At 37.4% G+C, this 278,598-nt stretch overlaps 8 protein-coding genes, 2 long non-coding RNA genes and 2 pseudogenes across 12 annotated transcripts; 8 read left to right on the forward strand and 4 right to left on the reverse strand.

Moving 5' to 3' along the window:
• Positions 1-9,589: 9,589 nt before the first annotated feature.
• On the reverse strand, positions 9,590-12,659 carry LOC109070973 (homeobox protein SIX2). Its single transcript, XM_019087459.2, has 2 exons — positions 11,787-12,659; positions 9,590-10,467 (listed from the first exon to the last, which is right to left on the reverse strand). Exons 1-2 carry the CDS (start codon positions 12,344-12,346, stop codon positions 10,161-10,163), a joined length of 867 nt encoding a protein of 288 aa, XP_018943004.1. The 5' UTR covers positions 12,347-12,659; the 3' UTR covers positions 9,590-10,160.
• Positions 12,660-39,711: 27,052 nt separating this feature from the next.
• On the forward strand, positions 39,712-45,750 carry LOC122147207. 2 transcript variants are annotated; one of them, XR_006161489.1, is made up of 3 exons: positions 39,712-39,860; positions 43,280-43,371; positions 45,268-45,750. It is a non-coding gene; the product is annotated as an uncharacterized LOC122147207 (long non-coding RNA). The 2 variants fall into 2 exon arrangements; XR_006161488.1 differs by lacking the exon at positions 39,712-39,860 and adding an exon at positions 40,620-42,278.
• A 36,557-nt stretch (positions 45,751-82,307) lies between these two features.
• LOC109101344 lies at positions 82,308-135,311 on the reverse strand (annotated as a pseudogene).
• Positions 135,312-135,396: 85 nt separating this feature from the next.
• LOC109087639 (lysophosphatidylserine lipase ABHD12-like) lies at positions 135,397-141,273 on the forward strand. Its single transcript, XM_042768815.1, has 13 exons — positions 135,397-135,646; positions 136,004-136,095; positions 136,187-136,281; positions 136,393-136,511; positions 137,965-137,995; positions 138,078-138,123; positions 138,239-138,368; positions 139,752-139,789; positions 140,024-140,112; positions 140,215-140,297; positions 140,418-140,496; positions 140,581-140,705; positions 140,910-141,273. Exons 1-13 carry the CDS (start codon positions 135,429-135,431, stop codon positions 140,935-140,937), a joined length of 1,173 nt encoding a protein of 390 aa, XP_042624749.1. The 5' UTR covers positions 135,397-135,428; the 3' UTR covers positions 140,938-141,273.
• Positions 141,240-146,224, forward strand: LOC109087638 (lysophosphatidylserine lipase ABHD12-like). The gene is made up of 12 exons (XM_042768304.1): positions 141,240-141,244; positions 142,569-142,655; positions 143,779-143,867; positions 143,959-144,052; positions 144,166-144,285; positions 144,635-144,665; positions 144,747-144,792; positions 144,908-145,037; positions 145,190-145,227; positions 145,437-145,525; positions 145,816-145,898; positions 146,059-146,224. The coding sequence occupies exons 1-12, from the start codon at positions 141,240-141,242 to the stop codon at positions 146,222-146,224; spliced, it is 978 nt and encodes a 325-aa protein (XP_042624238.1).
• Positions 146,225-146,313: 89 nt separating this feature from the next.
• LOC122147208 lies at positions 146,314-146,867 on the forward strand. Its single transcript, XR_006161490.1, has 2 exons — positions 146,314-146,352; positions 146,602-146,867. It is a non-coding gene; the product is annotated as an uncharacterized LOC122147208 (long non-coding RNA).
• A 4,359-nt stretch (positions 146,868-151,226) lies between these two features.
• On the forward strand, positions 151,227-167,213 carry LOC109101185 (transmembrane 9 superfamily member 3). The gene is made up of 15 exons (XM_042768816.1): positions 151,227-151,481; positions 155,182-155,377; positions 156,191-156,313; positions 158,339-158,499; positions 158,755-158,832; positions 158,949-159,080; positions 159,321-159,487; positions 159,694-159,788; positions 160,946-161,076; positions 162,909-163,048; positions 163,311-163,379; positions 163,468-163,614; positions 163,834-163,917; positions 165,884-165,960; positions 166,183-167,213. The coding sequence occupies exons 1-15, from the start codon at positions 151,389-151,391 to the stop codon at positions 166,248-166,250; spliced, it is 1,761 nt and encodes a 586-aa protein (XP_042624750.1). The 5' UTR covers positions 151,227-151,388; the 3' UTR covers positions 166,251-167,213.
• A 1,187-nt stretch (positions 167,214-168,400) lies between these two features.
• Positions 168,401-170,959, reverse strand: LOC109087633 (thioredoxin-dependent peroxide reductase, mitochondrial-like). Its single transcript, XM_042768819.1, has 7 exons — positions 170,815-170,959; positions 170,287-170,404; positions 170,060-170,201; positions 169,555-169,690; positions 169,318-169,421; positions 169,031-169,196; positions 168,401-168,642 (listed from the first exon to the last, which is right to left on the reverse strand). Exons 1-7 carry the CDS (start codon positions 170,848-170,850, stop codon positions 168,592-168,594), a joined length of 753 nt encoding a protein of 250 aa, XP_042624753.1. The 5' UTR covers positions 170,851-170,959; the 3' UTR covers positions 168,401-168,591.
• Positions 170,960-178,590: 7,631 nt separating this feature from the next.
• Positions 178,591-179,640, forward strand: LOC122147209 (annotated as a pseudogene).
• LOC109087616 (DENN domain-containing protein 10) lies at positions 179,525-185,656 on the reverse strand. The gene is made up of 9 exons (XM_019101820.2): positions 185,201-185,656; positions 184,637-184,833; positions 183,987-184,066; positions 183,660-183,808; positions 183,322-183,433; positions 181,494-181,594; positions 181,311-181,418; positions 181,149-181,243; positions 179,525-181,021 (listed from the first exon to the last, which is right to left on the reverse strand). The coding sequence occupies exons 1-9, from the start codon at positions 185,238-185,240 to the stop codon at positions 180,854-180,856; spliced, it is 1,050 nt and encodes a 349-aa protein (XP_018957365.1). The 5' UTR covers positions 185,241-185,656; the 3' UTR covers positions 179,525-180,853.
• Positions 185,657-187,734: 2,078 nt separating this feature from the next.
• Positions 187,735-199,897, forward strand: LOC109087618 (eukaryotic translation initiation factor 3 subunit A). 2 transcript variants are annotated; one of them, XM_042768817.1, is made up of 22 exons: positions 187,735-187,932; positions 188,674-188,864; positions 189,428-189,564; positions 189,811-189,974; positions 190,147-190,346; positions 190,698-190,906; positions 191,077-191,248; positions 191,350-191,454; positions 191,710-191,808; positions 191,919-192,035; positions 194,113-194,298; positions 194,375-194,722; positions 194,864-194,968; positions 195,125-195,238; positions 195,350-195,472; positions 195,653-195,806; positions 195,982-196,163; positions 196,390-196,469; positions 196,557-197,122; positions 197,372-197,504; positions 198,064-198,233; positions 198,924-199,897. In XM_042768817.1, exons 1-22 carry the CDS (start codon positions 187,884-187,886, stop codon positions 199,103-199,105), a joined length of 3,786 nt encoding a protein of 1,261 aa, XP_042624751.1. In that variant the 5' UTR covers positions 187,735-187,883; the 3' UTR covers positions 199,106-199,897. The 2 variants fall into 2 exon arrangements, with proteins under 2 accessions (XP_042624751.1, XP_042624752.1); XM_042768818.1 differs by having other exon boundaries at positions 187,736-187,932; positions 196,557-197,107.
• Positions 199,898-205,072: 5,175 nt separating this feature from the next.
• LOC109087642 (homeobox protein EMX2) lies at positions 205,073-210,250 on the forward strand. The gene is given in 4 exon segments (XM_042768820.1): positions 205,073-205,657; positions 205,660-205,912; positions 207,426-207,610; positions 209,057-210,250. Coding segments are annotated over 4 exon segments (744 nt in total). The 5' UTR covers positions 205,073-205,519; the 3' UTR covers positions 209,225-210,250.
• Positions 210,251-278,598: the final 68,348 nt, after the last annotated feature.

Here is a 278,598-nt window from a genome sequence, read left to right on the forward strand (position 1 = left end):
AACCGTTTGGCCATTAACTTTTAAATTTGTTAACACAGCAAGCATATGTTTAGGCTCCACGCTGACTGTCAAAACTTCCCCTGCGTTCCATTTGGAAGAGCTCATTCCTATGCCCTATTCCCTTCAAAGGGTTTACCTAATTTAGCTTCGAAAGGTTGAAGGGTGTAGGGGATCAAACAACTGTTTCTTGAAGTGCCCTTCTGCCTCATCATCACGTGCCCACAAATTTAGCTTCGAAACATGCGAATCTGCCCATGGGAGCCCGAAGTGTTTTGAGGGCCCTTGAAAGGCCAGTTCATCATCACGTGCCCACACGGGCCACCTTCAATATGGCGACCATGATTGTTAACACTCTGAAGTGCCCTTCGGAGGGCGATATATCCTGTTTGGAATGCACCGTTCGTGTGCTTGAAGGGTTCAGTTCGCGCATGATCAGACCTGCACGCACATGCAGATATTACTTGCGCTTTGGGATCTGCCAGCACTCGCAATTTTGTTATTTGTCGTTGCAGTGTGTTGATGTGTGTACACAATCATATTTTTTGCGCTCGTGTTTGGAATTTGCTCTTTTTTCAGGTTTACATTTTACGTGCGAGCTTTGTCACTTTATGCACTTGGGCTGTTTTGTCTCTGTTTTTAACGCCAATTCTGCTTGCTAAGCTTAAAGGGTTCATATGATGCGATTTCAATTTGTCCTTTCTCTTTGAAGTGTTACAAGCTCTTGGTGCATAAAGAAGATATGTAAAGTTGCAAAATCCATGATGTCTTAAAAGTTAAGACTTGTGCATCCCATCCTAAAACACCTCGTTTAAACACACCCCCACATGACTACATCACTGTGTGGGAAGATTTGCATAACACTGCCCAAAGAAACAAGGCATAACATTTATTCTAGCTGTAGTATTGTTGTTGCCGCCACCGCCATGTTGTGGAGATGCTGTGTGTTTCATTGTGAAAGTGCAAATACTTTGCTTGGCCTTCCAAAAGAAGATGATATCCACTTTGTCATGCCTGGAACTGATCCATGCTGGTCGCTGAGGAAAAACATCAACTTCGCACTGTGGATCACCGGAACGTAAGTTGTATTTACAAAACTGTTCCAGAATAGTTCAACCCAAATATTCAGATGTGTGCAGTGCATTATATGGAGGACTTTTTCCTGAACCTGCAGAGTAGCTTACAGTGCGTCTGTGCTCAGAGGCTGTTTCTATAAAGTGGGGCAGTTCCAACTTTGCAAGGACAGTCTGGCACTTCTGACTCAACCTTTTAAGTACGTTTTTTATATTTAAAGGATTTGCCACTGATGATTCAAACGTGAGTTTTAAGCAGTGTAGAGTAGTGTTTGTTGTTTGTCATTTTTCCAATCACAAATGCAGACATGGTTTTATGTTTACGCAGCGCGATACGCAACGCAATACGCAATGCAACGCATAAAAACACAGTATAAGCCATTATAATCAGTAATTATGTTCCCAGTGGATGCAACAAATGCCTCGTTTATAATGGGTTTTATTGGTTTTGTCTCGGCATCACAGTATGTTAAGGGGGTAACATTTCCATCACACGCTTGAGGTATTCATCCAATCACAACGCACTGGAAAGCTGGCCAATCAGCATACACCTCACTTTTCAGAACGATGAGCTTTGTAAAAATCGAAGTGTTTCAGAAAGGCGGGGCATAGAGGTGTGGAAAATAATGTTTTACATTTTTTTTTGTTTAATAAGTTTTTTTTTTTTTTAATAACATTTACCATAACACATTGCATTATACCAAATACACAACATAATGTTCTTTTTAGCAACGTCATATGACCCCTTTAATGAAAAGCTGGCTGTGTTGAGATGTTTTATTAGTGGTTAATTTCACTGCAGTGACAAACAGTGTTGAAGTTTAGGGCAAACGTGGTCATTACCAGCTGTCACCAATGAAGGCAGGCCCCACACAATGAAGTTTTCCCTCACACATGTCATTTTATGTTTTTAAATCCCTGCTGAAGATGAAGAAACGTTTCTGGACAATAGAAGATTGGAAAAACGTTGCCTGGTCTGATGAGATTCGATTTCTGCTGCAACATTCAGATGTAAGGGTTAGAATTTGGCGTAAAAAACATGAAAACATGGATCCATCCTGCCTTGTCTCAACGTTTCAGGCTGCTGCTGGTGATGTAATGGTGTGGGGAAAAATTTCTTGGCACATTTTGGGCCCCTTAGTACCAATTGAGCATTGTTTAAATGCTACAGCCTACCTGAGTATTGTTGCTGATCATGCCCATCCCTTTATGACTACAGTGTACCCATCTTCTGATGGCTACTTCCAGCAGGATAATGCACCATGTCACAAAGCTCAAATCATCTCAGACTGGTTTCTTGAACATGACAATGAGTTCACTTTACTCAAATGGCCTCCACAGTCACCAGATCTCAATCCAATAGAGCAGCTTTGTAATGTGGTGGAACGGGAGATTCGCATCATGGATGTGCAGCCAACAAATCTGCAGCAACTGCGTGATGCTATCATGTCAATATGGAACAAAATCTCTGAGGAATGTTTCCAACACCTTGTTGAATCTATCCCACGAAGAATTTAGGCAGTTCTGAAGGCAAAAGTGGTTCCAACCCAGTACTAGCAAGATGTACCTAAAGTGGCCATAAAGTGTATGTATGTATGTATGTGTATGTGTGTGTATGTGTGTGTGTGTGTGTGTGTGTGTGTGTGTGTGTGTGTGTGTGTGTGTGTGTGTATATATATATATATATATATATATATATGTATCATACAAATTCATACGAAAATGCCAACTCTGTATCTGAATCAAGTATTTGATTTTAAAAAAGTATGAAATAAAAAATTGTCTAATATCCATGTTTTCTGTCAATACTTACTGTTACAACAGATAATGTTCTAACAACAGCACTATTTGCAGTGGCGCAAAAAGTGGGTATGCGCTATATGCGGCGCATAGGGGCGCCGCACCATGGTGGGCGCCAAAGCGATGGTTAATTTTTTTTTTAATAATAAAAGTTATATAAATGTATATAAAAGTTATATATAATTTTTTTTTTATATAAATTTTAGAGGACTAACAGGCTAGAGTAGGCGCCGGTGCCCTCATAAGATTCCATCAGAATTTAGACATAGAAGGTTAATATCGCGAGTGGGCGGGGCGCCGTGAGCGCTGAGTGAGCATCAAAAGAAAGTGACGAAAGTGAAAGTGACGTGACATACAGCCAAGTATGGGACCCATACTCGGAATTCGTGCTCTGCTTTTAACCCATCCAAAGTGCACACACACAGCAGTGAACACACACACACTGTGAAAACACACCCGGAGCAGTGGGCAGCCATTTATGCTGCGGCGCCCGGGGAGCAGTTGGGGGTTCGGTGCCTTGCTCAAGGGCACCTCAGTCGTGGTATTAAGGGTGGAGAGAGCGCTGTACATGCACTCCCCCCCACCTACAATTGGGGGTTGTCGTTGAAACTCGAAAAAGATGGATAAAGCAAAAAAGCTATCGGGGGCTAAAAACAGAAAAAGAAAGAGGGAAAATGAGATGGCATGTCAGGGGATGCAACAGCAGCTAAATAAGTGGATGGTGAAAGGCAACAGGGGGCCCGAGAAAGGGGGCCCGAGACTCAAACTCACAACCCTTGGATTGCAAGTCCGTCTCTCTAACCATTAGGCCACGACTTCCCCCCAGTAACGTTAGTGAGTTGTCGTTGAAACTCGAAAAATCAAAATTTAAAGCAAAAAAAAAAGCTATCGGGGGCTAAAAATAGAAAAAGAAAGAGGGAAAATGAGATGTCAGGGGATGCAACAGCAGCTAAATAAGTGGATGGTGAAAGGCAACAGGTAGGATTTAAAATGTGACGTATATGCTTGGAGGCTTGCAAATACGGTTATTCATGTTAACAGACTAGCTAGCGTTTGCTAACACTGGGAATGTAGCACACAGAATATGTAGCTAGCTTAGAATATGCAAAACCGAGGTTGCTGAGCTGAAAAACTGAAAAATATAAGGTAGCATTTACAGTAAATGACAAGAATCTGGAAAACAACTTTAATATCTCTGGTTTACCGTGGAATCATGTATAGATTTGCTACCAAACTTGGAGGCTTGCAAATATTATTGTTGACTGGCAAGTGTTTACTAACTTACTGCAAAATAATGTTGCTGATATCTACATTTAGATTTTAGTTAAACCCTATGGTACCAGTCCCATGCATGACATATCTCAATTTTTTAAAGTAAAATACAACTGGTAAATATTATTAGATGCACACACATGCACAATAAATTACTAGAAGCTGGAAAACATTACTTATGCAATAAGGCTGGTTTATCATGGAAACAAATGATAATGTTAACGTAATATTGCTTTAAACCGCATATTATACTTTATATTGTTTTATATTTATCGCATATTTAATCAATTGTTGGGCCCCTTGCAGTAACGCTGCTGACCCTCTAGGTGTCGCGAACACCTCGTTAAAATCACTGTCTATTTTTCAGGTCTCCATGCGGAACATTAAAGGTGACTGAAGGTCATTGGCATTAACCTGTGATAACCAATAAAAGACTACATCTATGATAAATTATCATTGTGTTTTATAAATGGTGAAGCTTCTTTTTTCACATTTCAGTGAAGTGAAATCTACATTTCTAGTTTCAACAAGCCTTTAAGCTAAAACAAGAAAATACTAAATAGAAAAAGCATATAAGAGGTTATAAAGTTATAAGAGGTTATTATACAACAGCATGAATTACATCTAAATGCAAGATGCTGAAATGTTGATTCGTGTCCACTTTCTATGGAACACTTTTGTTGGGTGGTAGATTTAAGTAAATGTAAATCTGTATCTAATATCTAGGCTATATGTAATAAAAATCTTTTCATCCTTTATTTTGTAATTTATATTTAAACTTATATATAAAATCTAAATTATTTCAGTCAGTCAGTCGTGCTCAGTCAACTACCCTGCGACCTGTTTCTTACGCAAGCTGCAACATAGGGTATTGACTGTACCACTCGTCAAGTATATTTCAACAGCCTGGTGTTATATGCCATCTTATAATGTTAGATTATTTCTAAAGTACAGGACAATTTGTTTGACCTTTTTTTCTGAGAATGGACTCATCTTTCCGCATTCTCACAGAAGGTTTCAGACTGCTCACATTTTGACTGTAGACTATAGGTCTGCTTGGGTTCTCTGATGGCCAGTCCCTCTCTGGATGGCCAACAATTATCACAGTCGCCGATATAGAAAGAAGAGTTTCTTCCATTTTCCCTCACAATGTTTTGCTTGGCATCTTGTGGTTGTAGAAGAACACATATTTTATATTTCTTGTATATTAACGTTTTTGTTTGCATATTTTGTTTTTTTTTTAATTTCTTGTATATTAACACATTTTGTACAGGCGTCATTACGTTTTGCTGTGATGCGAAACAGCTACAGAGTTTCATTTCAAGAGTTTCATTCATGCTTTGCTGTGTAACAGTCCCTATTACTTTCAGTGTTTCAATGTACAATTGTTTGTAGACTGTAGCAAAACAACCCCCTCAACACGTTTGCTTAGCTATCTATATGGGTGCATTTATAGATGTATATTGTTTTATATACAGTTAGTCTAATTACATTTAATTTATTGTTTTATTTTATAATTTCATTATTTTTTTAACGTTTCTTTAATGAGGGTATCGCCAAAATGAGGTTTTGGGAAGTTGTCAGATTCAGTTGATTTTTGGGTAAAAAATAAATAAATATTAAGTAGGCTCTCTCTCTCTCTCTCTCTCTCTCTCTCTCTCTCTCTCTCTCTCTCTCTCTCTCTCTCTTTCTCTCTCTCTCTCTCTCTCTCTCTCTCTCTCTCTCTCTCTCTCTCGTACTCCCTCTCTCTCACTCACACACACACCTCTCTCTCTCTCTCTCTCGGTATATGGTTTACAGGTACTCTCCATAGTCGTAACGGTTTAATATACAAAGTGTACTTTCTATCCCCTTTCCCCTACTTTCTGCATGTTTAGATTTTCAATAAATAAATAAAATAAATAATAATAATTAAGTGTCCTCATAAACCATGTTTACTTTGTAATGTCAGTTTACACGTTTGTGTCCTCATAAACCTGTATACTTTTCCACTGCATCGCAAGGCCACTTTGGCCATTTAGCATACACCCATGATTCCTGATCAATCTAGCTTTGAAACCTCATCAATTCCTTTGTCAGCCTTACCAAGGACGCTATACATTATGCTATTTAAAACCGTTTACTAAAGGCATAAATCTCGTGCAATTTCTGCGTTAGAAGCTTAGTTCTCAATTTCTGTGCGGTGTGCGATGAATTATTCTATGTAGCAAGAGGTTGGCTGTGATCTCAAAAGTCAGAAAACTGTGTTCAGCCTCTGAATAAGTAGTCCTATTTTAAGTAGCATAGTATTTAACGAGCATTTCCTTATGGATTAATGTAACAGTGAACTTTTAATAAATAGTGGGTTAAATTAACACCAGTGCAGGATGTGCTCAAAACAACGATTTGATGTTCCAAACAAATGAAGATGTTTCATGTCTTCTTTTTGAATAAAATGGATATAATAAATATATATATAAATATAATATATATATATATATATATATATATATATATATATATATATATATATATATATATATATATATATATATATATATATATATATATTATTTGGGATATAGCTTAGGTATTAAGCCAAAAGACACGACACCCCGGCTGCGACCTAATTTAGAGTAAACCAGAAACGTGTCATTGCATCGTGATACAAGCTTACCTTGGTTACCATTACAGGCGCTCATTCTCCTTGATTTCAACATTTTATTAATAAACATAGGCCTACATCAGTTATTGCCTATACAACGCGGAGTTGACAGTTTCCATGTATTTTCGATGAAAAATAGAATTTGGCCTACGCTGGATATAGTAAGTTATAATGAGTTATTTCATCGTCAGACCGTCTGCTAAAACCAAACAATAGGCTATTCGCTTTTATTAAAATATAGTAGTCTACTGACATACGTGTAATGTCGTTTGATGTCACTAAGAAAAGTTCAATGAAAGTAATGATTAAAATTATTATGAATAACTATTATATATTATAAAATAATATTAAAAATGTTTTCCAAGGACGTTAATACTAACATTATATGTTGCAAATATTTGAACTGTACCCCGTAGAGAAACTTGAATTATTCTATATTATGTATCTACATTTTTTTTTTCATAATAATGCCTGATTTATTAATTTGTTTTATTATTAATTTAATAATTTGCATGCCTATAATTCATATACGGGACTCATGAATCTATAGCTATCCATGATAAAGCGTGATTTATGAATTTGTATCGTTGTTCGTTTATTTATGTTTATTCATTCATTTATAGACTAAGGAAGTCATAAATCTTTAGCTATCCGGTTCTTGTATTCAGGTTAGCAGCGCTTAATATTGATCAGGTTACTGAAGCCAAAAATAAATAAATAAATTGTCCGAATTATACAAACACGAATGTAATATTAACACATAGCTAGCCTATATATTTACAGTAGGTATAGTGATTTTAAGGTTTAGCCTAGTCTTTCCAACGAATTCTAGCCTACTTAAATTTTCTTGAGTCAAGTTTCAAACAATGACTTTTTAACTATTAAATAATAATTACAAAAAATCGTGTAAATGAAAAACAAAAAATGTTTTTAAGCCGTCTACAATAAAATAGCTTTAAAGGGAAAAAATAAACAACGAAGAAAGGAAAGTCGTTTTTCAGTCTGTTTTAACATGTAGGCTACATATAACCAATACACTTGATTTACGCCTCTAGTTTAGAGCAACAATTTTGAATAGCAACACTATTAAATGTAACAAGAAACGTTTTTAATTTGTATTCATCCATATACTAGCCTTTTTTTTCACGAGACAGAACAAGCCCCTAAAAAATGCAGCTCTGTGGAAAGTCAGTGAAAAAAAAATGCAGTTGGGAGCAGACCCAGTTTTCAAAAAAAGAGAGAGAAAGAGATAGCAGCAATGAGAGAGGTAAGGAGACTGGTGATGGAATGCAACTAACGCAAAATTGCAAGACTATTAAACGTCATCTCCTCATAAACAAGCTTTCCAGCATTAACTCAGCGTATAAGATTGCATTTATAGCGTATTAGCCTCACTACTGAGAGAGCTTTTCTTTACATCTTTTGCCCGAAATTTTTACGACCTGTCTGCCTCTCTTACAGCATACATAGACTTTAGTATACGTAGCTATATACAGCGTTACAGCCTTGCTGAGGTCTAAAAAGGACACAAACAACGTTAGTCTATTGTACTTAAATATCTGGGGATACAAACCTTGTTTTTTTGTTGTTGTTGTTGTTGTTGTTGTTGTTGTTGTTTTTAAATACTAGTGCAACAAACTTGGTGTCACGTAGGTTAATAAACCTTTTCAAAATAATTGCTACCACCTTGTTTGAAAAAAAGAAGAAAGTTGCGTGAGACGGCTGTTGAAATCTATGTGATTCTGCACTAAAGTAGCTTACCACCTTGTTTGAAAAAAAGAAGAAAGTTGCGTGAGTATAGGTGTTGGATTTTTTGTGGTTATGTACTAACCCTGTAAAAAAAAAAAACAAAAAAAAAAACAATGTGCAGCAATAGATGAATCAGCTCCTTTTTTGCCTATGGTTATATGACGTATTGCGTAAAGACCTCAGAAGAACTGGTTAGTGCGCAGGCTATTAATATCAAGAACATAATGAATGTTGAGCAGTTCGAGTCACGGCATTTTTAAACAGAAAAGTTGCTTCCTGATTCCATTTTCTTTTTTTTCTTTTTTTTGCTAATATATTAGGCATACGTCCATTCTTTAAACTGTATATCACTCACAAACTGCAGCTAGAGGACCCACTACTTAATCTCTTTTTGAGTAGAGTAGCTAATAATATCAAAAGAAAAAAATATAGGCCTATAAATAATAATAAAAAAAAAAACAGTTAAAAATAAGCCAAATTATTATTTCGCCTCATTAGCGGGTTAGTTTTAAATAACAATAAAGGTAATTACTTATCCATTTATCTCAAAACTGAGAAAGAATTGCAACGTTCTGGTAAGTGCTCTGTGACGTGCATTGTGCGGCGTTACAATAAGTATTTGTGACTGGCCTACAGTGAAGCAGTGAATATCAGATTAGCTACAGAACTGCATGTTGACACATGCACTGTAAAGTTTCTGAACATTAAAAAGAAAAAAGGAAAAAACAAACACCATCGCATGTGTTTGTGGTCGAAAATTGTGCATAACAAACTAAGCATTTGCGAAATAAACACACACACACATAGCCTATTTGAATGTTTGAGGGTTAGTAACTGTCACTGTCAGTGTCCTATAACCGGTCACATGCCCTACAGTAGCATGGACTACATCATTTCCAAAATCTTAAATTTCAGATTGAATCAAGATCACAGTGTAAAACTATTTTTGACCTTTCGGTACCACCACGTGACCAGATGCAGGTCATTTCAGTAAACAGGGTCTCCGATTAAATAAGGACACCTGCCCAACAAACCATTGCACAGCATGCACAACAAAACCATTCAAACATTTTCTTTGCTCAGTAAATGCATCTTATTTTATTGTTAAGGGTATATGAAACTATGATGAGTTTGGAGTTTACTGTTTATTGATCCCAAAGGTTACATGCAGTCGCTTTCCAAAAGTAAAATACAAATGAAAATGAAGAGATGCCCCATAGTCCTACAAAAATGCTGTTGATATTAAAACATTGCAATAAAAGAAATTCCATTAAAATCAAACGATGTATGGCCTTTTTTTAAAGAATAAATGTAAACAAACGGAATATGCGACTGAAAAGTCCTGGGTCAATTGCGATCTGAAATAATAACGATATCAAATAATTTTGATATCAACAGTTAAGACGTTTATTAGCGTTTTTATTAACAATACATCATGGCATTACATTCTAAAAAAATACCTCTATCAAGGCCCTCCATTTCAGCTTTGCAAGTAGGTCAGCCGACAAACATCCACAACTCTCTTTGTCCGTTCCTTGTCTCATTTGTTTTTGTTTAATAAGTGTCTGGAGATGTTTTACTCTAAACGTTCATGTACAAGCGTCCTTTGGAAATGGTCCACATGTTTAAGAGCCAAGGTCGACCAAGTTTGATGACATAGGGTTCAGTATAGTGTCGTGTAATGAATGGTGGTGATGTAAGGAATCCGCACTTGGCACTGGGATGGCGCTGGGACCGGGTGGAGGTGCGAGGCCGTGAAGGGACTGAAGCCCGGAGTTTGACGTGAGGAGCAAGGCCGGGCTTGAAGAGGTGTGATCTGGGGTACCAGACGGCGTTTTGTCGTCGTCCGAGCTTCCTAAAATAGTCTTATTTCCATTCATGGAAGACGTTAATGGATTGTGACTGTTTGTGTTCGAGTTCTCATTATTCTCCCTGTGAAAATGATAATTTAGAGTTAGGGTTAGAGCAACATCCGACAACTTTAGTATTCAAAACTATTAATGGGTTTATTATTAAAATTCAGTCTGATGTAAAACCATGTCTCTGACATTACAGAAGCAACTAATAAACTAAACAACTATCTAAAGAAACAAACAAATAAATACTGACTTATAAAACACACATTCTTCTGCTAATAATAATAATAATGTTATTATTCGAATAGGCAAGCTAGCTATTATTTGTATATTTATACACGTATAATAAACAACAACAATTAATATTATTGGGCTATCATTTGAAGACATCGGGTTGGTTCTGTAGGTGTGAATTATTTATATTAGAAATAATTTGTTAGAAAATATTATAAAAAGCGAATAAAAAAAAATATAAATAAAATATGTGTGTACCCGTGAATAGGTCTATATAACGGAGTATCACAATACTAACATACTAAAATATAAATATAAGGCATATACAGATATCAACTGTGTGTACATTTGTGTCTGTATCAATTATTCGTCCTTGACTCCGCACCACTTCCTAATTCGTGTCTATATTAATAATTTACATTAAAGAACGTTTAAGCATTAGAAACCTAATGCAGGAAAACATTATTATAGGCCTAATTATAAACATGGTTTGGAAATGAATCGTCTGGGTTAATCAGTAGAGTGTCACCTACTGATTTATCTAAATTCTCAATCACAACATGTCAAGTAAAGGTTCATGATAAAGTATTAATTAAGTATCGGGAAATGTACGAGCAAGTTTACACTGTGGTTTCAACTTGACTACCTCGCCTGCGGGTGAAACAAGACACCCGTTTAAGTAATATGCAACTGCACACATTCTAAACAAGAATACACGTACAGATAGCTCTTACAATGCGAAAAAAATTCTAGTAATTTCCTATTAATTATCAATAGACTATTTCCCCTAAAGTTATATTACACCTTAATACACACATCACGCTTCATGTCATTTTTAGAAAAGGACATTACAACTACTCCGTTTAAGAAAAGTAGGCATATTTAAAAAAAAAATAACATGAATAAATTTATGCATATAAAATGACCTTAACACTAATGGAGAAAGGATGACATTTAAAGTTACTTTCTGGCCATCTATCTGTGGGAATGTTCTTTTATTTATTTTAATTTTAAGATGGTTATAATAACCGCTGACTTAATGGACATTACACGGCGTGAATGAATGCATTCCATGTAAGGAAAGTGTTGAAGTTACTTTTAAACATGTAATCGAAACTGTTTTTAAGATACAAACTAGTTAGTAACATACTAGACCCGTACCTTTCTTTAGCCTCCGCTGCTCGGTCGCGTTGACGTCTGTTTTTAAACCAGTTACTGACTTGTGTTGTTGTTAGCCCCGTTGCATCTGCTAGTTCCCTCTTCTCCCGCGGGGAAGGGTATGGGTTATGGGTGTACCATTCCCGCAGCACGCTCCTGCTCTTTTCTTTAAAGCAGTAACTTGTCTCCTCGCCGTCCCAAATGGAGCGGGGTAGGGGAAACTTTCTTCGGACGCGGTACTTCCCAACAGCCCCAAGAGGGCGGCCCCGGAGCTTCTCAGCCTCGATATAATGCGCTTTGAGCCACAGCTGCTGCAGCTTCGGATGGTTGTGCGGAGAGAACTGGTGGCTTTCGAGAATCTTATAAAGCTCTCTGAAATTTCCCCTATGAAAAGCGACCACAGCTTTTGCTTTGAGCACACTCTCGTTCTTGTGGAGATGTTCGCAAGCCGGCAGAGACCACAAGAAGCGCCCGAGACGTTCAATGTTTCCACCCTGCTGAAGGACCTCGCAGACGCACGCCACTTGCTCTTGCGTAAAGCCAAATGTGGGAAGCATAGACATGATTTGTCACGAATAAACGTTCACTTTTGTAATTATGTCTGTTTTAACGATGACAGTGACAGTTCTTCAGCAGGTTTTAAGTAAACCCTTTGGGAGACAAAAAATGACTTGTTGGGAAGACGAAATCAAATCCCACTCCGGCCGTAGAGAGGCACAAAACTTTAGATCCGTTCAAGCAAGCATAATACACCATATATCCATCTAAAGCACAAGAGAGAAAGTTGTTCCTCCTTCGCGAGTCTCTCGCCACCTCTTCTATGTCGTTTCAGCATAACGCACTCCCGAAGAAGGACCTCGCTCTCTTGTTTTAATAATATTATTCTAAGCTGGCAAGAAAAGCGATTATGTGAACTGTGATTGGTTGGTTATCTGACCCGGGGATGATGAGGATAAGACAATAGTTTTAGTCAAATTATTTGCCATGGTTACGCTGTCATTCAAGGTAACCTGATATGCTTTGAGGTGGCTCCTTGGGCTGACTGACTGATTATTCCCTTCATTTAGAGCCCGCCCACCGACATCGAAATACAGCCTCGACTTTCCCTGTATAATAAATTTTTTTTGCCCGGGGTTTGACAGACACTTCTAGCAACCAAAGAGCGCTGATCTTTGAGGTAGTGAGGTAGCAGCAGTTGAGATGAGAGCGCCATAGCAAGACTGCGCAGCAGACGCTCTCCAAACCAAGGAGCCGGAGTGTGAGTGACCATAAGCAGACAATCCACCCTACAAACCTTCCACTTTGTAACTTGTTAATCAAATCAAAACTATTTAAGTGTTTGGGAAACTCCCAGAATCCACACACATGGTCTTTCTAATTCTTTATTACTGCTATCAAATGCAATAAAATAAAATCATAATTTGACGCAAACATGTTTTTGCAAGCGCATTCACTATGCCTTTTCCCCCCTGATCAATTCAGGGTTTATCTAAACAGTTGCGCTGTGCTATGCATTATTTAGCAGTTGTTGAGGATAAACAAGGGGGTATGTTTCTCCAAGTGCACACGCGTGAAAGCAAGGCATTATGGACCTGAGTGGAATAGAGTTGGAGGGCGTTTTTAAGTAGTATATAGCGGTATTCAAGGATACACTGTTAGAAAGAACAGCGATTGGGTATCATACCACAAAGGGATAGGAAACACTGCGAGGGACGTTTGTACCGGTAAGACAGCTCAGATTAATTAAAACCGCTGTTGAAAAAAAGTTAATCAAAGTAATAACTGTAATATGTTCATCCTTTTACTAAGTTTTACATTTCTCCGTATGTTAGTGTATATATATTCTGAACCAAAGCCATAGAACATTCGTTTTTTGAAAGTTAACGATGTAAAAACCGCAGATAGGCTATACACAAGTGAGAGAGGCGCATCTTTTAATGATGCCTATTACGCACACCATTATTGGCATATCATCAGTCAGTCTGTAGTCTGAACATTAACTCACCGTGCAGTGTCATAGAGACAAAGTTCTGCTTTAATCTGGAACACTCTCTGATTTCAAATGAATGGTACTTGAGGCCACAAGAAAGTTCAGCAAAATCGCATCTTACATTAAATAAAAAATCCTGACGCTGTTGAGACATGCCAACCTTGTCATAAAGGAGAGTGAAAATTGCTTAGTTTAAGGTCTGGTGTCTTTGCAGTTTTTAGATATCCGTACTGCACTGCTGCAGTAAAGGCCTGTGATGTGGCTTGTTAGTGAAGAAGACTTCAGAAGTTGCATAGAATATTATTCGAAACACGTCAAAGCATGCAACAATCTCTGAGGTCAATATCATGGAAAGATTATAATTAAATTTCCCATACACCCCTTATCTGGTAATTTTGCGCAATATAATTACATAAAGTACAGTGGGTCGCTTTACATGTGTAAATATACTTCTGTACATAATGAAACAAGTAGCCTAATCAATGTTTCCGACGCTTTTTTTGAATAAAATTGTTGTGATCTAAATCATGAATCAAGAAATCTAGAATATATTGATTTCACTATTTTTGACAACAATTATAACTGTAATTATTATTTTTATACAAAAAATAAAATATATAATTAGCCACATAATTATCATTAGCAGTCCTAAAATCTACACTCAGATTAAAGATTACAAAATGATTCTGTACATGCTGAATTTAATGCAATCAGTTTAATGGCTTTTGTAGTTCTCGTGATATGTAAGTAAATAAAAAGCTAAATAAAAATAAATAAAAGCTGAGCTAGTAATGCCAACCTCAGAGACGGTCACTGCCCTTAGAAATGGGTTATTAATATGCCTAAATTGCACTTTGCTGTAAGTAAACATTTCACGTTACTTTGATCTCATTACTTCCATGTGTGCTAATCTAAGTGGACCATTCCTTTGACACAAACTATACCAATATTTGATTTTAAGGATTGCTGATGACAATAAAATATGATGATCAATAAAACATAGCCTATACTTTACAGCTGAAGGCTAAATAGTCAGTTTATTCTGTGATCGACACAAATCGAGGTATTTTACCAATATTTTCGATTTGAGACACTCTGGTGAAACTATAACAATGCAGTCAAGCAATGGAAAACACATACTGAAAGGATTTTGGATGTTGTGTGTGTATGTGTGTGTGGTGGGGGAATGTCAGTGACAGGCCAAATCAAGATGCTCATCTTGCCTTGACACTGTTTGTAAACGGTTTGTTTCTACGGATCAGTTTGATCAGAGCTTGAAGGACCCGCGCTGCTCGTCTGCACGGTGATTATTACAATGCTGATGAATGGGGATCGCGTTTCGTCTAATAGCCGCCCCTGTTTTGACAACCTCCCACAGCTAACCGGAGAGCACGCAGCCGCGACCTCCACTAATTGGACTGATTATTGCAAGATGTTATTTCCTCTCTCGAAAGCGCAGGGTGGCGGCAGTGCGCGGCTGCTCCGTGGCTTGCACCACAAGACCTGATGAGTTGCATTCTTTCAGACTTGTCATGTTTGGCGGAAATAGAAAGAATTAAACCCAGACGTGTGGTGTCAATGCGCGGTTCAGCGCAAGAAAAACAAGACACCCACTATAATTGAAAACTGAAATGTATTAACGTTTCCGCGTGAATTGATAACTAAGTTGAATTTAATAATAAAAAGACATATAAGCGTGCATAATGCTATCAATCACAAGACAGGAAGCGCTGTAGGCCTAACACTTTCCACGTACGTCTAAACACACAAAGATTGAACAAAATGAAAAAATGTACATGCCTACATTTGACACAGTAGTGAGATTCACTAAACTACGCACTCAGAGTTGTATGTATTTATATTATATTTGTTTGGAATGAAAATGATTCCTATTTGTTTACCTTTTGAATGAAAATGCTTAAAATGATAGGTTTGTATATGGGACAAAATTATTTTGAACTTGAATTTGATGAATACAAACAAACAAAATTATTAATGTTACAGCCTGTCCCAATACAAGTACACTTTGTACATGCCATTAATTTTCGGTTGAGAAATAACAGAATTTAAAACTAGATAAATATGGGAATTTTATATCACTCACACTCGCCCTCTGCTAAACAAATCAGAACTATCACAATGAATGTACATTTGATTCAGTTGGAAACGAAATTTGTTATTGGCTCTGGGTAATTTGCTGTTGTAGCCGGATGATGCCCTTTAAAGAGAACGATGATGGCGCCCTTTAGGCAACAAGTGCTTTTCTTCAAATGCGGGTTTGTGGCGTAACCGCTTATTGGTAATATAATTAATGCTACAAATTTCACCCATTCTGACTGTCCCCGTACATTTAACTATCTGAAACTATTAGGAATTGTTCTGTCTGTTAGTGCACAATTTATTGTGACGTGCACTGATTTTTGTGCTCCCAGGAGACTGGGGTCGCGCCTGACATGCGGCGAATCTCTGCACAGCAGCAGTTGTTGTCTCTCAAGTCGTTCTAAACGCCAGATGCGCCAGAACGCTCAACTCAAGAATGCAGAAATGCAAATTAGAGATTAGCTCAAAATGCTGCCCATGTCAATGTTCATTCGTTATTATGATACATGATGGCAATAATAAGCACGTACCTATGCATAAAATGTTACTTAAATCAATACATATTAAAACCATCTAAAGGTAAATAATAAATATTTGAGAATACGCGTGAAACAAACGGCAAGACGGCTAATCAGTAGATGAAACTGCCAAATAAATAATAAAATAAATAATAAAATAAAATAAATAAATAAATAAAAACCAGGTAAATTCAATGCTCAAATTTCACTCGATATTGTAGTATATGCATATTAGAAATAATCCAATGTGAAAAAAAAATACCATGTTAGTTAGTTTATTTTGCTCTTTATTTTTTTAACAAACTTGAATAAAAAAGTAACATTTGCCATTTATAGTTTTACAAAGATAAAAAATAAATAGAAAAGTATTTAGGAAGTTGTTGGCCGTGCGTGTACATAAATATCAACTGTCTGCATTAAAAAATATTGTGGCACGAAATATGACAGTTTTAGATTTAATACATCATATCAGCAATTATATAAATGTTAAACGCGTGCATCGGTTATTGACTTATCCAGGACCAACCTATGATTATCACTGTAGCCTATAACATTAATGATAAAACATTCAATAGAAAATTGTAGATTTAGAAGTACTCTGTGATTTCCTACAGATTACATGACTATATTTATCAAATAAATAAAAAAATAAAACACCAACAGCTGTATGGAGTGAGGCAGAAGGTTACATGAAATCCCCAGACTAATTTACTGTTGTCCTGGATGGTGTGATGTTTTGCTTGTTTTTAATGTTGGTTATTTTTCCAAATGTATTCAATTCAGTTACCATATGTAACTGAATTTAGTAACCAGACCAAGTGTTTTTAAAGCAATCATACCATAGTTTCTTTCCTTTTTTTTCAACTACTGTAGAATTTTCTATAACTATATTAAATAATTTAGTCTATTTAGGACATAAACTGCTGCATTTGTAGAATAAATAAGAAGGCAATATGAAACCACATATTGTAAAGATTATGTGGCAATTGTTTGCATTTTGGGTAGATGTGTATACACACGTTTATATCATTGGCTCTCTGTACATGGATGATTTAACACAGATCATCAGGTTGAAGAAACACCTGTGTTTAGGATTGAACATTTACAATGTGATTGATGTTATTTATATGCACTTGTAGACAAAGTACAGCAATGAACCAGGATGTGAGAGCATTTCAGGCACTTCTTGCAAAAAGCAAATCTAACCTTAATGAAAATAATATATCTAAGTTTTAACTTTAAGTGAGATTTATTTTCCATGATGTCAACAAGAAACCAAACACTGGTTAGTTTGGTCTCAGAAAATAATTTTGATAAAACACTGTTTATTAAAGCCACCTTGGTTTATGAATATAGAACTAAAACTACTGAAACATTCTATATTTTTAAAAATGTCGTCACTGTCAAAGTGTGTCGAAAATAAGGATACTGTCTTGGTTAAACAACTGAATATTCCTGATTACATTGTGTGTGGGAATGTTAAATATATTTTAAAATATGTTATACATGCAACCAGTCCTAATATATTCAGCGTTTTCATTTTCTTAGTATTATATCAACCATAGTATGGTTTTGGCAACAGGATGAACATTCAAGAGAGAGCATGTGTGTGTCTGTGTGTGTTGATGTGCTTGTGTGTGTGTGTGTGTGTTGGGGGGGGGGGGATTAGCCTTTTCATAGATATGATTACAAATTAAAAACAATGTTTTCTTCAGGTTGTGAAAACTGGTTTCTTCAGATCTTCAAATTATTATTTTTTTTCATTAAAATGTTTTCATTGTGTTTATTCTTAAAAAAGGCAACATCTAAAGAATATATTTCATTAAATTGTTTGAACATAAGCCAATATACTCAGACTTTGCAAGCCTTAGTCCTTTACAATACAATAATCTCCATTATAATGAAAAATTGTCACACATGATAGACAGCATGATGTTTATTGTTTGACTGTTTACATTGTAAATGTAACCATAGCTTATAGGGAAACTGTTAATACCATCAGAGTGCAAAAATAAGACTGTTAGTGGCTGGTTTAACCATACTACCCTCTTTGTTAGTTATTTTGCAAGCACAAGCTTAAAAAACCTGTTTTGCTTTCATGTTTATATGGGGTTGAATTTAGGAGGATTTTAGATTTCAGACCAAAACTACAAAACACTGTTCCCTGACAAAAACGTGCAGCAGAAAAGTGTCAAATTTTGTAGCAAAATGGTGACAAATTTCATAAAATTTACTCCTTTTCCTCCTCCATTCTGATCAGATGGCTAATTAATCCAACCAATTCAAACTGTTAATGTCACAATGAGTATAAGCAAATACATTTGCTCTGCAGGAACAGAACAATATACATTTATACACACCATGTCTGAAAATAACGATGAAACAAATGAAAAAAAAATATATATATAAAAATACAATACAGGACAGCAACAACTCAGCCATCATATTCATGATTGAGTGTAACAGTGTGTGTGGCAGCTGGAGCAGATGTTTGGACAGTAGAGCAGTCCTCAACAGTCACGCATTAAAGAGGACTTTACACCCACAGGTCAGGATAAAAGATAAAAGCTATGATGGCTGTGAGATGGTGCACAGTAGAAAGAAGTGTCTGAATATGTTACAAACGACCAAGAGGAGAGTGAACAGCTGGCTTTATACATAAAATATATGCTTTAATTTCTTCATTAGAATTATTAAAGAACAATTATATCACATTTAATTACACCTGTACAATTTATCTAAAGGTATTATTTATTTTTCCTGTTACCCTTTAAAGACTTAAAGGGATTGTTTACCCAAACATGAACATTTTCATTGTGTGAAACAATCTTATATGATACTTAAATGAGAAAATAATGTCAGCATTTTCATTTTTGGGTGAACTACTTCTTTAAGATAAAGCCTGTGGCTAAGTTGTTTATGTTCCTGTATGAAGCTATGACCGAGTATCAAATACAAGCATTAAAAAAAAAAATTTTTTTTAAAGGAGAGCATTTGGATATTTATTGTTGCCCAGTATGCTTATGGCTTCCTGCAGACCCCTGTCTGAGTCTCACCTGAGGGAGAGAGAAATGGGGGTCATGATTATGGTCTGCTGGCCAGCCGTGGCCCATCCTGATAGAGACATTATCCCAAAGCCGTATTTACATCAATTATAGTAATATTATCAATAAAAAAAGGAAAAAAAAGGCACCTTTCAGTAACTCAGTCCAGACAAGTGTCTAAGCAGCTGTTCAGAGGCTTCCTGGCATCCTGTGAAGGGCTGATGGGGGAAGACTTGGTCTGCACTGGAGGAGATGTGCAGTTCTCCAGCAAAGACCAAGCTCTAATTAGGTTCAGATATGGTTAAAGGGACAGTTGACCCCAAAATGAAAATTCTGTTAGAATTTATTCACTCTCATGTCGTTCCAAACCTGTATGAATGTTTCTTCTACAGAACATAAAATTGGTCCATACGGTGAAAGTGATGGGGGAACAGTGCTGTTTTTGACCCATTTGACTTGACCATTGTAACAGCTGAAATATTCTTTAAAATATTTTATGAGGGTGAGTAAATGATTTTTATTTTTAATGTTTTGCCTGAACTGTCCCTTTAACAATATATGGCTTTAAGTTTTCACCGTTGTGTGGTTACTAAACATCAATATTGTCCTCTAGAGACAATGGTTTTGATTTCAGTGCCTATAGTAAGCAACACCTCACAGAACTGTCGAGGCAGCAGATTACAAGGTACAACCAATACTGATATCGACATGTCTGTATTTGTTGAGATAACCTCACAGTCATGATGTGATGTGATACGAATGATGAAAAGATAAGGCTCTGAGAGGAACTTTAATATTCAAAGAGGGAAGTGACTGGTACTGGGTACATTTTAGGGTCTGTAATTGGCAATAACCCTGAATGTTCCTCTCCCACCACCGCAGTAAAACAAAAAGGTGAAATTATTGAGAATTATTACATTCTTGTGTCTTTTAAAGGGTCAAAGGGGTTCAGAGTCAATATGCCTATAGAACGCATGCCTTCCCTTGACTAAAATCACTTTTTGAAAAGCAGACAGAGTGCAGGCCTGCACATTAAAACAATATATATACATCCAGCCATGTATATGTGGGGCCGTGGTGTTTCCCAGCTGACCTCTCTGTTACAGGCCAGCTGCTTTCTGCATTCGTCCTGCTCTCCAGTTCCATCCTGATATTTCCTCTTCCTGTCATTGAATAATAATCCTAAAGCAACCAGAAAATTAGCATTCACTTTCCATCAGATCAGTTCCCTTTTTAAAAAATGCACAGATTGCAAGTGTTCTTATATTATTAGCAATTTTTTGGTGTTATGGTGGTGGAGGGGGTGTTGTTTTGTTTATTATTATTCTTAGCGAGAGGGGTACTGTCCTTCTAATGGTTTCTTTGGATGCCATATGTCCTTCATGTCAGCTAAGATTCTACAGTTACAGTTCAGGTTGGTGTGAAAGACAGACAAGTTGTATAATAAGAGGCCTTGGGGCTTTTTTAAGCAGATCTCACCATCTTGCATTACCATCAATAAATTCAACCCTGCAATAGTGCTGACATAAATTAGGGGCCCTGTTCTCCTGTAACTGTACTTCCAAAGGTGTCATTGTTCAGAGGTGCATTTGCAGCCTTGCAGTTCCACAATAAAACGGCAACTTCTTCAACAAATGCCTCCTCTTCTTGGGTCACTGATAGTGAAAGGCTCTTAAAATTTATATTCACCAATGGAGCGGAAAAGCAAGCACAACATTGGAGTTTGATGTTTTGGCAAACTCATTATTGCTCTCTTCTTTGAGGGGGTGTTAGAGTGTTTATTGCAGTCATGGGCATCAATGGTGTTATTTCCTGGCCTAGTGCGGTTTTTGTATGCCTGCAAATGACTATGGAGAGCAGGGTATTAATTTGAGGATGCAATGTTGGCTTATTTTCAAGTTCAGATCCACTCATGCCTTACAATTCTTTTCCGTGAAGTAACATCTTCAAAATACCGATTTCATCCATCTACACTGTTTTCATGTGATATGTAAAAAAAAAAAAAAAAAATTCCAGAACAGTGTCTGTACCATCACGAAGTGACAAAAAAGTTTGACTGATAAATTACAGCCAAAAGATCAAAAGGCAAAACTTAAAATGCCCATTTTTATTTATAATCATCAACAACAACAACAATAAATTAAAATAAATACAAATAATATAAAAATAATAAAATATATTATTAAAGTTTATATAATAATAACAATAATTATTATTATTATTACCAAAATCTTTGTTTTTCTTTATTTCTTTCTTTATTTTTTAAATAAACAGTTGGGCTGTAAACAGTGTCCTTTCTGGAAACAAGCACTTAAAACCTCTCTTTTGGATCAGCAGATTTGTAGTTTTTGTCCGGTCTAATCTAGTCACTAATTCAATCATTTAGAACTGCTTGGAACAGGAAAGGAAGACGTTGACTTAGTTGAGAAAAGCATAAATGGAAGATTATGTAAGTCAATACTAAATAAATGAAGATAGGCCTTCACCTGTTTTTCACCTTTTAAATTCGCCACAGCTTTCAATGCTGCATTTATTAAAGACAGGATCTATTTTGTTTCCTTGATTTTCACATTTTAAAAAGACAACATTTTGCAGGACTCTGCATACAGAAGGGCTTGTTCTGTCAGGGCTTGTTCTGTGAGCTGCGAAAGGCCTCGGAGCAGGTTAGAAAGAGTGAGAACCAGCCATTGAGTGAGCCCTCCAAGAGAAATAAAAAACACCCACTCCTCATACGTTTGGTCAAACATAGGTTCAGCCAAGAGGAGGCTGGCAACCTGCCCATCCGAAGCTCAAGCGACTCGCTCAGTCAGGTTATCAGCGGCGACCACCACACGAAACAAGCGGGCACCAGGCACAAGAAGTTCCAGATGGTAGAGGGTGGGAAGGCGAGTAACACAGAACTGATCACAGGAAAGGTCAGGAAGAAAATGAAGGAACAAGTAAGGACACAGTATCTTCTTTTCGAGAATCTGTATGTTTATTTTTATTTTTTTAATGGCTGCAACCAAAGCTTTGCTGCTTTTCCGATGAATGACAGGCAAGCGGAGCAAAGCTGACATTGTTGAAGTATGAATTTCACCATTTGCCTTTTTTGCAAAACACCAAGTCAGATCAGTCCCTCTTGATTGGCAAGAAGGGCTTGTCCTGCATTCGACCTGCCGACAGAACAGGGGGGTTTTATTGGCGAATCAAGTTCAATTTATAAAAGCTGTTCTACGTAATTCATAGGATTTAATTCCAAAAATATGCATTGGGATGAAGTTATACACTTTATGACCCCTGGTATCTTACTTTTGCAACTACAACTTTCACACATACACTGAACAAAATTATAAACGCAACACTTTTGTTTTTGCTCCCATTTTTCATGAGCTGAATTCAAAGATCTAAGACTTTTTCTATGTACACAAAAAGCCTATTTCTCTCAAATATTGTTCACAAATCTGTCTAAATCTGTGTTAGTGAGCACTTTTCCTTTGCCGAGATAATCCATCCACCTCACAGGTGTGGCATAGCAAGATGCTGATTAGACAGCATGATTATTGCACAGGTGTGCCTTAGGCTGGCCACAATAAAAGGCCACTCTAAAATGTGCAGTTTTATCACATAGCACACACAGATGTCGCAAGTTTTGAGGGAGCATGCAATTGGCATGCTGACGGCAGGAATGTCCACCAGAGCTGTTGCCCATGAATTGAATGTTCATTTCTCTACCATAAGCCGTCTCCAAAGGCATTTCAGAGAATTTGGCAGTACATCCAACCGGCCTCACAACTGCAGACCACATATAACCACACCAGCCCAGGACCTCCACATCCAGCATCTTCACCTCCAAGATCATCTGCGACCAACCACCCAGAGAGCTGCTGCAACAATCGGTTTGCATAACCAAAGAATTTCTGCACAAACTGTCAGAAACCGTCTCAGGGACGCTCATCTGCATGGTCGCCATCCTCATCGGGGTCTCGACCTGACTGCAATTCATCGTCGTAACCGACTTGAGTGGGCAAATGCTCACATTTGATGGCGTCTGGCACTTTGGAGAGGTGTTCTCTTCATGGATGAATCCCAGTTTTTTCTGTACAGGGCAGATGGCAGACAGTGTGTATGGTGTCGTGTGGGTGAGTGGTTTGCTGATATTAACGTTGTGGATTGAGTGGCCCATGGTGGTGGTGGGGTTATGGTATGGGCAGGCGTATGATATGGACAGCGAACACAGGTGCATTTTATTAAAGGCATTTTGAATGCACAGAGATACCGTAACAAGATCCTGAGGCCCATTGTTGTGTCATTCATCTACGACCATCACCTCATGTTGCAGCATGATAATGCATGGCCCCATGTTGCAAGGATCTGTACACAATTCCTGGAAGCTGAAAACATCCCAGTTCTTGCATGGCCAGCATACTCACCGGACATGTCACCCATTAAGCATGTTTGGGATGCTCTGGATCGGCATTTACGACAGCATGTTCCAGTTCCTGCTAATATCCAGCTTTGCTTCAACTTCGCACAGCATTTGAAGAGGAGTGGACAAACATTCCACAGGCCAGCAACCTGATCAACTCTATGCGAAGGAGATGTGTTGCACTGCGTGAGGCAAATGGTGGTCACACCAGATACTGACTAAGTTTCGGACCCCCCGGACCCCCCAATACAGTAAAACTTCACATTTTAGAGTGTCCTTTTATTGTGGCCAGCCTAAGGCACACCTGTGCAATAATCATGCTGTCTAATCAGCATCTTGATATGCCACACCTTTATAGTGTTGCGTTTATAATTTTGTTCAGTGTAAAAGTGAATGATGCAAATTTATAACAAAACAGTACTTAGTAAACATCTAAGTATATGGGAAATGACAAGAAGTACAGAGTATTCAGAAATGCCATTGCATTGTACATTTGAATTGAGAGCAGAGGGAAAAGTAAAAGAGAGCAAAAGAGATGTTCTGTGTCTGGTCTTGATCCCAGTCTAAAGGAGTTCCTCCTCCTGCCCTCTCTGAGCAGGCTAAAGAGCTCAGAGCTGTTGTGACATCTCAGTGATTGATAGGTAAAATGAGACCCATCCTGTAATAAAAGCAATGTCCATGCAACAAAAGGCAGGATTTTAAAATCCTAAGTCAATACAGAACATTTATCCCACTAGAGGGACAGCAAAGGAAAAAGAGGATAAACCCTGGAGAGAAAAAAATAAAGAATCCGTCATGAAAGAAAGAATGAAGTATTACGTGAATAGTTGGTTTATGTGAGTTGGTCATCTGGATAATAGACGGGGCACTGCAGAATCATGCTGACCAGATATTCTATAACCCTCAGGCTATAAAATCCAGGTCTGGAATCAATCTGCGATTTTATAGTCGCCCTGTTTCTGCTCTGTGTTGTTTTTATCAGTGAAAGGATGATACATTTTTGCGCTCTACCTGCTCACATGCACTTCACTGGAGTGCTGAAATGCTACAGCAGTAATAAATAGCTGCTGTAGCTTTAGAGCTTGTCATCAGCATTCAGACGGGTCTCTAGGAGTTCACTGGTTCAAAAACAGTTTTGACCAATCCAGAGACATAAAACAAGTTGGATTTTACCCATCCATCCGTCCATCTATTATATGCCATACAGACTTCAACATGCACAGGAACTTCTAGCCATTAACATCTTCCACATTCTTTCTCAGACCGTCTCAAACTATGAATTGTGAATCACGTCTCGACTCCTCGGTTAAACAAGTGCGACAACACCTACATGTCTTCAGAATCTATGTAACAGCAGCATGCGATCACTGAAGCAGACCTGCTCCTGGCTGCAGTTTTCAACACATGCACGCACCTACACAGATGTCTCATTGTTCCTTAGTTGCTTGCTCAGTGTGCTTAATTAAAGCTGAACTGCGGGAATGTCCTCACAACGCTGAGGGAAAAAACACTCTTCTCCCTTCTGCTCGGCCGGTCTCTGTCTTTTATCAACCTGTTAAAAAAAAAAAAAATCAAGCCTCTCCCTCGGTACTTAGTCTTCAATAGCATGCAACAAATAAATTGGAGATGAAGACCAGCACATATTCATGTCAGCTATATTTCATGTTTCATATTTCCTAATGACTTCATGACTTTTGGAAATATAAACTAGTCTGGGAAGTGACAAAAGCCAATTGAATATGAATTATGGCTCTATGTTAAATTTACAGACCTTTTTCATTTTTTAACTGCAGCTACACTTTTTCTCATTTTGGTTTCCCTCCATCTCTTATTATTATTATTATTATTATTTTTTTTTTTTACCATTGTTGCTCTAGTTCATTCAACACCAGGGTCAACCTACAGCTTGTCTGGTGGTAAAGGTTATCTTATCAGCTCATGTTCAGTTTGAGTGACCAACTCAGTGGGTGGACTGAGGTATTTGTAAAGTGATCATAGCAGCAGAGTTCTAGTTCACAGAGATAACAAGCCATCTGCTGCTCATCCAATGTGCCTCATGAGTCAGCTAATGCTTTGGCACCAGCCTCATCCACAACAAAGAACAGTTTAACAAGGTATCAAACATGCCTGGCCCAGACAGGTGTGATGGCTTCATGTGTAGCACGCATTTGTAAATATTAGTTTGTTTTTCTCAGTTGCTAAGGCACAATTTCCAAAACAATAACACATTTCTCAAAAATATGACCACAAAACCAAAACCGCAACTGCAAACCTATTTTACAACAGAATCTATTTCAATAGGCTTTTATGAAGAAACAAAACACTGCAGCGAACTACTGCCATTGTTTGAATCTGTGTCATGTTTGATGCAAGTTCAACAGTGTAAATTGGTCTGGTTGGCCAAAACTTTTTACTACAATGAATCTACATCAATTACAGTACTAGGATGCAGTTAATAAATGCATCAATTGTACACAATGACTCATAGTTGTGCTTATAATATTGTTCTTGGAGTATAAAGAATCAACTGAGGAATAGTATTTTTACTACTGGAAAAACAACTTTGGATGCGAATAAGCACAGCATTAAATATATATGTATATCTAAACAAAAAATTCTGAATGTGCTATACTGTAAATCATTTTGAATGAAAACTGTTAAAGATACACAATTCTGTAAAAATATTTTGCCAAACAGGTGAAAATTGGTGATAAAAAATTTCAAACCAATTTCGAATCAAATTTACATCACAGACAATGTTACTTGATCTGGCAAGATAGCAAAAGTAGCCTTTTCAGGCAAGACTCCACGCTAATGTTCTCAGCAGCCATCCTCCACTGTCTGGAGAAGATTTTTGTGCTCACTTGGATTTCTGTCATACGACAAAAGAACATGATCAGATCTCAGCAGAGACAACCATTCTCACTGGCCTTTCTCTCCCTGCTTTACAGTATTTCTACTCTACCTTTAATTTGTGGTGACATATGTCGGACCCCTCCAATCATTTAGTCCACTTAAACACCTGCCCCTTTCTTACAATTAACTACAAGCTCATATTTGGATCTTCCTCCATTCAGTCAACAATCAGCAGAACCAAATCATTACATTGCATTACATATGTTCTTATCTGATAATCCTTTTCACTCTGTTGTACATCACAATACTGAAGAAATGATCTGTCATTTTTTCCATTACATCACGACTGTAATCTTACTAATGCTTGCTAATGTACACTAAGTCCACATAAATCTGAAAAGTGAAATCTTCTCACATAGAGGTCCTAAAGTCACAGACACTGTTCACAGCGCTGGTCTGAACTCCTCTTCACAGCAGCTTGACCTGCTGGCCAGCATCTGTTCAGGTCCTGTGAGGCTAGTGCTACTGAAATTCTTATTAAAGTGGACATTAACAAGGCGGCGTACCAGCCAAATGCCTTGTAACTTGGACGAGCAAGGTGTCGAGATCATTAATTTTAACAAGGAGAGCCGATAATAATCTCATTGGAGCTCTTATTTTACTGACACTGCTCTCCTGGGCTAGTCCATGACTTGGATACAAGGATAAAACCCTCAATTTATCAAAGCAACACAGCTTGGACTCATTACATATCGGTATTAGCTTAAGCTCTATTACAGTATGCAGAATGCAGATTCCCAAACTCCTGAAAGCGGCTGTCATTGGAATTTTAATTGACTAACATGAAGGAGGTTGTAATATTTATCCAACCCATCTATCTTCTCCCTCACCTTCCTCGTATCTACCTCTCTGGTTCTATGGAACAATAAAATTGTCTGGATTTAAGTTATGGCAAGTTTTTGAAGTGCTACAGGCGCCCGTAAATTTGGCGGGCACCTTTGGGAGCTGCTGCAGCGGAGCTGGCTGTGCCACTATTTCATAGCCTGGGTGATTCATGGCTCTCCATGTCATTCCCACAGAGGTCCTGTAAATCTAAACTCATGCTGCCGTCATTAGGGAACAGGGGGCTGTTGAGCAGAGGCCCAAGGGCCACTTCACATGGACTAACGCTTTTGGTCATTTCACTGCTCTTCACATTTCATCTAGTGATCCCTTCCCAGCCAGACAGGCTTTGGTGGACTGTGACCATAGAGCTTCGCCTACTCACACGTCTGGCCTTGGTTCTCCCTTGCCAACGGCAGCTGTCCTACATGCTCGTAAAAATCATATTCCTATTAGGCTATAAAAAGGTTTTGCAACAAATGCACCATTTCATAGGCTTGAAAGAAAGGGAAATGTCAGTGGGAGAGTAAAACTGAGTTATTGCTTTCAGTTTGAAAAAAAGCAGCAACAAGAAACTGATAGAATATAAGGAAAGAAAAAAGAAGAAAGAAAATATAGGAGGATAAGACTAGAAGGCCCAGGAGGGGTGTGCACGGTCTTTGTACGTTTCTTATACAAGCTCCTGAGCTCTTTGTTGTAGACACCTGTGCACATCTAATGTTTCAGCGAGTCTCTAAAAAATAAACGCACAGCTCCGATCTCTTAATCCACATAGCTCCGTGGAGCATGGTCACATGATGATGGTGCGCCATGGTGGTAGGGGTGCATGGGAGGGGTGGCAGCTTAATCTTTTTTAATTCAAATCAAGGAGGTCCCTGGTGGGACTCAGGGATGATACCCTATCCGCTGCAATCAGGCTGACCTCCACTTCGGGCGCGCTCTAAATGATTAATGGAGCTGCCTTCCCACTGGTTTCCACGGCAACTGGTAACCGGATAGCCCACAGGAATTCGGCTGCCCGCCCAAGTGAGCGCCAAGGGAGGAGGCAGAGAGGAAGAGAGAGAGAGAGAAGGAAAAAGAGAAATGAAGCAGTGGTACAGACTGTATATGGGAGAGGGATGGGGGTAGAGAGGGATAGTCCCAGTTCCACGAGAGAAGGAAAACAGAGACTTCCGTGAAGATGAGGGGTGAAAGCACAACATATATACACACATACATATACATACATGAATATATAAAAAAAATTACAAATAAAAAAAACTGAAACTGTTTGTGTGTGTGTGCACGCATTTACACACACAAATATTTTATTAGGTTAATATATTGGTACTCATAATCAGCCAGACTAAAGTGTTTATGTGATATTTTACATTTTTTAATACCTTTAGTTCAACTAAAATCTAATTTATAAAGTGCATGTATAAGTGCGCACACAGTGTGTGTGGCTAACTTTAAACAATTGACATAGCGCCATGCTTAAAATACTGCCACTGTTACCCCTTCGACTGGCCATCAGACATAATACATAGGCCTTGCAACTTTTAAAACAGCTGCCTAGTCCATGTCCATCCATCGAGAGGGCGACTGATGAGGGAATCCATGTTAACTTGATGGGACCTCTTGTGCTTAAGTGGCCTTTACAGGGTAAGAGGCTACATGGGGATTGATATTGATAGAAACTCAAGGCCTAAATTGATCTGCCCATCAGGGTCACAGCCAGACAGTGTCCCTGAATAGACAGAAGACAGCAATGATGGAACTTCACCAGTTGTGATATTAAAATTAGCAGAGGGCAGATTAGCAGACAATTCTGAACTATTTTACATAATATCTTAATGTGTAATATGTGATTTAAAGTCCGAAAGAAGGGTAGGTTACACATCTAGACAAACATTCTGATATATTGGACTTGTAACACAACACACATTCACTGATCCTTCTCTCTTGGTCTCATCTTCTCTGTATGTGTGTGTTTGTGTTGTGGTTGAAGGTAAATTCAGATGCTAGGCTTTTGCAGGAAACCACACAGACAGAAAGCACTCCATAATGCCCAGTCTGTGTATTGAAATACTATCCCCGAGAGTGTGTTGTGGGGGAGTGTGTGTGTGTATATTGGAAGACATTCACAGTATCACCAAAGGTATCTGTGTACATGGTGTTGCTTTTCCCGCAACATCCTGTCACTCATCGATGCGGCCACATTTTTGGATTGGATTTCTCCAAAGTTTTTGTCTCTGATGGTGACACAGCTTTCCAAAACATGTTTTAAAATTCACATTATTTTCATCTACACATAATGGGTGTTTATCAGCTCCGGTTTCTAAACACATAGGCTAGCTGGAAAATGTCGTTTTACTGCAATCTGGAAATTTGTTATGAAAGGGTATTTTTAAAGTTGTGCATGTATGTCCTGTGTGTGTCCTGTGTGTGTGCTATACGCAGTGCTGATGGACTGATGCAGAGGGGGTATCGCTGACAGACTGACAGACCAGTAAACCCAATCTGACCTGTTCCTCCTTGCTCTTCTGTGGCCTCCGTCTCCCAGTCTCCCTTAGACTCCAGTTTCCTCTATTTCCTGCAAATCTCACAAGCCTTTATAGAGCTGCCGCTAGTCACTCAAACAGGCAGCTTTAACCCACAGAGAGTACAGCAGTATTGACCTCACCCAGGTTCAGCTCTCTAGTCTTTGAGAACACAAGATGGATGTACTGGTCACAGTCTCTCATCAGTCCATACTGTGGGAATAATGACAGCCCATTAGACTGATGTGTTTACATGACAATTTCAACAGCCCAAAACAAATAATATTCTATTTAAGTTACTGAAAACTAAAATTAAATTTAAGTATGTTATAAATGCAAGTGAAAATTGAATTTATTTATGTTTTTTATGTATTTTTATAAATGTGTAAATTATTAATTATTAAGTATTATTATGACTGTTATACTAAATGGAATAATGCAATGATCTAAAAAGTCAAATCAAAGCTGTTGGCACAGTCAACTTTACATTGAGTTTATGTTGACTGTCTTTGTTTTAAAGGGTTCATATGACGTTGCTATAAAAGAACATAATTTTGTGTATTTGGTGTAATGAATTGTGCTAAAAAGTCAAATGTTCAAAATTGTGCTTATGTGGTTTAAGGTTTGTACATTATAGTTGCTCCTCTATGCCCCGCCTTTCTGAAATGCGTCGATTTTTACAAAGCTCATCGTTTTGAAAAGTGAGGTATACGCTGATTGGCCAGCTATCCAGTGCAATGTGATTGGCTGAATTCCTCAAGCGTGTGACGGAAATGTAATGTCCCTTAATATACTGTGATGCCGTGCGATGAGACAAAAACAATAAATCCCATTACAAACGAAACATTTGTTGCATCCAGTGGGGACATAATTACTGATTATAATGACTTTATATTATGTTGCGTTGCATATTGACTGCGTAAACATAAAACCATGTCTGCATTTGTATGAGTAGCACTACTCTACACTGCTTAAAACTCGCGTTTGAATAGTCAGTAGCAAATTCTTTAAATATGAAAACATACTTGCAGGCTGTGAGTCAGAACAGACGGCAATGTATGCTACTCTGCAAGATCAGGAAACAGTCCTCCGTAAAATGCATTGCACACACACAAATATTTGGTTTGAACTGTTCTGGAACGGTGTTGTAAATACAACTTAACCACTGATTTCTAGTTGTGTCCTCTTTTGGAAGACCAAACAAAGTAGTTTCGCTTTCACAATGAAACACACAGCGTCTCCATGACATGGCGCCAACAGTAATAAAGTGAGAATCAAAGTTATGCCTTCTTTCTTTGAGTGAACATTTGGGCGGGGTTATGCAAATCTTTCCACACAGTGACATAGATATATTGGGGGCGTGTTTAAACGAGGCATTTTAGGAGGGCGTGGACGAGTCTTAAATTTCATAAAGAATATCTCTTTGGGTTTGAGACTTTAGTCTTTGCAACCTTAGGGATCTTATCTATTCATGAACAGCTTGTAACACTCCAAAGAGAAAGGAAAAACTTGAAATCGCATCATATGACTTCATTAAACTATATAATAATAATAATAATAATAATTATTATTATTATTATTATTATTATTATTATTATTATTATTATTAATCAGTTATGAATTTTTTTTTATGAATTTCTTATTAATTTTCTTATTGGTTATTTATATGTATATAAAAATCTGTACATAGTTACAATTTATAAGTGTCTACAAAACTAATTTAATTTAAGCATAAACCTTTAGATCAAAAGGTCTTTCAAATCATGAGAATCATTCATTAAGTACAAACTTTTGACTGATATCGTACATTAATTTTCTTTTAATGGCTTTGATATTGTTTTCTTTTGGTAAAATATTTACAAATTAACAAAAGTCAGACTTTTGTCATTGGCAACATAAAGCCCCACTACCACTACATGTTTTGGAAAACAGCTGTATTTTTCTTTACAAATTAGAGGAATACATTTTACTTGCTGTTCTGAAGACCTTGCCGGTACCATTTTGTTGAAATTATGGATAATGATCGTGACCTGTATCCGTAAGGCTAAAATCGTGTTTACTTTCACAAACAAGTTTATAAGATGTATTGAGGAATTCAAACTGTGTATACCAAGGGGAGCAGAAATGTTTAGTCACAGCGGAATATCTGACACATGTGACTACCGAAGGACTGAGGGCTGCTGGGTAAGAGCACGGACAAGCTTGTGTGGGTGGCTGGAAATACACCAATGGCAAACAGCAAACAACTAGAATCCATGAGCCGAACACAAAGTCTGACCTGAAATATAATGAGAAAATCCTCCCTCACGTGTGTCTTATAGCAATGTGCATGTGTCACAGATGTCCGTAGACAAAACTTCATGAAACATTACAAACCACAGGAATTTGTGTATGAGGCTGATGTCTTTTACGACTTTGTACCTGTAAGAGATGCTTAGGGATGCTTAAAGGGATACTCCACCTAATTCTTTCATCATTTACCCACCCTCATGGCTGGAAGCAACGCTTCATAGTTGAAAAAGTTTAAAATATAAAAATTTTCTCTCACACACCTCATTTTGCTTCTGAAGACGTCGTACACTGTTAAAAAAAAAAAAAAAATAATAATAATATTTAGTGAAGATTGCAGAGATTATTGGAGTACATTTTACAAGAAAATACTTTTCTAGTCTTATTTCAAAATGTGATGTTTATTTCAGTGTGTCAATTGTCATTTCCTTGTGTTTATTGTTATTTCCTTGATATTTACTAACAATTTATGAGTAAAAAAACTCAAATTTCAAAGTAAAAAACAAAAATGCATGGATTACCGTGTTCATTTTGCATTGTCTCACAGAGATGGATTATTTTTCTAAAAATCTCAGTTTGTGTTCCACAGAAGAAAGAATGTTGTATACATCTGGGATGGCATAAGGGTGAGTAAATGATGAGAGGATTTTCATTTTCAAGTAGAGTATCCCTTTAACTTTTAGTTACACTGTGAAAAACCAGCAGTTACAATCAGTCAACAGGCATATAAGAGTCAATGTGAGCAGTGTGAGAAGGGTTCAACAGTAGGTTTGCCCCCTTTGTCAGAGACCGAGGGGGCCAGTCTAACTGCGTTTCATGATTAATGAGAGAGGGAAATAGGGTCATGTTGTATTAAGAAAATGTGTGTTTAAACCCAAAACCGGCACAGAGCTCTAGACTAATGCATCAGTTATCGACTGGACACCTGAGAGCGAGAGGCTGTTACACTGGTCCCTACGGCCTGCAGGCCCATCCATCCACACAGAGCTCCCTTTACCTTTCTGTCGCAGTCACTCACTTTTTTTCCTTTATATCCTCTTTTTTTAGCTCTTCTCCACTGCCTCTTTCTTGCAATCCCTCTCTCCATCCAGCATTTCCCTATTGTCCATTCTTTCTCTACTCAATAACACACTAGGCTCTGTGTTAGTGTGATTGCATGTTTATACGGAAGCCTTGATGGTTAACACTCAGTCTGCTCTCAATCCCCTCCGTGGACAGCAATTTGATCCTGATGACTTGTTGGGGATACAACGGCATGGCCTCGGGTCCCTGCAGCCGTGATTACACTTACACTTCTCTCTGCATTTACTTCATTCTCTGATGCTAGTAGCAATAATATGTGTAGATATTTAAGGGAAAAACTAGTTTCTCAATGAGGGTTTTTTTTTTGTTTTTTTTTTTTCGTCATAACCTGGAGCTTTTACAATTATAAGTTTTATGCTTTTTGAAAAAGCAAGGTTGAAAACTAAAGTCACATAAATTTATTTCAGATCTGTTTTTGGTTTGCTCAAGTGAACCATCATTTTGATGCATAGAGTTCACATTGCAAAGTTTAGTTGTAAACCAAATATGGAGTGTAGATAGCGACTAAACAAACAACGACTGACTCATCCTCAGCTGAGGCCCAAACAAATGAAAGCATTATCGTACTGTCCCGAGATACCCAACAGGGAGTGGAAAAACAAATAATAGGGAACCATGACATGAAAGCCTGTGCAATGGGTTCCCCTGAAATGAAAACCTAACATTTACAAAAACAGATTTCATAACCGTCTTTTCATCAATATGACAATTACCATAAATTGGTTATGAAGAGTGAAAATTTCTGGTTTTGATATATAGTTTTCCTCCTCAATGGAAACTTCTGCTGTAAGGAACAATCAGTATATTTAGGCCATAATTAAGTTTGACTAGGCTTTCATCAAAGAAGAAGATGATGATAACTTGCAGAGGGAGTTTGAAAATTAGATTGTTTATCTTAACTTTTGCCTTCCACCCTACTATCATTATTTCCTGTTTCTCATAAACAAAATGTTGACCATATGATGATGAGACCTGCTGGACTAGACTAGGTACCACTTTAAAATCACTCTGCCATTATATTTCACAAATCCATTTTTAAAAAGTGTTTTAAATGAAGAGTGTTTTTATTTATTTATTTTTTTTTTTTGAAGCAAACATAATATAAAAACCACTGAACAACCGGATTATATCAACATTATAATATTAGTATATCAGAATTAATTATATTTATTTTGCTGGATATAGTTTCAGAATTGGGCCAGCACGGGCTGAACATGCTCTGATGTGAGCCGGCACTGAAGTATACAGTATCATATTGATTTGCTCATAGCTGTCTTGCTCTTAGACAGATGATCCTGTTTTATTAGATCATTTCCTCAAACTATACATTAGGAGGCAGACAGAATCAAAAGCAAACACCAAGAAAGGTCACTCTAATGATTTCTGTTATGTTGGGAACATAAAAGAGAAGCAAAGCACTTTTTAGCAATTAGATTAAACAAAAAGATCAGTTATCTCATAATTCAAACCGGTTTGTTGCCATTTTTAAAGTTCTCTGTGCTGTATAACACAAACTACAAATATATATATCAGCATTAGAATAATTTCTCAAGGGTTATGTGACACTGAAGAGTGCAGTAATAATTGCTGAAAATTCAGCTTTGCCATCACAGGAATAAATAACATTACAATATATATATAAAAATAAAATATTGTTATATTAATATTGTTATATATAAGATACATACATGAGATATACATTTACTTTGATTGAATGGCTCTGAAACCCCCCCCCCACCCCCACACACACACACACTTCCCTCACTGCCTATGGGTCAGAGGTCAAGTGATTCATCACAAAGTTTCCCGCAGAGAAAGTCACATAAAGGAGTCTTCTCAGGATTATGCGGGCTGAAGATGGTGTGCTTTGTTTATAACTGTTAAACCACAACATTACATTCATCTCTCTGTTTCCTAGATCATGGATATGTGAAATCATTGGCTGTTCTATTTGAGTTATTTATTTATTTTGTGTGTGTGTGTGCTGGGTGCATGGGTCCTGCTGGTTACATTAACCGATGTTTGGACATCTGCTAGGGCTTGGCTCAAAGAGTGGGCCTGTCAACATGGGCTTTAGAAAATCGAGAAATTGCACAAACATTGAGCTGCACAGTAATAAAAACAAGCTCCCGCTTGCAGCATTAGACTAACTATTCGGCCTCTGTCGATGCATCGATGCATTTTAGGATATCTTTGATCAGATACAGTGACATTTCAAATGCCTTCTATATTGAGCTGAGCAATGAGACTTTTTCCTCTTCAACATATTTTCTTGTCAAACAGTAAAACTATGGTTTGTGGTCTAATAAAATGAAGCTTGTATAAATTTTACGTAAAATATGCTTAACTTTACAGCTTTTAATAAAGTGAATAAAAGCAAGGAGTGAAGTAGAGAAATAATATGTGATGGGTCAATCTTAGCCATGCTCAGTAGGGGAGTGCTATGGTAGGGCTCCGTTTATTTACTTTAAGATTCTGCTGAAAAGATACAGACTGATGTTTTGTCACATGTAAAATATGAGCCGCTTAACAATATTTTGCAATAGCATAAACAGTGAAATGGCCCTTGGTGTAATAACCATCACTTACCATTATGACTGTAGGCTGATATATTCTGATAAGATGTCTTTTTTTCTCCGTTTGAGGTCTTAAGTTTTCCCTGTTTCATGCTAGACTTAAAGGAAAAGCTAAATTAGCAAACTAAATGGATAATTGCTTTAGAGGGAGATATGAATAAAGAGGAAGAAATCTGAGCTCTTGGGTGGTTTTATTGCTTCCCATGTCTTTCATGCGCTTTCAGATTTGGTTCCTCACCAACAATGGCCACCATTGATGCTTTGGAGTGATCTTTGGTCAACAGTGAAATTGTTTTAACCTATTAGGAACAAGTTATTTACAGACTTTTGCAAACATATCATTTGCTGCAATGTTTGGTTTTTAAGCTAAATCTGAAATTGAGCTTGTATTTGGTAATAAAACTGTTCTTTGTAGAACATAAATATCTTCCTCATAACTAAATGAACCGACACTGACATACACTGCACTGAATACGTACATTTAGTGGACATGAAAGTTAATATACATTAAAGCCTCTGAAAAACATTGCTTTTAAATGCATGTTTTACTACATTGCTTTACTTTTTTGTATTATGTGAAATGCCTTTTGTCCAATAATTCATATTCTGACCTTACAATACCAAAAACATACTTACAAAATTATTTTTTACCTCTTTACATAATGGGAAATTTTATATGATAGTAATATCAACTATAATTGCTGCTACACAATAAAGAGGATATTTTGTTTGTTTCTGACTTTATCTTAAAGTGATTGAAATGTGATTCAATATCTGAATTTTATTGTCTAAATAATAACATATTGTGCTCATTGTGTTAGTTAACCTGTCCAAATCTTTACCTTATCCACAAATGATTTATCACATTTACTCACCCTCATGTCATTCCAAAACTATATGACTTCCTTTCTGTTTTGACATTTTGTGTTCCACGGAATAAATAAAGTCACCACATTTTTGGGTGGGTATTTCAAATCTTTAATATTTGAATAGGACTTAATTATACAAAAGATATTTTGCTTCTTTAATACTGTGTTATGCTTTACTTCAAAAATAATGAACATCAGCATGTTACAGTTAAGAAAATGTATCTAAAATCTAAAATAAAAATTGAATCTATATAATCTAATAAATCTATTACAAATCTATTATTTTATGTTCATATTTTATGTTCGCAAACACTATGTTTTTAGTCCCTTTTTAAAGATTCAAATTGGCACAGTTTTCCCATCTACATACATTATGGGATGTGAACTTAATTCTGCACTGCCTCACATACTCTCTGGCTATATAATTAAAAAGATAAAGAGAAAACAAAAGAAATGTGAAATTTAGGCAACAGCAGTGACAGGTAGAATAGCGTGCTGGTGTGCTGTGTTTCTGGAGAGAAACGTTTACATGCTTAGTTTAGTTTCATCAAAATCTTGTTTACATGTCTCTGTGGAACTGACAGCAGCAGTGTGCTGTTATTTGAGCCTGATCATTTGTCAGAGCCGTTGTGACAAGGGCACCACAAGACTCCTCAGAAGGACATGGGCTGCTGAGACCCAGCTTCATTTTTCACTGGGTCTGAGACGGATCCGTTGGCTTCAACATTTAAAGTGCCACCGATTCACTGCAGTGGTAGTAGTAAAAAAAATTATTAAAAATCCAGTCAACAACAACAACAAAAAAAGGACAGATCCACACTTACATAGCATTTAGCTCAATTCTCACTTCAATCCCACTGGTCTCAAAACTCTGAATATCAGTGGCGAGTGATGAATTCTTTAACCGGGTATGCTATCTAATTTATCAGAGTCAACAAATAAGAAACACCATGGCAGACATCAATTTCTGATGCCTTCCCACATGCTTATACAACACACATCACACATGCAAGATTTGTCAAGCATGGGGAAAACAAATGATACAATAAAACCCTCCGATATTTTCACTTTGTTTAGTGTGTAATAATGTATACCTTCAACATATTTTGTCTATGCCAAAACATTTTAAGAAGATATGTTCAAAAAGAAATTATGTTTTTTCAATAGACTTTTTAAAATTTGTTTTACTTGAGAAAAAATCAAAATATACAGATACAATTTTATCTGCTTGTACGAGCAATTTGCACACATGCTAAAAACATTCAGATGCCCAGCTTCAACAGTCATATACGAGATCAACTGCGGTCCAGGTTCCCACTCAGAAGGGGCTATACCTTGCAAACCCAGCACCTTTCTGACAATGGCGAACAATAATGACGTTTTATAGCAATAGACAGTAGGCACCAAAGTAGTTGTGGATCCACTCACCCGAAATTGCCTCTGTAACTGACACAAATTTGTAGAAAATTACCATTGTTTGGCAAATAAATCATTTACAGGTGGTTACATACTAATTCCCAACATTTTATTATGGAAGCCAACAGTATGTTGCACCTCAATTGATTATGGAATTTATACTAATGTTAATTCTTAACCAGTCCCCAAACTCATTCTCTCAAATGACTTGGGTATGCTGAGCATTCACAGCATTATAAGGACTGAACGCCCCTGTTGAACACTGAATACACAGATCTTGAAGTTTAAGTTCATTGCAAAGAGATAATCTTGCAAGAGATAATCTTAACCCTTCTGGAATCAGACACTTTATGCATTGACCCAGGGCAGGAATTCCCCAGGTTCCTCCATGAGGCCTCTAAAGCCCAGTGACAGTTTGTTGTTACCATATTGTGTAACCTAAAACCTCAAAAAGAGGTTTGTCACTCGCTCACCTTCTCCAGTTGTAAGCCGATAAGGACAGTAATTGACAGATAAACTGCTGGAGTGAATGACTTGAGCTCTTGAGGCCAAGCATAAACTTGAATAGCTTTCTGACAGGAATCCGTCATTGTTTTCTTTCCCCCTTCACATGGGAGAATATATATATATATATATTTTTTTTTACATTTTTCATTGGATGGCTAAATCATCACAAAAAAGGTGCCAACAACTGAATTTTCCATACACTAGTTCCAAACATTACACTTGTCTTTCAGCAGCACCGAACAGTATGTATATGCATTAAGACGCCCAGCTTCAACAGTTGAATATGAAATCGACTGCGTAGCAGGTTCCCACTGCGAAAGGGGCTATACCTTGCATACCCAGCACCTTTCTGTGCATAGCGCGATCAGATCCAGATGGTGTGGGTTATGACCTCCACGGGACCAGGCTAGCTGATCTACTGTCACTCAGTGTCTCAGTGTTTGTGTGAGTGTATGTGTGTTCAAAAGCGTAAAAGAGAAGACGAGGATGATGTATGTCAGTGTAAAAGGAGTCCACAGACTATAATTGCCACTCTCCTTATATTTGCCTTAATGACAGATCTGTCAGCTAATTATCACAGAGTAAATATGATACTGTATTGCCTGTCTTTAGTTAAGCGACACATATACAAGACGATTTTGCTGTGTGTGAACACTACAACACTTTGTACAGTCTGGGAAGATGCTAAATATAAGCTAAATAGGGTTTATATTGTCAACTGCCTGATAGTATTTCAAATGCAAGGAACAGGCAGCATATACTGACAAGCTGTCGCTGATGAATTAAGTATGTGTAAATGTAAAGTAGATACAGTAAAAACTGAGATGCACAGAGGGGGATGTATTTTAGGTAAAGGGGGGAAAAAGAAGAGGCTGTGGTGAAGGATTGTACCATTTCTCTTATTTTATCCTTCCTCTCTCCTCAGCTACTTTCTTGTTAGGTGATCGGGTTTCTCCTCTGGCCCATCAGCTGAATAGGTGGGGCTTGATCAATGGCAGGAAACTGAAGGATCAAATGGTAATATATCAGAATAAGACTGAGCCAAAGTCTGCACTCAGCCACACACACACACACACACAGACACTTAAACCTAGACAGAGGCCAGTGTGACCACAGAAACAGTAACCTGCACACTGACACAGAGTCAGTAACCTTCATCTGTGCTGTACAAGACCATGGAGACCACAACTGAAGCATCTCACACACACACACACACACATCCACCCACCAACTCTTTATTCTCTGTGCTCGCTCACAAGTGCCTTTATACACTTATAAACCATTGCAGCCCACGGCAAATGCAAATTATTATCATGAACTGTGTTTTCGATAATATTAAAGGTTAAATTTATTATATCTAATGCATGTTTATATGTATTCATTCATTTTAATTATTTCTCAAAGTTACCCTGAGGATGTGTGTGACGCCTGGTGGGAATTTGCATAATATTCACACAAGAATTATTTGTAACTCTGTACCACAGATGTAAAGCAATAAAACCAGGTTTCCACAAAGAACTTAATGCAGGACTAATTATCTCCTAAATTACTCTAATTTAGAGGTTTAGTGCATGATTTGAAGATTAATTTAATCAGGATATTGCACACACCTCAAAATTAATCATTTTGTAATTGCAATCTTTGCCAAGTAATAATAGTTTTTTGATGGTTTTAATTTTATTTGACAGAATTCATGAAAATCAGAAAGGACTTTGAAATGAGATTCATTGTTTATCCCTTTCAGTTATGCAACCATCCAATTATGCAGTAAGAATCCTTGAAACAATATAAATGAATATTATATTATATTATATTATATTATATTATATTATATTATATTATATTATATTATATTAATCAGCAAATATGTATCCTCCTACGCTTCGCCTAGTTTATCTTTAAAGAAACGTGAACAAATGTGTACAATGTTTAGGCTACAACGTGGATGCTTATTTAGTCTATGTCGGTAGAGGCAGGCGTGTTAAATTGTAAAATAAGCTAAAGCTAAGCACATTACCCTCAGTGATTGTTTTCATCGGGACGTTTAAATGCGGCCATTTAAAAGATAATGCATTTATACAGACAGACTCTACCTGTGAGCGGTGTGAAGTGATACAGCATAGGCTACACTAACAGAAGCCCATTTGTGTTCAGACTCTGCAATATCTATTAGGCAGATGCTACTGCGCTGCAACCTAACACCGGCTTTTAGCCCAAGTGGACACATCATGCCCTCAGTTTAGCGTGATATCGGAGGAGCTTGAATTGGTGATTTAGTGAGCGTCGCCCGCAATCCCGCTGCCTGCCTGTCCATAAATCAGAAACGACCTCAGATTGTCCACAAAATGTCAAATTTTAAATCTAATAATAATAACAAGAATACATTTTTAAATGCCTAATAATAATGACATGGGCTACAATAATATTGCATAGCTATAATTATAATATATTGCATATTATTCTTCATAAACGATTTTTCTTTTTCTATTTCATTTAGCTTTTTGAGAGCATAAGCTTAAAATTATTTTCACTGGTAAACATGCTTATTTCACGTGTTCGTTGTTGATGCTTTGGATTTACATTTGATTCCCAATGTTCCTAATTACAAAGTTTACTAGTTTCAGGAAAAGCCCTCACCACCGAAAAATCGCAATAAACATCGTTGCGTTGCATTCTTTATTGCGTCTGACAGATTTAGTAAATTGGCTTTATTAATGCAAACACTTTCCGTGTGCGTGTCATAGTCAACTGATTTAAAGGGAGCTTCCGAGAAGCGGTTTCCTCGGACAGATATAATTGTTTGTTTAATTTGTCTCTGATGCATGGAGCCATGTCAGCGTTCACTAATTACATTCCAGGTTTTGATTAGTGACAATCAGGATTGTTGAATCTATTAAATCCAGGATCAAAATGATCCGGTTCCGCCTTTTCCATGGGCTGCAGCACCAAGTGTCACTGGGGCCTGTGTGCTGCAGTCTGCGCAACCAATGCGCTGCGCAATTACTCCCCATATTGAATTCAGAGTAGATCAGTCTGTTGGGAGTCTTAGAGGTGGACACCCACATGGCCAGAGGGATAGTGTGTGTCTTTGCTACATGCGCACTCAATGCGCACAAAGTAAAAAAAAAAAAAAAAAGAGTTGAGGTAGGCTATATTATGGCGGTTTCATGTGCGAGAAGCCTGTGTTTCCCGTTATGAAAGTATCACACAAAGCATAGATACAGTTAAGAAAATATATCGGAACATAGTGGATTTCTTTTTTGAACAAGATTAAGCAATATGAACCTTCTATGCTACATATAAGGCCTAGGTTATACAGTAAATATTATCAACTCAGTGCGCTATATGGGAGACCGCGGGAGTGTTAAGAATGATCCCTTAAGAAAATTAACCATGGCCCCGCGTCAGCTAAGGACGGCTCTGCCATGAACTATGGTTAGTGAAGGTTTTTTGGTTTTATTTGTAGTAAATCTATGCTTAATTTTCGTATAAAGGATGTTTCAGCGTTTGTTTCCGGTGCCAAATGCTTATGTAATATTCCCATATTTACATGTTACAAATTCAAATAGTTTAGAAATCCACTGCTTATTTCTAAACGCTGTAAAACAACGTCAAGTAGCTACTAATGGTGCTGTTGTTGAAACTTAAGGCACTACCAGAGTCGAATCGAAAAGATGCAAATTTAAATTTTGTGCATTATTTTATATTGTGGTAATCAAATTGACTTTATTTTTATGTACTCCCCACACACATAATTTTAAATGGTAAAAAGGGATTGTTAAAATGAAAACACTGTAACAATTTATTTACCCTCATATAGTTTCAAATATGTATGATTTTCTTGTAGCTATGTAAAACATTCTTCAAAATATCCTGTTTTGTGTTCCACAGAAGCAAGTCATACAGGATGACATGAGGGTGAATAAATAAGACAAATTAAATTTTGGTGTGAATATACCAAAACACCAAATAAAATAGTAAACAAACATTGAAATACATAAATAATATGCAACATGTATGCAATATTAGTCAACAGCTTTGTTAATTAGTTTATACACCATATAGATAAATATTAATTATAAAGCTAGATGTTACTTATCACATTAAGAATAAGAATCTACTAATCATTCATTAAAATTCATTCAAATTGTAAGCCAGACATGAAATTTCACTTTTTAACCCTGTCCTAAATCTTTTACTATACATCTGGAAAAAAACAAAAAACAGAAGAGGATAAGGATATTTTCATACCATCTTAAGAATAAACTCTATACTTATATTTTAAAATACTCTCTCAATTAGAAAAGTGAAAATAAAACAAAAACTAACACTGGCTGGTGTAAATTAGGTTGAAGCACCTTGTACAAAGCACGTTCAGTGAGTTTATGATGATGATGATGATGGTAATGATGATTATGATGATTGGTTAATTGCAGTAGACTGTGCTTGTTGAAGGTGGCTGGATTTCTGTAAGGTCCACGTATCCCAGGCTGCAGCGAGAGAGGGCCACGGCCGTTGCGGGTGTAAGGTGTGTAATATATTTAACTATGGTAAAGTAGTGTTTTGAGAATTGGTAATTGCTCACATCCTTCTCTGGTCACGGGGACACTGTCCAGATCTCACCGTATGCACACGTGTGGGGTTTCTGAGGTGCACGCTTTCAGGTCTACATGGCACGCAGCCAAACTCGTCTCTAGCTTGTTTCCTGACATGAAATGCTGACTGACTGATAAGAAAAACAGTAGCACAGAATAAAAACACAATCAGGAATCATCTGATAACCTGGTTATGTTTTTAAGCAACCCCAGGGCTTTCATGTTCACAGCCGTCTCACCGCCTGCTCGAGCCCGAGGCCCGAAGATCGGACCCAACTTCAGACTAGCGCTCTTTGCATAAAAGAACATGTCTACAGTCATAATATTTTCTTTGATAATGTTTTCACGACATAGCAACTCTGAAGCGGGGATATATGAACTGTCTAAATATGACAGTTCATGTGATTTGGAATGTTCAATGAATAAGGCTCCTTTTACCCTCTCTGTAGAATTTACTCTGAATAAACAAGCGACTCGGGTCAGGTCCTCCGATGTGTGATCTACTTTGTAGGCCGGTGGTTAAGCGTGACATGCTTGGCCCTTAAAACATACCCTTTTTGTTAGAGGGAAACAGACAGAAAAATATACAGAAATCTCTGTAATTACGTATAAAGGTTTATTTTACTTTGAAGCCACCATAAAGACATGCTGATGGTGGAGGACTGGATGTGCGCGGCTGTACGGGCTTCATGTTGTCTGGAGTAATCTAGCCTCATGACTGGTTTGAATTTGCTGCCCCGCGACAGCAAAATTGTCGTAATCACAAAGTAAACAGATACTTCCTCTCCTATCAGAGCGAGTCGACAAAGTTAGTGAATGAGGGAACTTTCAATGTTAATTGTTGTTTTCCTTCGTACCCTGATTCAAAAACACTATAGCATAATTATTGAAAGTGCTACTTTGATTTTGTAATTTAGTTTGAAAGGGGCTTAAGGTGTTTCAGCAAATTATTCACTTAGGTTTAGTTGTTCTTGCATCTCTTCATGGAAATGGAAAAGACTATTTCAAGATAATTTAGTTTGATACTATATGTGGTACAGGGCTGCTACTCGGTAGATACATGTGGACCAAACAGACACACACACACACAAAAAAAAAAAAAAAAAAAAAACATTAATGCTAAAGGGTTTGAGTTGGTATAATTCCATGTTATTTAACACTCACACAGATTCATGCACAACCCTTTCTCACCATTTCTTTGCCCCATGCATAAGCATTGAATAAACATTATTTCTAGATTTTAAGAGTGTAACCTTTCCACAAAAATCACAGGAACAATTGTTCCACCAAACATTTTAAAATTCTAAAATAGGTAAAAATAAAAAAAAACTCACCAGCTGCAAAAACATTTAAGCTAAATTATATAATCAGTTTGCTGTACTGAGTCAAATTGAAACAATACATTACATTATATATTTTTAAATGGGACAATGTCTGCTCTCACCATTTACAGTAGTGTATACAGGAATGGCTCACATCATTCCCACCTAGAAATGGAAATATATGATTGAAACAAATAAATAACTCAATATACACATACTGTAATCAGAGGCCTGTCATTATAGTCGCTACTTCACTGTTTGCCCGATGAACCAGATTCGGTGGTTATGTAGATGAAATAGGCTTTGTTTATATAGCTTTGGTAACTGGAAAATTATTTTGTAAAATGTGTGTATATAATGAAAAAATACTGTTATCATTCAGCATAAACTGATTTGTACAAATTAGAAAATAAACATTGCTTATTTCCCTGCATTCCCCACCCCATCTTGTGCATCTTTATATTACTTTTTTAATGCCTCTCTCTTTTCCTCTTTCTCTTTTTCCAGTCATAAAATGGTGCCAGGCTGCAACATGAAGGCAGGGGCTGTGAAACCGTACTCTCATCATCTGACTGTACAGTAGAGAGACAGAGTCTCACTCTCGGTGTAAGCGGGGCATAAAAACACTGCTGCATGATAAGGAGCACAGGAACTTTGAACATTTTATTAGTATCTATAAAAGAGGCACAGGACGAAGGACACAGTGTCTATAAAGCCCTAATGGAGGAACAATTAAGATGGTCAAGCTGCAGAAAGAAACTTTTACAGTGTAGGGTTTTAACACTAACCTTGTCCTTAAACACTAACATTAAAACCACAAGGCTGGAAAATTCAGCCTAGTTTTAATTCCACTGCATTACCAATATCTTCTGATCGCTAACAGTAAAATTGTCTGTTTGTTTGTGTGAGAATATAAAATGAGTGGTGAAGGAGAATTTCTACCGGCTTGAGTACAAAATAAAAATAACATAATATGCTACTCTCTCTCTCTCTCTCTCTCTCTCCCCCCCCCCCCTCTCTCTCCTCTCTCTCTCTCTCTCTCACACACACACACACACACACACTATAAGATATCTACTTACATAGCTTGCATTATGTAAGGGTTAAACAAACATTTTAACTATTATATGTATATATATTACTAATATATATCATTTATATAATATAATATAATATCTCTCTCTATATATAATATTTTATTATATTTATTTAATAACAAAAAAGTCATTTCATTTCCATTTTAATTATTCTTAAATATTATTAAATATCAGAGAAAAATTGGGCAAAAAATAAAACAATATTAAAATATATAAAAATATTCAATAAATATATATATATTTTTAAAAATCAATACACTGTTTCTAATTTTCTTGCCAGAGCCCTAGTAGCTATATTGCTAATTAAAATGAAAATACTAATATTGCTTGTATCATTCATCTGTGTTTACGGAACATTTATAAGTTCTGTATTTTTAGACATTTCTTTCTCTCTCTCTGTCTCTCTGTCTCTCTGTCTCTCTGTCTCTCTGTCTCTCTGTCTCTCTGTCTCTCTCTCTTTCTCTCTCTCTCTATATATATAATATGTCAACTATATATATATATATTATATATATATATATATTAGGGCTGTCAAATGATTAATCACGATTAATCACATCCAAAATAAAAGTTTTGTTTACATGATATATGTATTATTTGTGTTATACTGTAAAATATATTTATATTATATTATGTATATACATATAAATACACACATATGCATGTGTATATATTTAAGAAGAATATGTATATGTTACATATTAAACCACAAAATATTTATAATAATATAAAATATAAGAATATATGTGTCAAATGGTTTAATTATTTATTAATTTTTTGTTGTATTTTTTCAATATGTATATATGAGTTTCTCTATAGCCAGGTATCTGGTCATATTTTATTTTTCCCTATTAATTCTTGCGTCTTCCAGACCTTCCCCCACCCTTCTCTCTCTCTCTGTCAGGACATAGCATGACAAATTGAATTACATTTTGAAAACACGACTAGCCATCTATCAAAAACAAGTCAAAAATCTTCCCTGCGCATGTTTATGAAAGACATTTCTAAACTCTTCCTGACCTAAAATGTTTATATCCAGAGTTTACGTTGTGAACATTTTAGATGTCATCAAAACCACCTTGCTCCAGGGGTATAAATTGATTCCATTTGTTGCCTGCCCAAGAGACTGGCCTCGGCTGCAGGAGCCATATGAGATGGAAACCGAGAAGCTGGAGAAATCAGTTCTGAGGGGAGACACAAGGACTTTGTGATGAGTGAAAATCAGGGATGGGGTTCAGTGGGAAATCGCATGCCATGCCTCAATCAGCAACATGTCCCAACAACCAGGGAGGCATGTGTCAATCAAAATGTGTCAGTGTGGGTTTGTGTGGAACCAGTGAATCATTAAGGCTTTTAAGCCATCATTTAAGAAAAACTGAGAGATGCTTTGCTGCACTAATTTTATACATGTTAATATCATACTGCCAATAATACCATAAGACCAGGGGCATCTTGCACTATTTTTTGTTTGTTGGATGGGACACTGATGACAGTTTTAGCTCACTTAATGACTAAGAATGAACAAGATTATGTTGGGTAAGGGGAAAATGTCTAGTGCTTCTGTGTTGTAAACTGTGTAAATGTTATTGGTGTTCTAATAAGGATAAACAATAATACAAAGAAATTAATAAAAAAAAAAATTTTTACATGAAAAAAAAAAACAGTTTGGACTTTTTTAGCAACAATAGTAAATAGTATGGCTTGATGATGGCATAATTTCAATCTGGACTTTCCATATATATATATATTAAAGACAAAAACCTTCTTACTTTATTTTAACATTTAAATAATATACATGATGTTATATTATTAACAAATGTATTTTTTCATAATTTCAATATAGTATATTTTGTCATTTAATATTATGTATTATTTATATACAGTATTTTTTAGACATTGTAGGAGTTGGTTTTATGTATATTACTGAATTTAGTCATATTCAGAGAGAACGCGGTCAAATTACAAAAGAAAACACACACACATGCACGCATACAAAAACTTCAATCCAACCCACTTTAATAACTGCTCAGGACCTTCCAGGATTTTATTAACTCTACCCAGGAACTGACACTAACAAAAGTAAGAAATCATCATAGCTCATTACAGTGAGAGGATATGGTACATTATCAGCTCATCTAAAACACTATCAATAAAAATAGTGCCAAACAATGTCAACAGGATGTCACTGAGAACCTGTATACTATAAATGGATGAAACAAAGCGTGTATGTGTCTTTAAGAGCAGAAGCAGCATTGGACAGTCTAAATGCTTCAGTTTAAGCACATGAAAGTGTAAATGAGTGCACACTTTTACAAGCATGCATTAAATGTGTGTATATATAATTTGTGAACCAGAAGGTGGTTTTTAACTTACAATGAAAGTGGTGTGTGCGAGTGTTCTGCAACGTCTATACGTATCCACCCTCCATGCTTAGACAGAAAGCAGATGTCGGGAATGTGTTAAAGGACAGTCTTGTTGATAATCAACCTGCTATTAGTGAGGTATGTGGCAGCGGTGCTGCTGGGCTGTGAAGGATTACATTACTCAATCTCTCCAGACGACAAGTGGCTGCTTTCCTCTTAGCGGAGTGCAGCACACATACAAATGGGTTCGTACTGTTTTGGACCATCTCCCCCAAAACACTGTCTCTCTGAAGTGAGTTATGGCTCTCTGTTTCCTCCTGTGGCTCAGGAGGTCCTGTAAACACAGGCTAAAGTAATGCAGCCTTATTCAATTTCCACCATACAGTGGGGCAGAAGAAATCTTCATTAATGTTTGACCCACAGATGAAGTATTAGCTTTGCTGGACTATACTGGGGGTCCCAAAATGCAAAAGCTTAAATGACCGAAAAAATGTTATATGATAGAGTGGCATAAGGCGTAAAGGAAGAAAGAGTGTAATCAAGAGCGGGTGGGAGGGAGTCAATCAGTGCTCTCCCTCTGTTTGACCAACAGCCAAGCAATGAGACTCAGAGCTGTGGCCGAGCTCCTCTGAGACAGCTGCAACATTTCAGGGCTCCAGCTCAGCAAATTTCCATCAGCTGCTGCTGCCAGAGACCACAAAACGCTTTCAAACAACGGCTCACTTCAAGAATTCTTGTCTCAGGGAGGAGAGAGACGGAGAAAAAAATGGCTGAAGAAAAGTATCACAGTGCAGCTGAGAGAGTTCAGTGCATTAGGGTAGCAGATTAATGCAAACTGTGCCCTGGCAGAGGAGTCTGATTGGCCTTCCACAGAAAAATTGCTTGCAGGTTTGGAAGACAGAGGAGAAAAGTGTGTAAGAGAATGTAGCGTTCAGAAACAGGGCTGGCGTGTTTTGTGTCAAACCCCTTAGCGTCTTTGCCATACATTAACACTTGTCACAAATGCCCATTAGGTCTAAAGCCAGTGCCAAAAATTTAATTACCAAACCATTTTATTTCATTGTTAGGAAAATAAACCAATGAAACCTCAGAATGCATTAGGCTGGCTGGTGGCCTCTCCTGTTTTCACCTTCTACGTTGATAACACCCAGTACATCCCGCAACCGGCCTGGCACACTGAAATAATGCTCCTCTTATACACCACAAGCCAGTCTGCTCTATTAAAAACAGCTGGCAGGCATAAGTCATTCTTTATTTAAGTTCAATTAAGAGAACAACTGATTTAATGAAGGAAGCTATTTATACACAAGGGCTACTCATCCGTGCCGTCCATCGGCTAAGTGCCTCAAAGGCAAAGAGGAGACCTGTCTCAATAAACTAGACCATTGACACGGGGTGCTTGTAAAAACAAGTGGGCCCAATCCATTCGTGACCGAACACAAGGGACTATAGGCAGCCTTTGTAATGGATGGTCTAGTAAAGGGGGTTTTGGTTTAGAGAGAGGAGCAAAGGGGCCTAATGAAGAGACTGGATTTGCTGTTTGCTCATTAGAGGGGAGTACAGAAATCATTTGGTCTTAATTTTACAAGTATTGTTATTTTTTTAATAATAATAATAATAATAATAATAATAATAATAATAATAATAATAATAATAATAATAATAACAGTTTAAAACTTTAAACTTTAGGTAATTTTGTAGAATAAGTATTATTTATTTTTTAAATGATAATGATATCATCATTTTAAAACAATTATTCTACAAAATGACCTTTGAATTTAGAGAGGTGCTATTTAAATAAAATTGAATAAAATGTATGATGATGGGGATGATGATGATGATGATGATGAGTCATCATCAACATTTAAAAAGTAAAAACAAATGTGCTATATAAATAAAATGTAATAAATAAAATGAAATTGATGATAATGAAGAATAATAATAACAATAAAAAGGATCACTATAATCCTCATCCTTTAAAAAATAATAATATTTATACTAAATAATGTTTTTAGAAAGGCATTATCCACCTTATTTTTCTCGTAAGAGCTGGTGCAGCCATTTGTAAATTTTAAGGGTCTGGCTTCCGGTCTCATCCACGTCCAGCTATTTTTAGCTGTACAAAACAGCTCATTTTGCTGCTTCATGTTGCAAATTGGTATGTCTTACTCTTAACACATTATTTTAATGTATTATCTTAATTATAAACACACTGGTTTGTAGTGCACGTTTACTGCATGTTGTTATTCTTCTTGTTAATTCCCTATAGCGGGCAAATGAACTGGAAGTCTCGTCCATAGGCTTACTTCCACATTGAAGGTTGATAGAAATTTGTTTTTAGCAAGGCCTTATAGAAATAAAATAAAATTAAATTAATAATCCATGATTATGATATTGTAATACTACTACTACAACTACTATTTGTTAATAAAATAAAATAAAAAATAAAACTTATACCATGTATGATCTGTTACACAGACTGGAAATATATCTTGGATCACGATGGAGATAAAAGTTGTCTCTTGGACAGGTCTCAAGTCCAAGGTCCAAGTAAAGCAAGACCTTCGGAGTTCAAACACTGCTCCTCTAAACTCAACTAATGTAGCATTTTAAGTGCTGTGTATGCGCCTTCTCTCATTCCCTGCGCATTATAAAAGCGAAGAGCTATGCTGGAGGGTAGTGTTTGAAGTCTGGGCCCAGGCCCCAGCTCGGCAGTAAAGGGACTCCCCCTGCCTTTCCCTGGCCACATAAATGACAGCTAGTGAAACCCGAACTGCCGGCTTTTCGTAAAAAAAACCCGGACTATCTGCGCCGCCCTCTCAGTTAATCAAATCCGCCGTAATTGTCATCTGCGGATTTTTAAAGACTCAAAAGGGAAATCGTAACTTGACCCGCACCTCTTGACTCAGGGTTGTCAGAGTTTGTGTATAGTCATGCTTCGTCGTGTGTTTATGTGTGCGGCTGTATAAAGGCCACGGCTGTCGACTTCATCTTCATCTCCCCTCATCTCATGCTGCACTACTCTTTAGATCTTCAAAGCCAGAAGAGGACAACAAATCACGGCGTCTTGTGAGTGTAAGCCTATAATAACAGTGACGAGGCATGACACTGGGGAGTAGGGCAGTCGGAACAATGGGGGGACCATATGGGATGTTTTTTGGGAGGAGATGGAACTATTTAAGTAGTAAAAGAACATTTGCAACCCAGAGGTGAGCAACAGGGGAGCAACTACAAAATATGGAATATGCAGGTCACCATAATATATACACCGCCTTACAGAGCGATTATACTCCAGTGTCCACTCAGCGCTAAAAGAAAAAACAAAAACAGATGAACTTCAAACTTCACATTAACATGAACTTATCACCTGACCCCAGCTGTTTTGAGGTAACAGAAATATCTGTTACTAACTGGCTGAACGCACTTATTTTGCTAATAAAAAGCAAGCATTTGCGATGGGTGGAGATGGTGAGGTGGAAGGGGCCAAAACAGCTGCAGAGATGGTGTGCGTGTACTGTTGTGGCTGAACCGGGACAGTGCGGCAGCGTTGATTGACAGGTGATGAAGACCTGCACTTGAATTTGCACAGCCAGACTCTGAAAGCGAGCCTTGGCTAATACCATGTCAATGGCAGGGCTCACATTTGTGGGTGGGAAAGGAAAATGTTTTGATGTTACCAAGAGAGACGGAACAGAAAAATAACACTCCATTAAGATGAGTTAGTCGCACTCTTTTATGGGAGCTTTCACTGGGGGCTGGAGACAGCTTTATTTGCCTACCTCGAAGAAAAATACTTTCTCTGGATTTCATAGCTTCATCCTCCAGGAGTTGAGCATGTGCTAAATGATACATTTTACCATTACAAATGAGGATATGTTACAGTATAATTGCTAAATATACAGAGCAGCACTATGAAATTTTGCCTGAGTGAGGGAAGAGTCATTAACAAACTCTGCATTTCCTCTTTTGGAGCTGCAACTGAGTGGTTACAAAATTAGGGCACCTACCAAAACCATCAAATTCCCATCATAAATGTTGTGCATGAGAACTTATAGCATCCCACTCTGCCTTTAAGCTACCAAGGCAATAGTTTGTTTTCAGATTTGATTAAAAACCTAATTAAGTTTTGAAAACTGATAAAAAGAGACCCTTTTACGGTTGATTTGAAATTGCACACACAATTCATGAGCGTTTCGATTATTCTTGAATGGATTGATGTACATGCCTTCGATAAAACATCAAACCAAGAACTATTTAAAACATAGATCATAAAAACTATTTTCATGTGTCTCACACACAAAAAGATAACATTTTAAAACAAAACAAAATAAAGTATTTAAATATTTGAAAAATGTTTGTAGTTAATGTGATGACCTATACCTGTGATAACACAAATGTGTGAACAAATTTTGAACTATAGTTTGAGTAAAAAAAAAAAAAATAATAATAATAATTCTGCTAAAGGAGTAATTAAATGTATAAAATCATGTACAAATTTATTGTCATTTGTTGGTAAATATAATTATTTATATACATTTTATCAAACTTGGGTAATTGCATTAACCTTTCAAATGACTGACATAATCACCTTTTAAGATTAGTATATATATATATATATATATATATATATATATATATATATATATATATATATATATATATATATATATATATATATATATATATATATATTACTAATATATATGTATGTATTACATCAGCATATGAGAGTCAAATTGGAATAGCAAGTGTTTATACTCACGTGTGCTATGTATTATGTCCGTTATTTGCTGTGTCCCAATTTGCCTACTTCACCCTTAAAGTCTGCTCTTTTTGTGAAGAAAAAGTACACACTTCTGAGATTGTAGTAGAAGAGCAGGCAAGCTTTGGGACATACTATCACATCATACAATTGTGTCTTTAATGGATGCTCTCTTGCATAGTTACATGCACCCTGTCACTGTTAACTGGCCTGTCAATCATCTTGTACAGCTAACATACTCCATATTTCATTTAATTTAACTTCCTACCACATCAGAGAGAAAAGATGTAGCATGTTGATCTGTCAGCCGTCTTTCATGCGGAGGATTCTTCTCATATTTTTTTTTTCATATTAGTGATGCATTTAAAAGTTAATGGCCAAACGGTTGTTTATAAAAGTTCGCATTGCTATTGCAGATGAAATATAACATGGAACATGAAATGATTTTTTTTTACCAGGTTAAATGTTGATTATTAGAAGGCTAACTCAAACCCCTCTATCTAAACCTCTCTACTTAACCATCAGTGGTGTACATCCACCATGTTTGTAGTTTTTTTAACACTTTTTATTTGTGCTTTCTGAACCGAACCCTTTGCCAAAGTGCAGTGGGTTGTGGGGAATATTAGCCGTTAGATTGTGGAAGGATAACGAAAAAGTAGGCCATCCGCAGACTTTTGGCATATTCTTTTCAACATACTATCCTTTGGGACACACTTTTCCTAATCTCACATACTATTTAGGATGGATAGCATGCACATTTGTACACAGAGATTGGCTCTGACAGATAGCATGTTGAAGACGCTCAGGTCTCTATTTTCTCCTTTTCGGAAAGCATTGATGTAGTCAAAACATCCAGTAGTGTGGGTTTTCCAGAAAATGCACCTACTCGCTGGACCTCTGCTTCTCATAAATACTACCATGTATTGTGCATGTTATTTTTTGACAGACATTGTTGTTGTGATATTTAAATGATGTGGATGTGAAAACAGATGGATCCTAAGTCAATAATCATTTATTTATTTTCTGGTAAGTAGTCAGTGGAGTGATTTATGCCCATGAGAGTGTTATGTTGATGTTTTTAGTTCTAATATTTCAAATGACAGCCTGCCTAAGTCTTTGATGGACGTAATAACATGCATAATGGGGGAACGGTTTAATTTTTACTTTTTACGTAGTTTATTATACTTATTTTCCGAAAACAAGTTTATTTTGTTGCTTAAAAAAAAAAAATCACATGCTACTCAAAGACTGACACGTTTGGCTCATCAAAAATTTGCTGATTTTTGAACATCAAGTTCATTTTTTTAACCAAGAAACGAGTGGTTTTGATAGATAAAGTTGTATTTATTGTCACTTACAACAACAACAAAAAATTTATTCAAACCATTGAAAATGCAGATCCTGCATTTAATAAATATTCCATTATTACCCCTTAGCAGATTTTGACTCAAATTCATTAAAAAGCATGACTAAGTGGTTGAAATAAATGAATGAATTATCTCTTCTTCCTACACATATTTATTTATCATCATTTTATTAATTGAAAAAAAATATATTTTTTTAATATATAATAATAAATAATTGTATATTAATCATATAATTTATAATAAATACACAAACACACACACACATTATATTCTAGATAAAAGCTGAAAATGTAACCTCTGCCAGTTATGAAAAAACTGAAGGGACAGAAGATACATAATATTAGTGCTTCAAAAAGTGTGTCTTAGTAAGTGAGCATGTATGTGTGTTAAGACTGAGTTGCACATTTGATATGGTCTACACAGGTGTCCTTGAGGCCCACAGTTGCTTTGAGTCCAACAGCTTGAATGAGGATTGACGCGTTTAACTCAACAAATATGAAAGCCATGTATGGAATGATATGAGGAGGAGGGCGAGGGAACTTGAAACAGTTAACTCATTAAAGCTCGAAAACTCACTCATGATTTATACCTGAAAATATGGGTAATAACATCAATAAATCTCTTGCTTTTGGAAATAGATTGTAGCAATTAGCTTTAAAAGGAGGCGACTTTTCACTGCAGGGATTCATGCTTTCTCAGCTTTGGAAGCAAAAGCCTGTTATTCAGTCCAACACTGCATAAAACTAGAGTTTAGAACTAGTGTTTAGGGCTCAAATACTTTTTTTTATTCCCCTTTAATAGATATTTGTTTGGCCCAACATGGCTTCAGGTAATAGTTTCCATTTGAGACAGCACATAGCTGTCTGGAGAAAATAAACACAGGTTTTTCTTTCTTCTCATCATATGACCAAGGGAAGACATAAGGGTTTCATCTATCACACGTTGGAATGGTGCAATTACACCGCTGTTGTCATTTGAAACTGATACGCAAGGGAAGCACACGGAAAGTAAATGCTAACCCCACAGAGAGCACATTGATAACCTGCTATTTCTCATGGCTTTTATATTATTCCAGCTCTGCAGGTCAGAGATTTGCATGTGTGACTTGTTAGACGTATGTGCATGTGTGTGAGAAAGTGTGAAAGAAGCTCAATCATTTTACTACACTGGGGAAATATGCACTTTTTCACCTCAGTCAGGCTCAGTACATTGGATTTTGGTTCCACTCAGTTTTAATTGACATGAATTGTGCAATAAAGAAGTGGGGAAATGTAACTCTCGATTTCTCTTTGAGTGATCTCATCGAGTCAGACAGGCCTCCTGATATGACAAAACCACAAGCGCTAGTGCTCTGTGTAAATGTGTGTTCACACAGGCCTTGCATGTTTAACAAGCAGATTTCTCTCTGATACGGCAGACTCATGTGTTTACTCAAGCCTCTGACCTTCTCCCCATGACACTTTCACTGCTGATATAAATACCTTCACCATGCTAAATCATCTTGTCCCATTCAGGTAACCCAACACGCTACACCCCAAGTCTTCACCCATTGGCCACATCGCATCACATGCCTAACACTCTGGCCAACTGCATCGGAGAACCATTAATGCCGGGGGATATTTTTATATAAGGCTTGTTTGTTGAGAAGGCACCTGTAAAAAATGGGAGAGGTGGGGAATGTGTTGGGGAATTGGGTTCCGCATTGAAACCGGATCACAGCGCCTACACTAATATGTCCAAAAGGACTGTAATTATGAGGTGATAATGCCTGCTGATCAGGTTGCTTGTTGCCAGTGAGAGGGAAGCCCCCACCATTCCCAGAGCCAAGAGGCTGATGGGTCTTCCAGGACTCAGTGATGCAATATCCTCACTGACGAGTTGCAAGGAATGAGCAGGCACTGCAATGTACTGTTGATGAGTTCGCATAACCTACATGATGGTTCAGCGTGTTACTTATAAGCAAAACGTTTGCCAATGCTGAGGCTGTTACAGGCACATAGTCAATCTTCTGAAAACAATGTACACTAGTAGTAAAAAAATAGAATGATAAAGTATAGTGATTAAGAAATCTGGTCCACATCTTGTTTTGTTGTATGTCTTGTTTTGTTACAACTGTGCCAACCAGGTCATTGATAGGGTTATTACTGTTAACTAAAACCATTAAAAAATATATAAATTAAGGAAAAGTATTTTATTTTAGCTTGTTGCCAAGGCACTAAATAAACTAAACCTTTATAGAGACTATAAAGACATATAAAAAAGATAAAAATTAAATTAAATGGATAATGACAAAAACACAAATACTAAAACTTTAAAATCAAAATAAGCAGAAAATTGTAATTCAACAATGTAATTCAAAATTAACAATAACTATAATAGTATATCACAGTTAGTACAATAACACTGAAACTCTTTTGTCTATATCTATGACTTTATTCATAAACATTAAAATGCACTTCACACAGACAATGACTATACCTCTTCTATGATGAGCATATTTCTGAATTAAAATTCATTTTGATATTTTTTGAAGGGCATAAAAGCATATCATAAAGAAGAAAAAAGCCTAATTTAAAACAAGTAGTCAGTGTCGTAGTCTGTAAATCTCTAAAAATGACAGATAATTTGACATTTTTATGACAAGACAACATTAGCTCAGGACAGGCTGTAAAATGCAGTGTGGTTTGACTGTCCCAAAACAATGATATTTGATTCAATAATAATAATAATAATAATAATAATAAACTCTTTAAATAGTATTAAGAAAATCTTGAAAAAAAATCTTAAATATTACTAAGTACTGCGGTATCTATATCATCAAGCTGTCATAATAGCGATGCTTATCAGGATTATGTGCCAGATAAGGTCAGAGACCAACAGAAGTCACAAGGTTGGCTAGAAATTGAATAGCTGAGGTAAGAGGTCAGGTAGAGGCCAAGGGTCAGGATCAGGGACACCAGGAGAGGCATGGCTTTATCAGCTCTGTTACAGAAGGGTAGACAGATGCAGTGGACTGAAAGACGGAACCTTAATTATTCCTGATGCATATGGCCCAGCCTCAGTTGCTCCACACAGCAACGTGGAACCATATGGAAATATACCAAGCCTGTTTATTCACCGTCTCACATTCACACTCATTTCCTTTTCATGTTTTCGGATTATGTTCAGATTTTCCAGGCTGGGATTTCTAATGCAGGGTAAAGAAAGAGGAGAAAAGAGCTCATTATTAGCACTCAGTGGCTGAAACCACATTTAGAATACCACCTTTACAATCCATAATTAGCTCTGCTTCAGAAAGTAAATAGCTGATGAAGCTACTCTGATGGAAAAAGTCTCTGTCTAAGGTGTTCTTATGTCTTTTAGTACGTGTCTATGTGAGCGAGTAAATATTCACCACATTCTGTATTGTACTTTGAGTCAAAAGTATAATTATACATATGTGTGTTTTCTCCAGTAAACTTTCTGTTAAATTCAAACGTCTATTTTTAAACCGTCTAGAATAATTTGTCTGAATTATGTCGTCAAAACTACAATTCTATTATCAAATATTTCCTATATTGATGAACTAATGAAAGTGGATTTTAATTTAAAGTTTGAATAGAACAACGGTATTTTTGTAAGGTTAGGTTGCTTAATGGCAAGTTTTATTGTGACAACTTACCCCTCACAGTGTAACAACATACCCTTTTTCTTTTCTGGGCAATAACAGTGGAAATGTTCAATGGCAAAGTAGCCATGAATTTAACTGAGACTTAACCGAAGCTGACGTACCCTGACAAATATTCTCTGGCGTTGGTCTCCCCATCTCTGATATACTGCTCACAACTAAGTTATTGACTTTTCTCTCTTTTCCAATTATGTAAAGCTGACCACATTTGTCATTGCAACAGCAATGGTTAAAAATCCAACGGTCATCCAAATTAAACCAGAATAAAGTTTAATTATATTAACATCCTATGTGTGTTAATTCAGCAGGTGAAATGGAGACACTGCCCTGAAAGTGATATTGCTTTCCAACTAAATTACTTTGTATAGACAAATCAAACAGACAGAGATACTGGTTCCTAGTAGTTTGATTGAAGACTGATTGATAAAACAACAGCAGGCTGCTGCACCCAATGGCTTTCCAGGGAAAAAGCATCTACTGCTTGCACAGGAGTAGTTCCAACTAAATGTAAAAAAGAAAAAAAAAGAAAATGGTACTCACTGTTTATTGATAGGTAAAGGCTTCTCACCAACATGGTCTATTTGTTTTCACTGTAAGAAAATATGCATGTTGTTTATAGCTGTGGATTAAAATAGAAACATTACTCATGACTGCATTGGACATGGTGGTTTGTGACCCAACACCCTTCTTCTACTGCACTAAAAAGAGCCCAGGGGAAAGGGTTTTAAAAAATCTTTAGACCTTTGTTATAAAAACATTGGTGGAGGAGGAAAAAACAGGAGACGAGCGATTATGGAGTAAATTACATCAGGTATCCTTCTCACACCCACTTTCCGTTACACACGCACACAAAATGAAACTAGGGGTGATCAAACAGCCCATATAACACCCCCATGTATGGGGCCGCCTGTGGTCCTGTCAAGGGCCAGCAGCTGGGGGACAGAGTAGAAGGCAGAGGGGGGCGTCTGACCCAGGGTCCAGGTTCTGAGTACTTTTGCAGACAGGTTGGCTCCAGTAGCAATGAGTCATGGCCGTCTGTCTATGTTGCCTACAAGCTGGCCATAAGGGTCTTATATTTTATAATGATGCTAACCACTGGTTCATTCACTTACAGAGTACTGCCATTTAGCCTATCCAAATCTATGCCTCCTTGCATGGCCACTGTGTAGGGAATGAGCTGTACTGGATATAAACAGCAGACTGGAGTCAAATGCAGAGAAATCAATCTAATATTGGCATGCTCCCTTCAAAAGTGCTCAGATTTAAAGAACATTATGGGTCAACTGAAAATTCATCAAACGGAGAACATTTCTCAAAGAAAAAAAAAGTCCATATGAGCAATGTAAGTGTTGAAAAATTTAATTTATTTTTCTGTAATGTTTTTTGTAATGTAATGCATTTCTGGCAGAAAAAAAAGTTTATGGTTGCTATTTATTGGTTTTGTGTTTAAATAAAAATATTACTTACAAAAACACTGCTGCTTAATCTTAATTTGATATATATGTATGAATCCACTTTAATTTAGAAAGAAAGAAAGAAAGAAAGAAAGAAATTTTGCAAATGTTGCTTTAACTTGACACAAACACAGGTTTAATGGAGAACAAAAAAAATCTAAAGATGGTTTTCTGATATAATGTTTATTAAATTTTGTGATGTTTATTTTGTTCACAGTGGAAAAGGTTCTTTAGATTCTTTTAAATGTTTATTAATTATTTGTTGTGCCAAAATATTTTTTCTGTAGATTTTAATCAGGTTAAACACCATATTCCGTTGAAAACAAGATCACATCATTATTATATCTCAACAAAACTTTCAAAATTGTTTCATGGAGTTTTTTTCTTTCTCTCTTTCTCTCTGAAAGACGTTTTGTCGGGTAAACAATCCACATGTTGTTAAACAATAGTACAATCCAGTGACGGCACCATACATCTATTCTTCACAGCCTCATTTTCATTCCTGTCCAAAATTAACCATGGTGATAATCTGACTAAGGTCTATGGCATCACTGTGAAAACCCCCTTTGAACCATTATATTTAAGAGCGTGTCAAGTGATAAACATTAACTGTATGCATTCAATCTAATCTCTATTTACATAAACACAGCTACATTGTACCAGTCACTTCATACGGAACCACTTCAGTATGGAGCTTATCATCAATACAAATCACTACACAAACAACAAAACCTCCCTTTCCACTGAAGCAAATACGAGAGCATGATATCCTCAGGACTGGACAAACTCAAGACTTTTGAATAATGCATGACAGAGCACTGAAATTAAACTGAACCGCAACAAAGTCATTACCAAAGAGCACCCCAGGGCTTGGGTTCAGTCTCTTGAATTCAGGGTAAATAAGGTCATGTAGAATAAGGAATTAATATGTGCTTAATCAGTACTAATAAATGGCTAATATTCTAGTAATATGCATGCTAATAAGCAACTAGTTAAGAGACCCTAAAATAAAGTGTTACCAAATACACTATCAAAATTTACTAAATTTGTGTTTCCTTGCTGCAACCAGATATAGGCAGATGGACATCCTCCAGAAGATGGAGATTTAACAGATGAGGCTGTGAGCCCTGAAATCTTTCATTGTCTCAGTCCACCATCTGCACTAGTACAGACCTTCCGCAATTTTTCTGGGAAAAAAAAGGTGAAAGCCAGATCTGATCGCCTTACTTTTTCAGGAAAAAAGGTGAAAAAACATGCAACCTAAAACTCTGAAACTTCGGAACTCAGTGTGAAACAGAAACGGATGAAGGCGGTTAGAGAGAAAGAGAGAGCTGATGAGAAAGGATGAACAGAGATGTCACGTTGAGCAGTATAACCTAAGGCAAGGTAACAAACAGAGTTCTCAATTGTGTCTTAATTTGTGTCTCACTGCAGACATTCCTGCTAATGTCTGGTTGCTATTATCATAATCTATAGCAACATCCACCCTAAGCTTAACATTAAAGACCTTGAACTGATATAATTTCAGTGCATCACAAAATTAGGGTCAATGACATAATGCTATTTTTTTGCCTGGATCTATTAATTTATTGCAAAAGAAAAAAAATGCCTGGATCTATTAATTTATTGCAAAAGAAAAAAAAATATTCAACATACAATAACTTCTATGATATGTTTGTTTGGGAGTAGTTGTGCATTTTTAGTTCAGATTGGATTTTTTTTTTATTTTTTTTTTTATTTAATGGTAACACCAACTTTTTGGAAATGGTATAGAGTGGAAAAATAAGATAACTGGCACATTAATTAAAAAATTATTATTTTACACTTAAACAGTGTCATTTTAAACTGTACAATTTTGTTACAAAAAAAATGTTAAAGTTAACAGTAAGTTCCTGTCATATACAGGGAAAAACTGTAAAAGCAATGTAAGTTTACTATGCTGTTAATTTTACAAAAGAAAAAACAATTATATCACAGTCAAAAACTGTGATACAGAATTCCCTGTGTGACGCTCCACATTTGAAAGTATTTTTGTTTAAATAATCATGTTTTTTAATAGTTTTTTGTTATCAGTTGTACATTTGGATGTTTTTTTTTTAATTTTTTTTTATTGAATGTTTAAGTATCGTGTGTCACCAATGGTGTTTGTTTTTTGGAAATATTAATAGAAACTTCTGCTTGTGGCGAAAAATAACTTCGATAACATGTGGCACCTGCATTATTATGTACTGCAGTATTTAAATACAAAAATTTAATAGCAGTGTGCGTTGTTGAATTTACTGGTTTTTTTCTTTTATACTTACATGCCATTGTGTTCATCGTTTTTCCTGTATTTTTTTACAAAAGTATTCTGTGCTGCCAAAATTATTTTGTAAAAAAAATGTTACAAATTACAAAATGGCAAACAGCCAAAATTATTTTGTAAAAAAACTACAGACTTTTTTTTTTTACAGTGTATATGCATCATCGATCCATTCATCTGTGAAAAAAATGTTAAATTACAAAATATAAATAGCCTATCTATAGTACAACATGCACACAAGAATGGTAATCAAGACATTGCAACTGAACACACAGAAACACGATAGAAATAAGATGTTTTCAGGAATTTCAAGCAATGAAACAATGACACAGCCTTGACATAACACGCAGACAAGGTAACGTCCACAGATAGCTGACTGTCAGGTTAAACCTGCTATATGTCAAGAAACACTAGTTAAACTGACAGAAATCTAAAGAATTATTGTATATTTTATTTAACATATTATTTAATTGTATTAGTTGTACAAGTATTAATAAATTTGAGATTAGCTGGTATTGAAAATTATTTAAATGACATTGATTGAAACAGTTGTTTGTCTGTAGAAGACTGAAAGCCATATTGTTTCCTTGTGCGCTGGTTGATTGTTGGGGATTTTTTTGTAAATTGAGAGCTCACAGACGCAAAACAGGACCATATCGGGTGTATCAGGTATGTATGGGAAAACGATACAAAGCGACTCACTTGCCCTCTAGATAAGGAGGTAACAAGTTTCCAGTTTGCGCTAGCGGCGTATCCTGTTACTAATACTGCACTGGTTTTGTTCCTCTGCAGGGATGTCACATCCCTGAGGGAAAGGAACATCAACTTCCACATCTCAATTCTCTCTCTCTCTCACTCCATACTCACACAAACACTCACACTCCTGGAAATATCAGCTAATACCTCTCACACACTCTCTCTTTACCTCGCCTCATCCATCGCACAAACACTCACACCATAAATACCACCTCTTGGAAAATAACCTCCTCATCTGTTCATTCACTAAGTCATTTTCATTATTACGTCCCTTGCTGGTTTTCCAAACGATACTGCATCCTTTGGAATGTGCTTTATGATTTTTAAATGAAAAGAATAGTTATATACTATGAAATCTGCAATAATTTCCTCACGTTTATGTCATTTTAAAACATTATATAAAGAAAAATGTTAGAATTATTGTAGAATTGTATTTTTTTTTCTTCCATTCAATGAAAGTCAGTGGTGACCACAATTTTCAAATAAGAGGTTTTCAGGGCAAGATTTTTAGAAAGTAGCAATTTTTTGGAGAGAGAGGATTTAGAGGATTTAGAATAAAATGCATGAATTGTATGTTGATTGACACGGGCTACCATTATCTTTAATTGAAAGTGAGAAGCATGAGCATTCTTCAAAACAACTTTTTTTTCCCTAAACTTTATTTAGAATGACATCAGAGCATGATGACAGCATTTCCATTTTTGAGTCAGCTATAGCTTTAAAACACTCTTAAACACTCTTTTGACTGTATGCGGCCTTATAGACAGAGGAAAGAGAAAATCATTAAAAGCTATTTTGTTTTAGTATCCATCTGCTGTCTTGACCAGTATTTGCCTGTTGAAGGAAGGCCTGTGTGACTGAGGTTACATGGGTCATGACACACAGTTGCAGGTGCATCTTAACCTCTGCAGGCAAAGGTCAAAGGTCAGAGAAACCCAAACCAGTTACACCGATTAATCTGTAAACCCATCAAATATAAGTCTTGCTCTGTTATCTATGTAATTTAAGAATTAGTAGGTAATAGTGCCACTTTGTCTCTTTAAAGTGTCACTAAACACAAAAAGTTCAATGGTATTATCCTAGCAATAAAGAAACCCATTAACACCTCATTAACTGGATATCCTGTGGCGGTCAGGCACAATTGTCAACAATTGCAATTACATTTCACCCATAGCAGTTTGTTTGGATTAAAGTTGAGCGTAATGTTACATTTAAATTATGAATGTCTTTCTGTTTATCAGAATTACACAGAAATTACACTGAAATGCTAATAGTAAATCACAGAATTAAATCACAGGTTATCCTTGTGCCAAATTTAAATCACATTAGGTCTTTATATAAGAAGTAAAAATATAAGCAAGTTCATGCTAAATTCAAGCACACTGTTTTTTGTAATATGTTCCTAAATAAGTTGCCAACATAGTCATTGCGACCACCTAAAAATACAAAGTCTTAATGATGGAATGCCACAGCTGAGTAATATTTTTGGCACAACAGCAGAGTTCAAAAGCTTAAGCCTTTTGCTAACGTCCTCCAAGACAAATCTGTCAGCAGCGCAAAGCGAGCATGACTGTGTGCGAAAGGTCTACTGAAAGCCATTTCCCTTTGAACAATAAGTAACTGTGTAGAGAATCCCGTCTCTGGTATATCTAACGGGTCCCTCCTTTCCCACCTACATCCGTAGATGCGTATGACAAGTCACCAGTCTCTCATCACACCCCTCCATCCTTGCTTTTTTCTTAGTTCTTCCAAATGCTCAGCCCATCACTTTTACCTCTCTATTCTCACTCACTGACCTGCCCTGCGGAACACTAAGGGATCCATTTAAGTGGATTTTTCGCATTCCTCTGCTGTCATCCTAACCCTGCTGTTTACCTTGTCTTTCAGGGGAAGTTCTGGCCCATCAGCCTCTGCCCATCCTCCCTTGAGAAGCTGAGAGTCTTCAGACTGGTTTCACAGTAGGTGCTGTTCTCACCTGAACAGGTAGTTATTAACTACTCGCCGTCACTCCAACACACGACAGTGCTCTGGCCTGTCAGCACCTTTAAATCGGGAGCCTTAAAGCTCTCTCAGCATATTTAAACTCTAAAATCCTCAAGTGCTTCTAATCCCAAGTGAAAGTTTTGTAGACATATGGCAAGGTAATTTGATAAGCCATTTTTCTCCACTCACAACATTACGTTGCTATTGTGCATGTTCAAGAAAACATTTAACATGCACATACAGTGTGCACATACTCAGATACAGCACATATTTACAAGCCAGACAAAGACATTATTATTCACCTGGTGTAGACATTGTCACTTGCTATGAAACGGACACCGGGTTTGAATCATTTGACTGGGAAACCTGAGAAGAGCATGTACGCACACACATATACAGTACTTTCATTGTACAAATGTGCGTTTCCAGACGTTCATGCACTCTCTAAATGATTTGGCTTGACACAAAGGAAGCACTCTGTCTCATGTCCTTGTTCCTGAACACTGACAGTTAGGTCTAACAGGTCTTGCAGGCTTCGCTGAGTTTGACTTATCAAAATTAGTTTCCTTTTGTTGAATCTTTACTCAAAACTATCAACCTTCACACCTTCAGGCTTTCCTCTCACCTGCATTCAGCTGGTCATCCTGTGTGTGTGTTTGTGTGTGTGTGTGTGTGTGTGTGTGTGTGTGTGTGTGTGTGTGTGTGTGTGTGTGTGTGTGTGTGTGAATATGGATGTAGTCATAGTAAACATTTCACTCCGACTGATGTCAGCAAGAGTTCATCCAAGCTGAAGAGAGAAGCTGCCAGAACAGTCAAGTCTGAACACACTCTTACACAGGAAGCATCACACCTCTCTCATGCCATCTTTCAGGTGCCCAACAGGACAACGAGTTGCCAAACACTTTAGCGCTGACCTCCAGCAACCTGTTTTTACAACTTTTTTTCTCAAAGGTTTCTTGTTCAATGAAGAACAAGTGACTTTTGAATGACAGGTCTCACTTTAGCACATAAAGTGTGTTCAGCGCTAATGTTGAACTCCCCAGAGACTGATCTCCCTCTGCTGGTTACAGAGCACAGCACTGACATATGCATCTGTGTTAACATTTTAGTTTAGGGACCAGTACTAACTTTTAACTAGTAGCTTATTAGTATGCATATTACTAGCATATTGACTGTTAATTAGTACTTATAAAGCACATATTAATGTCTTATTCTGAATGACCATATATTAGGTCCCTTATTATATGCCTGAATTTAATAACTACCTTACTAACTATTAGTTTTTTTGAGGCAAAAGTCATACTTAATAGTTAAATAATAGTTAGAATTGTACTCCAAACTAAAGTGTGACCACATCTCCAATAAACGGCTCTATATGTACAGTCAATGCACATGTATCTTGCTTTTGCTAAAAGAATTGGAATTGAAACTAACACAAAATCCAACAAATCAGCTCTGGTCAACCAAAATCTTTATACAGGTGAAAAATTTCTGTAGCTCAATCAATAGAACATGGCACTGGAAACTGCAGAGATTTGATTCCTGATAGGACTTTTTAAAAGGGAAGAATCGGTTTAATTTTGTGGAATAGATTTTAAAAATGTATTTTTGAATATATACAGTGTATATATAATTTTTTTTTCACACACATGCACATTAATATTGTGAAATATTATTACAATTTAGATATAAATTTTCTATTTTAATATGTAATTTATTCATATGATGGCAAAGCTAAATTTTCAGTAGACCTAACACTAGTCTTCACTGATTAACATTTTTGTGGAAAACAGATTGTTTGATTAAATAATTACTTATTTTTAAAATCCTACTGACTCCAAACTTTGAATTAAATTAAAAATTAAATTAAATTAAATGTAAATAAATTTAATTAAATTAAAATTTCAATCCATTTTAATAAATTCTGCAGAAAATGTAATAAAAGACCACAGACTCCACTAGGTCAGGACACTTTTCAGGGAAAATATCAATCAGATGTTATGGACATTTCACACAGTGATGGATATATATATATATATATATATATATATATATATATATATATATATATATATATATATATATATATATATAAAGTCTGTGATTTGAATCTTCGTATAAAATCTATAACTGACATAGGCCGACTGTGTAATGTGAATTAAGAAAACTTAAAACACTAGTCTCACTCCAATAATGTACTTTACATGATCATTTCAAATAATTCAGTATGACAAAACATCTTGCTGTGTTTTAGTGGCAGCATGTTTGGCAAGGATGAAAACTAGAGTTTGAGAGAAAGGGAAGCCAGAATACTTTTCCAACAGCGCACATGTTTAGCCAACTCTCATCCTCTCCTTTCTTTCTCTCCAACAATGGAAGGCTAACGAGTGGGAGGAATGGAGAAGGAAGAGATTTGCTAGTAAAAATAAACAGGCGAAATAAACTAGCTATATCGGTGTAAGGTTGCAGCACTGAGAAACAAGAGGCTGCCTCGCAGAGGCTGTGGACGCTAAAGTGATGAGGATAATCACGTTGCTGCTGAAATCAATCCACATGAAGACTGCAAACAGCAGCCAGAAGATGGTCACAAAGGGTTTTAGCTTGGTGGAGCATGTGTATAAAGCATTATCATGTGCTTTTTTTTAAGCAAATAATATCAATTCAAGAGATACCTGAATATGTGCTATAGTTAATACTGTTTTGTGATCTCAGAAAAAGACATATTAAAGCAATTACTGACTTTAAAAGTAAGAAGTTTGTCAATTACATAAAAGTTAGGAATAATTATTATTTCTTTTGGAAGAAGCCTTGCTCACCAAAAATACAGTAAAAACAGAAATAATGTGAAATATTATTACTAAGAACTATTTTCTATTTTAATATATTTTAAATATATATTATATATTATTAAATAATATATTTTACTTATTTATGAATATTTGTTAAATATTTATTTCTATTATATATATTAAATTGTAATAGTATTTTGCAATATAACTGTTTCTAGAGTTCCATTCAAATAAATCTAAAATAAATGTATAATGTCACAAATAAAAATTTTATAAAGTTAGTTATGCCAGTCTGAATCTAAAAGAATTTTAAAATACCTTTAGTGTTGCACAAAAGAAAGAACGTCATACAGGTTTAGAACGACAAGGCTAAGTAAATGAAGACAGCATTTTCATTTTTAGGTGAACTATCCCTTTAAGAGTGTGCCAAATAATATCTTTAACTATAAATACATACGTCTGAGTGAGCTAATCAGTGCACTGATGTTTTGGCAATAAGGTGTTCATGTGAAATGAGGCATGCTGGGATATGGGACCAGAGGAAGTATCATGTGTCTGTGTGTGTGTGAAGGTGAGACAACACACCCCTCCTCACACCTGAATAAGTCTGAACTCCACTCTATCCCCAGGTGAGCTCCTCAGCAAGACGCCTCTGGTTTCACTTCTTATTCTTTCTCCCTCACTCGCGCCAAATTTCAAGACCCAGTCGCTCACCTGCCTGACTCATTGTGTGTGAATGTGTTTATGACAATAGCAGGCCTGGCTGCATCTCTCCTCAGCCACAAAGTTTTACACTCCCTCTTCTGAGCCTGGGAAAGGAAGTGCACCTGTAATTCTAGCCGGACTCTCAAGGTTACACGTTCAGTTAAACCACTTCATTTCTGCTCAGATCTGTTCCTCTGCCCTGAGCCTAAACAAGGATCACTACAAACTGTCCTCAAGCTCATAGTACACAGCAGCACAATGCAAAACAACAGCATTTTCGACTAAAACTCTAACAAAAGCACAAAGTTCACAGCACAATGCCATACTGCAGCTTTTTGCACTTGTCTGGCTTGACTTTTTGTCATGTACCATGTGTTTATGGGAAATGACACTGCATGCTTATATGTGACAGCATATGTTTATGATATATCCACGTCCATCTCAACAGGTCAAACTAAATAAACAGTTGTGTTATCTAATTACTTTTCAAAATAAACAGTAAGTAAACATGACCATTAAATAAAAAATGTTAATGGATTATTTGCTAAAACATTCTAACATGTAGAAAAACATTGAAGAATGGGTAACATTAGCCTACAATAAGTTATCAACCAGGTGGCATTAGTTTGGCCCTCATGTTAGTTTAGTGTTATTCATATTTCTATGATAATTTTTCTTCCAATAATTCTAAATAATAATAAAGACAAATGCAGTCAACACAATACTTCATAAGCTGAGTGAAAAAGAAAACATATTGAGCGTACTTACTTCCTGCCATGCTGTTGAAAGGGTCGATGTCACTTCCTGGGTGTCACCAGTTTTAATGGAATGATTTATTTTTATGGTGGGAGATGTATAATTCAGAATATTATTGGTAATAAAAAACAAACAGAATATTGATTACATTTATTAATTTACCAAAAATGGTAAATTAACAATAGCAATAAACAATAGCAATAAAGACAAACAAAAGATAGAGAAAAACAAAGTTGGGACAGAATTTTTATTTATTTTTTTAATTTAAGTGATTTTTAGCAGTTGGTTTTATATACTCAGGGTAAACTACATTATGCAACTCAACTATATGTTAACTATACTTTGCAGTGGTACTTGATTAAGTGTTAGCACAATCCCACAATCTAGCATTTCTTTTTATATAAAAAGTAAAAAAAAAAAGCAGGGAAGGAAGAAAACATGATGTAAAGGGAAGAGTGTGTGGGAGCAAAGGAACATTTTCAGAGGGTGTAAATTGAAACTGCCATTTGGAGGCATTCATTTCCTGGAGTATTTGAGTAAATATTATGAAGATATTTCTCTGTGTTGGACAGTCAATCCATCATGGCTCAAATAAGTATTAGCTCACTTGATTCACTTTGTCATACTTAGTCATTTTGATTTTTAAGGCGGACAGCTATCCTCCCTGCTAGCCAGTTCTGCTGCACAAAAGAAAAAAACATGAACACTCTCAACTTCTCTTCATCATGGGCGGTTGCATGATAGAGGCAAAGAGAACTAAATAAATGGCAAGATGAAAACAGCTAGCATGACAGACATGGCTAACTTATTAAGCAGTCAGATCTCTATATAGCACATATTACACAGTTGCAGAGAATATGAGCATTGGCTACACACTGAACCTGCTGAGAGGCTGTGGAACCAGGCCCGAGAACAGTAGGGTCTTGACCGAGCTCAGGAATTAGTAACATAGGTGGCTCAGTCAAGTCATTTCGTAGATGTAGTATTAAGTTCCGAAAATTATCTATTAAGTTTGATAAATCTGGAAATGAAAATCATATTCTCATAACACGGATCCTTTAAGTGTAATTCCAACAGCTAGATGTTCCATTTCTAAGGTCCCTCATGGGAGTCTGCAAGAAGCGATTCATTGACTGCACAGCGCATTAGTTACTAACCACCCGTTGCACGGAAATAATATGTTTCATCTTTTTTTTTCTTAGCATGAACATAAAAAAAAAAAAAAAAAAAAAAAACAGTAAGGACAAGCTGCTAACTGTGCAAAGTCTTGAAGGATTTAAGGATGCATTAAAGCAAATAATGTCAAAATTAATGTAACTGAGAGTGCAGTTGAGAATCAGTTAATTAATTTGAATTTTTTGACTTTTAGAAAGGACAATAAAAATGTGAAATTCAAAGAACTGGTGGTGATATAGGAATGCTTTTATTGAGACGTGAGTTATTCTGGATATTTATTCTTTCATACCAAACTTTATCACCTATGGGTATGAATGATGAAGCACTGTTCATTGTGATGCTATAGAGTGACATTTTGTAATGTAGTGTACTGCCTTTTCTATCTATTGCATTATGATACAAGTAAAAATGTATTTCGAGGTAACCTTTCTACAAGATGTTTCTAATATTATGATGTGTTATGTCATTGATTGCTATTGGAAATTATGTATCATGGCAGTGATTGGTCATTTGTTGTTAAGTGAGGTTGTGCCTGAATATTTTTATATACCGGTGAAGGTCACATCAGGTCCGAAACCTTGTTAATATAATATGTGCAAGTATCAATAGTGTGGCCAATTTAATTTATATCTAAACTCACAAAAGCTGAGTTTAATTTAATTTTAACTATATTATATAAATATATACAGTATACATGTGCCTAACCAGAGGTGCAAACACTGAACCACTTGTAGGCTGACATTAGGAACGTTCCAGTAATATACTTCACAGATCTCTTTCTGGTTGTTGGTAACATGACACTATTACTTCTCAGCTACAGCCCAAATCTGTAACAGGTGATAGATGAACTGCAAAATTCTTTTTGTCCTTCACATTTAAGTGCTTGTCAGAGGGGATATGAGGCACAGAGCCCTATCCACAAGAGGAAAAGAAATGCATCAGAGTCCATCTCAGACGAGCTTTTATGGAGCTCTGAGTCTGAGCAGGGCAAGTGGGATAATTGGCCGATGGATATTTCAGACACTCAAAGTTCCAGCTTTCCAGGTCTCGGCCAACCGGAAGCAAGGACTTCTGGGATAGATTTATATGGGTTCTGGCCTAAATTGCACATGTCAGGGTCGACTCTCTCTAATATTAATATTAATTCCTTTTTGAATGGAAGCTGATTCTGGCAAGACTAGCACATCTGGAGTTCCAAGTAGTTTTCCATGAGTCTAATGCAGAACTGAGGCTTTGGAGATATGATGACAAAAACCGCCCCTCTCTCTTTCCCTGATTCTTTTTTTTGTCTCTTTCTTTCTCACTCTCACTTTTTTCACTCCACCTCTCATGCTTTTTGTAAATACCACAGTTTCCTCAGTTTCTTCACAAGGGTTCACAAAACATTAATCTGGTCTATTAGAAATCAGGCTTAAATCTGCTGCCCTCACTTGTTATTTTAGGAAAAACATACCATTCAGAAAGAAGAAAAATAACATTGGCCAGATCTGGAAAATTAGAGTATATTCTACACTGCTACATATGTACAGAGTTACCATATGGAATTTCCCTCATTACACAAATCTTGACATACTCAGATATGCTGCACTTTATATTTTAAGTCTGCAAAATTCCTCAGAGGTCCTCGAATTCTTATCATCACTAGGCTCAACTCTTCAGATAGATCCTTCACTGCTTGGTTGGTTTTGACATTCCTTTCCATTTAATTTTAGTTTAAAATATGAGATCAGTTGACTAAATATATAACGTAACTCTAAATTAAGCTACAGGCCTGCTTCTGATCTGTCCCCAAGCAGCCCGATCGCTCATAAACACATGCGCTTTGAGTTCGTTTACAGTGTACCGGCAGCCAAAGACATCATTATACCTGATCCTACATGTGCCAAGAAGTGCTATTCAGGCTTAAGGAAAAAGGCCTGTATTATCGCAAGAAGCAGGACCGCACACCTACTTACCACACAGTATGCAGATTTCACCAGGTCCCTTATAGGACAATTAACAGCTGCGTATCAGCAAAGCACAGTGGCCACTGCCAACATTCAGCCCTTGTTTGCATTGGAATCGATGGATGAAATATGCTTATTTTGAACTCTTGTTCAAAAGTGTGTAGACCACAGAACTCCTGGGGATTACTTGTGTTTTGCATGTTCTAAATTATATTGAGAGCAAAACAGTTTGTCATTGTTTGTCACACAAATTTGGACCAGATATGGGTCACACTATAATATGTTAACAGCACTGATATCAATTTTGAAATCAATTCCATGCACAAAATCCAGACATCTACGTTGCTTCCAATCAGGTGATGCAAACAAATTGAGCCAACTTTGGGAATCGTTGCTTTAAAGGAATGCTAACAGCCTTGTCCCTTAAGAGAACAGCTAAACCAACTTTGCACTAAATACATCTTCATTAGGCTTCGTTAAACTCTCCTGCTCTGGAAAAAAAGCCTTATGCGCGTACATTCTCATGTTGTGCCTTTTGCTTCCTTCACAGACAGGATGTGAGTTGAGCTGGGAGCTGATCCCTTGCAGAAACAATGGCTGAGATGCACATCAGACTAGGCCAGCTGTGTCTCCAGTGAAGTACAAAGGGAAATGTAGGAAATGATGGGCTCCTGAATAGAGCTCTGACATATAGTGGTACTGTACTCTACGCTGAACATATTGAGTGTTGACATACACACACCAAATATACTGTATTCTGTTCATGTGAAAAATGATCAGAGATCAATATCTCACATTACAGTTTATACTTTGTTTGAGCATTATCCACTTTGCCAAGAGCAAGCACTGAAATGATATTTAATGCTGCCTTGTTTGTTCTTTGTGTTTTTGAAAATTTGCTTAATTACTGACTTTCATTCCCTTGAACTGTCTTGTACCGATTTCAATATTTGCACATGTCCTTACTGTCATATACTCCAAAGAAAACAAACTCCTTGGTATTCTTTGCCATTTCACCAGAATCAAGAGGACATACAAAAACATCTGGAAATAGTCACGAGGCAAACAAAATACCCAACATTAAATATTATATGCAGCAATATGTTATTAGTTTTCATCTCAGATGTCCTGTGCACGTTGAAAGCTTGAGAAACCTGTTTGCTGCAAGACCAACAAAGATTGCACGAATAAAAAGAAATTGAAAAAATGGCAAAAGGGAATGGGAGACATTTATCTCTCTGTAAGATACTTTACCTTGCTTTGTTTTTGCATATTTTTATTGTGTGTAATTTTTTTTTTACATTTTTTTTTTATAATTTTCTATATTTCTGAACACTAAATTAAATATATTGTAACAACTTGTATTTAATTGTTCTTTTTAAACCTGATTATTTAGATTATTTATAAAATATTGTAGTATAAACTATATGGTCCTCATCTGACAACTTCTGTCAAATCATATGGATTGGGGGTGGGGCTATTTTAATTTTATTTTAATGTGGCACCAAATGTGATTTTTATAAAATATCAGAGAAAGATACAAAGCAAGGTAGACATTAGTAGTATCCATCCTCTACCTCTAGGAATAGGAAATATTGAGGAAATGAAAGCCAAACAGTCAGTATAAGACTAAGCACTGCACTGATGGATATATCACTGCATAAACAACAACTCTAACACCCACCAGAACTCAAACAGTAGTACAAGTACACGCTTGTTCATACAGTATATAAATGAATGACTTTCAGTTGCGAGTTAGTACCAAAGTTACACCTCAATAATATGATCTGGTGATTTGGATCTTAAATGTCAGTACACAGGCTTTGGCAGTGCACTACTTAAAACCTCCTGCTGCTTACTCTTAATATCATAATATTGGCCCCTGCGAAAAGGCCTGAATGAGTCAGCCTACAACTTTAGCCTTTGAACTCGTCATGCTTTTAAGAAACATTACAGTGTTGTGCTTGGCCGCAGACAAATATATACATGTTTAGTGTAAAATTCAGGCTCACTCAGAGCTCTGTTGACGGCTTGCTGGCCTAGAAACTTCTGGCCTGTTTTCTGTCCTGGGAACATGGGCATCTTACATGGTAAGTGTTAGGTGGAGTTTCTGAAGTTGTCATTTCTTGGCCATGTTGATGGAACAAGGCAGGATATAGAAGGACACAGACACAGGACACAAGCAAACAGAAGAATCTTTGTTACCAAGACAGATAGAAATAACTCATTACAGCTCATAAACTTTAATTTATGAATGGATATTCAAACTCTAGTCATCAATTGCGACCAGTTACATGGTTAAATGGTTACAGAGAAAAACTAAACTTCATATACTGAAAGACTGAGGATCACACTACTTGACTTTCAAGTTTTTACGAACACAACAAACTCACACAGAAACGTGCCTTAATGCTTGAGATGCATGACAAATGAAGCAATATGTGCTCTAAAATCAGCTCAAAATATCAAATACTGTATGACTGATGACCTACAACTGGAAGGAATCACAATTTGAAGCCAAAAATTTGTTGTCTCGTACACTACGAGGTTTTCTGTGACATCCAACTGCCACAAAATATGCAGACTGGCTCTGATGTTTGGCAATTAGCATTGACTTGGACTGAAAAATGTCATGCAGTGTATTCCAGCCTTAAATCATATAAACATCTCATCAAGCTTGTGTTTTCAATTAGTTTACACTTTTTCGAATACAGTATACTGTAGACCTGTACTTGAAGTGTGTTTGGACTTGCTGAGTATGAGGTTTATTGCCACAGGGGTCAGCATGATTCATCACACCTTGATGTGTCAGACATCCTGAACTCTGATCCCCACAAAAATGTAATATGCCTGAAAGGCCCTTTGGGATAGCAGTTAAAGGAGTAGTTTGACCACAGATTTGTTAAAAATGTACTCACTCTCAGGCCGCGCAAGATATAGATAGTTTCTTTAACAGATGAGATTTTACCATTTAGGATTATCTGCTCACCAGTGGATCCTCTGCAGTGACTGGGTGCCGTCAGAATGAGAATCCAAACAGCTAATATAATCCACACAACTCTAGTCCATCATTTAATGTCTTGTCACGTGAAGAGCTGCATTTTTGTAGTAAGCAAATTCAGCGTTAAAATTGTTTTTAACTTTAAATTGGTACTTCCAGCTAAAATATGAGCCATCTATCCATAAAACTCTGGTCTCAGAGATACAATGCTAAATTTCTCCAAATCTTCCCTGATGAAGAAGCAAACACCTTGGATGGCCTTAATGGTGAGTACATTTCAATCAAATTATCATTTCTGGGTCAACCATTCCTTTAATAAAATGAAATGAAAACAAGGCATTTAAATCAGGTGTCACTTCTGTACATATTTTTGTAGCCTTGATGCCACTTGCTTTGAAAGGCAAGAGTCCATTGCCTAAAACAGACATCTTGCATCGATTTGACACCGCAAAAGTCCCAACACTTGTACTGAAAAATCACTTTCCCGAGCCAGTTGCACGGCTAATTGCCAAAATGACTGAAAGCCCTTGATGACAGGCTTGTCTCCTCTTGTTCCTGAATTACTGGCCATTGGGAAAAATAGATTACCATCAGCTGTCTTAAAGGTGTTGGGGCCAAGTAGCACTACAGTTAATGGACAACCTCCTTCCTTCCTACTTCCCTAAATGAACACACAGAGAAACCAACACCCACCCACAAACACACCCACACTAAGAATTCAAACAGTATTTTTATTAAAACGTTCTTTGCAGATATAAATCAACAAATTATTCTAAAAGCTTCCCAAAATGTTAAGAAAACAGTATCACTTTTTAAATGTAACCAAATCAAAATAGATCACATTGGAGTTTATTATTGGTGTCAAAGAGCTTTCATTCGGTTCTCAAACTCAAAATTAAACAGTCAGAAATGCTTAAGACTTACTTTAATTTGAGAATAAGGCATTGTAAGGTATTGTGGATGTGTGACATGGGTGGGAGTGTGCAGTGTGATGTAATGACAGCGTTGGAAACGGCCCATATGTAGTGTGCAGACGGCCTGTCGCAGGGTAGGTCTGCTTTCGAGCGCCAGTGGTATTGTTTTAACAGTAAATCTGTCATAATGTGACAAGTCAGTCTGACATTGATAAGGTATTATTACTCCTCATTGTTTAGAAGCTGAATATCTTAAATGAAAAGTAATTACTCAGCAGGTCTCATGTCCTGGCAGCCGCCATCAGCATCTCAGAGACACGTCAGGACATGTCCTTTCCTGTCATTATTGCTGCTTACAATGAACTTCACTGGCTACAGGGGACTTATTAAACAACCTAATTTGAATAGTACATCAAGTAATCTTGCACAATGTTATACCGGTAACTTTAATAAATCAGCATAAATCAGAAGTCTCACATGTGTCTTTGAGGAAATTGCAATGTGCTGAATGACAGTGATTTGAATGGTCATTTTAGAATGCAATGTTGAATATGAATTTTGTTTGGAGCAAAGCAAACATGTCCATTAAAAGATTAAATATCAAACAACACGCATGATCTTTCTACTCTTAATTATTAAATCATAAATCTTCTAAAGCCTCTCATAATGGTAAATGACGGAATTTATTATGTAACAAGAAATGCATTATCATTCAAAAGTTTGGGATTGGTAAGAAGTCTCTGATGCTAATCAAGACAACATTTATTTGATTTAAGTATTTTGAAATATTATTACAATTTTAAATATCTCTTTTCTATTTTAACATATTTTAAAATACATTTTATTCTTGTGATGGCAAACCTGAATTTTCAGCATCATTACTCCAGTCTTCAGTGTCACATAATCCTTCAAAAATCATTTTAATATGCTGCTCAAGAAACATTATCAACGTTTAAAACAGTTGTGCTGGTTTATTATATAAAATATTTTTGTGAAAACCGTGATACCTTTTCTTTGCAGGACTGTTTGATTCAAAAGTTCAAAAGTTGAATTAGAAATCTAATTTTAACAGTATATATGTATTTACTGTTTTCATGTCTTTAAAAAAAAAAAAAAACTCTTACTGATCTTTTGAACAATGTAAAAATATTTTTCATATATATGCAGTGCAGTTCAATTCAGTGTAGAGTCAAAGCATCTGTTCTATTGTAAGTTAAAAACAAAGATGTATTAGAACAACAATAAAACAACAGGTTGGTTTTTTATTTTCTTATTTTTCAGATTTATAGTCGCGACAGTGTATGTTCAAATTTAGACCACAGTATTGCATGTTTCTAGCCATTATAGGGTTTTTCCCCTCCTGTGTACCCCCTTTTCCTTCCGTGGGTGAATATGATCCATGGATATGAAATATGCATATGAGATGAGAGAGGTGAAAATGTCAGAAGGTCTATAGAAAGTCTCACTCATAAAGGCTTCTCATATCAGGGGACCAGTGAGGTGAGGGCGAGTGGAAACACAACTTCCTACTCAGGCCTGTCAATCACAGCGAGCAAGGGGCCTACACTGATGACCCAAGAAAAGGAAGAGGTCTACTGAGTACACAAATATTTCTGATGGGGGATTTCACAGAATTGTGGGACTAGGAGGAAAGAGCCTGTCTGGTAAATAATACTGAAAGCCAACAGATACAGTTTAGACCAATATAGTTTTTTTATTAAAGTGATTTTTCCATTTGTCCGTATGTCCATCTGTACAACATCTGTGTATATATAATAAACATTTTAATAAATATATAGTATATTGTATTGTAAAGATTGCATATATGTATAAAATAAAATCAGATATATGATGTATATTAAAAAGTATAATTACAAATATAAAATGAATATATAATAATATAAATATTATAATAAATCATGTAAAATGATTACATAATATTTTCTACCAAGCTCACGCCTGAAATTCAGTGTTATTTTTATTGTTGGATCTTGTCCAACAATAACCCATAAATTGCTTATAATTGTCCTCATTTGGAAGTCACATTCTGAGTGAATGTATAAGTAATGCACAAGTTTTATTATTATTATTAATTTATTTATATGTTTTAATTTAAATTAATTTATTATTATTATTATTATTATTATTATTATTATTATTGTTATTATTATTTTTTATAATTTTGGACAATCACAGTATAATTTTTTCACAGATCAGCCTGAACTTTTCTGCTAAATAACAGAAGATGTATTTCAAGCACTCTGTGAGTTGAATTTAATTTTGAGGGTGAACTACAGCCTGAATATAGTAACTAGCAAGATACCATTGTAAGTGAAATGTCTCTCCTCACATTTGTGCCAATCATGTTAGTGAGCCCCCTGTTATTGCCCTCCCCTTTCTGAGAGTGAAACACCTGGACCGCTGTGAAAATATTTGGCCTGTAAAGGACTCAGTGCTGCAGGGCCCCATCTCAATAGCATCCTTCACTCTCATAATCAGTCTAAAGACATTATCCACTTAGTGGAGATGAGCTGAGGGGCTGCAGGGGATACGCAGCCTGGGTAACACAGTTAGTCTAATGGCTGCCAAAGAGGGAGCAAGATGACTTTCAGTAGGGTTGGAGGGCAGGGGGGGCTCGGGGGAAAGAGGGGCTCCCCATGGGCCTGCTAATCCAATGCTTGCATTGAGGTTTTGATATCACTCTCATTTGGGGACAACAGCTTTTATAAGCTCTGTTGACAAGGTGCAGCCTAATGCAAACAGCCATTCGTTTGCCCTTAGGCATTCAGAAAAGAGCTGATGAGTACAGTCTGGGTCTAAGAGAATGAAATTGTTTAAATGGTTGGTGTGACCAAAGCATGCACATAATGTACTATATATATATATATATATATATAAATGTATATATATATATATATATAATAACAATACTAATATAATAATAATAATAAAAATAAAAATAATAATGCTATATAACTAACTATAAAAATTTAGACTCTGTCAATGTCATCTTGCATTATTGACAAACTATTTTCCTGTTTGATACTGTAAAGCTCCTTTGACACAACCAGTATTGTATAAAGCACTATACAAATAAAGGTGACTTGACTTAACTTCTTTCTATTCATCAAATAATATCAATAATATCACGCAGCACAACTGTTTTCAACTGTGATAATAAAAAAATTTTTCTTAAGCATCTAATCAGCATATTAGAATGATTTCTGAAGGATCATGTGACACTGAAGACTACAGTAATTGCTGCTGAAAATTCAGCTTTGGCATCACAAAAATAAATTACATTTGAAAATATTTAAAAAGTTACTGTAAATTGTAATATTATTTTACAATATTTCTGTTTTTACCGTATTTGTGATTGAATAAATTGGCATATAATACTTTGTGCAAACATTCAAAAACAAAATCTTACAACAATTTTATTATATTAATTATATTATATTATATTATATTCATTACATTATATTACTTACTCATCATCCACTCTTCACTATCAACACTCTTTTAACAAGCTAAAACCTATTACCCTTGAAAGGCACCACATCTACAATTTATGGCCATTCACTCTCATTTCCCAAACTAGACAAGTACAAACTGTCTCTCTCCCAATGGAGTGATTGAAACTCATGCAAAAACTAACAGTGGGAACACCGCAAACTCTCTAAAGGCACATATAAACTCATTCCACTTGGGAAACAAAGTACTTTTGCAGTAAAACTCCAGTTCCACTCATAGTGTTTTTCTTCTGTAGGATGGTAGGCTAATTAGATTTTACTGCAACCATACCACAATATTGGCTTCATGGGAAATCCACACAACTAATACGAAGCTTTTACAAGCATACAGAACAGGCTTTCAATGATTTAATCATGAAGTGCAGTGTCCAGGAACATTAGTGGTACGTTCATTTGCTTGTGTTTGATGACGGCAGCAGTGGGTGCAGTTGGAACACTCTTCAAGTGTGGAAGTTGTGTGTGGTTGTAGAAGTTGTGGGACGTGATTTTACTGAAAAGAAGAGAAGTGTTCTGCTCTTGGCTGGAGGAGATGTTATATGCAGTTAAACAGTTTAAGTCTCTTTGACACGTTCATTTAAATCTGCTTCATTCTTCTGTGTGGACAATTAGTAAAACTTTTAAAACATTGAGTCTAGAATTCCTCAAATCCAAACCCAAAGTATAGGACTGTTCAGTGTTCAATCTGACTCAGACAATAACATCAACGGTTGCTACATTTCTTTCCTCAAAAAGTGCAGATGCCAAAAAGACGCTAAGTTGGTATAGCATCAACACACCTGCCTGCAATTGACAAGCAACCCTGAACACCTTGATTAGCTGGTTCAGGTGTGTTTGATTGGGGTTGGAGCTGAAATCTGTAGGAAGCTAGTTTTTCAGGAGCAGGGCTGGAGACCCCTGTTTCAAGTCATCTTGAGGCCCACTTGAACGTTTACTGAGGCCCTCTAGTGGGCCCTGGCTCCCTGGTTGAGAACTACTGATTTGGGGGATTCACTCCAGCATTTAAACACAATTGTCACTTCCAAAATTTTCCAGTGAGTATGTGGGTTTGACTCAGTGGTACTCTGCCCTGGGTTTTTGCATTCATCACATCATCAACTGCCAGTTTCATAACCCATTCTCCACATATAATAATTGCCAAAGACATTGCGTGTTTGGACCAGATGTTAACATTACATCTAAGCCATTTGCTTTTCTTAATTCAGCTAATGAAAAAACATGTAATGGGGAGAAATGTTTTAAGAAATAAAATGCACACGTGTTCTTTATCTGACTTTAGGCCATGCAGCTCTGATAAAATCCCAGAAAATGGTTTGGTGAAGTCTGTAAATAAGATAAGAGAGTTGCACACATATGGCCATGTAGTTAGTGGTAAAGACCAGCCATTGTACCCTCAGCCTTTCTTGGTGAGCCCCCTGCAATAGCAGAGCAATGCATCTTTGTGTCCGACAGCAAATGAGAAAAGAAAATGCATGGCTTTAAACCTGTGATCAAAAACTGCATATCAGTTAACACAGCATAGATAGCAGAGCACTTTTTGTTTTGAAAAGAACTCTTATGGGCACAAAATCTCAAATTATTCAATTAAAATACAGTAAAAACAGTAATATTGCAAACTATTATTACAATTTAAAAGAACTCTTTTCTATTTTGATGTATTTTAAAATGTAATTTATTCCTGTGATGGCAAAACTGAACTTTCATCATCATTACTCCAGTCTTCAGTGTCACATGATCCTTCAGAAATCATTCTAATATGCTGATTTGGTGCTCAAGAAACATTTTTTTATTTATTATCAGTCTTAATATTGTGGTATACTGTGAAACTTTTGTCAGGATTCTTTGATGAATAGATTTATTTGAAATTCAGTAGAAATCAATTGTTATATTTTAAATTGCCTTTACTGTCCCTTTTTGATTTAGTAAACTTTTGAACGGTTATGTACAGTACATGGCCTTTATGGAGTCCTCATGAGATTATATGGCATACAAGACAAAAAAAAGTTTAGTAAGAAATTAAAACAACTGAGATATGGAAAAACAGAAACCATATATCTTAACATTCATTTTAGCAGCTTAAGTTAAAAAATAATAGTGAAAAAAATGCAATGTGTCTTATTACGGCAGAATTATTGAATAAAAACAATGTAAAATCCAGCACACCTGATCATACAGTGAGGCTTCAATCCTTCCACTGCAGCTGAGTTCTGATGAAACTTCTCTGTAATACAAAGCAACGTCCCCAATGCAAATATCACACACTCATTTGGAATTCCGTCCCTGTGGTTTGTTTTAAGTGCTCAGGGCACCTCAGGTTTCTTATTTATCCATTTTTTAATTTGTGTCATATAAACACAAACAGATTAGATAATAGAGACGAGGGAGCGTGGGATTAATTTTGAAGTGGCTCATTAGCACGTGGCTAGTTTTTTATTTTTTGGTTTCATTTTTTCCCCACGGCCTCTAGTCATATTGCAATGTGGCAGCTGCTTTAACAAGCCCCCCATTCTCCGCCTGATAAGTGGCTGTCAATCAAACGTGCCTGAGTTTGGTAGCGTAACATCTGCCACTACGACTGCATCCCGAGTAGTCCATAGCAACAGCTTCCAGTGTCTGGATCACAGGCCTCTGAAACACCCTCTTCAGGCATCATAATTATGCTGTACTAGAATAAAACTACAGTAAAGTCCCATTCACACTAAGAACAATAACTATAAAGATAACTATATAAGCTTCCTGACCAGCGGTGGATATCGTCTATTTATTCCATGCGCATGCTCGTCTGTCGCTTTAAATGAGAACGATTTATCTATATCTATATCTATCTCTATATCTATTTATCTATATCTTTATCGTTATCGTCCTTGATCTAAACAGGCCTTAGCAGTGGGTCAGAGAAACACAGAACAATTTTCATATTTAAGAATTATTATTTTAAATAATAATATTATTATTAACTGCTTATTCATCGATTTTTCCACAAGTTGGTAAATTGGGGGCTGCAAAGGTATGAATGGGAGTAAAAAAAAGATTGTATTTTCTATCATTAAGAAAAAAAAAAAATTTTATGGACAATGTTTAACTCAATATTTTTTTACCAACTTAACAACTGTCCTCCAGATAATATTCTAATAATTTGCTGAGAATATATAACTGACTTTATTTAAGGAAGGGCTTCACTTGCAACAGGAACCGTCATATTTGGGAAGATGAAGACATTCATGTCAGTTATAATCCTGCCATGTTTCACAGAGCATGGAATCTATTTTATTGAAGGTTTTGAAAACTACAGTAACAGCAGGTCAAAGGTAAAGCAGGACAAAACAGCATCTTTGAACAAGAACAAAAAGGTACAGTATCAAGTTTTTATGTCACCAGATATGAAAAAAAAAACAATATAAATCTAATATTATTTGCAGACTGATTAGTAAGACACTTGCTAAAGTGCAAATTAAAATATTTTCCTGGTCATTTCAGTACATTCCACACAGTCAAATACAGTATAGCAAAATTGTCTTTTTCTGTTGAAATATATTGTCCATATTTGTGACATGAAAGCCCAGCTGAATAACTAGACTTGACTAAAGTAAACTTTCATTTAAAAGTTTCTATTTGAGAACCCTAATGAGGTCTAGAGTGATCCGATTCCTCTGAAGATCCACATTCATGACCTGTACCTCTACCCGCTCACCTGGGCCAAGAGCTAGGCTTCTTCGCCGCTGGTCAACAGGCAGTTTCTCCAGAGTGATGAAACGCTTTGGAATGAGACCAGAACGTCCGACTCCAATGTCCACAAAGGCTCCAAATAGAGCAGTGTTTGTTACACGGCCTGTTACCACCATTCCATCGTGTAGGTCATTCATGGACACAATTTCCCGCTTGAAATCTGCCTGCTCAAAATCTATTGAGAAAAAAAAAAAGAGAGAGAAAATTATTAAGGTAAAGGTGTGGAATTCGTGTGACCAACTATGTGAGCAATTTGGGAGTGAGGGTGTTTTTTCTTTTACCTTTAAACAAAAAAAACACAAACTTGGATTCCTATTGAAATTACTGGAATTTGCTAAATTTCACCAAGCAATGGTAAATGTGACTGCAACATTAGAAACAAAGATGGAAAGAATGGATGATAGAATGTTAAAACAGATTTTGTCTTTTTCCAAAGAAAGAAAAAATTGACATTAGCCTCCTTCCCTTCAAGTCTTAAGCACCCTCCTCCAAATTGAACCAAGAACTCTAAAGCTAGACATTAGAAACAAGCTTCAGTTAATGGTTTAAAACAAATAGAATTACCAGGCCCCTCAAACCTCTTCTTTCCAAGTCCATTTTGTCCATTTTTTGGGGTGATTTTCTTTGGGAGGTGCTTTTTACATAAACATGGCCTCTCACCAGGCTCTGCAGTCCAGGAAACATTCATCTCTGATTATTCTTATCCGGGACACCTTACCTAGAGCACTGCTCACATGGCAGTTATTTATACAGCTGGCTACAGAGCAGAACCAATCAGGCTTCCACCCAGGGGAAGTGAGCCTGTAGCCTTCTGATGAGAAAGCTAGTGTCCTATCTAGTGCACGACACTGACCAGGTGCCATCTCATCATCTGAAGTCTCCTGCAACCATCACAGCTAAAGGTCTCCATTAAAACACTTGATTTACTTATGTACAAAATGCTTTGTGGCATTTTCAGATTAATTTATTTTCTAAGAGATCTAAAATAGAGTTTTTCCTCCACAAGAGTCCTAATTCAACCGACATTGCCATCATCTTTTCAAATAGAAAAATCAACCCCCCTCCCGTTCCCAAAGAAATCCTTTCTCTGCATGTAATGAACTCTGCTCGAAAACACGTTAAGGCATTCATCTCAATTATAATCCTGTCCCCTTTAATGAAACATAACATTTACTATCAACACCCGCAGAAGGAAAACAATGTCTTCTCAGATGTCTGAACTTAACATTAAAACCAGAAGAGGCGTTTGTTGTTTGGTCGTTTTTATTCACTTGGAGAGTCACTGGGGGATTTCAGCCCTGAAATCAAGGCTATTCTGCTTTCCTCTTTACGCAGCGTTCTCTCTCATTAATGATATATCTGTCGGCAGGTCTGCTTTAATAATGCGGGTCTTCCCCTAAATTATGCGGCAAGTCTTCAAAAGCCTGGAGGCCCGCCCAGTCATCTCACAGACAAGAGACGGACTCAAGGGAGACGGGAGGAGAATCGTTAGATGGAAGGGAGGAAAAGAGAACGAGATGCCAGCATTGTCTGTGATCTGTGCAGCGGCCATGTTGAAGTACTTTTTATACTTTGGTTTGTGTTGTGCTAAACTGTGTTGTTTCAAAACCTTCATCTGTGTAGAAACCTGAGGTACAGTAAACTTCTGCTGTGAAATGCTGCCACAGGCTACGTTCGAACCACATCATAGAAAATTTAAAACGTTGCATTTGCCTGTTTGTCTGTATGTGTGGAGTCATCCTACATTTCTTAAAGCTTCAAAAAATGGAAATTCAGCATTTAATTAACTGTTTGACAAATCTTTATGATCTACCTTCTTTGGTGGAATACAAAAGGAGACATTTATAATAGACTGGCCAAGCAGCACTTTTCCATATAATGAATTTCCAAAGCCATCAAGATTATCTGTGCTTATATCTGATTGGCTGATGAACGTTCTAAGGTGTGGAATTATTTTCAAGGAAAAGTAGTTCCAGGCAGGTCTTGAACGCATTACATGTCCATATTTGGTCCAAAACCCACAACAATACTGACCAAGCAATTAATAGTGGGTAATCTTTATTATCTTCAGATATAAATATAAATCTGTCCTGTATGTAGAGGAAAAAGAGAGCGCACATCATAGATCGATTCTTACCCTGACGACTAAGCCAGGAGGCTGAGTGAGTCCATCCACAATGAGCTGAAGAGTCTCAGGTGTGGTGTCTAGAGATTTGGCCAAGACTTCCAGACCCCTGCTCTTAACACTGCTCTCAATACTCTGCCTGAGTGCAGCACTGCCCATCTGATCCAAACTGCCAGCTATTTGAGACAAGAACCTGAATGAAGAGAGCAAGAACAGAAAATTACTTTCTTGACAAGTGAAGAAATAAATGTAATAAATAAGTGTATTTTCAGTTATTAAGGAGATTTCATATGACACCTTCTGTAAACTTTACTTCTTATTCAGAAACACTCCACATACAAACACACACACTTGATTCAGATGCTGTGTTAAGGCAGTGAGGTGTGTTGAGGTTCATGGGAGGTGGTGTCTTGATGAATGGCTTTTTAATAGCCCTTCATGGAGCAACTCCGCCGTCACCAGCGAGGAGCCTGAAGGCCAACACACAGAGTGGAGGAGAGCAAAGACTTGGAGAGGAAGTTGATAGGGGAGGGGAGGTGAGACTAATTATGCCCTAAATCTTGATTTCTAGAGTCCCAGAGATGAAGACTCTGTCTCCGTCTATACAGTAAATCTACCCACCGTGCAAGCGCCATACATAAAAGGAAAAGGTTAGTGCTGAGGCTTGAGCAGTGAAGCAGGAACACAGACCAAACACAACCAGCAAAAAAGATCTACACATGGCCTAATACTTGGCACAGCCCATAAGCTCTGGCTCAGGATGAGCCTATTAATTCATGATCATGAACTGTAAGACTGAGACACTGGTTAACCTTCAGCTTCATACTGTGCTGCATAGTAGGTCTGTTAGGACCATATACTGCAAATCGAAAAATGATCACAACATGTAAATACAGTTTACTGTGTGTACAGGTGGGAGTCTTTGGGCAAATAATGATTCAATTTTAGAGTTGCACTGAAATTATATGGTTTAATGTTTTTAAAAATGTTATATTTTTGTGAAATTCTGATAAATATGTGTTTTGGACATTTTTAAAAAAAAAATAAAATTATATTTATGTGAACATAAAAAAACTAATACTTGTCTATATTTTAATTTTATTTATATTTTTTTTTTAATTATTTTTTTATTAATTATATATATGACACCCAGTGACATTTCCAGATTCTCCAGATGCCTCCAGAAAGAACAGCTTTAGATTAGTGCTTTACTATTAAGGATAAAATGAACAAAACTTTGGTTTTGGAACCCTTATGTGGCATTTCTTTCTATTTTTTATCCCACATTTCTCAGGGTTTAGAATTTTTTTTCTTTGAGTGTGTTTGTGTTCAAAAATCTGTAACACATCTGTCAATACTAAATGTTCAAATACTCAAAGTTGATTTTGAAACAAATGTTGTCAGTGGTTCAAAAGGAATACATATACAGTATATTTCTTCACCACAGACCGTAAGTAATTGTTAACAGATATTATGACATTATTTATAAACTTAACAGGCTGAACCACAGCTCTGCTCATAATCATCACTAAAAACACCTGCTTAAAGGGTTAGTTCACCCAAATATATAAATTTTGTATAATTCCGTAGCTTCATATAATTGCGGATGAACCACTGATGTCACATGTATTAATTCACAGATCTCCTTGCTACGTTTCTGGACTTGGGAACATTTCAGTTGCATTGCTGTCTATGCAGGGTCAGACAGCTCCAGATTCCATCGGAAAAAATCGTAATTTGTGTTTCGAAGATGAACGAAGGTCTTACGGGTTTGAAACGACACGAGGGTGAGTAATTAAATGACAGAATTTTCATATTTGGGTGAACTTACCCTTTAAAGAACCTTGAATAATGTGCAATTAAATTGTTTTTTATTATTATTAATAAAAAATATTATTTTTAAATAAATTAATTCATTATTGCATATTGCAATTAATGGATGTGCCAAATATTTTCAGACTGCATTACATTTGTCTGTAATATTTTGTCCTTTGTTTGTTTGCTCAATAAATAAAATCATGAATAATTAGATTAAAATTCCACAACATTTTCTTAACCATAAGAACCATGACCATAAGAAATGTTCCCACAGTAAAATTATGACAAACACAAATAAACCAATTAATATTATTTTTGTCAAAAATTGTTTAAATGATCGATACTGAAATTCTATACAATTCTGTCTAAATAAAAATAAGAAAATGCTAAATTAAATAATGTGAATTTAGGTATAACAACATTATAATATTGCTTGTGTAATTGTCATCATTTGTAAGTTGCTTTAAATGTAAATATAACGCATACTGATAAAAGGTCAGTCCATAATTCCTCAATTTGTCTTCATGAAATCACAAAGTTAGGTTAGTGCCTAAATATTGTTCTCTCATCAAAGCACAGTGCCAATGAGTGATATAACCTCTGCAAGGACACACACATGTCCTGGAGTGTGCAACAAGCCTGTATCATGGGGTCAAGCTGTCCAGAGGTGGCTGTGGAATGCTGGGGTCCTGGGCATTACAGGAATGTGAGTTTTGGCAAGAGGAGGGAGCAGATCTGCTGAGCCAGCTTGCTGATGGATGGCCTTTGCCGTGACAGCCTGACGCCAGCGCAGCTGTCCTCTGTGTGACTGACAGGGCAGGTGGGTTCAAGCCCCACCCATTTCCTGCAGCAGACAGAGGGCTTGACAGCAACAGTGACAGGCAAATCTACTCACACTCACTCTATTGTATTTACCCATACAATTTCACACTGTCCGAGTTCACAAACAGATACACAGCACTAATACGCATACATACTAATCATTGCTCCTTCTCGACTCACCCTCCTGAAAAAGTGTACCATTGACAGGAGGGATGCTGGTAGGGTGTCATTTTAAACTGTGTGTGTTCAAACACTGACAATAATTCCTGTAGATTTACTTATCTTTTCTAGGTACTATAAAATATGATCAAATAATGAAATGCAGTTTGACACAGGATTTGGAACCAGAATTTCTATAAGTTAGTAGATTTTTACAGTTTCTAAAAAAAATGGAAATGGTGCCTTTCCTGTCTAAAAACAATGGGTAAAAACTAAATATATTCCAAATTTTCCAAAAAAAACTTAGGAACAATTGAAATCACATACTCTGGGTGGCCTTATAAAAGCATTTAGATTAAATTTTATATATAGATACTTCTCTTTATACTATACTTTTCATCATATACAGTGTGAACAAGTGTGTTATGGCTCAAGCTGCCTCTGCATAAAAATGCAAGTAAAGGCATGTATAGCTGGTTAATGAGAGATTGCATCTTTAGATTGCATATGTTTGTTGAGAGCGATGAAATGTTGTAAAAGAGAAGTTGTGAGGAATATGGAAACAGTTTGGGCATGTTTTATGCATGTGTTGTGACTTTTTTGTGAGAAACTCTGTACATATAAATTCTGAATAATCCACACAATTATTAAGAAATGAGACCCAATTATAAGGTGTAGTGGTCACCAAAGCTATGTGCTTTGCTATGTGGTTGCTAGGAGCTCTAGGTTGTAGCTAGGGTGTTGCAATGCAGTTGCAATGGTGTTCCGGGTGTTCTTTTTAGTCAAAAGAATTTAACCCAACCCCCCAAAAATATGATCTAAATATGGCTCAGGTGACATTTTATAGTCCACAAAGTGATAAGTAACAACATACCTCTCCTCAACAAGCTGCACGATTCAAGTGTATCATACCTTAGCACAAATACTGTGGGATGAGTTATGCATCAAAGTTTTCTAAGCGTTAAACCTGCTAAGAACAAACCAAAACCCATACATTTTCAATACTGAGCTATGAACACACAGAAGTGCAATGCCAAAAACAGCCTTTCTTGTTGACTTTGAAACATCTAACAGTTCTAGAGCAGAAGTAGATCTAGTGAAACAAAAAATAATCAGACTCTGTTGGGCCTTTGAGTTATGAGGTGATGAAAACGCAAAGAGTAACAGAAACGCACGCACATACTGCAGATGAATTCCAGCTTGTCTCTTAAGTAGAAGATTTGATGAAAGAACAGCAGAACTGAATCATTCAAGTGACACTACATGTTCTGCAGTCTCCAACAACAGCACCAAAGATCAAATGGTACGAAATTTCAAATGTTTTTTTTTTTTTTTTTTTAAGAAGTCTCTTATGCTCACCAATGTTGCATTTATTTTATTTGATCAAAAATACATTAAAAACAACAATACTGGGAAACATTATTACAATTTAAAATAACTGTTTTCTATTTAAATACATACAATTTAAAATGTAATTAATCATCCTAATAGGCTGATTTGGAACATAGACTTCAAGAAATATCTCTTCTCATTATATATTGAAATCAGTTGTGCTGCTTAATATTTAGAATTCTTTGAAATATAATTTTCCGTAACAATGTTAAGGTCTTTACTGTGATTTTTGATCAATTTGTTGCATAATAAGTTTTTTTTATTATTAATTCATGTGTGTTCATACAATAATCTTCATTAATACAAGTTTAAATGTTAAACATGTATTAGTATATGTATTTATGTAGTTAAAGGGATACTCCACCCCAAAATGAAAATTTTGTTATTAACCACTTACCCCCATGTCATTCCAAACCCGTAAAAGCTTCGTTCGTCTTCGAAAGACAATTTAAGATATTTTGGATGAAAACCTGGAGGCCTGTGACTGTCCCATAGACTGCCTAGAAAATAACAGCGTCAAGGTACATAAAAGGTATGAAAGTCGTCATCAGAATACTCCATCTGCCATCAGACGTGCAATCTGGGTTATATGAAGTGACGGGAACACTTTTTGTAAGTGAAGAAAACAAAAATGATGACTTTATTCAATAATTCCTTTGTCTCTCCATATCACCGTATGCTCTTCTGCTTCTACGTGTATTTTGATTTGATTTGAAAGAAAACAGCGCATCCTTGTGGCACGGATGATACAGAAGAGCATACGCAGCATACGGTGCTATGGAGAGACAAGTTGACAAAGGAATTGTTGAATAAAGTCGTTATTTTTGTTTTCTTTGCTTACAAAAAGTGTCCCCGTCACTTCATCTAACCCAGATTGCACGACTGATGGCAGATGGAGTATTCTGACGACGACTTTCATACCTTTTATTGACCCTGACACTGTTATTTACTTGGCAGTCCATGGGACAGTCTCAAGCCTCCCAGTTTTCATCTAATGAATGACATGGGGGTAAGGGGTAATGACAAAATCTTCATTTTGGGGTGGAGTATCCCTTTAACATTAACCTAGAATAATAAATGCTGTAAATTAGTGCTTATCATTTGTAATAATGCATTAAGTAACATTAACACATTAAACCTTACTGTATAGTGTCACCAAATTAATAATATATAAAATTACAAAACTAAAGACACATCTACTGCAAACAAATCACCAAATATCCTATTCCACAAAAAAAATAAAAAATAAAATCCAGTGGAAAATTAACGGAAAAGTCAGACACAAGCATGTGTTCTGACAACCTGCTTGTAAATTACTTTCACACATATACTGTACCTGTGTCTCTACCAATTTCAACAAATTACTTAAGCACTCATATCACCCATGACACCCAACAGCAACTACCCATCATTCTCCACTGGTCCTGCACTGATTTCCATAATATTGGTCGAGGACACTGTGCTTCCCTCCAGCTGTCCCTCTGGCACAAGGACAGAATAGAAATGGAGAGAGAGGGGGAGAGAGAGAGAGAGAGAGAGAGAGAGAGAGAGAGAGAGGAGGTTGCAGAGCTGAACTCTGAGTGATTTATGAACAGCTACAGTATGAGTGTGGCGGTGTTGGACGATTGGCCCAAGAGCTCAGGTTTCTGGAGGGGGTCTCAGCTGGGCTTATGTTACCCTCTGGTGTGTTAGTGTTTAGGGGGTACCAGTGCTCCTGCTCTTTTGGATTCAGAAGAGTTGAGTTGGCCATGTCCTCTGGGCATAATGAAAAGCAGCTCCGCCAAGGAGCGTTGTGGAGGAGACCTCTGTTCCACACACCGTAAGCTACTGGGTGGGCCTACAGATAGAGGCTATCCAGACACAAAGAGGCTGCTTTAGTGTGTGGTCCCCTTAGCAGTTACCCTGAAGTTAATTCGTTATCATCAGTTAATGTAAGAAATTTGATATCAACCCTCCGATGATTCAGTGACTGAGAAAAATGAGTTACTAATGCTGCATTGAAGATGATGAAGAGCTATTCGCTTCCTCAGACTCACTTGGAAACATTCGTAATGCCAGAATGGATATGTGTGTCGCTTGGTTTTTGAAGACAGAAAAGTACTCAATGGAAAAGTTCACAAAAGGATGAAAATTGTCAATTTAACTTAAACTTGATGTGACATCTAAAAACAACAAAATTGACAGACTAAGATTTTCAGAGTTCTGTTCCTCACACAAAGCTATCAAATGACTTCAGAAGACTTGACAGCACCTGTCCCCATTTACTTTCATTATATGAAAGCGAGTGGGCAGGATATTCTTTAAAAGATCTTCTTTTGTGTTCCACAGAAGAAAGTCTGAAAGAGGTATGAAATGATATGAGGACAAGCAAATAATGACAGAATTTTTATATTTGGGCAAAAAAAATTTCTATACATCACTACTGCGGCTGATACAAAATCAGATTTTCTCTATATGATTATACGATACAATAATGATATTATTGCATTAACTATAGAAATTTTGAAATAAGAAAATAATGCTATTAGTTAAATGCATCTTTATATTTGTTTATTTTGTTTTTTTCAAGTTTATTAGGAATTTAGGAAAGTGGAAAGAGTACATGTATTACAGGCTCCTGCAAGAGGGACTTTTATTATGAAACCTTTCATTGAGCTGCCGCTATCTGCTCTGTCTGTGTAATCTGTTCGAACAGCCAGCTAAAAGGATGTTAATTCCAGTTTGTTCGTGGTGACTGTGATTGCTGCTTGTCGTTACCAACATAGTTCAACAATGATTCTCGAAACCATAGTTTAAATGAACATTCACAAACAGCATCACAAACTTCTCTTGACACATTTCAATCTATTATGTTCAATCATTCAATCTACTATATTTCTAATATCATCAATATATTTCTAAATAATCGAATATATTTAATAATATATATTTTAGCATGTTAACAATCAGCATGGTTTTTGAAGAGCACCCATGTGCATAAATGCGTATAACATCAAATAAAGCAAAATCAAGCAACAAAAAAAAATAGTGAAGTAATCATCAGGTACCATGTTTGTTACAGCACCGTCTCTGAGATCTCGAATCAATTAATTAGTAGAAGTTATTACTCCACCACCTGCACATGACATCATTAATGACATATTGTTGAAACCATAGATATATATAAATAGATGCCTCATTAGCAGCTGCTTCTATGGGCTGCTATATGCTTGCCGTCCACCATATTGGAACGGTTAAAGCCGTTCCATGAATACTTGAGAGCAAGTTGACTGTGCATCTGCAACCGCAAATATATACGCATGTACGAATATCTAGATCTGCAATAGATTTCAGCTGATGGTTTTGCTAAACTAACAAAATACAACAAGAGAAAGCCATTAGTAAACACAACTTACCATAGTTTAAAAACCTGTAATACTGAATTAATACATATAAAAACACAAACCAACATTCTCATCCGTAAAAGGTTATCCCATTTCTTCGGGAATTTAAATTTTAGGAAAAGTTGTGACTAGTTGGTTAATTTCTCCAACATACTGCGGTAGTCAATTAGCGCATTGTATGGGAAACATACTCCATATGGTTACTGGCACTTGATTATTCAAGATATTATCATACGTGTGGGATTAACACAATAGCAATATTTAATGTTGTAAATATCATGCTCTTCCCTTCATGCTCTCGCGAATTATTGAAGAACAAAGAAAGCACTATCAGTTATTGGCTATAATAAAAAGGCATGTCACAGAAACTGGTCAAGGGAATGTGAGTTTATTTTGGTAGGAGGCTCCAATTAGAGCTCACATCAACCTTTGTTTCACAGCTAATACTTAAATACTAGAGATGGTCCATCAGGGGGTCATACACACACAACATGCACTACATACTGTGTATGCACATTGTGTGTGTATGAGTGGGAAGTGGTGGGGCTAAGGGTATCAAGTTCATCACATTAGAGCAACATGATCCGCCATTACCGTCCACTGGCCCACGCTTCGCAATGCGCCTGACGTGCAACGAAATCGCTCACGAAATGGAGGAAGACAAGCTGCATGTTTTCACAAGCACAATGTGTGACCGATTTAAGGCACCTCCTGTCCTGACTTCACAAATATTAAGTGCAAACCATTCAGGGGCGCATTTTCATTTAATTTCTATTTTCATTAACTGATGCATTCAAATAAATGAGAAAGAGAGAGGAAGTGAAAAGGGCTGTCCAATAATTTGCAGATTGAAAGAGAATGAGCTGGTGAAACAGAGGACAAGAGTGATGAACCCAGTGCATAAATGGGTTACAGATTGTTGGGAATATGTCAAGCTTGTCATCATCATTATAAAGACATCGCTCAGACGGTTCTGCTCGCATCATTAGCCTTATGATTCCAGCCCTGGCTGAAGCTCACAACATATCTGATAGAATTTATTAGCAATACCCAGAATTCCTCCCAAGCCCCCTAGAAACCCTTGTTAAAGTCTGCTACATTAGCTGGCCGCTACATTACCAACTCAGCACTGCTGGTGGCCATGTTTAATCAAATCCTGTTACTCTAAGAAAAATATGCCTGGGCTCATGATGACAATTGGAGTGGAGCAAAGTCCATTAGCACAGCATTTGGTAACGATAGAGAATGGTGATAATACAGGGGACTGCAAGGGAGGCTTTTCTGCCTGGTTTAGTCAGAAATGAAGCCTAACGGAGAGAAATGAAAACAAACAAAGGAGGAGAAGAGGAGGATATAACAGGGTGATTATTCCCCCACTCCATGCCCCTAAGTGGCTTTATTAGACCTCTGACCCTAAAAAAGCACCTCTGACGACAGATAAGGCAAAGAAGGAGTGGATGGAAAAGCATACAATTCACACATATACTGAGTCTCAGACCACCAGTGGTCAATATTTAATCAATATTAATTTTTACATTTTTTTGAGTGGATGGAATTATGCAATATCATTTGTAAATTACTAACTTTATATATATATATATATATATATATATATATATATATATATATATATATATATATATATATATATATATATATATATATATAAATTCTATTTTAATTCTATTTAAATAACATATTAATTATTCAAATTCTATTGATTTAATAAACAATATTTATTATTGATCTAAGTTTTTTTATCATATACAATTTTAGAAAATTGATATGAAATATAAAATAATTGTAATGAAAATGTGTATTAAATTACAAACAAAATACAAATAGAACATTATACATAATGCTATAGAAATTTAAATTCTATTTTATCTTTCAAGTTTTATACACACATTTATAAATTATATTGTTTAAAAATAATTATAATATCAATTATATATAATTGAAATTATTTATAGATTAATAATATTAATAAAATAATATCAATATAAATTCCCTTTTACTTGTGATTAGTGGCTTACAAATAGTACAGAATCTTCAATATTTCTTCTTCATTTTGTCATAACTTTCTTCGTTTTACTTTTTTTATCATAAAACTTTGATTATTTCCAGATGTGTGGTCAGCTGTTTGTACACAACTGCACACATACACATACCAAGTCACAAAATGAAGTGTAATTGCATGAGTACACACACTATGCTACTACTGAAGCCAAAGTACGACATCAGCTATGAAGGAAATGAAAAAAGTGAGTAATAGGCAGTGAATGAATGTCTTGTTCCTAAATTATAGTTGCCATTCACCAATAAATCCTCCAAATTCCACAGCATTCGGATGCCATGACCACGGTTCATATTTAATTTTCAAAAACCTCTTTCACATGCACACACTGATTTTGATTTAACTTGCAGCTGTCATGCACGCAAGCACATCCGAACCACAGGGCATCTGTGTGCACATCTTCTAGAAGCAGCAGGCACAAGTGTCAGATTGGAGTAGTCTAAACAGACTTGAGCAGCACAGCTGCGGGGAGAGCGTCATTCACTTCCAGAGAGTGCTGAGCACACGCTGAATGTGCTTTTCATATGAGCGGCAACAGCTTGCACAACTCTCACCCTGAGCAACACAGGACCAGATGCTCCTACTTGAGGTAAACACTTGTTACCACTTGGCCAATCCTTAAGCAGATCCAATGATCATCTGCAGCAGTGCTGTAATGTGATAGTTCAGTGCCACGCTCCGTTCTCACCTCAAGGCGATGCTGTAGGATTCAGGGTGGATGCAGGTTTGGTCCAGTGGGTTAAACTGGTTAGAGGTGCTCCCAGAGCCCTTGACTTTTTTCTTCCCAGCTGTCTGTTTCAGAGGAACCTTAAGGCCTTCGTTCCCTCCAGAGACAATACTGCTTGAAGCACAATCACAAGAACATTGGGAGTAAAATTTCTGATTCATAAATTTGCTTTTACTTGTGATTAGTGACCTACAAATTGTATTCTGTATATCTTAAATATCTCTTTTTAATTTCTTAGACATTGCGGTAAGCTGTGCCACTTTTTAGTTGCCTTCTACAAGAAGAAATCAGGTATTTAAATTCTGATGATATCATGATGCATTATAATACATATGGATGAGATTATGAGATTATCAACTGAAATTAGAAGAAAGCATCAATAACATACAACTATAAAATTAAAAAGTAAAATATGGTCAAGCTTTCAGCTTTGACTGATGAAATTAATAATTAATAATTAATATGAATTAACTATAGTAATAGCACTTTCTGCATTTGGAGGCAAAACTCGCCATTACTACTGGTTAAGCCACTGGCACATCTTAACCAAAGCACATATGAAAAATGTTTAATTTAACAACTCATGGATAATTTTAGAGAAATAATGTATATAATTTTGCACACTGGCATTTTAAAAAAAATATGGTAACGTGACAAAAATAATGATACATCTTATCCCACTCACCGCTACATGATATAAAGGTAGCTTGGTGCAAAAACATGTAACTGTAGAAGTGGTATGAATCGGCTGTGTACCTGCGTACTGTCTCAGGGTTGATCCTGATGAAGCCGGCACACTGCTGAAAGCTCTTAGGACCGAGTCCTTTGACCAGTTTCAGCTGTTCTCTGATGAGAAACGGCCCGTTCTTTTCTTTCCACTCCATAATACTGCGTGCTCACCCTGCGTTCAGACCTGCTATGTGCCTGATAAAACAAAACACATAACTTAAAAAAAGCAAAATCTTACTTGAACATTCAAAACAAAAGTGATTTAAAAGTGTTTTTATTGTTTTCTACACTTTTTCAGGTTTTTTGCTAATGGGCTGGGCTAGAAAGTATTGCTTTTTTTTTCAGGCCTTCAGAAATGTCATCCTTAAACACACCTTTTATGCTTTACGCAATTAAATTTTTAGTTGGTAATGATATTTAAGTGATTCTTGAGTCCGATATAATAGTTATTCGGTCCAAAAAAGCTAAACTTAATCTCTCACATCTTCCCGCTTGACCAGCAGCTTTAATTCCTGTTTGTTTTTGGAATTAGTCATTGCTTTATATGTCAATACCCAGCATTAACCACACATCCTGAATGAAGAGCTTCACTTTAGAAGTCCACCCAAGACCATGGAAATTCCTTTTCATACTTAAGTAATCCCTACATGTTCACAAAAAAGAAGTCAGATTTTAGTAAAATACTGAGAACTTTTTCCACAAGAATTACCAAATGGCTGCTTAAGATCTCATAATCTTTTTGACCTTCTATACAAAACAGAAAGGCATTGAGATGTTTTTTTTTTTTTTTTGTGAGACTGTATGGGCACTAGGATGTGCCAGCTCCCCTAAAGGCAGCTATGTAAACATTTTATGTCATCACTTATAAATAAGGGGCGAATAATGCGGGAGCCACGAACATGTCGTCTGGAGCTCTGGTACTGAGAGCTCATTTAAAGTCAGGTAAACAGATGACCTGATCCTTACCTCACGAGCATTTAACCCTGGCTCTTAATGGGATCAAACAGCTTTCAAGCTCTGAATAGTGATGTATGGATGTCTAAGTATACCATAAGTTAAAGACATAATCCTTAAAAATGAAATACAGAAATCTGATCTTTGTGAAATACACGTATTTCAATCTAATGCTTACATGTATCTGAATGAATGTATGATGAAATATGGAAGTGTATGTGCTTTCATCAAAATATGTTTTAAACTCGCTTATATTAACTTCTAGTGTTGAACGAAAGATTTTTTTTTTTAAATAAGCTGCGTGAATGAAAGCTAACCTTTCGAAGGCACATCTAGGGGCATGATCCTGATTGTAGTCCAGAAATATATTATTGCAAGTCACTGTTTTCTGTAGTGCAAACAATTTGCAATTACTCACAAAATCCTACAAGGTATTAGGGCAGAGCGAGTGGAAGTAATGAATGTGTACATTTTGGTGTTTCTGTAAGTTTATGTGACTAATATTCTAGGCTATATATCTCGATTTGTGTATATGTTAGCGAGCAGCAATGTTTGTGTATGTAGATTACAATGTTTGTGTGTAGTGGGGATGTGAAAAGACGCTACGGTGCATGCGTCTCTGAGTGTGTGTGTGTGTGTGTGTGAATTTTTGTGTGTCAGACTAAACAGAGTGCTAAGCAATAACGGGGAGGCGAGTGAGAAGTTGCCATGTTGTGACTCCTGCTGGAAAGTATTTGGCCTCTACCTCATCAGCGTCTCTGAACAGATGTTGATGTCCACTCCCACGAAGCTCACACACTCCTGCACCACCCCATCCAGCGCTGCCCTCAGCAAACTCTGTGACACGTCGTGCTGGAAACAGTGACCACAGTCTTAGAAAGTGTGTTTGTGTAAGAAAGGAGAAGGTAGGGCTCTGTTTTTTGACCTGGGCTCTGAAAATGAAATCAAACACCTTGAAGATGTTTTTCTAGTATGCTGACTTGATTCAATCACAATTTTGACGTACATTAAAGGTTCACTAAATCGTCATGGAAATGTTTAGTTCAGTAAAAGTTCTACTCCGTGTCTTTCAAAATGTCAAAAAAGTCTACATCTATTCGATATCTCAGCAACAAATCGTGCTGTCTCAGTCACTTTCCAAAAACGAGCCATTTTGCAAGACCAATGTTGTGTCATTGGCAATCAAACGGTAACCCTAAATACTTTGCGGTGTTCATGCTGGTCTGAGGGGGAAAAAAGAGACGGCAGAATAAAAAGGCAGCCAGTGGATTCCTTTGCCTCAACAGACACGGAGAGAAGGTCTAAGGCTGTTTTCATTGGAAAGCATCTGTGACACTTCAAAGTCCTCTCACAGGGGTTTTCCATTAAGTGCAGGGAATTGATAAAGTTAATCCAGCCGAACTTTTCACACTTTGGAGGCGGTTTTCTAAAATGGAGATGGAATTCAAAGCAAAGAAAACCGCAAGGGCAAATCCAAAACTGACCAAAATAAGGAGCAAGAAGGGAATTCTGACAAGCCTTTGTCTGTCTTGCACTGGGACCAGTATCCATATGGAAGAAGTTATACCCATGCTTGAGACCTGCTAAGAAGAATGTGCATTTTTTCTTTTGGGAAAACTCATTACAATGAACAACTTCTCTACTTTTACAAGATTTAAATTTTCATGTACTAGTTAGAGTCCACCATGGTGGCTTGGGGGGGAAACCAGATAATTTTACTCAAATTTAAAGTTGAGATGAAACGGAAGTAGCAACAGATCTTTTCTTTCTTATTATGATGTGCATCAGAGTGAAACGTATTCTCAAAAAAAGAAGAAAACAAAACCTGTATGGTGAACTAAATGATTGGAGCTTGTTGACTGGGTGTTTTAAGCGCAGAAGTATGGTGTGTGTCACCAGACAAAAGTCTGGACAAACTTTTTTTTTTTTTTTTTTTTTTAAAAGAAACATACATATATAATTTATTCACAATAAGATCAATAACATGCATTTAGAAAACGGATGAACTTCCATTTCATGCCGGCTTTAAGAGGGCTAATCTGTCTAGTAAATCCATATGAAACAGGATATACCGTATAGGTTTAAAAAAACAGCCACTTTACATTAAGTGTCTTTAACTTTTTTTTAATACAGTGTACTTATTGTGTACATACATGTTTTAACATTGAACAATTAATTACAGCTGCAATTAATTTCTGTAGTTGCATCTGCATCTCTACATGTTGATTGACTGATCGATTGATTGATTGATTGATTGACAGACAAGTACATAGTAATTAAAGACACCTAATATAAAGTAACCTATAATAAACTATTAACTTTGCATCTATCTCTTGCCTCTTTAAAATTTCTAGCCATGGACATATGGGAGTTCAACATAATGGAACACACAAATCACTTAATAAACTACTCTTAAAGCTCACTGACTACAACCAAAATAGATTCAAAGCTCTTCTGATGGATTGTTGAGCATGTGACTTTTTAAACACCAGCCGGTTTATGGTTGTAAAAGGATGATGAGAAACTTTAAGAGGTCAAAAAACAGTGTTCTCTAATTTTCTTTTTATTTAGGGGAAACCCCAACATTTAAAAGAACAGCAATCACAGTTTATGGTGGTTTGGGAGTGTATGACATGTATTGCCTGTTCTGTGTACTTTTCTGTGTGTAAATTTACAGTGCGAGTAAGATCTAATGCTTTCAAGTTGTCTTTGTGTGCACTAGTGTGTCACTGTGTATGTGTGAACACAAATTCAATATATTAAACAGACCGAGAAGCCCTAGGACATCTTATAACTAACTCAATATACACATTCAACCTCCCTTGTGCACACAGGAATACACACAGTCACACACTAACACAAGAACAGGCAGAAATAATAAACAAAGATACAGACGATATATTTCCCTCATATTTGGACATAGTGGTTTACTTTCAGAGAGTGTTAGTGTTCGAAATTACACAACCAATAGGAAAAAAAGTAAAAAGTGGGTCTGAGATGGAGTGGATCGGGATACTTTCTCCTAATATCTTATACTGTTTCAATCATTCCGGGACATATTACAGATGAGCTTGCTTCATCAAGAGGCCAATTTAGCTGGTAATTAAGAAAAAAAAAAAAACATATGAAACAGTGTAGAAAACCATATTCTATAACTAAACTCATGTTTCGAGGATACATGTATGGTGGATAATCAATCATTAAAGACTGACTGTTAATATCCTTCCATGGCAATCATGTTTCACATTAAACACAGAGCGACGCAATGTGCTAGCTAAAAAACTCGTTTTCCAGTGTAATAAATGCAATATATTTGGACTGTGAAAATGTGGCCAACAAAGCACAAAGAATGTCAAAGTGGCCTGAGAAGCAGATGTTCCTTAAAAAGAAAAACCCACAAAACAAATGTTGTTGACTAGAGAAATCTGATATTGTAAACTCATTAGCAAATCTGCCTGTTTGTCCACAAAACACATGTCTGTCGAAAGCAGGCACCAAAGCACTCCAAGAAAAGATGTGATAAGAGATGTTATAGAATAAGCAGACTTCTCCCCTCTTTGATGGCTGAAAGAATTTTGTGCATGGGCTGATCCTAAATATTAATAAACAGGTAACACAAAAAATAAATTAAATTAAATTAAAATTAAATAATTTGGATTGGAATAGGGTACCTATATAAAGGATGATTACTTCAAGGAACCATGTTTTCTTGTGCAATGGAGTTGAGGTGCTCATTTCTTTGTTGACAAACAGAGTGATGGAATAGTATCCTATTAGATACGACTGAATGAAGATAAATGGACATGGATTAGACCAACACAATGGTAAAATCTCAGTGGGTTAAGGATGACTGAGATATTGAATGACTGCTAGGCAGTGGAGTGGCTGAGTTGTGCGGTTTATAGCAAAGAGCAGAATGTGTGTTTTGACCTGACAGGATCCGGATGACTGCCACTGGAACAAGGACATCTGTGTGATAAATACTGTCTAGCCGTATACAAATGGACTAATCTTATCCAAGCAAAGAAAGAAAATCACAGACTGGTAGAGAATCACACATTTTTTTTTTTTGCACCATGTTGTGCACTTGATTAAAGTTTCAGTTAACATAATTACTAATGGTTTTAACAAAGAGTAGTGGCATTGAGATCTCAGCACTAGACATCCCTTGGGAATTAGTGTGTGTGAAAAATGAAAGATCTGTCTTGAGGCTTTCAGAAGTCCTGCACTCTTTTGTAATATTGCCTCTAGTGTTTAATGCGGTTCATTGCAACAGGCCAAAAGTCAAATTTTTTTTTATTTTAGTATCACCTCCTAAATCTAGTCAGTGATACACAAATGCTGGAAAAACAACTGTAATATTAGACAGCCAAAAATATTTATTGCACAAAAACCGCCTTTATGTGGGAGAACACCACTGGCTGCGATATTCCGTCAAAATCTCTCATACGTTTCCTTTGTAACCTTAGAGAGGTGAGAAATATATATGTACACTACTGGAACACATGTGTTGAAATGAAACATGAAGCCTGAAGGCAGAAACTCAGATATTCTGCGGCAGCCCAATCATTCCTAATGATCCTCGTTTACTCTGAAAAAATATTCAGACATACAACAGTTTATGCCATTTTCCCATTTGATGCTTATGGCGATTTCAAAACAGTCACTCATCAGACTTACATCACCACTGTACAAGAACAGATTATTATACTACAATCCCTGACAGCTTGCTAATAATCAATAAACCAGTGCAGACTCGAGGTACTTCTCACAACAAACAACTCCTTATTTTTAACGTACAAAAACCTGCTGCCACATAATAGCCGGATGCAACCTGAGAAGTGTGTGGACAGGTTCCCATGTAGCTGCGCCCAAACCCTAAGGTTAGCTTTTGAGTATTTGGCAGCAGGTCAACTGTATAAACTGCCTTGAGCAAGTATGGAACCAAAATTCTCACAGTCCTTGAGCAGGCTGATAGAGGAAGACACCCAAAAAGTGTTGCCTGTGGGCAGTTTGGAGCTCTGCTGATGGAATACACTAATTAGAAAGCCATCAATCATCACGACCCCACCAGATCTATTTTTAAAGGTTGTTCCAGGATGCTATGTGCTAGAGTACACTACTTTACGAGTTGGGATGCCACCACTGAGATATTAGCACTCACATACTGGGAGAAAAAGTTAAATGAATGGCATATACACTCACCTAAAGGATTATTAGGAACACCTGTTCAATTTCTCATTAATGCAATTATCTAATCAACCAATCACATGGCAGTTGCTTCAATGCATTTAGGTGTGTTGTCCTGGTCAAGACAATCTCCTGAACTCCAAACTGAATGTCAGAATGGGAATGAAAGGCGATTTAAGTAATTTTGAGCGTGGCATGGTTGTTGGTGCCAGGCGGCCGGTCTGAGTATTTCACAATCTGCTAAGTTACTGGGATTTTCACGCACAACCATTTCTAGGGTTTACAAAGAATGGTGTGAAAAGGGGGAAAAACATCCAGTATGCGGCAGTCCTGTGGGCGAAAATGCCTTGTTGATGCTAGAGGTCAGAGGAGAATGGGCCGACTGATTTAAGCTGATAGAAGAGCAACTTTGACTGAAATAACCACTCGTTACAACTGAGGTATGCAGCAAAGCATTTGTGAAGCCACAACACGCACAACCTTGAGGCGGATAGGCTACAACAGCAGAAGACCCCACCCAATACCACTCATCTCCACTACAAATAGGAAAAAGAGGCTACAATTTGCACGAGCTCACCAAAATTGGACAGTTGAAGACTGCAAAAATGTTGTCTGGTCTGATGAGTCTCGATTTCTGTTGAGACATTCAGATGGTAGAGTCAGAATTTGGCGTAAACAGAATGAGAACATGGATCCATCATGCCTTGTTACCACTGTGCAGGCTGGTGGTGGTGGTGTAATGATGTGGGGGATGTTTTCTTGGCACACTTTAGGCCCCTTAGTGCCAATTGGGCATTGTTTAAATGCCACGGCCTACCTGAGCATTGTTTCTGACCATGTCCATCCCTTTATGACCACCATGTACCCATCCTCTGATGGCTACTTCCAGCAGGATAATGCACCAAGTCACAAAGCTTGAATCATTTCAAATTGGTTTCTTGAACATGACAATGAGTTCACTGTACTAAAATGGCCCCCACAGTCACCAGATCTCAACCCAATAGAGCATCTTTGGGATGTGGTGGAACGGGAGCTTTGTGCCCTGGATGTGCATCTCACAAATCTCCATCAACTGCAAGATGCTGTCCTATCAATTTTGGCCAACATTTCTAAAGAATGCTTTCAGCACCTTGTTGAATCAATGCCACGTAGAATTAAGGCAGTTCTGAAGGCGAAAGGGGGTCAAACACAGTATTAGTATGGTGTTCCTAATAATCCTTTAGGTGAGTGTAATGGAACAAGAGAACAGTCAAAGATCTGTATCAACTGTCAGGCCGTCTGGCAATGCAGGGTCAGTAGAGAGTGAATTAAAATGATAGTTCATCCAAAAATTACAATTCTGTCATCATTTATCCACCATCATGTCATTCCAAACCAGTATGACTTTCTTCTGTGGATAATAAAATATATTTTAAGATTTTTTTTTTTTTTGTCCATACAATGGAAGTCAATGGTCATCAAAACACTTGGGTTACCAACATTCTTTAAAACACCTTTTGTGTTCTGCAGAAGAAATTAAGTCACACAAGTCTGAAATGACATGAGGGTCAGCAACTAATAAAAGAATTTTCATTTTTGCATGCCATGAACTATTCCTTTAAGGCATTAAAAACACATCAATCACTTTGGACAAATGGAACAAAGCTGAACAAGAAAGTAAACATGGGCTGAAATTGTTGTGGTTATATTTGAAATATCAACCTAGACACTTTGACTGTTTTCAGTAGTAGCTGTTGAAAAAGGCTTCGGCTTTCACCCACATCATCTCTCCAATCTCCTGTCAATCCTACTGGATATATCTAAGACTGCATAACCATTTCGATTAGTGAGTGTAAAACTGAGCTGCATCTGGTAGAGCATGCGTTAAAAATCCAGCAGGGCCTGAGAAAGACCATGCTCGCCTAAAGCCGATATTAAGCTTTCCATCTGTCTTCAAACGCACACGAGCCGCACTCTCAGGTCCTCATACACAGTAGGAAGAGCGGCTGACAGCTGAGCTCTGACATGGCTTAGCGGTGTGGTAACCCTGAAGACAAAACAACCAAAACTCAATTAAAGCATTGGGGAATGGGTGAAGAAATGTGGTGGGAGTTCACATAGTTTTTAAACCTGCCCTCTGTTTGAACAGACACATATCCCAGACCCTGACATGCCAGGTATAGAGCTAAGGACGGGTCAGTGGTAACACAAATACGCAATTACATTGCCTCACCTAGCCCAGCAGAGCCACGGCAAAGTCTACGACCCAAGTCATGCACACACGTACGCACAAAAACACACGGGCTCACACAAACCACGGGATTAAATTCAGGTGCAAGGTCCTGTTTGGCTTGGATAGGCCCCAGCGCCAGAACAAAGTGTGTCTGTCCACACTCAGCCCAGTTAACAGCGTTTTTTTTTTTTTTTTTTACAAAAAGCTGCCACTCTGAGACGTCAATCAATTCTTCTCTCCTTTCCTGGCCCTCATGACCCAATGTAGATCTAACCAGCTGCAGGCTCTGAAAACACACTTCCCAGAGAGAGCTGAACACACAAAGATGTTTGAATGGCGAGATTCCTTTTACATACCTCCCAATCCTCTGCCTTCAGCGTAACATAAAATTTTTTTTTTTATATTTGTCAGGAATATTTTATGAATAGAAAAAAAAAAAAAAACATTTGGTTTTATTTGAAATTTTATTTTTATTATTATTGTTAGTGTTTTTGCTGTCACTTTTGATAAACTTAACGCATTCTTCATTAAAATAAATAAATAAAAATACTGACACTAAACTTTTGAACAGTTTTGCATATTAATCATCCAGGACTTTTCCAGGACCTTTCCAGTCAATCTGTGATTACTGAATAAGAATTTTCATTATGATTTATAGTTGTTTGCTAACGAATCAATCAGATCAGCTTGTGAACAAATCTGATAGATTAAAGAATTGACTACAAAAAACGTAAATCACAACATACAAGCTTAAAATTTAGTCAATCAAATATTTCAGAGCAGAGCCTTAATAGAAAAAAATAAATATCCTGTATATTCACTTCAGAAATATCCATGACTTTTCCAGGCATTAAAAACACAATTTTACAATTTCCTGAGGTTCCCAGGTTGCCACAACCTTACAAACACTGTACATAAGAATTGTTCAAAGCTTGCTTTGCTCCATTAAAAACACTGTGCATGAATTCTAAAATGCATTCTGGCAGTAAATCAGATGATGCAGTTTCCTGGCAGTGGGCAGACATTTTAACGACTAATTCTGACACTTTTCTCACCTACACTCTGCTCCATCTTTCCTTTACCTCAGGTGAAGCCTGGAGACCAGGTCTGGAGTCAGTAAACACCTGTCAAACAGAATTTGAGAACTGCACCCACGCACACGGCACTACTGGACTCACCCACTAAAGTCATGAGAAAGAAGACTTATGTTAGTCTTCTTTCAGAGGTTTGCTACGAATGTGAACAGCCATTAGACACAAAAGATAAAGATAATTGTTGTAGACTTTACCCAGCAGAGGGAATAAATTAAAAGTCATATGTAAAAGATGGAAAAATGTATCATGCAAAAACATAGCTAGATCAGACATGAATCAGAAAGAGTGAAGGTGTTCAGCAGAGTGCATAACTTTTCCTTTTTCCCACGCGAAAATTGACTCAGCTATCAGTCAGCTTCCTGTCAGTCAATACTCACACCACCATTCACTTTCTTCCGTTTTACCCTGAGGGAACAGTCTCAGAAGGCCCATTAAAAAAAAAAGAAAGCCTTTCAGGAGTGACGTTACTGGTGCTTTTCCATTACATAACCTTCTAAACCTTCATCAGAAACGTTTTTTTGTTTATTGGTGTTCTGAACATGCAATAAACTGTGTAAACAAGACTATTTACTAAAGCTTCATCTGTGTGATTCATAGAGTGGTCCTTGTGTGAACAAACATTCAAATGTAATATTTGTAATTCAAAACTGAAATACAACCTAACATATGCATATTTCTGCAGGCGTTCTGAAAAACACTGATTAACAATGTAATAATAGAGAATGGCTAAATAAATAATAAATAAATGGTTTACTACGGATTTAAATGTTTGGACTTGAAAAACACATGGGAAAGTGCACCAAGGAGAGTGCCAGTTTCCTTAATATCCGGGGGTGTGTACAGTGTTTTCTCTCACAGCTGGGGAAAATGGTAAAATGTGGCCTCTGGGACCTTTACGCAGTTGGGAAATCTGAACACTCTCCACCTATGTCTCAGTGATTGACAGTTAACTATATAAACCTAAACTTTAGAGGTCCCACCCACTTTGACTAAATGGAATGTCAGGACAATACAAATAACAATAGAGGGTGATGTGCAATCTAAAGTCTTGTGAAGGTGACATCTTTAAGAGAGAGATTCAACATCAGCTCAACAGCAACCCACTTCATAATATTACTTTATTTCACACAGTAAATTCTTCATAGTATTACATTATATTTTTATTATATTTTATTTGGGGTGTACAATATAAATCGATACCATATAATATTTTTATTATATTTTATTTGGGGTGTACAATATAAATCGATACCATATATATATATATACATATACATATATATATGTTTTTTTGTAATTTATTGAAAATTTTGCATTCTAAACTGAAACAACCACTAAAGGCAAACGTTACTCAAACAATTTTCAGGTAAAACACCTTTTTCCCCTCACTCACAACATGATTATATATGCTGTAACCTCATTTTTATGACTAAGGGAAGTTGTTATACAATAAAATGCCCTATATAATGACATTAAACCTCTACTTGAGATACTCAAGGTAAGATATAAGATACACGGTCCAGTCTATTTGTCTATTAAACACACATATATACATACTGTAAACCCCTTTCTCATACATACACACACACACAAGTGCAAACACACTTATCACTCAGCATGTCAATGCGGTGGAGAGGCATCATGTGTTGCTCAGATTATGTGGCAGGGTAAATAAACACTAAGTGCTGACAGACATGCAGGGGGTCGCTGTGATGCACACTAGACAACATTCACACTGTGCAGGGGCAAGGCGAGGTGACCCAGATACTCTGCTACCCTAAACCTGTGTGCATCAGCATGCATATGTTTTTTGGGGTCAAAAGCAGTGAGAAGTATGTGATATTGATCCTTTTGCAAAGACGCAAGATATTCTTTCCTCTCCTTCTTTGGGAAATGGCTCCAAGGTTGCACTGGACTTGGTGTGCAATTAACCATTTAAATTGCCCGATCCAAGTTTAAAACACCATCTAAAATGATATTTAATCTGAGAGTATCTGATTGGTCCTATGATTCATTTGATATGGCTCCAAGGTTATTCAAAAGTTTGGGACCATTAAGATTTTTAATGTTTTCAAACAAAGTTTCTTATGCAGTAAAAATAGTAATATCATGAAATATTATTCCAATTGAAAATAACTGCTTTCATTTAATATAAAATGTAATTTTATTCCTGTGATGATAAAGTTGAATTTTTCACCAGCCTTACTCCAGTGTCACATGATCCTTCAGATCCTCTCATATGGGTGTTGTGGTGCTCAGAAACATTTCTTATTATCAATGTTGAAAAGAACTTAAAGGGTTAACCCAAATATTAAAATTATGTCATTAATGACTCACCCTCATGTCGTTCCAAAACCCGTTAGACCTCCGTTCATCTTCGGAACACAGTTTAAGATATTTTAGATTTAGTCCCGAGAGCTTTCTGACCCTCCATTGAGAATGTATGTACGGTATACTGTCCACGTCCAGAAAGGTAATAAAAACATCATCAAAGTAGTCCATGTGACATCAGAGGGTCCGTTAGAATTTGTTGAAGCATAAAAAAATACATTTTAGTCCAAAAATAACAAAAATTATGACTTTAATCAGCATTTTCTTCTCTCTTCCGGGTCTGTTGTGAGCGCGTTCACAACACTGCAGTGACGCCGCTGACGTACGACACTTTGGACTTTGTTATTGGGTGCACCAGAAAACACGTCAGCAGCGTCGTACGTCAACAGTCACAGCAGTCACGTCCACAACAGACCCAGAAGAGAAGACAATCCTGAATAAAGTCATAATTTTTGTTATTTTTGGACCAAAATGTATTTTCGATGCTTCAACAAATTCTAACGGACCCACTGATGTCACATGGACTACTTTGAAGATGTTTTTATTACCTTTCTGGACGTGGACAGTATACCGTACACACATTCTCAATGGAGGGACAGAAAGCTCTCGGACTAAATCTAAAATATCTTAAACTGTGTTCTGAAGATGAACGGAGGTCTAACGGGTTTGGAACGACATGAGGGTGAGTCATTAATGACATAATTTTAATATTTGGTTGAACTAACCCTTTAATATTTTTGTGAAAACAGTTGGTAGAGTGTATATAAAGAACTTATTTCAACAAGAGATTCTGCAGAGTTAAATGTCTTGAAGTTTAAAAAAAAATAGCAGCAGAGGGCAGAAGAGAGAAATCAAATATGAAAGCCAGCTAGAGAAAAACAGAAAGATGAAAAGTAAGAGTAAAAAGAAAAGAAAAGAAAATACTAATCAGGCCCAGCCTTGAGTCAACTGGGAATCATAGTAGAATTAATTTCACAAGAAAAATGGATTACTCATAATACGAGACTGCAAAAGCAAACAGTCAGAGACGGGATTAGCTCTCTAGTCCAGCAGACTTCTGTTTGAAACTGCTATTACTCAAAACTAAGAATCAGAGCCTGGCTTAGTAAATTGGGAATGCGCCTACAATTACTTTGAACATTTCACTGGATCAAGAGCAGAGCCAGACACAACATCATGAACACAGATTATGTGAGGATACTCAACTGTTGACAGTGTTTAATAGAGACACAATAAACATTACTAAAGCAAACAACCCATAATTAGCATGGTTTTGAAGAGGAGATGCACAAAACTAGGTTCTAATGAGTTTGAATGTCAAGTGACTCACCTGATAAGTTTTAATTGATTCAATTTGAATTTCAATTTTAATGAGCTCTGCTAAAGGATCCTAAACACGCCTCCCAATGGACACTGAGGACAAAGAAAAGAATGCAAGAGGAAATTATCTCACCATTATGTGTAGTTAATGCTCAGATACAATAATAAATGTCTCACAAGAACAACAATATTTACACTTTAATAAACCCACAGACTTAATTAAGAATAAATTAGACTCACATGAGCATAGATCTATGTAAATGAGAGACTATTTAAGTCATGCAAAAGCTTGTGTGGCACGTACTTCACTAATCACATTTTAACAGATTATATTAAGAAACAAGATTTGCATTTACTGAAATACATGTAGCTACATTTGCAACACACAACTATGGAAGCCTGTTTCCACCACAGAATAAAATAAAAAGTTAATTGTGGCTTTTTATATCACAATTCAGATTTTTTTTTAACAATACAGTACATAAATCTGAGAATTGTGAGAAAAAAGTCAGTTGTTGGATAAAAATTTGCAATTACCTTTATTAATTTAACTGATTCATTAATTAATTTATTTTATCCTGTGATGGAAACAAGCTTTTATACACAATTACTCAGCAGTAAATGTAAATATGACTACATATGGTTAAATAGATGCAAAAAAAGAAGGGCAATCACAACTGAGTGTGCAAATAGATGCAAGAAAAAAAGACCTATCCAAATTAATATGCAAATATTATTGTTTCCAATTATTACTGTTGATGTCATTGTTATTATTTACATTGTCAGTCAACAAGACTTTTAATTTTTATTAACAAATGCTTTTTAAAAGTTAACGTTTACAATAAAGCAAAAACAGCTCAATTAAGGCTGAAATTATCTGTAAAAACTGTGAACAAATGACAAGATCATTTAACAGACTAAGCTACAAATGAATATGCCATCACATCTGTCAGAGAGAGAGAGAAAGAGAGAGAGAGAGAGAAACTGGCCCAATAATAGACACACTCCCTTATGAATCCCCTTTTCCTAGTAAACTGTCGAAGACAGGCAAAGACATGGGCCAACTTAGAGAGGTCTGGTCAAATAAGAACCCAATTAAAGACAAACAAAAACCCAATTCAGAAAAACCTGAATCTAACTTATCCCAGGAAATGTGACCAGCCAAACACAATATTATAAAATGAAATAAACATAAGCAGTTTGGCACACTTATTCCATTAACTTTATCTAGTCTTGTTGAATGTCAGCAAATGAAAGTCTTTACTCGACCATGTGTGCAAGAGTCAGAGAGCAAGAGTGAGAGACAGAGAGAGCGACTCAGACAGAAATTGCGTGGTATTCTGCCCGAGCACAACCTCCACATTACAGAGAGTGGAGAGAAGTGCTTTTGTGTGCGCTGTACAAGGCCTGAGCTGAAACTCCATCCCTTTCCAAATATTATTACAGGCAGCAATTTCCCACAGAGTTCAATGTGGAGACACAGCGAGTGAGACTTGGCGATCACGCTCCAGCAAGCCACCTCAAAACCTCCTTCCACAGTCACCCACTTCAGCCAGCACATCCACCTTGATCTTTACAGAGAGCCAACCACCTCTACAAAAAATTGTCCTTAAAGTATGAGCACTTTCTCTACTGCAGGTATGACAGCGTGGGATACAGCAGGAAGAGTCAGTTAATGAGCAAGTCATTTTTGCAGGACATGTCATAATTAAAAATTAGTCAGAAAAACAAATTCATTAACATGTAAAGGGCCACTGGATAAAAATCCAATAAAAACAATAGACATTATTTAATTATTTATGTGTTAGAAATGTAGCATTGTTTAATGCATGAAACACAAAACATCACACACATTTACACACATCCCACAAAGGACAGCCCAATTTCTTATACCTTTCATAAAATCGATAAATATAGCTCCCTAGTTTGCTATTGCACTTGACCAGAGGAAAATTTATGATTAATCCCATACTGATTTACTGCTTTTATAGAGGAAGTCTGGTATAATTCTCAGATCCTGTTTTTGAGAACGTTTGAGTGATTTCCAAACTTTCCGCCTTAATTTTTTTATTTCTGGAAGAGTAGAGAGGGTGCTTGTGTGGTCTAAACACAGGCAAACCTTTTTACAGAAAGTTCTGTTTCACAAAAAACATATCTAATGGGTATGACAGATATAGAGAGAAGTGAAACGAGATGGTTTGATAGACTGTGAAAGACTATTTCCAAAGGTACTGTCACTGCTTCTGAAGTCTATGTATTGACAACTGGAGATAAGAATGTGGCCTAAAGGAAACAGGGAGTCTATTTCAGACTAAGGAGATGGGTGTGTGAAACGGCAAGTAAAGGTCTGGTTGAGTGGGTTTTTACTTATTTTCCCTCTTTTTTTCCTTGGATTACTCTACTTTTTTTATAATATTAATATATTTTGAGATATTTTTGTAATCTTTAATTTTATAATATTTTATTTTGTAATACTCTAATACTTTTGTAATACTTTTTTTCAATAAAATTGCATTTTTATGTAATATTATTATTTTAACTTTAAGACTGTTAGCACTGGCAGACTTGGTGATTAACGACAAAAATGTTCAAATCTGCCACCAGCCTTATCAACAGTTGATAATGTGTTATTAGGGAATTTTGAGCAGATACTATGTACAAGTAAGTATTTCTTTGATTTCAGATTTTGTGTTTGTCTCATTCATCATCATTAAATTGCATTACACACATATCTGGCATTCACTCAATTCAGGCATCTGAGACAAAAAAACAAAGGTTGATCAGTAGTTCGAGCATGAAAAGAAGGAATAAACAAATCACCTGCACTCCTCAAGTTGGGATCCATGTCAGGCATCTCTTTAACCGCCTCAGGACTCACACTGTAGATGGATGCTCCTGCTTCATCTGTTATACTGAAACAACAGAGACACACTGAAGCACATTTCCAAGGAAATCTGAGCGGTAACTTCATGAAGACCCCAGTGAACTTATGAAGCTCCCTCAGTACGTCTACGAGGCGACAGACCAAAAAGTCCATTTAAATACATTTCCATAAAAAAGTTTGTAGTTGATACTGCTGGGTTCAGGAGGTTATTGGCAACAGCATTTAGGAGGTTCAGACTGGTTTCTATGCTAAGAGATATGTGATGTCTGACACATATGTTCTGTTACAAGTGCCATCCATTCAAATGTACAATATGCACACATATTCTGAGGACTGCAAAAAATGATATTAATCTATTAGGTATAAAAAAAAAAAAAATACTGACCAAATATATATTTTTATATTTTGATAATTTCTTTTCTTTTTTTCAGATTTAGCAAAGCATTGACCTCTTTTCAAGTACTCCCTGGGGTGCACCTAGTTGTGAATCACTAGAGAAGTGATTCTTAACTAGTTGTCAACTAGATTCAATCTCTCTCTCAACACAGTTTCAGTTGCATGTGTATTGTGCTGCTTGCCACTCAAAGTGAATTACAGTATACTGATTGCAAAGTCAGTCTACAAAGGCTCAAACGTGATAGAAGTCTTTCAGTTATATTTACAGTGGTACGGTTATCTCCAGCTGAACATGAATTAGACTACAAACACATTACTAAGAATAATTATTCATTAAAAAAATACATAAAAAAACCCCACTTAAATACCACATATTCACATACAATTTTTTATGTTTATTATTATTTTTTACTTTTATTTGTGTAATACAATGTTCTGGTTATCTAACAGGCCAAGGAAACACTGAAATCATGGGTCAATACTGCCATCTACAGGACTTAATGTTAAACGTGTTTGTTGGCATAGAATTTTTGACAGTAAAAAAGGATTTTAAAGGCTCCTGCTGGCAAAGAATGATCAGTGCATGCAACTTATATAATAATAATAATAATAATAATAATAATAATAATAATGCATTCATTTAACAGAAATTCTGTTAATATTATCATATAATTATGAAATCTAACAAACAATATAAATGTTATTTAAATTATAGCTTTTTCCTTTCTAAAACCATGTACAACTTTTCTTCTATTCTCAACTGCTTGATTAATTAAACTGAGCCCTCTGAAAATATCAACAGGGATAAATGTCCTCCACACGATTATCACCACTGTTACAGAATGACCCTACAAATTAGGGCAGGTTGCCACTGCAGTTACATTTGCTGCCTCTCTATTGGTGCCTAAGGGTTCCTTTGGTAACTTTGCCAATTAGTGTCATCATACTCATGACAGGATGCAGAGGCTTTGTGACATGGACCTCCAGTTTGACTGGTGTCCTCATTTCCCAGACCCTTTCCCCTCCTCCCTCTCCCTCCCACAGCTGACACATCGCCATTATAACAGTACTAATGAGCCCTGGCATATGACCTAGGGGTCAAGGTGGAGCAGGTTATTAGAAAATTAAAAAATTAAGAAAGAAATACATGCCAACCCTGATAAACATTCAATTAAAACTTGAAATACATCTAAAATCACATAACAGAATTACAATAAGTAAACCTATAAATGAAACTAAATGTTAATCATAAAATGAAAGGATGCCAAGTTATCTAAATGTCTGTTTCAGACCAGTAATCAGTAATGCAATGCAATGTAATGTACAGTAACATAATGTAATGTAAATATGAACAAAGCAGCCTGTGAATATAATTCTGCATTGTTACTTCTTTTGATCATTTATTCAAAGAAAATTCACAAAAGCCTAACATTTAAAACAACTGAAAATGTTTTACTTCGATGAAATAAATGTTTTTCTCAAATCCACGTTGGCCACAATTAATGACACCCCTAGAAATGATTATGAGTAAAATATTTCTGAAGTATATTCCTATTAATTTTTACCATTTACCAAACCAGGGTGACTACGAACATGAAATTGTCCATCGATATGAGAGAAAACAAAGGCCAAATTCCCTTAATTATCCATCACATGAGTAAAACCATAAAATATAGTTCTGATGTGCAAGCAAAAAGATTGTTGAGCTACAAAATAGAAAGTGGCGGTAAGAAAAGAGCTAAAACATTGAAAAAATCCCATTTCCACCATCAGGGCAATGATTAAGAATTTTCAATCAACAGAAAATGTTACAAATCTGCCTGGAAGAGGACGTCTGTCTATAATTTCTTAATGCAAGGTGAGTAGGATAGTTTGAGTGGCCAAAGACACTCCAAGAATCACAGAATCAAAAAGTACCCCATGTGTACAATGAACCCTATAGAAAATGAATGGGGTGAACTTAAGAGCGCATGAACATAGACCTCCTAATAGAGTGGGGGAACTATGATGTCAGAATCCAGAAGAGTAATTCACCATGGGTTCCTTCGAGATTTTCAATTTATAAATAAAATAAAGCCTGTGATAAACATAACTTGACGATACTTTGGCGTTTTGTTCTACAATGTAAATTTCATACATCCATACCAAAAACACAAATTTATGAAGCAATTATGTTCATTTTTGAAAACATAGGTTTTTAATAAGTAACTAGACAAGATTGTTTGGGCTGTGAGTGTGTGCAGTTTACACTGTAGAACAAAATGTAAAAGTTTGGTCAAGTTATGTTTACCAGGCTTTATTTTACTCAGAAATTAAAAAAAAAAAACAATATAAAACCCAATAGGAAAATCTCGAAGGAACCGGCGACAAATTTACACTTCCGGATTCTGACGTCATAGTTCACCAACCCTATTTGAAAGATCTGGGGAAATTCTGTATAGAAAAATAGTCTCGTCAATGAACTCTTGTCAGTTGTTCTCCAAACTCAATCGGCTTTATAGGAGAAAACTCTGACCTGAAATGGAGGTTTCAGAAAGCATTGAATACATTTTCAATTGTTTTAATTCAATCAAAGGTTAGGTTTTTGTGAAATCTTTAAAAAAAAAAAAAAAAAAAAAAAGATCAAGAAGATCCATGTGGATTTATTTTCACAGGCTTCTTTGTTTATATTTACCAAGGGTGTCAATTCTGGTTGATTCTGCTTAATTCCATGTCAGCCCTCTTTAAATAATTCTGCAGTGATTTTGCATTCTTTTCACCAGCATGACACCAGTGCTGAACAACAGAAAATGACAAAATTAGAGAGCAGGTATTAGACATTGAGAAAGAGTGGAACCTATCATGTTTGAATAAATCAGAAGGGCTGCAAGGGTTAATGGGTACAAGTGCTGAACCATTCTGACACGGATACACATCACATCCACCAACCACATCTCTTCATTATGGGCACGGCTGAACTTGTACAAGGGTAGGAAGCAGAAGGCTCAGCTCAAGTGGACACTAAGACATAAGAACAAAGACAAAACCTGTCTCCAAGTGCTACAGATGACTTGATGACCCTTGAGGTCTGACAGTCACTCACTCACACCCAAATATACTCACACTTTGGGGACTATCATGTCTCTATGAGAGTCTCTGGGCAAAGTCATGGTCAGGCCCCTCTAACTGTAAGTAACAGTGGTATTCTCAGTGTTTGTCACCATCCTTAAGGTCCATCTCCCCCTCCCAATGTCCATGACCAAGGGGTGACACTAAGAGATGGATACATATTTTGATACTTGCCCCCTAAACACATGTTCTAATTAAAAGCATTCATTAGATCTGACTGCAGGGTGAAAAGATAGAAGTCCACTGTTCTTGATAATACTGGTTAAATTTGGAAATGTAAATCACACATGCTGTTTTTATTTATAAAAGTTTGGGAAATTCAACATTGCACACAATGAAAGTGTTTTTCTGCAAAACAATAAAATTATGCACTAGAATTCTTGTAAAAAATTACAAGAATACAATTTACTCTGTCAAGTTGTCAAAAAATGCACATACCAATTAAGTATTTATGATTCAGCATTTCTGATAGAGCTTTTTAGGGCAAAAATGTGAAACTTTTTGTTGACTTTTTAAAAAAATACTGTAACAAATTCTCTATGAATACATTTATTATTATGCATTTATCCTATTCAAGATAAATGTTACTAATTAGAAAAACATTTCTCATACATACACTACCGTTCGATAAAATTTTTAAATGATTTTGAGACAAGTCTTTCATACTCATCAAGGCTGCATTTACTAGTACACTAAAACACACTAAAATGCTAATATTGTGGAATATTATTACAATTTAAAATAACTCTTCTATTTTTATACATTTTAAAATGTAATTTATTCCTGTGCTGGCAAATCTGATTTTCAGCAGCCATTACTCCAGTGTTCAGTGTCACGTAATCCTGCCCAAGAAACATTTCTAATTAATCTAATTATCAGTTGTGCTGCTTAATGTTTTTGTGGAAACTGATATGTTTTTAATGATTCTTTGAGGAGTAGAAAGTTAAAAAGAACAGCATTTATTAGAAATAGAAATCTTTCATAATGTTATACGTTTTACTGTTACTTTTGATCAATTTTATGAATCACTGCAGAACTATAGTAAAAGTAAAAAATATCTGACCCTAAAACACTGAGCCCTCTGTGCGTGTGTTCACACACAACCCGTAAAGGTCCCGTAATGACACGTGACATCAGGATGTTAAGTGTAATGTACGAGTCGAAAACGCTAGGCACGTAAAGCTGGTGAACGATCTCAGCTTCAGTGCAGATTGTGAGGAGCTAACTGATCTCTGCTTCATTAGTTTGCACATATTTTTTTCGTCGCGAATGTTGATCTGCCTTCAAAACACCCGGTAAATCGCACGATAACAGGCATCATCCCTACGATTGGTTCTGGCTTTTGTTCACACAGCGCTCGTTCCAGGATTGAACCCCAGCAATGTTACTAGGTCCCCAACCTGGGATCAATCCCAAAATCAATCCCGGGATGTATTTGCATTCACACAGAAGACGATCCAGCAATTTTCCGGGACCAACGTGCAGTGTGAAAGGGGCTATAATCTACCATGCAAAATTTACTAAAGACTGTCTTTTTCTTTCATGTTAACAGAAAAAAAAAAGGACATTCTTATTTATAAAAAAAAAAAAAAAAAAAAAAAAATCTGTTGGTCAAATACTCAGAGTCAAATGACCCAAGGGATTCCCAGGACTGAAAAAACAATCATGAGATATCAGGCCATTGCCAAGTCTAAACAGTATGACATTTTTTGCCTAGAAAAGGGTTAAAATGGCAGGTGTCAAAGGCCGTCAGTCTCAGGCTCTGTGCTGGGGGCAGGAAGTGCGTGGAGGCACAGTTAACAGCACACTCAAACTGCTGCCACCACCACACAAGTCTGAAAAGAGCAAAACCTCACAGCCACTCACGTCAAACTGGTGGCAGATGTGCATCAGCCCCTCAACTCCCCTTCCTGCCTTAAACACCCAAAGAACTGCAGCAGAGAGTGCCAGCAGGTTACTGGATGTTTTCCTGTGCAGGATCCAGTAGAGGGGGTTTTGGATATATGTTGGTGTCCAAGCCTTAAACTCAAGTACCTTAACCAAGACAAAGTGTAGCCCATAAAATAGATATCCCAGAGGTTTCCATATCCTAAATTTTCAAGACCAGTTTCACTGGAAGCCTAGTTCATATATGCAGATGCGGAATTGAGGTTTCCATGTTTTGACGTTACTTGCATTTTCTTTTCCTGTACTCCAAGGGCTATAAACTACGACTTAAAATGGCCAAACACAAGTAAATGAGGCATGAAATGTGCAGCATGTTAAAAACTTCACTGGTGCGGATTGCTTCCAGTTGTTCTGACATCACAAGAGACAATTAGATTAGAATTTGACAAATGGGGATTTGGCATCTGGGTTTAAGGCAATGAAAACTTTCAAGCGGACCACATGCTTGATCTCATGCTTGGCTGCCACAGATCAATCAGCACTAGCCGGATTGGGAGTGACACTGCAGTATTCATGTCCATTCTTCTGGAAACTTGATGTTAAATGCAAGAAAGTATTCATAGTAAGCTAGCATGTCTGATAAACTCATAACACAAAATCTCTTATCTATATAAAAAATATTTTACATTTTTAATATAATGTACTTTAATATCATTTATTTAATGATTGAATGCTCCATGTTATTGTTACATAGCATAGCTGATAGTTTCTTTTCTTTTTTTCTTTTTTTTAAGAAATTAACTTAAAAAAATAGAGAAATCTTGGAAAAATCATGAGACACTGAAGACTGGAGTAATGATGTTGAAAATTCAGCTTTGCCCTCACAGAAACAAAAGTTTATGTAACAATTTACAATATTTTAAAATAGAAAACTTAAAAAAAAAAAAATAATTAGTAATAATATTTCACAGTATTCTGTGTAACACATTTCTATGCTGTTTAGCATCCTTAAACAGCAAAGGTTCCGGCAAAAAACGTACTTAAATTGATTATTGTGATTATTAAAAATCTAAATACTGATTGAACACTTATATTGGTATTACCATTTTCATATTGTCTAATGAAATGTCTTCAACTGTAACAAATTCACCTTAAAACCTGGCCTGTTTAGTGTCTTATAGCTTTATTATGAATCAGTGAGTGTGTTTCCTAACAGATATAATACAGAAATAAAAAATTCCAAAACCTATTGTATCTATTTGGAATGGATGTATTGTAGATCAACAGAGATACTACTCAGTTGAAATCCTGACTGCTTTACTCTTTGATGCCAAGACAAATCTAATAGCAAATATAAGATGGCACAATGACATCAATAAAAGACACATCACTGTCAACCAAGCACAGACATTAACATACATTTCAATATATTAACAGCAGTCAATCAAAATTAGGGGTCTCAAGACAGTTGCTCATGGAGCCACTGGTTTTGGCTGTCCTCTGTGATGCGGACATCTATCCCTCAGTGAGCCATTAGCCAAGGGCCTGTGACTGGCAAATATTCCTCCTCATTCCACACTGTCCTAATCACCCTTCCCAGAATCCTCCTCAAAGGACAAACTTCCCTGATGCAAAACTTTAGTCATCCAAGACCTTACAGCAAAGAGTGATTTCACTTTACCAGCAGCACTCTTGATGTAAAGGGCATGGACTATATATATATATATATTATAATACAATTCATGCCCTTTTCAGCCAGCTTACTCATGGTAAAGTGAATAAAATAATAATAACAACAACAACAACTCCAGTCTGCCAGTGTGTTATGGACAATGTAAAGATGAGTCTCCTATTTATAATTTACAGAAAGTGGTCATTTCTTTCCTGTTAAGACTGAAGTGGTCATGCTTTACAACTGATCCCAGCAACAGTGTGCACTGAAGGAAAAAACAAAAAGGAATAGAGTAGAGAGCTCCTGTAATTCTGTGTTCCCCTGCAAAAGTGAGCCTAATGACCAGAGACTGGCCGACTGGTGGCAGAGAGCCAGCCTGAGGGGAGAAGGGTGGTCACTGCCGCTGTCTTCAACCTTAAGAACTGACAGAGCTGTCCAATCAGTCTGTAGCCATAGCTCAGTATCAGGAGCACTGTCCTGACAGTCAGGAACACTACAGGCTCCCTCGTTAAGCAAGATACATGTCATTTTGTTCTTGAGAAGTCAGGGCCAAACAGCAGCAATGACTGGAGTCAGAGCAGCACCTTCTAAACATGTTCCTTAGAAGGGAGACAATATATAATACAGAATGCACAAATCACACTCACTAAATAGGAGTGCAATGGCTCCAAACTCAACATTTTATGAACAAATATCAATTCTGTATGGCACAGAATATGTAATGAACCCCTAAACCAAATCTGTACAACATAGCTACTGTATGACAAATACATGACCAAAGCACCAATGGTTTCTTCCAGCAGCATAAAGATGCCTTGCCAACCAAGGTCGACTTTTATTGGGTCACTTTGGATTTGGTTCATGTTAGAGGCCCTTTGAGCATGTATTAGTCATGAGAAGTAAAAATGCAGTGTACACACATCAATACTGATAAAACACAAATACAATCAGAGATTGTATTCCAGTAATCTCCCACCTCCCAATTCAAATCTAATTATCTGTACCTTTACTCATAATTCAAATCCGTTTAAATCATTGTAGTGGTCTAGAAGGATAAAATCACCTGGCGCTGAAGAGTACTGGGCCAGAGGAGGGCGCCACAGAGGGGTTCCAGAGGAGAGGCTCAAAGCATGGTGCAAATCTCACAGCTAATATATTGGAGCAGTCTACTAGGACACACAACCACTGGTTCAAAGTTCAAAGAGAGGGCAACTCTTCATCACACATGTGAGCAGCTCAATGTACAGCACAGGTGATGTGCAAACAATCCCGACAGAGACTAATTAAAAATAAGACCTACACCACATATACACACATTTAACACATTCAAATTGATTTAAATATGGAAAATGTGACAACATTAACAAGCTAATTATGTGTGTGTGTGTGTGTGTGTGTGTGTGTGTGTTTGTTTGTATGTATACACATATCTTGCATGTTATGTGCATGGCTCCATGTGAGTGTATAATAATGAATTACTATAACAAATACCAGTTTGGAATAACGGCAAAACAGACAGCTGAAATAACTGGAAGGGAATGACACTTGAAGCCTTACACACAAAAATGAGGTTGATACACTAGTGTATAAGAAAGGAAAGGAAACGGAAGGAAGGTTACAGAAGGAAGGGTGCGAGTGATGGTAGATGGAGGCAACAAATAATGTTTTATGTCTGAACAAGCAGAAGAGTGGGAAGACAGATAGCAGACAGTACAAATGAAGCTGCTGGTTTAATAAAGTGCACTGTGGAGATGAACTTTCAAAGGGATTGATGTGTTGGAAATACAAACACTCACATATTTCCAAATACACATATACACAAAACATATCTACACTACCACTAAAAAGTTTGGGATCATTTTTTTTTTTTTTTTTTTTTATATACCTTTATTCAGCAAGAGCACATTAAATTGAAAAAAAATACATTAACAATTTTGGAAAAGATGTTCTTTTGAAGTTCGAGAAATCGTAAAAAAAAAAAAAAAAAAAAAAAAAAAAAAAAAAAAAAAAAAAAAAAAAAAAAGTATCTCAGACTGGGGTAATGACTGTTAAAAAAATCTGCAATAAATTACATTCTAAACTTTATTAAAATAGAAAACAGTTATTTAAAATGCAATAATATTTCACAATATATCTGTTTTTACTGTTTTTTTTTTTGGATCAAATAAATGCAGTCTAGATGAACATAAGAGATTTCTTTTAAAAACATTACAAAGTCTAAAATGCTGTTACTTAAAAGCCCAAACTTTTAAATTGTAGTGTACAATGCACAAAAGTCAGTCAGATCTATGTATGTTTACAAGTGTACAATGGAATTATTCAGTAAGAGTTCAGTAAGAGGCAAGTACCAAAAAAATGGAAACTTCAAAAGTCAGACAAACTGTGAAAAACTGGCATAACAATTATTTGAATGTGTCATTATTTTTGGTCATTATTACATTAAGGTCAAATATGAATAGAAATAAAATGTATATTAAAAGAGGCATATATTATATGTCTCGTTTAACTATTTTCATATGATACTGTACACCACCAGACTTTGAGTTTTTAAAATGTGAAATAATGCTTTCATACAAATGTAACCACTTAATATTCCTTTGCGGAGTGTCTGAGCATTTCACACAACTAAAGATACCAGATCAATGTCTCCACTTAAGGGAACGTTTAAGTATGCAATTTTATAAGTATAATTTATTTCAACTAGCACCCTGCTTCTACAAATATTTGGCTGTGACTACAGTGACAGAAAACAAACTGTCTGGCACACCCTGGCGTGGCAGTCGATGTTGCACTGCCAATGTGGAGATCTCAAATCTTCCACTTTCATTTTAGAATGGAGGTTGAAATGGATCCACCTGTGAAACACTTTGGATGACAATTTTGACACATCATGCTTTGCTAAGAACCACTGAGGCAGACCTGGCAACCCATCTTAGCTGCGCTGAGGGATGCAGAGAGCTGTAATGAAAACTGCCATCAGTGTACGCCATAAACGGCCACTTCAGTGCGGTTCTGGGCAGCTCTCCAGTCAGAACCAAAAGTCAACAAACACGAGTCTAGCTAGATGGAGAGATAGACAATCCCAGATCTAGTCTTTATTTGGGTTGGATGAGAACACTTTGGACTGGTTTGGTTTGAAGGACGGTGAGAAATATTTGTTTTTAATTAGAGACAGTGAAACAAGGTCCAGATACCATTTAAAACCCACAAGAGTAACACATTCCAGACCGAAACCATTTCCTTTGCTCCTTTTCTGCGTACCTTGCTTCACAGTTGCTATTTTAGCTCTTAGTGGAGTTTGTTTATAAAACTTTCAAATTTCAAGCTGCAATTGCAATAAGACTGTAAAGGAGCCTGATATAACCTCAAACAAATGCAGGTTTCATCTCTACACCAAAGCCAATAACTGCTGAGCAACTCTCAGAGGAACAACATCTGCTGTACTGCCCACTGCTCTGCTCTGTATTTAAAAAATGAGAAAATGTCATACCAATAGGACACATCGAGGGGCTTGAAGAAGCTCTTTTTAATTAGGTCTGTAAAGAAGGCCTCAGTCTCCCTGCATGCTTTGCCATTTCCTATGACAATAGTCTGACAGCTGTTAAAAATATATATGTAAAAGTTACTCAAATATAAACACAACACAGGTCAAAAGTTTGGAATAATTAAGATTTTTTAAAGCACTTTTTAAAGAAGTCTCTTATGCTCACCAAGGCTGCATTTATTTCAGTTAAAAAAACAATACTGTGAAATATCATTACAATGTTAAAAATAATAATAATAATAATAATAATAATAATAATTTCTATTTAAATATAATTTAAAATTTGATTTATTCCTTTGATGGAATTTTCATCAGCCATTACTTCAGTCTTCAGTGTCACATGATCGTTCAGAAATCATTCTAATTTGATGATTTGACGCTTAGTTATTATCAATTATTGTTGGTGCTCAGATATTAAAAATAGTTCTTATTATTATCAGTGTTGAAAAGGTTATGCATTTTTGTGGAAACGATACATTTTTCAGGATTCATTGATGAATAGCGAGTTCATAGAAACAGCATTTATTTGACATACATTTTTTTGTAAAATTACTGTATAAATATCTTTACTGACACTTTTGATCAATTTAGTTTGTCCTTGCTAAATAAAAGTAATCTTTTCTGTTCTTTTTTTTTTTTCATACTTCAAACTTTTGAATGGTAGTGTATCCCCAAAAATAATAAGCAGCACAACCACTGATAGCTGAAACAGTTCAAAATTCAGGTTTGCCATCACAGGAATAAATTACATTTTAAAATACACTCAAGTTATTTTAAATGTAAAAATATTTCACAATATTACTGTTTGCATCATGAAGGTACTGCAGACCCCCATTTTTTTTCCTCTCCAATTTTTCTGCACTCATCGCTTCCACCTTGTTCCCCTCTCCTCTCAGAAAATACGGCTGCCATTTTCTGTCAGATTGCGAGAGGTACTCTAATAGCAAAAGACACCTCAAGAGCCAGGCAGGTCATGTGACTCCACACCCACAGACCCGTCACAGTCAAGCTGGGTCTGCATGTGGTGCTGCTGCAGGGCAGAGGGCAAAACATGGCAATCCCAGCTGACACACACCCGCAAGGTCGATCAGTCGCCTGGACGCAGGGCACACACAGGGCACAGCGTGCCACTCCTCCCACCGAGAGGGCACAACGGGCTTTCTCATCACACCTGCCACTCAGACACTCTCCTTCACCAAAAGATGCTGCCTTAACTAAAAATAATTACAGTTCATTAAAAGTCAAAAGTTAATTAAGACTATGTTAGTCCTTTTCAATATTAGTCTATATTTGGTGATTACAAGGTTTTCAAAACATCACCTCAAATTTACCATAACAATCCATTTTTAGACGCCCTTAGTTGGCAGCCAAAAGAAAAACTAGAAAAATATCAAATTAATATTATATTAATATTACATTATATTAATTATTATTATAATAAAAAATGCATTGAAATATTAAGACAATTAATTTTGTCCCAAAACTTTTAGAATCAATTGACAAAATACCTTCATTAGTTAGATATATAGATTCATTTCAGTTAAAGTTTATTATAATTCAAGTAAAGACTGTTTTTAGTTACAGTTGTAGGATAATAACCCTTATATACATATAGTTTAAGATATGGATATAGATAGATTTAGCATTTATTCAAAGCTCATTCCACATTTATTCTGCTTCTCTTACTGGTGGGGGACAGGATTGCTATTTTGCAGCCGTGGTGAAATCCTGGGTCCACTCCCATGATAACTCTCCCACGCACAGGACACATCAGAAGGCGCTGATGCAGATTACGAACAAACATGGCGATGGACTCTTTTTCTGCACTAGCGGTCAACTTAGTCCTGGGACAGGAAGAGAAAAAGAGTTGTAAATAACGTAAATGTAAATAACAGAATGTTAGAGAAAGAAGATATGGAAAAAGAAAAGTGTTCAGATTAGAGCGCTATACACAATGCTTTAATTTATGGAGTAAATATATAAATATACTATAGAACTATATAAAATTATAATTTCTCCTACTTCTCCAGATAGAGGCAGGCCCAGCTCCAGAATTAAATCACAGAGTGCTCTAGCCTTAAAGTAGGCTTACATGTTTTTGCCCTGTCCATTGTTATTTCTGAATTTCATTTTGAAAAACGAATGGACACAAAAGTGCACAGACCGATCTGGCCAGAACAAACCTGTAGCCTCGACTGAGGAAAGGCAGAATGAATCACCTGTAGGAATCTTCAATAGCATTCTTCAAAATCGTCATCAGTTCTGGCCGTGCGAATCCCTCCACCTGTAAGTCATACAGCAGATACAGTCCATTGGTTTACACGCTCATACAGCCTGCCAAAAAACCCACTAGTATGTGCGTTCAAAATCTGAGATTTTGATTGTATAATCACTACAGGAAATAAGTTCTAAGTTTAAAAGTGCAAGTGATGAAGGGGAAAATCGATTATATTTTTGAAAACAAGGTGCTTTTCATTGAAGTTGAAATATTCTTTTAATGATAACTCAATTCTGGCACAATGACTATATTATACTATATACTATATATACACCTTATAATGGATTTTTTTATGTTTTTGCAAAACATACAAGGACATGCTCACCAAAGCTGCATTACAATTAAAATACAAAATAAATTTTTATAACATGTAATTTTGGGTTCACTACAGTACAATTATTTATGAAGATAACTGGTTTAAAGGGACGGTTCACCCAAAAATGAAAGTTCTGTCATTAATTACTCACCCTCATGTTGTTCCAAACTCGTAAGACCTTCGTTCATCTTCAGAACATAAATTAAGATTTTTTTTATGAAATCTGAGTTTTCTGACCCTGCTTAGACACCATATGTTGCGTATGCTCTTCTGTGTCATCCGCGCCACAAGGATGCGCTGTTTCTACATGTATTTAGCGTTGATTTGAAAGAAAACAGCGCATCCTTGTGGTGCGGATGATACAGAAGAGTATACGCAGCATACAGTGATATGGAGAGACACAGAGGAGACGGTTGACAAAGGAATTGTTGAATAAAGTCGTTATCTTTGTTTGCTTCGCTTACAAAAAGTGTTCCCGTCACTTCATATAACCCAGATTGCATGTCTGACGGCAGATGAAGTATTCTGAAGACGACTTTCATACCTTTTATGGACCTGGACACTGTTATTTACTTGGCAGTCTATGGGACAGTCACAGGCCTCTCGGTTTTCATCCACAATATCTTCAATTGTGTTCTGAAGACGAACTGAGCTTTTACAGGTTTGGAACGACATGGGGGTAAGTGATTAATGACAAAATTTTAAGACTATTATCCCTTTAAGAAATGTGGTATGAGTCATCGTGGAAGGAGCTACATCAATTCAATAAACTGTGGCTTATCAACACCTGGCAGTGTAAAAGTCAGTTGCCAACTCATTGTCCATCAACAGGCAACAGCACTGGGCCAGACCAGGACCAAGAGAGGAAGAAGATGTAGTGTGGTGTGGTGTGGTGCATGAGTGGGCATTGTGGGTGTGTGCTGACCTGACACTGATGCACCACCTACAGAAGTCATTCTTCACCCAGTCAGGGATGTTGACCTTCACTGTCAGAATCTTCAGATTCTCCCCACGGTTAATGGCTAACGTCTGAAACAAGAGAGTAACCTGTAGAGACAGCCGACACAAGGCGAGGCAAGGTAGAGCACCGTCGGTACCACCCCCTCCCATTCTCTCCTAAAACTAGTCAGCGTGCACCAAGACGCACTCATGCCACACCAAAAGCTCTGTGCCTCTCTCACTTTTCCCTTTCTGGCCCTCTAAGGGAAAGTGACATGCTGTGAAGCAAATAGTTTTAAGTATCTGACCTTTTCTGAGGAAAACCCTTTGAAAGGCAAAAGATGACCCATCAATCTGGACTCCAAGCGGAAGAACCGAGCTGACAAATGCCACCAAACCCCCTACACAAAACACACACCCCACCACAGAGCAGCAACCACCCCCCTGCACCGCTCAACAGCTAATGGCCTGATCAAGATGTGAATTAATGTAGCCAGAAATATGATGAAAATTATATTTCCATATTTTGGCATTTCAACACCCTAAGGCAGCTGTTTACTTGGGTTTTCTCATGCGATGTTTATCACATTTGAAGTTTTGCATGAGATGAAGGAAATGTCAAAACAGATATCAAAGTTTTCTCTGTGCCGTGTCATTTCCAACTTGGCCTTGTGTAGTTAATGCATATCTATTAATGCATACATTAAACTGGTCTGAATCATGCCATAAGTAAAATTACCAATGAAAGGAAACATAAACATCATAAAAACACATGCAAGCATAGCTTTGTAGATTATTGGAGGACAAAATTTCTACCAATAAACAGCTGTAAAAAACATGATATATAAGACAATTCACTTCTGCTTGCCATCACACAGCCAGTATTACAATTATGTTTGTCACATACAGTGCATTAAAGGCAGATATATTGGAAAAAAAGAGAAAGTGGGTAAAAATAAAGATTAAATTTAACAACCAAAGTCTGCAACATTTCAGATTTTTTTTCACAGATTTGGGTTTAGTGTCATATTTCAGACTCGACAGTCCAGGACGTGACATTTTAAAAACAAAGGAGAGGGAAAAGTTTTGTCTAAATATTCAACATATCATGTTCCTCAATAACAGTGAAATCATAATTGGAAAAATATGAGGAATGTAAGCGACAGAAATGAATATTATTTTAAAGACTGAGCTATTCCGATTCAATATTTTTTCTCCAAATAAAGTCAACAGCACTGCCGTAGAAGAGAGCAATAGAGGATGGCCTCTACAAAAACAGAAAGAATGGATGAACTTTTCACTTCCTATTTTTGCATGTACAGAAAAACAAACATACACAACATGGGGCTCAGAATACACCAGTGGTCATTGTCCACACAAAATAAATACAATCTCTTTCTTTAGCAAGGGCAGCTTTGTTTTATAAAAAAAAATATATATGTTTAGCACTAATTATATTGTAGTCAATTTATCATAAGCTTCCACAAACAAGCAGAAAGGAAGACCACATTTCATGTTACAAATTGATAAGATTTGGTAGATTTTTCAGCTGCACTTTTTAGTGAGTGTGCTAGAGTAAAAAAATACCATCAATTTGTATTTGTCTTTTAATGAACTTTTAAAAAACAAAAACTTTGGTGCATTTTGACTCTTGAAATGTATGTTTACAGCATGGATATGACAAAGACAAATTAGCTATAACAACACTCATTTTCATTAATACAAGTAAAAAAAAAATTAGTTTTTTGAACGTTAAAAAATAAAAAAATGATTAAAAAAAAAAAAACTTTAGAATCAAATAAAGACCTCCGTTGAGAGAGTCAGATTAAGAAATCTCATGCCACATATCAGCCAGATACAGCCCCTGAAAGCTTTCAAAAGTAGGCTTCTTAGCTGAAACAATATTCTAAATGTTCAAAAATAAAGTCAAGCAGCCACAGAAGTGAAGAAACACCACTAGAGTTTATATACATTTTGAGGAGTAATAAAAACACATCGAAGGAAGGTAGGAAGGAATTTTACAACAGTTAGTTACACCACTAATTTAAACAGTTTGATAATGAACTTTCTGCCTAATTTACACATAAAGCATCAATGCATCCTCTGTTAATGATGAAGTCACTAAGACCAATCGGTGCACCCTTACAATACGAGCACACCCTTAAACACACACACACACATCTGTCCTTAATACACTCTCACAAGTAATGTGTTAAATTAAACAAGCAAGTATGTCTGCATACACATGCCTCCTGTCAAAATACATTCCACACTCTTCTCCAGCAAAACCATGAAAAGGTTCATTTTAGCCGGAGTGTGACAGCTCACAGGTCACGGAAAACTCAAATTAACACCCACTGACAATCCACGTCAGCAGATTAACAACGGGTAAACTGTATGCTTCACAGGAGATCTCACGACACTTATTCACTCACTCATTCGGCTCGTCTTTTGCTCTTTGTCTCTCTCCCCCGTGCCCCTTTCCCCCTCCTTTCTCACAGAGCCCATGAGCGGCTGTCATCATGAAGCAGTGTCTGTCAATCCTAGCCTTTAATCCACAGGCACGTGGATGGGGACGTGTCACATATGTTAAGAGGGGGAGATCGGGGATGACTGGGGGACAGGGAACGGGATGAGAGAGATGAATAGAGGAAGAAAAGGATGACAAAGTCACTGTGACATGTGGCCCACAACCAACTCTGAGTGAGTAAGCGGGTACCCATGAAGTGAGAGAGGGGGAAGGGGACACCCTTGACACAAACACAGAGTTAAACAGCACTGACAGAAGAGCTTCAAAGAGTGGCACGAGGACCTGTGTATATGGCACAAAACTGTGTGTGTGTGTGTGTGTGTGTGTGTGTGTGGACTGGTGGAGTGTGTCCGAGTGTGTACATATACAATTGCTGTCAAAGATTTGTACACACCTGCTCACTGTTTATTATGACTTTTCTACTATTTTACAATAATTCAACAGTCATCAAAACAAAATTACACAAGCATGAGAATTATGTTGTGACTAAAATGTTAAATAAATAAAAAATTTAGCTTTTAGGCTTTTGCATTTAGTTTACAAGGTTTAGATAACAAGAAATATAACTTTAGACAAGGTTGTCCAAAATATTCGACTGGTAGTTAATGCATAATGAGTAGTCATGCATTTCAAGTCCCGGACACCAATATTTTAATGATTCAGATTTTTTTACTATAAAAATGTTTTCTATGTAAATAAAATAAAATATAAAACACACACACACACACTCACTCATATACACATATATATATATACACACTCATATATATATATATATATATATATATATATATATATATATACACACCCACACACACATATATATATATATATATATATATATATATAGACTATAAGCATATATATATATAAAATACTATATATACAATACACACATACACACATTATATAATATACACCACACTATATATATATATATATATAAATATATATATATATATATAAATAATATATATATATACACATATATAACAAACTAAAAAATTAAAAAGAAAGCTTTTATTTTATATTTTTAGTTAATACTTAATTATAATAAATAATACTGATATTATCATATATATATATATATAAAATATGACGAGCATTTGGACCCAGAAACAGTGATATGTGACGTCAGATTTAACAAACAGGTAAGAATTTGAAACACGCTCATTATTTCCCAGACCCACTTCCCCTTCTTATCCCAATCATTTGCTGTTCTCTGATTCAGTATTTATAAAAAAAAAGATTTCTATAAATTTATATAAACATTTTTTATTATTATTTAATCCAGAAAATGAAAATCAGTTTTAACAGCTCATTGTGGAATAGTCTTCTGTGGAATTTGCAATATCAGAAAGCAAGAAAGTAATAGGCCTATCACTGCAAATGATATCCCAGTCTTACAAAAAAAAAGTAAAAAAAAAAAAGTTTAGAGATCTGAAAATATCCTGTCTATAGAGTGAATGTGGTAAGATAAAGACGTGACCATACCTGATAGTGCTGGATGCGCTGAACATTGCAGGTGAAGTCAGTATACAGGCTGAACTTGGAAATGTCCTTTGGTTTGCTCTTCTGATTGCCCTGTTGTGGCTGCTGTTCTTTCAGGGCTGTTTTAGACACTGACGAGTGAATGGTCACCGCACTCCTATCACAACTGAGAACGAACATACATGCAGAGTCAAACACACACTTATATTTGGGACTGACAGGCTAGGAAATGTGTGGGGAGATCCAAATAATGAGAACAGAGCAAGACAAACAGATTAACAGATAACAGAAAGATAATTAAGAGAATAAAATAATAAGTTTGCTCAAATAATCACTGTCTCACCATGACTGGACATAGGTGAGAGTCTCTTTGTCCTTTGCAACCATATCTGCCAGGATCTCCTGCACACCTGTGGCCACCTCATCCAGGGTCGACAACCCTACAGACAGGAAAGGAAACAGCTGAAATGTCACATAACAACATTTACACTCATCAGTGGCCCTGCATTAACTTATAAGAACTGCATTTATTTGGTGGAAAGAGTGGAATATTTGCAATTTTTTTTTTTTTTTTAAAACATTTTTTTTTTTTTTTTAAGAAGTACAAATCCCATATAGTTATAAGATAATAATTACCCTTATGCATACGAATTTGCATAAATGAGAGAAATGCCTAGAAAAAAAGTCACAATGCTGCTTACATCACTCCCTTAATATGTCAATGTTAAGTGAACTTAAGTTAGGTGAGAAGAAAACAAAAATAAAATAGTAGTTTTTTGCTGTCTTTTGTTTAATTGTTTTTTTTTATTATTTTTTTTTTATTCAGTAATTTAGGCAGCAATGATAAAAATGTAAACAAAAATAAACAAAAAAAAAAATTCATATATAAAATACAAAAATAAATAAATAAAATAAAATAATAAAAAATAAATAAATAAAATACAACGTTAATTGAATGTACATTCTGGTTGAGCATTACACCTCAGAGGACACGCTGGTGTACAGGCCTCAGAGGACACGCTGGTGTACAGCCTCAGAGGACACGCTGGTGTACAGGCTGGCTGCTGTAAGTATGCAGGGGGCTAATACCTTTAGTGTTGGGCTGGACAGAGGAATGCAGGTTTTATAGGGAGCATACTAAAGAAGAAAAAAAAAAAGAGAAAAAACAACGTAAGTATAATCTATTATTGGGTCACTCAAAGTCAAAAACTCATGGTCAAAGTTTCAAATTAATAAGTAAGCTGAGAAGCTTGTTTTGTTTTGTTCTCACCACATGGTCTAAATCACCAGCTGTTGTGCAGTTCTTTAGAGCCATTTCCAGCTCTGAAGTAAGAACCCCATCCTTCTTTAGTGTCTGAGCACCAGATTTGCTCTTCTTTGCCACTGACCTAAGACACATGAATAAAATTAACTCTGTGTACTTATGTTAGAGTGTTGATCCTGATTGTTTTTTGTTTTTTTTTTACTTTGCTTTCATGTTAGGAAAAGTGCCTAACTGATGTCTATTTCATTGTCAAGATGACAATGAAACTACTGTTCAAAAGTGGTTAAAAAAAGTGTCTTATGCTCACCAAGGCTGCATTTATTTGATCAAATTGTTCTAATGTAGTTGTTTATTAAAGTGTATTATTATTGTTTAGGTTTTATTTTATTTCCAAAAATGAGATTTATTCCTGCGATAAATTTTAAGCAGCCATTAATTCTTTGCAACTTGTCCTTCCTTCACAAAGTATTTTTTTTATATTTAATGAAGTGGTTGTGTTGCAGTTTTGTGGAAACGGAAACATTTTTATTTTGTTAAATAGAAACTTCACAAAGTCATATTCCTTATTATTATCAATCTTAGCCAAACTTGTAAATCTAATTGACCACAAACTTGTCAGTGGTAGTGTACCTAAAGATGTTGTTTGTTATTTAAATTAATTGGGTGATATTATTTAATTTGATTATTTGATTTGATCTCTGCTGCCATCTACAGGTCACATTTGGTGTTGTTTTCTGCCATCTACAGGTCACATTTGGTTTCAGCAGATGGGGTCTCTGCTGCCATCTACAGGTCACATAAAAACTTACAAGCTGTTTCAGCAGGCTATTCTGTTCCTTTGAATATATCATAGGTAATGTGAAATCTAAATAAACAGTCCAAATGAAAGCGATAAATCAGGATGGTTGAAATGAAAAAAATTTTTTTATTTTTTCCTTTTTTTTTGGCCTTCTATGGGGACATAAATCCAGTTCACTGCACATCTCGAACAAGCATTTTGAACTAATTGCAGAGATTCTGAGGAACCAGTCACAGTGTTGTTGAAGTACAAATAAAACTATTCATAATCCAAGCAAAGTTAAAAAAATAATATTTCATGTTCCTATATATATAAATTAAATAGGTTTCATTTTTATAAATAAAAGGCTTTATGATTTTTCCAACAACAACTTGCGAGTATGAGTCTGTTCCTGAAGTTGAATATATAAATAGAATTACAAGTTAAATAGGAAGAAGTCCAAAATATGACAACTAAAGCATGTGATTGACGACTAGAACAACATATAAAGATCAGCGCTAAATAGCACTCTGGTCTCTCTATCAGCTCACTTCCTCTTCTTTGGCTTCACTGACAATGAAAAAAATAATTTCCTTTACTTTTCTCCTTTAATATTTTAATCCAATATTTTTTCATTGTGGCCTTCCAGTGTCTTCCATCATTAATGGATTGTTGTACTGTAACTCTTCAAGAGTCAGCTGCACATCTCGAACAGCATCAGCATCCATATGGTTGATGAGCTCCTTTCTATAGCGCACCATAAAAGGAATCGTGTTCTCCTCCTGGAAGAGCTGTGCAATGTTCACACACACCCACTGCTCCACACCCGTCTTCTCCGCAAGAACCTACATGGGATATTAAACGGTGTCCCGTTTAATTTTATTTTTGAGCAATAGATAATGACTATCATACATTTTGACCATGATTTACAGAAGACACCCATTAAATGTTAATAGCAAATAATAATACATTTAACAATGCCACAGTCCTTCAGTGTAACACTGATCAGAAAAACAAGCCGCCAACAATTTCAAAAACTATGTCCGTCACTAAATCAATCATCTCACTATATTAGAATGTAATAACCCACCTGAATGGGATCCCAATTCATCTGTAAGTCCTTCATACAGGAATTGCCCGATTTAAGTTTTATCGGTCTTCCCTGGGAAGCATTTGTCGTCCTCTTTTTCTTCTGGGCAGGTTCATCAAAGGTGAGGCTGTCATCTGGGTCCTCTTTTTTCACCTTGGGGAAATGTTGACTGGATGATGGACATTCATCAGGCATATCTCCTGGGATAGCTGCATTACGACTGCTCAAGTTAATGGACAACCTCTAAAATAAAGCAAAAGTTTGAAATTAAACAAATGATTTGAGTTCATGATGTTTGTGTAGGTTAAATATAATATATTAGAACCGCTGATGTCAGTCAGGGTGGATCGCATATTTAAGAAGTCATTTAGAAAAAAACCTTTTTATGCAAAGCAAATTACAGTATGCTTATTACTGCTGCTTATTTCAATTGCATGTCAAATACTATATAGATGCAAAATTGCAGAATTCATATACCGCAGTGAAAATCTAAGCACAAGTATTAACGACTTGCCTCTTCTTTGACCGTCACATGCTGCTGTGACTCAGGCTTCGGTAGAACCGCATCCTCAGTTTGTTGCTCTGCTTCAGTCTTCTCCTTCTTCGCTTTAGAAACTCGTTCAGCTCTCGGCTTCCTCTCTGCTTTGTCTTTTCCTTCGAAGATCTTCACTTTAGAAACTCGTTCAGCTCTCGGCTTCCTCTCTGCTTTAAGTTTGGGTTCTTTGGGTTTTGGCTCTTTAGGTTTGGCCACCCTCTTAGTCACTTTTTTCCCTTCAGCCATTTCATCTATCCTCCTCTGACATCTTCCTTTAGTTTTGCCTTCATTTATATTTGGCAACCATTCCTCTAACTCCTCACTGTCATCTCTTTGATCGCCTGTCCTGTAACAAGAAACCAGTTTTATTTCATCCAGCATTCAGGGAGAATAAGAAATAGAAGAATACTGTATTTCTACATCATTAAAAAGGGACTATTTTTTACACAATAAACAGTTTATGAGTGTTTAGAACTGTTCTGTGGTTAAAGAGCAATAGTTTGACACACATGAGTATGTTTTCAACACTGTAAGTCTATTGGCCGAAACAGCCCCAAACCGATGTTGTATCTTAACCTTGGAAGCTAATCTGAAAAATACAAATAAAAAAAAATGTGTTGGCCTGTGCAAACAAAGCAAAGTAACTCACATGTCATCTGATTCATCTTCTGTCGCTGGTTCTGTATATACCTTTGCTGTTCTTGTCCTTCGAAGCATCTTTGTGTGGAAAAACAACGAATGAAAACAAACTAACTGACAATAACAAATAAAGGAGCCTGGGACTATAAAACCTCTCGACTTGAATATCTTTTAAACGCAATCATTTTATCTTATCAAATATATATCTACACATATAAAAACATAAGCTTGTCACAACGACTTTCAGACCAACTGAAATGAAAACCTGTCCGTTGGCTGTCACTTCAAATATATGCAAATTACTGACGGCAAAGCAAAAGCACGTTTAACGCTGTTGTGATAAATGATGTCAGCAATCGAAACGGTCTCTGTAGAATCAGAAAGTCATTTTGAATTTAGCGCGCGAGCACGTCCGTGTAGTTTGTCTGGGTTGCTGGTTCTCCAAATGACCAGCGATTAAACTAGAGATGTTTACCTACAGAAGCTGCTTACAAAACTGTTCAAACTTACTGTGTTTCTCTGACAGGCATCAAACCATAACCCATTCCACGACTGAATGGGGGTTTGCTTCGTCAGCGACGTCAGCAGCAGGAAGTGATGTAGTTAGGGTTCTCAAACTCTTAAAATATATAATAAAAGTTCATCTTGATGTTTTTTTTCTCTCTCTCTCTCAAATGTTTTGAGCTGTCCATGCCCAGTCCGTGTTCTTTGCTCTTTGTCCACTTCCGTGAGTTGCACTGTGTGTTTGTTTTTAATTATTGCCAAAGCTGTGTAGAGTTAATAGTCAGAGAGTTTTCCGTGTTCTTTAAAATGAAGCGAAAAATAATTAAATCTGACAGAAAAGATCAGCCTGCAGGAAGAGTGCAACAATCCGGTCAGAAACCTAAGGATTTAAACGTGCATGCAAGGCAAGTGACATTTGTTGTACTGACTTTTTTTTGCATAAAATAAAGAGTAACAGTATCAGGACATGTCAATGTCAGGGCTCAAATGTAGTTGTTTGGGGGGGAAAGAGAACTTTTAAAATGTGACATTATGAAGATTTAAATTTGCAGTTTAAAAAAAAATGACTTGGGCAATAAAAACTGTTTTTACTAGGATTTTCATCTTCCAGCACCAACAAAGTACAGTTGTAATCAAAGGCAAAAGCATTAACTATAACACATACAGAAGATTGCAATAGCCAAATCATGGTTGTAGACCACTTGGTCAAAAATCTGACGTTTTTACATCCAGTTTCTGTGTACGTGTCCTTCTTTCTTAAGATCTCAGTGGCAATGGACTTGGAAAAACATGTTACTACTCTCTCTCTGCATCCTCTCTGCATCAATACCATTTCTTCTGCATCTCTTCTCTGGTATGCAACTTTTTTTGTTCCAGATATTCATGTGTTGTCATCTATCTATAGTTTATGAATTTTTCCTAAACTCATTTGTGTATTTCTCCAGACTCTATTGACCTCAGCCGACCTTCAGATATAGGGCTCAATCACACTATAAACATGTACCTCACACCTGAGCAGGGGGTGAGGGTGGGCGTGTGGTTAGTTTTAAGACACCTACAGTACACGTCACACATATACACACCAAAATATAAAACAAGATAATTACAAATAATTAAGATTTCAATGTATTCTTTTATTAATGTTTTCAAGCACACTGTACCCGAACGTAGATGGAAGGAGGCGCAGGGGAAGGATCTAGACTGGTATGAGAAAGCTCTGGGGGACGGATCACCCATTTTCATCTACCTCCATGGCAATGGGGGTAACAGGCAGGAAACCTTTTAATCACCTTAAAACTTTAAAGAACAATTTTTATCTTATTCTTTGTTCACTAAAGATATAGACCTTCGTCAGGATAGCACCATATTTAATATTTGGCAGGAATGAATATGAGGCTGTATGGAAGAAAAGTAGACAATAACTTCATAAAAGAGTTTTAAAAGTTCTGAGTTGTGGAAATGATGTGATGTAGGACCTTTACACAGAGTGTGCCATTGTAAAGACCGTAAGACTGTCTATCCTTTACAGCCTCATTTTCATCATTTAAATTTATTATTGGGTCTAACATGACTAAGGTCTATAGACACAACACAATATCTGCATAATCTCTTTGCACATAGTTCAGTGAACTGACTTGTGCATTGAACTTCACACCGTTTTGCACTTTACTTTAATAAAAACTGGGATGGGCAAATGCAGCATATCAATAAATGTCCACATTCAGTTCTTTTGCAACCTCACCTGACATATTGTGAAAATCTGACCGCAATTCTTGTTTTCGCAAGCGACAGCGGTGTACCAGTTCTAGCGCCATGGCAATAGTTCGAGCAAAGCATGCTAACTGTTCTATCTTTAGCTGCACAGACGAGCACAGAACACTATTTACAGTCCCAGCCTCAGAGGAGACAAGAGAGCAGTGGATCTATTTATTTACTGTATATTACGCTGCTGCCACACAGACCTAATATACAGACATAACAGACTGTTTTTTGTAACTCTTGTGTTTTTAACATAAACTTTTGTGTATTTGACAGTTTAAGCATAATAAGACATGAAAAAGAACTTACTCACGGCTGCTTTCTGTGCGCATACTTTGGATGTGTGCACTCAGGAAACACTATATCAGAAGTTTAAACTAATGTGGCTTTAAAACAAATGATTTCAGCACGATAGACATGATAGTCAAAACCAAACAGATGTTTTTTTTATCCAAGTATCTGACATATGAGCTGTAAAGGAGCAGCCCTATTCTGTAAAAGGGGGCGGGGAGCAGCAGCTCATTTGCATTTAAAGATATATGCACGAAAACAGCGTGTTTCTGCTTCTTCTCAAAATAGGCATTTTCAAAATGATATAATAAATGATCTGTAGGGTATTTTGAGCGGAAAATTCAGAGACACATTCTGGGGACACCTGAGACTTATATTACGTATTGTAGAAAGGGGCAGAAATAGGTCACCTTTAAACAAAAAAAACACAGTATAATGAAATCAAATATAAAAAGAAATAAATTAACAAACAAACAATATACAATACAATGGCGTGTTATAATCAGTTTGTTAACCTTAAATAAGATTACCATATATTGACTTGCCAAATAAAACTAATAAATAAATAAATAATACATTTTGCATTACATTGAAAATACATGCCTTGTTTTTATTTATTTATTTTTCTCTTGTTGTTCACGTGACTATTAATTTTTGTACCTTCGATAAACAGATCTGCACCCCATCGAATTGGAATTGCAAATGTGAGCAAACTCATTTATTTCATTATGAAGAAAGACTAAGAAATTGAATAGTGGTAAAGACTGAGGTGTCTTGGTCATACAGGTCTTGAGTGCTGTTGGATATCACGCTTTGGTGATGGACTACAGAGGTGGGTTAAAATCTTGTGACTTCACTGTAGCCAATAATCACTGGAGCTCATTTCACACTTGAACTTTGGTATATGATTTATCTATTGCCTACTCAAATATATTTAAACCTGTCAGGTTTTGGGGACTCCACTGGTGAGCCTACAGAGGCTGGTCTGACTACTGATGCTGTGTACTTGTACAACTGGGTTAAGGCACGTAGTGGAAACAGCCTGGTGTGTGTGTGGGGTCATTCGCTTGGTACTGGGTGTGTAAAATCACCTTTTTTATTGACTTTTGCCATGTTTACTACAAATGTTTTCGAAACAAAAAAAATGCTATCAATTTAATTTTTAATAATATATATTATCATATGTACACTCACCTAAAGGATTATTAGGAACCCCTGTTCAATTTCTCATTAATGCAATTATCTAATCAACCAATCACATGGCAGTTGCTTCAATGCATTTAGGGGTGTGGTCCTGGTCAAGACAATCTCCTGAACTCCAAACTGAATGTCAGAATGGGAAAGAAAGGTGATTAAAGCAATTTTTAGCATGGCATGGTTGTTGGTGCCAGACGGGCCGGTCTGAGTATTTGACATTCTGCTCAGTTACTGGGATTTTCACGCACAACCATTTCTAGGGTTTACAAAGAATGGTGTGAAAAGGGAAAAACATCCAGTATGCGGCAGTCCTGTGGGCGAAAATGCCTTGTTGATGCTAGAGGTCAGAGGAGAATGGGCCGACTGATTCAAGCTGATAGAAGAGTAACTTTGACTGAAATAACCACTCGGTTACAACCGAGGTATGCAGCAAAGCATTTGTGAAGCCACAACACGCACAACCTTGAGGCGGATGGGCTACAACAGCAGAAGACCCCACTGAGTACCACTCATCTCCACTACAAATAGGAAAAAGAGGCTACAATTTGCACGAGCTCACCAAAATTGGACAGTTGAAGACTGCAAAAATGTTGTCTGGTCTGATGAGTCTCGATTTCTGTTGAGACATTCAGATGGTAGAGTCAGAATTTGGCGTAAACAGAATGAGAACATGGATCCATCATGCCTTGTTACCACTGTGCAGGCTGGTGGTGGTGGTGTAATGGTGTGGGGGATGTTTTTCTTGGCACACTTTAGGCCCCTTAGTGCCAATTGGGCATCGTTTAAATGCCACGGCCTACCTGAGCATTGTTTCTGACCATGTCCATCCCTTTTTATGACCACCATGTACCCATCCTCTGATGGCTACTTCCAGCAGGATAATGCACCAAGTCACAAAGCTTGAATCATTTCAAATTGGTTTCTTGAACATGACAATGAGTTCACTGTACTAAAATGGCCCCCACAGTCACCAGATCTCAACCCAATAAAGCATCTTTGTGATGTGGTGGAACGGGAGCTTCGTACCCTGGATGTGCATCCCACAAATCTCCATCAACTGCAAGATGCTATCCTATCAATATGGGCCAACATTTCTAAAGAATGCTTTCAGCACCTTGTTGAATCAATGCCACGTAGAATTAAGGCAGTTCTGAAGGCGAAAGCGAAAGGGGGTCAAACACAGTATTAGTATGGTGTTCCTAATAATCCTTTAGGTGAGTGTATATATGTATTTTCTACAGTTTTATGTTTCTTTTTCAATAGTGTTACGACTAACACTGCAGTGAAATTACTGGAGCAAGGTAAAAATTTGACTGTTTCAAAAACAAGCATGCTCTTGTTTGTCTCAGTGGCTCTTCATTGTATTTCTCTCACTCTTTACATTTGACTTTAGGAGTTGTCATTGTATAGCATAGTAAGCTTCACATATTTTTGTTTTAAATACATTTCTTGACTGATGGAAGAATTCTATGCTATGTTTTCTTTATTCTGTATTTTCCTTTTTCTTTTTTTTTAAACTGCACATTTTTTGACAGGAAAACAGTTTGATGGAATTATACTTGAGGGTGCATTCCTAACTGGACGTGGGGCAAGAGATCGACCTATTGAACACCCTTTTAAATGGGTAAGTAACGTTTAAGATCTTTGAAATTTTAACAATATGGGTCATTAATCATAGTTTAGTACATGTAAGTCTTATTCGTACCTCTTTTTTCATTTTCTCCAGTTTTATTGGAAGTTCCCGTACATTCAGTTCTTCCTTTTCAATCCACTTAAAAACAACATTTTAGTCTTTCCAACCGATGAGAAGTATGTAATATTGTTTCACTAAATTATGCCATTGTTACAGTATGTTTAATATGAAAATTCTATACAAACTTTTCTTTCCCCACTAATTCTATTCTAACCTTTTTTTTTTTTGGTTGATAGTTTGCAGAAACTTAGAACTCCCCTCATGATTCTCCATGCTCAAGATGACCATTTAGTGCCCTTTGCCTCAGCTCAAGAGGTTTGTGTGTATTAAACGTAATTTATCTCATAAAAAATAGTTTGGAAATAAATTTTTACTTTGAATTACAATTTATTGCCTCAGATCTACAGAATTGCAAAAAAGGCCCAAAACTCAGATGAGCGTGTTAAGCTAGTACGATTTGATGGATCGCTTGGATACCTTCATAATGGGCTTTATAAAGACCCTGGTTTGCCAAATATCATAAGGTGATGTCACTCTCTGAAAATGTTTTATTCATCTGAATCTTACTTTTTTAAAGATATTTTTTTCTTAAGAGATATAGAAACGGCTTTAGAGAAAAAATAATAATATGTTAAAGTGAAAATAGTTACTTATGAGGAGTAGGCTATGTGTTACTTGTTGCTAATGTTGAATGGCAGCAAAATAAATGCATATTTTAATCATTACAGGGAGTTTGTGCAGTCACTGATGACATGAGAGACACACACACAGGAGGAGGAGGATTTACACCAACTAATAGCCAGCTAAATAGCTGTTTCATATAATTGGTGTTATAACTGTAAATTTACAGTATGCAGGATAAATACATTGTAATTGTAAAGTATTTTTTCAAAATTCCACAAATGAGGGTGAATTTTATTGTCTTGTTAATATTTTTTTGTTATTGTATTGTTAATATAATCACAATGTTAACACTTACACTGTATCTCTGACAGACATCAAACTATCATCCATTTTATGACGGAATAGTGGTTTGTTTCCTCAGAGACATCAGCAGCATGACGTGATTAAAATATAAACTCTTAAAATATATTATAAAGGTTCATCTTCATGTTAATTTTTTTTTTTTTTCCTTCTCTAATTTCTCATCAATATGCAGAAAAAGCAGCTGGTAAACAATCTCTATATTTCTAAATAAACATTTTAATTAAATACATAATTCAACTTTAATGTGAATATTAATTCAATATACAGGTATTGGTGAATATATTAAAGGTACACTGTAAAAAATTATTGTGATTTTAACAGTAAAAGACTGTAAAAATGCTACAGTAAAAACCTGTTAACTGGTTATCAGTAAGTTTCCATACTATATACAGTGAATAACTAATTACATTTAATGTCATTTTGCAGTAAAATCCTGTTAAAATTAAATTTGTTTTTTTTTTTTTGGAAGCGAAAAAGAAAGTCATTGTATAATTTACAATAAAAACCCGTAAATTGACACTCCCAGAATTCCCTGCATGATCCTTCATATTTTATTTTTTTTTTTTTATTTATATATATATATATATATATATATATATATTTATATATATATATATATATATATATATATATATATATAGCCCTTAGCTTGTGGAAGAGCAGTTTGTGATGAGCTTTGATTCATCATGTGATATCACCACCTGTTTTTTGGTGGTTTATAAGTATTACAGTGGTTCAAACAGATATTAGTACTTCAGTATGCTTTATTATTAAACATACAGTTAATGAAAGATTTTTTATTATTGTGAATTAAGTTAAGTCTGTAAAACCTAAAATGTTGCTATCATATTTTTAACAGTGAAGTTCTGGCAGAGCCAGATTTTTTTGTGATTTGACTCTTTTCGAAAAGCATTTTTATTCTAAAAAATTCAAGACCACCTGTAATTTTGTGTGGTGTATAAGAATCCAACACAGAGGTGGTCTCCAAAAAAGATATTTCTACTTTTCTGAGTAGCTGGTTTGTATGAACAGGTTCTTGATAATAAATAATGACAATAATCTTGTTTTTTATTATTTTGAATGTAAGTGGTAAGTCTGTAACAACCATAAATCTAACCTATCTGCAGAACATATATTCTTTAAAACACACAACTTCGTGAAGTTTTCAGCCCTGGCAATCAATTGTATTTTTTTCAGCTAACCAATAGCTAATTTTATTCAGGGCAGCATAAGTCCCAGTCCATGTAGCAAAGTCTTTGCTTCTTGCACATAGCCCAGTCCACCTGCAACCACAGCTGCCGGTATTTTATGTGCACATAAGCCCAGTCCATGCTCTTTGCTCTTTACACCTGTTCACTTCCATGAGTTGAGTGTTTTGTGATTTTTTGAATGAGTTAAAGAATCAATAAATCTGAAAGGAAATTTCAGTATGCAGAAAGATTGCAACAATCCGGTCAGAAACCTAAGGATTTAAACGTGCATGCAAGGCAAGTGAAATATTGTACTGACTTCTTTGAAAGTAATTCCGTGTAGTCCGTTTTTTTTTTTTTTTTTTTTTTTTTTTTTTTGCTAGACAGCTGCATATCTGCATAAAATGAACAGCAACAATGTCAGGCAATGTCTAACTGTGATGTTTTATTAAGCCCTGAATTGGGCTCAAATGTAACTGGTTGAAAAAGAGAAGAACCTTTAGAATTTGACACTATGAAGATTGCTTTAAATTTGCATTGTATCAAAAAACTTGATATATGCTAGGGCTGTACGATTTGAGCGTGCACGATTTCTAAATCGCTTTTCCGCGTTTTCAGCGTCCTGAAGTTTGTTATGTATTCTATTCAGTATGATGAGAGTGTAAATGGAGCGCGAGAACAGAACAGACTGGGCATATGGTTTTGTGACATATACCACACACACATACTGTATACGCACTGCAGACGGAGTAAGTGTGAAGCTGTATAATATATAACAAATATATTTCAACACTTGAGGCACCGCTGCAATGAGCTCTATGACCAATGCATGGCAAAAAAGAAAAGAAAAAATCCCTGGATTTTTATTTATTTATTTATTTATTTATTTGCCATATGTCTAGACATTTTTCACATGATTATTTTGACTTATGTCTGTTCTAGAGACATGTTACAACTTTTCTGATGAAGCTCTAATTGGTTTTCTTTTATAAATATGTTTTAAATTCATGCTGAATGCATTTATGACTGTAAAGCATGTCTGTGTGTGTCAAAATCGTGATTAAAATCAAAATCACAAAATTGATCAAACAAATCGCGATAGGTTTTTTTATTTTTATTTTTTATTTTGTTTTTATTATTTTTTTGTCCATATCGCACAGCCCTAATATATGCAATACAAGCGATTATTAGGAGCTAAAACTATGAAGTTTCATTTATGCAATTCATGAAGAGTTCATGCCATTACATAACATTTTCATCTTCCAGCAGCAACAAAGTTGTAAGCAAAGGCAAAAGCATGAACTATAACACATAGACTGCAATATCTTGAATATATAGCCACATCTTGATTGCAGACCACTTGGTCAAAAATCTGACGCTTTTACAACCAGTTTCTTTGTACGTGTCCCTTTTTTTTAAGATCTCAGTGGCAATGGACTTGGACTAAAATGTTACTCTCTCTCTGCATCCTCTCTGCATCAATACCATTTCTTCTGTATCTCTTCTCTGGTATGCAACTTTTTTTGTTCCAGATATTTATGTGTTGTCATCTATCTATAGTTTATGAATTTTTCCTAAACTCATCTGTGTATTTCACCAGACTCTATTGACCTCAGCCGACCTTCAGATATAGGGCTCAATCACACTATAAACATGTACCTCACACCTGAGCAGGGGGTGAGGGTGGGCGTGTGGTTAGTTTTTAAGACACCTACAGTACAACGTCACACATATACACACCAAAATATAAAACAAGATAATTACAAATAATTAAGATTTCAATGTATTCTTTTATTAATGTTTCAAGGCACACTGTACCCGAACATAGATGGAAGGAGGCGCAGGGGAAGGATCTAGACTGGTACGAGAAAGCTCTGGGGGACGGATCACCCATTTTCATCTACCTCCATGGCAATGGGGGTAACAGGCAGGAAACCTTTTAATTACCTTAAGAGATTTTTTATTCTTAGTTTAGTAATTTTATTTATTTTTGCCTTTGATCTGCTAACCTATAGAAAATACAATATCAGTGATCTGACTTGTGCATTGAACTTCACACTGCTTTGCACTTTACCTTAGTAAAAACTGGGATGGGAACTGCAGTTAATAAAACTTTCAGTTCCTCTGTGATTTTTCTTGTTTGAATGTAGTATACTATTTAAAATGTGTTCTCCAATAAATAAAGGTATACACATTTTGCATTACACTGAAGATACATACTTTGTTTATGTCTTGATGTTCACATGCCTATTAATTTTTGTACCTTCAATAAACAGATCTGCACCCCATCGAATTGGAATTGCAAATGTGAGCAAACTCATTTATTTCATTATGAAGAAAGACTAAGAAATTGAATAGTGGTATGACTGAAGTGTCTCGGTCATACAGGTCTTGAGTGCTGTTGGATATCACGCTTTGGTGATGGACTACAGAGGTGGGTTAAAATCTTGTGACTTCACTGTAGCCAATAATCACTGGAGCTCATTTCACACTTGAACTTTGGTATATGATTTCTCTATTGCTTACTCAAATATATTTAAACCTGTCAGGTTTTGGGGACTCCACTGGTGAGCCTACAGAGGCCGGTCTGACTACTGATGTCTTATACTTGTACCACTGGGTTAAGGCACGTAGTGGAAACAGCCCTGTGTGTGTGTGGGGTCACTCTCTTGGTAGTGGGTGTGTAGAATCTGCTTTTTATTACCTTAGCATTTGATTTTTGCTATGTTTACTTCAAATGTATTAGAAACCCTGTCAATTTAATTGTAAATGAAAAATAATAATAACTTCAGTATGCATTATATAACTGCAGTATGTTTCTTTTTCAATAGTGTTGCATCTACCACTGCCGTTAAATTACTAGAACAAGGTAGGAATCTGACTGATTTAAAAACAAGCCTGCTTTTGTTTATCTAAGTGGTTCTTGTCTCACTCTTTACTGTTAATTTTAGGAGCTGTCATTGTATTGTGAGCTTTAATATTTCTTTCAATATATTTTTTGACTGTAATAGGACAATGCAGTGTTTTTCTTTATTCTGTATTTTGTCTTTATCAAAAAACTGCACATTTCTTGGACAGGAAAACAGTTTAATGGAATAATTCTTGAGGGTGCATTCCTAAATGCGAGGATGGAAACTAATAAACTTACCGAACACCCTTTTACCTGGGTAAGTAACGTTCAGGATATGTGAAATCATGTCAAAACAACTGGTCCTAACAAATGAGTTTTAGGTATTTTTGTTTTAGATTTTTATTAGGTTTAGATCATTTTTTAAACTTCCTTTCAAACATCAAAAAAATTGGGCATTCTGAGTGAAATTTACTTTTTAATTCTGTAAAATTTGAGGTTAATAATATTTTACACGGACAAACCACACAAGATTAATAATATTTGTCATTAATCATAGTTTGGTACATGTAAGTCTTATTTGTATCTATCTTCTTTCATTTTCTCCAGTTTTATTGGAAGTTCCCATACATTCAGTACTTCTTGTTCAATCCACTGAAAAACAAAGATTTGAACCTTCCAACTGATGAGAAGTATGTGATGTGTTTTTATATATTCAGACGGTTAATATAAAATATGAAGTAATTAATATATTCAACAATATGAGTAGAAACAATTGTAATATTAGGCTAGTGTTATGGTAAATATGTAAATATATTGTAAACTTTTCATCTGTTGCAATATTTTTGATAGTTTGCAAAAACTTCGAACTCCCCTCATGATTCTCCATGCTGAAGATGACCATTTAGTGCCCTTTGCCTCAGCTCAGGAGGTTGTATTAAACGTAATTTACCTTATGAAAAATTATTTAGAAATACTTTTTTTTTTTACTTTACATGTTTTTTTGTTTTTTTTTTGATATGTTCTGAATTGTTGAAAAAGGGGCAAAAATAATATGATGGTGTTGTTATGGTAGTACTTTTTTGTGTATCTTTTGTATATTTTTATTGTGGTTTATAAAGACCCTGGTTTGCCAAATATCATAAGGTGATGTCATGTTCAGAAAAAGTTTTATTCATCTCAATATTACTTATTTAAAGATTTCAGATAATTTTTCGTAAGAGATGAAGGCTTTAGAGGAAAAACTACTTTCCATAAAAAGTAACAGTGAAAAATAATTAGTTACTTTTGAGGAGTAGGCTATGTCTTGTTGCTAATGTTGGACATACATCAATAAATTACAGAAAAATATTAGAAAGTGGCAGCAGAATAAATGCCTGTTTTCTTCATTACAAGGAGTTTATGCAGTCACTGATGACATGAGAGACACACACACAGGAGGAGGATAAACCAACTAATAACTGGCTAAATAGCTGTGCATCTGGTGCTATAACTGTAAATTTAGTTGTTGTATGCACTTCTTGGATATAAAACATTGTAATGTCTGAAGTAAAGTTTACAGAATTTATTGTCTAGTTAATATTTGTAACATTCATTTCTTTCAAGACTGCAGTGAAAACTTTTTCACAATGCGTAATAAAATCAGTTGTATAGTTTCTTGACCCAGTGTCTAGGTTTTTTTTTTTGTGTGGGCAACTTATGATTTTTAATTTAGCATTCTAGAAGGTTGCTTTACAAACACATTTGGCCTGCAACATAGTTCTAAGATATCTAAGCTGTATAATAAGAATACTTAGATTCTACTGAATATGTGTATTTACTCAACAGAATTGTAATTAAGAGAATAAGGGAGAATAATGTTGAAAGCCACTTAATAAACGTGCTAGCCTTGTCCAGGTGGGATATGCCTTTTAATCATGCAGATCTTGGTGTATCTGTTAAAAGCACATCTTGTCACAACCATCTGCTGGAGTGGCCATAACAGTCACCAGAGGGCACTCCTTCTGGGTTATAGTTTGTGTATATATATTGGTTGTTTTGTTTTCTGTTATCTGCTCATGTTCACGATTATCTTGTGTTTTGCGTTGTTTTTTTCCTAAATTTTTGGATTATTATTTGGAATAATAAACTGCGCTAGGATCTTCTTTTCCAGAGTCATCCCATGACAGAAGACTGAAGCCATTATTGATTCAGCAGTATGAGGGACAAAATTCTGCTCCCTGAAGGACAGGTCTGTCTTCAAGGTCTGGAGTAGTCTCATGTAGCCAAACCTTCAGACTGAAGGTCTGGAATTCATGGCAGCTTTCATTGGCCAAGACCCGCCCATGAGGCCATTTGACCCATGTTTTAAACAACCAATCACAGTTCGTTTCATTCATTGTCACGTTTTGAGGCGTGGAAATGTCGCCACAATAACAGACCGGTGTGTAAAACTCTCTGACATTTTTTAAAGATTCTACTTTAAATATTTCACATACTTTTGAAAATCCAGCGTTTAGTTGATCCTGATAAGCGCTCGTCGGCACAGTTGTAAACACCATGGCTTTCTTCTTTTGTGAGGGAGTTTGGTGCACGGTATCTTTGTTTCCAGGTGGAACGTTAAAGAAAGCAACACGCACGTCTCACAGAAATCCAGTGAATCCAGTCGGAGTTATATTAAAAATTGTCTTGGATCTTTCAAGCTCTACCATTGCAATGCAACACCCACTGACTGCAATAATAGAGCTTGAAAGATCAAAGACAATTTTTAATATAACTCCGACTGGATTCGTCTGAAAAGATATACACCTAGGATGCCTCGGGGGTGAGTAAAACGCAGCCCTAATTTTTATTTTTGGGTGAACTAACCCTTTAAAGTCATTTTTAATCTTTTGTTTGGATGAACCCCTTCTGCATTGGGAGATGGAACGGGTGAAGTTGTTGGATTTCTGGAACTTCTCCAGGTACTTGCAGCTCTGCAAGGAGGTAAAGGTAAATTACCACCACCAGAGTCCACCTGCAGGGACTGTCCCATCCATACCTCCCTCGTCTAGTCAAGCCAAGGATCATTCAATCATTCCCATGCTCAAGCGGCAGTCGAGAAGGAGGAGGGCAGCTAAGTCTACACCTGTAGTTCCAAAGTCCGCTCCTGTGGTCCCAGGTCTGTTGGTCCTGGAGGTCCTGACTCCGGTGGTCCTGGAGGACCTGACTCCGGTGGTCCCAAAGGTTGCTACAGAGCCGCCTGATTTCGCTGCTGCCGCCATAAAGAAAGCTGTCTTTGCCTTTCACCTCATGGCTATTCTGCAAGCATAGGCCGCTTCAGAGTCCACTCATGAACCCGCTCCAGTCCAGGAGCCTACAGAGTCCACTCCAGAGCCTGCTCCAGTCCCGGAGCCTACAGTGTCCACTCACAAACCCGCTCCAGTCCAGGAGCCTACAGAGTCCACTCCAGAGCCCAGTTCAGTCCGGAGTCTTCAGAGTCTGCGGTCTGTGAGATGATAGTCCCGGAGCCTACAGAGTCCACTCACAAACCCACTCCAGTCCGGGAGCCTACAGAGTGCACTCCAGTGCCCAGTTCAGTCCGGAGTCTTCAGAGTCCACTCCAGAGCCCGCTCCAGTCCCAGAGCCTACAGAGTCCACTCCAGAGCCCAGTTCAGTCCGGAGTCTTCAGAGTCCACTCCAGAGCCCGCTCCAGTCCCGGAGCCTACAGAGTCCACTCACAAACCCACTCCAGTCCGGGAGCCTACAGAGTGCACTCCAGTGCCCAGTTCAGTCCGGAGTCTTCAGAGTCCACTCCAGAGCCCGCTCCAGTCCCAGAGCCTACAGAGTCCGCTCCAGAGTCTGCTCCAGTCTGGGAGCCCTCAGAATCTGTTCCAGTCTATAAGTTCACTCCTGAACTCTTAGTATGCCCTGTTACGGTCAAGGAGACCATTGCTGAGCTGCCTGCTTGCCTGATTTTTTTTTTTTTTTTTTGAGCATCTGGAATCTGCTCCTTAAAGCGGAGGTACTGTCACAGCCATCTGCTGGAGTGCCCATAATAATCACCAGAGGGCACTCCTTCTGGGTTATAGTTTGTTTGTTTACCCAGACTGCATCTCTCATGATTCCCCTTACTCTGCTCACATTGCCTATTAAACTCATTGTCATTGTTTTCAGCTGTGTGTAATTTAGGTTAATTATTAAATAAATTCAGTTCACACAGACTGAAGTAGTTTAAGTCTTTGGTTCTTTTAATTGTGATGATTTTGGCTCACATTTAACAAAAACCAACAAATTAGAATATGGTGACATGCCAATCAGCTAATCGTGGCCTAGTGGTTAGAGAGTTTGACTTCTAACCCTAAGATTGTGTGTGTGTGTGTGTGTGTGTGTGTGTGTGTGTGTGTGTGTGTGTGTGTGTGTGTGTGTGTGTGTGTGTGTGTGTGTGTGTGTGGACTGCTTTTATTGTCCTCATTTGTAAGTTGCTGCTGCATATTTGTAAGTAAGCGTCTGCTAAATGACTAGATGTAAATGTAATTAGGTATTGGCAAAAATGCTACACTAGCTCTCCCAAAACAAAGTGGGCATATTCCATAAAGTAGGTTATGTTTCAGGGTTAGTTTAGGCTACTTCAGAGCTATCAGCACATGCTTGACCTATTGACGAGACTCCGGTGGGCATGACAGGTTGCGCAAAATATTATATTCCTGTGAAACTTTTTTGACTGTTGACGTTAATAACATTTATTAATGTTAATTCATGTTTTAATAATAATAATATGATGAGCTCATTGATGACTTTGTCTCCAGAAAAAGCAGGAGTGTGCATTTGTAAAGCTCCAGCAGATCAGTGTTGATTTTAGGAGTGTCTATTTACACTAAGTGCAAATTAAGTGCAAATAGGCCACATTGTTGGCAGAAGCTAATTATACTATACTAGCTAATTATACTCACTATATATGGTGATTGGGATAGTCAACGCTACAAAAGACTATCAACAAGTGACAGTTCCAGTGACTTTGATGGTAAAGCGAGTGATTTAGTCGTTAATAGAAGGAAATAATAGAAAAGTTGAAAATAAAGTATGGGGTAGGGTATGTGTAGGGAGGGCTTTATCGTCTAAATAAGGTCGGTCATCCATTTTTTATTTTTTTTTTTATTAAAATTATAATTTACACTCAATACGTTATTGCATTCTGTTTTATAATTTACTACAATATTGAGATGCAGATAATTGCCACTATGAAATAAGTAGTATAAATAGCATTTTATAGTGTAAATGAAATCTATAGCTAGCACTTGGTGTAAATGGCATATATCACTTCGAAAAATATGCTATTTTCACTTAGTGTAAATAGGATCTATCGATAAGAAAATATGCTATTTGCACATAGTTTATTTTAATAATATTTAATGCTTTAAAAATATTTAATGTGTACATGTATTTTAAAAAACTTATTTATTTTTTGCTGTAGAGCTACAACTGCAATTTAATTACAATTTAATTATTTATTTACTTTTATGTTTTTTTAAAGTTCTATTTTGACCCCTATAGTGTTTATTATTATTATTATTATTATTATTATTATTATTATTATTATTATTATTATTATTATTATTATTATTTTATTTCCATAATATTTAGGGGAGGGGGCACAACTTTACAATTCTGCTTAGGGCACCCATTTGGCCAGACGCGGCCCTGAAAGGAAAAACAACCCCTGAAAGGAAAAACAACCCCAAGAAAACTGCCTTGTCCAAAACCCGAATAATAGGCTAATATGGCAGCTCTCTGAAGCTATTTTTACATGTAAAATTTTAAGTAGTTTTAAACTAACAGTGACAAATTTGCTGATTATGCGTAAGATTTTAATTAATTGTTTGAAGTTTCTATCAATGAACGCTGAAGTGGGTTTTACATCCTGCTGATCAGCCGGCCTTTCCACCGCTTCTCAGATGACGTGGCCATGGGTGGCGAAGAGGAGGGTTTCCTTCCTCAACGTTGAGTCATCGCTCTCTCCAGCGATAGGTCCAAGTTACCCACGTGACCTCTTCCCACCAATCAGCGAAAAACGCGCTGAGAACTCGCTGAACAGTTTTACGACAAACTCGCATATGTGCATCTTAAGACAACCACTGTCATAGAACCAGGAAGAAGGAAGGTGGGATAGCCCCCCCAAAAAAGATACCATCCCAAATTAGTCGCAGAATTTTCTCTACAAAATCATGGGGCTCTGCTGGTGGACGGTTGAAGTGGTGGTCCTGACGACTGTTTTTAGTTCACTGCTGCTAGTTCGCGCAGATGAACACGACCACAAGGTAAGATAAACCGCGGGCCGAGAAGCCCTCTTGTGTTCGGTGTGTAGTCTCGAGAGACGATAGATATCGGGCTGGTTGTTCTGACAAAAGTGTCTAACAGCAACGGACAGAAGTAAATCCAAACCAGTGGACTCGGTGACCGATTCATTGTCCCGTGTCTGTGTTAGAAATGCTAAGCACATCACAAACTACGTGGCTAGCTTAGCATCAGCTATCCCATTACATTACGTTGTGCAAATAGCATGGCAGTGCTCGCAATAATTGGGTTCTTCTCCTCCTATGATGTATGATAAGTATAATGTTATTCCAGGCATAACCTTTCAATGTGTTTCGTGTACTGTGTGTTTCTTTTGTCTATGCCTGAGCTTACTCTGAAGGGTCGGCTAACCGTCGTAAGCTAAAATATGTCCGTTTGTACCATACACTGTATAAAGTCTGTACATACATATCCGGTTTGTCCATGTTTTTATGACTGACACACTGTAAAAAATGGTTACATTTATAGTAAAAAGCAGCTTTGCTTGCTAGAATGTTACCTTACAAACACAGTGTGATTTGGCATTTTGGTAACTATATTTTACAGTTCCTAGCTCCATGGCATTTAATCATAATATGTCAGTGTACCAGCCTGTCTGAGCTAATAAAATGTGTTTGTTGCAGTAAAATGGTAGGTATAATGGAAGGCTGCATAATTTCTGTGATCAGTAATTAATTGTACAATGACAGAGCCCTGGGTAACACATAACATTATCATAATCCAGTATATATTTACAGCATAAACAAACAAAAAAAATATTCAGTACAGTTACATGAAATTTAAGATTTTTTTTTTATGTAATGCAGCTAACAGTTAAGCAATTAAGTCTTTATCGTAGCCTTTTCAAACTCTGAAAAAAGTAATATATTATATACATTTTTTTTGCAGTGTGCAGTACTAATAACAATGTTTGCTTTGGATCTGAGACAACTTTAATGTTGGCATGAATCAAAAATTCAAGTGCATAATATTTAGATCTTATGTTATAGATCTTATTGTGAACAATTCATCTGTTTCTTTTCTTTCTTTCTTCTGACCTTGTGATGTTTAAACAAAATGTTATAACGAGCTCACATTCGTCTTCCTCCACTTTGGAGTGTAACGCCCACATCTCAAAATCCAGTGGTGGCCTAATGGTTAGAAAGTCGGACTTGTAACCCAAAGGTCACGGGTTTGAGTCTTGGTACCGGCAGGGATTGTCGATGGGGGAGTGAATGACCAGCGCTCTCTTCCACCTTCAAGGCACTGAACCCCCATCTGCTCCCCGTGTGCCGCAGCAAAAAAAATGGCTGCCCACTGCTCCGGGTGTGTGTTCACGATATGTTTGTGTTCACTACTCACTGCTGTGTGTGTGCACTTGGATGGGTTAAATGCAGAGCATAAATTCCGGGTATGGGACACAATACTTGGCTACACATTACGTCACTTTCAGTCAACAAAGGATACAGAGAACCAAGACACCGCCCTACACTTTTTTCGATAACCCACCCCCAGTTTATTTTTCAATAAACTGTTACACTCAGGTGTAATCCAATACATAAAATATCTGTTGATTCTTTCGTTTCATTGTGATTTTAAGTGCCATGGTGTGTCTAAATGTCATATGTGTTAGGACCTACTTAGACAGCATTTTGGGGGAAGTCGTGGGGAAAGTCGTGGCCTAATGGTTAGAGAGTCAGACTTGCAATCCAAGGGTTGTGAGTTCGAGTCTCGGGCCGGCAGGAATTGTAGGTGGGGGGAGTGAATGTACAGCGCTCTCTCCACCCTCAATACCACGACTGAGGTGCCCTTGAGCAAGGCACCGAACCCCCAACTGCCCCCCTGGGCGCCGCAGCATAAATGGCTGCCCACTGCTCCGGGTGTGTGTTCACGGTGTGTGTGTGTGTTCACTGCTGTGTGTGTGCACTTTGGATGGGTTAAAAAGAAGAGCACGAATTCCGAGTATGGGTCACCATACTTGGCTGTGTGTCACGTCACTTTCACTTTTTTTTCACTTTTTTTTGGGGGGTAGCATTTGAATGTTGTTCTCCTGTCAGGATTTCAGATGTTGGCAGGTATATTCTCACTACTGAATAGAATATGAACAACTGTGGTATATGACTCATGATCAGTTTAGACAAGTTGATTATGGGTATTTACTAAGATTGGATTTTCCTTTTCACAGCTTTCATAACATTACTGGAAATATTCAGTACCACACATAATCTGTGATGATAAAATAAAGTACATAAAAATTACTGGAAATATTCAGTACCACACATAATCTGTGATGATAAAATAAAGTACATAAAAATATGGTCATTTATTTATTTATATATATATATATATATATGCTGTCTCAAGAGATCTGGGGACTTCTGATCGTTTACAGGCTCTTTTTCATTCAAACCGATGCCAGTGAGAATACCTCTGAGTGTGGGAGACAGTGTTTAAGGTTTCATGGATAAAAACATGCAGCTGTCTTCTCTTCCTCTTATTCTCATGTTCATTTTATTTAGACCAGTGCATCCAGTGTCGTGAGTGCTGTTGTATTGCCCTTTAGATTCAGATAGGAACAGTGTAACACTACCTGATTTCCAGGTTCACACCTTTGCTGTGATTCTTTAGACTCTTATTTCAAAGAATTAAAGGGATAGTTCACCCCCCCCCCCCAAAAAAGAACAAGAAATCTTCATTCTGTATCGAGATCATCTACATCCCTGGATCAATTACATTTCATGTCTAGTGGATGACCTGTTATGTCTAACATCTTATTATTTGCCTAAGGGGAAAGGGTCTCTCATTATGAATAAGAAACCTTGTTAAACATACAATAGGATATTAATAACCACTGAAAGGTGACAAAAGGATTGCTTCAAAAAGTCTGTGTCATAGGTTCTGTGTACTTTATTCTGTATATTTTAAAAACTGGTTTGACAGCAGCTTTTGAATATGTATATTAGTGAGCAGTCTATAGTTCTTCCCTTGTTAGTAATGATAACTTAATGCAGTTTACATGATTCACTAGTTGGTTGAACATTTTAAGCACATGTTTTTGTGTTGTTTATGTAGTACATCATATGGGTTTCTAGTTTTCTCCACTGGAAATGTCTGGTAGTATGTGTATTGCAGGAATTGCAGTACAGTCAGTTATCTGTAACTCTTTAGATTTATCCATTATCTTTTGTTCTTTTTTTTTTTTTTTAACAGTGTTGAATAAAATTTGCTTGCATGTCCACTTGGAGGACGCATAGATTTTAACTAAAGACTTTAGTGTAATGTTAAACAGGTGAACCGGTTTTCTTTTTTGAAGCAGTTTTTCCTTCAAGCATGGTCTCAGATTTTATTTTGCTTTTGCTTGAGGGTTTGGCAATATCACATCATTTTGTTTGTCTCAATTTTTAAAATCTCTTTTCTGCCAGGTGACTTCATCATGAATCAATGATGCAATTTTTATGGGTGTGCTTGAGCCCTGGACAGCAGACTGTGTGTGTGTGTATTGATTCAGATGTGATTATATTAGTTTGCTCTATCTGAAGAATTGTTTAAGGACAAAATGCAGTCTAGTTTTTGTTTATTTTAAAACTTTCAAATGGTGCCATCCTGGAGTTGAATTAACATCACAAAGAAGTAGATGCTGATATTTGAAACAGGTAGCTGATGACTGCTCTCTTTCTTCTGCAGTACACGGATAAAGAGGAGGTGGTTCTATGGATGAACACAGTGGGCCCTTATCACAACAGACAGGAGACCTATAAGTACTTCTCCCTACCGTTCTGCGTGGGCACCAAGAAAACTATTAGTCACTATCATGAGACGTTAGGAGAGGCGCTGCAGGGGGTTGAATTGGAGTTCAGCGGTCTGGACATCAAGTACAAAGGTATGGTCGCATGTTAATATGTCAAGTCGGTTAAAGGGATACTCCACCCCAAAATGAAAATTTTGTCATTAATCACTTACCCCCATGTCGGTCCAAACCCATAAAAGCTCCGTTCGTCTTCGGAACACAATTTAAGATATTTTGGATGAAAAACGGGAGGCCTGTGACTGTCCCATAGACTGCCAAGTAAATAGCAGTGTCAAGGTCCATAAAAGGTGTGAAAGTCGTCGTCAGAATACTCCATCTGCCATCAGACGTGCAATCTGGGTTATATGAAGCGACGGGAACACTTTTTGTAAGCAAAGAAAACAAAAATAACGACTTAATTCAACAATTCCTTTTACAACAGTCTCCTCTGTGTCTCTCCATATCACGTATGCTGCGTTTGCTCTTCTGTATCATCTGCGCAACAAGGATGCGCTGTTTCTACATGTATTTAGCTTTGATTTGAAAGCAAACAGCGCATCCTTGTGTGACTTTCATACCTTTTATGGACCTTGACACTGTTATTTACTTGGCAGTCTATGGGACAGTCACAGGCCTCCTGGTTTTCATCCAAAATATCTTAAAGTGTGCTCCGAAGACAAACAAAGCTTTTACAGGTTTGGAAAGACATGGGGGTAAGTGATAAATGACAACATTTTCATTTTGGGGTGGAGTATCCCTTTAACCTATTCAAATGATCTTTTCAAATGCAAAGGTATTAAACAGTAGTACTATAAAATTAAGTTAGTAGTTCATGTTTTTGTTGGTTAGTAAGTATTATTGCTTTTGTGGTGGTTGTAAGAATGCAATGTGGATTTGTTTTTACAGAGGAGGTGCTGCAGACAACCTACTGTGACATTGAACTTGACAAACCTAAAAGAGATGCATTTGTCTATGCCATCAAGAACCACTACTGGTACCAAATGTACATAGATGACCTTCCCATCTGGGGTAAGCAAGCAGGAAGCCAAAGTGGCAAGTCTGCTCTTTTCAAAACCCTGGCACTGGTTTGTTTTCAGATTTTTCCTGTTTTGTACATGGTGTTATTGAGTAAAAGTGCAGTCACATTAACCATTGCTTGACAAATCAAGCATTAGTGATTTCAATAGGAAAATACACGTTCAGGGGTTTTGCTTGAGGGCAAAAAGGTTCCTTACACAGATTTTGCTCATGTTCGTGTTGGCCACAAAAATATGTTGTTGTTTTTTTAAGTTATTTGCCAAGGCAATATAAAAAAAAATAAAAAATGCAGGTTAATTTTGCATTTATTTTTTTATATTTTAATTGATTTCAGCTTGATTTCACTTTCAGAAAGTTATTTTTTTATAATTTTAGTTAAAAATAATTGTTCAGCTTAGAAAGTGTGTAATTGAGACAGCAGTTGTGAAGGGTATAAAAAGATGCGAGACAAATCTGTTAGTACAAACAACAAAAATTATGAATAGTTATATGATGATAATTTTAGTCATCAGAAAGACCAGATGAGGCTTTTTGTTCATGAGTGACTTTCACCGAAACGTGATTAAAATTCTGGTGCGTATGACATTGTTCTTGTTTGGGCCCATCATTTCTGTGCGGGTGTGCAGAGACAAGGTTACCAACTGGTGACTTTGTACACCTCACCAATGATAAGAATGCATTGGACACTAATTTTAGAGGTGTTCTTGCACTCAACGAGATGCAATGGATGCCCACCTTTAGGTTGAGAGTCTCCATCTAGTCATCTTTGGTGATTCTGGAGGGTACTAGCAACCCCTTAACACAGCTCACTCAGCTCTGACCCATCCTCCATCAAGCTGCTGAGTGGTTAATCAGAAAATGTTTGTGTGCAAAGCAAGTCCACATTTCCAAAAGACACTTCAGCAGACCTTCTGAGAGATAAAGCCACCATAATTCTAGGTGCTCTAGAAACTGGCCCCTTTCAATGTCATCTTGGAGCCTACACATCGTTCTTCACATCAAACCGCTTGTGTGAGAGCAGCAGGTGGGGGACTCAAGTTAACAGGGATGCTGGAACAGAAATGCTTTAGAAAGCTGTTTGAGATCCATTGTGAGCTGACAAAATAGCTATTTACTTTTTCTGGAAGCTTCCCATCCACTGACCATCTTCTCACTCTGTTTAAATGATCTTGTACCTCAGATAATGTTTCTAAGCCATTACCTAATTCTCAAAAAAAAAAAAAAAAAAAAGAGGCAGACCTTTGAGTGCCTGAAAGGGAAATCAGTTTATTAAAGTATTTTAAATACGCTGTCTCCCTCCAGGGGACATTTTAACAAACCATTACTTCTCAACAGTACTAATGAAATGTAGCCTTGGTGTTATTGTTGTAAAACCATTTGTTCTGAAAGAGCAGTATGATTAATAAGTGTTCTATTAGTTGCTCATGATGAATTAAGGATATTTGATTATGTGAAGGAGGAAAAAATAGGCTTTAACTGGCATCTGAGTGAGCTATATGTTTTTTTTTTTAAAAAATGTTTTGTTGCTTTTATGATTTTTGAAGCAGATAGAACTATAGAGAGATAATACTGCATTTGATCTGATATGCATAATAGTAAGTTTGTCTCAAAAGCTTGAAAATGTTTTTATTGGTTCTTTACTTTAAACGACAATGTGAAATGGTATTCACAAAGCGTTTAATGTCTGTGATGTGAAGCATTTACACAATATTCAAGAAGAAATACAGCCGACTCATCTGTTAGGGTTGGGTTATAAAATGTTAGGCTGTGATATTAGTGGTTATTCCAGTCATTTCAGAGGTAGAAAAAAGTTTACATTTTGATGAAAGAATAACATACAGAACTGAATCATTGCCAGTAAGACCAGAGACAGATATTGAGTAAACAATGTCTATTTTGATTTAATTTAGTTTGATTTAATTTATTTGTTTATTTAAACTGAAAATACACTGTTGACATTATGTGAAGTTTTTACCTTCATTCTTAATTGAAAATTGTTTTGTGGGCTTATTTAAGGAATTGTTGGTGAAGCTGACGAGAATGGTGAGGACTATTATCTCTGGACTTACAAAAAGCTGGAGATTGGACAGAATGGGAATAGAATTGTGGATGTTAACCTGACCAGCGAGGGGAAGGTCAAGCTTGTGCCAAACACAAGAATTCCCATGTCATACTCGGTGAGTAAAGCTTTCCTGAGCCCCAGAAACCTGCTAATATTTACGCATACTTGTTAAATTGGCACTTAAAATTCAATTTCGTGTGGTTTGTCTTTAGTTTTGTTTTCCTATATTGTTAACATTTTTAGCTGTTTTGCCCATACAAAATGTATATTAATGCTTATTGTGTGAAAGAAGGCAGTGTTTCCTTCCTTAGCTCCTTAGATAGCTCTCATACATATGTATAAAATTACAATCTTTTTGGTGATCTTACAGGTGAAGTGGAAGAAATCTGATGTGAAATTTGAGGATAGATTTGACAAGTACCTTGATCCATCCTTCTTTCAACACCGAGTAAGTGCCACATTTTGTTTGATAACATTTTCCCAACCGATGTCAAATGTGCTGAATGATAAATTGAATTTATTTATTTATTCATTTTGGTGTGTGTGTTGTTTTTTACCTGACAGATTCACTGGTTCTCAATATTCAACTCTTTCATGATGGTGATTTTCCTGGTTGGCCTTGTTTCAATGATCCTGATGAGGACATTAAGGAAAGACTACGCCAGATACAGCAAAGAAGAGGAAATGGATGACATGGTGATCACTTAGAGAGAACTTTTGAAATACTTTATTAAATGAGCCTTTCAAACCCCATCACATTTTAATTTATGCATGTCTGTGATTAATTATTTGATTCACAACCTTACAGTGACTGATGTGTTTTAGTTCTGGTAACCGCTCTATAATTTAATGCTACATTTCTCTCAGGGTTGTTATCTTGCTCTCTGCATTTTGTCAAACTCGTATGATGTTTTTTTTTCTTTATCTTGCTATCAGGATCGTGATCTTGGTGATGAATATGGATGGAAGCAGGTTCATGGTGATGTGTTCAGGCCGTCCAGCCATCCGCTGATCTTCTCCTCCCTCATTGGCTCTGGCTGTCAGATCTTCTCTGTCTCCCTCATTGTCATAATTGTGGCTATGATTGAGGACTTGTATACAGAGTGAGTTTCACCTATGATTATCAGGGCAGTCATAAACTACTTGACTATGTATTGTTTAATTATCATGTACAGAGCGGTGACAAAAATGACTATGCATAATCCCAGTATACATTTGGGCATTTAACAGATCTTAAGGTCCTAGATAACATCTAGTGTACACATTTCCTTAAGTGCCTATCAAAGGAATTTTATGTTTGCCTTTGTAGGAGAGGGTCCATGCTGAGTACAGCCATATTTGTTTATGCTGCCACATCTCCAGTCAACGGCTACTTTGGTGGAAGTCTATATGCAAAACAAGGAGGTATGCAAACTAATATGTGCAACAGTTGCAATAAGGAAAGCTCCAAATAACATTTTTTACAGTGTAAGCTATACATAAGTTATGCATGTAAGCATTTTAGGCCCAGATATACTCAAAGCAAAGTTATTTTTGATTCTTTGTAAAAAAAAAAAAAAAAAAAAAGAAGAAGAAAAAACGCAGTATACTGATGGCATCCACATTGATGTGCTGTTCACTTTCTTCTCAATAAAAAAATAAAAACACAACAAGAATGACAGGAGTTAGAAAACAGCAGAAAGAATCTGATCATAGCTATCACAGATATGTTTACTCAGCTCTGCAATTTGGCACTCAAGTCACGTCACGTTTATTGATATAGCACCTTATACAATAGATTGCTTTAAAGCAAGCAGCTTTACAGCATTAAGCATGAAAAACGGTGCTAGTGTCTTTCAATTAGAATTAAAACTTCGGTTTCTACTATAAAGGGCCTCTCTGGTGTGTTCATGCTTTTTTACTTGCTTCAAACCTCGACGTACTGAACAAAAGTAATACACCAGAGAAGATTTCCATGTCAAGGAAGGGGGATCCTCAGAGCCACATGTACCTATTTGGCAGTATTTGGCAGTAGGAGCAAATCTTTCTGTAAAGTTTGCTTTGGCAATCTGTTTAGAATTTCTGAAATGAAGGTCATTTTGGCCCAATTTTTTTTTTTTTTTTAAAGGTGCCATAGAATGCAAAAATCACTTTTATAAGGTGTTTGAACACAGTTGTGTGGCCTCAGTGTGTGGAAACAACCAGCCTATAATGGTAAAAATCCACCCACTCCTTTTTTTTAATAATCCACAACAAACACAAAAACGGCGCGTTTTGGCTCATATCCTAAAAGTGTCAATTTCAACAAGCTATACAAAATTATTTGTGGGGTATTTTGAGCTAAAACTTCACATTCACACTCTGGGGACATCAGAGACTTATTTTACAATTTGTAAAAAGGCATTATAGGGCACCTTTAAGAAATGTGGTCACATCATTTGATTCTTTAATTTCGCCAGAAGTATATCAGAGCCTTTAATATAGCCTATCCAAGGTGTCCAAGGAATTACAGAAGGTGAAAGTATGTGCTTTTTTAGTTTCTTCTTGTTGTTTCTTTCAACTATTTTACATAATTTGTACAGGGAGGAGATGGATAAAACAGATGTTCATAGGAGCTTTTCTGATCCCTGCCATGGTGTGTGGCACAGCATTCTTCATCAACTTCATCGCTATCTACTACCATGCCTCCAGAGCCATCCCATTCGGCACCATGGTGAGTTCCTCATCTGCCTTATACAGGTCCTTCTCAAAAAATTAGCATATTGTGAAAAAGTTCATTATTTTCCATAATGTAATGATAAAAATTAAACTTTCATATATTTTAGATTCATTGCACACCAACTGAAAAATTTCAGGTCTTTTATTGTTTTAATACTGATGATTTTGGCACACAGTCTGAAAAACCCAAAATTCCTATCTCCAAAAATTAGCATATCATGAAAAGGTTCTCTAAAAACGAGCTATTAACCTGATCTGAATCAACTAATTAACTATTCCTGAGGCTTTTAAAAACTCCCAGCCTGGTTCATTACTCAAAACCGCAATCATGGGTAAGACTGCCGACCTGACTGCTGTCCAGAAGGCCATCATTGAAACACTCAAGCGAGAGGGTGACACAGAAAGAAATTTCTGAACGAATAGGCTGTTCCCAGAGTGCTGTATCAAGGCACCTCAGTGGGAAGTTGTGGGAAGGAAAAAGTGTGGCAAAAAACGCTGCACAACGAGAAGAGGTGACCGGACCCTGAGGAAGATTGTTGGAGAAGGACCTATTCCAGACCTTGGGGGACCTGCGGAAGCAGTGGACTGAGTCTGGAGTAGAAACATCCAGAGCCACCGTGCACAGGCGTGTGCTTTTGAACCAGAAACAGCGGGCAGAAGCGCCTGACCTGGGCTACAGAGAAGCAGCACTGGACTGTTGCTCAGTGGTCCAAAGTACTTTTTTCGGATGAAAGCAAATTTTGCATGTCATTCGGAAAATGTGCCAGAGTCTGGAGGAAGACTGGGGAGAAGGAAATGGCAAAATGCCTGAAGTCCAGTGGTCAAGTACCCCACAGTCAGTGATGGTGCCATGTCAGCTGCTGGTGTTGGTCCACTGTGTTTTATCAAGGGCAGGGTCAATGCAGCTAGCTATCAGGAGATTTTGGAGCACTTCATGCTTCCATCTGCTGGAAAGCTTTATGGAGATGAAGATTTCGTTTTTCAGCACGACCTGGCACCTGCTCACAGTGCCAAAACCACTGGTAAATGGTTTACTGACCATGGTATTACTGTGCTCAATTGGCCTGCCAACTCTCCTGACCTGAACCCCATAGAGAATCTGTGGGATATTGTGAAGAGAAATGTGAGACGCAAGACCCAACACTCTGGATGAGCTTGACACCCTGAAGGATCTATCAGTGGGCCTCCATAACACCTCAGCAGTGCCACAGGCTGATTGCCTCCATGCCACGCCGCATTGAAGCAGTCATTTCTGCAAAAGGATTCCCGACCAAGTATTGAGTGCATAACTGAACATAATTATTTGAAGGTTGACTTTTTTTGTATTAAAAACACTTTTCTTTTATTGGTCGGATGAAATATGCTAATTTTTGAGATAGGAATTTCGTGTTTTCATGAGCTGTATGCCAAAATTATCAGTATTAAAACAATAAAAGACCTTTTCAGTTGGTGTGCAATGAATCTAAAATATATGAAAGTTTAATTTTTTTCATTACATTATGGAAAATAATGAACTTTTTCACAATATGCTAATTTTTTGAGAAGGACCTGTATAGGGTCTAGACCTACATGCCTACATTTATGTTTATGTACAAGTCAATCTCAGGCTGATTTTACAACTGAGATCAACTACTATGTAATTAAAGAAAGTCACTTGTATATGTTATATTGGACCTCAGAATTTGGTTGAAAACGCACTAGTGTCATTATTTAGTTTCTAATCCTCTTGATATTACAAATAATCCCTAGCAGTCTTAAAGCATTATTTGCTTGGTAAGACTCTTGTTGCATCTGAAAAAATGTCATATTTCTCATTTGTTCGATCAGGTTGCAGTGTGCTGCATCTGTTTCTTTGTAATTCTACCTCTGAACCTGGTGGGGACAATTCTGGGAAGGAACCTTTCTGGCCAGCCAAACTTTCCTTGTAGAGTCAATGCTGTACCCAGACCTATCCCGGAGAAGAAATGGTAACCTCATCCAATATTCACACATCACAGACTGTCTCAAACATGCTCAGTTGCCTTGATATTGTGCAATATCCACCATTGTGTCTTTGTTTCATTTTTGTTTTCTGTGATAACATAATATATGCAGATATGATCCAAGTAATTTGAATGTAAAAATTGTAAATGTTTTCTATGTAAAATGTAATTTTTATTAGATAAAATGATGGTTATAGATAGTTATAAATAAATCTGTCTTGTTACTAAATGTTCCTCTGATTGGCAGGTTTATGGAGCCGGCGGTTATTGTGTGTCTAGGTGGCATCCTTCCATTCGGGTCAATATTCATTGAGATGTAAGTCTGTACATTGGTTCTGCATTTATATTTATACCCATAACTACTATGAATATAAGATTAAAAACTTCCTCTCATCTTCCTTCAGGTACTTCATCTTCACATCTTTCTGGGCCTACAAGATTTACTATGTGTATGGATTTATGATGCTGGTGCTGGTGATCCTGTGCATTGTTACAGTCTGTGTGACCATCGTCTGTACCTACTTTCTTCTCAATGCAGAAGACTACAGATGGTAAGGAGCATTTACTTGCCATGTTGCCATATTTATACTGCTGTTTTGCTCATGCAGTTTAATTTGTTTCCACATCCATCCTCCCTTGGGATCAGACCACAGAGGCGTTTAAATGTGTTGTAGGGTGGTGAATGCAGCTTAACCAGATGATGAGACTAAATGATAGTAATTGTTTTAAGATCAATGTAATTTTGAACTTTTTTTTGTTTTTTTGTTCAGGCAGTGGACAAGCTTTCTCTCTGCAGCGTCAACAGCCGTTTATGTTTACATGTACTCCTTCTACTACTATTTCTTCAAAACAAAGTGAGTTTTGTTTTCCTTTTCCTCAAATGTCATTATACGAATGCTCTAAATCTCTCTGCCACCCCCAGCCACTTTCGAAATCATGATTTCCTTTCTTTTATGTAATGTTTTGCAGAACTTTTTTTTTTAGCTTATGGCTTTTTTTGCGTGTGAGTGGACAAGGCTTTCTCACACTGCCAGCGTCACCAGCCTTTATGTGACATGTACTCGTCTTCTACTACTATCTATTTTCTTCAAAGACACACAAAAGTAGCATTTCTTGTGGCCCTTTTGCCTGCATCAGTATTTTAACAGGACCCTTAATATCTTTTTCATTAATGACCTCTTAAAACTATTGTTTTTTTTTTTTTTTTAAATTTTTTTCATTACATTAATGGAAAAATCAATGAAAATTTATCTTTTGTGAGAATGACCTGTTTAGGAACCTACAACATTTATGTTTATATGTACAAGTCAATCTCAGGTGCTGATTTTACCTGAGATCAAACTACTCTGTAATTAAAGAAAGTCACTTGTATCATGTTATATTGGGACCTCAGAATTTGGTTTACTAGTGTCATTATTTAGTTTCTTTCTGATATTACAAATAATAGCAGTCTTAAAGCATTTGCTTGAAAAATCTTGTTGCATCTGAAAAAATGTATATTTTCATTTGTTTCGATAGGGTGCAGTGTGCTGCATGTTTCTTTGTAATAGAAAAGTGGGGAACAATTGCTGGGAAGGAACCTTTCTGGCCAGCCAAATGAGTCAATGCTGTACCCAGACCTATCCCGGAGAACGAAATGGTATAAACCTCATCCAATATTTCAACATCACAGACTGTCTCAAACATGCCAGTTGCCTTGATATTGTGCAATATCCACCATTGTGTCTTTGTTTCATTTTTTTTCTGTGATAACATAATATATGCAGATATGATCCAAGTAATTTGAATGTAAAAATTGTAAATGTTTTCTATGTAAAATGTAATTTTTATTAGATAAAATGATGGTTTAGATTAGTTATAAATAAATTGTCTTGTTACTAAATGTGCCTCTGATTGGCAGGTTTATGGAGCCGGCGGTTATTGTGTGTCTAGGTGGCATCCTTCCATTCGGGTCAATATTCATTGAGATGTAAGTCTGTACATTGGTTCTGCATTTATATTTATACCCATAACTACTATGAATATAAGATTAAAAACTTCCTCTCATCTTCCTTCAGGGTACTTCATCTTCCACATCTTCTTTCTGGGCCTACAAGATTTACTATGTGTATAGGGGATTTATGATGCATTGCTGGTGCGTGGTGATCCTGTGCATTGTTACAGTCTGTGTGACCATCGTCTGTACCTACTTTTCTTTCTCAATGCAGAAGACTACAGATGGTAAGGGAGCATTTACTTGCCATGTTGCCATATTTATACTGCTGTTTTGCTCATGCAGTTTAATTTGCTTTTCCACATCCATCCTCCCTTGGGATCAGACCACAGAGGCGTTTAAATGTGTTGTAGGGTGGTGAATGCAGCTTAACCAGATGATGAGACTAAATGATAGTAATGTTTTTAAGATCAATGTAAAAACTTTTTTTTTTGTTTTTTTGTTCAGGCAGTGGACAATTTCAGGTCAAGCGTCAACAGCCGTTTATGTTTACATGTACTCCTTCTACTACTATTTCTTCAAAACAAAGTGAGTTTTGTTTTCCTTTTCCTCAAATGTCATTATACGAATGCTCTAAATTTAAAACTCATTTACTCACCCCCAGCCACTCGAAATGCATGATTTCCTTTCTTTTTATGCACCATAAAAATGTTTTGCAGAATTTCCTAGCTGCTATTTTCTATAAAAAGTTTTCTCTTAAATGAAAAGCTCTGTAACCCCAGCCACTCGAAATGCATGATTTCGTTATTAAATTGATTTATTTATTGGATTTGTGTTGATTTGTTATTTGGTTATGTTTATTTGTGTGGTCTTGTTTTTTTTAATTGGATGTATGGCTTATTTCAGACATCATTCTATTTTGGCTACATGGCTGTGTTCAGTACTGCACTGGGAATCATGTGTGGTGAGTACAAGAAAACAAAATGATTGGGCAGAATATGCTTAACCACGCCCCTCCAACCGTTAGTTTGCTGCGAGTGAGAGATGATATTCAATATTCTTTTCAGATGGATATACGTCACTATACTGAAATAAAAAGTCGGCAGCAGCTTCTGGTTCATGCAGACAAAAATGTTGCTGTATGGGAAGGTGATTGACATCTTTTTCTCTTTATCTTTGTTTTTAGGAGCGGTGGGTTACATGGGAACAAGTGCCTTTGTGAGGAAGATCTACACAAATGTGAAAATCGACTAGAAACTGTGCAGCGACGCTGCGGATCAGCCAACACTTCCTCCCGATCGAAGCGGGCACAAAGTCTCCATTTATTTTGCAAGAAGAGAATATGGTATCTTGTATAAAATCTAGTTTTCCATTTTCTCAATGAATTAAAAGTTGCAGCATGATGCGTACACAAGGGTAAAATGAGAGGTGTAATAAACAGGACTTTTTATTATTATTATTATTTTTTTTTTTTTTATCTGCTTTTCATTTTTCCCTCCAGAGGAAATGCAGGCAGTAAATGCAGATAAAAGGGGAAAGAAGGTACACCACAGCATTGCTCCTATTTCTTAGAACTCTATCCCACCTAAAAACCTTCGAACAGATCTTTATTGATGGAATAGTCTAGCTCTCTTCAGTGAAGAGGCCAAAGTGTACTGAGAGCCTTTGTTCTATTATATGAGAATATTGGATAGTGGGGTTTACGTCCATCCTCTTGCTTGTCTGTTTTTGTATTACAGAGTCATACAATGCCATTGTTGAAGGATTGTTTTACATGCTAATGAATCACACCAAAAGCATAATAAGGTTTGAAATTCCAAAATAATTTTTTTTTAGTCATAAATGAATAGATAAATCAATATGCTATGAAGCAGGCAGGTTTTAGCTCTATCTTTTTGAGGGCATCTGTTTTCCTGTAGCTCAGATCCACAGACCAGTCCGGGACAGCTTGGCACATCAGATAGAGATTCTAGTGAGACTAATGATCTGAAATGATGGTTTGGTGGCAGATTGTTTTTAATGGGTTGTGTGATGTGATATTTCTTTTTCCAGTTCAGTCTTATGTTGTTGTTTGGGTTTGAATGAAGTCTGCTCGTAAAGATAATATATGGATGGGGGTGGCCATGTATATAACCTTAATAATGTAACTAGATGTAGATCCCAAATGTATTTTGGTTGTACAGATTTATTAAAGGGTGTCTTCTTTCTTTTTTTGGACAGTCAGTTTAAGGGTTTTTTTTTTTTGAAGGTTGGGGTGGGCTTTGTGGCACAGTTACATCTTGCCTGATATTGCATGAATTCTTCACCCAATCATATGATCAGTTTTTATTTGTTTGTTTTTTAAGCATCATTACACTTGCGGTGACCCCCTACCCTTGTTCATTTGCATCTTGTAGAACGGTCTCAAAAATAAGTGCTTCATTGACTTTGTGCTGCTCATAGAGGAGCTAGTCATCAGCTTTTTATTTAAATTTTTTTTTTTATTTAAAGAGTTTAAAGGCTGTTCATTGTCTTGGACAGCCATCTCTTTTGTGCTTATTTTTGTATCCATGATCTGAACCAAAATTGTGAATCTCACACAATTTAGGCACACATGCTAAATCTCTGCAGACATACTGTACAAAGTGAAGTTATTGTACACTTTACTAGATGTATCCATGGCTACTAAGTGCAGATACACTTAGACCAAGCCATTGTTCTTATTTTTCTTATGTTCCATTGTGTAAATACAGTATGTAACTAAAAAAAAAAAAAATTCCAAAAAAAACCTTTGAGAAGTGGCAAAGCCTTTTTCTAAAACCTCATTCCTCCCAGTTAAAAAAAATCCTCCCAGTTTTTTCTGGTTATTCATGTCATATTCCATGTGAAGTCTAAAGAGACATTTTAAACACAATATTAACTTGCTGTAAAAAGGAGAAAAAAAAGAAATAAACATTGTTTTTGAGGTTATGTAGGCATGGTTTATATATGAAGGTTGAAAGTTGTCATAATTAAAATTTCTGCCCAAAGACAGCCGAGTATTTGATGGGAACTATGAGTTACACACAAATCGGTATGTAATTGATTGCACTTTTCAGTAGAATAAACCAATGGTGTGATGGCAGCTTCATCTTTCTTTAACATAAGTGTGTTTGTCAAAATATCAATCTTCATTAAGAGTCTGTCTGAAACTACACCATTGTACCTTTTAGCAGGGAACTTAGCTGTAGGTTAGTGAACACCCCTCGATTATACTTCAACGTCTAGGTTGTTTGACCTCTTTAATACAAAGGCAAATTTTTAAGATGTTGTGCTAACAAATTATTTGACCTCACAATTTTTTATCAAAATGTCTAAAATGTGTTGCTTGTGTTGGAGAGTGAAGCACTTTGGATAGAAAGCATCTGCTATGGCAAAGAGACAAATCCATGACAATGCAGTTTTTATTTGGACAGCATAACAAATACATAAAAACAGATTCCGCTCCCTAATAACTGCCAACATACTGATACATGTAGTCTATAAATATTCATATTTTTTTTGGATATGAATTATGGACTGGTTTCATTTAAGTGCTAATGCTAAGATCTGCGTGATCTGTCAGTACCAGTAGTTTTCAGTTGACCTTCTCAAAGTATTCCTTCGAGCCATCTGGAGTTGGCTTAATCTAAAAGAAACAGAAAAGACAATTACATGAATGCAAAGTTAAAACAAACAACAAAACCCTTACATTTCACATTTATGGCCGTGAAAGATTTACTATTGCTGGCCAAATGCTACCAACTCACAACAACTGAAAGCTAAAGCTGCTGTCACTTGACTTACAGCATGCAAAATTTCTATGGACAATGTACAGCGAAATTTCCATGATTCGTACTTGTTTCCTGTTTCCCGCATTTCCATACATATAAGTGGAAGTCAATTGAACAGAAAGCGCAAGGTAACCAGCCCTTAATAGCTTTATAAAGTGTGTTCATGTTTCTAAAAAAACTGTAGTAGTCTGATGTTATTTGTGTTAAAACAAAGACCTACTAGTAAAAGCTGTAAGAACTCACTGTGGGTGACTTTGGGGTCCAGCTGGCAGGACAGACTTCACCGTGGGTTTCCACATACTGGAAGGCCTTGACCAGGCGGAGGGTTTCCTCAACAGATCGTCCAACCGGCAAGTCGTTTACACTCATGTGTCGAATCACTCCATTAGGATCAATAATGAAAAGACCCCTATAATGTGAACACATAATCATTTGGTTATAGATACATTTCTCCTGAAAAGCAAATTATGCAGCCTAACACTGCATGAAAACAAACTACAAAAACATGTTTGTTAATGACTGCACGTTACCTTAGTGCAATTCCAGGACCCTCCAGCAGGACCCCATAGTCCCTGGACACTTGCTTTGTGAGGTCAGCCAACAGGGGAATGTGGATTTGCCCTAATCCTCCACTCTACAGATAAACCAGAGTTTAGCCGGTGAGCTTAAGATTTGCTATGAATTGGGCATTTCTGTTGCTAGTTTCCCAATAACTTGATCCTATTTAGAGAACTGAGAATGTGTTGAATGCAAAGTAAATTATAAACCTTTCTCGGGGTGTTGGTCCAGGCCAGGTGGGTAAAGTGAGAGTCCACAGACACACCAACTACTTCACAGTTTATATCATGAAATTCATTGGCCTTGTCACTGAAGGCAATGATCTCTGTGGGGCAAACAAAGGTGCTGCCAAGTGGGCAGACATGACCAAGCATTAAAAATAAGTAACTTAAAAGTAAATAAATTAGAATGATTAAAGAATAATTGATAAATATAATTAAAAGAGGTATTTATAATTATTTAAAATAATTAATTGCAACGTAAGTTCTGTTCTTTTGAAAGCTGAGAATCTTCAGCATGAGTGCATGCTGTATTTCCACAGTCCATATTTATTTCTTCAGAGACCTTTCCTAATGAACCTCATCTAAGTCTTCTATACTAATGAACTTTACTTAAGTATCATTAAATTGTTTAATATGCTCCAAACCGTAGATCCAAATAGAAATCATACATATTGAATCGAGTTTAGGAAGAGAGTGAAATATGTACACTTACAAATCTAATGGGTAAAAGAAAAGGACCAGGTATTTGCCCTTGAAACCATCTAGGCTGACCTCCTTGAACTCTCCATTGAGAACAGCAGTGCCTTTGAAGTGAGGGGCCGGCTGAGTGACTGCTGGGGCCCATCTAGCAGCACCTGATATTTACAAACATACAGGATGGATTTGTAAAGATATTAAAATTAATTAAAGGCAAAAATCTAATTATGTTTAAAGTCTTACTGATTGAGAAGCAAGCTTTTTGTGCAGCAATGCAAGCAAAGGGTTTTGGAGCCCTGATCACTGATGCTCCATTGTGAGGGACCAAAGCTTTCAGTCCATTAACTGCAGCTCTTCCTGCCTGTTGTGGAAAGGAGGGACATGCATGAAAGAGCCGTTGCTACACAAGTTGGTTATCACTGTTCAACACACAGCACCATGCATCATGTGTACACTGTGAAATATTTAAAACTTTACAGGCTCACTGAACAAGAGGCACATTCCACGAATGCGGTACACTTGGATGCTTTTTAACGCGATGCACAAATATTTTATAGTGAGATATGCAGTAACAACTGGTACGTTAATTCCTCTGACAGTAACTTGACAAGTGGACGATCAGTTTAAAGGTTAAACATTGTTAAACGTATCTGCTAACTAAACAACGAATCAAACTTAATTACATTTGCGCCGATATGTAAAGCAGCACTTCCTCGGAATAATCGTTCGCGGCAGAAGTGTTACTTAGCGCTACTACTAAAAGAAACTTACAGAAGTCCCAAGAAGTCTCCCGATGGTGGCTGCCATCTTGCCAATGTGCTCAATTCAATGCGCAAAAAACACCTTGAGCATCAAAGCTGCGTATTAATTTTGCATTAGTTGCGCAGCGCACACACGCCCCTACATGCATTTTTTATTATTATTATTATTATTATTATTTATCATATTTGAGACATAAGTGTTTCATGGCTCATGTGAAACAGTGAGAATATGGAGCTTCCTCGGGTGTAAAAAAAACACGTTTATTCACAGCAAAAATATGCAATTTGGTTCAGCTGCCAAAAGGACTCATGTACCACGACCTGAAGGTGGACAGGTCTAGAATTATACTAAAAGGCACTAAAAAAAGTAACTCAGAAGGCATAATTTAGTAGATTGTGAGCAACAGGTTTTTTGCAGCAAAGTGTGATCATGTTGATGATTAACAGAGCATGGCTATATATTTCATAGTTATATGTTAATTTAATTTAATTTAATTTAATTTTTCCTTTTTTATTTATTTTTTTTATAAATAATGCAATGTGCAACACACGTTCAAAATATGCTATGGATTGATTTGAAGGTAAATTTGGGTCAAATATTAAGACGGTCTGTTTTAGGATTTTTTCTTTAATTTGTTTGCTATTTTATGTTGTTCGTAAAAAAAAAGAATGTAATTGGATAACGTCTGAGCACGTGACGTGCGGAAGCATGTCTCATCGGCGTGACCTAACGTTACACAAGTTTTGTAACAGAAAATGAGTAATTGAGTAAAAATGAGTAAAAATTACAATTTGATTTAAATGTTTTAATAAAAATAATATCAACCACAGTCCTTTCTAAGCAGACTGCGTCTCTGGTTCAGATTCCTCGACCCCAGTTCTGTGAGTCGCTGCATCGCTACATCAGCTCATGTAACGTTACACTAATATATCATGAATCACCCCAGTACAGTACTATAAAGCCTAGATTAACAGTATCACGTGCAGTAGTCACGATGAAGCCAACACTGTGATATTTGTTCATTGCTTTTAACATTATTTACATTAATAAATAAAAGAAAAAGACCTAATAAGTTTTTTTATTCTTAGGCTGAAATTGAGCAGGCCCGGACACTTCTTAAGAATGAGGGATATACACAAAGACATGAAAAAATAGGCTGCTTAATATGTTTAGTATTCATATGTTTTTTTCATTTAACTTTCCTTAGAACCAATTTGAAAACTTGACAGCGTTCTTTTATTTCTCTCTCTAGGTTGCTAATCTCTTGTAAGTTCCTATGAATTTACATTTTTTCAAGTGGGCATGACTAACAATATATAGATATCACCGACTCTTCGGACATGGGACAAAATAAGCTACACAACTAAAAGAATAAATTATTTTGGATTATACTGAGTTGTTCAAATAAAGTATAATTGTATATATATAGCTATATATATATATATATATATATATATATATATATATATATATATATATATATATTGCGTCAGACATAATGTGCAGGATTCAACCATGCTAACAGAAATGCAACAGCAACTAAGGTAAACAATGTTGCCTATAATTAAATTTAATGTGACTTGGCAGATTATTTTAACCATAGTTATTTCACTTTTTTGCTTAGGATAACAAAATGTCAATGAAACAGTCCATTCTTATTGTTGGAACAGTTGCCTACTCCACATTTGCAGGAGTAAGAGAGATTTTTGTCACAGTCCTGGCTTCTCGAATGAAACAGTCCATTCTTATTGTTGGAACAGTTGCCTACTCCACATTTGCAGGAGTGCAAGTGTGAGAATCTCATGAAACCTGTCATGGTTCAAAGTTCATTTCCGGGTCATGTTACACCCCCGACATAAAACGAAAGAAAAACATCTCGGTTAAGTATGTAACCACAGTTCCCTGAATAGGGAACGAGATGCTGCCGGTGACGTCACCGTATGGGAAACACCTTCGGTTGTGACGATAATGTCTGAAGCCCTATACCATCTCGCCAATCCTATGGCCAAATAGCGCTGGCACCGCCCTACGCATGCGTACGCATCGTATACACCGGGGCGCCGCGCGCTATTTCGCTCAGATTTCATGAACTGAAGAGAAGAACGCTATCAGGTATTGGGACGGCCAACAAGGGACCGCAGGCAATCTCGTAGTGTGGGGTACTATTCAGGGGAACTGTGGTTACGGTTACGTAACCGAGATTTTCCTTTCATAGGTCACTTCGATGCTGTGGTGACGTCACCGTATGGGAACCCTATACCATAACGCCTGACGTACCTGATAGCTGGGATCCAAGGAAGCATCTGCTCAAGCGGAGAGAACCCGGGAGCCAGGAGCCGTCCTTACATCCAGACTGACCAAAGCAAAAACTGATAAAATCCCTGTGTGCCGGTGAGGACCATCCTGCCGCAGCACAGATATTAGCCATAGAAGATCCACTGAGGCCGCCTGAGAGGAAGCGACTGCTGCTCTAGTGGAATGAGCTTTGACTCCTAGAGGCGAGGCGAGACCGCGCGCCTCATAGGCTAAAGCTAGTTCCAATATTGCCTCCACCAACCAATGGGAACATGCGTTGCTTTTGTGACAGCATGGCCTCTATTCTTGTGTCCAAAACAGACAAACAGCTGGTCGGACTCACGCCATGAGGCTGATCGATCGACATAAGTCTTAAGCGCTCTGACAGGGCAAAGACTTAGATCTTCTGATCCTGTCCCAGCACAGGGGGTAAAGCCTCCAGGGACCGTCTGCTGAAAATGAAAGGGGTTCGAAGCGACTTTAGGGACATAATTAGCCCTCGGTCGCAGCAATACCTTCACAAAGCCTGGTGCAAAATCCATGCACGACGGCGAAACAAGAACAGAAAGAGCCTGTAAATCCCCCAACTCTCTTGAGGGAGGATAAGGCCATAAGAAGAACTGTCTTCAAGGTCAGGATTTTATCCGGTACGGTTTTCCAAGGGCTCAAACGGATGTCCTGATAGACCTTGCAGTACAATAGATAAATCCCATGAGGGAACTCGCACAGGGCGGAAAGGCCTCAGCCGTCGCGCACCTTGTAAAAAGCGAGAGACCAGCGCGGATGACGGCCCACTGAAGCACCATCCATATATACGTGGTTAGCTGAAATGGCTGCCACATAAACTTTCAAAGTTGCTGGCGTTACTCCATCAGAGAAACGGGTCTTGAAGGCGTAAACTCCAGTACTGAAGCCACTGGGCAGTAAACTGGGTCTATACTACGAAAAACCACACCAGGTCGTAAACAGCTTCCATTTGAACAGCATATAAGCGTCTCTGTAGATGCTGCTCTGGAATTCATAATAGTCTCGGCGGTTTCCGCAGAAAGACCTGGGACATATTAACTCCACTCCGCTCAGAGGCCACGCCCACAGTTTCCACAGATCTGGCCTCGGGTGCCAAATCATCCCTCGTGCTTGCGATAGTAAGTCCTGTCTGAGGGGAATCTCCCATGGAGAGCCCACTATTAGACTGACCAGTTCCGCAAACCACGGCTGTGTGGGCCACCACGGAGCCACCAGCAGCAGCTGCTCCACTCTGTCCAGCCGTATCCTGGACAACACCGCTGGAAATTAACGAATTGGAGGAAAAGCATTACAAGCTGGTCCTGGGCCAATCGTGAGCTAACGCATCCAAGCCTAGGGGCGATGGAGGGCATAGGGAGAACCACAGCGGGCAATGCGTAGTCGTGCTCGACGCGAATAAGTCCACTCTCGCCTCTCCGAATATCTGCCATAAAAGGCTCACCGTCTGTGGGTTGTAATGTCCATTCCCCCAGCTCCAGAGTCTGTTCTGGATAGCAGATCCGCTCCGACATTCAAACGTCCGGGGACATGAACTGCTCGGATCGATAGAAATCTGTTCCGAGACCAAAGAAGAATACTCCTCGCCAGCCTGCACAGGGGGCGAGAGAGCGTAACCCTCCTTGATGATTTCAGGTATGACACAACCGCCATGTTGTCTGACCTGAGTAGTACATGACGGCCGGTCAGCAGATTTGAGAAATACTGGAGAGCTAGAAAAACTGCCAGTAGTTCCAACCTGTTTATGTGCCAACCGCGCTGTGTCGCTGTCCACACTCCATGAGCTGGGCGCCCTTGACAAACAGCTCCCCAACCGTTCATAAAGACGCGTCCGTCGTGACAGTCTCTCGGGAAGCACAAATCCCCAGCCGAACTCCGGCTAGAAGGAACTCGGTTGACATCCACTGTTTTATTGACATAAAACACACCTCCGTGTCACCGAAATCGTACGATGCGGAAAACAACGGGGTGAAATGTTCTGACTTTTCGTCCACCACTGAAAAGGGCGCATGTGAAGTAAGCCCAGACGAATTACAGGGGATGCCGCTGCCATCAGACCCTAACAGCCTGAGACACACAAACTCACCGTCACTGTGCGGCCTACTTTGAAGTGACGCACGCATGACGTGAGAGACTGAACGCGCGGGAGAGATAGTCTGGCTGTCATCGCGCGAGAGTCCAAATCTATTCCCAGAAAGGTTATCCGTTGAGAGGGGATTAAAACACTCTTCTGGAAATTCGTGCATAAGCCCAGGCTGCTTAAATGATTCAGCACTAAATCTCGGTGAGGGAGAGTGCTTGAGTCTGTGATTGAGCTAGCACCAGCCCATCGTGCCAAGTAATTCAACACACGAACGCCCTGGAGCCGCAACGGGGGCCAGAGCTGCGTCCATGCATTTTGAAAAAGTTCGGGGAGCCAGGGCTAAGCCGACCGGAAGGAACACGGTATTGATTCGCTTTGCCCCTCTAAAGCGAATCTGAGGAACTTCCTGTGTCTCTTGATGATCTGAATATGAAAATAATGCATCCCTTCAGATCGATCGTGACAAAACCAAGTGTTTGGTTGAATCTGAGACAACAATGGACTTTACCGTTAACATCTTGAATTTGCTCGTCCTGAGTGCAAGATTCAAACGGCGTAGATCCAATATGGGTCGCAAAACCGCCCCCTTTTTTTGGTACAAACAAAATAGCGGCTGTAAAAACCTGACTCCATCTGAGAGGGGTGTACTTCTTCTATAGCCCCTTTCTTCAGCAGAGCTGTCATTTCTTGCCGCAGCACCGCGACTTCCTCTGGTTTCACAACCGTGGGAAGAATTCCGCGGAAAGGAGGCGGGCCTTTTCGAAACTGAATGGTGTATCCGAGACGAATCGTGCGTAACACCCATTGCGAAATGCTGGGCAAGCGTTCCCACGCGGCCCGAAATAGCGTCAGTGGTTTCAAGGTTTCCGCCTTTTTCAGCGTTTTCATACGTTGTTAACATGCCCGAATACGGAAAGCTCGCGGCGTCCGTAAGCCCGGGAAGCGCGTTCGTCAAATCCGTTGCATCTCGTTGTGTATAATCCTGAAGCGTGTCCACGGCAGGAAAATTTAATCCAACAAGATGAACATCGGGCTCTGCCGCTAGCGAAAAAGCGGCGGCTGTATGAGCCGTCATAAACGGGCCATCTTTGCCAGACCCTTGTAACGTTCCTCGGATTCTGAAGGCTGAATCGCGCAGAGTGTCTGAGGAAACGCCTGACACTTTGTTGCTCGATCCAATGCTGCTCGAAGCGCCTTTTGGGACTTGGAGAGAGATAGTGAACGGTTTTTAGAGCGTGGGGACTGCAGTGAGAGATGTTGGATGCGCGGAAAACGGTCCAATAGCACTCTCTAGCGGAGGGCACAGTCCCTGGCAAGCAGCGAGAAATATCAGGAGCTGCTATTAGGAGCCCGAGAGCGAGAGGCATTAGCCGTCGAACTCAGGTCTAATCTTTTCCGCTGTCGCTGGCGAGCTGGTGGAAAAGCCTTAGGACCCCAGTCCTTACGATCTGGGGGCGCCATAGGCGAAGGCTCTTCCCGTGAGGCAGCCCGTTGGCGGTTTGAAGAGGTTGAACGTGACCGCGCGGGCGCCTGCCGCCATTCAGGCTCTCTCTGGTCTCTGCGCGGAATCAGCTGGCGGAAAGCGGCTGATTGCTGTTTCGCTGCCCTAAATTTATCACACCACCGACGTAACTGCCTCTTCCAAAAAAACCGTCCTTAGAAATGGGCGCGCGTCCATGAGAAAAGATTTATCCTTTTCTTTGCTATATCGGTGAGATTCAGCCAAAGGTGGCGCTCGACCCGTAATCCTAAGCAAACCAGCCATGGAACGGCCCACTGCCCGAGCAGTATGTTTGGTAGCGCGTAGCGCCAAAATCCGTTGCTCGACGCAGCTCTTTTCACAGCCTCGGGTGTGTGATGCCCCCCCCCCTCGTCGAGATCCTTTAAAAGCTCCGCTTGGTAGGCCTGGAGGACCGCCATGGAGAGTGGAGCGATGCGGGCCGCCTGGCCAGCAGCCATGTAAGATTTCCCGACGAGGCTAGACGTGACTCGACACGCCTTCGAAGGAAGGAGGGGGCGAGACTTCCATGCCGTGGCCGAATTAGGCGCCAGATGTTCGGCGAGAGTCTCCTCAACCGGAGGCATCGCTGTATAGCCACGGTTCGCCATATCTGAAATGGTGGCGAAATCCGCAGCCCGCAGTGTTCGTGATGATGCGCGCCGAGTAGGGCTGCTTCCAGGACCTCTAAACCTCCTGGTGGAGGTCCGGGAAAAAAGGCAGGGGCCTACGGGGCACCTGCGCAGGGAGCACGACTAGTCAAAAAAACGGTCGTCCAGCTTAGATGAAGGTTGGACCTCGGCCTTCTCAACCTCCCAGTCCAGTCCCAGCTTACCCACCGCACGAGAGACCACATCCAACAGCTCGCTGTAGGAGGGGAGAGACGCGCTTCTCTCCTGTCCGCTAGGAGGGAGAGGGCTGTCCGTATCTGCCACGAAGTCCTCAGACTCCGAAGCCGCGGTGGATAAGACGTCGTCGTCGAACTGCCCACAAACCAAAGGAGATAGCATCGTATGCCTCCGGGGTGGGATGTAAACCCCCGTCCGAGAACACAACGGGTTCGACGAAGGTGGCATCCTGCACTCGGGTAGGGGAGAGCGAGCGATGTGGAGAAAACTCCAGCGCCGCGCTGTCGTCGTAAGTGAGGTCGCACATGTCTCCCCAAGCCATCGCCTCGTGCGGCGCCTCGGCAGCCGCAGAAGCGACACGGCGGGGGTTAGACGCGGGGGCGACCTTGGAAAAACACTTCTACCCTCGAGCGCAGTACTTTAAGTCGCAGGCCATCACAGTGGGGACAAGAGGAAAGGCCACTAAGCGCAGACTGCGCGTGATGTAATCCCAAACAGACTACGCACCTTTCGTGAGTGTCTCCCTTAGTGATGAACCTGGTACACGGTTCCTTGCACTTTCGAAAGCTCATCGCGTCCGCGAAGAGGAGTTAACACTGCTCGAGAAAACCGCTATGAACGCGAGATGATTCCAGGGCACAGATGATTCTCTTTCCTGAAGGAAATGAAATCTGAGCGAAATAGCGCGCGGCGCCCGGGTATACGATGCGTACGCATGCGTAGGGCGGTGCCAAGCACTATTTGGCCAATAGGATTGGCGAGATGGTATAGGGCTTCAGACATTCGTCACACCGAAGGTGTTCCCATACGGTGACGTCACCGCAGCATCGAAGTGACCTATGAAAGGGAACCAGTGATTTTGTTCATCTTAAAAATGTTTAATCCTAATTTAGGACATTCAGAAGTGTATTAAAATAATAATAAATTATGCGTAATTTTAATGATAATTATGCATAGATTTTCTCCAAATCATCATCATAATGCATTTTTTTTTTTTATTCTGATTAATGTTTTGATGGGACAATACTAAAATTAATTATTAAAATTAAATATTAAAACAATTTGTTTAAATTTTGGGGTGAAGTGTGACCTGAATATGTTCTCTTTTCAGGCTCTTCCTCAGATTATACTTAAGCGTTTTAGACTCATTGGTGCTGTGGCTGAGACCTTCTCTATTCCTCTCTCAGGTAAGAACACCAGACAACAAATGCACACAATTCATCTACAGCAGTGTCCATATTGTTATGTCATTTCATACATATATCTGTCTATAGTGTGCCCTCTAGGGTTATAATACCATTGAAATGTTTTGAACCAAACGTGGTTTTCTAGCCTGTCCAGCTGCATTCAGTGTAAGGGTGGTGAGAAGTAAAGAGGCCGATAATGGAATACGAGTGTTTGATTCTAACGGCAATCTGGTTGGAGTCTCAAAGGCAGCTGGTTCTAAGGTGATACTACAATAAAACCTTATGCCACCAAAGCTCCTTATCTTATAACTGTTTAAATATGTATTCTTTGTGTTGGTCACAGGACATAAATGAAACAGCCCTCACATGAGCGACTTTCTTTGGCACTACTGCAGCTTTTCCCACTTTACTGCTGGCTCTCCTTAAAAGGTACAAGTCAAAATGGGTTGCTTTCCATTTTACAAGTTGAACTGTAAAAGTTTGGAGTCTGATAATGTGAACTCTGCTGTCAATGTTTCAGGGCAAAGCTTGTCCAGAGGAACCCAATGATAATCGCTCCTGTTCGGCACATCAGTTCTGCCATTATTTTTGGCTTGATGATTCCTGTATCCTTCAGTCTTTTTCCACAGGTTGGCAAGGTAACACACATTAGATAACTAATGTTAGTGCTGATGCATAACAAACCAGTTTATCATACTATTATCATTTTAATTTCGTAAATACATTCAATTCAATCAATTCTCTAAATGTTTTCATCAAAAATTGCATTGTCCATCACCATTGATAAGCATGATACAGATCCAACCTATTTTTTATTTGCAGATAAAGAAGGAGAATTTAGAGGAGGAGTTTCAGTCACTTGACGGTAACAGTGAACTGTTTTACCACAGAGGACTGTAATGTTGCCATTGCCAGCTTTCCTATTTGACATTTAACTAAACTAGTATACTAAAAGTCCACTGTATTTCAACAAAATTTCAAAAAGGTGGCTACTTTAAATTTTAAAAGAATGCAAATGTTCTCAAAAGGGTTTATGAGCAACTAATCAATGCTATACTAATACTGAATGACCAAAGGAAGATGTACAACTGTACGGTATTGAATTCATTTCTTTTGCCACTCACGTATACATTTAATGGTCACTGATATTTAGCAAAGTTTCTAAGGAAACAGCATTTTATGTAAAGGATGAGGACAGTGTTTAAGAAATCAGAGAATACAGTTTGAACATCCTCTTCTTTCAGAATATATTGCACACGCATGATCAGAATATCATCTGTGATCTGTTTAGGCACGGATGATATCCATTGATAACAAGGGGCTGTCAAATTAATAAGGAGATTAATCAAAAATGTATAAAGTCAAAATCAATAATATGTGCAATCACTAGGAATGCAAAATATGGGAACATCGTTCCATTTAACATGGGGAATGTCTTTTGTCATTTGAAAATATAGTGTTAAAAAGATTTCTTGAATCAATAGACATACAGGTTGTTAATTAACATAACTTTAAGCTGAGGTTTTGGCACTCAATAGTTAAGTAACTGATTTTCAGTGTTTCCTTTATTTACATTCCCTCATTAGAGCAACTGTATTTTAGTTTTCACTGAACAATTAACATAACATTATTATTATTTTACAGCATAACAAATGTGTTTTAGTTAGGCATGAACTATGTAGCCGTCAGCCCTTTCACAGTGATGTGCAATGATGAAATCTTTTAAAAGTTAAAAGAGCATGCCAAATTAAGATTATGAACAACTTAATAATTAGAATCCTCAGGAATGCTTACAGAGGACAGCATATAAATCCACGTGCTACCAAAAGGTTTGATTATGAATTATTTATCTCAAACCTGTTATCACTTAGAAATGTTACATTCAACATAATTACACCCATGAGGTGTAGCTGTCATGTTACAGCTGTATTTTATATATCTTCATAAGAAATCTCTATGTTCTTATATAACTTTTACCCTGTTCAGAACACCTGAAATTAGACACAGAGTATTGTAAATGTTACAGTTAATTTTATGACTCCACAATGAATGGTAAGTTCCTTTCTGATCAGTTGCTGTGAGGCATGCCAGTTGGACGGGATGCACTGATTGGTCAGATCTTCAGGAGTTGCTCAGCTGCAGCTAAGTGAAAGAGGAAGTTCTCAGTCGCTGGAGGGTAGTGCCGCTGCTTCAGGGTCTCCAAAGTCAACTTAGAGTTCTCCGCTTCATCAGCAAGAGACATCAGGTTACTGAGGATCTCCTTAGTTTTTACTGAAATATCCTAGAGACAGATTTAAAAAGGGGCTTGATTAAAAACAATTATTGGTGAATTAAAATGCTTCAAATGAAGGTTGTGCTACAGCTGTATTTTGTGTATTTGCTGATAGTTTCTTAGTATTGTACGTCACCTTAATAACCTGTGCATCTATGCGATCGGTGTCTTCTGCAGCCTGGACAATGAAGTTGCCGATCTCTTTATGGAGTTTTCCCATAGCCATTGCCTCTGAAAACATAAGGTATAGTGACTTAACATCCGCATCCCAGTCAGTATGTAAAACTGATTTTCTCACCTTTGGCATTTTGTGACACGGTGATTTCACTGTCTGGAAGATTAACATACACATCAAACAGATCTGATCTGTCTCTGACTTCAGGATCAACAAACCCTGCAACATATCCTACAGAGACAAAGAACACAGAAATTCATAAATGCAGCAAGTGTTTGTTTTGGGAGGAGAAGGAATTGTCCATACCTGTACACAGTTTGAGGTTTTCTAGCTCATTATCATCCAGATGAACAAAAGGGTGGAGGATGGACCAGTCTTTTCTATGCCATACCAGTCCAGGAAGAGCTCTGGTTTTAAAAAGAGAAACACTGTTACCACAAATGATTTTTAGTGCATGACCATTATCATACAATACTTTTCAAAAGTGTGGGTTGAGTAAGCTTTTTGTTGTTGATGATGTTTTTTAAGGAAATAAATGCTTTTGTTAAGCAAGGATGCATTTAATTGATCAAAAGTGACAAAGACTTAAATAGTTACAAAAAATGTAGAATTGAATTGAAATATATAATTGAAACAAATACTATTTGATTTTGTAAAAATGGCTTGTAATAAATTGATTATAGATATCTTTTGAATTGTTTTTTTTATGTATTTTAATGTTTTTATGTTTTGTATTGTAATATTTGAGGGTTTTGTCGTTTTAATGTATTGTAAAAAAAATTTTGGAACAGTAGTGTAAACCACTAACCATAACCACAAGCACCTTGAACAAATCTCTTTGTAAAAACAACACAGGACATACTTAAAGTGATACTCCACCCCAAAATGAAAATTGTCATTAATCACTTACGCCCATGTCATTCCAAACCCGTAAAAGCTCTGTTCGTCTTCGGAACACAATTTAAGATATTTTGGATGAAAACCAGGAGGCCTGTGACTGTCCCATAGACTGCCAAGTAAATAACAGTGTCAAGGTCCATAAAAGGTATGAAAGACACTGTCAGAATACTTCATCTGCCATCAGACGTGCAATCTGGGTTATATGAAGCGACGGGAACACTTTTTGTAAGCAAAGAAAACAAAAATTACGCCTTTATTCCTTGTGGAGCGGATGATACAGAAGAGCATACGCAGTATACGGTGATATGGAGAGACGTATTCTGACGACAACTTTCATACCTTTTATGGACCTTGACACTGTTATTTACTTGGCAGTCTATGGGACAGGCTGTTTATTTTATCCAAAATATCTTAAATTGTGTCCCGAAGACGAACAGAGCTTTTACGGGTTTGGAACGACATGGGGGTAAGTGATTAATGACAAAATTTTCATTTTGGTGTGGTGTATCCCTTTAAAGTTGACTTGAAATGCTGTTTGCAATCCATTTTACCTCCTTAATCTGGCATATTTCTGGTTTGGATTAATATATGTAAATGTCAAATGTAAATTAATAAAGTAAATAGAATCGATCTTGATTTCATGTCAACTTAACGATCATTAACCCTTCTTCAACAAAAAACGGTACAATATAGTATGGTCATTGCAAAAAGAAATATTTTAACTTTATGGAAAAGTGAAAATGTGCCATCTTTTAAGACTGGTTATTGTGCCTATGCATAGAGAGGGCGACATTTGTTTGTCCTCTGCGACCTTTGACAAAATGTGGCAGCCTTTTATGTTGTACTTGTCGAGACTATAACCCTGTGGGTATTTAGGTGTGTGTGCATTATCGGTGCTTCTAGCCATGTACATGTATTTCACTTTGTTGAGATAACAAGCATGTTCTTACTGGTGCTGATTGCTCCTTTACTAACAGTGCTTTGTATTACTTCTGAGCAGGTTTTTTTTTTTTTTTTTTTCTCTGTAGTTGATTTTACTTTTATATTATCTATTTTTTTTTTTTTTCTTTCTGAGTGAGGGAACATGTATTCCAATTATTTCATTTATATTTGAGTTTATGTATCTTTATTTGTATTTTTTCTGTCTATATTTACACTGTTTGTGTAATTGAAAATGTGTAAATAAAATATTAAAAAAAAAAAAAAAAACCTTAACGATCATTTCCATGGTTACCTTGTGAACTCCAGCAGCGCCTCAATACGTGGGTGATAGACCACTACTCTTTTTTTCAACATTAGTGCTGTATAAAGGATGATGGTCTCCATACCAAATTGTGACACAACATCTAAAATAAATATTTAACATCTCATTAATTCTACATTAAAGCAAACTTGCATACTATACAGATTTTTTTTCTTAATACAGAATTAAGACACTTTCTTGAAGGATTTCCAAAATGACAATCATAAAGCCAAAAGGAGCAAATGGTACCAGAGGTATGTGATTTTAGCTGCTCATTTCTTGCCGTTTTCAGTGAGTAGTGCTTGTTCATTTTAAGGGTTCCCCCTAACCTTTTAAGGATCCAGCCAGGTAGGCCTTTCTGACGTCGTAATCTTTGATAAGGAAGGAGCCGTTCTCATCACTCTGGCATATTCCTTTGGTCAGAACAGCAATGTAGCATTCCATCATCTTCACAGGACTTCCATGTTTGATATACGTCCTGAACAAACACAATGTTACAGATCTAACATCACAAACTCTGAAAAACACTATGTAAACCTTAGAAATTGTGTGATGACAAACAAAAGATGCTAAGTGAAAGAAATAATGACCCATTTCTGAAACTCTGAAAGCACTAAGTGGTTGCACTAAATGGTTTGTACATAAATTAAACATACCTGAACAGAACTCTACTGAATGCAGCATATTTTTCAGGGTTGAAGTCCTTAGCTGTGATAACTATTGAGAAATGTGTCACCTTTGAAGAAAATTGAAGAAAATTAGCAAGCTGGCACGATTTTCATCACTTCATAAGTTTTAAAGGAAACAAAGAGATGTTGAGGGTGTAAATTTAAGAAAGGAATATCCTGACAGTTTTTTCAGTTTAATTTATTGCTTGTTTTGTCTTTTTTTTAAGTCATCTTGGAGCCCCCTGGTTGAGCACCACTGGATTATACTGTAGGAATAGTTGACTCGTTCATTAACATTCTGTCACTCAATGAGAAACAATTATCAGTGAATAATGGTATAGATTTCTGTCTTCTCCTCACATGAAACTGATGTATGGACTACTGTAATGATGCTTTTTGTCACTTTACAGCCCTTGGTCACCATTTACTTTCATTATATGGAAAAGTGCAGTGTCAACATTCTGGTAAACTCTTCCAGACGTACATGTTTGGAGTGAGATGAATATGAGTAAATGAACAAAAGACAATCATATGATCAAAGTTTTCCATCTATGTTGAACTATTCCTGTAGCATTATTCGAGCACAGGTTTGTAAGCTTTCAGCTTGGTAGTGGAGTCCAAATCATGAAGTTTTGTACCTTTTTAAGCGCAGTTGGCTCCTGAACCTCGACAGTGGTGATGTAGTACCAGGTTCGGCAGTATTGTCCAAACACAAACGTGTGCAGCACCTGATTGTTCAACGGCAGGCAACATTTTCTCAACAGAACCTCTCGCAGCTCAGCACTGATGGAAGGATAACACCAAACCCAGAGAGTGTCTGCATTTACATCCTTCTCTGTGTAAGGGGGACAAATTCAATTACTGACAAAATAATTCTTATTCTATAATTAAAGAGACAGTTCCCCCCCAAAAAATGTAGATTCTGTCATGAGGCCTTTTTCTTCTGCAGACCACAAAATGAAATGTTAGACAGCATGCTAGGGACAGTATCAGTCACCATTCACTTTTTTACACACGATGAAAGTAAATGGTGACTGACAAATGCTGCTGTCACTCTGCCTAACTTCCCCTTGTGTGTTCAACAGATGAAAGTCATACTGTTAAAATATGACGAGTTTAATGCTTACAGTTTTTTTATTTTTGGGTAAACTATCGCTTTAATATATAAAATGTACTCATAATAAAACGTATTTTAATCTTACCAATCAGTCCAAGACTCAGCATCATCTCAGATGTAGCCATATTCTTCCTTATCCACGTTAATCAGTTTCTAATACTTCAATGATTTGTAAACCATTTATGTTTACAGTTTGGAAAACACATGCAAGTGTCAGCGCAAGCAGACACAACCCATTGTCAAATATGCCGGTACAGTTTATACAGAAAACAATTAACTTATAATGTCCAACAATTACGGTTCTTATTGCAAAACAGATGTTTAAGCGTTGAATCCAGGTTTCTCATGAAAGCCGAGCGTTATCAATTATCAAAAAGTTTGTAGCATTACAGTGTATGTGAACCAGTTGTTGATATGCAATAATTCCCGCGAATATGTGTATCAAAAATAAAGACACATAAAACTAAAACTTATCATGAACAGTAGGAATCCACTACTGGTCAAGTGATCAACACGCTTCTTCTGGGTTTGTTTCTCTAAGTTTAACTAAAATAGCCAACGACATATTGCCATCTAGTGTGTTGGTGCGATTAAAGGTTTTTTTTTTTTTTTTTTTTTTTTTTTTTACACCAAGTTTTCAGGCATTCCTTTCTTCAGCTAGCTACTTGAAGGACTGAAATAAAAATTTCAATAATTTTAAATTCCGCAAACTTGGAGAAACTTTTCTACATTTGTGTAAACTCACCCATAATCAAAACATTATTTCACAAAAAAAAGTAACTTTTTCATAAAACCACCAAACTTAATGTGATAATTAACCATTATTCATATTCAAATGCATTCATGCCTTCTGCCCCCAGTGCACTAATAATGATACAGTTGTATAGATTTTCCTGAGATTCAGCATCTTTTTTGACAGAAAATACAAACAATACTATCCAAATTAAACATTAATCTTAAAAATTGGGTGAACAGTCCGTTTAAAATGTAACGCTCTAGTTACTAACATAAACTCGGTTCCCTTTCAAAGGGTCTCTCTTATTGCATTGAACACTATGGGGTAAACTCCTGTGTACTCTGATACTGAAGCCTGATTTGTTCACATTCGCATAGCTGCACAAACAAATGGAGCTTCAAAACAGCCAAAAGGAGAGGAGCCATCTGCTATATAAGTCTGCTCTGAGCACCATTTTTCGCCTGATAGTGACACTCGTAGAGGTGATTAGGTTATTTATGTGGACAAAAGCCTTGCCAGGAGGGCAGGGATATCAAAATTATAAAACCTGGTGAAGGTGGATGGCAACAACCAGCTGGACCAAGCCCAGGAAGTAGTGGAATGGGCCTGTACTCCTATAGGACACTGTAAGCCAACATAGGCAGGGCTATAGCATCTATTATGCAGTGAGATAGCCTCTGCTTCATAACCGGCAGCCCTTTAGAGCAACCTCCGAAGCGTATGAAACAGGCCAGAGCGCTCCACACACACTCCAAGAGCCCAGACCGAGTAGAGTGGATTGGGACCCTGCTCATCCTCTGAATTGGGAAGAGCCATAAGGGTAATGATTTGTGCTCTCAATGGAGCACTCTTGTCACATAACCGTGTCTTGGTTTGAGGACGACTCTACAGTCGTTAGGCCCAAACTTAAGACAGGAGGCACTGACTGACAGTCCAATTGAGTCCCATTGCTCCGCTGTTTCTTCCTCCGAGGCTCTTGGGAGGGAAGAAACGGGAGAGCAGACTGGGGAGGATGCGAGCAAAGCAGGGCTAGACTCATACTCTCGCAGTGAGAGCACTCTGTCCCAGTGAGCGCTGCCCGGGCAAGCGACGCACTCACCATGCCTGTCTGAGTCATGCAGGGGTTCTTTGCATGAGCTACACGCAGCGCAACATTTGCAAGAACGCTTCTGGAAATTTGCTCTTATTGTCGCCAGATGGCCACAGGGGAAGCACTTGTTGGTAGGCGTTCTTCCGCTGCTGGGGCATTTCTATGACAAGCAGGCTTCAAGCTTCTTGCTTTGGCTTCAGAGTACAGTGGGAAAATGATCTTTGCACTGAAGGAGCAAAATTCTGATGAAATGGCGGTGACAGCAGACTTATAGCAGTTGCCTCCTCCCCTTTTGGCGGGTTGACGCACCATTTGTTCTTGCAGGCTGCTACATGAATTTGAAGAAATCAGGCTTCAGTATTTAGAGTAAACACAAGTTTACCCCATAGTGTTTAACACAATCATGGGAGATACCCTTTGAAAGGGAACCTAGAATATATTCTATGTTGCAAATGCTTAGATTGTAATAATAATTGTACACAGAATAATTTTCATGAATTACTAATGATTACAATATGCGTGCATTTTTTAAGGGTTAGGACTTTTTGTATCCTGTAGCTAATTTCTGAGAAAAATACTGAAAGGTTAAATATTAAGGTCAGCCACAAAAATGCCTCCTCATAAAATTTGTAATATTAAAAAAAAAAAAAAATGTGTCAAATATCATTACAGACTCGTCTTGGGTAAAATTTCAGAACTGGTGATTTTATTGCGAACTATATTTAATAATCATGTCTTTGCATGCATGTCTGTCATCTGAACTGCAGACAGCGGGGAGGAAGCGTGTACGCGCACATACGGGAACTCTCGTCCTCTCCAGCGCAGTTCACGTGCGCTAGTCCTTTCTTGCTTGAGCGGCGAGAAGTCACGGCGCGGATGGACAGGCAGAGTCAATAAAACAGCCTCTACTGTCTGAAAACTGCCTGTTAGCAAGCCATAACCATGCCAGCCTATTTCCAGAGACCGGAGAATGCTCTTAAGCGAGCAAACGGTGAGTGAATATTGTAGGTTGTCGTCTCTTGGACTGTAGTCGGGAGTTTAGCTGTTAGCTCGATATGGCGCGTGCTGGAGTAGCCATATTCCGTGCAGGCCGGATGTCACAGTTACTGGGCCCGTGTGTCATGTATGATGCAGCGTTTTAAATCTCCTTTATTACTGTATCATACATTATCCATCTTCTTAGCGTACTCAGAGAAAGGACATGGATATAAAGTGTAAATATTTAGCACACTTAGTAAAAGAACAAAGCTAGAGACCGTTTTTGTCAACGCTACCATGTGTGTTAGCAAGCTTTTCCATTCCGCTAGCTTAGCAATGACAACTTCTGGTATCGGAGGTTAAAGGTTTATTAACAGTATACACTGAAAAACTATAACAGTCTTCCTGATTCGTGAATGACAACCAAATATGTTGTCATTTGGATATATATATATATATATATATATATATATATATATATATATATATATATATATATATATATAGTGGAATAGCAGCATTTCGCACCTGCCACCAGATTTATTTTCTCTGCTCATTCAATATTATAGTCAGCTGTAAATAACATATTTGTGTTGAAAGTGGTATTAGAGAGCTGTATATTGCATTAATACAGCAACAAGATCATTAAACATTTTTCAGTGATTCAGGCCCATTTGGATGCTGTATATGTTATAAATCAACAAATTCTCAAAGAGTGAGCTGGCCATGACAGTATATCTGTTTCGTTTTTCAGAGTTTCTTGAAGTTGGTAAAAAGCAGCCAGCTTTGGATGTGCTCTACGATGTCATCAAGAGCAAAAAACATCGAACATGGCAGAAGATACACGAGCCTATCATGCTCAAATACTTGGAGCTCTGTGTGGACCTGCGCAAGAGCCATTTGGCAAAGGAGGGACTTTATCAGTACAAAAACATCTGTCAACAGGTTTGAGACAATAATTATGATATACTTGAGCAGAAGAGTCTGCATAAAAATAATCTATAATTTTTAAATGCACTTTTTAGATCTTATGAATATATATTTATTTTTTGTTATGAATTGATTTTTTTTTTTTTTTTTCAATGTTTTGACTTTGTAGTGTTTAATCAAAATGTCATAAAACAACAGACTTTTCTCTGGTGACGTTTGCAGGACTTCTCTCATCTTTTAGTCCACTTAAAGTTTGTGTTCTGGCTCCACTTTTCTCAAAATCCAATCAACAACTGATGAATAGAACACAAACACCCTATATTTTTTATTTTTCAATAATCTGTTACACTCAGGTGAATGAGTGAAAAATCTTTTGCTACTTCTGTTTTGTGGGGACTTTAAAGTTTAGTAATTTGTGTCATAGTGCTTTTAGTAGTGCTTTTGCAATCGTGATGTTTTTCTAGTGAACATTTTGTTGTAGAGTATACATCAATTTTCTGTACAGGCGAAAAAATGACAAGTCATTTGTAAGTTCTATCTTCATGACATTACTGACTGCTCCTCCGCTTGTGCTTCAGGTGAATATCAAATCTCTGGAGGATGTGGTCCGTGCTTACCTGAAACTTGCAGAAGAGAAGACTGAGACAGCGAAAGAGGAGTCTCAGCAGATGGTGCTGGACATTGAGGATCTGGACAACATTCAGACCCCAGAAAGGTACAGGATCCTGAAGGCTTTAACAGTTCTTTCCAACTGATGTGTCTATAGTAAATGTTTTTTTTTTGTTGTTATTATTAGTGTAATTCATTTATTATTTCAGAATTTCACTACATTATGCTAAATGCAGACAGGACAGGTTCAATCTTTGTTTGAAGAAAATGGTTCTATCAATATGATTGTGTTCCGTAAAAGATTATCTGAAGCGCTGACTGTTATTGTTTTTTTTTCCCCTGTGTTTTTCAGTGTTCTGTTGAGTGCCGTCAGTGGTGAAGACACTCAAGACCGCACTGACAGACTTCTGCTCACGCCTTGGGTGAAGTTCTTGTGGGAGTCGTACCGCCAGTGCCTGGACCTGCTAAGGAATAACTCCAAAGTGGAGCGCCTTTACCATGACATTGCTCAGCAAGGTCAGTGTAAAGCCCATATAACACAAAAACATAAGGGTTTATGTGTAGAATTATGGAACATGGACCTGTAGAATTAGTAGAGCATTGTATTATATATGGTAATCATGTTCTATAATACCTAAAATGTATATTCTTTTGCGCACAAATTTATAACAAAAATGTTCTCTCCCAGCGTTTAAGTTTTGCCTGCAGTACACCCGTAAAGCAGAGTTCCGTAAGCTGTGTGACAACCTGCGAATGCATCTGGGACAGATCCAACGACATCACAACCAGAGCACTGCCATTAACCTGAACAATCCTGAGAGCCAGTCCATGCATCTCGAGACACGTCTGGTCCAGCTGGACAGCGCTATTAGCATGGAGCTGTGGCAGGTGTCTGTACTTCATACTAGGCACCAGTGTACTATATAAATATGTTTATAATGTAATGTAAATATGTTCAGTTCATTACAGTCTTCATTTATGCTGCTGCTGTCAACCTTTGTACAGTGCAAAGGAGAGTGCTTTACATGCACAAAAAAACAACAAAACAATTGTTTACAGAAAAAGATAAAATGCAATTTAAAACATTTTATTTTTTTTGCATGTAAAGCACTCTCTCCTTTGCACTGTACATGACATCCTGACTTTTTGTATTCTACACTTATTGGTTCTTCTGTGTTGCACAAGCTTTAATGACTTGCTGATTATACCGGTTGCTTACGTTCTTTGTAATCAACACAGGAAGCATTCAAAGCAGTTGAAGACATCCATGGATTGTTTGCCCTCTCAAAGAAGCCCCCTAAACCCCAGCTTATGGCCAACTACTACAATAAGGTGTCCACTGTATTCTGGAAGTCTGGCAATGCCTTATTCCATGCCTGCACCCTACACAGACTTTATCACCTCTCCCGGGAAATGCGCAAGAACCTTACCCCAGAAGAGATGCAGAGGTAAGACCAATCATCAGCTTGAACATTTTTTTTTTTTTTTTGGAATGCTTTGTGTTATAATTTTGCTGTGATTTTAATGTAGGTAGCCATTTCTTGGAATCAGAAAACATTCTTCATTTTTTTATTAGTTGATTGAGAAGTATTAATTGCTATTAATTCGTTTAATTCAGAATGTCCACTCGAGTGCTTTTGGCCACTTTGTCTATCCCCATCACCCCTGAGCGCACTGATATCGCTCGTCTGTTGGACATGGATGGCATCATTGTAGAGAAACACCGCAGACTGGCTACTTTGCTTGGCCTTCAGTCTCCACCCACCCGCCAGAGTCTCATCAATGACATGGTAATACCTTTTTTTGTCCATTGATCACTTTTGTAATCCCTTAAATTTATAGTTTATTAAAAAAAGATTGAGAACCTTCTTGGGTATTACTTTTGTCATAGGTGAGATTCAACCTGCTTCAGTATGTTGTTCCTGAAGTCAAAGAGCTCTACAACTGGTTGGAGGTAGACTTCCACCCTCTAAAACTTTGTGGAAGAGTGACTAAGGTGAGTGGCACTTGATTATTTTTCTGAGCTTATAAGAATCATGTACATATCAACAGTAAAATAAAAGAAACATTTGCACATGCTAAACATTAAAACTCTTTTAAGCTACTGACTTTCATAATCTTAATTAAGAAGAGCGATGCACTTGTTAGACCATTTTGACACGACAGACTTCAATGTTATAGTGTTCTTGATGTCAACACACATTAAAGACATATTCATGCAGTGTGTATGTTCTTGCTGCTGCTGCTTTAGGTGCTGAACTGGGTGAGGGACCAAGTTGAGAAAGAATCAGACCTGCAGCATTATGTTCCTCACTTGCAGAACAACACCATCCTCAGACTGTTACAACAGGTTGATTTGATCATCTTCCCCCAGACTTTTAATAATTACTTGGAGAATCTGTGCATGCTTCATTCTTCTGCAGATCTTCAAATCTTGTCTTCTGGGTTTTAATATTCCAGGTGGCTCAGATCTACCAGAGCATTGAGTTCAGCAGGTTAGCATCTCTGGTGCCATTTGTCGATGCTTTCCAACTGGAGCGCTCTATTGTAGATGCAGCACGGCACTGTGACCTACAGGTATAGCAAAAAATCAATATGTAGTCATCAAATGTTAGTGTATATCTTCCACATATAGTCTCTAAGGGGGCTTTTACAATGGGCATGTTTGTTGCGGTTCGAGCCCGGGCGCGATTGTTCCTTGTGCCCCCGCTGTTGGTCTGGTTTTACTCTAAACTTGATTCTATCAAACTCTGGTGTGTTTGCGTTTATTTTACGTCATCACAAACGTGCACTACGCATGATAGAAAACAGAACTTTGGTCAATATATTGTGTTTTTTATTCATTTGGTGCTATTATGTGCAGCAGAGTAAACAACATATGGGTTTACTTAGTGCTGGGCGGTATACCGGTTCACACCGAAAACCGGTGTATATTTTCGTTACGATGTTAATTTTTAATATACCGCCATACCGATGTATTTAATTACTCGGAACGTTATGCTGCGCCGCGGCACACTGTTTCAGACGGACCCTTTACAATGTTGCACTTCTAAGCAGCGACAGCGGTAAACACAGTAGTGCTCTGGTGTTACGTTATAACGCCTGTTTCACACATACTCCGTCTGCAGTGAGTATGCGTTGCAAATTTTTTTTACGCACCCATGTTAACGGATTCCAGCGTTCATACTGCACGAGGTTGCGGTCAATCAGTGCGTTCCAGGAGCGGTGCGTTTTATGTACCGAGTCTATTTTTGCTGTGCTGCAGGCGCTGAATTAAAATGAAAGCGCATTGTTCGCGGGAAAAATTAACATGGATTTACACAGAAATGCAGTCATTTCACAATAAATGTATACTAATTAAAGCGGTTTCACACGCAACACATGGGTTTTTGGCTAGGTTTAAAACAAGAAAAAGTGCACTTTTAGATAAACAAGGAAAACAATATATATATTCACTTTTATGGAGAAAAACAAAGTTCATTAAGGCCAGTGGGATTGCTTGTGATAAAGATTTAAATGCAAAAGGTACGAGACTGTTTATGTCTGTGGTGTTTTAATTTTTAATATTTTAACAAGAAAAGTAGGCTAATTATTGTGTTTAAATGTTTTGCCGCTTGCTTGAGCAGCTTATTATACAAACCTAGAAGTCAAATGCATGAATAATGCGTTGTTTATATTTATTGAGTTTAAACTAATGTCTATAACTATGAAAGATTGTTACTGTTCTGTGATAAAAGACTCACAATGCTGAAAAAAAAAAAGAAATATATGTATGTGTATATATATATATATATGTATATATATATATATATATATATATATATATATATATATATGTATATGTATGTATGTGTATATATGTATGTATATATGTGTATATATATATGTGTATATATATGTATATATATGTATATGTCTTTTTTTACATATGAAATGAAATCAAAACAATGAACAAATGTTGTGTTTGTGGACTAAACAGCCGCGGATCAGTAGCGGACTGCAAACGCGTCCCACTGCAGACGGAGTATGTGTGAAACAGGTGTTACAGGGAAGATGGGTGCTGCAGAACTAGTAGAACATGACACAGAAGAACTTGTGCCAAAAAGAGGAGCCTGGTCTGTTGTTTGGATGGTTTTTGGTTTCCAAAAATCCGACGTCGACCAAACAACCATTTTATGCAAGTGCTGTCGGGCTAAAAGCACGTCTTGGAATATCAACCAGCAGAAAATGCATTGTACACCTGATTATGCATGAGAAAAAAAAAAAAAAAAACGTCATAAACCGGGACACCGGCATAATTTAGAAAAAAACCGTGATATAAATTTTTGGTCAAACCGCCCCGGCACTAGGTTTACTGTGTGTGAGGTGCATGTAGACAGCTATTTTGAGGAGACGGTGGATAACCATTTATTTGCTGCTCAGATTGCATTGCGCTACAGTTCGAGTGCAACTGAACTCAGACCACCTCCTTCAGGTAGTCTCGAACACCTTTCACATTAGCGATTTTTCATGCAAACCGTGTCCTGTTTCGAACTAAATTGCCATTGTGAAAGCCCCCTAAATCAAGCATCTTAGTAGTTAATTACATGGTCAAGGAGAATCTCCAGATTGTCCAAAATATTGTAGTGATCTAAAGTTTGTGTATTTACCAAAAGTACGCATTGATCATACATCTCGTACACTGAGTTTTGGCTCCGATCTGAACTATTCTACTAAAGAGGATTCTCCAGTAGGTCCATTCCTACAGAACATGCCCTCTGAACAGATACGGAATCAACTCACTGCCATGTCATCCTCCTTGGCTAAAGCCATCCAGGTCATCAAACCTGCCTCCCTACTGGTAAGATTAATCGATCATCTCTCCGCTGGTCAGTGTTATATTTCAGTTTCATCATCAGCTCTAATTTTGCACACAGCAAGAACATGAGGAACAGAGTCAGCAGGCCATCACATCCTACCTGAAGAATGCCCGTAAAGAGCATCAGCGCATCCTTGCTCGCCGTCAAACGATTGAGGAACGCAAAGAGCGTCTGGAGAGCCTCAACATCCAGAGGGAGAAAGAAGAGCTGGAGCAACGGGAGGCAGAGCTTCAGAAAGTGCGCAAAGCCGAGGAAGAGCGTCTTAGACAGGAGGCCAAAGAGCGAGAAAAGGAGCGCATCATGCAAGAACACGAGCAAATCAAAAAGAAGACCGTGCGTGAGCGACTGGAGCAGATCAAGAAGACTGAACTGGGAGCCAAGGCCTTTAAAGACATTGATATTGAGGTACTGAGTTCGTCGGGGAAGTGGCCATTTAGAACACACTAGACTGTTTGATTTTAATTAAGTTACCCAGAAAATGAAATGTTGACTGTGTTATCAGTTGGAAATGTTTATTTTTATTTAATTATTAAATTTATGTTGTAGGATCTGGAAGAGCTGGACCCTGACTTCATCATGGCCAAACAGGTAGAACAACTAGAAAAAGAGAAGAAAGAACTTCAGGAGCGTCTGAAAAACCAGGAGAAGAAGGTATAGCTTACATTACACATTTATGAAGTATTTTGTTATTAAGAATAATTGTGTTGGTAAATGTTTTAAAAGTAAGAGGATTAGGGTTAATTCTATGCAGCTGAGTAGATAATATCCGAATATTACACTGGAGTGATACTATTATGCATATTCCAGATCGACTACTTTGAGAGAGCCAAGCGCCTTGAGGAGATTCCTCTGATCAAGAAAGCCTATGAGGAGCAGCGCATCAAAGACATGGAGTTATGGGAGCTGCAGGAGGAAGAGAGGGTAATAATCACATAAGGCTTTTTGCATTTGTCAGAATTACATGTGATTTACTTTGCCCTCTGGACCATGTTTAATTGAAGCTAAAGGTTGTTGTGCCTGTCTGTTGCTCAGATCACCAATATGAAGATGGAGCGTGAGAAGGCGCTGGAACACAAACAGAGAATGTCAAGGATGATGGAGGACAAGGAGAACTTCCTGTCCAAAATTAAAGCTGCTCGAAGCTTCATTTATGAGGTAAACAAAACTTTAATTTCAAGTGTAATTTATTCATTTGATGCTTTACAGATTATGAATTCGCTTTCAGTAGTTAGTATAAACATTGTATAAGATGTATTAGTAGTACTATAAAGTCCTTGACGGTTAGTATGTTGATGCTCCAGGTGGCTAAGCTTTGAACATTTCTCATGTACCTAGGAAAAACTCAAGCAGTTCCAAGAACGTTTGGTTGAGGAGAGGAAGAAGCGTCTTGAGGAGCGAAAGAAGCAGCGTAAGGAGGACAGAAGAAAGTCCTTCTATCTCCAGAAAGAAGAGGAAGCTCAGAGAATCCATGAGGAACAGCTCAAGAAAGGTACTTATTTGCTGTTCATCAACCTCAGTTAACAGTTGATACATTACAATACTACTTAAAAATATAAATTTTTAAACATTTTAATTTTTAAATATTAATTAAATCTTATTTGATGCATGAACTTTTGCTCACCTCTTTTCATTTTTGATTTGATCTTTGGTTTTGTGTGTTTTAGAGCGGGAAGAGCGTGAACGCTTGGAACAGGAGCAGAGAGAGGAGGAAGAACGTGAATACCAGGAGCGCCTGCGTAAGCTGGAGGAACAGGAGAGAAAGCAGCGTGCCCGACAACTGGAAATTGAGGAGCGTGAACGCCGCAAGGAGGAGGAAAGGAAGGCACCAGAAGAAAAACCCAGCAAGGTAACTCATAAGAACCCTGTGTCAAATATGTTATACACTATACACTACCGTTGAATAAAAAGTTTAAAAGAACAGCATTTATTTGAAATAGAAATCTTTTTTTTTTTTTTTTTATAAATTTAATGAACAATTATTTATTTTTTTATAATGTATACCTCTATTTTTAACAAGATATATAATGGATATAGTTATTTCTTGGTTTAAATTTGGATCATTTTCTTTCCAGGACTGGGGTGAACGGGAAGAAGGAGGCTGGAGGAAGCGTGGTGAGGGTGATTCAGAATGGCGACGTCCTGTTGCTGACCGGTGAGAGTTTTGATGCACAAGGAAAAAGATTAAAAACAGATGCAGGGAATTGTGATTCATTTTATTTATTAATTTTTGTCCTCCCAGTGATTGGCGTCAAGAGGGGCGTGAAGGCCGTGAAGACAATGATCGAGAAGACCATGACCGTGAAGTGCCCTTCCGAAAAGGAGGAGAAAGTTCTCGTCGTGGTGGTTTAGATGACAGAGGACTCCGCCGTGGCCTTGATGAGGAACGAGGTCCACGCCGAGGAGGTGACGATGACCGTGGACCCAAACGGGGCTTTGATGATGACCGTGGACCCAAACGGGGCTTTGATGATGACCGTGGTCCCAGGAGGGGCTTTGACGATGACCGAGGTCCCCGAAGAGGCGATGACGACCGTGCACCAAGGCGTGGAATGGATGATGACCGTGGTCCCAGACGAGGTGATGACGACCGTGGCCCAAGAAGAGGCTTTGATGAGGACCGTGGGCCCCGTAGAAGCATGGATGAACCCAGAGGACCTCGACGTGGGGCAGATGATGATTGGGGCCCCAGAAGAGGTGGGGATGATGAGAGGGGAGGCCGCAGGGGTATGGATGACTCTGGTCCACGTCGTGGAGATGACCCTAGACCCTGGAAACCGCTTGGGAGACCAGGTCTGAGCTCAGATGGTAGTTGCATTTATTTTCTTGCTGAGGGCATGTTTCCAAATATGTGTGTTAAAGCGGTCATATCACAAGGAATCTAATTTTCCTGTCACGATGTTATGTGATGCAATCATCTGTATTTGAAGCATGGGACAGTGTAAACCCACAATGCAGCATTTCATTTCATTGGTGAAATTTCATTGGTTTTAAAGGTATAGCAGCAAAATAAAGCCAAATTTTACTTATGCAAATACTCCATGCAACCTTTTGTAGGGGGATGGAGAGAGCGAGAGAAAGCTCGGGAAGATAGCTGGGGACCTCCTCGTGATACTGACCAAGATGATGGTGAGCGTGAGGGAGATGACCGTCACGAGGGAGATCGATTTAGAGATCGACGCCCTCCAAGGTAAAAATAAATAAATCTTTAATTATAATTTTAAGGGGTGGGGATGGAAAAATAAAAGTCTTTTCTGTTTTGAGTTCTTCTGATGAAAGGTCTCAGCAGGTCCTTTTTCTTTAGATTTAAATGATTTAAGACAAGTCTATAATTGTCATTTTTAGGGGTGGGGATGGAAAAACAGGAATGGCCATAAGGCCTAATGTGATGATTAAACTTCAAAAGGATATGACATGTAAACGCTTAATGTTTCAAAGTAAAAGCATGGCATTGTTGCGTATTCTACAGGCTTGTGGTTTCAGAGCAGTTCACAGAAAAAAATGCTGCACATTTATGCAATGCAATTGCTTATGATGTACTTCTGATTAATTATAGCAATGTTTATGTCATGGTGTTTAGATTGTTATCTGTTGTAGATGGTTATATGAGTGCATGTTTGCTGCTTTTTGAATGAGCATCTGAAAATAGTAAAGAATAGATCAATTTTTTTTAACTGATTCTGTTTTGCTTAGAAGCAGTATTAAGTCCTAATGTGCTAAGTTTAATGTGAATGTGTGTACCTGTTCAGGGAAGAAGGGGGTGGCTGGAGAAGAGGTGGTGCTGAGGAGCAGAGCAGTTGGCGTGACTCTCGCCGTGAAGAATTTGACCGTGATGATCGTCGTGAACGCCGTGACGTGAGGGACCGCAGAGATGACCGAGACCGTGATCACAAAGGCCCCCAGAGAGACCTCGATGAAGGTTAGTCTTATGATCTGCCTTACACATCTTTAAAGGTGCAGTCATATATTTTTCATTAAAGTTGTCTTTGTCTTGATGAAGCTGCTGTATCAGTGGCCCAGAAAAGCTGTTTTATAGTGTGGAGTCATGAGTAACCAGAGTTATAATAGAAATGATAACAGTAAATTTATTTACTGCTTTTTTTTTTTTAAAGCACTTATACAAAACTAAAGTGCAGAAGTAAATCTAACAGAACAAGCCAACTCAAGTGGCAACTACAAATGCATGTTATCACAGCAGTGCAAAATGCCTCCAAAACGTAGTCATACTGGTGCAACACTTATGGCGCTTTTCCACTGCATGGTAAGGTACGGCATGACACGGCTCGCTTTTGAGGGGTTTGCCACTGTGTACAGCACTTGGTACCTGGTACTTTTTTCAGTACCACCTCGGCTGAGGTTCCAAGCGAGCTGTACTGTTACCTTTTGGTGACATGTAAACCCTGCTGATCACTGATTGGCCGGAGAGAACCGTCACTACCTGCATTATTGAACTGGCGACACAGCCCGCTAAAATAGGGCAGACTTTATGCATCCATGCCAGTAGGTGTCAGTATAAAGTCCAAGACCCCGTGACAAAGCTGTGCCAGTGAAATATGCTTGGGGTACCTTTAAAAGGTCGGTGTCTTACATCTGAATTCCTAATTCAAAGGTGGTTCATGGCGTCGTGGTGGTGATGAGCGCAAGGACGAAAGAGAAGCTCCTCCCAGACCACGCGAACGGGACCGTGATGGCGGTGAGAAGAGCACCTGGCGCTCTGACAAAGATAAGGAAAATCTGCGCCGGACCAAGAACGAGACGGATGACGATGGCTGGACAACTGTCCGCCGCTAATGCTAAAGCATCAAATTTTTTTTTTGCTTGATGTTGTACTAAGCCTTGATGTGTTCTCTAATCAGTACAGATCATTGCTTACATTAACATGAAATACAAGCTTTGCCATAAAATTACAACCCTTGCAATGGGTTTTCAAACATGGCAATTTATATTTCATCCCTTTTTAAAAACTTACAAAAGTATCTCATTCCTTTTTGTTATGCATGCCTAGAGGATTAAATTGGTCACACAAAATTACGTAGATGTTTTTTCTTTGAGGTGCGGATGTTGTAGAACAATAAAGGATTTGCAGACATGACGTCAAAGTCGTGGAGGTGAGGTTTTGAGATGAAATCATCAGGTTAACTTTACAGCTGTCCATGCTGTAGTTGCTGCTTATGCTGTGGTTGTATGCCCTCTAGAAATATGAAAAAAAAAATCTATATTAATAAAGTCATTCGCTCATTAAATTACCGTAATTGCAGTTCTTATTCTGCAGAAGACGATATCGTGCTCTTTGTGTCAAATGAAACTCTGTAATAAGAATAAGTGGTTATGTTAGTAGACTTCAGACCTTATCAGTAGTTGATCATTTTGGCCACTAGGGGTCACCTAAATCTCAGCAGGGTTTTCTGAAGCTTTAGACGGCTCTCTTCATAAATGAACCAAGAACAATTGATTGGATCCCTATAATCTATTCATTTATTCTGTTGTTAATAGAAAATAATAGCGTTTAATACGATGATGTTGGTCCTCCTGGTTGATACATTCAAAAGGTTTAGTAAATAAACTTTGCAGTCGCTCTGTTAACTGAGGTTTGGTCTTTTTTTTCTCTTTTTTTTTTGTTGGTGGAAAATGACAATAAAAATGCAGACAATTCTAACAACAATGCAATGCCATAGCAGTATACTGATTTTATCTCTACAAGAAAACGACAATGGCATAATCCAGTCTTAAACTCGATTAGGACGGTCTTTTTCTTTCAGGGAAGTTTAACAACGGGCTTTTTTTTTTATTAAAAAAAAAAAAAAGACTTACTGGCTCTTGGTTAAACTAACTGGGGCAGGAGGACCACACGCACACGTTGATAAGAGGTAATCCTCGGTAAACCTCATCAATGCGAGTTCTTAAGGTTAAACTAACTGGGGCAGGAGGACCACACGCACACGTTGATAAGAGGTAATCCTCGGTAAACGCGTCGACGTTCACATGCAAACCGCTAGTTGCGGTGTCCACGGGCATGTTGCTGGTGTAACCCGCAGTACAATGACAAAAGCCGAAGAAGAAAGCGGCTCGGCGGAGAGAGCCTTATTCTAGAAGCGGAGCGGAGAAGCATTATTATAGCCATAGCAGAGACAAATAAATATTAAATCAGTATTTAAAACTACAAAAGGAGACAACAACGGGAACAAGAGAAGATGGCATTCTTTCAATCTTTAACAAGGACTTGTACCACGGCAGATCAACATTGTTTATCGCGGAACAAATACTGATGTATAATGCTACCCTTGTAGTAAAATAAATGATTAAGACAATGTTTTATTTTATATAACAAGGTGTAACATTAAAAAATATATTAAAAGTGGTACTACAGAGGGAAGGGGTTCTAGCAGACCAATCACAGTGCTTGCGGTCCGCGTAGAATTGACGCGCGCTGTTAGATTTTTTGGAGAGGTGCAGGCAGGGTCACGGCGTTGGCTACGGCGTAGGGTGTGTGTCTATGCGTAGGCTACGGCGTAGGTCCGACGCAGAAGTATAAATCAGCCTTTAGTTTCATGCAAAGGCTTCTTTGGATCGTGATTCTTCCCGCTGCGAGGGTGATAAACTTTTGCTCGCATTATATCATTATGCAGAAAAGTTTGAAGAAAGAAACAATTATGTCAGCGGTCTTGGTTGCATTCTAGTGGAAAATCCACAATTAAGGCCAATAATCCCACAATTGGAGCCTCAAATTCCCATGCAAGAGGTTATGAACTCTCGGACTAGATTAGACCCTTATATTTGCGAAGACCTACTTTGTGAAGTTTGACCACGGGTCACCGTGTGTAAACTCCACCGACCTCGAGCTGCAGGGATGATGCTTCTGAATGTGGGATATATATGCCTCTACACAGCACGTATCGATGTGCATCTGCCACCCAGGGATATTTGTTTAAAAATTCGTCTTTAACTGGAACTTATAAACTCTGATTGGAAATAATGTTTTAAACATTTTAGAAGTTTAGCCTTGCAGATCTAAATCGAATTGTTTATAATTCTTTTCGAACATATTACATGCAGCAAAAGATATATAGCCTAATGGCAAAGTAAACAAAAATTACGGCCATTACGGAATGCAAAACTGGGATGTTAGGAAAACGAACATTAGATAAAAGAAAAATCTTGAATTCTGCTAAAGTCAAGTCTTCCCGTTGCACTGTAGCCTAGCCTATACTTAATGGTGTAAGACATTATTTTATGTGGCTTGTAAAGCCTATAATGTGTGTATTTTACACGTGGCTTGTGTAAGAAAGAACTATTAAAACTGATAAATGCCTTTCAAATGCTTCATCGACTTTAACGTTCTTGGATGAAAACGTCTGTAATTGTTTGGGCTAAAATGCTTAATATTTGGTTTTTTTTTTTTTTTTTTTTTTTGAGATTTGGTGTTTTATGTTTTCGGTATTATGATTTTTTATTTTGTGTTTTGTTTTTTTTTATTTTTTTTATTATCTAAATGTTGATTTTATCAACAAGTGCAATTTTGGAATTCGTTTCCTATTGGCTCAATTGTGTTTATTACTATTATTGCGCTTTAATTCAAAAGCAAGATGCACATATAGCCAAAGAAACAAAAACAGTAATGTTTTGTCAATAAATGCTGGCATACTAGTGGAAAGACTTATAAATGCCAGAATATATATTTTTTTTCGAAAGGTCTGCGCAGAACTTTACAAGTTACGCATGAAGTGAAAAGAACAGCTTTGAAAGGTATAATTTCTTGTCTTGAAATTGATAGTCCTTGCACACAGAATGCATGAATGTGAAGCCTACGATATAACATAATTCAGTTGACATTTCTATGGCAATGCTCTCCGAAAAAGCTGCTCATGGGCGTCAGTTACATTTCATAACATCTTTTCAAAAGCCATCCACGTAATTATTACGTAGCCTATCCGACACATTTTTGAAGGTTGGATAAAATAAATAGAATAAAACTCAATGCTCTTTTGTCTTCTACGTCACCGGCAACTTTTTAACTTTTTCTCTTTTAATTTTAAACACCGAAGAAAAATCACTTTGGGGACTACATTGATATGCTGGTAGGCTATTGATCAAGTCTTAGCGCTTTTGATAGCTTGTACAAATGAACGATCTACTAATTTAAAGAGATTTACAGATAAATTGAAATAATATAGGCTAACCTAGGTAAACATGAAAGGTATAAATGGTGAGACCTGTGAAGTTAACGAACTGATCATTTATTATTATTATTATTAAGTTATTATTATTATTGTGGTTGTTTCTTTGGCTTGTATTAATATTCCTTTAGCCTACGTGTTTAGGTTTTAGGCCAGCAAAGAGATGCAAGAGTTTACGCTACACAATGTGGGTTGATTTTGATCGTGTGAAATTAATGTCGGGATTTTAATGTTTTCGTCATACAGACATAGCTTGTCGCGAGCTTGTAAGTCATTGTTCAAGGGAGACTATAGAAATATCAATAATTGCAGGTGGTTTCATGGACCACAAAGGAAGGCTCTCGATGTCGTTGTAAGAATGACTTCGAAAAATGTAGTGCACTATGCACTAACACTAGGCTTAGCCTAAATGTCCTGTACAGTCATTTTACGAAGAGAGAAAAAAAGTAGGCTAATTAGCATTGTAGACAAGCGAGACAATTACCATGCTCTTCATTTCTGTGAACGTCCAGGAACTGGCGAAAAGTGAATTTTGTGAAAGTACCAGTGGGTGTCGCACTATCCTTACACTTCAGTGCGCAGCTCGACGAGCACTGTGACCCCTTCAATGTGTTCTTCAGATCAGAAATCATAATGTAAAATATCTAAATTGATTTTAATAGCCTGTACAGCAAATACATAAAAGTCAGACGATTGTAAACATTAGGCTACTGTGCTGACACAATTTCTTTTGTTCCTGTTATCTCAACAAATGTTTCACCATTTAAAAAAATCTCAACAAATGTGTTTCACCAAACGATTACTTCATACAAAATTGAAATGTAGTGGCTTGATAATTTGTGGACGAAAAAAAAGCAAGTTAAAGAAAAAGTCCGGGGTAGGCCTACACGGCAGCTATTTGGAGTCCAAAAGTGTAGGCGACCGGGAACGCGCTAACAAATATTTTAAATGAAGCATTTCCCGCACGGAAGAGCAGACGAGTGAAAACTGAACTCCACTGGCAAGAAATAGCCTCTCTTACTAATTGTTAATGTAGGCTATGTCTGTCATACGCAGGTATCCAGAATTATTACTGGAATCAAGAAATCACTTTCTTGATTGTGGCAGGATTATACAAAACAAGTGTAGGCTAGAATCCGACAGTCCAAGTCCACTACAGTGTATTTGCTATTAACTTAAACACAAGCCAAATAGACCGTGATAATAATAATAATAATAATAATAATAATAATAATAATAATAATAATAATAATAATATAGGCCTTTATAAATTCGGTTTCATAATAATAATAATAATAATAATAATAATATATAGCCTATATAAATCTAATATTATATCTAATATAATATATATAATATAATATAATTAAATCTAATATTATTTATATAAATTAGAGACTCCATAACACTCTTCTCGTTAACACAATAAAAAACCAAAGGAAAGGATATTCTCTAAAACAAAAACCTGTTTTATACAATGCAGTATGAATAATGTACAACACTTATACTGTCATGCTGCGTTCGTACGCTTAACCAATAGGCCTAGCTGTTCATTATTCATTAATTTTAACAAATATGGGGTGTTAAGAGCTATAGGCAAAATTATTCAAGTCAACATTGAACGTAATAAATGTGGACCTATTTTGTAAACATTTATTTTTTCCATTATATTGCACAAGCGTTCACTGCAGCTCCAAAACACGCTTGAATTTTAAAATGAGCCTGTATCAAATGCGAGTGTCTCATGGACAAAAATCCAGAATAATAGTAGTAGTGATTTATTTATTTACATTTTTTTTTTTTTTACTATTATATCCATCTGTAAAAGTTTTACTAATATTTCTGCAGTTTCTATTTTTTATGTGTAGCCATATGACCGACAAAATTGCCTCCATTTGAAACCCATAATTACATGGTGAATAATGTAGTGCTGTATGAGATTTATCTGAAAGTGAGTAGAAGTAAAAAGAATATAAAACGTTATTAAAATGTCACCGAACTACCTCACACCCCGCAAAACTGAGTCTAAAACCCAAGAGATCGCGTTGACAACTGTGCATATATACCTGAACTTTTGAGATGCAGTATGCACATTAGTAACCCATAATGGGATTGAACTCGGCTAATTTAACGAGTAGTTAGAGGGTAATAGACAAACAAACAGAGCTGAAAATATTGTCTGTCTAATAAGCCTCATCCTTGTCTCCTGGCCAATAGAGAAAGAGAGTATCTCATCCCTAAACTAATCACAAACCCGTCGGAGAAAATGAAAACGCGGAGAGACAGTGTAGAGGTGGGCGTTACAGGCCCACCGAACATCCAGAAAGTAGAACATTCAAAAAGTTTGATATACACAGAGATTGTCATTTGAACTGATTATTTCCTGACAGAATTTCATTGATTAGCTACAGTCATTTGTTTAAATGACACTCTGCATTTTTTTTGTATTGTAGTAGGCTAGTACAAATCAGCATGTGTAGTTATGCGTCTAAACGTGCAGTGATTAAGCACTGAGGTGCCGTAGTAACGGTTTTGTTGTGGTATGGTGTTACAAATCAGCAACATGCTGAAGTACCTCGAGTCTCTCAATGGGATCAGCTGCGTATGTAAATTGCTCCACAGCTCTGTTTCTGGGCGAATCCGTTCCGTTTTGCCTGAATCCGCCTCTCCGCGCTCGTTCGTATTGACGCACTTAAAGACTCTTCCCTCAACCTTAAGGCGAGCGGCAGCGACCAATCACCAAGCCATTACAGGCTTCAGAGGAAACTGTTTATGTGACTCCAGAGCTAATTAGGCTCATGAACTAACAAATCGCTAGCACAACTGGTGAGGAACCGATCACATTCATGGATTGTCTGGAGAAGTCGGCCACCTCTTTCACGATGTGTTGAGCTGTGTGCTTTTGACCATTTTTTTTTACCCTTTCTTTAGTTGCCACTAACTTGCTGACAAAACTTTGGTCTTGGGTGTGGAGTATTTTTCAGTGCGTGTACCGTTTTCACTTAAACTGGGGAATTTTGACTGGTGAGCCATGTTTCAGCCCACACCGAAGAGGTGTTTTACCATAGAGTCTTTGGTAGCGAAGGATAATCCTTTGCCAGCGTCGAGATCCGAGGAGCCCATACGACCAGCGGCTCTCAGCTATGCAAACCTCAAGCCAGATGAACCCATTTTTTAAACGGCTTTCATTCCAGCGGCAGGGGCGTCTACTCAAACCCGGACTTGGTGTTCGCTGAGGCTGTTTCACATCCTCCCAACTCCGCCGTCCCAGTCCATTCAGTACCTCCTCCTCACGCTTTGGCTGCTCACCCACTGTCGTCCTCGCACAGTCCGCACCCTCTTTTCGCAAGCCAGCAAAGGGACCCTTCAACTTTTTATCCATGGTTGATACATAGATATAGATACTTGGGTCACAGATTTCAAGGTAAGTTCCAGGAAAATGTTTTATTAGCCAGTTATTTTGATCAGTCGTTTAGAGAAAAAACACGGCAGTTTTTCTTTGATAATTAGCTAGGCTAAATGTCACTTTTGTGCTAGATATTAAAATGCGGAAATTAATGCTATCGAAAAAAGTTTATAACCATTTTATTGTATCTAAATATAGACTTTTGCTGTGAATGAGGGCACTGACATTATAGCCTGCGGTTATCAGTAAATTGCTGGAAGAAAAGAACCTGACGTTATTCCATATAGGCTATATATATATATATATATATATATATATATATATATATATATATATATATATATATATATATATTATATATATATATACACTTAACTTGTTAAAACTCATAAGTAAAGTATTTGTAACTTTTGTATTTGATGTTTTATAGCCTACATTTAAATTAATTATTTTAATAGGTTTAAATAGGCCCTGAGTTACATCACCTTTTAAAAATCAATAGGCTAGGCCTATAGCCTAATAAAACCCATCGATTGTAGTGTATTTAAATATATGAAAAACTGTTATTACAAAATAATACGCAGTCACATTACCAGGGAAAAAAAAAATTAAGAGCAACGAAATAATTTATTAATAAAAAGGAAGTTTAATTGCCGTTCGATTGATTTTTTTTTTCGCGTAAATTTCTCGAATTTCGCCTTTATCTGAAAGTCCATTTGCCTGGGTCCTTAATGTTGTAAAATTGACATTTCGTTTAGCCTACCTTAAAAACGAACGCTAATATTCATACACGTCAATAAGTGTGATACTGTCGTATTATTACATACATCGTACTAGCTAAATAACACAAATGTTATAGCAAAAAAAAAAAAAAAAAAAAAAACTCTCTCTCTCTCTGTGTTTTTTTTTTTTTTTTTTACTTTTATAATATTCAATAGTCTATGGGAAAACATTTGTCACCTCAGTTTCTTACCGAAACACTTGCAATGAAAACCTTAACCATTGCAAAGATACTCAAAGCCATTGAATTAATTCGAAGACATTTCAGTTGTAAAAAAGAGCCGTGCTGCAGCTACCTATCTCCGTCTGGTTTATTTACAGTTTTTTGTTTGATTACGTGTAAATTAACCTTATTTTGTCTCACATTTGAATTCGCAACAAAAGTTTAATTAGCTGGCTACTGTAAACATCATCGCCTGGCTAAAGTAGTCTAACTTTTGCCAGAAAACGTCAAAAAAGATGACAGAAAAAAAAAGAAGTAAAAAAAAAATTCAACTTGTATAGGCCTATTTCTATTTAAGAAGACCGGTAAATTGTGTGTGTGGGGTTTTTTTTTTTTTTTTTTTTTTTTTTGTAGCTTATATTTTTAGTAAGATGTTGCATGCTTATATGTTTTTAAACTTCAGGCCCCATAGCCCGCAATTATTTACTGACAACAAACTGAACGTAGTCTAACAACTAGCCTATGTTTAGAAAGGATACTAATATTATGGTAGACGATGGGTTTTAATTATCACTGTTTTCATTACAGGAAACGAAACGAGTCCGGAAAGCTTCCTATTGCACAATGCACTGGCAAGAAAGCCCAAAAGGATTCGTACAGCTTTTTCACCATCACAGCTACTACGGCTTGAACATGCTTTCGAAAAAAATCATTACGTAGTCGGTGCGGAACGAAAACAGCTCGCTCACAGCCTTAGCCTCACAGAAACTCAGGTAAGAAGTTGTTTATCTGTCTTCATTAACGTGTACATCCACATACGTGAATGTGCGCATGGTCATATTGATATAATACGGCCTAAATAAATAGGCTATGGCTGTAGCTACCTTAAATGTTAACATAGCATATAGGCAATGTTTGCGTAACAAAATGTAGTTCTGAATGATTCAATAAACAATAAAAGCTTTTGAAAGATAGATTGTTTATTTAAATATTTTCTAACATTTAATCGTTCTCTTTGACAGCATATTTGCATGTAGGCTGTAGTCGCAATCAGCATTGGCGTTAGTAATAAGTGTATAGCCTATATATTTCTTATTTGCAAAGATGTGGCAACATTTTGATTTCAAGTTGATCATAACAGAAAATGTTCTTTTGTTTACCGTTTGGTTTTGTTGGAAATCACACGCGTAAAGGGCTAAGCATTGTTCTAAAAGCGTAATGGTTTGAAGTGCGTTAAATCCACCATTTCCAATTCACTCCGTTCTTTGGTGAGGTTGAACGATTGCGTTTTGGGCAGAGGGCTCTTGTGGAAAATGTTTTGCAATTAACCAGTTAACCGTTTTAAACGGACACTTAAAAGAATGAGGCGGAATCAATGAATTTCCCTAACCATATTTAAGACCGTAGCCTATTTGCGCGTATCGCTCAGTGGCCCGGTCGGAGTCTATTGTCCCGGTGACAGCACCGGCCCTTTTTTAAACGCCGCCTTTCAGAATAGCAAGAGAGAGAAATGAACTACGAGCCACTTCAATGCTTCAATTAGCTCTCTGAAAGCACATTAAATGTGCCTCACTTGCCAAGTTGTCAGCTGTGAGCTTTACGGATGATATGAATGATAAAGGTGATGAATTAAGCTAAAGACTGGACTTTACCGATGTGTGCTAATAGAAAAGGTTTTATATACGGGGATGTAATAAAGAGGGAGTGAATTGTAAATAGGCCAGTTAACATATACTGATCCGTGATAATAATGTCGGTGAAGTCACACTAGTGGTATCACATTATTATACACTCACATGCTGCTTCTATTGTACTCAATGTCCGCTCAACAGTTCAGCTGAGTTTGAAGCAGCAGGAGGGCATGATGATGCAACCTGTCGTTCGTAAACAGGTCAGGTGCACTTTAAAAGGAAAGCCACGCCAGCAGTCTTCCCTTCCCCAATTTCATCCTCACTTATCAGTAATAGGTTATGTATTTAATACCTAATTTAAATTCTTTGTTGTTTTAATTTATGCAGACCGAAGACACTAAATGAAAGTCGACTAGATTGACTGTGAGATACCTGGCGGTTCTTTGTCCGTCTAGCCCTAGTTATTCTTAAGGCCCGTTAGTGATACCTTCCGTTAGGCCAGCTCTCTGTTTAATTGTGTTATTCAGAGGCCACCGAAAAGCCTTTGCGTATTTTACGCTGATTATTTTCATTTTTTCCTCGCCACAGGTAAAAGTTTGGTTTCAGAATAGAAGGACGAAGTTCAAGCGTCAGAAACTGGAGGAGGAAGGCTCGGATTCACAACAGAAAAAGAAAGGAACTCATCACATAAACCGATGGAGAATGGCCACAAAACAAGGAAGCCCCGAGGAAATTGACGTCACTTCAGACGATTAAAAGACTTTAAAAAACTGTTTGAACCCGGGACAGCGGCGTGGCTTGAAGGATGTCACGGATAAGGATGCTGTGTACTGACAGAGGGAGTGGGTATCACATTTTGATTCTTCGAGATCGGCAGCTTGAGGGTGAGAGATCCTGTTGGTGGCACTGCTGTCACTACAAGGGAACTGTCAATAATTTTCACGTTGCCAAGGCAAGGTGATTGACAGGTATTACATGCAGGCCACCCCCCTACACTACCCGCATCACCACTATCACAAAACATAGCTCAAATGCGCATAGGACATTTGCACTTCTGAGGGTTTTTTCCTCTCGTTTTATTTTTTCAAGACGTGAACCTTCCACATCAAGATACCAAAATATACAACTGTTTTTGTAAAACTTGAATTGCATGGTAGAGCAATGAATTTTTGGTAGGTTAATTAATTAATTTGACCTTCTTTTTTTCAGAGTAAATTTGTTTTGATTCTATTTTTAATCTGAGAAATGAAATGTTGTGTGCTTCTTCCTTTTTTTTTACAACAGTGTGCAGTCTTTGAATTTATGATTCTCGTGTTAAAGTGATTGTGAAAACAACATGAAGTAGCAGTGCTGCGTTATAGTGTTTTTAAGAAGTAAAACAAATTTTAAACCAGATTATAAAAACGTTATTCAAGTTTACCTCACACAATAGTAATTCTAATGAAAAATTCTCCATGACATTCCTTAAAAATTAAGCTTTACCATGACTCCGTAATCTTGGTGCGAATATGTGATCGGGACGCGCCCCTCCTCTAAAGAGTTGCCTCGAAGGATTAATGCAAGAATTGATGGCCGCCTAGGCAACAAAACTTCAAGCACTGAGCGTATTCCATGTATAGAGATACTAAAAGCTAATGTTTATGTTAAATCGTCTTTTACAAGAATGTAAATAATTTTGTGTTTGTGTTAAGTTTGCTACAATTTTAACACAAAGTATACTTCCAAGAAGTATGTAATTGTCAATATTTTGTCAATAAAGTTTTATCAATATGTTGCTCAGAATCAAATTATAGCCTTTTTGTTTTACAGAAGAGGTCTAAATGAAACTTTTGACCGGTAGCCAATTAAATGGTTTAGGATGCATCCTGTTTTAGAAAATCATTATTGGACAGACAGTATTGTATGGATTGCACTTGCAGTTGTCTTCTTTTGATTCGGTCCCTTGGTGTCATTGTCCTTTAGGACAAACAGGCGAGGTATCGTAATTATCACTATTTTATCAATGGAATATTCCACCAGCTTTCTAATTAATCTGAGCGTATAAAGCATGTAGCCTAACGGGGAAATGGACTGGTTAAAATGTAACACAAATAGAATGCTTACAACGGTTTTGAGCTCGATTTTTCCACAGCGAAGTGCTTGTTTTTTTCTTGCCTCATTTGCCGCTCAGTCTGATAGACTGGCATTGACCAGTTTTATTTCCATTGGTAGAAGAGCAGCGTCTGGTCTGTTCAAGCTACAAAGAGTCCTGCAAGCTTTTGTGAAAGTGCAAATCAGTTTAGGCAATTATCATACGAGTAATATGTGGGGGAAAGGGGATGCATTGCCCAGTGGTCCACTTTAATCTGTTAATCCGTGGATCCAAGGGGGTCTGGTTGGACATAATTTAGTACAATCTGACTACCTCTCACAACGCGATAAGAGAAGGTTTGCAATGTGCCGCAAAATAGGAGCTTTGTTTAAAATCTTGTCGGCAGCACCGGCTGGAATGTATCTAGCCTTCCTTCTCAGTTCTTGTTTTTTATTATATGAATAACAGGCTGTAGAATGCAAATATGATTTTTTTTATTTTTATTTTTTATTTGTAGGACTATGTAAAAGACGTCAATTCATCCATTAACTTGTATTTGGCATCCATTTAAAAAGCACATTATGCCTAAATAATCGTCGTTTTATAAATAAAATTTCACGTTGGCTAATAAGTAGTAGGCTAGCTACTATTATTTTATTTAGCAAACGTGACAAAATATTTCGAAATCCCATGAAAGACCATTGATGATCGTTTTCGTGCTGTCCCAAAAAACTTTTAATCGTAGTTTGATAAAGGTTGAAATTTTCACTGGGCTACACATACACGCTATGCAAGGGGACTTTTGAACAGTCTGTGGACTATAACGGTAATAAAAAAAAAATCTGCGGAGAACACTATTAGCTTTGAAAAACCCCTAAAAGCTTTATTACAAACCCAGCTTTGAAATAGAGGGATTAGAAGGCTGAAAGGGTCCCACAATAGTTAGAAGAAAAGGTTTCATGCTAATGAGGTTAATGCCCCTTTGTATCTCCGGACTCCACAACTTCATTATTCCTATCTCGGGCAACACCGAGCGGCTCAGAGCCCACAATCCACTCGAGCTGTTCCCTACCCTGCCTAAAGAATGATTTGATAGCAGCCCTGTTCAAACTAGATAATTATATCTTTTCAAGTTGGAATTAAGATAAAGAAAGTGCAGTGAAGGCGGTGAGCCTTGATCCGCTGCAAACAAATTTGGCGCACTTTCTCCCTCCGTTGTGTCTCAAAAGACAGGACACCCCCTCGTTACCGCTCGCTCCCCTTTATTAATTTTGCATTGCCGATTTAAATGCGCCTGATGTTTTGCATTTAATGCTGGACAAGTAGCTGAATTTAAAGAAGAGAAATTATATTTCGTCAAATAGATCAGGCTTAGAAACTTCTTAGTAGGCTATTTGTTAACGTTATTTGAGTTGAGAAGATTATTAAATTAATTTTAAAGGACCTGAGTGTGCCAACTAAAGAGCAAAAATGCAAGGGCATTAGAGAACCGAAGTAGGTAAGGTTACTTAATTTATTTTATTGTTGCCTATACATTAGCCTAACTGTAAAGCATATAGGCCTATGTGTTTAATTCAATTAGCCTATGTGACGAACTCATTATTAAAATTAAAATAAACTCTTGTGTTTAAATTATTTACATATTTTCGAGAGATACAATCTATATCCACAACAACAACAAACAAACAAACAAAAAATAAAAATAAAATAATTATTCGCAAACAGTGAACGGTGCACTATGACTTCGACCTTGTATAGGCTAGGCCTATTAATAGATTTGCTTTTCCAAACAAGCATCAGGGCCATGGGACTCGCTGTATTGAGAACCTTCTGACCCGCTTGGGTTACCTCGTGCTGCGATAACTTGTTTCAGAAGCAACATTAACTTAAACGTTCAACAACGCCACGCTTATGCACAGGGAAAACGATCAATCACAGAGGGCCATTGCCATGATTCATCATACAGTGAGGGGGGAAAAAAAGTTGGTGTAGCTTCCAAATGCTTGCAGTGGTTTCTGAAATTGAGGTCTGGGTTTTAAACCCAGGTGAAAAAACCTGCGCCTTAGCCTACGAGTGATGTTAAATAATTACCCGTCATTTAAAACTGCCTCCTATCAAATAACCCCAATGACCCAAAACCTCTAATCTGCAATTACTAGCTTTAATTAGCCTACGTCCGCTGATCCTACTAAAAGGCAGTTTTACAGTACGCTGGACGGTCTGGAAATAAAGTTAGGCCTATGCCTTGATTAAAAATAGCCTACACTACCTTCATTATAGCAACGTAGCCTATTGCATGCACCATATTGATGTAAGATTACCCTTATTTAAAAAAAAAAGAAAAAAGTCTTGTGATGGATATTATTATGCAGACTGTCCTCCGTTCTAGTTGCACTTCAGTTTATTGACAGTTGGCAGAAACATAATAGATGTCTTTTGATCGGAGGTCCTGCACGATCCGAAATTATTTGCAGGCTTTTGCTTTATATGCTCTTATTTCCAGAGTGCTGCGTTCCATGCAACTGTCCACTGAAGCTGGTTTGAGGTGATATTTATAGCCAGAACTGAAATGTGACGGTACTACAACACACAATCTATCCAGTTTCACAAATTGCTTTTGAAACTGATCCTTGTAATGGGAGAATGAACCCCCCTCACAATTCCCGCGGCCTTGCCATAAGGTACAGCGATAAATATAAGACTAATGAGCAATTACAAAATAATCACCCTTCCAATAGTTTACGTTACAAATTAAATATCATCATCTTAGATTCTCTTTTTATTATTAACGAAGGAAAGCCCTGAGAGTTTCCATTCTTAAATTGATGCAAGTCTGTCGCAACTTATTAAAGGCCTATGTGGCACACAACATAGTGCGACGGAAATGTAATGGTATAGGCTACTTAATTTTTGTAGCCTTGGTCAAGTGCATTGTATTTTATAGCTGACAAATCCTGTAACTCGGCTTGAAGCCCCCCAACCCCACCCCAGCCCCTTCACTAAACACAAATCAATGGGTCAAAGGTAAAACACGGTTGACAACAGCGGTGACACTGCTGAGACTTTATCGATCCCCTGTTAAGGCCTTCACCTGCATTACTATGATGGCTCAAAGGGCCACTTCACTGACAGATTTAACAGCATTAAATTTTTCGGCCTTTCATCCGCATTTAAAAGCTTGTTCTCATTTCTCTGCATACAAAACACAGAGATGCAAAAACGTGTCAAAATCTATTGTTTGGCCTATATGGTTAATGCGTCACCTTAACGATGCTATGATAGAAACTTTTTGGTACTGTTATTACTGACCTCAGGTGAATGCATTAGTATCTCAAAAATGCATGAAATGCTCAGAATGAAAATACCATCATACATTAAAAATCTATCTAATCAAACACCTTTTGGAATATAATAAAGAAATAATTTGAGCTTAATTTTTTTTCCAGAAATATTTTCAGAGACTGAGTAAAAAATACAAAATAGCTCAACAGCATGGAGATGCATGCAACAAAATATAACGGGATATCACGCATTGTGGGTCATTTTAAGGGACACTGCAGTTATTTCTTATGCTTAACAGATCCAATACATTTATATCTGCGATCATCAACGTGCAATATGTGGCTGCCATGGGAGCAGATTTGCAGGAAGAAGAGGACGAGGATGAAGAGCAAGTGGAAAATCTCTCTCAAATGCATTTTGTTAACTTGGTAAAATCAAATTGAAGGGTGAATTCTTGTGAAATCACCAATCTTATCATGGTAGATTTATAAAGTTAAGCCTCATCGCCTGTCATGCATTTTGACCTATCAAGTGGCATGCACAGACTGCGGAGTATCGTTTATAAGGGACTCTTGCCAGCACGTTTTATATAACTTCGAAATTCACGTAAAGCCTATAAAAAGAGTGTTATAGAGTTCAGTGGCCGTGCAGTAAATAAATTATTAAGTTCACGCAACCGACTTCAGGGGTTTTTCTGTTTAATTTCTGAAAGTTTTTAGGTGCTGATTTGGTAAAAGTTATAAGGAACAAGTGCAACTAGCTTTCTACTTTTCGACTAGAATAACATCAATAACCTAATCAATAATCCCAATAATTCCGTTAGGCTATAGCCTAGTGCTTATTATCACACCGCAACCCCTTGATGACATGATTAACGGACAGAAATCACTAACCAAAATCTATAACTTCAGTTTTAAAATGAACAATCTATCCATCTCCGCAATAATCGATGTATGAATTTAACAGACATCTCACCTCTACATATTCTCGGTGTCGGAAGACACGCAGACAGAGCGAGAGAGAGAGAGAGGGGAGCGCACACTGTACACGCGCACGCACATACAGACCACAAATATTGCAGGCCTAGAAACAGACATGTAGCCCTTAAGCCGTCGGAATTTTAACAATACTGAAATTGCACAGTGCAAGTCGGTCGGCTTGCTGCCTGCATGAGCCTGGACCATCTCAGTGAATTACAACGAAATTCACATGGGACTTCCCAGGTGCACTGCTTTAATAATTGTAAATTTGAAAGCAACGCACGACTTTTGAAAGTATCACATTAGTGTTGTGGTCATTACAGCTTTTGTAATGTAGCATGTTTCATTTATGATTTTTGAGCCTTTTATAACTAGCTTAAATGGAAAAGTCATAAGACGACTGTTTCAAGTGCAAGTGCAAAGCGTCTTCCTTATGTTTTTTTTAAACAATTATTATTATTATTATTATTATTATTATTATTATTATTATTATTTTTGTTTTTTTGTTTTTATTTTATTATTATTATTATTATTATTATTATTATTATTATTATTATTATTATTATTATTATTATTATTTATTTTTCGAAAATATTGCCAAATGGCATTCCCTTTAAAGTAGCCTATAATGTATTCCACATGGCAGGACTGTACACCTGATAAAATATCTCTGGGGCCTCGCTGTTTGGAAAATCCTCGATTCGTTCCCTAAATAAAATAAACAATGGCTTCACTAAATATATCACATGTGTTGCCGTATTGATTCGCCTCGTCTACTGCCCTCGTGGTCAGTCCTCTCATATGTTGCTTAAGTTGATGGTATGCTTTCTTTCTAACACTAGTTCATTGAGTGCGTGTTTTGATCTCATATGTTGCTTAAGTTGATGGTATGCTTTCTTTCTAACATAATTCGTACGAATTCGTACGCACTCGTACAAATTCATACCAAATCGTACGTATTTTACGAGTTGATTCGTATGAATTTGTACGAATGACCTACAACTAACCCCGCCCCTAAACTTAACCGCACTGGGGGTCTAGGCAAAATCGTATGAAATCGTACGAGTGAGGTCGTACGAAATCGTACGAATTATACCACCTCGTAAAATATACGAATTGGCGTGAGATAGCGTTGGTTTTGAAAGACATCATTACCGCAGCCAGCCTTGATTTAGACAACACACTGTTGAAATAGGACATTGGACAATATATATATATATATATATATATATATATATATATATGCCTTTCAGCCTGTAAAGTCTTGACCATTTTAAAGAACGCACACACACACACACACACACACACACACACACACACACACACAGTGGTCTGGAATTCTCAGACTCATTTCATTTTCATTTTTTTTTTACTTCTGTCAATCCCTTGACATGCAGAAAGAAAACGCTAAACCACTTGACATAACTCACTGTCAGTGTCAACCTCTGAAAGTCAAAGACTTTATTCCTGATTCAAATTGGCAAACCAGTCCCACTATTGGTATGTTGCCTAAACCAAACATTGTCCAACAGTTGCAGCACCAAAAAGCACACCAAAAAAAAAAAAAAAATCTTAAAGGGAAAAAATTCTCATGATCCATGTTTAGCAAATGGAATTTAGTGGGAACGTGTGGAGCAGACAGGAGGAGGGTAGTGTATATAATGAGACTTTGTTAGAGCACAAGTTTGGTTAGAGCACTTTCTTATTTAAGAATTACTCCAGTTTTGGTTTATTTATTTATTGTTTATTTATATTATTTTTTAATGGAATAAATAACAGAACTAATAACTATTCCTGAACAGTTTGTAAATGCAGTGAAAAAAAAAAAAAAACTAAAACACACACTGACCCACACTTTCAACATTATGAATTTTGAAATCACACACCATTTTAGGAAAGCTCACTGTTTCCATCAACACAACACTCTGAGAAGAGCACAAAATGAAAAAAGGAAGAATGATGTCACTGGACTGAAGTATTTGGGGTTAATAATAAAGCATTAAAATAATGTACTTTTCTATGTATTCCCTCTTTTCTAAATAAATAAAACTCACTCTCAACTACTATTATCATATAAATTATTCACATATTATAAGAAATCAGAATCAGATCAGAAATCAGAATTACCTTTATTCACCAAGTGTGTGCAAATACACAAGGAGTTTGTTGTGTTTTTTTAGGAGCACTTGGTACGTATATACACACATACATGAGAACAGAAAGAACAATTAAATAAGACTAAAGATAAAATAAAAATAATAATAATAATGTGGTAAAATCTGGAGCAGAAGAGTGTGTATGTATATATATATATATATATATATATATATATATATATATATATATATATATATATATATATATATATATATACAAACTGTATTTTTGGCAAGTTGACAGAAATTTTGATTACACTGCATTTTCAATATGATTATTATAGAAAGTATTAAATAAAACAAAAATAAAAAGACCCATTAATACATTTAGAACCAAGGGCATTGGAGCTTTTTATAGTTTTACGTTTTGTGTTCACTTCAGGTTGCTTTTTAATCTAAGTGAGAGAAAAGAGTAAAGCAGGCCACTTCACACGTGAAGGTGGTGTGTACATGTGTGTGCGTGTGAGAAGCTCTCTCTTTCTCTTGCCCAGTCACTTGCTGTCCTTTTAGGGACTCCAGAGGCTAGTTAAAAGGTGTCTGATTCTCACCATGAATCTAATTAGATCCTTGACTGAGGTCTTAACATTTCCTTGAAGAGAGGAAAGAGTGTGTGAGAGAGAGAAGAAAAAGAATTGTTCAGAAAGGGGAGGAAAGGTGCTAAAACAGCAACTCGTTTCTCCCTTCTATGAGCCTCCACCCCCATCCTATACCGGCCCCTACCAAAGAAAAACAAAGACCAGCAAGCTAATGAAGTTGGTAATTAAGAGGCTTCTGTCAGGCACAATGGGTAATTAGGAACTTGCTTCCCTTGGGTGTTAGTGGTCCAGTCTCATCAGTGCTAGGGCCTGCGGTCTGATCAGGGACACTGGGCTCTCAGACCCTTCAGAAAAATGGAGAGAAACGCTAATTTTCACCTCAGTCTGACCTGAATTTGTTATATCTCCCCTGCCTGCTGTTCAGCAGTTTTTCCCACATTTTGAATCTCAGTTAGCCGAGATGTAAACTTGTTAGTAGATAAATAGAGGAAGCTGTGTAAAAGAGCAGGTGTTTTTCAGTCGGATCTGTTCATTGTGTCTCTTTACATGTGAGATGTATTTTGTTGGTGAAAAATCCCCACAATTCCTCATTATACTTCAGTAAGAGATCTACAGTAACACTACTATACAGATTACAGTTTTCTTACCCAGATGGTGAATATTTTAAACTATTAATTTTACCAATTAACACAGAAATTGCACATTGAACAAGCTGTGATGTTGTGCAATGCATTTGCAATGTGAACCTTCCCATGTTAATGGCTTAGCCTCAGTGAAGCATCTTTTAAGCAGCCCGGCCCACTCAGCATTTTGTGAGAACAGAGCTTTGCTCTAATTAGCACATTTACTTTAGACTGCTTGACTGTAATGTGGATAGAGAAAGTTCACTTGGCCTCAATTAAGCATATTTATCTCTGATTATCTGTCGGTAAGATTTATGCCTGGGCAATGAGATTATTTGAAAGAGGTGGTGATATGTTGGAAGGATGAAATATTCTGAAGGTGTGATGTCTTTCAGAGTAGAAAAAGGAAATGAAAGATTTAGAAATTGAATCAGCTAAAATAAGAGTTTAAAGTGAAGCTTATTTGTGGGTTCCAGACTCTGATGTGTGAACTGGCACATTAAGTTTTGTTAAAAAAAAATTATAGATGCCATACACTTCAAACAGAGCATAAATACTAGCAAACGTTATGAATTTATTGACTAGAATTAATATATAATTGAAGAACAGATCGCTTGCATTTTAACAGATATGCAATGCCGTTCAAAAGTTTGGGATCAGTAAGACGTGTAATGTTTTTTAAAGAAGTCTTGTCAGGATTAAGGACTGGTCTTGTTTTTTGCCCCTGTGACCCAGTATTGTCTTCCATTTGATTGTGTTAATTTGATCCCAGGTGTGTCTAGTTCCTCCCCAATTATCCTGCCTTTAAAAACCCTAGTCCTTTCAGTTCAGTTTTGTTGGGTCTACCAGTTACGTACGTGTGTCTTCCTCCTATTCGCCATGTTGGATTTACCTCTGTGTTGGATTAATAAACCCTCTTTCGATTGTCTACGGGTCTGTGTTCCTTCCGGCAGCATATTGTGATAGAAGACCTGACCAACAAACAGTTTATTGTGTGTCTCCCCTCCGTTTGTTTTCTGGTTTTTCCTTTCCATTGTGTATGGATCCCTACACCCACCCGGCATTCCTCCTCCTCCTGCTGGAGCGGGGGGTGGATGGGGGGGGCATTCGCTCAAGGGTCATACCAGACTGTTTCTGGCCATAGCCCATCTTACCACCTACCCGGACGATGCGCTCTGCTTGTTCTATGATGCCAGCCTCAACCCCACGTGCAGAGCGCCGTCATCTGAAGGTGGCCCTCAAGTGGATTTTAGACACCTTCGTGGAGTGGATTCTGGCGAGAAACAGATCGGCATTCACCATCGGCCCCAAGGAGGATATCGCCGAATCCACTCCAGCCCCAGTGCCCAGCCCACCATCTCCCCGCGGTGTGGAGCATCTGCCCGAGCCCACCGATGGAGAGCCCATTTATGTATCAATTTATTGGCGAGTTCAATGAGGAGGAACTGAGTGGAGGATCGCCCCGGATATGGAGCCCAACCCGTCAGACCAGGTGCGAGAGCCAGCTACAGTGCCCACTGCAAGGAAGAGAGCCGTGGATGGTGTGAGTGCGGAGAGGAGCTCCGTCCCTTGCATCGCGGCTGAGGGTGAGTAGAGTATGGAGCGCCAAAAGGGCCAAAATGAGGAGGAGGATCTTATAGACTGGGAATCTGAACTGGAGGTTGAACTGCCCCCTCTCCTCTCGCCGTCATCTTTGCTGGTCCCGTTCAGCCCTTCTTCATACTTGGTTTCCTCATCCAGCCCTGAGGGGGCTTCTGATCCTCCAGTGCCTGATCCTAGAAGGTGTCCTCCAGTGCCTGCTCCTAGAAGGTGTCTTCCAGTGCTCACTCCTAGAAGTTGTCCTCCAGTGCTTGATCTTTGAAAATGCCTGCCCTCCCTGCCGCTCCTGCCTCCTCCACCGCTGTCGTCTGGCAGCCCCTCTGCTCGCCCTCAGCCCACCATCTATGTGGTGGGAGCCCCGCGGGACTGCCATCCTTCAGTGTCACAGTGGTTTGAGTCCCCCTGACCTCCGCCTCCAGCCTCCTCGGCCCAGCCTCCGCCTTGGCCCGTAGTCCCAGCGGCTCCATCTCGGTTCCTAGCTCCCTCGCCTTCACTGTCAACCATCGATCCATCAGTTCCACCGGGCTCCCTCATCCCTCCAGCTCTGCCTTGGTTGGGCGTCGACCCGCCATCGCCTCTGGACTCCTCTCCACTGGCTGCGCCTAGTCTCTCCATCCCACCATCTCCGTTGGGCTCCTTCTTCCCGCCAGCTCCACCTTGGTCCTCAGTCACTCTGGCCCGACTGCGAATCTCTGGATCTCTGCCTCCATGGTCGCCAGAGCCCTCGGCTCCACCCTGGCCCCCCAGATCCTCAACATCCCCTTGGCTAGTTGGCTCTCTGTCTCCACCTCGGGCTCCTCCACCTGCTCCGCTGCTGTTGGTCGGCCTCCTGGAGTCGGCGGCCATTCCTCCTCCATGGCTCCTCCCACCGTCAGCTCCACCTTGGGCCGCTGTGGCCTGGGTCCTGCTGGGGTCCTGCTGGGCTCCTTCTGCTCCAAGTTCCTCCTGGCTCCTCCCTCCGTCATCTCCTCCCTGGCTCCTCCCTCCATGGTCTTTGTCTGCCAGCCCCCTCCCAGGGGTCCATCCTCCACCGGAACATCCTCCCAAGTTCCCACCCACACCTCCCTCTGTTACTACGTTGAAGGACGCACGTTTCGGGAGGGGGCGTTATGTCAGGATTTTGGACTGGTCTGTGTGTGTTTTTTGCCCCTGTGACCCAGTTTTGTCTTCCATTTGATTAATTTGATCCCAGGTGTGTCTCATTCTTCCCCAATTAACCTGCCGTTAAAAACCCTAGTCCAGCGTTATTCAAATCTTACCCTCGAGGGCCAGTGCACTGCAGAGTTTAACTCCAACCCTGATCAAACACACCTGAGCATGCTAATCATGTCTTCAGGATCATTAGATAATGTCTTCAGGATCATTAGAAAATCACAGGTGAGTTTGATCAGGGTTGGCGGTAAACTCTGCAGTGCACTGGCCCTCGAGGGTAAGATTTGAATAACCTAGCCCTAGTCCTTTCAGTTCAGTTTTGTCGGATCCACCAGTTACGTATGTATCTTCCTCTTGTTCTCCTTGTTGGATTTACCCCCGTGTTGGATTATTAAAGACTCCTTTCGATTATCTACAGCTCAGTGTTCCTTCCGGCAGCATAGTGACAAGTCTCTTATGCTCATCAAGGCTGCATTTATTTGATCGAAAATACAGAAAAAAATAGTAATCTTGCAAAATGTTATTACAATATAAAATAATGGTTTCTATTTTAATATCCTTTAATTCCTTGAAAATTACTCCAGTTTTAAGTGTCACATGATCCTTAAGAAATCATTCTAATCTGCTGATTTATTAGAATTTTCAATGTTGGCAACAGTTGTGCTGCCAAATATATGACTATATATGAGTTTTTTTTTTCAGGATTCTTTGAATAAAAAGTTAAAAAGAACAGCATTTTTAAAAAAATAGAAATATTTTCTTACAATATAAGTCTTTGCTATCACTTCACAATTTAACACATCCTTGCTGAATAAAGGTTTTAATCTTTCAAAAAAAGAATAATAATTTACTGACCCCAAACTTTTGAACTGTATTGTATATTGTTAGAAAATATTTAGTTTTTTAAATAAATGGTCTTAACTTTTTAAAAATAATCCTGGAAAAAATTATCAAAGTTTCCAAAAAAATAAATATTAAGCAGCACAACAGTTTCCAGCACTGATAATAAATCAGTATATTAGAATTTCTGAAGGATCATGTGACACTGAAGACTGGAGGAATGATGCTGATAATTCAGCTTTGCATCACAGGAATAAATTAGATTTAAATGTATATTAAAATAGAAAAACGTTATTTTGCACCATAATATTTCACAATATTCGATTTTCCTGTATTTTTGATCAAATAAATGCAGCCTTGATGAGCATTAGAAACTCCTTTAAAAAATATCAAAATCGTTCTGATCCCAAACTTTTGAACTGTATAGTGTATATTAATCCAAAAAGAGCGTAAATAGTAGAGAATGCCAGGAAATTAATGACCATAATTAATATATACATGAAGAATAGATATTTTGCTCATAGTTGTTCAATGGCCCATTGAGCATATTTGTATGCCTGTGTCTTATTATGGTGCCCACTTTTCAACAGCTAGATATGCCACACCTGCTCCACCAATGTGTTATTTGCAACTAAAGGGTGTGAGGCAGTCATATGGCAAAGCTTTTACCACCTGAGGCACAAAGTAATGGTGAAAAACACTCACTGATTATGTGACATGGGTTGCAGCATAATGCTAAAATCTCCTGATTAATCTAGGCTCTAAATAGGTGAGAACAACAAACAAAGTCACTTATGCAGTTTTAACTAATGAGCAGGCTAACAGTGACAAATGGCTCATGTTAATCCGAGTTAAAAGATCTTATCTTCAGTGTCAAACCTGTATATTTTTTTTTGTTGACGCTCAAGACAACCTGGTCATCAGTTGTAGTGGTGGTGATATCATTTTTTTGTTTTCACCACAAACTTTAGCTAACCTCATTACATCGAGACAAGCCAGCTAATAACACAGCTTTCGTCTTTGTCACAGCTCACCACTTATACCAGGATGGCTTAAACAAAGTCTCTCCAAAAGATACAGTGTCAGTGGGATTCTGATCGGCTGGCTTCTTTGATCCAGTCGTGCACTTTCGCATTCCTTAAAACCGTTTACACTGTTTAGACAGGAAGTGTCCTGCTGCAGGGCACAACACCTGTGGTTTGAACCTGTGACCTCTCATCTAAGTGCGGCTGCTGAAATTCCCTCTGCCTCCCGGTCAGCGCAGGGATCAGCATGGACAGACAGCTGCATATCTCTTCATATCCTGTTAGGATCCCTGTCATCTTTAACTGTGTATCCAGCCCTGAAGATATGTCACCTGTGCTCAGGTAAAAGCAGTTAAAGCTCTCAACAGTATCATAACATTATATACCCATACAAGATAACATAATTATCTGGAAATAGACCACTAAATTACATGAGTACATAAAATAAAATAATCTGTGTGCTCACCTTTATTCATTGTGCAGCCTAACCATTAAGAGCTTTCCAGTTTATAAATTCTTTGAGTATAACAAAAGTAACCCTATTTGGATTAGTGTGCGCTATAGAGGGCTCCAGCTTTAAATACCCCCCAGAGTACTTAGTGATAAATGGATAGAAATAAAGGTGGAATTGGAGTTCTGTTAAACAAATGGAAACAGCTAATAAACAGTCTTCTACTAATAAACAGTTTCTTGACATTTTTATGAAAAAGTATATGGCCAGGATACACACAATAGCTATGTAAAGGAAAGAATGGCTGTTTCTCAGTGCTGAGATTGTCAGTTGAGCAGCAAGATCACGGTGCATCTCAGTTCTCACAAAGACACGTTCTGTGTTCTCAAGTCCTTCCGAGTTGGTTCTTTCATGGCAGCCTGCAAGACCATTCTCTATGAGCACTCAAGTCGATTCTTTGTGTTCTTGGAATTGAGAAACAGCCAATGTGTGGAACAGGCAACTCATGTTATTTTATTTCGTGATTTACAGCAAATTATTTGTGGCCCACGTGAACACAGGCAAATGTTAGAATAAAGATCATGGCTTGCTGGACTTGACTCTTATATGACAGATTAAAAAGTGAGCCAACGTTGGGAATTCTGTCTGTTTCTCAGCAGGTGCTTGACAGATTTCTGAACTGGGCTTTAACAGATGCCTCAAGCACCCTCTAACTTCCTCCTTTCGCATTACTCTGTGTCCAAAATTGCTTTGAGTGAGAGAGTGAGAGCATTGGTTTAGTGGGGGTTCATCCCTCATCGTCCAGCCTCGACCCTGCACCTCTCAGCGCCACAGGCAGGGGGGAAGATAAAGAGTCCCGGCCTGCCTGGCTGTAGGAATCCTAAATATTAGTGGCAGTAAATCAGGCCTCTATGGCCCTATGGGTAGCTATTATCTTTTTTTCATTAATAAATCCCTCTCCATCACTGATAAGCTGGTTTCCCTCCCTAACTTTGCAGAAAAAGAAAAAAGAGGTGTTTTTAACAAGGAGGGAGGAAGAGAAGAGACAGAGGAGGGCTGGGTGAATTGGTGTTGTTGAGCTAGTTGGTGAGGATCGGGGTTTGTTTAATATTTGAGACCCATTAGTTTAGTATCAGTGCAGTATCAGTATAGCTAAATTACATGTATGGTACTCAGATACAGAAGGATCAATGACATGGCACTAATTTATTTATTTTTTGTCCTGTCTATTAAAATGCAATTACACATAAACTCTTATAAACATCTCACATAAACCCTAATGTCATAATTAAGAAATAATTAAATCCCTGAAATTGTATAATCTTACGTTATCATTTCTGTGAAAAAAAGGCTTCACTGCTTAATATTTGGAAAAGACCCTTATGACTGTGTCAAGGTTAGTAAATCTGTAACCTGCCTTTTGAAGTCTCTTTTAAAAATGTAGATAATTGGACATTTTCATGACAAGCTGGTTATCTCCCTAAACCTAATGATATTTAGTAATTAATTATTCGCGGTATTTGTAAATAAATAATAAATTTATTTAATGTAATTTTTTTTTTTTTTTTTTTTAAATAATTGTCAAGATGTGAACATTCATATGTATTCAAAATGTAAGCAAAAATTTCACTTTTTATTTGATTTTACTTGGTTACACTGCATATATACACTGCTCAAAAAAATTAAAGGAACACTTTGAAAACATCAGATCTCAATGGGGAAAAATATCATGCAGGATATCTGTACTGATATGGACTGGGTAATTTGTTAGGAATGAAAAGATGTCACATTGTTTAATGGAAATGAAAATTATCAACCTACAGAGGGCTGAATTCAAAGACACTCAAAATTAAAGTTAAAAAAGGATGCAGCAGGCTAGTCCATTAAGCTGAAATTTCATTGCAGCAACTCAAAATGGTACTCAGTAGTTTGTATGGCCCCCACGTGCTTGTATGCATGCTCCTAATGAGACGAAGGATGGTGTCCTGGGGTATTCCCTCCCAGATCTGGACCAGGGCATCACTGAGCTCCTGCACAGTCTGAGGTGCAACCTGGTGACATCAGATGGACCGAAACATAATGTCCCAGAGGTGTTCTATTGGATTTAGGTCAGGCGAGCGTGGGGGACATTCAGTGGTATCAATTCCTTCATCCTTCTGGAACTGACTGCATACTCTTGCCACATGAGGCCGGGCATTGTCGTGCACCAGGAGGAACAAGGACTCAATGCACCAGCGTAGGGTCTGACAACGGGTCCAAGGATTCCATCCCGATACCTAATGGCAGTAAGTGTGCCATTGTCTAGCCTGTAGAGGTCTCTGTGTTTCTCCATGGATATGCCTTCCCAGACCATCCCTGACCACCAAACTGGTCTTGCTGAACAATGTTACAGGCAGCATAACATTCTCCACCGCTTTTCCAGACCCTTTTACATCTGTCACACGTGCTCAGGGTGAACCTGCTCTCATCTGTGAAAAGCACAGAGCGCCAGAGGCAGACCTGCCAATTCTGGTGTTCAATGGCAAATGCCAATCAAGCTACACGGTGCCAGGCAGTGAGCACAGAGCCCACTAGAGGACGTCAAGCCCTCAGGCCACCCTCATGAAGTCTGTTTCTGATTGTTTTCTCAGAGGCATTCACACCAGTGGCCTGCTGGAGGTCATTTTGTGGGGCTCTGGCAGTGCTCATCCTGTTCCTCCTTGCACACAAAGGAGCAGATACAGGTCCTGCTGATGGGTTAAGGACCTTCTATTGCCCTGTCCAGCTCTCCTAGAGGTAACTGCCTGTCTCCTGGAATCTCCTACATGCTCTTGAGACTGTGCTGGGAGACAGAGCAAACCTTCTGGCAATGGCACATATTGATGCGCCATCCTGGAGGAGTTGGACTGCCTGTGCAAACTTTGTAGGGTCCAGGTATCGCCTCATGCTACTAGTACACAGTGACACTGACCCTAGCCAAATGCAAAACTAGTGAAAAACAATCAGAAAAGATGAGTAGGGAAAAAAATGTCAGTGGCCTCCATCTGTAAAACCATTCTTGTTTTGGCGGTTTTCTAATGGTTGCCCATCTAGTGCACCTGTTGTTAATTTTATTAACACCAAAGCAGCTGAAATGAATTAACAACCCCCTCTGCTACGTAACTGACCAGATCAATATCCTAAAACTATTTTTAACCTATTTACTTGATCTTGGACACTCTGATACATCTTTGACCCATAAATACGTTTTTGTATAATAAATGTAGAATTTTTATTTGACCACTTAAAGTTAAACAAAATATTGTCCAATCATATATTGCAGGTGCAGACCATATCCTTGAGCACAAGAATTTAGCAGAAAAGGTATTTTATGATTTATGTGATTTTTTTTTTCAGGACAGATCTTTAAGCCCAAGCAGGTTGTGGGACCTCTGATAATACAGATACCAACAAACATCTGCGCAGTGATTGATCTGGTAGTAACCTTCAGATAAGTGGTGATTCAGCAGTTTCCGGCAAGTCTTCAACAGTCTTGAAGCAAGGTTCGAAAGGTTGTGTGATGACAGGGGCCCATCTATTTGATAAGAGTGTTCTCTGATTGTATCTCCTACAGGTCAGAGTGTTTAAATGGCTTTAGAAGAGTTGTGGAGCAGGATCAGGCTGTTTAAACCAGAGATCTTTACATGTACTTTACGCAGTGATAAGCTACTGTGATAGCAGATATAGGGCGACTCCCTAGTGCACTACACAGAAAATGCTGTTATATCGTGATTTTGAGTGTTGCATTGTATACATTGCATTAATATTCTCATAACTAAATGGTGAGCTCTAATTATAAAAGTGATTACAAACATGTGCATATACAACCCTATCTCATGACCAACTCGTACGTATTTTATGAGGTGGCTAATTCATACGATTTTGTATGACCTCACTTGTACGATTTTATATGATTTGTCTAAACCCCAGTAGGGGTTAGGTGTAGGTCATTCGTACAAATTCATATGAATTGTTGAACTCGAATTTGTATGAATTAGCACCTTGTAAAATATGTACGAATTGCCATGAGATCAGGCTGGCATATATCAATAAGGGCAGTATTATTTTCAAGCCTGTATGCCACCTACAAACGGCAATTACAGAAAAAGGCAGAATACCACTGAGAGCTGCACTTTTTTTACATACTGGCAAGACTGGACCCCATTCAGTGCAAAGACTTAAGTTTAACCTCATTAAGAGAGCACATACTAGATACATAATTATTCCTCTGAGAATAGGCCTCACTAATACAAATTAGAGTGATAATGAAGCCACTGAGACTGGTCACTGCTGCTCCGTAAGCATCATGTGCAGTGAACTATTATCTAGAATTAGAGCGTTTGTTTACACTCACAGCCTTTTGCCAATGTCCACTCATTTATGAACACAGGCTGCAGTGTGCATTTTACAAGGTATGAGTTTAAAGATATAGTTTAAATTAAGGAGCTAGTGTTCAGAACGTTTATTAAAATCATGGGAAATTCCAAACAGGTGTTTGGCAAAAACAAAAATGCTGTCTCAAATCAAAACACTTGTTTGATGAAAAAACTACAAGCAAAGAGATTTCCTTCCCTGGAAAGGACCTAAAAGCCTGATGGTAAAAGTAGCACTATTCAGAATGCATCTAGTCTTCACCTAACAAGTCGATTTAGTCTGCTACTTCAAAAGATGTCTAAACGTCTCCTTGAGGGAAGGAAATTGTTCTCTTTTTGACGTCTACAGTGTGGCCCATACATCTGTGTTATTTCTGCATTCCTTCTCAGATCAAGTGACATCAAGAGTGCTGAAAGGCTTCTCAATCATGTCATATCTGAAACACTTCAGCCTTCACTGAGCAACGCTCATACAGAAACCTTAGCCAGTGTAGCTTAGAATACTAGAATCTAAACCTCTATTTTGATAATGTACAGTGTTTGCAGTCTGTAACATTTTTTTATTGTTTCGGAAAGAAGTCTCTTATGCTCTCCCAGCATTAAATGTATTTTAAAATTAAAATTATTTCATAAATCTCCATTTGGTGTTTAAGAAACATTCCTTGCTTTTATCAATGTTGAAATTATTTGCACAGCTTGATATTTTTGTGGAAGTCGTGATGTGTGTTTTTTGGTGTTTAATTTGGTTTTTTTGAAACATTCCTTGCTTTTATCAATGTTGAAATTATTTGCACAGCTTGATTTTTTTGTTGAAGTGGTGGTTATGTTTTTTTTTTTTATGTTTTTTTGTTTAAAGGATTGGCTGGGTGCCAAAACTGCCTTCTGCAGTTTCACATGATTTTTTGATGAAGGCAATCATTGCATCACTCAAAAATAAAGACGTTTTATTTTAAAAGCTGGGTGGGCCTAGAATTATTTTAAAAGGGGTCAGGCAAAACAAATCTCTCTGTTTTGATAGTCATGTTGAGTCGACTGCACCTGGCTGTTCTGTGCAGAGCATATTCAGAGCACTCTCAGGGGCCAGACTCTTAGGTCATGGCCCCTTATACAACAGTACATAAGGAGAACTAGGAACCTGACATGAGTGACAACCCACAACGTTTTTAATCCTTTGAAGGAGCTTGACATTTTTACCCAAAGGTTGATCAACCCCAAAGGGTGCTTATAAAGTACAGTGACGAGCGACAAAAGGAATATCCATAATTCTGCTTTTAAACACAACAGATTAGATGGATAAAGACCGTCTGATTAACACTCAAAAACGTTTTCATCATGTTTAAAATTAACAGGGCATGTTTGCTTATTCAAGAAGAAACATTTAATCCTTTGCTTGTGTGGGAGATGCTGGCTGAAAAAAATTAAAACAACATAAACTAAATTATACATTATTAATACATTATACATTAATTGCTCTGTTTGTATACCATTATACAAACAGAGCAATTAAATGCATCATCTAATCAACTGTATGTTTTTCTGGAAGCCACAAACCCTTGGTTCCTGAGCAGGGGAACTCCCATGTCTGATACTATCTCTCAACTCCTCAGAGAAGGTGAGTGCTACATTAAGTGGGTTATATATTTTCTCTGGACAGCTCTTTCTAAAGTGAAGAGGAGTAAAGGGGCTGATTTTGGCCAAAGGCAAAGATAAGAACTAGGCGGGTGTGCAGGTTTACAGTTTGTGTGTGGACGACAAGTCAGGCCCAGGAATCAGTGAGCAATCTCGGGTGGTGTTTAGTGGCCTCTAAGATCTATTAAACTGGCCCTAATTTCCTCTGTCGGAGGGGATGTGTGAGCTAGGTAGAAAAAGGCTAGATGGAAGGGATGTGTGGCTGTTATCTGAGGATTGTTATAGTTGCATCCCAGACAGCGCCCTCTACTGCAGGGGAAGAATACATAGAAAAGGGAAAAGAGGAGAAAACAGACAGGAAGGAGATTGAGGAAGAAAGATCACTCACACCTGTGAGGCCCTGCTGAGAGGAACAACTTGCTTGAAAAGGGGTTTGGGGAGGTTGTCTGTCTGTTATTAAAGAAGAGCAAAAAACAAAACAAAACAAAACAAAACAAAAAAAACTATTTAAGCCAATTCAAACAACACTATTTAAAACAATTTAAAATGAATAATTAAAAAATCTGTCCACTGTTAATAAGTTTGGGGTCTGTAAGGTGTAATACTTTTTTTCCAGCAAAGACGCATTAAATTGATAAAAGACATTTATAATTTTGCAAAAGTTTTCAGTTTTCAGATTCATATAAATGCTGTTCTTTTGAATTTTCTATTTTTTAAAAATCCTGAAAAAAAGATTCCAAAAATTAATTAATTTTTAAAAGTAATTAACACTTTTATTCAGCAAGTATCAAGGTTTCCACAAAAAATATTTTTGTCTCATGCACAGATGTTTTCAACATTGATAATTATAAATGTTTCTTCAGCAGCAAATCATCATATTAAAATTATATTTGAAGGATCATGTGACACTGAAGACTGGAGTAATGATGCTGAAAATACAGTTCCCTTTCAGTAGGTTACTCCGAGTCATGTCGGTAACCGACGAATTGGGATCTCGCTTAGAGAGATCAATCCACTTCGAGTGTATGCTCAAATGCTCCACTTTGGGCATGCAATGATTGCAACCAGCTGCCGCTGATTGCAGCGTGAACATAATTAGGCAGCAGGTGCAACGCATACTCAGCTTTTCACTTCGGAGCAGAGAAGTCATATTGTTCTGCTCCTGACTTCTCCACGGAGAGAGAGAGAGAGAGACTAAATGAGTTCAGTGCACTTTTTGGAGCTCGTGTGTTGGTGGTATGGCGTTTCAGCAGCAGTGGATTTCCCGTGTTGAGTGGGTTGCACACATCAGGCTGCACTACCCCCTGTTTGTGTTGCAAGCAACCATCTCCCCTGTGCGATTCTAAAAGAGCATTTGCGGTTATGGGAGATCATTTTTAAGGAAGGGTAATTCTTTTTAAAGACGCATCATTTTAAAGATGCCTTTCCACCCGTGCATTTCTGGATGTTGTCGTTAATTGGCGCCGGGTGATGGTCACGGTGCTTCATGTCATGGTCATGGTCATCGGTGCTTCATGTGTCTGGCCGTTAAGCATGCTGAGGCAGTGTTTGTGGACAAATCATGCTCTTATTGTGGGAGAATGACCATCGCGGAGTTGCGGACCAGGCTCCGTTTGCAAAGGGGCGGGGTTCCAGTCCCTCTCCCTAGATCTAGTGTTGCTGCATCAGAGGGTGAGCCAGACTTTTCTGGAGATGATGATCTGGAAGTGGTGGCTATGCTTGCTAGGGCCGCTGAGAGGGTTGAGCTCGAGGGGAATCCACAGCATCACGAGCCCTCGAGTCTGGACGATTGGGTTCTCAGGGACCAACCCCTGTGCCTTTTATCCTGGAGGTGCATGATGAGCTCACCGGATCGTGGAAGGCACCTTTCACTGCCAGAAACCACTTTGGTGGCGCGCTTGGAGGTTCGTGGTGGGCTCATTTGATTGTCAGAAACCACTTTGGTGGGGCGTGGTACTGATGGACATGCTTGAGGGTGTTTGTGCCTTAAGTTCTTAAGAAGCTCCACACCTCTGGGTCGTGAGATGTCCACTATGGTGGTCCAGGAGCACCATCTCTGGCTATGTCTGGCCGACATGAGGAAGACCGACAAGACTCGGTTCTTAAATGCCCCCGTGTCCCAGACTGGCCTCTTCGGCGACACGGTGGAGAACTTCTCCCAGCAGTTCTCCGCTGCATAGAAGCAGACCATCAAACATATCCTGCCCTGGTGTGCAGCTGCTGCCTCCACCCAGCTGCCGGCAGCAGTGCCTCAGTTGGCTCATCAAACCCAGAAGCCTCCAGCAAAGCAGCGCCGTGGATCTGGCTGTAGGGCAGCCGCCCCGCCTGTTCAGGCCACCACCAAGCCTGGTGGCAAGTGGAAGAGCGAGAGGCCCTGAGACCTGGGAGCCTGGCTAGTACTGCCCAGTCTGTCTCATTGGCTCGTTCAGTCCATCAGACTCGGCTATGCGATTCAGTTTGCCCGGTGTCCTCCCAAGTACAGGGGCATCCAATTCACTTCAGTGAAGGCTACAGATACCCCTGTCGTGCATGCAGAGATTGCAGCCCTATTGGCAAAGGACACGACAGAACTGATCCCTCCAGCCGATATGAAGACTGGTCAACTGGGAAAAGAGCAAACTCGCCCTGACGCAGAGGATCTCTTTTTTCGGTATGGTGTTAGATTTGGTTCAAACAGACAGCACGTCTCATGCAGGAATGTGCTCAGTCGGTGTGGAACTGCCTGAATATGTTCAAGAGCAGGACGGCGGTTCCACTGAAACACTTTCAGAGGCTGCTGGGGCATACGGCAGCCGTGGCGGCAGTCCCATCGCTGGGACTGCTTTAAATGAGACCGCTTCAACACTGGCTCCATGGCCAAGTCCTGAGGTGGGCGTGGCAACATGGCACTCACCAGGTCCAAGTCACACCGGCCTGCCACCAAACCTTCACCCTGTGATCAGACCTTGCGTTTCTCCGGGTAGGAGTGTCCCTGGAACAGGTCTCCAGGCATGCAGTGGTTTACACGGATGCCTCCACCACTGGCTGGGAGGCCACGTACGATGGGCATGCAGTGTCAGGGGTTTGGAAGGGCCCCCAACTGCACTGGGACATCAACTGCCTAGAGTTGTTAGCAGTACGCCTGGCTGTGAACCATCTCAGAGGGCTCTTACAAGAGCCACGGAAATGCCCGATCAGACTTTCCTTTTTGCAACAAGGGTTGAAGTGAAGGCAGTCTCCCTCCACCCTTAAAGTCTATGTTGCAGCAATTGCTGCTAACCATGATCCCGTGGAAGGGAAGCTTTGCTCTGTCCTGTCTGAAAGTGTTTCAGTGATGTGACATACAGCCAAGTATGGTGACCCAAACTCAGAATTCGTGCTCTGCATTTAACCCATCCAAAGTGCACACACACAGCAGTGAACACACACACACTGTGAACACACACCCGGAGCAGTGGGCAGCCATTTATGCTGTGGCACCCAGGGAGCAGTTGGGGGCTCGGTGCCTTGCTCAAGGGCACCTCAGTCGTGGTATTGTCGGCCCGAGACTCGAAACCACAACCTTAGGGTTAGGAGTCAAACTCTCTAACTACTAGCCCACGACTAGCCCCCTTTAGGACCTCAGATCAGCTCTTTTTCTGTTACAGAGGCCGGCAGAAGGGGAATGCGCTCTCCAAGCAGAGGTTGTCCCACTGGATAGTGGATGCCATCACCCTGGCTTATCAGGCACAGGGTGTGGCCTGCCCACTCAGGTTGCGAGCTCACTCTACTTGGTAGTTGCATCCTCCTGGGTGCTGGCTCGTGGTGCCTCGCTGACAGATATTTGTAGAGCTGAAGGCTGGGTGACCCCCAACATGTTCGCTAGATTCTATAGCCTTCCTGTGGAGCCGGTATTCTCCTGTGTTCTCACCTCAGACGGGTAGAAGCACTGAGAGGTCTGTGTCAGCTTGCTAAAACCACTTCAGAGACCCTGTCGAGCTCCTCCATCCCCTTGGCAGCCAGACATGGCAGAACATCCAGCACCAGGCCCTCACTTGATGAATCTGTGAGAACCGGTTAAGGGCTGGGTTCCATATGTAGAGACCTAAGTTGATCCCGTATGTGTCCACGGTATAGCCTCAGAGCCCGTGTTTCCCCAGCAGACTTTCTGCCATTTTCCAAGAAGGTTATATGCACCTAAATGGTTGTTCATATATGTAAGTGCTTACGAAACCTCCTTTGGAAAGGATGGGTCTTCCACAACGTTCCGGATCCAAGTGGAACGGGGACATTTTCGCAGTGTTATACAAGCTCACTGGGTGGGTAGTGCTACGACAACAGTGACTGGCCTTCTTGTTGTGAGCCCCGGCCTACAACAAAAAGGGATGCAGGAGGCTTGCACAAGAGACTGGAAGGGGCAGTATCCATGGCACTTTGGTAGGGATCCCAATTCAACCGTCACTGACTTGACTCAGAGTGACCGACTGAAAGGGAACTTCTTGGTTGCGTATGTAACCCTCGTTCCCTGAAGGAGGATACAGAGATGTCACATCCCATTGCTACAGCTGCTGTACCAACGCTGAGCGGCAGGTTTACCAGCTCGGCTTCTCAGCAAAAACCTGAGTATGCATTGCACCTGCTGGCTAATCATACTCACGCTGTGATCAGCAGCAGCTGGTTGCAATTATCGCATGCCAATGTGCATTGGCTGGTTTAGTTTAAACTCGAAGTGGATTGGTCTCTCTAAGTGAGATTCCAATTTATCGGTCACCTATGTGTTGTCTCCGTTCCCTCCTTCAGAGAACAAGGTAAACGAGACGTTTTGCCAGCACAGGAAAAAATTAAAATTTAAAATCTCTTTATAAAGAAAACACTTATTTTAAGTTGTTATAATATTTCACAATATTACTTTTTTTGCTGTATTTTTGATGAAATAAATGCAGACTGGGTGAGCATAAGAAACATTTTTCCAAAACATTAAAAAAAATCTTCTTTTATACATATATATTGCATACATATTGATTTATTTTAGTAACATTAATAGATTGTAATAGATTCAGAATTCAGTTTCAGTGTCAATGCAAAGAGTAGTATTACAGATATGCCATATTTCTAATTCATTACATCTCTTTTTAAATTCATAGATAACTACATTGAAAATTTCAATAATACTGCTTGAGTTCAATAATGCTACTGATCCCTGAGGTAGAAATGTCCTTGGTTTTCATTTCAGAAACTCAGTTACCTTACATCTGCACACAGGTGAAAGGCAGAATTGAAATAAAATGGGACAGTTTGGCAGAGTGTGAGAAAGAAAGAGGTAGAAGAGAATGGACATGTAGCACATTTGGTCTTGTCTCTCTAGACTCAAGTAGCAATGAAGAGCTCCCAGTGCCAATAAAGTCATCAGGAAGAAAAAAATATCTCACTCTTTTTGCTCTCTTTTGTATATACATCTATCTTCATACCTTTCTCTTCTCCTTCACTTTGCCCCTTGCTTCATTACTCTCCATCTCCATTCATTCTCTTTCATCTGTCTGTCTCTTGATGCCAGGGCAGCTCTCTTGTCTCTGCTGGCAGACAGGCTGGGCTGAAAGCAAATGACATCTGGATCTAGGTCTGTGTGAGAGAGAGGGAGGATAAGCATGTGAAATGAAACAAGCACGAAGCATTGTATGTGGTTTTTTGTTCTGATATATGTAAGGGTTTGCATGTGGTTGTAACATATATGAGTGTTTGTAAAGGAGCCTGCAGTAGGATTGCAGTAGTTTGTGGTTGTTAAAATATACCAAGCCTGGATTTATAACAAATAGTTAAAACTAAAATGACTCAGACCTCCTTAATACTACATAACAGAGATTATTGTTTCATTTACCTTTAAGGTAGTGAAGTGGTTGTTGTATTATAATTATTGTTGTTGATTAATTAATTATTGGTGGAAGATATAAAAGTTTTGATAAAGTAACTATTAAAAAATGTTGGAAAATATTGCAAAACCTAGAAAAACATATAGATTTATTTTGGTATGTTTGGTTAGCTATTCTGTAACACCTGACTATATCTTCAAACACACTAAAGCATGAAATATCTAAAACATATTACAAATATATATCCCATAAATAAATATTTTTAATGGTATAGTGTATATATTTGATTTCAGTGGTTTTAAACAGTTGGAATTATCTCAAAATACATTTAAAAGCCATGTTACTTTTACTATTACAATTATATTTTTTGAATGAAAAAACAGATTTACTCATATTTCTTGTGTTCCATTATGAGGTATTCAGATCTGCAGTTTTCTCTAGTTTGTAAATTTACCCAACACTATGCTGGAAAAGGTCCAGGCTTTATGATGACAGTGACTCCCCTAAAACACTGCTTAATATAGGGTTGGGTCCTATGCATGAAAATGTTGTCCCAAACCCAGATAAATCTGGATTTCCTTTCAAACATCCATTAATTCAGCTGTGCCAGATCTGATGTGGCAGTGGCTCAGGAGCGCAGACCACTGGAAGTCCAGCCTGGAATGTGATGTGGAATGAAGTTGGTTTCACATTACTTTCACTTTTAAATCTGCATATCCTTTTCCATATGGACAGCAAATCAGAAGTTGAGTTGACAATGGAGAATAATGTAAATGGAGAAGTTGATGACCAGACGCGCCATCATATCTGTCTCCATGAGAACTAGACTTTGGTCAAGGATTTATGTACTGTGTTTAGGTTCCCCTTCAGATAATATTTTGTCACTTTTTATTACTTGATATTATTTTTTATTTGATGATATTATTTAATTTAGAACTTAATTGATTTAATATGAGCACTTCTTTCACTTTCCCTTCTTTCTTTTGGATTAATAATTCCTTTAAACAGTAAGTATATTGATACAAGATATATGGGAAACCATGAGAAATACAATGTTAATGCAATATAATGTATTTGGATGTATTTTTTTAGTGAACTCATGTACTTATCTAACAAATTTAAAATAATTACTTGTATCAGAAAAAAAGTGTTCTCAATATTCCCATAACTCTGTCTGAATCCATCTAGCTCCATATTTAAGAACAGGCTGTATATTGCAACATGCAACCTGTCTGAGAGAAAGCCCAGGCTCAGGGTAGGTGTTGCTGGGATATTTCAACATAAAAGGGTGAAAACCAATTGTTTCGCCCGCGTAGTTGCCTTAGGGATTAGGATTGTCATTGTCATTAAATATACTTGAATTGGAGGTGCATTGCTTTTTTTATTGAATTTTGCTTTTTTAATTAGAGTAGAGTTTTAGTTTTGCTCTGTCCCTCTCCATCTCACTTTCTTCCTCTCATTAAACAGCATTCAGCTAATGGGCCAAAACCCCACTATCCCCACCGCTGCTGGCCACTGCTGTGCCGGGGGGAGAAGAGTGAACTAGTGCACTCACACCCATATCCAACTGTCAAGCACTTCTCACGTCTTCTCCCTCCCAAAGGAGACACCTCTGTGACCGGAGCACACCTGAAGTCCTTTAAAAATGGTCATTTAATGATGCTCTGCAACTGTGTTTTTAAGGAGTTTGAGTTTGTGGTGGAATAAGCCTGTTCTCTAGAGATGCTCTGGTGAATGGAGGGACAATTACTAGTGTTTTGGAGTGCGTTTAAGAAAGCAACACAAGTCGTGCAATAACAATGCTTCAGTTAAGACCTTAGGTAGCATCTTCAAAGTGCAGAATGGTCTTCTTTCTGAACAGGGAGTTAATTGATAGCCAAAACTCAGCCAACAATTAAACAGATAACTTCCCTCCAAACACCATAAAACTAAAAGCTAAGTTAGATTGCTATCTGTACTCTGAGCCTATAGTCTTACTCAGTATGATGTGATGAAGTGTTCGTGAGTGGGTTATTGTGTTTTTTTTTATTTTTTTTTTTTTTCTTTTTTTTTTTTATTTTCTCTTGAATTTTTTGTTGAGGTGTGTATGGTAATTATTGCAGGGATCAGTCATTCTACAGTGCAGTTCACGAAGACATTGAGTGTTTACATGTACAACAAAAGCTGATAACTATAAACAATCAGTTCATTACAAGGACCCAACAACACAAGAAAAAGAATTTGAAATTTGGAATTTTCTCTAGTCTTGGCATCCAAAAGTAAACGGAAATGCACACAAAACATTGAAAAAGTTGATACAAGTGTTTACATAGAAAGTGAAATTGGCATAACGGACAAAAAACGTGTAATGATTGGGCTTTGCTTACAGTATTTACAATCTTTCCCAGACAAAACTAAACTAAAAATACACTCAAAAGAAAACCAAAGAAAACAAAACAAAAAGTTCACACTATATTTCCATTTAGATCATAACAACATGTTTACATTTCTTTACATTTTATATTTTAAATATTTGCTTCTTCCTTTCAGATTATGTTTTGAATAGTGTAACACATCTTTTAACAATACCTTGTATGCTGAACCTATAACATACAGTTTTGACCATTTGTTGGATATTTAGGTTGCAATAATGTGTCATTGCATTGCATTTCAATACAATTAAAAGATCTTAAAGGTTTTTAAAGAAAATTATAAAGGGCATGTAGGTGAAGGAATCTCACAATGCACTTGTGCAGACCTATCAAATCAGTGGTCATATTCCCAGACTTTAGTATCTCTTCAAGGAATATCCTGATACCTTCAACCAACGATAACCTGAATGAATATCTGGAACAACACTCCTATAACCTAAACCTAACAAGTTTTTTTTTTTTTTTTATTCTTTACAGGCCAATTATTATTGAATTTTTTTCTGGCAACAAGAATCATGTTGCAATTTTGTTTTCAACCATATTATAAACCACATCAGATATTCAAAAACAGAATTGTCATTATAGACGAACATATAGATTCTTCAAATGTGTGTGAAAATATCTGGCAGAGGACATTAAGAAACATAATATGCAATACAATTTTACTCAACGGTAGATTTTATTATTTGGCCTTTTAAAAATAATCTAGTACATGAATTTGAACAATTTCACAAACTGGTAATTCAGCTCTCTGTATTTGAAAAGTGCCAAGGACAGCAAAGGCTTTGCTATTACCTCTAGAGTGAGTGAATTTTTAAAGTCTTTTATTTCTGTGTTTGCTTTTTAAATGTAATATGCTTATTACTGCATGTGCTGTAGCATCCATTGTAAGGAACAATGTGCTCATCATATTCATCATGTTAACAATTTGTGTGATGAAAGCAATCTATTGAGCCTATTCATAAGTTACAAATATATATGTCATTTTAATAAAAACGATCTAGTCCCAATGCAGCCTTAACCCTTTTTGTGCTAAAAGAAGTAATTATACCTAGAAATATCTACATTTTAAAAAATGCACACAGCATAATACCATGTGCGCATTTATCGAGTCCCATTGTCGGTCCCCTGCTTTAATGTTTTCATTGCTTTCATCTGAACCATTGTGTTAGGACAGAGGGGCGTTCCTGGAAATTCATCGTACAGCTGCTGGTTGGTTGGGGGGCAGGTTCAGACACGCCCCCAGGGAAAGAGGAAATGAGGGGTTGGTCTGAACACACTGACATACTCACTCACTCACCCCTGAAATCACCTAATCATTCTTATATGTTCAGTGAATGCTCTGCCAAAGGCTCTGCGAAGCAATTTCATCTAACTTTCTAATATATTTGCATCCTGCTCTGATGTGTTTATTTGCTTACGCTGAAATAAAGGAATGAGTGACATGAAAAAAAACCTGGCAGAATAGCATTGATAATCATCAGCATGTGTCAAAAGTGTAAAGCAGGCAGACAGAAAGGAAGAAGTGAATGTAAGAACAGGAAAAGTACAGCAGACAGAAAGGAAGAAAGCCAGTAGATCTTACATATGTCAGAGTATTTACATGAGCGTTTTAAATATCCTGTCTAATGCATGATTGAGCTTTTGTTGCACCTACAGGAAACAGAAGGCAAAATGAGATGCACCTGATCTGCACAACAGGCCCAGTAGGTAAACACCTTTCTGTATGTGTGATATTGTGAGGTAAATGATTTAATTTAACACCCATAATGGTGTAATCTCTTTAAAAAAGCAATAAGATTGAATGATCTGGTCAGCAGTTGTGCATTACGTCTCATAAATATAGTTGGATGAACTGTGAGGTACTTGTTTGAGGAAGCAAAACTTCTCAGTACTGCCACATCAGTCATATACTCTGAGATGAACAGGCATAATTTCAGTTATTATCATGAAATAAAATGACTCCTCTTCCCAATAAATTGATAACAAATCCATTTTATTTTTTATCATTGATAAGACAATAAATGCATGACAGCATAACCAGTAATACCAGCATCTATTTCTCATTTCAAGGTAATTAAGGCCATTTCAGCCCTCTTTATTTGATTTCCCTTTCCCACCTCATGCAGTCTTTGTAACGCTTTGTATGGTAATTTCATTTTTCTATGGATGTTATGAATGTGATTCATCTGATCTAGAGAAAAAATTTATCTAGTGTGTATTTATTTATCCATTATGTCAGTGAGAGATATTACCATGTAGAGAAAAAAAAAATCAGTGGAAAAATGACCAAAATGATCACATTATACACTCTTATGAACACTGAATGGATGAAATTAGGCTGATACATTCATTGTAAGTGATTGTGCATATTGTAAGTTTGCTTCAGAGGTGTTTTTACAAGCAGTCAGATCTGTATCTCACCATGTATGTTGGTTGACCACAAAGGAACAAGAGAAGGTCTATAGAACTGCTGCATTAACTGTTGCAGGGCCAAATTTGTCACTGAGAAAGTAGCCCTGAGCAACACAATAGCTGGAACAATAGAGATGGCTATCCTAGGTGGACATATCTGATCAAAGGGGTTTAAAGATCAAATGCTCGCCAAGTGTTTGGCATTCCTCGTCCAACTCCTTTTGAAGTCTTTAACCATCCGCCTTCAAAGCAATTGTTTTCGTATTGCCATAAAATGTAAATATTCTTACTGATAAACAACTTGAATTTATTTAGATGCCGATCCTCAACTGTCATATCTGGAACAGACAGCATTCTTGAGTTCATTTGGAAATGACAGATGGTAATAATATGGGATCAGAGACTGTTCTTGGCTTTGTGGGTAATAGAGGTGAAAAGTTCACTGATTATTGTTTTGTTCTGTGACGGCCATGGTTGTTTTTATGGCTGCTGCATTATCTCCACTCATGTCTATGAATAAAGAAGTGATTTTAATTCAGTTATCAATCCATTACACCAAAAGTTCACTTCAGGCCTCTAAACTAGTATCAGGAACTTATCAATGCATGCAGAATTGTCTAGACAATCTTAGTTAAAGTTATTATTCACCAATAATTAAGATTATTCTGTCAACATTTACTCACCTTCATGTCACTCCAAACCTGTATGATGTTCTGTCTTCAGTGGAACAGAAAAGAAGATAGTTTGAAAAATGTCTCAGTGTTTTTATTTTGTTCAGTGTACAATTAAAGTCACTGGGGTCCAGTGATGTTTTGGGCCCCATTGAATTTTATTGTATGGGCAAAAATAACCAAACATTCTTCAACATATCAACTTTTGTGTTCTGCACAAGTAAACAATGAGTGAATGATGACAGATTTTTTTGGGTGAAAGATCCGTTTATGCATTTGAGGATTGTAAAAATAAATTCTGAATTCTGCATCTACACTACACTCTTAAAAATAAAGGTTGTTTATTGGCATCTATGTTTCCATTTAACATCAGTGGAACTTTTTGATTCCACAAAAGCTTCTTTATAGTGGAAAAATGCTCTTTAGATTTTTAAAATGTTCTTCACATTAAGAAAAAAAAAAGTCTTTTAAGGCCATGACACACCAAACCAACATCAAAGAACTAGCAGCGATGAAAGCAGACTGTTGACTGAAAGGTTCTTTTAGGAACCAAAAATGGTTCTTCTATGGTGCCGTTGTGAAAACCTTTATTGGAACCTGTATTGTTCCTTTGAAAACATAATCTCATATATGAATGGTCTCTTTTTATTATATTTAGCAGGTTTTGTTAGATAAAGTACTTTCTGAGAAAAATGCTCATTGCCATGAATTATATAACTAATGTAACTAATGAATGCAGTGATAAACCCAGTCTACACTGAATACACAAGCAGTGATGATTGTGATTATCAAGCTGAGTTAAATCACTCTTCCTTTTACTGAATGTTTGTCATGGGTGGTCAGCTGTAATCAGTTTACCTCAGGATTTTCCACGCATTACGACAGCTAGCATGCATTTGCACAAACAGTTTAACTCATTCTGTTTAATCTGCCTGTAAAACTGTTCTCATGGCTTCTATACAGAAGGGAACAAAAACATTCAGTTTTAATCCATGAGGCCTCAGTTCCCTCCTCATGTGATTTACCCACAATTCTATGCACACATACACACTTTATATAAGATTTACGAATCCAAATATCTTCCAATACTTGAAAATACCAGATAAACTTTTCTCATTTGGCCCTAATTTGGTCATGCAAGATAACGCTGACATCCGAAAGCTTTTAAGAATGCATTCCTGTAAGGAGTTGGCATCAGCGTTATATCACCATGTCCAATAATATTTATTATAATCTGAAGCAGTTCCTATTGCACTGATCAATTCGGTATTCTTGACCAGCTAGGATGCATTAAACTCCTTTAATGTTTTAAAAAATGTCTCTTCCTCCCTCCTTTCTGAGGTTCCTGCCAATCCCTGGAAGAGAGAGAGCTGAAAAATGAAAGAGAGAGAGAGAAAGAGTTATGAGAAGTCCGTGCCTATCCAGGACTGGCACAGGCTGGGTACTGGCACAGACCTCTCTTATTTGCTTTTATGCCAGTAATTTGCATCTCCAGTGTGCCAGCAGCAGGGTCTGACATCCTTCAAAGATGGGGAACCTTCCCTCAACCACAAATAAAAATTAAAAGGGTGAATAAACATATTGACATATCATTGATAATTACAAGCTGTACAATAACAATAAAACAATACATTTGATTGCATTGCTGCATAAATATGTTTATTAGTTTACTAACACTCTGCCAAAGTATCTGTCACAGTGTACTCAAAAACAACAACAACAACAAAAAAACTATAATACATTTCCAAATACGTAAATCGTATATTGGTTTCAGACTTTGAGCTAGTTTTCACACAACTGGTCATAAAAAAAGGATAATATCTGTGATAATTTCAGTCCACTAAAATAATATCATATTTGTGTAATGGCTGCTAGATAAACAAGTGAACATAATATGATTCAGCTATATAATAAGGCTGATTTGTTCTCAGGATGATTATATATATGCCAGGTCGAGGAAGGTTGTTATATGTGTTTTATTTTAATTTATTAATTACAATATTTGGTGGCCATAACAATGTTTGGATGTTATTTTTATGTTACCTTGTACCTTATCTGTTTCTTTAAGAAATGATATGTGCTTCATAATTGTTTTGCTGTTTAAAGTTTAATCTAAAAACATTCAGTATAATGGCATGATCTTGTTGTGACCACTTATAGTATGACAATATCAGGATTATTAATCTAAAACTAAAACCACAAAAACAAACACAAAAACTAAAGCTAAAACCATAAAAACAAACACACAAACAAATGTGTTTACTGAAATAAAAATGAATTTTAATTTATTTTAACTTGATTAACTAAAATAATTCAAATTAAAACTAAAACTGAAGTAAAATGTAAAAAAGAAACTTTATAGATATATAAAAAAATTAACTAATAATACGACAAAAACACTATACCAAAAACTTAAGTTAAAAATAAAATGGATAAATGTAAAAAAAAAAAAAAAAAATCAAAATATTGATAGAAACTACAATACTGCAATCTCTACAGTATACTATAATGCTGTAGTATACTACAGTTATACTTAAATAACACTGGACAACATGCACCACTGGAATGAAAAGTGTGACATCTAACCCCAGCCTCACCTACATAAGTATGCCATTCCCACATTTAAGTATTTTGTAGTATTTCTTTCTTAAAACATGGCCACTCATGCTGAAATATAAACCAGCCGCATAGCACTTCCATGCTAAACAGATCTGGTGATTTGAAGTGTGGGCAGTATAAGATTTGGGCCACATTTTAATTAATGCTTTTAAATAAAGCTGAAATCTCTATCACGACCTGAATAATAACAGTAAAAAAAATAATAAAAAAAATAAATAAAAAATAACTACCCAGAAAATGTAGTAGTTATTTTAATAAGTTGCAGGTAAAGGCCAATTATAAGGCAATTGAGTCCTCGTTAGGGCAATTGCTTTTCATCTGTACAAGCTTCTGCAGTCACAGCGACTGTGCACAATAATTAATTTTAGTGCTTAGAAATAAAAAAATATCTACATTTTAATGTATAATTAAGTTAAATGAGTGAATGGTTAGGGGTCCAAATAGTTTAGTATCTCCATACTTATGCCCTCAGAGTCTTTGACCTTTATGGAATAATTATATCAAATGTCACACAGTAATGCTGTTAAATGCTCCCTTACCAGTCTGTGAAGGAACTGGTAAAGGTGAAAATGTTATGGGAAGAACTTAACACTGACTTTAAGTAATAGTAAAATACAATGTAGACCAATTTAAAGAGATACACTGGGGGGGAAAATGGTTTGTGTAGAATTTATTTTCACTCAGTGATTGGTATTTTTTTTAAAAATTTTTTAAGAAGAAACAGCAATCAACACCGAATTAAACGTCAAATTTTAAAGTAAAAAAAAGAAAATAAATATTTTCTTGTAAAACATACTCCAGTAATCTTTGTTTTATATAAAACTTTAAAGTACTTTACTCAAAAATGAAATTTCTGTCATTATTTACTCACCCTCACGTTGTTTCAAACTGTTTTGTGTTCTGCAGAAGGACGTCATACAGGTTTGAAATGACAAGTTGAGTAAGTGATGACAGAATTTTCTTTCTTAAGCCTATTCGCCCAACATTTTTGTACAACATCGTGTTTAAATGAAAACTGTACAAAATATTGGAAGCACAGAGTATACCCTCCTCATCAGTCATATTTTAGTTTATGCCGCTGTGCTCCACATGCTTCATAGTGTGAAACGTGAAAGAAAGATGCAGAACGAGTGGCTAAACAAGACAAGAGGAACAGAGAGCCCATAATGCCTTTCAAGAAGCTGCCAGCTCCTTCCCCTGTGATAATCTCAGTTTGACATCACAATGGTGTCTCCAGACTGTTGTATTAACCCCTCTACAGGCATCTACGTGTGTCCGCACTCTTATCAAGGCTGGCTGGCTATATCACACTCCAGCTCATTATCGACACACTCTCGAAAATGTGTTTATATATCCAATGCTCAGGAACCTCCTGCTGGTGTTTATAACAGCCTCATATGTAGATGAAAGTGTGTGAGTGTGCCAGAGAATGCAATTTGCACTGGATGCAGAGCAAAAGGGTCTTTCCTGACTCATGAAATAGATCTGGTCAATGTCCAGAAACAGCAAAACGTTTGTTTCTTGCTGTAGCTGTAAATGTAATCTGTACAGTTTTAACTGTAAATGATTTTCAAGCATACACAAATAATAAATTGTCAGTTCACCATGTATCTGTGCTTATGTAACAAACAAACAAACTTTGTGTACACCTAATACCAAGATAAACAGGATGCTCAAAGACACCTGGTCAGAATATTATAATCCCGGGATATTAACGGTATGAGCATTTTTTAGGATGTCAGAAATCTGCCTATTACTGATAAGAGGAAGTGTTGTTTATTCCGAGTGAGTTTTAACGCTGCAGAGACAAAGTGGAGCTTCATTTATGTGCTAATGTGGGGAGAGAGAGATAAAAGTGTGGAGAGTGATCACTCTGTATGCCAGCCACAGCCTTTTGAACATCCTTTAACTGAAAGAGCAGGAGTTCAACTACAGCACCTGCCACACAGCCGAAGGTTTACCACAAACTTCAACTGTAAACATCCCGGATTTCAGCAAGTGCTAAGAGTTAAAGAAAATAATGACTTTGGCAATGTATGTGCATGACATCCAAATTGTTTGACAGCCCCACAAACTCTACTGAAATAGCGTCTTTGATCTCCTGACTGCCACAATTCCATAATGGATTAGAATATATATATATATATAGAGCTATGACCATTAAAACTGATACATGCCCCTCAGATTTCCAAATGCAATTTATAAATAAATGATAAATGAAATGTTAAACAATTAAATGTAATCATTTACTCACCCTCCTGACATTACAAACTTGATTGAAAATATAAAATTACACTACCATACAAATCTTTGGGGTCTGTAAGAAGTCTGTATTTTTTAAAGTAATTAATACTTTAATTCAGCAAGTATCCACAAAAAGATTAAGCAGCACAACTTTTTTCAATATTGATAATAATAATAAAAAGAAAGGTTTCCTGAGCACCATATCAGCATATTAGAATGATTTCTAAAGGATTTTGTGACACTGAAGACTAGAGTAATGCTGCTAAAAATGTAGCTTTGCCATCACAGAAATTAATTACATTTTAACTCTTATTTTAAATTGTAATGATATTTTACAATATTACTGTCTTAGGGGTGGATGATATGGTAAAAATATCATATAAAGATTTTTTTTGTTTTATTTTTTTCAGGAAAATCACGATTCACGATTTTATCGCGATTCGGTCATGTTGGTTTTACTATTTTGCAAGTTGTCTAAGCAGTACAGCCAAACCAATTTCTCTATTTTAAAATCAAAGCCTTACAAGATAACAAAATAGCAAATAAAAAGAATGACAGACATTTAAAGGGGTCATATGATGTGATTTCAATTTTTCCTTTCTCTTTGGAGTGTTACAAGCTCTTGGTGCATAAAGATCTGTAAAGCTGCAAAGTCTAAAGTCTCAAATCCAAAGAGATATTCTTTATAAAAGTTAAGACTCGTCCACCCCCCCCCCAACCAAATGGTTCGTTCTAACACGCCCCCACATCTCTACGTCACTATGTGGGAAGATTTGCATAACTTCGCCCAGATATTCACATAAAGAAAGAATGCGTACCTTTTATTCTCATTGTAGTATTGTTATTGCCGCCGCTGCCGCCGCCGCCATGTCGTATAGACGCTGTGTGTTCAACGTTCTCAAGCTGCCCGCCTCTGCTCACTTTAGACCGAGGCTCACTCAAGGCCGCGGTGTGTGACGCTGTTTCGTTGAGATAGCGAAACTACTTTGTTTTTGACTTCCAAAAGAAGACACGACTAGAAATCATGTTTATATTACATTTATAATGAGGTTTATGTTTATGTCTCATCGCTCCAGCCAGACAGGGCATCACAATATATTAAGGGGCCTATACATTTCCGTCACATGCTTGAGGTATTCGGCCAATCACAACACACTGGATAGCTGGCCAATCCGAGCACACCCCGCTTTTCAGACTGATGAGCCTTGTAAAAATCGACGTGTTTCAGAAGATGGGGCATAGAGGAGAAACAATAAAGTATATTATATGGAAAATAATGTTGTTTATTTTATTTTTTTTACCTTAAACTACATAAACTAATGTACAACTACATAAACTACATAAACAATTACACAAAATAATGTTCTTTTAGCAGCATCATATGACCCCTTTAAGCCAAAGTGTGAGAAGATAAAAATCCTCATTATTTTATCTTTTTTATTAAAAAATAAGAACAAAGATACACATTACAAATACACATAATATATAAAACAAACAGCACTTTATTTTTCAGGTACAGTAGGTGTATTTAGCAGTAGCATTTAAGAAACTGAATGAACAAATATAAAAATAAAACACTACATGCACTTCACTGTATAAATTATACATTGATTCTTATTAAAGCAACTGCATTAACTTTCTTCAATCAAGAGCAGTGAGAGATTTTTCTCTGTTTTATTTACATTAAATGGATGGTTCACCCCAAAATAAAAAATTCCGTCATCATTTACTCACTCTCAAGTTGTTTTAAAGCTGAATGAGTTTCTTTCTTCTGTTGAACATAAATGTTTTTTGAAGAATGCGGGTAACCAAACAGTTGCTGGTCAACAGTGACTTCCTAAATATATATATATATATATGATATATATAAAACAGCACTTGCATGAGAATATATATATATATATATATATATATATATATAATATATATATATATGGACAGATTATTAACATGCACTATATTTTTTTTTTCTCCTTCACTGGGGACCTGCAACTGCTTGATTACCCACATTCTTCAAAATATCTTCTTTCGTGTTCAGCACAAATTAACACAGGTTTGGGACAATATTAGACTGAGTAAATAATGACAGAATTAAATTTTTTGGATGAACTATTCTTTTAGTGACAAGCGGCAACATGTTTTGTACGGTCACTTTAAGACCTGCACACATACTATACAGGCATGCATTCATTTTCTCTCAGCTGTTTACTTTCACTTTAGACATAACCAGCTGTGTTTATATGTAAACCTAGTGTTTTTGACAGTATTAGCACAATAAGACACAAAAGATAACTTTTATTGTATGCGCACTTCATGTTCGCACAGAAAATGCGCATGTCAGAACAGCACGCCAATAAAAATCTTAACCGGCAAGGCTTTAAAGCATATGCAAATAATTTACTTTTGTGATTGCGAATCAGTGCAGTGTCCCGTGAGTGAAACTCTACTGCTGAGTTAACATTTGATGTGAATGTATGTTGTGTAGTTTGAGATGGAGGTGCCAGAACGATGTGTGCGATGTAAATAGTGATAGTTTTTTTAGATGTAAATAGGTTATTGGATATTTCTTTTAAACGTCAGTTATTGGAGATATTTTAATCGTACATGATTAGTATTAGTGTATTTTTGGTCAAATAGTTTTAGTGCATTTTTGGTTAAGTAGATTCTGTTAAGAGAATATGTTAATGTATTTCCACAGTGACAGTAGTGTATATTTTGAACAGTTCTCTTTTGTGTTCAACGGAAGTCATAGGCTATAGATTTGGAATGATGTGAGAGTGAATTAATGATGATGGATTTTTTTTTTTTTTTCTTGGATGAACTGCCCCTTTATTATTGTCTGTCTACAATTCTGGGGCATGTCTATTGATCTGTCCAATAAATTTAAATTCGAATTGCTTTAAAAACAAGAAAATTGTTATCACGCTTATGTCACTCGAAAACCTTTTTTTCCAGTGCAAAACAAAATGGCTTACTCTCAAAAACCCAAGTCCCCTTTGCTTGCCAAACAAAACTGTACCACAAGGTTGTTTCGACTTTCACTTTCACAAGTTACCTATTTTTTCTTTCTTTATTTATTTATTTTTTTCTTCAGTCATGTCTTAACTCACCTACGGAATCAAGAGAATCACTAGTCTGGCCTGCTCCAAAAATAGGTTTATGTTGCCCCTAAATTAGCTTTGAATTTACAATTTAGTATGTTATATCATCTATTTAAACCTCTATTTAATCTTTGTGACTTTAGTAGACTTCACAATCCTATGAATTCTGTAGACATATGAGTAAAGTGATGTCGTATTTATTGCTAATCGCTAACCGTAATATGGCAGGGGCCCCTTTAGCCAATCAGTATAGTGTTTCCACAGGGAATTCAGCTCAAACTAGTGTGTGTAATACAGTCATACCTCATTACCTGTGTTGGTCATCAGAGCATTCCCTGCCCTGAATGTGCCAACAAGTCCATAAACACATGTTCAGATGTTTAGCAAAATCAGCCTCTTGCTTGGTCCAACATTTCCAGCTAACTAAGGTAATCGTGACAAACCCTTCTGATGTAAGAGCTTTTATTAGCAGGGAAGTACAAATGCTTTCTGAACAACTTCCATATGCTGTTGAAATATTAAAACAATCCAGCTATGGTTTTCCTCTCCTTGCAAATGCAATAAGCTCCATGTAGCTCCGTTTTCCTTTGCCATGTACAGTTTGACTCAAAATGACAGCTTTGACAAATAGATGTTTTCACAACTTTTAAATACCAGTATTAATCGTAAACCTGTGCACGTTGCACTATGACAGTAATTGACTAGGTATAAGGTTCAGAGGGTTTTCCTCAGTGATCAGTTTTCTGTGTAGTATAATTCCCTCAGATTAGGGAATTAGAGGTGGATGATTCATTTAAATGTTTCTGTTTGAAGCCATGGCAACCATCATTGCTGTCTTACTCTGAACTTAGGCTAAAAATCGTCAAGATTTGCTGAGACTGTAAGTCAAAGCGAAGGGTTTATCACAATACTGGAGTACTTGATTTTTGACAAAATTATGTAAATTTTCTGTCTGAAATGCACACACACACACACACACACACAAAAGACAGCGGAAAGAAACCAGATGGAAAAACAACCAATCCTTGCTATGGCTCTAATAGTTCCCATATTAGTATTGTTGCAAGAAAAAAATTATTTAAGAAAAAATAAAAAGAACCTGTTCAGTGGCTGAAGTTCAGAGCAGGGACAATCCAAGTCAGAGTGCAACGGCTAAGAGTAGTGGATCGGCATTGCAAGAATTTTTTAATTTCCTGTTACTCAATAATTCAGTTCTCGTTAGGGCCAGGGGACAGCATCCTGTGTGGTATGCTTTTGTGTTCAGCTCAATCCATCCGACAGACACTGCCCCAAACCAGCTTTCATTCACAGCCATGAGTCCATCCTCTTCTTGGCTCTCCATGACCTCTCTACCACACTGGGAAAGAATGTGTGTGTGTGTGTGTGTGTGCGTGCGTGTTTGGGTTTCTCAGCTGACTTCCCTCTCACTAAATTGTCATTAGTACATCTTCCTGGACATTTATGAGCTTATGGTGATAAGCTGGATTGATTCGGCTAGCATGTTTCTTTACCTTCTGGTGAAATAAAGAAAACAATGACGGCAAAATCAGTTTTAAAGCGCAATCGACGTCAGGACTTCTGATGGCTCTGCTAATGTTCCCTCTTTCTTTTCCTGTGCTTGTGGCTGTTTAAGGTCAGATGAATTACTCTCCATTCCAGGTGTTTAACTGATGGTTATTGCTTTTAACCTCAGGCTAAACTGAGAAAAATGTAGGTTAAAACTGTTGTATTATGTCTTAAGATGTGGACAATTCCTTTCTATACTTATAAAGTGCACAATTGGACTATTAAGATCAGAAACTGCAGTAACTCTAATAATTTCTTCTGTTGTGATGATGACGTGTATTTATGCAAACTGTATTTTTTGCAACTGTACAAATAGGTTAAACACGAAAAATGGTTTTACAGCTAAATCGACTATATTTTAGCACTGTTGCACTGTATGTGTTGACATTCTTGCAATAATATTTACAACTGTACCATCTGTCATGGAAGAAACCTGGGTGCGTCTTTTGGCACATTTGTAACATAATGAGCAAACAAAGCTAGACTCAGTCAACAACATGATTTCTCCACCTCTCTAATCTCCATCTACATGTCACTGTCACACTAAAGTTTTGATGCAGCTTTGCCTACATGATGATTGACAGCTTGAACAGATCTTTATTTATATAATTAGATCATCCTATGTTCGAAAGAGACTCAGCTGTCTAAAGCAAGACAGCAATAAAGTTGAACGAGTGCAAGCCGAGGCATGGCAGCTTCACACACTCCAACAATCAGAGTCAACTCCATCTGAAAGCAAGTCAACCTTAAAATTTTTTAAATTACAATAATGACTGTCTAAACATTTATCCTTACTGCGTTCTTGTGTACATACACTTTGTCTAGACGCTGGGTTCCACCAGAGCAGAAAAAATAGCATTAGCTGGCAAGTGCAGTGCATAATATTGGTATCAAATGCCGTCATCTTCCCATACAATGTAAAGCTGATTTTGAGGATGATCAATTAGGGTTTGCGCTGGAGCAGAAAATAACTTGTGACAGTGCTAAGCTTGAGGAATGTAAGAGGGAAAATAAAAACGACACAGTCACACTCTCTACAAGGCATTGGGTGTGTAATGTGGTTAAACCTGTAATGTGAAAAATCTTGAGTAAATTCAGTTCATATGAGAATAAAACAATTGAAATGATTCTGTGTAAAGCTTCAAAGTCCAGCAGAAGATTCACTTCTGTAAATGTCAAAGTCAGATATGTTTGTGAGATGACAAATCTATGAATGCCTGCCTCGGAGTAAATAATAGCAATTGTTATTTTATATATTGTAATTGCAACTGTAAGACTTTATTTTTATTTTTTTTTAAATTGCAACTTTATACCTCATAATGGTACTTTATTTCTAATTGTAAACTTCATCTCAGTGTTATTTTAGTATTAATGATATACTATTACAGTTTAAATTACCCCAAAATGAGAAATGTTACCTATATATTATTTTGTTAAATTTAATGTTTATTTCATTCCAAGAAATGTTTTATGGTTTTGGTTTTAGTTGTAGTAAATAAACCTGATTAATCTCACAATTATTATTATTATTATTATTATTATTATTATTTTTAATTTTATTATATTTTTTACTCTGAAATAGAAAAAAAAAAAAAATAATCGACTGATCAATCAACTAAACATTACCCGCATTTGGAAATGGGCCTAATTAATCTGAATAAACACAACAGGGGTGTTCCAGTTTGCTTATTTATTCACTATTCTATGCCATTTTGTAGTATAAATAGGACAGTTGTATATTCACACTGAAAAAGTACACTTTAAATACCAGGAAGATGCACTTAACTAACCACAGAAATTAAGTGTGGAATGCTAAACAATGTTGGATGACAAAATAAGCATATCAAATTCATATATTAGATGGAAGAGTACAGTATAGTATGTTATTTAGGACACAAATAATGTATTTTTCATTTTGTTTAATAGTTCAAGAAATGTCAAAACAACAGTTAAGAAGTGCAAGTGTATTTTCTGAGATTTTGAGAAAACGTCTCATGTTAATATACACTCATATTACCAGAATGCTAGTACACCCATCCATCCAAACCCCTTGTCCTATATAGGGTAGCATACTGGAGCCTATCCCAGTCTGTCGGAGGCAATGACGTGCTTCTATCATTACCCACAGCCAGTGCCACTGGCTACAAACTACCTTTAAATGTCTTTAGTAATTAGTGGACATGTCTCAACCTGAGAAAGGAAACATCAATAAAGGCAAAGTCCTGCACTTTTGATCCTGGTTTTATGTCATTTTAAATGCTTTATAGCCTCTCAATGTCACTGCAATGCACTGATAACACACACTGCACATTTTTGCAAGTAAACACTTGGATTTACAGTCCAAGACAAACATATTTGTGCGCGCATGCACACACACACACACACAATCAGACAGACACAAGTCACACATCATCTTAAGTACACATGTTTGTGTAACAAAGAATCACCTCAAGCTCAGACTGAAAGCCCTGACATGTTTGTTGTTGGACAGGTGTAGAGGCCTACAGGATTGATAGGCAGGTTTAATAAGGTTTTGAGTTGAGATGTCAACCACAGGTGCTGCCCCAGGCCAGAACATCCCTCCGGGCCGGAAGAATATTACTCATAATGTGGCTCTTTGTTTGGAGTGTAGTGGAGAAATGAGAAATATGTTCAAGCTTGATGTTTCTATGTAATCCGACTATAACAAGTGTTGGATCTAAAAAAAATGCTTTTGAATTTTCAATCACTTTCCTGTTCATTGTGTATGCCAGCTGTTACGTCACTCCTGAAGCGTTATGACAAGATCCAGATGGAATGGACTTTTTTTCCCCCTTTATTTAATATGCTGATTATAGGGGAAAGATGCAGAACTCTTTTCAATACAGTACAATATATTACTACATAATTAGCTAAAATATTTAATAAGCCAACACTTATTTCTCACAGCATTCAAGGCTTTGCAGATCAGTGCCAAAGATTTAGACAAACTACTTATAGTGGAGTTTTGGATCATTTAAAACGTGGATTCAGGTATGTTTAAATGTTTGACTGGTAGGTAATGAAAGACGCTTATCAGATGATTAAATTTCTTTTATGATAAAAATTATGATAATACACATTCTGTTGTAAGTACCCTGATCCTTTTACATGTTTTATGATAAAAATTATGATAATACACATTCTGTTGTAAGTATAACTGTTATTTTTGTAAAAGAAGTAGATATTACTACTGACACAACTTTTGACAACAAATTACAATGAGTTGTCAAAATTCAATTGAACAAAGAACACAGTAAACACAGTAAAGGAAGTGAAAATACACTACTCTTTAAAAGTTTGTGGTAAATAAGATTTTATTTATTTTTAAAGACATTATTTTATTTATCAAGGACACATTAAATTGATCAGTAGACAGTAAATATATTTATAATGTTACAAAAGATTTCTATTTCAAGTATTTTCTTTTTGACTTTTTTGTTATACAGTTACATGAAATGATACTCCAAATCATTGTTTTTTTAAGCGTATTAGATTGGTTTATTAGGGTTATTTTTGAAGTGTAGACTGGAGTAAAGATGCTAAAAATTCAGTTTTGTCATCACAGGAATAAATTACATTTTAAAATGTATTAAAATAGAAAACAGTTATTGTAATAATATTTGCCATTACTGTTTTACTGTATTTTTGATAAAAAATAAAAATTGCCACTTTAATGAGAATCAGACACTTCTGCCAGACTTACCAGACTTGGTACTCGTCTTTCTCTAACTGTATGAGCAAATATCTACTGGGCACGAAGTGTTTTACTCCACAACTGCTAGTGCTGACATTTACCAAAACCACAGAAAACACAAATCCAAACTTACAAGAGATTTAAGAATTAAGTCTGCAACAACAACAACAACAACAACATCAACAACCAAAAAAAAAAAAAAAAAAAAAAGAGAGAGAGCATTTTCCTGAACATGCAAAGGTCACTATTGATGGTCAGGTTCAGTCCATTGTGTCAAGTTCACCTGAGATGTGAGGCTCAGGCCTATGAACACAATGTATTTGTTTAACGCATGGTCAACAGATATCAGTGCTGGCCTCAGAGCCTGACCAGCCCCAGTAATGGAGACCGTAGTGACTAGCCTTTGAATTTTGATTATGTTTGATTATGATTAGGTCCCCTCGAAAACGAGATGTTACATCTCAAGGGGTTTTCCTCTTCACAATAAATTTGACAAATTTTATGACTCTTAATTGGAACGGGTTGACCTGTCTCCATTTTATTGGTTCAGAGGAGGGGTAGAGGGGTGTCCTCTCTCTCTGATTGCAGCTGATTGGACAATCCTCCTGACCTCCACCTCTGAGGGACGGTGAAGACATGTCTCAAGTTCATCCTGAACCTGGGTGGCACTGGGATCGGTTTACCTTCACCTGTCCAGTGGACTAAGGCTGCCTCTTCACCCTTCTCACCCCACAGCTTTTAGTCCGGACCGCACAGACTGCTTAACATATCTGCATATCCCCAACACAGGTCCTCTTACCATTCTTAAACAAAGTTGCAAAGTTGTCTTGACAAAATTTGCTGCATATAATTTTTAATGGTAAAAAGAGATTGTAAAAATCTTGTTCGTACAAATAAGTTATTGATCCTGATTGTGATGATTATTGATCCAGATGATAAAACATCCTTGTAGTGACATTATCTTAGTTAAACTTATTTTAACTAAAATGTTTTTTTTTTTTTTTTCCTTGGTTATCCATTATGGGAACATTATATTTGATCAATTTGTAAACATTAAGGGAACATTACTTTTAAATGTTCTCTAAACATTCTGAAACAAGTACTAACATTAAAAAAAGGACAAACTAAAACTTTTCAGAAAAAAAAAAACATTCCATAAATGATTCCATAAATGTATAAATAGTGTTTTTAGAACAGACCAGATAGACCAGATAACTGAATAAAAATTCTATTAACATTACTGGAAAAATGTTTGTCATAACCAAAACATTCAGACACATAGAGTTTAATACAGTGATGTCATTGACTGTTCATTGGGTCCAGTCACACATACTCTTATAAAGTTAGTAACTAAATAATGTTATTCGAGCAATTTATTCCACTGCAGATTCCATGTAGTTTATGTAAGCTTACTAAACTATGAACCACATCTTTGATTTAGTTCCCACATGTGCTGTGCAAAAGAAACTGACCATCTTGTGTCTACTCACCTTCTTTGAAGATGCAATGAAAACGAATGACTGTAACTCAGTAACTTATCACTATGACTTTGTCACTGGAAATTATGGAGTACTGCAGGTGAGTGTGAGAACATGTCTGTCAGCACTTTCACCACCACAGCAACGCTGCAGATGAAAGCATAACCATGTGCAAGCCAGGTAATGGTCATCAACTATTTCCAGACTGCTATAGAAAGCAATTGTGCATGGCCACTTTTAAAGTTTTTTTTCCAATTCCTTTTTTGTATAGGGATTTTAAAATAAAGATGGATATGAGCTGAACTAACCCGCTCAGAGATGAAGCACAACATTACAAACTTGAATTTGAAGCAAAAAAATATTGTTTTAGACACAAAGATTTATACCATGATTAATTTACTCTAACCTGGTGATGTTTCTCTGCAGGATCATGGGTGATGTAGTTCTATGCAGGAAGTGCACTGTTAAACACACACACACACACACACACACACACACACACACACACACACACACACACACACATATATGCAGCATAAAGCTGAAAGCGAACATCATCGATTAATAACCTTGAAGTTTGCAGGTCTTTACTTATAAATTCCCCTATGGAAAAAATGAAAAAATGGCTGTATGGACAGAAGAAACCCTTTTACCTCTTTCTTCCTCTTTATACTCTTTACTTTCTCTACCTATCTGGAGTTGTGAATATAATGGCATGGATTTATCCCCCCTTTAATGTTGTGAACGCAATGCCAGTGTGATGTAGCATTACCTGTTGTTCTCACATGCAGAGCCGCATCTCTCTGTCTGTATAATAACCCTCCCTTAGGAGAGTGAAGGTTTAATGCGGCCTTATCGCGTTGGGTTGTCTGGCTTGCAGTCAAGTTGAGGTCCACAAGGTGAAATGAGTTTGGCAACCTCGCCGGGTGGCACGAGCCGCGAACACACATCCTGGTGCAATAAGAGGGATAAAGAATGGGAAAATTGACTGCATAAGTAGGACAGATAAAATTTCACCTCACCTCTATCTTGCTCTTCTTCTCTTGAATGTTGGTCTATAGCAGATTTCAAACACTTAATCACCAATCATTTCTCGATGAAACCCAAAGGAGCAGGTTTTTAATGACGCCCACTTCGCCCCCCCATAATCCCTTGCAGTTATGCACCACAAGAGAGGGAGTAGTTTAAGTGGGACTGGTGTGAACACATGAAGTACCCTGCTCTACGGCTAGACTCTCTTCTTCCAGTCTGTCCTGGATAATCTATATTAATAAGGAGATCATTTTTCTTTTCAGGGAAGTTCAAAATAACGTGGAGCTTTGATCTTAATTGGACATATTGACTGTGATTGATACCTGATATCATAAGCTAGCCTCTCTTTTGCCTCATTAGATGCTCTGAAGTAGACCGAAAGCACATACGCACACACAACACATAGCGATTCGTGACTAATAACCACCCTGAGATGGCCAGGCATGTCTCAGACCCTCTTCACCTCTCTTTTTTCCCTCTTCTGCATTCTCATTTTCTCAAACACACACACACACACTTTTCTAACTGGCTTCATTAATCAGAGATGATGAGCATCACTCTTGCCTCAATTAAAGAGTCAATCTCCTGCATTAGCCCCACAGAGCCGCGACCACACAGGAGGGGTTCGCTCTGCACGGCCTCCCCCCTGCCAACTCCTTTCTGTGAGGCACTCGGGTGAGGAGAGGAGGGATGGACCCAGTATCACTGCTGGGTTTGAGTAAATGAGTGCTTCTCTCCTTCCCCTGTCCACCTGGTGAAACTTAAACCTGGGCCTTGATAATGATTTCAGGATCAGAGAAGTGGGGGAGGCCGAGCGTAATTATGTCCTTAACTTGAGTTAAGAGAGTGGTTTATTGAATACTAAGTGTAAATGAGTGCAGAGTGACTTGGGCAAGATGGAGGATTAATGCAGGATATCATGGAAACTGGAAGGTAATAAAGTGCACTGGAAAACATATTCGCAGTTGTTTTACCTTACAGGGTTATTAGAGTTAACAAAAACTAAAATAAAAAAATAAAAGAAAGAATGAAAGAAAGAAAGAAAGAAAGAAAGAAAGAAAGAAAGAAATGTTACTTGAAATAAAAGAAACATTAACTAAAATACAATACATTTGTTTTGTTTCAGCTAGTTTCCAAAGCAACACTTCTCATTTTTATTTAATTTAACTCGACATACTAAAATAATTACATTTTAAACTAAAAAACTATATATTGATTTTAAAAAACAATAACCGATAAAATTGTAAAAGAAAAATATATATACTAAAATTCAAATTTAAATAAAAATACACACTAATTCAAAATATTCAATATACAGTATCTTGATGACAGTAAATTGACAATGAGCTGAGCTGAGAGGCTTTTATCTTATTAGGGCTATTAATTAAAACGTTTTATCAAAACATTTACATGTTGTCAAATTAATTACTTAAATTGTTATTTAATTATTCACATACAATATATATAAAATAAAATTATTCTATACACATTCCAAAGCCACTAAATATATATATATATATATATATATATATATATATATATATATATATATATATATACTACACACACACCATATACACAGATAATATATTATATACACACACACACACACACACACACACACAGACAGATTCCATCTGCCATTGATTTTTAATTGTTGGTTTATGTACTCATGCACGCAACACATCTCGCTGTTTTTCAGCATCTCGTGCTATGAGATTCACCCATTTAAAATGGTTCATAATTAAAAAAAATAAAAATAAAACTGGCAGCCATATCATTTCAACATTCAAGGAAATGGAAATGCACAGACTCAACCTGATTTTATTTACATGATCTTTTTCTCAAGAACATTTTAAGTATATGGACATGTTTGTTGTGCCAATTAGCTTTAGGTGCAGTCCTTAGCCCAGTCACGTCAGATTTCGCTCATACTTTCTGGCTAACACATCACACATAAAAGCACACTTTAGAGTCTCTCTTTCCACGCTTTGAATAGTAAACATCATTAGGTGTGCTAAGTGCAACACTTATCGATTGGCGCAGTTATCAAAAGCAACCGAATGCAAGCTGGGGTTGGATGGGTCTCTGCTTGTTGGCAACAGCATTTTCAAAGAAAGGACAGAGATGTCATTAGAAAAATAGGATGCTTCAGAAAATAAATAAAAAATATGATAAACACTGCGCTAACATTAAAGCAGGCGCATTTAAAGAAGCATTCAAGAGTTATCACAGCAGGATAAACTGCTTCCTAGGGGCCAGTGATAGCACACCATGTTTTTGTTGTTTGAGCAAATGTGAAGTGTGTGTGTGATTGTGCAGCCACAGAGGAAGATGGAGGATGGGAAATGAACCGAAATGAATGACATATTGTGAAATCTTTACCTACAAAGCAGAGTCTTCCTCCATGCAAATGAGTCTTCTGCTCCCTCTTGATAAGGATCTGTTTGATGGGACACATGCGGAATATGAGGCGACTAATTCCCTTATTAGTATTCAACACAGCTGACTGGCAAAAACCAAGGAGAGCCAGGCACAGAGCTCTTGCTGTGAAACCCAATATTGATTTGTTTAATGGTGTCAGTGAGTCAAAAACACAAATCTCCAGTCAGTTGTTTATGAGGCTGTTAGCAGGGCAATGAATGCCCCTAGTTTAATTAATAACTCATTACAGAGATGCGATTATATGCTTGAGCTCCTAATGGACTCTGTCTGTTTCACAGATCCCGGGAAAGGTGTTTTGACAGAGCCAAGGGAAGAGAACGAGGCATATGATGCACTCAAATATCTGTTTGTCTTCCGTGACGTCTTTGTTTGTTTTGCCTCATGACTGGTCTAGTTTCACATGCATCTCTAAGTTTCACGCTTTAACAAACTCTTCAGCAAGGGGCTTTGAGCTCTGCTGCTGTACCCATGACAGAATGAGAATAGTTATAAAAAATGCTGTTAAAGGGGTACTTCACCCAAAATTATTATTCTTTTTGTAATTAAGCCTAAAGCTTACTATATCTCATTTGAGTGTAACACTCAAAAAGAACTGCAGAACTAAGAACTTCTTTAAGTACCCCATCTTATCAAAATGACTTCTATGATAGAGATGTTCTGTTACCCTGCTTGCTTTCTGTTTTTTTTTTTTCTTAAAAATAAACACATAATAATATTTCAGATTTGTACTCATGTCTCTTCTCAAGAATATTACACAGAGTTTCAGATATGCTTTACAGGGCCTGACAGAGAAGGTCTCCATTTAGGGGCAGAATCAGAGCAGTCATTACAGGCATATTTCAGTCCACTGTGAGCTGCTGGCCTGTCCCTGCTGTTATTGTTATTTTCTCTATTCCTTGATGGCCACTAAAGCGGAAAAATGGATCCGCACTTGGGCAGAAATATGAGGCTTCATGGAATTAAACATTCAAATCCATGCTGCAGCTTACACACACACACACACACACACACACACACACACACACACACACACACACACACACACACACACACACACACACACACACACACACACACACACACAAAGACTCCTTCCATTTTATTCTCTCTGACAGGATTAGCTGGTCTGCGGTGTTAGAAATACATTAAGTGGACCTTTGCAGGCCACTTATTATGCTTGATTATGCAGCTGGAATGGGGAAGGTAGGCGTTGTTTGTAGTTAAATAACTTCTGAGATGCTTTTTTCCTCTTTTCTTTTTTCCCTTCCTTCCCTCCCTTTCTTTCTTTTTTTTTTTTTTTAAAGTGACCGTCTTCAAAGCATAAAGGGGTCAGCGGCTCTGCTACAAGGCTAAGATTGATTTCCACCCTCCCACTCCTTTGTTCCCGTAGTTTAAAGCAGAAAGGATCTGGTAAATTAGTTTGTTCATTAATGAAACAGCCAATCAATCTCCCATAAAACTGCAATATAGCAAAACAATGGCAAAGCACCACATAGGTGAAAAAGCCTCCTCTTGGGCTAAAGAAATGGTTAACTCGTGTTGGAGAACAGATAGGATTATGTTTCATCTGGGCTGTGGGCCAGCCTATAGGTATGATGTAAATTAACTTGAATTATAATAAATAGTCTCACCATCTGTCCAGCTCCCCACTGCCTGATTAGATTGTGCTACACTATAATGCATTCTGGGATGTGTTGGGGTCAGAGAGAAATATAACACATCGTCATCTGACTGAGCAGCCCTCTCTTCAACCCCCTAAACTACCATCATCATCTCAGCCTCTTGTGTTTGGACAGCTGGCACCAAACAAGCCCAGAGTGTTTCGACTTAAAACAAGTGGACAATTCAACTGCTTTTCCCAAACTCTGCATAAAATCAAGTGTTTGACGGGTGGGTGTGAAAATTAGAGAGACAGGCGGAGAAAGAGATATGGAGAAAGAGACAGAAAAAACAAAAACAAATAAACAGCCCATCTGACAAATTACAATTATGAGATAATTTATTAGTCTGGATAGCTTATATCATTAAAAGGGAAACCATTTAATTTGTTTAAAGCTATTTAGAGGGATTTAACTTTGAGGGCCTCAAAGTCAACAACATTAAAATGAGGCCAATAAGATGTTATAAAGACATGAACACGATTTCATTTCGATTTCTGTTAGGTATTCTGCATAAAAATAAATAAAGAATAATAATAATAATTAAAAAAATAATAAAAAAATATGTTCTGGTTTAATTGGCCATTTGTTCAGTGTGACCACTGCCTGTGGCCCCAGACACTGGGATAGGCTCCAGCTCCCGAGACCTTGCAGAGGCGAAAGCAGTTTAGAAAATAGATGGATGGATGTTCTGTTTTAAACAATGAAAGCAAAAAGTATTTGGAGGCTTTGTGGTTTTCAAACATTTGTAAAACATGTTCACAGTTAATGTGATCAACTACACCTGCTCAGACATCTACATCTGCTAGGACACCTGTGTGAACTTGAGGGAAACTGACTTCATTTATCTACCGAAATCACCTTGTGGACCACCAAGTTAGCTCTGACAAAGGGTCTTGTATCATTTGTTGGCAAAATGACACATTCTTTGATATTCTGTTATCTAAAGCAAAACATTCAGACTTTTATCTGACAAACACACACAAATATCTTATTTCACAATAAATAAATAACGTGATATGTAATAAAGAAAGAATCATTTCAATTGCTGTTTAAGTAATATCATGACCTTGCATTCTGCAGTAGCACACATGCAGTGTCCAAAGGGACCAGGGTAAGCAACAAAAGCAAGAGCACACAGCTCATGGACAGAAGAGTATTTATTTGAACAGTAGTAAAGCTCTCCAAAAGCAGCAGTGATCAGAAGAGTCCAGGCCTTCAGGTCAAAGGTGTAAAGCCAGCAGACTTCTAAACCATTTCGCTCTCAGATTGACACCTCATTTTTTGCTCTGATCCCAAAGACCAGGAACCCCTTTCCATCCCGATTAAAAAAAATGCACCAGCGGTTACCATTTAACACCTGTTCGCCCTAATTTCCATTCTAGGGTACGCAATGGATTTCAAATCATTTATCACTTCCTAAAGTGCTTCCACATGTGAGCCCCTCATCCCCTTTTCTGGAAAGCTCTTTCCCACCTCCGGCCAACCTTTTCCAAATGTATTAAAATTCATTTGGGCCCAAAGAAGTTCAGACACTGATGTTTCATTGTGGTGATGTCTGGTAATTATTAGACCAAATTACAGGTCCTGCTTGTGACTTGACAAGGTAGACTTCAGAAGGGTGGGGGTTAGGGGGATAAGGTTTAAGTTAGGAGGTGTGGTATGTGGGGCTCTGTGGACTTTAAATGGGCTCTCCTGTACTGGGGTGTCAGTCATTGGCCCAGCAGTTTGCCACTGTGGACATACGTTGGCAGTTTGGGACTGCAGGAGTCCCACAGGGGCCTGTACTGGGAGCATTTGAGAAGTCAATGTCAGATGTGTAGCAATAAGAATCAATGACTCCCAAAGAGCCAGGTCAATCTGGTGTAGTTTTTATAGCAAATATATACAGTGTTTGATTACAAATTCCACCATGCAATCATGGTAATAATAGAAATTTTGTAGGTTTATTTATATTTTCAAAGAACTGCTGTATTTTTAAATATAACAGATCATCTGTGCATATGTGGAAAAGTCTGAAACAAATTTGAATTTGAAGGGTTATATCAGACTGTCATCAGTAAGGCACATTTGCAAATTGCACATTGCATAGTGAAAAATTGTCCTAACGGTCTTCTAATGTCATAAATACAATGACGAAAATTTTATATTGTTCAAGCCATTTAGAGAGTTAGTGTGATTAAGTAGTCTATTGAAAAAAAAGTTTAAATGAAGTTTCAGTGTGACTAAATATCAAAAGAAGCAAGCACTTCTGCTAATTTTTGGAGAACTGCTGCTACACAATAATGGAATGAGAGGGTGTGGAAGGGAAATCACACTTTAACTTAATTAAAACTCTGAACTGCTACATTTATTGTTTACCAAATGGGTTTTTAACATATTTGCTCCATCTTTGAAACAAGAATTGTGCCGTGCTGTAAAAATGTGCACTAATCAGATATGCTTAATAACAAAGTCCATGAAATTACTAATTAGAATTTCATTAAAAGGTACTGCTTTATCGTCAAAGGAAATCATAACCTTTAAAATGCTTTCAGGAAGGCACACGCCTCTTCAAATGAGAAAAAAAAGGAGGCTTTTGATGTAATATCTCATTTACGATTCAAGCTAAATTGGGCTATTTAAACATGTCATTGTTTTGAGCGTAATTTATCAGACTAATTAGCACGCGTTATTGCTTGGGTTGGGCAGCTGACAGAATATTGTACTTCTCCAAGCTTTCTAAATTGTCAAGCATTTAAAACACACACACACACACACACACACACACACACACACACACACACACACACACACACACACACACACACACACACACACACACACACACACACACACACACACACACACAAAAGTTTACTGTGATGATTTCATTGAAACTGTCAAAAAACCTCACAAAACAGGAAGATTAACTCAGCTAGTGAGTATAACACTATCATTGTTGTTCCTTATTTTTTCCCTATTTATGTTTTTTTCCCTATATAAACTACACTTAAAATGTGTGCTAAAAATTTATTATTACATGTTAATTTGCCCTTTAAGTTTACAAAATGGTTGGAAAAAAATTGGTTGAAAAATCTTGCACTTTTTTCATTACATTAAATGTGTCCTGATTATCTGTCCACAATCACATGTACATGTCTTGTTACTTTTTTCCTGCTTTTAAAATTGGTATTAAAATGTTAAAGCATGCAATTTGCTAGTGATGTTTTTATCCCCTCTGCTCCACATGTCTGAACTCTTTCATGATTATTTTCTTTGGCTTGCAGATGCTTAAGTGCACTTAATTCCTAACTCAGTTCCTAAGTCAGTGATTCTTTGGTAGCACATGATGAGGTGACTGGGGCTAGGACTGCAGAGACAGTAGACCAGTTACTGGAGACTGAGGACTCAGAATGTTCTTTTAGTTGCTGGACTTGTTAAACTGCAAGATGAGAAGCATTTCAGAGTAAAGCTATATCTCACCTCTGCTCTTTATCTGACAAACATTAGAGATGCAGTTATTTGTTAATAACAACAATAAATGTACATATGTACATATCAGTGCAATTTTATGAATGCATATGAGTGTTATAAACAAAAATTTCATCACACATGACCAGAATGCCATGGTCATGCCATTTCAAAAATATGATTTGCCACTGCTGTCAGCTTGGTATGAGATTCATTAGCATTTGTCTTTAACCCTTGTATGGTGTTCAGGTCTGTGGGACCCGTTTTCACTTTTTTGATAAAAATAAAAACTCATTGGCCTTGGCTCATTTTCTGTGAAGAATGTATATCAGAATAAATTTTCAATGACCCCCCTCCACCACCACCACCACACATACAGTACTTATATTACATACAGGATGTTCGGATCCACTGGACCTGGGGCTAATAAAAGAGTGGAAAATTGAGGTCCTGTGTACCTTCACTCTGTCCTCCTATTGTCTGGGCCTGCTATTAGTATGTGTATGCGTGCCTATGTATGTGTATGTGTGTGTGTGTGTGTGTGTGTGTGTGTGTGTGTGTGTATGTATGTGAGAGAGAGAGAGAGAGTCTGTAAGAGTGTGAGTGTAAGTGTGAGGTAAAGGGCAAATTTTGACCATATATGGTTTATATTGCTTGCAATTGGGATGAAGTAAACATCTGTTGTGTATTTTAACATATAATTTTTGATTGTGGTGAATTAAAAACCCAAAACTGCACCACACAAGGGTTAAAAAGACAGCAAGTAGTTGTTTAGGCCAGTGGGGGTGCATCAACACATGCCATGAATCAGCCGTCCACTATAATTAAAGGCCCCTATTAAGTTAATTACCAGTATCTCACACAGCAGTGCATGCTGGGAAGGCAGTCATTTGATTTGCCCTGTGGGCATCTTATGCAGTTTTTTCCCTCATCATGTTCTGCCATGCCTATATCTCATCATTACCACACCAGAATTACTGCAAAAATATAAATGGTCAGAGAACATTTTATTAAAGCATATACGTATGTATGTATAGCATTACATACATTCTTTGCACTGTAAAAATAACTACTTTGAACAAAATATTCATCCCTTCCTCATGAATGTATCGGATCTTTAAAGTACTCATTTCAACATAATTAATAATAATTCTAATAATAATAATAATAATATATGTATATATATATATATATATATATATATATATATATATATATATATATATATATATATATATATATATATATTAAACACATGTCAGGTTGTATTATTATTACATTTGTGCATTTATGTTATATTTATCTTCTTGTACCCTGGCTCTGCGCTTATGTGAATGCACCTACCTATAATCAAGACAGATGGCCTAATCTACCTGTCAGACCTGCAATCATAAGATGTCAATGGTTTGTAATTCTCTTCCTGTTTTAAAAATAAAGGTTAGACATACCCCTGCTACTCAAGATTTATTCCCCTAATAGGTCTTTACCGTTGTGTTGCCAACACCAGGACCCTCCTCACTACAGCTGTGGGTACAATTAAGGAGAACAGTAAATGCAGCTGGGGGATTAACAAAGAGCAGGACTTTACTTACAAATGTGTCATCAGGTGGCTTCAGAGAGAAAGAGCGTAACGGGAATTGACAAATGGTTGTGTGCTCACCAAGAACTGATCCCCTAATAAGGCTACGGATCTTTAGAGTTTGATTAGCCTATGAACACCCAGTTAGAGGCTCATAAATGGACCTACAAAAATGTGTTACTTCGAGAACAACCTTCATACCAGAAAAAATATTAATGAGGCGTTTTAATGAACTAGTTGTCTCGCTGCTATCTTTCTGAGGAGGGTAAAGGGTAGGGGGTCAAGACCATTACCAACCTATATGCAGACACAAGGCTGTTGGGTAATCTATTGACAGCCACTAAGCAGTTCAAGTGCACTGAGACTTAATTAGAATTGTTTGAGATTGACTCTGAGATCTGTTGATAAGTTTCTGCAGTACAACTGGTTATAATGAAGCATTGTGAATTTGTCTCTGACACTGGTACAGAGGATGAAATTGCACGGCTCCTCTACACCTCAAATAGACCCTCCACAGGAAAACTGCACAGAACTTTGGTCTTATTGCTTTAAACTGTGTCATTTTTTTTCAATGTTAAAACACATTCTCCTATCCCAGCTTTATATGCAACTATAAGTAGGACATTTGTAGGTCCATTTCCATGAAAAGTACTATCAAAATATTATGGTTGTTTGAGCATAATGACCAACGTGACAAAATCATCATTACTTTCATTAAACTTAACTGATTAGTTTGGGGTGGGATGAACTGTTTGTTCAACCAATGGAAGACCAGTGAAAAATTAAGCACTGTAAAAAAAATATACTGTCAAAACAACAACAACAACTGGTAGCTAAAGATGCCTGAAATTCCTTGTAGAAATATGCTGACAATGTTTCAGATGGCATACTGGCGTCTGTATATTTTTATTCATATTTCATTAATCATATTTCATTGATTTAATGATAATATACCAAGCTACTTGAACAACCAAAATTCCTTAAATGTACTAATAACCACCATAAAAATAAAGTAATATATATTATTAACTTAAAAATAATTAATATATAATGTAATATTATTACATTTACAGTCTCATGTGATGTTCTACTGATGACAATTCATAAGAACAACAAAAAATCATAATCATATGTGAAGTGAACTTCTGGTCCTTTAACTGCTTTATACTGTAAAGGATATGGAGCAAAATCCATACATTTGACTGCTTTTAGAGTAAAATTACATATGATGTGATATTAAACCATTTACAATTTTTCTTGTTTATTAACTATAATTTGACTGCTTTTAGCAGGATATTAAACCATATTACAATTTTTATTTTTGCTATTTAACTATAATATTTTAATTGTGATATTAAACCATTTACAATTTTTCTTGTTTATTAACTATAATAGGTTTTTACTGTAGCCTTTTGCAATTTAATTTAGAGCAGGCTTCAAGAATAGACAGTTTTATATGTACATTCACAATTTGAATGAACATAGTAAAGTGCCAGCAATGCTGTTGTTGGTCAGCTAATAATGCAAAAACACTGTAAATGAGCACCCAACATCTAACCAAAGACAGGAAAGGAGGGGTTGTGGGGTGTGAGAGAGGGAAAGATACAGACATAGACATGGTAAGAGGAAAGAAAAGCAGGAGACAGAGGAACTAAGAGTGAAAAAAACATTAATTAGTAGCCCCAGTGGGATCTTTTATATTCTGTTGAGCTTGGACAACACCAATTAATACAACAATTATTATCCTGGCCTATAGCGAAGGGTTGACTTAGCTGCCTTGCCATCTGACGATCGCGTGAAGAGGGGAGCACGCCGGGAGAGGCATGCTGGAACCAGATTACTCATCTCACCAGAAGCCTCTTATTATGCATGGAAGATGGAGAGAGAGACACAAACAGAGGATAATTATTTAGTCTGTGAATTTAAACCCAACAATCACTAATACACAGCCTTTCATGAGATAATAAGCAGTTTGCTTTCACCTTCTGGGGCTTGGAACTGGGCTAATGAGATGAATTAAGACTAAAGATGGTGGAAATATACTGTTCTTCTAGCTTGGTAAAGAGCACTTTGTGTGCCTCGGTGTGCTCGGACCTGTTCCATATTCTGTTTCCTTTCATCATGTATGCGTTGCTCTCGCTCTTCTTCTAGTCTCTTCTTGCGGCTCTCCTCTCAAATTATTCTGCTTCAGACACTCATATATCCAGTTTATCCACAGATACTTACTCTAATCTGCTTCCAACTAGAGCCAATACAGCAGTCCACCTTTTTGGGACTGTTGCTAGTGACTTTTGGTCTTGTGTTGTAGTAATAAGTAGAGTTTGTTACAACAGCCTTCTTGCTTTAATATCTTACAATATTAAAAATAAAGTTTTTATTTACATTGATGGTTCCATAAAGAACTTTTAATATCCATAGAATCTTTCCATTGCACAAAAGGCTCTTTATAGTGGAAACAGGTTATTAGAATGACCTTCACACTAGAAAAAGTGGTTCTTTTAAGAGCTGTTCCCTGAAAGGTTCATTACGGAACACAAATTGGTTCTTCGCAGTGGTTCCCAATCCAGGTCCTGGAGAACCCCCAACACGGCATGATTTTGGTGTCTCTCTTATCTGACACACACACATTTGAGGTCTTTGAGTCTTCACTAAAGAGCTGATGAGTTGAATCAGGTGTGTTTGAATAGGGAGACATCTAAAATGTGCAGTGTTGGGGGTTCTCCAGGACCAGGATTGGGAACCACTGTATGGCATTGCTGCTGAAACCCTTTTTTGGAACCTTCATGTATGGTTTATAAAACTACCATTATAATAGAGCTGAGAGGTTTCTCAGTCTAATGCCTTCATCTGTCTCTTTCTCCGTTGCTCTCACTTTGTTTCCCTCCCTGTCTCTCTCTTTCTCACCCCCATCTATTTCTTTCTTTCTATTTTGGTGCTATTTTAAGTCCCCTGTACCTGCTTGGGAAACATAGGCTCTGTTTCCTCAAGGCCACTGTAAAATCTCATCTGACAGGCATTGAATGCCCACTAGATGCTTACATGTTATCTTGACATGGCCATGTTAAGCTGCCTTCACTGATGCTAAATGGATGTCATAAACCTTTTAGGAGACATGCTGCCTAATGTGTACTTGTGTAAAAGTGTTCAACAGTGTAATACATTGATGTTCTCATTTAGACGAAGGGGGAACTTACGGTATAACAATGGTTTAGGGTCTGCACTGGTTATACTGATCACGCAGGCTGCGCTGCATTTTTTTATAACCTCTTGTGGCTTACAAAACACAAATAGCACAGGATACAAACAGCATGAATGTGAAGAGAATAAACTGATTCACACACATTTTTTTTTTTTTTTTTGTCTCTTTTTTTTTTTTTTTTTGTTAAATTTGACCAATTGGAAATAGTTAAAATGGCACATATGCATTTTATTTGAACTGTTAATAGGTGAAATTATGACCAGCCTTCTCAACTTGTCTAGTGAAGCTCTTTTCTCTGTTTTGTTCCTTGGCTGGTCTTTCCTTCTGGAGAAGCTTCATTTATTTAGAATGGTGTTATGTTGCACCCCGCGCCCCGTTACACAAAAGCAAAGACGAGCAAGGGACAGAGGTGCTGTCATTGTCACCAGCAGGTGTAGAATAACATCTCTTGAGCAGCTTGTAATTAGAGTGGCTGCTATGTAATGAGGGTGCAAGATTCCTCCCTCTGTTGTTTGTGCCAAACTGGACCTGGCTGTAGGTGCCTATCATCACAGCAACAGCCAAAAGCAACAGAAATTATCAAATTAAATGGAATAGCCATTCTATTAAAGTTTAATCATTTGCTTTTTTTTTTTTTTAAACAGTCAGAATGATTAATCTTTGGATAAATTGTCAAGAAATACTTCAGGAAAGATCTAAGGAATGATGTATGATAAGCATTAAAATGCATGCGTACTTCTCTGGCATTTGTTCTAATAAATTTCAGGTCACAAAACTTGTCCGACTGTTTAACATCTTTATTTTCACTTACAATGATGGAACAAGTTCTAATATTTAAAAAGTACCAAGCATTCATAAATTTTAGAAGTCACTACTCAGCTGTGGAGATCAATTTAAATAGTAAAAATCTTATTCAGTCATCCTTAAAAACTCTTGACTCCCAATGTTAAAGCTACCGCTTGTATCCACATAAAGTGTATACAGTCTCTCCCCTTAACTCTTTTTGCACTCTTGGCAAAATGAAATCTTCTGTCAGAGTCAGATTGAAATTTATATCTGTTTGTCAGGCACAAGCCAAAAACGATCTTACTCAACATCATTGCGATAAGTTTGGTGCCAGAGATAGAGGAGAAATGGAGGGAAGAGGGAGAGAAGTGCCTCACGCTTCGCTCACCAGATAAATCCAGAAGCCAAGATTCTCCACTCTCTCCTCCATCAGAGAGCTCCCCAACCTGACCCTTCAAACAAGAAAAAAAAAACCCCTCTTTTTTGGGTTACTGCCTCTTTGCATAATATTCAGCCTGAAGCTACACTGTGGTTCCAACTGCACACAATTTTCTCAGGAAAATATAATCGATCCTCCTCAAAATAGACTTGAACTGTCTAACAGTAGAGCAGCACAGTGTTAAGCAATCTGGCAGTAACGCAGATCAAATGTAGGCGTGCTGGGAATGCCTTGCCCCTCGTTTTTTTTCTTTCTAGCAGCATGGAACACTCGAGCTGAGTTTGTAATTACAGAAACACAAACCGCCTTGTCATGAACAAATCCCCAACATTAGTAGTAGCTGATACGTAGATATCATCTTACACATAAAGATGTCTGAAACCAACACTGAACCCATATAATTTTTTTGCTGGTGAGTCAGCACTGGTCACTAATTAAGATTAAATCAATTAAAGAGTGCCATTCTGTTTGACACAGAGATGCGAACATTTGACAAACAATATCCTTAATTGCCTAACAATTATCCCTGATTCCCAAGTCATCTTCAGGCAAGTAAGAATGATTTGGATTTGCAAAGTGGGTACGACACTAAGGCATGGCTCTTTAGAAAATAATGATTATATCCTAGAAAGTGGTTTAGGGGTTATTCACTGCTACATCTGTAGTCAACCAAGACATAACTGCACACAATGTTTTCCATAAAATTATGTGCTCAGTATTGTTATTATTATTATTATTATTTTAAGAAATTAATACTTTTATTCAGCAAGGATGCATTATTTTCTATGTTGTTTTATATTTTTTATAATTTTCATTCAGCAAAATAAATAAATAAATAAATAAAGTCAGTTTTTCACGTGATGGTCCTAGGAGAGCTTCGTAAAACCCAAAGCGGAGCACAGAAACTCTCTCTCCCCCATGCAGGAGTAGCAGAATGTCACTGAGCAGTAAAGATTGTCTGAGTAAAATGTCGAGGGGATTTATAAACACCTGGAAAACCCTGGACAAGGATTTACAAATGGCAGCAGGACTTAAATATTAACAACAACATTATCTGTGCTAAATAAATGCACCACCCCACAGATGTCGATTTAATTGACTTGCATTCATACCTTCTTCAATATAGTTTTATTTTCGTATTTACACAAGCCTAACATACAAAGCATTCCAAGCACAGATTTGATATTTACATGACACTGAGACTTTATGCCATTGGGCCTTCAGTATCTATCTACAGCCAGAGAAACAGTGCCAACTATTGGTGACTTACTATAAAAGCCAGACGGATAATTTACTATAGATTATGTATATTCTCTTTACATCTTAACAAAAATAGGTTTATATAATATGCACTGACACTGACCATATTCACACATTGTTTTGAAAGCACTGTGCCAGTACAGTATGGAAGAACACAACATATTCATCCCAATGCACTTTTTGAAAACTGACCTCTTTACTTGGCTGGATATTATCCCATGGTAACTTGTAGTAACTGACCTTTGAGACCTGCACTAAGTTGACCTCTCTATAGCCTCTGTTGAAGGCCAGGTCTCTTATGAGGGGAGAGGAGGATGTATCTCCCTTATTCCTAAAGCAAGGTGCATTCAAGACTCTGTCACTGCCCACCTTCTTCATTGCTTGCACCTGCTAAAACATTTGAGGTATTTGCACGGCAGGGCAACACATTTGCTTTTCATTTAACCTGCCTGGCTCAATCTTTGAAGTGCAAAATGGCAGAGCTGCAAAGGTTTCTCTCACTCTATCTGTAGCTCTCTCTCTCTCCCTCCTTAATCATTTACCTCGTCGAAGCACATTCTGTGCAGCTAACCCATCAAGCGGAAAACGAGGTTGGCCCACTGTTTTTGCTTTTTTCCTGCCTCCTGCTCTCTTTCTTTCATTCTCTTTGTGGGAGACTTCATACTTAATCACAAAGAGTGGTTAGAGAGAGAGAGAGAGAGAGAGAGAGAGAGAGAGAGAGAGAGAGAGAGAGAGAGAGAGAGAGAAATTGAGAAATTGTTAATTCATAATTATTTACAAAGAAATGGGAAGTAACACATTAAATTAAACAAAATTTTGAAGCAAAAAGGCTGAAATAGTATTTTTGTGTAAAATGTATTGATGTAATAAAGTATTTTTATAACTACTATTTTCTAAAACTTCAAAAAATCGTTTTCTTCTTTTTCTATTTTTCCCTTGTCATTACGCAATAAACATGTCAAAAAATTTAATGACAATATGCATTTGCTTATACACAAAATATAATTATATTGCCATTTGGAGTGTGAACATAATCCGCTGCTCCTATTATTATATGATATTATATGATATGATATGATATGATATGATATGATATACTTTGTCAACTACTAACTAAAAGCCCTCCAAAATCTAAAATTGATGAAAAAATTAATAAAAGCAAAATCTAAAATTGATGAAAAAAATTAATGAAAGCATGTGCTAAATGACAATCTCAGCATGTTTTTTTTTTTTTTTTTTTCTAGTGTAGATGTGACATTTTCCAAGCAAAATATTACCTGAGCTTTAACATGCTAAATTTGCATGCTCAGTTTAATGCAATCACTGCACAAGTGGACCACATCAGACCAGGCTATGGTAAAGAATTATAAATCTTGCTCTCTCTCTTGCTCATGCTCTTTTACACATCTCTTTGGTTTTAGATGAACACTACTTGAACATGTAGAGACCCCCAGGGCGTGAGTACAGGAGGAAATAGCTGGATTGATTCCCTCAGTGGAGGCTCTCCCCTGCTGCTATTTATTTGCTGCTGTTATGCATCTCCCACTCGCTCTCTGCATTTCCCCTGCTCTTTATCTTTCCTTTAGTCATGTCAACCGTAACTGAAGTTACCTGTAAATATGGTCAAATCTTCTTGTTTTCTATAAATACTTAAAAATGCAACAGTGGTCAGGTGAGAGTTGGGGGGAGACTGAAAATCAGATGAATAAAAAGGGGTTTAAAAATAAATAAATCACACCTGCTGGCTGGTGCAAACTGGCTCAGCGTTCCTTATATTACACTCAAAATTGCTCCATTTGTTCCTCTAGATATTTTAATCCGCCCTGACCTCAAACTTCCCATGAACCAGCGCCCGAACAAAAGGCCGCCCACTGTCTTTGCAGTAAATCTGTTGTCTCCTTTCTGGGCTCTGGACTGGGGCTCGTAGATCACCACTGCGCCACAGCTTGCTTCAATTTACTCAATTAACTCGGCTAAAGCACTTGTAAGTTCTGCAGATGTTGGTTTATTATCGAGGACTAAAATGTACAAGTGAGTTCAGGAGCCTGGGGTTATGGTAAGGTTGACAGAGAGGGGGAAGGGCGACCCTCGGTCTTATATTCAGATGCTGCAACTGAGAGGATGGGAAATAAAAATGGAGAGAGACAGATAGCATCCAAAAATCTACAATCCCAAATTGCTCACATGAAGAAGAACATCATGAAGAAATGCTGGCAGAGAGACTGTTCCGTATCCTACGGAAGGGTTGGTGATTAAACTATTTTAATTGCTCTATCTCTCCAACAGAGAACTGGACGAAAGACACCAGCGGTCCCGGCTAATCATTTCTGTCGTCGCAGCTGTTAGACTCGCAGCCTGGTGCTGCTTTATGAAACGTGCCTCTGCAGATCTTACACACATGAAATGGCTTAGTTGCTGAAACTGAATCACTCGCAGATGACAAACATTCAGAGAGCGTTCGTTAATCATTATGGGAACATCTTGCCAATGCCTAAAGTTGACTTTGTTTAGCACCTTGCGTGTCCTCAAAACAAACTGTGCATTGAGACAAAGCCAGCATCTGAAAAATCAATGACTCAATGCTTATACAAGTATGAATAAGCCATCTTATCTCTACTTGACCTCCCTCGGATAAATCAAAGTCAGAGTGACGCTTGGAATGTAAAATATACTGTAAGGGGGGGTTTGCTAATATTAAGCAGGTGTTGCTAGCATCGCCATAAAACATGCTGACTGGGGCTAGCTACATTTCCTCTGTTAGTGGACTACATTTCAATTAAAAACGACAACACATTTTGACATTCATGGAGCTTTAAAATAAGCTTTTGATACATGATTTTCCAGTGTTGGTCTAGCATGCTACCAGCAGGTTAGCATTTTAGGATGTAGCTGCTTTTCTTCATAAGCGAAAGGGGGAATTTTGCTGGTAGGGATGGGGAAACAGCTTAATGACATATAGTTGATTCTGATTGGCTGCCTGTTCTAGCGCAGAGCCAGTTCACACATCTTTAATATTGGTGGGGCAGTACAGCAACAGGTTCATTAGGCTCAAGGCAGCTTTACTGCTGAGATTACACGGGATCATATCCATAGAAACTGCAATTAACAGCTTAGAAATTGGCAGCAGAAGGAAAAATGATGACACAAGTTTATAATTCAGGCTTACAAATTCATCTGAAAATAACTAGATTTGAATTTCCTGAAGCAAATACCAGTGCTTGAAAAGTGGCAAAATATAATGTTGAAATTTTTGATCTTTAAATAAAATAAAATCTACAAAATAATAGAATAATAAAACTAAATAAATAAAATAAAAATATAATTTTATTTGGCATTGAATACAGTTAATCAGTTCATGCATTTCCTGAGAAACATACTCTGACCATGGTGTTGCGGGCACCATGCTCTACTTTTTGAGCTACAGGAATATTTATGCAGAACTGAATACAATTTTGTTCTGTATAAACAAAATATGGAATAATGCTGTTGTTGTGCGAAAGGTTGGGCAGGATTGATAGCACAAAAATTAAATACTTCAGGTTCAGGTGTAGAACAAATACTAACCAGAATGTTTGTACTGTCCGGAACAAGCTAATGGTGCTATGCTATGATACTACTATGATCTTTATATCAACTTGTATTATCATCACTTGTATTATCAAGTTCAGCCATTCTAAATTACATGCTAAATTAATCTAGAACTGAGGATAAATAGATTTGGTCAGGCAGCAAAAACTGTGAGCTGCATTGTGCCAAGAAAAGCATATGCATCTAATGAATATACAGAAAAGTGTAGCCAAATTATTTAAGAAGCATAATTAGCAATTCCCTGCTAATGGCAAAAAGCTTTATTTTATGCAAACAACTGCTTAATTTAGGGTCTGAGGTGTATATGACATTACATCATGAAGCAAATTCAATTGTTCATGTACATGACAAACAGCATGACAAACAGCATCTTGTTCATTATGCTATGAGTCAGCTTGATCCAATTAGACTAGAACTGAGGCATTTGTAATCACTTCTCTTCCTACAAACCTCCACTCTCCTGTTCATTTTGTTAGTCAGAGGAAAAATAAAAGTTGTGCTTGGGGAGAACTAAGGAATACAAATGTTTGAGCTGTACTGGAAGAAAAAGAGTGACCTTTCGAGGAGGGGTCGAGGATGTGGGGGTAGAATAGTAGATGGCCCTCTCACCCTTAGGCCTCTGCTAATAGGTTTTGAAGAACAAGACCAAGCTCTTGCATTTCTTCAATGTCTTCCCTGTCCGCTCCTAAGAGAGTGGATAGGGAAGTGGAGAAAAGTATAATGAACTCGTTTGCCTTTTTTGCCCCCTCTTTTAGCTGTCATCTAAATCACCAGTGTAGCCTAGCATGTCAATAGTCCAACATCCAACACACACTGCACATCTTTCAGCACCCACTCAGGTCAGAGTAAACAGGCTAATTCACTTTATCACAGACTTGAACCTCACTAAGCTTCTGGTCCTGACCATAAATGGAATCTGTTTGAACTGTCACACATCACACATCTTCAGTGGTGATAAAACTGAAAAATTAACTTGATTTTTAGTCACACTAAACTATGCACTGTAAATATATTCATACTATTATTCAAAAGTTTGGGTCGGTAAGATATATGAATGTTTCGGAAAGAAGTCTCTTAATCACTAACCAAGGCTGCATTTTCCATCAAAATGTAAATTATTTCAGGCAAAGCTGAATTTTCATTTTAAGCACCAATTACTCCAGTCTTCATTGTCACAGGATCCTTCAGGAATCATTTTAATATGCTGATTTCTTTTAATTTTAGTATTATTTTCAATCTTGAAAACAGTTGCACTGCCTTATATTTTAGTGGAAATTGGGATGCGTTTTTTTCCCCAAGATTCTTTGATGAACAGAAAGTTCAAAAGAGCAGCATTTATTTAAAATAATCTTTTGTAAAATCATAAATGTCTTTACTTTTAATTTGATTATTTAATACAGATTTTCTGGATTCAAGTATTAATTTATTTCTAAAAATCTTACTGAAAAAAGTAACCCTTTTTTGATGTTAATTTTAATTTATTCATTCACTAAATGTAAACATATATGCTAGGAAATCAAAAACACTCAGCATTTTAGCAATATTGTTTCATTCTGAAATTGTTGATTTACTGTAGTTAAATTTTAAATGGTTGATTAGTTGGGACAACATTCAGCTGAATTCTACTGATCTAACATGAGTTTTATGTAGTTTCAAGACATTCATATTTCTTAGTATTTGTGACTGAAAAGGTTTCGTGAACTAGATTTTTTTTTAACAGTGTTTTGTTACCCAGATATCGATATGATATCACCATGTCCCTGCTAGTTCCCACCCTACTTCAATTAATGAGCCACTGTTAGCGCTTTGGATACTGCCGAACAAAATGAATGACAGCAGGAGAGAGAGAGGAAGAGAGAAAGTTTGACACGTGGTCACAAAGTGTGGACAAGCAAGTCTGTTTCTAATTAGCAGTGCAGATCTTCATCAAGTGTCCTCGGCATCCTCGGCATCCTACACCGATTGATTGGAAACGTTCCATCTCTTCTCCCCCTCTGTAATGATGTAATGGAATCAATTAGGCTCCATTAATTTAGCAAAAACAAATAAGCACCTCTGCCCTCTCACTCAGGTTTCATATGTGCTCACAGGTGGCTCTGATTTTCAGTACTTTATCAGGGGTTGCCTTTGGGGGTAATCTGAAGGCTAAGGAGTCCTGGACGGAAGAGGCCACGACCCTTTCCTCCCTTTCCCTGGACATTTGTCCTGAAGTCTGCAGCTGACCCTGGGTCACCTACCCTCAACATATCCTTTTCCACACACACATAATACAGGAACATTACAAACATTTAGGCTGCAAAAAATAGTCTTAATAGTTGCAACAGCAAACAATGAAACATAAAAGACTATTTTCTTTCAGATGTCTTCCAACTTTTTGAATCCTAGTGCCTGTATTCGGTACTGAAATCTCATAGGAGGCCTTGGACTACTTTATCTCAGTCAAGCAAGCCAGTAGCAAAAATGGATCCTAGACCATGGCTCCATACAGAAGAACAATGAGTGGAAAGCTGAAGTGGTCAGATTAGGGTAATGTGTAGTGACTGGATCACAAGGTATGGTTCACAACGCCCAGAAATTTACCCACCCTCTGCATGGCGGCACACTGATAAAGAGCCTAGCAATCATTTGATTCTGGCGTGCACTCAAAATACTAACCCAACAATCTTACCTCAAGGCCCTGTCCCTTTTGGCGGTTTAGTTATACAGCTCCCTGTACATATGTTTGAAGTTTGCCTTTGTGATATAGAGTTAAACAGGCTTTCAATTGGATAAAAGTGCTTTTTCTCAAATTTCAGCGACAAAGGATTCTCAGTAAATTATAATCATCACCTCTGAATCAGGATCCATAATGATGCTTCATATTGATTTCCTAGTCATAGATCTTTTCACATGCTCACTGTTACCTGTACACTCTCAATACAAAGGTAGAAAAGCTGACACTGGGGTGGGACCCTTTCAAAAGTTACATGTTTGTTCTTTATTTACTCCTAAATGTGCATATTAGTACCTTAAAGGTACACATTAGTTCCTAAATGTTACCTTTTAAAAGGGTACCAGCCTAGTGACAGCTTTTGTACCTTTTTTTCTGAGAGTGTACCATGAAATTATTAGTTGATTAATGGAAAAATGTTTCTGTTGTTTAATTTGAACCCCTTGAGGCAGGTTTTACATGCATATTCATGTCAAATGATTGTATAGACTGATATATCTCAGAGGTTTATGCACTGATAACAATCTCACAACAGTAGTGAAAATCCCTCTGGCCTGTGAAAGAGGAATGCTACACTTAAAATATGTTATTAATCTAGAAATGTGTTTAATTTTAATAAAAAAAAGTGAGAATGTGCAAGAACATTATTTTGAGTCTTCTGAAGGTGTCCTCAGTAACTATAAGGTTTTGTATGTCTGTTGTTGTTTTTTTCACCTTGTTCAAAACCAGAATGATGTGAATTCTATCCATTATATCTTTATCTGTGATGTGCAAACAAGTTAACATATGCACAAAAAAGTACACTAACATACATTCAGGCAACTATATAATGAAGGTGGATTTATCAATATAATGGTGAGGCAGGTTTTACATGCATATTCATGTCAAATAATTGTACAAACTGATGTATCTCAGATGTTTATGTAAATAAACTTCACATTGGGACATCTATGCATGATCAAAATATGAAGAAATGCACAATGGCCTAAAATACTTGAAATAGCTCAGTCATACAGCACCATCAAGGCATATTCACACACCCACACAAACACACAAAATTCCCTCTAGTTTCACAGAATAAAGATCAGTGGAAAAGCCAAGATAGAGCCAGTGTGTGACTCTATAGCGCTCTGATTGAAGTTGTTTATCACGACCAAGCCATCGGGAGAGGGCTCGACCAAGGAGTTTATCTGTAGCACGA

Source organism: Cyprinus carpio, chromosome A13, assembly GCF_018340385.1.
Source record: "Cyprinus carpio isolate SPL01 chromosome A13, ASM1834038v1, whole genome shotgun sequence".
Classification (NCBI taxonomy): Eukaryota; Metazoa; Chordata; class Actinopteri; order Cypriniformes; family Cyprinidae; genus Cyprinus; species Cyprinus carpio.

Excerpts from the sequence above, each read along its gene's own strand:
- LOC109070973 (XM_019087459.2), bottom strand. The coding sequence starts at position 12,346 with ATGTCTATGCTTCCCACATTTGGCTTTACGCAAGAGCAAGTGGCGTGC. Across the intron at positions 10,468-11,786 it reads GCAGCGGAGGCTAAAGAAAG|GGAGAATAATGAGAACTCGA; the intron begins GTACGGGTCTAG and ends TCATTTTCACAG.
- LOC109087639 (XM_042768815.1), top strand. The coding sequence starts at position 135,429 with ATGCCCAGTCCGTGTTCTTTGCTCTTTGTCCACTTCCGTGAGTTGCAC. Across the intron at positions 137,996-138,077 it reads ATCGAATTGGAATTGCAAAT|GTCTTGAGTGCTGTTGGATA; the intron begins GTGAGCAAACTC and ends TTGGTCATACAG. Across the intron at positions 139,790-140,023 it reads AGTGAAATTACTGGAGCAAG|GAAAACAGTTTGATGGAATT; the intron begins GTAAAAATTTGA and ends ATTTTTTGACAG.
- LOC109087638 (XM_042768304.1), top strand. Across the intron at positions 142,656-143,778 it reads GATTTAAACGTGCATGCAAG|ATCTCAGTGGCAATGGACTT; the intron begins GCAAGTGAAATA and ends CTTTTTTTTAAG. Across the intron at positions 145,228-145,436 it reads CGTTAAATTACTAGAACAAG|GAAAACAGTTTAATGGAATA; the intron begins GTAGGAATCTGA and ends TTTCTTGGACAG.
- LOC109101185 (XM_042768816.1), top strand. The coding sequence starts at position 151,389 with ATGGGGCTCTGCTGGTGGACGGTTGAAGTGGTGGTCCTGACGACTGTT. Across the intron at positions 155,378-156,190 it reads TCTGGACATCAAGTACAAAG|AGGAGGTGCTGCAGACAACC; the intron begins GTATGGTCGCAT and ends TTGTTTTTACAG. Across the intron at positions 163,049-163,310 it reads CCTATCCCGGAGAAGAAATG|GTTTATGGAGCCGGCGGTTA; the intron begins GTAACCTCATCC and ends TCTGATTGGCAG.
- LOC109087633 (XM_042768819.1), bottom strand. The coding sequence starts at position 170,850 with ATGGCAGCCACCATCGGGAGACTTCTTGGGACTTCT. Across the intron at positions 169,691-170,059 it reads TTCTTTTACCCATTAGATTT|CACCTTTGTTTGCCCCACAG; the intron begins GTAAGTGTACAT and ends CCCACTTGGCAG. Across the intron at positions 168,643-169,030 it reads GGACCCCAAAGTCACCCACA|ATTAAGCCAACTCCAGATGG; the intron begins GTGAGTTCTTAC and ends TGTTTCTTTTAG.
- LOC109087616 (XM_019101820.2), bottom strand. The coding sequence starts at position 185,240 with ATGGCTACATCTGAGATGATGCTGAGTCTTGGACTGATTG. Across the intron at positions 181,419-181,493 it reads AAACCTCAAACTGTGTACAG|GATATGTTGCAGGGTTTGTT; the intron begins GTATGGACAATT and ends TTGTCTCTGTAG. Across the intron at positions 181,244-181,310 it reads CGTGTCACAAAATGCCAAAG|AGGCAATGGCTATGGGAAAA; the intron begins GTGAGAAAATCA and ends TTATGTTTTCAG.
- LOC109087618 (XM_042768817.1), top strand. The coding sequence starts at position 187,884 with ATGCCAGCCTATTTCCAGAGACCGGAGAATGCTCTTAAGCGAGCAAAC. Across the intron at positions 190,347-190,697 it reads TTAGCATGGAGCTGTGGCAG|GAAGCATTCAAAGCAGTTGA; the intron begins GTGTCTGTACTT and ends TAATCAACACAG. Across the intron at positions 198,234-198,923 it reads CCAGAGAGACCTCGATGAAG|GTGGTTCATGGCGTCGTGGT; the intron begins GTTAGTCTTATG and ends CCTAATTCAAAG.